Source organism: Aphelocoma coerulescens, chromosome 10, assembly GCF_041296385.1.
Source record: "Aphelocoma coerulescens isolate FSJ_1873_10779 chromosome 10, UR_Acoe_1.0, whole genome shotgun sequence".
NCBI lineage: Eukaryota > Metazoa > Chordata > Aves > Passeriformes > Corvidae > Aphelocoma > Aphelocoma coerulescens.
Genome location: NC_091024.1, coordinates 12832143 through 13094864, shown reverse-complemented (window position 1 = coordinate 13094864; position 262722 = coordinate 12832143). Strand labels below are relative to the sequence as shown.

The 262722-nt window shown below is 59.5% G+C and overlaps 29 protein-coding genes across 61 annotated transcripts in view; 17 read left to right on the top strand and 12 right to left on the bottom strand.

Moving 5' to 3' along the window:
* The window catches only part of MAP1A (microtubule associated protein 1A), a 32590-nt gene extending 29467 nt beyond the window's left edge, over positions 1-3123 (top strand). Inside the window, exon 6 of the mRNA XM_069025693.1 lies at positions 1-3123. This exon is cut by the window's left edge and continues 472 nt beyond it. The gene's annotated coding sequence lies outside the window, so the exon portion shown is untranslated.
* A 1640-nt stretch (positions 3124-4763) lies between these two features.
* Positions 4764-49691, bottom strand: PPIP5K1 (diphosphoinositol pentakisphosphate kinase 1). Of its 7 annotated transcripts, XM_069025742.1 has the most exons (32): positions 49658-49691; positions 44635-44802; positions 44191-44365; positions 43493-43688; positions 43310-43400; positions 42229-42314; positions 41841-41995; positions 40735-40836; positions 40286-40447; positions 39140-39261; positions 38594-38695; positions 37784-37870; positions 37267-37342; positions 36679-36788; positions 35647-35732; positions 35128-35256; positions 33098-33219; positions 32173-32355; positions 31166-31307; positions 30297-30520; positions 29266-29393; positions 28669-28783; positions 27172-27279; positions 25849-25965; positions 25406-25570; positions 24198-24288; positions 19075-19197; positions 15221-15287; positions 12607-12833; positions 7773-7910; positions 7245-7358; positions 4764-6639 (listed from the first exon to the last, which is right to left on the bottom strand). In XM_069025742.1, the coding sequence occupies exons 3-32, from the start codon at positions 44335-44337 to the stop codon at positions 5945-5947; spliced, it is 4410 nt and encodes a 1469-aa protein (XP_068881843.1). In that variant the 5' UTR covers positions 44338-44365; positions 44635-44802; positions 49658-49691; the 3' UTR covers positions 4764-5944. The 7 variants fall into 7 exon arrangements, with proteins under 7 accessions (XP_068881843.1, XP_068881837.1, XP_068881839.1 ...); XM_069025736.1 differs by lacking the exon at positions 12607-12833 and having other exon boundaries at positions 4765-6639; positions 15225-15287; XM_069025738.1 differs by lacking the exon at positions 12607-12833 and having other exon boundaries at positions 4765-6639; positions 15225-15287; positions 41961-41995.
* Positions 49692-50496: 805 nt separating this feature from the next.
* On the top strand, positions 50497-59851 carry CKMT1A (creatine kinase, mitochondrial 1A). Its single transcript, XM_069025615.1, has 9 exons — positions 50497-50645; positions 55790-55988; positions 56320-56415; positions 56507-56728; positions 57218-57303; positions 58225-58348; positions 58496-58630; positions 58962-59087; positions 59289-59851. Exons 1-9 carry the CDS (start codon positions 50497-50499, stop codon positions 59403-59405), a joined length of 1254 nt encoding a protein of 417 aa, XP_068881716.1. The 3' UTR covers positions 59406-59851.
* Positions 59852-64430: 4579 nt separating this feature from the next.
* Positions 64431-72310, top strand: PDIA3 (protein disulfide isomerase family A member 3). The gene is given in 14 exon segments (XM_069025746.1): positions 64431-64508; positions 64510-64700; positions 64783-64861; positions 65558-65675; positions 66072-66179; positions 67053-67182; positions 67651-67767; positions 68202-68327; positions 68751-68933; positions 69493-69601; positions 70401-70529; positions 70954-71033; positions 71551-71608; positions 71912-72310. Coding segments are annotated over 14 exon segments (1626 nt in total). The 3' UTR covers positions 72032-72310.
* Positions 72311-75921: 3611 nt separating this feature from the next.
* Positions 75922-77841, top strand: LOC138116575 (peptidyl-prolyl cis-trans isomerase FKBP8-like). 2 transcript variants are annotated; one of them, XM_069026030.1, is made up of 7 exons: positions 75922-76175; positions 76311-76656; positions 76784-77001; positions 77072-77244; positions 77322-77399; positions 77534-77637; positions 77727-77841. In XM_069026030.1, exons 1-7 carry the CDS (start codon positions 75941-75943, stop codon positions 77761-77763), a joined length of 1191 nt encoding a protein of 396 aa, XP_068882131.1. In that variant the 5' UTR covers positions 75922-75940; the 3' UTR covers positions 77764-77841. The 2 variants fall into 2 exon arrangements, with proteins under 2 accessions (XP_068882131.1, XP_068882130.1); XM_069026029.1 differs by having other exon boundaries at positions 75922-76477; positions 76568-76656.
* Positions 77842-78197: 356 nt separating this feature from the next.
* Positions 78198-78941, top strand: SERF2 (small EDRK-rich factor 2). The gene is made up of 3 exons (XM_069026031.1): positions 78198-78258; positions 78522-78630; positions 78732-78941. The coding sequence occupies exons 1-3, from the start codon at positions 78252-78254 to the stop codon at positions 78793-78795; spliced, it is 180 nt and encodes a 59-aa protein (XP_068882132.1). The 5' UTR covers positions 78198-78251; the 3' UTR covers positions 78796-78941.
* Positions 78942-82853: 3912 nt separating this feature from the next.
* Positions 82854-86677, bottom strand: SERINC4 (serine incorporator 4). The gene is made up of 12 exons (XM_069025761.1): positions 86567-86677; positions 86330-86461; positions 85727-85905; positions 85545-85624; positions 85357-85450; positions 85083-85294; positions 84709-84804; positions 84511-84637; positions 84194-84266; positions 83937-83988; positions 83675-83831; positions 82854-83374 (listed from the first exon to the last, which is right to left on the bottom strand). The coding sequence occupies exons 1-12, from the start codon at positions 86615-86617 to the stop codon at positions 83158-83160; spliced, it is 1470 nt and encodes a 489-aa protein (XP_068881862.1). The 5' UTR covers positions 86618-86677; the 3' UTR covers positions 82854-83157.
* A 1127-nt stretch (positions 86678-87804) lies between these two features.
* HYPK (huntingtin interacting protein K) lies at positions 87805-88907 on the top strand. Its single transcript, XM_069026189.1, has 4 exons — positions 87805-88028; positions 88207-88262; positions 88500-88551; positions 88749-88907. Exons 1-4 carry the CDS (start codon positions 87843-87845, stop codon positions 88842-88844), a joined length of 390 nt encoding a protein of 129 aa, XP_068882290.1. The 5' UTR covers positions 87805-87842; the 3' UTR covers positions 88845-88907.
* A 362-nt stretch (positions 88908-89269) lies between these two features.
* MFAP1 (microfibril associated protein 1) lies at positions 89270-93562 on the bottom strand. The gene is made up of 9 exons (XM_069026188.1): positions 93383-93562; positions 93048-93267; positions 92308-92440; positions 91821-92008; positions 91284-91392; positions 91053-91213; positions 90648-90807; positions 90084-90173; positions 89270-89962 (listed from the first exon to the last, which is right to left on the bottom strand). Exons 1-9 carry the CDS (start codon positions 93459-93461, stop codon positions 89780-89782), a joined length of 1323 nt encoding a protein of 440 aa, XP_068882289.1. The 5' UTR covers positions 93462-93562; the 3' UTR covers positions 89270-89779.
* Positions 93563-97825: 4263 nt separating this feature from the next.
* FURIN (furin, paired basic amino acid cleaving enzyme) lies at positions 97826-113471 on the top strand. Of its 2 annotated transcripts, none has more exons than XM_069026187.1 (16): positions 97826-98136; positions 101373-101757; positions 105333-105431; positions 106040-106135; positions 106691-106819; positions 107067-107143; positions 107487-107575; positions 107860-108032; positions 108791-109003; positions 109094-109194; positions 109324-109427; positions 109624-109741; positions 110653-110832; positions 110935-111059; positions 111461-111577; positions 111654-113471. In XM_069026187.1, the coding sequence occupies exons 2-16, from the start codon at positions 101578-101580 to the stop codon at positions 112220-112222; spliced, it is 2370 nt and encodes a 789-aa protein (XP_068882288.1). In that variant the 5' UTR covers positions 97826-98136; positions 101373-101577; the 3' UTR covers positions 112223-113471. The 2 variants fall into 2 exon arrangements, with proteins under 2 accessions (XP_068882288.1, XP_068882287.1); XM_069026186.1 differs by lacking the exon at positions 97826-98136 and adding an exon at positions 99354-99477.
* A 1632-nt stretch (positions 113472-115103) lies between these two features.
* Positions 115104-121024, top strand: FES (FES proto-oncogene, tyrosine kinase). Of its 7 annotated transcripts, none has more exons than XM_069025981.1 (19): positions 115104-115226; positions 116033-116194; positions 116290-116463; positions 116532-116628; positions 116988-117171; positions 117311-117448; positions 117559-117678; positions 117753-117875; positions 117943-118129; positions 118214-118291; positions 118505-118714; positions 118811-118933; positions 119138-119191; positions 119342-119460; positions 119662-119756; positions 119849-119972; positions 120078-120235; positions 120440-120562; positions 120706-121024. In XM_069025981.1, the coding sequence occupies exons 1-19, from the start codon at positions 115104-115106 to the stop codon at positions 120846-120848; spliced, it is 2535 nt and encodes an 844-aa protein (XP_068882082.1). In that variant the 3' UTR covers positions 120849-121024. The 7 variants fall into 7 exon arrangements, 6 of the variants coding, with proteins under 6 accessions (XP_068882082.1, XP_068882080.1, XP_068882079.1 ...); XM_069025979.1 differs by having other exon boundaries at positions 115145-115226; positions 115947-116194; XM_069025978.1 differs by having other exon boundaries at positions 115163-115230; positions 115947-116194; positions 118559-118714.
* A 629-nt stretch (positions 121025-121653) lies between these two features.
* Positions 121654-129686, top strand: MAN2A2 (mannosidase alpha class 2A member 2). 4 transcript variants are annotated; one of them, XM_069025834.1, is made up of 23 exons: positions 121654-122174; positions 122353-122607; positions 122714-122858; positions 122952-123123; positions 123720-123847; positions 123976-124149; positions 124449-124635; positions 124719-124896; positions 125038-125240; positions 125493-125675; positions 125871-125985; positions 126157-126224; positions 126391-126556; positions 126805-127041; positions 127138-127260; positions 127352-127466; positions 127557-127690; positions 127798-127939; positions 128127-128260; positions 128546-128623; positions 128888-129082; positions 129173-129283; positions 129441-129686. In XM_069025834.1, the coding sequence occupies exons 1-23, from the start codon at positions 122043-122045 to the stop codon at positions 129591-129593; spliced, it is 3528 nt and encodes a 1175-aa protein (XP_068881935.1). In that variant the 5' UTR covers positions 121654-122042; the 3' UTR covers positions 129594-129686. The 4 variants fall into 4 exon arrangements, with proteins under 4 accessions (XP_068881935.1, XP_068881933.1, XP_068881934.1 ...); XM_069025832.1 differs by lacking the exon at positions 128546-128623; XM_069025833.1 differs by lacking the exons at positions 122353-122607; positions 128546-128623.
* A 3567-nt stretch (positions 129687-133253) lies between these two features.
* Positions 133254-139745, top strand: UNC45A (unc-45 myosin chaperone A). Its single transcript, XM_069025210.1, has 20 exons — positions 133254-133340; positions 133501-133659; positions 134273-134309; positions 134419-134594; positions 134683-134775; positions 134999-135166; positions 135354-135522; positions 135761-135931; positions 136035-136206; positions 136391-136691; positions 136851-136945; positions 137045-137186; positions 137353-137493; positions 137657-137784; positions 137967-138033; positions 138223-138336; positions 138433-138548; positions 138640-138757; positions 138842-138997; positions 139191-139745. Exons 1-20 carry the CDS (start codon positions 133329-133331, stop codon positions 139449-139451), a joined length of 2796 nt encoding a protein of 931 aa, XP_068881311.1. The 5' UTR covers positions 133254-133328; the 3' UTR covers positions 139452-139745.
* A 47-nt stretch (positions 139746-139792) lies between these two features.
* On the top strand, positions 139793-145929 carry RCCD1 (RCC1 domain containing 1). Of its 2 annotated transcripts, XM_069025216.1 has the most exons (7): positions 139793-139986; positions 140339-140687; positions 142702-142823; positions 142996-143100; positions 143249-143401; positions 143551-143580; positions 143788-145929. In XM_069025216.1, the coding sequence occupies exons 1-7, from the start codon at positions 139824-139826 to the stop codon at positions 143928-143930; spliced, it is 1065 nt and encodes a 354-aa protein (XP_068881317.1). In that variant the 5' UTR covers positions 139793-139823; the 3' UTR covers positions 143931-145929. The 2 variants fall into 2 exon arrangements, with proteins under 2 accessions (XP_068881317.1, XP_068881318.1); XM_069025217.1 differs by lacking the exon at positions 143551-143580.
* Positions 145930-145990: 61 nt separating this feature from the next.
* Positions 145991-151734, bottom strand: PRC1 (protein regulator of cytokinesis 1). 5 transcript variants are annotated; one of them, XM_069025211.1, is made up of 14 exons: positions 151644-151734; positions 151084-151216; positions 150618-150740; positions 150036-150269; positions 149788-149958; positions 149429-149578; positions 149052-149199; positions 148831-148967; positions 148490-148585; positions 148229-148375; positions 147761-147871; positions 147470-147580; positions 146692-146877; positions 145991-146079 (listed from the first exon to the last, which is right to left on the bottom strand). In XM_069025211.1, exons 1-14 carry the CDS (start codon positions 151652-151654, stop codon positions 146005-146007), a joined length of 1833 nt encoding a protein of 610 aa, XP_068881312.1. In that variant the 5' UTR covers positions 151655-151734; the 3' UTR covers positions 145991-146004. The 5 variants fall into 5 exon arrangements, with proteins under 5 accessions (XP_068881312.1, XP_068881313.1, XP_068881315.1 ...); XM_069025212.1 differs by having other exon boundaries at positions 147770-147871; XM_069025214.1 differs by having other exon boundaries at positions 145992-146079; positions 146769-146877.
* A 345-nt stretch (positions 151735-152079) lies between these two features.
* On the bottom strand, positions 152080-159541 carry VPS33B (VPS33B late endosome and lysosome associated). 3 transcript variants are annotated; one of them, XM_069025661.1, is made up of 23 exons: positions 159328-159467; positions 159084-159164; positions 158939-159000; positions 158734-158783; positions 158442-158509; positions 158176-158221; positions 157773-157867; positions 157358-157462; positions 156938-157034; positions 156731-156808; positions 156364-156437; positions 155364-155450; positions 155190-155280; positions 154931-155005; positions 154556-154620; positions 154434-154488; positions 154306-154352; positions 153842-153974; positions 153501-153574; positions 152878-152979; positions 152627-152702; positions 152438-152554; positions 152080-152212 (listed from the first exon to the last, which is right to left on the bottom strand). In XM_069025661.1, exons 1-23 carry the CDS (start codon positions 159421-159423, stop codon positions 152133-152135), a joined length of 1854 nt encoding a protein of 617 aa, XP_068881762.1. In that variant the 5' UTR covers positions 159424-159467; the 3' UTR covers positions 152080-152132. The 3 variants fall into 3 exon arrangements, with proteins under 3 accessions (XP_068881762.1, XP_068881760.1, XP_068881761.1); XM_069025659.1 differs by having other exon boundaries at positions 152438-152702; positions 159328-159541; XM_069025660.1 differs by lacking the exons at positions 158176-158221; positions 158442-158509 and having other exon boundaries at positions 159328-159540.
* A 99-nt stretch (positions 159542-159640) lies between these two features.
* Positions 159641-161197, bottom strand: HDDC3 (HD domain containing 3). The gene is made up of 4 exons (XM_069025665.1): positions 160960-161197; positions 160364-160419; positions 160043-160283; positions 159641-159788 (listed from the first exon to the last, which is right to left on the bottom strand). The coding sequence occupies exons 1-4, from the start codon at positions 161195-161197 to the stop codon at positions 159658-159660; spliced, it is 666 nt and encodes a 221-aa protein (XP_068881766.1). The 3' UTR covers positions 159641-159657.
* A 51-nt stretch (positions 161198-161248) lies between these two features.
* LOC138116381 (tubulin polyglutamylase TTLL13-like) lies at positions 161249-169966 on the bottom strand. Of its 3 annotated transcripts, XM_069025658.1 has the most exons (14): positions 168756-168874; positions 168131-168261; positions 167608-167764; positions 167252-167395; positions 166627-166712; positions 166292-166517; positions 165674-165858; positions 164891-165079; positions 164284-164419; positions 163757-163969; positions 163140-163482; positions 162275-162509; positions 161618-161728; positions 161249-161548 (listed from the first exon to the last, which is right to left on the bottom strand). In XM_069025658.1, exons 1-14 carry the CDS (start codon positions 168804-168806, stop codon positions 161266-161268), a joined length of 2490 nt encoding a protein of 829 aa, XP_068881759.1. In that variant the 5' UTR covers positions 168807-168874; the 3' UTR covers positions 161249-161265. The 3 variants fall into 3 exon arrangements, with proteins under 3 accessions (XP_068881759.1, XP_068881757.1, XP_068881758.1); XM_069025656.1 differs by lacking the exons at positions 161249-161548; positions 161618-161728 and adding an exon at positions 169948-169966 and having other exon boundaries at positions 162254-162509; XM_069025657.1 differs by lacking the exons at positions 161249-161548; positions 161618-161728 and having other exon boundaries at positions 162254-162509; positions 163757-163963; positions 168756-168831.
* GDPGP1 (GDP-D-glucose phosphorylase 1) lies at positions 168835-171945 on the bottom strand. Of its 2 annotated transcripts, XM_069025662.1 has the most exons (3): positions 170773-171945; positions 169948-169988; positions 168835-168874 (listed from the first exon to the last, which is right to left on the bottom strand). In XM_069025662.1, exon 1 carries the CDS (start codon positions 171849-171851, stop codon positions 170775-170777), a length of 1077 nt encoding a protein of 358 aa, XP_068881763.1. In that variant the 5' UTR covers positions 171852-171945; the 3' UTR covers positions 168835-168874; positions 169948-169988; positions 170773-170774. The 2 variants fall into 2 exon arrangements, with proteins under 2 accessions (XP_068881763.1, XP_068881764.1); XM_069025663.1 differs by lacking the exon at positions 168835-168874 and having other exon boundaries at positions 169927-169988.
* Positions 171946-175026, top strand: CIB1 (calcium and integrin binding 1). Its single transcript, XM_069025666.1, has 7 exons — positions 171946-172050; positions 172233-172267; positions 172783-172885; positions 173305-173458; positions 173708-173826; positions 173901-173989; positions 174262-175026. Exons 1-7 carry the CDS (start codon positions 172000-172002, stop codon positions 174281-174283), a joined length of 573 nt encoding a protein of 190 aa, XP_068881767.1. The 5' UTR covers positions 171946-171999; the 3' UTR covers positions 174284-175026.
* Positions 175027-176444: 1418 nt separating this feature from the next.
* SEMA4B (semaphorin 4B) lies at positions 176445-188104 on the bottom strand. Of its 4 annotated transcripts, none has more exons than XM_069025652.1 (15): positions 188029-188104; positions 183641-183785; positions 180987-181147; positions 180677-180739; positions 180458-180556; positions 180234-180345; positions 179865-179981; positions 179607-179764; positions 179232-179413; positions 178991-179141; positions 178656-178866; positions 178460-178575; positions 178155-178318; positions 177987-178081; positions 176445-177844 (listed from the first exon to the last, which is right to left on the bottom strand). In XM_069025652.1, the coding sequence occupies exons 2-15, from the start codon at positions 183726-183728 to the stop codon at positions 177069-177071; spliced, it is 2493 nt and encodes an 830-aa protein (XP_068881753.1). In that variant the 5' UTR covers positions 183729-183785; positions 188029-188104; the 3' UTR covers positions 176445-177068. The 4 variants fall into 4 exon arrangements, with proteins under 4 accessions (XP_068881753.1, XP_068881752.1, XP_068881755.1 ...); XM_069025651.1 differs by lacking the exon at positions 188029-188104 and adding an exon at positions 185326-185449; XM_069025654.1 differs by lacking the exon at positions 188029-188104 and adding an exon at positions 185097-185231.
* A 2490-nt stretch (positions 188105-190594) lies between these two features.
* On the top strand, positions 190595-194721 carry IDH2 (isocitrate dehydrogenase (NADP(+)) 2). The gene is made up of 11 exons (XM_069025346.1): positions 190595-190721; positions 191645-191736; positions 192125-192290; positions 192696-192856; positions 192941-193084; positions 193194-193330; positions 193438-193589; positions 193664-193776; positions 193867-193964; positions 194084-194176; positions 194528-194721. The coding sequence occupies exons 1-11, from the start codon at positions 190631-190633 to the stop codon at positions 194613-194615; spliced, it is 1335 nt and encodes a 444-aa protein (XP_068881447.1). The 5' UTR covers positions 190595-190630; the 3' UTR covers positions 194616-194721.
* A 953-nt stretch (positions 194722-195674) lies between these two features.
* ZNF710 (zinc finger protein 710) lies at positions 195675-216206 on the bottom strand. Of its 3 annotated transcripts, none has more exons than XM_069025343.1 (5): positions 216154-216206; positions 198067-199474; positions 197278-197469; positions 196659-196833; positions 195675-196417 (listed from the first exon to the last, which is right to left on the bottom strand). In XM_069025343.1, exons 2-5 carry the CDS (start codon positions 199444-199446, stop codon positions 196245-196247), a joined length of 1920 nt encoding a protein of 639 aa, XP_068881444.1. In that variant the 5' UTR covers positions 199447-199474; positions 216154-216206; the 3' UTR covers positions 195675-196244. The 3 variants fall into 3 exon arrangements, with proteins under 3 accessions (XP_068881444.1, XP_068881443.1, XP_068881446.1); XM_069025342.1 differs by lacking the exon at positions 216154-216206 and adding an exon at positions 201336-201410 and having other exon boundaries at positions 197950-199474; XM_069025345.1 differs by lacking the exon at positions 216154-216206 and adding an exon at positions 201336-201410.
* A 2355-nt stretch (positions 216207-218561) lies between these two features.
* On the top strand, positions 218562-224923 carry AP3S2 (adaptor related protein complex 3 subunit sigma 2). The gene is made up of 6 exons (XM_069025941.1): positions 218562-218971; positions 219332-219423; positions 219522-219633; positions 220566-220637; positions 223865-223972; positions 224189-224923. Exons 1-6 carry the CDS (start codon positions 218903-218905, stop codon positions 224315-224317), a joined length of 582 nt encoding a protein of 193 aa, XP_068882042.1. The 5' UTR covers positions 218562-218902; the 3' UTR covers positions 224318-224923.
* A 3431-nt stretch (positions 224924-228354) lies between these two features.
* On the top strand, positions 228355-234250 carry ANPEP (alanyl aminopeptidase, membrane). The gene is made up of 20 exons (XM_069025822.1): positions 228355-229061; positions 229317-229462; positions 229539-229675; positions 229759-229885; positions 229996-230150; positions 230223-230336; positions 230453-230596; positions 230674-230739; positions 230882-230947; positions 231113-231285; positions 231367-231446; positions 231606-231739; positions 231829-231884; positions 232002-232149; positions 232259-232350; positions 232496-232606; positions 232695-232862; positions 232970-233110; positions 233240-233321; positions 233883-234250. Exons 1-20 carry the CDS (start codon positions 228469-228471, stop codon positions 234033-234035), a joined length of 2886 nt encoding a protein of 961 aa, XP_068881923.1. The 5' UTR covers positions 228355-228468; the 3' UTR covers positions 234036-234250.
* A 4763-nt stretch (positions 234251-239013) lies between these two features.
* MESP2 (mesoderm posterior bHLH transcription factor 2) lies at positions 239014-240464 on the top strand. Its single transcript, XM_069026098.1, has 4 exons — positions 239014-239581; positions 239660-239787; positions 239866-240012; positions 240402-240464. The coding sequence occupies exons 1-4, from the start codon at positions 239014-239016 to the stop codon at positions 240462-240464; spliced, it is 906 nt and encodes a 301-aa protein (XP_068882199.1).
* Positions 240465-241899: 1435 nt separating this feature from the next.
* On the top strand, positions 241900-244962 carry LOC138116488 (gonadotropin-releasing hormone II receptor-like). Its single transcript, XM_069025844.1, has 4 exons — positions 241900-241942; positions 242344-242894; positions 243251-243455; positions 243599-244962. Exons 1-4 carry the CDS (start codon positions 241900-241902, stop codon positions 244033-244035), a joined length of 1236 nt encoding a protein of 411 aa, XP_068881945.1. The 3' UTR covers positions 244036-244962.
* Positions 244963-245039: 77 nt separating this feature from the next.
* On the bottom strand, positions 245040-247720 carry TMED3 (transmembrane p24 trafficking protein 3). Its single transcript, XM_069025845.1, has 3 exons — positions 247493-247720; positions 246636-246884; positions 245040-246175 (listed from the first exon to the last, which is right to left on the bottom strand). The coding sequence occupies exons 1-3, from the start codon at positions 247655-247657 to the stop codon at positions 245939-245941; spliced, it is 651 nt and encodes a 216-aa protein (XP_068881946.1). The 5' UTR covers positions 247658-247720; the 3' UTR covers positions 245040-245938.
* A 900-nt stretch (positions 247721-248620) lies between these two features.
* Positions 248621-250729, bottom strand: ANKRD34C (ankyrin repeat domain 34C). Its single transcript, XM_069025843.1, has one exon. It carries the CDS (start codon positions 250470-250472, stop codon positions 248949-248951), a length of 1524 nt encoding a protein of 507 aa, XP_068881944.1. The 5' UTR covers positions 250473-250729; the 3' UTR covers positions 248621-248948.
* Between the last annotated feature and the right edge of the window lie 11993 nt (positions 250730-262722).

Genomic DNA, 262722 nt, shown 5'->3' with positions numbered 1-262722 from the left:
TTCTACTCTCTTCCTGGCTGCCTTGCCATTTAACCTGTAGCACCATGAACCTCACCTTCCTGGTGAGGGCTGAAGTGCTGCTGCTGCATGCAGAGAGTGCATGGGAGGCAGGGGGCAGAGGCGAAATCTAACTTGCAAAGAAGTTGCACCAGGGAGATGAGGGAAGACAAAACCCTCTGACTGTAATGTGACAGTGAAGGTCATTCTTCCATCTCCCCTCCTGAGCATACAGGAGGTGTTCTGAGCAAGGGGACCTGTGCTCCAACTAGGCACGACCACCACATGCCAGCTTGGCAGATTTCTGTCCCAAGTGGTTTGCCTGTGGCATCCTGCAGCACCTGTTTGTTGTGCTCAGGGAGCTGGGATGAAGGACATGGCAGTGGGAGGGGAGGGTTCAGCACATTCCTAACCTGCTAACTTGAGCTTCGCACACACAGCAGCCAACTGACTCCTGCACACCCTGTGGCAGGAGGAAGCACAGAGAGGCTGTGGCCTGAACAGTTACACAAAAAGAGCATCCAAACGCACAACTACAGCCCCCTCAACAGCAGAAGGGCTGAACAAACCTTGGCCACTGTTGGCCCAAAATGTACAAGAAACCTCCCTGTCCCTAAACCAAAGGCTCTGGAGGACTGTGGTGAGGCAGCTGAGGAGCACACAGGCCATGCTGGGGGAGGCTGGTGCCCAGCTAGTGTCGCTGCGGTGTGCCAGGTCTGCACGCAGCAGCCCTCTCCTTGCTGCCTGTGTGCCAAGGTCCAAGCCTTATAGTTGTGTTCAAGCTTTTTGTTGTCCCCCCAAGTGTCCAGGATGTGGGGGATAGAGCTTGTGGTGTGAGGAAAGAGAAAGCCCTTCCCAAAATACTCGGGAAAAAGTAGTCTAGCAAGTGTAGTCATTCTCAGTTCCTCCACACTGTGGCAGGGATGTGTTGACAGTGCAGGTGAGGTGCTGCTCATCCACGTGGTGCCACCTTGCAGCTTGTTCCCTGGCCTACGCATCGCTGTGGGCATCTGTCCTTGCTCTCTGGATGTCCTGGCAGAAACACAGTTGTGTGCCATGAGTGCATTGTGGCTACTGAACAGCCACCCAGAACCTCCTTGGCACACAGATCTGTTTCAGCGTGGGAGACCCATTCTCCCAGCAGGGAGTGTGGGTGTTAGGTGCACTAAGCCTGCAGCATCCATGAGCCTTTGCCACGTCCAAGAGAATTGGCAGAGGGTCTTACCACACAGACAGCTTTTTTGTAAGACAGAGTGGCAACAGGCTGTGCTCTGGGGAAGAAGGAATGAGATGGAAAGCTGTGCTGCAATGGTTGACAGCACAAAGTATTTCCATCTGCTGTGACACCCACTGTGCTTGGCCATGAGCGGAGGGCTGACTCCACCATGAGCATCCTCGGACCCTGTGTTGCACTTGCCTGGGACACTTCAGTCTCAGTGCTAGTTTTCTGGCAGGTGACATGAAGAAAATGCTGCTTAGAAACCTGCTCCTAGCACTAAAATGGAGTTTCTAGGGAAATGGTTTATTTTGCATTTTAATTTATATATTTATTTTTTTTAATGTTAAGCTGCTTTTTGTGTTAATACTTTAATTTATACATGTAACATGATACCATGTGCTTTTAGTGTCAGTTCAGAGGTTTCTCAGTAAAAATATTAACATGCTGCAATTTAAACAATATGAAAAGACCACAGAGAACTTGCGGGCAGCAAAAACGTCTCTGAAGGCTGAGTCTAAAACCCAGCAGCTGTAGGACAAGGCCTGAGGCCAGCAGCCTCCCCAAGGCACAGCCAGCCCTTTAGATATGGCCCTTGTTAGGAGCATGTGAGCTTACTCAGGGCTTTAGCAAATCCCTGCCCTGTGCTGTGTTCATTTTAACCATGGAATCACACTGTGTCTGCCAGCATAAAAAATGTCATTCTCTGTACCCCGATGGGGTCAGCATTCATGAATGTTGGTTCTGGCAATTGCAGGCACTAAAACAGCTGCCCCTACCCCTCCCCGGAATGCTGGGGGGCTTTGCCCCCAGTGCTTTGGGGAGACCCTGGCTCACCCACCATGGTGGCAGCTGCAGGATGCCAGACACCCGAGGCACAAGCGTGGCCCTCTCTGGTTCCCGGGATCCCTCTGCGTAGCTAGATGTAAAAGCTAATGCACTAACTTTAGATAGACCCACACATGAATGTTTTCTCAATTTTAAACTTGAAGCAATTCTGACTAAGCAGCAGTAATAGTGAGGCTTTGTGAGGTGCCTGCATCCTCCAGGCAGGAGTGTGGCCACTGGCGGATTCCAGGAGGAACGCTGCCCTCTGCGCTCTGCTCCTGCCCTCTGCAGCTCTGCTGCTTGGCTACCTTTATCCTACACCAGTTTGCTTCCTTGTCCTCAAGGCTCCACTTTTTTTTCAGTCTTTTGTCACAGTCTGTTCTGCCTTGAGCTTCTCTCACTCCCTATCTCCCTCTCCCCTCCACCCCCTTCCATCTTAAAAAAACTACAGGGAAAAAGACTTATGAAAAAGCTGATTATTGTAGAGTCTGACCCTGCTCAGGCCACAGGAGCCAGCAGGACCCACCCGGAGCCAGAGGTAATACAACACTATAGAGAGAAACAGTTAAACTCTGCTTTTGCTTGTTTCTGCATGTGGGCAACAATGCGTAATCTTCCTGTATGTAATAGGTAAAAAATACTATTTTAAACCTATAATTAAAAAAGTGAACGTCTTAACTGTATTGAAATGGCATCTTGTGCTCCTAGCTTCTTCTATGCTAAATGTTTTAAAAACAGAGCCCTTATTCTTTTCTTCAGCATCACATTTCTATTTGAATTTAGTTCCCTTGAGTTCTGTCCTTTTGCCCATTTCCACGTGAAACACTCTGTAACTAACTGCTGTCAAGAGAGGAGCCCAACACATTAATAATAAAGCCACATTAACTGCGAACGAGAACATCTCCAGTGGTTTCAAACTGTTCTTTCAGTGAGCCCACACTGTAGACAGGAGCACACAGACATGGCTGCCATGCCACCCTTCCATGCCTCCCAGCTTAGGCGAGCCCCAGCTTTGCCACCAACACCCCACCTTCACCAGCAGCTGCTAAACCTTCCCTCAGGAAAGGGACGTGCATATGAGGCCACAGAGCCTGCCTGGGACAGCCAACCCCCACCCCTGGCCCCAGCAGGGTGACTAGTGGGTCCCTCCTGGGGAACAGCTGGGGCTCTTGCACAGCTGGCTAAGGGCTGTAGGGGGGAAAGCAGCTCCTGATAACCCAGTGAGGAGCCTGGCATGGCCTGTCTGCCATGCAACAGCATCACTACTCACAGTCCCCAAATCATGCATTCCATTGCAGCCCTCTGCCTCTCCCTGCACTTCTTGGGAATGGCAGCTCTGCCCAGCGCTGCTGGCACTCTGAGCTGGAAGGGTCTCTGGCCCTGTGGCAGGCAGCACACCTGCTGGCTTGGGACCTGGGCCCAAGCACGGCAGGGATTCCATGCTGCCTGACCCCATTGCAGCAGCTGGGCTTTTGCACCTCTGCAGAACTCCGACATGACCTCCAACAAGGGAACTCTCTTTCAGCTACTCATCAGAAAACTGGGACAGCTGCTGCTCTGCCTGTGCTGGAACAGAGTCAGGAGAGGCTGATGCCCAGTTAGTTCTGTTCCTGCCTGCCTGTCGTCAGAAGGAAACAACAGCACAGGTGGATGCCAGGGAAAAGAAAGCAGGTTCTGTGCTACAGTCCTCAGGAGAGAGGCCATCGTTGCCACAGAGCACACCCCAGCTTGTGCAGTGCCTGATGGAGAGCTCAGGGCAGCTGCCAAGCCTGGTGCTGATGGGAGGAACCACAAACTGTTACCATAAACCAGGAACTATTTCCACACACAGCTACTTTTCAGGTAAATGAGCATTGTCTCTGGCCATACTCCAGCTAACCAAGGTCCCATGAACTGCAATGCATTTCCCAAAGGTGTGCAGAGAAAGCATCAGGCTCTGTGGGGGTCAGCACCTGAGAGCCACTCCCCCACCCCACAGGGCCCTGCTCCATGCCCCTCTTGGCAACGACACCCTGCAGCAGGTGCTGTTGGGTCCATCATGGCAACCACCCTGCCCAGGCACTGTCCCCTGACAGAAACACGCAAGCCTGGGCAGGAGATGTGGCTGGTGCTCAGCAGGGACCTGGCTACCGGAGCAGTGCTGGCAGCAGCAGGTGCCACAGGCCACTGGCCGTGCGAGGGTTCAGGGCAAGGGCCGTGAGCAGTGCCCGAGGGAAAATCTCATGCTGCTCAGTCACCTGTGGTCCTTCAGCCAGTGCTGGGGCCAGGGCTGGCTGCAACCCCAAGGCCAAGGTCTCTGTGCAGATCTGTAATGCAGGGAGAGCAGAGTGCAGGGCAGGTACAACTTGATTGGAGGGGGGCTGGGGTGCCCCCCACCCAGTGCTGCACTCTGGGCAGCTGCATGACTGCTTCATTTCCAGTGCAAGCAAATGTGACCTTTCTTACATGCCCAAACTGGCAGCTCTGGATTATTGGGCATGAGAAGGACATGACACCCAGGATCTGCTTGAAGTGACGGGAAGGTGTGGACGGAGTGAAAGGAGCTGAACACACCATCCCAGGGTCTTCATTCTACCACAAACTGCCCTCGCACCTGGGAAGCCAGGAGCTCTTCCCCAGTATGACCATTTCTCCCATGTAGGAAAAAAGAGGGTTTTTCCTGGCCTTGAGCCTGTGCACTTACTCCAGGTCTGACTCCAGCCACAGTTGCTCTTGCAGGACAACAGAGTGTGAGCAGGGCTTACTGTTCCAGGCACGTGCAAGCTCTGGCACATACACACTGCTGCCACGTCAGCATCAGAGACAGAGAGACACTGGACCCACAGCATAGATTTACTGTGAACACACATCATCACAACACAGCATAGAGATCTTTGGGCACAGCTTCACAAAAACACAGATCCTAGCTACAGACGGACACGCAGACTTGTCCATAAATACAAGAGGAGTAGGAAGCACAGCCCTGGCCGGCACTCAGGATGCGGCAGGGACACCCGTATCAATCTTGCCCTCAGGCTTGTGCTCACAAGGCATTTACATAAATATGCATTAAATACTTTTCATTTTATATATAATAAAGATTTCTCCTTATTGGTTTCTAATAGTCCTGAATTGTTAAAATAGCAGTTTCTTTTAATCCCTGTCACCAAGACTTCAGAGCTGTACCCTGCCTGACCCTTGGGGATGAGAAAAAAAAAACCGTGTGTTCTCCCTGCACACCTCTCTCAGGCTGGATCCCAGGCTCCTGCCTGGCCCAGCCCAGCAGGGAAACATCCAAGGCCATGCCAAAGGGGTGTTTCCTTGCAAGTGGCAGTCAAACCTGATGCCCTCACTACCCTTCTTTTCCACACTCATTCAGAATATTTTCTGCTTCTGCTAGTCTTCCTGCCATGGACTCTCTGGACCTGATTTTGGTGGCCAGCAGTGGGAATTGAGAGAGGAACAAGGAAGGAACAGAGAGGAGGTTGGTGGTTGTGATGGATCTGATTAATTTGGGCCCAGAATGCCTTTCTCTGAAGGCTGTGGGACAAAAAGTCACAAGGGAGCATCCGTCCCCTTTGGACTTACCACCCTAAAAGCCTTGGCTGTACCAGTCCTCTAATGCTGCTGTCCCAGTGAGCACAAAGCCCTTGAGACACCAGTGCAGCACCATGTCCCCGCTCCATGGAGGTGCCATGCCAGTACCAAGACTGCATTGTTGTTCATTTAACGAGGCAAACATTCTTGAATGGCAAAGAGCTGGCTTGTGGAGGAACAAAGCAGTCTCTTCCACATCACAGAGTCCTGTGGCCCTGGGATGTGGCTTCTTCTTTGCTACAGGCCGCCAGCTGCGTGAGGTGCCATGCAGGAAGTTGGGGCTGCTTTCAGGCTAGAAGTGCTTGCAGTGTGCTGTCCAGTGAGCCACTAATTTTGCTGATCCTTCTGACACAGAAGCTGCAGTTCCTCCATATTTTTCTCAGGAGGCAGTGGCTGCACCTGGCACATGTGACCAGAGAGAAGCTGGTCTGACAGAGCACTGTCCCCCAGCAGCTCCTTGCCTGTATGCTCTGGGTCCAACACCTCTCCCAGCAGCTCCTCTTCACAGGGCACCAGGATCTCCTCGGACAGCCCAGACTGATCCATGCCAGTCATTACCCTGATACACCCCTCACCTGGCCTTGCTCTCTCCCCAACAAACCTCAGGTCAAACCCTTCACCGCACTTTGGGCTTCCTGTGTTACTTGGCTGTAACATTTCCCCAGATGATTGTTCTTCATCCAGCTCCCCCATGCTCTCCTCTTCAGGGTTAGCATCCTCCCCTGCCAGCTCCTTCTTGCACAGCTCCAGGATACTGCCTGCCTCTGGGCCCTTATTCCAGATCAGGGTCTCTGGGGCATTTGGCTCTGCTACTGACAGCCCAGACATGCCCCCCTCCACGTCAAGCCCTCTGCCTGGAGGCTGACTCTCTTCTGGCTCAGGGGACCGGCTAGTGAGTTGCTCCTCACTTTTCGGGGGGCTGATGGAAAGTTTCTCAGTGAAGCTGAAACGAGCACAGTTGTCCACAGAAGTTGGGGAGGACGGGCCTGCACTGGAGACGGTACTGGAGGGGCCACTGCTGTCTGCAAAGAGGAGGAAAAATCTTAAAGCACATAGCTGGTATTTCCCCACCTGAACTGTCACAGTCTACAACCGAGAGGTGAGGGCTGTCTACCTGCCATGTGACCTGTCAGGGGCTTGCAGCTGCCTTGGGCATTTTTGGCAGTTCAGCTGATGAATGAAAACCCAAGCACACAGAGCACAATTCCATCCTGTAATCCAGTGCTCTGTTGGCATACAGCCAAGAGTGGATTCTGTTGTCACAGTGCAAAATGTGGAGTATGATGTTTGGCTTCAACATGAAAACCAATTTCTTTCATTCCCTTACTATTATGTAACAATCCAAGCTTCAGTTTGCTCCTCATGGTTCCTGACACATACAATCCCTGAGTGTTGAGTGAGAGTCAACACTAGAGAAAGAAATACTGATTGTCTACTAATGCTTATTCTTGCCTTATATTGCACAATGAGCAAAACTAGAGGAGAGATCTAGATTGTATCTAATCCAATAAAGGAGGAGAATTAAACAACTGTTTTCAGCCAGACTGGTTTCCTGACCTTGCTGACTTCACAAACTTCCCTCCCTCCCCACCACATTGGCCCCCGACTGAGAAGGGAGCACACTCACACCAAGGGGGCTTATCTGAACGCTGGCGCAACGGCAAGGCGGATGATGACAGGATTCGCTGGGACATAAAGGGGTCTCCTGGTATCTGGCTGCCAATCATTGAATCAAACAAAGCTTCAAGAAAAAAAATACACAGATCAGTAATCTTCCAACAGACATAAAGGAATGGCTCGTAGCCCAGCAGTCATCAGCAGGTGCTCCGGGAAGAGCTGAAGACCAGTGCCAATTCAGAGCCATGCCTGCCCATCAGCTCCTGGCAATGTGAGGCTAAGATTTCTGAAGCTGGAGCTTGTATCCACATCACCGTACTCATCAGCTACAGACAGACCTGACTGATTACTTGTCAAGTGAGTGGCCTAGGATGGCTCTGAGCAGGGTCCCATGGCTCAGGGTCCTGGGCTAGAACACTCTGGGACAAGCTTCAGGGACTGCACTTATCTCCAGTCCTGTCAGGCTGATCTGTCCCGAGAATGTAAAAGACCAGGAGTGCTCCTTGCCTTGTCAGAGACAAGCCCACCTGACCAGTACCTGCGGTGGACTGGACGTGTGATTCGCTGCAACTCCTGCACACAGCTGTCAGGAACTCGTTGACCTGCCGCAAAGAGAGGGAGTTGTGCAGGGTCTCCAGGGGATAAATGGTGGGAACCATGGAACAGCCTTCAAAACCTGGAAAGAGACCCAATCAGAAAATGAATAAAGGAAACAGCAGGATAAATCCATGCAGGAGCACTCATGGCTGAAGGAGCTGGGCACTCTGGGAATCAAACAACAGGCACACTCAGGCCTCAGGTCATCTCTTCTAGCCCAAGAAAATCACCACGAAGCAATCCCATGCAAAAACAGATCTGAAAGCAAGCACCTGGGTACACATGGAGGGGAGAGGAGGAAAAGTATCTGGCAGCTGCCGTTTTTGCTGCTGAGCCTGGGACACTTAAAATACACAGCCATGACGGAGAGCTTGGCATAGTGCCCCCACTTATGGAAGCCAAACAGAATTGAAGTGGTGCCAACAGAATTTCCATCAAAGAGGTCCCACCGCTGGTGACACCCTGCCTGGCACAGCCCCCTCTCCTCACAGCAGGGAGTACACACTGCAGCAGCCACAAGGAGCCACAGAACCTCCCTGTCACAGCAGCCCCCCTGTGCACCCCTGACAGGCTGTACCCAAAGGAAGGGCTGGGTAATGATTTGAATTATTTGTCCCCTTAACTAGACTTCACAGCCAGCAAACCCAGAATGAGCAGAAATAGGCATCTCAGCATGTAACAGACACTTGCTCAGAGCTAAGCTGCATCACAACCATTCAAAATAAATCCTTTGCTGCTCAAGCCAGCAGAGTGTCATAGCAAAGTATCTTCCTCTTCATCCCAGCTTCCTGGAAATGCCTTGTGGAACCAAGCCAACCTGAACTGTCTGAGGAGCAAGGAAGAAACAGGTGAGTCCCTGAGTATATGGAAGGAGGCTGCCTCCTGCTCTGCACCTCTCAAGTTTAAAGGCCTCTCAACTCCTCAAGGTTCAGCTTCCCATTCTGTGACCCCCCAGTCTCCTCCAAAGACCTCAAAAAGACTCCGGAAAGGAACTGGGTTTGTTTCTACAGAGAAGGAAAAATACTCTGAAATGCAAAAAGTAAGAGAGCTCTTGACGCAATCTGTGGTGGGATGTCTGCCCAGCACACTGACAGGATAAAACTGATCCCTGCAGCTTGGCAGCACCTCAGGAAAAGCCCTAGAGCACCTGTTTGTGAAGTGCAGACAGTTGTTCCATTCACCTCCAGGACAGGCTCTGCTCCAATACCCCCACCTAACCCAGTTCTGCAAGAGGCAAGGAGCATGGGCCAGCAAAGGTGTTCACAGCAGTAACAGCTGCTGGGGACAAAGAATCCTCCAGAGAGTTCACGAGGTTACCTATGCCACAAAGGGCCTACAAACATAATTCAAGACAGGAAGGATAACAAATCCTTGGCTAGGATGAAGAAATGTAAGACACAGGAAAAAAACCACATTCTTCTGTCCATTGCTGAGAAGTCCTGAGAGTGGAAGTGCTGAGTAAGGAAGAATGTACGTTCTTTATTTTCTCAGAGGCCTCCTGGGAGACAGAGCTAAAGGAAAAGGGTGAGGGCAAAGCTTAAAACAGTCATGGGAGATGGTTGTGGAGCAGCCCAGTATGAGGCTAATGTAATTTCACAACAGAATCTGGTTTGAGAGGGGCCAAAGTTGGCTCAGGTATTGGAGTCTCCAAAGAAAAAAAGAAGTTTAAATATAAGATAGGGCAAAGCAATGTTGTTACAAGATACACTGGGGGCACCAGTGGGGATCTGAGTGCTTGGGCTCCCCTCTAGTAAGATGAGGAAATCAAAGGTCCAGCATTAAAAGAAACATTAGACACTGACACACAGTCACACTGTTGTGAAATTATATACCTGTATCCCCACAGTGCCAGGTGCCTGCTCATTCAACTCTGCTCAGCACTGTGGCTCTGCACCACTCTCGAGCAAGCAGAGTAAAATGGCCAAAGTTTCCTCTTTCAAGGTGTAGGAGTACTGTGTTCAAGGTATCCCTCTCATTTGTGCATGGGACCCCACTTCCCTGCATACCTCCCTAGACCTGCTGAGCTGCTGGGGAGAGGCCAACAGTGGCTTCATTCCACCACAGCACAGCCAAGGCAGCAGCTACCACTACGGATCACAATCCCTACGTGTCTCCAGTGAAGGCTCCAACCACTGCTGCACCACACACAGTTAACAAAGAACCAACACCTTTGGGAAGGGGCAAGAAAAATAAAATGTGAGAGCAAGCCACAGGAACGGTCCCAGACTGACAGTCACCCTGTGCTGACTGTGCAGCTACTGCTGATGCTCCCTCAAACTCCTTCCTGGGGCCTGAAGGGCAGGAGTCTGTGATGCAGACAATGGCACAAGAAACTGGACAGAATTCCATCCATTTTGTACCAACATCCAACAGTAGCCCACAGAGGAAGGTCTGTGTGCCAGAGGTCTGTATGCCAGCTCTTCTGGAGTGAAGAAGCACATGTCCAGTCTCAGCACAAACAAAAGCACTCACCAGGCTCCTCTCTGAGATGCATGATCAGTCCACCCGTTTTTTTTGACAAACTCCAACATGCCACATGTATATTGTATATGAAGGGTTACAAGTCTAGACAGCACATGTGACTGTCTAGTCATGTGCCCCAAACATCAGGGACCCACAGCCCAGAATTGCTCTGGACATTGCGTGTCTCCTCCATATTCTCATCTCCCCTTGAACTCAGTTAAGCTCCCAGCATCCCCAGGTACTGTGGTACAGAGCTTGGAAAAAAGACCACTTCTGTCCAAAGTGTCTCAGCTCACTCCATTAGAAACCTTCTCACTCCTGAACTACACAGAACTGTGGATCCCCACCACTCCCCTCAGGCCACTCAGACCACTATTACAAACATCCTTCCAGATTTCTAATTTTTTTCTACCTTTTCCACATTGTCCCAAGTGGTGATGGCCAGATCAGAGCCCACTATTTTATATATAAGAGTTTGGGGCAGTTTCCCTTTGTCATTTAAATTTATTTACACTGGACACCACCTACTACTTTCCTGCTCACCATCACAGGGCTGCTCGCTCTCTGTTTCTCCACAGCTGACCTTTGGCTTTAGTACCAGTGTGATTCATTACCAACATGAACTTACTTCACACTATTCTTTTTCCCAGCTATGACCACACAGGTTCCCAGACATTCCTTCAGGGCTGCACTGTTGATCTTTCCAACTACGGATGCCAACTGCATACTTTTCACTCACTGATGCTATCTTCTAATTCATGTTTCCTTTGTGTGGATAGAAGTACAGTGGAAAGCCAAGAGAAGACAGAAGAATGCAGTTTTCACAAGGAAGAAACCTGGGCTGTCAACTACATCTGCTCTGAGAAGAGCCTCAGCAGGAATCCCAAACACATCAGTGAACTGTGGGCTTGCTGATGGACTGGGAAAACAGCATGAACTCGATGGCGGGGACTTGATTTCCAGCCAGGAGGGCTGCTGCACTGGTAAGGAGTTAGGTAAGGAGTACCTAACTCCTGTGTTTGGCTGTGTTAGGGCAGGATGCACCTCCCAGCAGCCTGCTGCTGTCCAAAGCACTGAGCTCATTTTCTCTCCCCACCTGAGCTCATGCACAAGGCCAAGACCTGCAGCAGGGAAAGCTCAGCCCTGGCTCTGGAGCAGTCTGCTGTGATCCAGCATCTCTTCCCTTGAAGCAATTCTGCTCCTCTTTAGCATTTGTTGCCAGGAGACCAAGGAATTGTCCTAATTACATGTGAAAAGCAACTACTGTCTCCAAATTGCCTGCTTGACAGAAAGGGCCCTATCAAGGAAAAACAGACCATGTAAGAAAAATTCTCATCTTCCAAGCTCTGAAAATGCTCGGTCCTGCTACTTCACTACACAGAAGGCTGTACTGTCTGTGCCCCTTCCACCTGTGGGTCAGAATGGAAAAGGGGGTCCATGCATCACACCACACAGCTCAGCAAGCCACATGCTCGAGCAGCTTCTACGGTGCAGGTAAACCTCAGCAGCCAGCCCCAGCTCGCTGCCTCGTTCAGGGAGCAGCAATCTTTCTGCCTGTGTGCAAAGCACCAAGGCCTCCATGCACCAGACCTCCTGTCTGTGACAGAGGCTGAAAAACACCAGAGAAACAGCAGCAAGCCTTGATTCACAACATCTGTATTCAATACTGAACTCGCCTACCTCTTCCCACCAGAGACAGGACACGCTGAGAGGCCCTATCAGGCAGGACAGATGCCATGCAGTGCAGCCACACAGCAGCTCAGCTCTACCCTGTCTTAACTCAGTCTCTCTAGATACAACACACCCACAAGCACTCACTTCCTCAAAATTTCCACAGCAAGTTCACTCAGCTTGTGACCAGCTGCAGCACCTCCTTAACCTCTTCTTCCCATACTTTCACTACTCACTTTGGTTCCTCCACTACTAAGGGGACACCCTGTGGCAGCTCACCAAGACCTGCACAGGGCATCCTGCCAGCAGGACACCCCATTGATAGGAGCTCAGGCCCTACCCTGAAGGGATCTTAAGGGCTTACCCTGGCTAAAGGAAAGAGGCAACAAACAATTGCCAAAGATGGAAAGAGCAGTTACAGCCACATGGGGAGCACAGGCTCCGTGTGGCCTAAGGCTCCAAAACTGCTGGTACAACAGCCCACACAGCTTGCTGCAGCAGCAGCCCAGAGACCTTGGGGATTCGGTGACGGAAACACTTTCCTTTTTTTAGAAGCAAAGCATACTTTGCACTCTCAAGCAGACAGTGGTCCCTGCTCAGCTACAAGAGCACGGGACAGAGGCAGCTGCAGCGTGCAGTACCGTAAAGACACTCCAAGTCATCCTGCCCTGAGATCAGCCAGCTCCTGAAGAGGCGCAGGTGGTAGGAGCAGTGATGCAGGTGATGGGCTAGGGTGGCATCCAAGGAGATGGTCCGGCTCGTGGCACAGTCAGAGGAAAAACGGCGTAGCAACTGGGCAACGTGCTGGTGCTCCAACACATCTGGAGGAAAGCGGCCATAGAGAGTGAGAGGAGAGGGGCAGGTACAGCTGGGGACAGAGAAACTGTGGAGATGCGGGGATGGAGCTGCCAGCACCAGGGCCGCTGGGTGAGAAGGACCCACACCACACACTAAGCCAAATCCCTCCCACAGCGAGCAGGTCAGGAATGCCCTTAAGGGTTACGTCCCCGCAGTGACACCAGGGCAGACCAGACTCCCACCCAGCCCAGGCGTCGCCCAGCTCCAGCATAGGGCAGTACCTGAGCAGCAAGGGTTCATCTTTGCAAGTGAAAGTCTGACAAGTGAATACATTTTAGGACACATTCCAAGTCCAATGCAGTTTGGGTTTGGCCAGATAAGAAGATCAGGCTCAGGGCCAGACTCGCCCTCCCACAGCAGAGACGAGAAATCCAGACTGCCAACAGAGTGTTCTAGTCCTGCATCCAAGCACAGCCAGGCACATCAGCACGTGAAGAGAGCAAATGGCCCAAACGAGCAGAGGCTGTGCAAGGGACTTGAGGGACAGCAGGGCCTGACTGAGAGCCGAGTGATGAGAGTGCAGAAGAACAGAGCGAGCACAGAAGCACTGACTTTCCCTCTCTTTGAGAACAGCCCCGTGCAATCTTCTGTGATATCCCTGCATGGCAGACAAGACACCAGCATACACAGCCTCAGGACTCATGTCACCCACCCAAGACTTGTGTGACCAGGGCATCTGGCCTGATGCTGTGCTTGACCACTACCCTGGTTCACCCATTCCATTTCACCACACAGAGGCAGCTCTCCAGAAACAAAATGCACTCAGAGCTGGGAACAGTTTTTGCATTCAATTTTTTGTAAGTGGTTCATGGGATAAACATCCCTCCTGCTCAAAGCAGTGCCAATCCTAGACCAAATATCCCTGACTTTTGAGCTCTCACCTGCTGGACCCCTGTCTTTGTTTTCTTGATTAAGAAGCACTTTGCCATTAGAAATACTAATCGGACTTTTGGGAGAAACATGATGCCCAGTTTCACCCTGTCATATTTGGAGCAGGGGCAACTGCTTTACAGCATGTCTTAGGAAAGGCTGGAACTTGGTACAACCTTTGCAGGCAAGATAGAACAACACACCCTGCTGACACACACCATGTGAGCTTAGATGGTGTCCAGACATACAGACAAACCAAGCAGCTGGCTACTCTGAGAAAAGCAAAACCAAGCAAACACAGAGAATAGGTTCCCTCTAGTTATTTGAAACAGTAAAGCCACAGTGAGCTGCCCTTTTCCATTTCATCCGTCCTAAAACTTTGATTTTCAGAACAGTCTTCTGAATTCCATTCATCTTCCAGATTACACCAAGCAGGACGTCTTCATATTCGCAAGCTGCCTTGATCACGTAAGGCAGAAATATTTGGTAGTGTTCAGTGATCTCCTTTGGTTCCAACTTGTCTCAGCAGCAGGAGCCATGCAAGAGGAGGGGTACTGTGAAACCTTTGTAAAAGTATCTGTGCAAGAGTTGGAGAGTAAACACTGGTTCAAGGCACCTGCTACAACAGAGCTAGTGGCCTATAACCTCACAGACTCACACTTTGGTTGTCAGGTTAGTAGTAACATGGAGCAGAGATAGTGAATTAGCAGAAGCTCAGTCAGGTATCTGTCACCAAGCCTTTCCAGAGCTACAGGCAGGATGAGGTGAAGCAGGTGATGCCACCCCAGGGAGCACGATGCCCATCCCCTCCCTCCCGAGCCAGCACCGTTCACCAACAGCAGACGAGTGAGAGCTCTGGAGAGACACAACTCACAAGGTAACATCTGCAGAAAAGGTGAGCCTACCTGTGCCAACGTCACCACGCTTGGAGGAACCAGAGGACCGGCCTAACAGACAGGTTTGACAATGGGAGGCCATAAGGCTACCAGTACTCCTGACATGAAACACCATGTGCACTTCCTTCTTTCCTACTGTACACTAGGCCCTCCTAGGTGACACACAGCTGTCCTAGGGCTATTCTTGTTTTCATTCTGCAAATCTGCAGTGTAGAAACTGAGGACCTAAGCTGCTGATGCTTTATGATATGGAATAGGTATCAGCCTCCCAATCCAGTGGTATTCTCCCCCTGATCCCCACCCTCCCAAAAGGGAGCATGACAGAAGGCCTTAATGCCACAGTGGAGTTAAAGGCTGCTTTAGCAGCGCACTCACACAGCCATGGCTTTTACCTTTTCACCTGGGACAAAAACACCTCAGGGGAAAGCAGAGGCACCACTGAGCAGTAACAGGGTATGAGTGAGCACATTAGTCAAAAGGAGACAATGGAGGAAGGTGAAGCATGTTTGGACACCAGATACACAAACACAAAAAAAACCACAAGAAGGCTGAGAGGAGAACATGTGCAAAGAAAACTGAACGTGAGCATAGGGTTAGAAGTGTGAAGGAACATCAAATCAAGAAAGCAAACATACCATTAGTCGGATGCTTTGCAAACGACACAGAAAATCGTTTTACGGCTGGCATAGACAAGAGCTCTGAGGAAATAAAAACAGATCATCTCAGTTAACAGCCTGCTTCAAAGGATCCCCCGACCTTCATACACTTGGTTACCCTTTCAGGTTCACCTTCCTGACCCCCACAACGGCTGCTCCCACGGGCACTGCTGTAGCACCCGACACTCTGCCTGTGGGTCTGACTGAACCATTCTGCATCTCCCCAGCCCTTGCACCGCCCTGCCAGGGTCTCCCCGACACTACACACTCAGCCACACTCTCAATCACTCTCAGTCAGCAGCTCACACCTTCCCACCACACCAGGCTCAGTCCAGTGCAGAATGCAGCCAGGCCATGCTCGCAGCCACCAGAGCACACGGCCCAGCAAGTAGCAGCACCACAGGATTGTTCTCAGGATTCACCTCTGCCCAAGGAAAACAAACACTGTTCTGCAGAGGGACTACAGAGTTCCAGCACAGGTACAGCTCAAAACAACCTCTTAATGCAAGCTCTACAGAGCTATTTATGAATTTTAAGGTAAATCACCTGAGTAGGGAAGAAGCAAAAGACCCATGAAGACATGCCTCTACAGTTCTTTGCTCAAAACATTTCAGTACAGGGCAAGGATACACCTGTCAGAGTGGCCCTCAAGCTTCTCCTGGCCATGCCCCAGGCCATACAAATGGCTCTCCCATACAAATCACACATCCGAAAGACAGTGCAAGGACAGACACTGTGCATCTCATGGGGTGCAAACAGATAGGCTTTAAAGGACATAGATTAGGCTCCATATGCACACACACACACCAAAAAAAACCCAAAAAAAAACCAAAAAAAAAAGAAAACTGGAAACTTTTTTTTCCTCCACACTGGAAATTCCTCAGCTATCATGAAAAACAATGGCCTGGATCAGACCATCTATATGTGGGATTTGATGTGAGATTCCAGCCAATCATACCTTTTGCTGCTATTTGGGATCTTTCAGGAAATAGTAGAAAACTCTTATTTCTCTTTCATATTTCATGCATCCATTCTCCCTAGCCCACAGAGTCTGTATGCCTATCCCTCTCATCAGTGCACCAATGCACACTCCACACTCCCAATGTGCTCCTACAGCTACATGCAATGGCTTGGCCAAATAATGTATCTAAACAATCTCTCATTGAAATTTCCTCCACTAGTGTACCAGCCCTAAAAATTGTTTTTCTTTCTTTAAACTCAAGAAACAGCACGACAATCTTCCCTACGCGTGCAATCCCTTAGAAGTGTCTAAGCCCTGGAGCTGCAGTCAGCTGGTGACCATCTCCATCCCACCCACACCTCCCCTTGCCCTGAGGGCACATCAACTGAAATGGCACTGACCCAGTTTACTGGATCCCTGGCTTCAGGTAAGACAACTTGAAATCACAACCATCCATGGACTTTCCCTCAGCTTGAGGTTGAGAAAACTTTCTGCTGAAGTGTTCCTTAGCCCTCCTCCAGCTCCAAGCAAAAAGACTTCAGAAATAAGGGCCCTTGAAACGTCCCTGGAACAAGGCAAGTTAACATTGCTGAAGTGCTATATGCCACACACTGCACCTTGAAGCATCACAATCATGAAAAACTATCGAAGAGTTCATGCAAAAATGTGCTGCTTTTCAGTAGCAGTTATTAGTTTAAAGAGTGTGAAAAAGGTCGTTCTCCAAGAGCCTGCTGTAGCTGCAGTGCCACTGACTGCAACCACTGTAGTGATGTTTGTTTTGAATTCCATTGCTGAGCATTTCAATAGTGCTCATTTAAGCAGAAACATGCAGATCAAGGGCTCATTTCACATTCCAAACTACCTTCCCCAGAAGCTAAATGCCCTTCTGCCTGCTTGTTTTCCCAAGCCCCTGACTCCTTCCCCCCCAGCTGCCCTTATTGCAGCACGGTGCTGACAGCACAGGGTGCCAGGGCATGCCAAGGAACATGAAAACAGAGGTGTAACATCAAGATTTATAATTCTGAGCTGTGTTGGACACATGCTAGTCAACCAAGTCTGCATTTTAGGTACCCGAGGGTACAACTGCATCTCAGCACACAGAGATCTTGTCACTGAATTTAAGCTAATGTATCAGGAGTCCATGAGCTCAAATGCCTGTAGCCAGCTGCAGGCATGTCCTGCTACACAGCCTACAGAGACAGGCAGCCCAGCACCAGGACCAAGCAGGTCTTTTCCATGCCCAGCTGGGCACAGAGCAGTCTCTGATGCTTTTCCCTGAGAATCAGTGCTGTCTTGTGCTCCCACTCCTTGCAGAGTCAGGAAAGAACAGCAGTCAGGGCCCTTGCTGGCCTTTTCAGCAGCTCCACTGTGACTCACACCCTGGTCTTGTGCCAAACATCATGAGCTTATTCTGCAACCTGTGAGTAGCCAGCACTTGCTGCCTGGGGCAGCTCAGACTGGTACAGCAGGGTTGAGAACACTCCCACCTCACCCTCCCTGTCACTGTCATTCACAGCCCACTGTGTGCTAGGGAGTGCCCTGAGGTGAGAACCAGCTCAGTTTTCTCTTACACAAGAAAAGCAGCACAGGCAGCCAGTGTACATAATGGCACTTACAGGGTTCCAACAGGGCTGAGAACTGGTACAAGGTCTTTCCATCCTGATTTGCTAGGCCATTTTCCTTACTTCAAAACTGGACAAAAATCCAAATGAACCAACCTCCTGTCTTCCCCAGATTACTGCCTTAATCCTCTTCCCACCTAAAAATCCAGCAGTGTTAGTGTTCCTTGTGATCCCAATAAGAAAGGCACTCAGATTCTGTATTGATTAAAATACCAAAAAGATAAGACATCCAAGACAGACAATCTTACATCTATCCACTCAAATGCTGGGAAACCTTAGGTGGATTTCCAACCTCATCAGAGTATGCTGTGCAGACCCTGTCTATGGAGCTCCTCAAATCAGTGCCCCAATAAATGGTACATGAATCAGTACTTAAGGAGTCTGAGTGAGTGGCTTTCCTATTGGGACCACAATGGACACTTGCATTTATGCATTACACCCTCCAGCTGTTCCAGGACGGCTCAGTCTGTCCCTGTGCCCCAACTTCTTTGCAAATAACAACCCTCTGCTGCTCCCTGCACATGGCACCAAGTGCTGCTGGCAGGTCAGGGTGCAGCTGCAGCACCTGCACCCACGGGCATAGAGCAACGTTTGTAACCATGGCCCCAATGCCTTCACCAGATTGTCTTGCTGACCCTCCTGGCAGTTTTTGCATAGAAACCAGACTTTTCAGTCCTTCTGCAGTACTTCATCCAAGCAACTCACTTATCTCAAGCCTTTCAGGCATATTGCCCTTGCTTCCTGAGAGCTACCTCAGACTCTGCTGTGTGCTCAGCCTTGCTCTAGTGCCCATTTTATCCATGCCCAAGCATATCATTCTGCCTTTGGGATGGCTCCACCTTCCATGGGGTACTGTCCCAAAAAGAGCTTCATTTAGCATCAGCAAGATCACCAAGGTAAGCAAGATGATGTGATCTGCTGTGTTTCCATACCAGGACAAACCTATTTAATATCTGGACCAATAAATGCCCCTTCACAACAGCAAGTAGTATTAAAACATCAGACTAAAATCAGACCACAGCAATACCACACATCAGCCTAAAACTCCTCTCACAATGTCAGCTCCAACACACTGTCCTAGCAAGGATCACGATTTCTTGGGATATGGCAAAATTTATCATTGTAGATGCAGTGAATACACACATTCAACTGTCACCGTTTTCAGCAGTGCCAGTCTGTGCTGCAGGTGCATCTTGAGACACCAATGTCCACAAAGTACCACCCTGCTGCCAGGGAACACACATACCGTCTTTGTACGTCAGGCTGCTGGCAAACTTTTTGCCATGGCTGCGTGCGTAGTCCTGGAGGTTGGGGGCACTGGAGGAGCCTCCCAGCACAGTGGTGCTAAACAGCCCGGTGCACTGTGACCCTGGAAAGGCAGGGAAGGTGTTAGTAACACATACCCACTGCATGCAACTACAGAAAAGCAGGGTTAGTCAAAGGATGAAGAATGAACTGGCCACTTCACAAGCAATCTCAGGAAAAAACATGATGCCTGGAAGCACAGGGAGGCCATGTTCTCCATTCTAAATTCCAGTGCCAAATGCAGAGCAGATAGCCCAAACCTGAGCACCAGGAAAGTTCCTAAAACTCCATCCATGGGTTTACTTCCATTGGCTTTCTTGCCCTGACCTGGGAGAAACACCTTCACCCCCTTCAGGCAGCAAAGCTACACACTCATGTCAGAACAGTCAGGATGCCAAACCACCCAAGTTCAGGTCACAGAGTTTCATTGCTCTGCTCTTCTGCCCTTTCTCTTTGGAAAGCTCCTTTTTGTGTAGGACACCGAGGAGAGTAAAGAACTGTCTGATCTATGGATCAGACAGTGTGGATTCATCTCCTGTCAAACAAGCAGGAAAAGTACTGTAACCAGAGGGCTTGCGTTCACAAGCTTGTACTTCACAGACATGCATTACTCGGTCATGTCTCACTGCTCCAGCATAGGAGCAATTGGTCCATGAAGGAGCCTTGCAAAGCACCAGAAGTGCACACAGCATGGAACTTTGCCTACCCACTGTCAAGGAACATGGCATGCAAAGTGGAGGGCAACCTCATTCCTGGGGCTTTGGCTTTGCTTCTCCAAGGCACAATGCTCTGAAGACTGACTTGACTTTGTGGGATATTTAGGGAACACCAGGCATTTGAAAGAGGATTCTTTCCACTGAGGAAAGCAATTGTGAGTCAAGACAAAATCTTAGTATGGGCCAGACACAGCCACTGATTGGCTGTAAATTCTCTGCTAAACTGTCTTGCTGCTGCATTCTGTACCAAGAATACAGACTGCTCGATCCAACATTACTCCCACATACAAAAGGCTTCCAGAAACAAGCAGGTTGAGCTGGCTCCACCTTGTCTGCCAAAAAGCCTGCAACACTGTGTAATAGTATTTATCTGGAACAGTGCAGCTGTTACTGCCATGAAAGAGATCCTGCCTACATTGGAAGCAGCTCTTGATTCTACAATACTGCATCATAGCATGATTTAGGTTGGAAGGAGCCTGAAGCTTCTTTCCCAACACCCCAGCAGGACCAACTCGGATCAGCTTGCTAGGGTTTGTCAAGTTGTCAATACCTCCAAGAAAGGAAATTTCACAACCTCTCTGAGCCCCTGCTCTAACGTCTGGCACATTCACGGTGGGTGAAAAATTTGTTCCTCCCAGCTAATTGGAATTTCTTATGCTGCAACTTGTGTTCGTTGGTTCTCAACCAACCAGCACAGGGCTTTGGGGACAGTCTGTCTCTGTCCCCTCTGCAACCTCCCATTTAGATGGGGAAAGAGCATTAAGGTCTCCAGTCCCCACAAGTTCTAATCTGAACAAGCATGGCTCTCAGTTTCTCCTCCAACATCATGTGCTCCAGGCTTCCCATCTATTTCCAGTGCCCCTCAGTAGGCTCACAATCCTGATACACACACCCTCCATGCCCCAGCGAGCCCAGGGCAGGACAGCAGAGCTTAGGCACTCACAAGAGGTGAACAGACAGAAAGAGCCAAACCCCTCAGCAGGACAGCTGTACTGCAGCTGATGCAGCCTAGCATGCTGTCAGCCTTCCCTGGTGTGAGGACACATTGTTGCCTCACATCCACTCGTTGCTCTTTGGGACCCCAGCTCTGTGTCTGCAAAGATCCTTAAGCCAGAGCTTCTTTGGAGAAAACACAGAGATCCTGAGCATTGAACTGTTCATGTATAAGCTCAGGCTGAGCTGAGGACATCTGTTCCTGGGGTGACCAAAAGGGTTCTTGTAGCACCGAACTGCAGCTGCTCCCCCACTGTGACACTGCTGGTGGCTTTCCACAGCACAGACTAGCACATACGTGCCCTCGGACATAAAAGAAGTCTTGCCTGCAGGGTCACTGATACACAAGCCTCAGAAAATTTCCTCCTAATGCCTTAAATTGATGCTAAGTACGGACTCAGCATGAATTGGAATCTGTCAGAATGCAAATGAAATTTTGTCATGCATCAGACAGGATGATGCTCCTACTTGCTCTTCCATGGTTTAAAAACAAACAACAAAAACCACCCAACAGATTCATTTACTGGCAGATAAAAATGGAACATCAGAGTTTTAGGACTGTATATTTTGAGCAACCTTGTGCTGTTAATCATTAAGCTAAGGATACCCCAGTGTTTCTGCTGTCCTGCTGTAGACAGAGGCATTCTGCTAGTGCCCTTAAGCCAGAAGAGAATTTACAAAGACGACTCCATGGACAACAGCAATCGTCTACAGTGAACTCCAGGAGACTCCAGGAGTACCCAAAGTAACCACACACACACACACACACACACACATAGACACATATGCTAAAGAACACAATGGCCATTTGGATTTAAATGTAGCAACACTTGCTAGAAATTACTGTATGTGCTGGATATTTTCTGTGCACTTAATTTTCATATGTTCATTCAATGTGTCAGATGTTTAAAAATAGTCATTCTTGGTTTCTGTCTGGGAATCTCAGCACAAGGCTTTGTGCCACAGGCAGTGCACCACCTCTACTGCTCTAACAGCCAGCAGTGATTTTACTCCGTTTTGAAGGGTTCTTGTAAGCAAAGAAAGGTACTGAAACTTCTCTTGGCTTTTCAAGCTAGAAGCACACACACTATGGCAAACAATCCACAGCAATGCACTTCATGCTGCCCAGAAAAATGTGTCACACTCCAAAGCACAGACAAAGCAAGCTGCAGCCACCTATTTTCAAAATTACAGTGGAAGCACTGTTCTGGAATGTATGGCAGCAGGGCAGGGCTACTGCAGGAGCTCTCTCCTGCTCCCTGCTCCTGCATGCCTACACATATGAGGTTACACCTGGACAGACCTTCCATTTTCCAAAGATAATGACAACCAGGCACTGACTGACAAGGTCAGGCAACAGGAGGTATGCTCAGCTTCAGAAAACTCAGAAACAGCAGGTAGTGCCTGAATGAACCCCATCATAACACAGCTGCTGAGGCAAGCATTAAAGCCAAAGTTCAAGCTTCCATGAGTTCTGTATTATCTCTTACAGAGAGAACACGTTTCAACTCCTAAAGGGGCAAGATTTTAGATTTCTATAAAACAATCAGGAAAGGAATCAGGAAGACTCCTTGAAGAGCTTGACTTGTACAGGTAAAGAGGCATTGTTCTTCATAGCAGGCCTCAGGTGAAAAAAAACTCACAGAAACACAGATATCCTAATCACCAACTGTTGTGCAAGCTGGTGTGGTACAACAGGTCCCTCCTGCTCAATCCTTCCACACCTGCAAGACTCCACAGAGGAGAACAATGGCTCGGCTGGTGGTCTGTGTCATGGATCAGATCTATCAGTTCCTACTCAAGGTTTTGTCACTGCAGAGCTTCACAGTCGGGACAGTAACCAGCACAGGCTTCCCAGCAAGGCACATGAAGCAAGAGTCTGAAATTAAACCTGTCAGGATCATATTTCAGATTTTGTTGTCGAGGAAAAGTAGTACTGAACAAAGGTGCAGAAAAGCAGTGGTCTTCTCTATTGCCAAAACAGACATTCCTCAAAAACTTGGAAAAGGCTGTACTCCAAGGGCTGTAATATCTGCTTTCCAGGGCACAGGCCTTCTGGTAGTCGCACATCCAAACAGTAAAACCAGTCTGCAGTACCATTTGAGGTACTCAGTAATTCTCCAAGCAGATGCACCTCCTTGACTATGTGCCATTTCAGAAATTCCCATATTCATCCATATGGACTCACAAAATACCCACAAGTTTCTTCAAGCTCACTGAATCTTGCAGTGGCACTGGGAAAGGCAGAGATAAGTAAAATAACACATTCAAAATTTACCACGGCCGAGGCTACTGTCCCTTTATGAAAATAATATACATCAGACATTCCTATTTAGATTTTTCCAGCTGGCTGGAAGCATAGCTGGCAGACTCCAAGGATACTTTCAAACCACTCAGAAGAAAATTCCCTTTCCTTTGTAAGAATTAGGTTCCAAAGAAGCCGCTCATTCAAAAATGGCAAAGAAATGATCAGGCCTTTCAGAAGTCTCTTGGCTGCAGGTTGTCCATATAGAGCAGAGTGATGAGTCAGAACTGCTGCAAGTCTGCAGCCATGCCACAATGCTAAGACGGTTTTAAAGAAAAAGAAAGCAGGCATGACTTGGGCATTATCACCTCCTCTCTGCAAGACACAGGTTGCACAGCCATCTCTTAACCTCATGACAGCAAAGACAGCTTTTCCAGTTTCAAAATAGATCTTGCTTTAGCAAAAATATTTCAGGAAGAATTTCAACTGTTCAGACATAGTTTAGGTTAGGATAATGCGGAATGGAACAATCAAGGACAGAGCATATCAAGTGCCCTGAATATTGTCCTCCACTGGCTACCATAAGAAGAATGGCTGACCAGAGACTTCAGCTCAATTAGAGAGCTATCAAACACTCCGTATGTAACACATTCTTTCCATACAACAGATCTTTATGAAGCAAAGGTAGAAACAGAACAGTCTCACATGAAGAACAGCTTTGCATATAAACTGTTGTTTTGCAGAACAGAAAGCACATTAGTTCTCACCTAAAATCATCTCTTCCTACTAAGCTCAGAAATGGTGTAACAAGTGAGAGCAACAGAGAAGCAGAAGGCCAGCCTGCAGGTAGGCAGTTTGCCCTGTTGCTCCTGTACTGGAAAGGATGAAAAGTGCATCTTCTGTTGCTAGCAGCTGAAGGAGAAGTTCGTACACAAGAGGTACCGACTAAGACAGTCTCTACAGTGGTCTCAACAGTAACACTGAGAGAAGACAAAACACATAGAGACATACGAGGAACCCAAGCCAGATCTGCATGTGGAGACACAGACAGATGCCCATGGAAATAGAGAGGTACAAGTGAGTAGGCTGGTTACAGGTCAGGTACAGTACCTAATCCACTTTGCTTCATCTCAGAAGACTGCCTGGAATAAGTGCTGAAGAGGCGATAACCTCCTGATTTAGAAGAAGATTCAGACAGCACCTGCAAAGACAGACAGTGTAATTAATCAGCATCATGCTCCAAGTCACCCACTGCTCTCAAAAGCCTTTATACATCAATTGAAGGTAAAGAAAGATACATCTCTTCCTTAAAATCACCGTTTTCAAGATGCACAAAGGTAGTCATACGCTAAGATTGTGACAGTGAATGCTCAATTTTAATGTCAATATTTTCTTGGATTGTGGAACAGTGGAAATTTGAAAAGTGTGACAGGACTCAATGTAGTGAGCATCTTGTCTCCCAAGACTCTTGCTGAGATCACTGGGACACAGATTTCCTTCTTTAGCAGCAGGAAATCATATCCCCTTTAACTTAGTATGTGCCTATCACAAGGAGCCTCTGAGTGCTGCATGCAAAGGTGACCTTGTGAGTAACACACAGCAATGGAAGACAGCTAACAAATACCTCAAACCTTAACTCTGCTGTTTTCTGGTTCAAAAAACTGATGGCAAAAATGCCTGTGAAATCCCTCTGAAAGGAGGGACAATTCCAGAGTACTTTAAAGGTAACAGTCACCTGCTGACTGTGACACTGGCCTTGTGACACAGAACAGCCTGGAAGGAAAGAGGTTAGAACAGTAAAATCAATTTTGTTACTTCACCAGATCAGTGAATGGGACAGTTCTAAACCCTGACAGTTTAAACATCCTGGATGAATCCATCAGTTAGCAGGGACCCCCAGTCAGCATGAGATCTTAGATGGGATGGAGGAATGAGAAATGTGGAGCTGCCTTTATGAAAGGCAAAGGCTGGAGCCTAACAGAAGGCAAAGATGACACCATAGCTAGGTGGTGAGGTTGCATGTAATCTCATAGCTGGCAACACCAGTACCTCCACAGAGCATGTAATCCAAATAATGCTTGTGTTTCTCAAGCATTTCATTACTTGCTCTTCCTCATCAGTTCCTCCGGCCTGTGTTCCTGTCCTTCCTCAACGAGGAACAGTTTCGGAAGTCTGCCTTCCACAACATCCTCTTTACCTTCTGCAGATCCTTCCCCAGAATCAACTCAGACTCTGGCATGTTAAAAGAAATGCCAGGAAACCAAAACCAAGCAAAAGGCCTTTGCAAGAACACGGAAGGGCACCAATAGCACGGTTACCTCCATGGATCCCGTCTTCCGGTTCCTGATCAGTGGCGACCTTCGCTGGATGCTGACCGGCTCAGAGGGCTGAGGGGACTTCTGCCGAGCACGGTCTGGCTCATCGCTGCCCTTCTCGTTCGAGAGGTCCTCTAGGCTGCCTTGGTCTGCCTTCTTGTCCTCGTTCTGCCGTAAGGAAACACTTCACTCATGTCTACAGGCATGTGGCCTTTGCCCATGCTGCCCCACACCAGCTCCAGGCTTATATCTCCTGCTCTGCCAAGCTCAGGAGGCACCCACAGTTCCAGCAGCCACCCTGATGAACCCAGATGGGACAAGGACATAACCTGCCAGCTCCCTGCGGGCACCACCAGCGAGGAAGCTTCTGCAGCAGGGCCAGACAGCGCAGGACAGTGCCCAAGTGTCCCCTGGGGCTGGCGGCTCCTGTCCCGGTGTCTGCTTACCTCTGCTGAGGCCGGCCGAAAGCCAAACCCCGTGGGTATGTTCCTGTCCTCCTCGCAGCCTTTGACACCAGGGCTGAAATGCAGCTCCACATGGAAGCGCTCCTCTGAGGAGGGGTCCTGTGAACACGTCACAGGCAATAGGTAAAGAACCAAACACCAGCCTAGGCCAAGGTCCCACCCCGCTGTGCTGGCCAGCACGCATCCCAGGCACATTCTTTGGAGGGAAAGCAGGAGCAACAAGCATGAACAGAATGGCTCCAGGTTTGTCCCATCCAAAAGGACAGCCCTGATCAGCACACAGCTGAGGCATTCTGACTGTTGTTATTTTGGGACAACAGCCACAGAAGAGTATAACAAAATCAAGTTCTATGTGTATATATATATACACACCCCTAAACCCCAGCCCCTTCTCACCCACTCTTGCTGCAAACCCAGCATATGCCAGGACAGGGGAAGACTGGGTCCCTCCTGGACCGTCAGTCGGGCTGTTCCAAGATTTAAGTAACTGTCTCTAATAGTAATTTTTCATTAAGCTTTTTTTAAGGAAACCAGAGCTTTTACAGTATCTGGCACTAATGATATACACCCATATAAAACCATCTTGACTGACTGACACATCCACACCACTCGTGAGAGTTCTAGTCAGATGTTTTTTGACAAACATCACTCCTGCCATTAGAAGCTCACACCAATTCTGTGAATACAAGGCTGTAACTCTATAAGGTGTGGGGTAAGGGGCTGCTCCCCTCACCACTACAACCTCCTGCAGCACAGACCCGAGTCACAAGGTCTGATGATCAGGACATGCAGTTTGGTGCCAAGCCTACTTACAATCATCACCCTCAGCTCCCACATTCCAGCTGTTAACCCTAACCCTTTACTTCCTGAAGATACCAGTATACACTTCTATAACTATATCAGCACACTTTCAGAATAAAAAATAGTTTATGGATGTGGAATTTTTGGATATTTTCTAGATATATTTCAAAAATACAGCCAAAAATCACTCAGCTTTATTTATTTTTTCCTACTGTTCACTTGCAATCAATACTTAAAAACAAATAATTTTGCACTAGGAAATGCTTTAAAATAGTATTAATTACATAAGTTTGGTATTACTGCTCAGGTGCTTACATGTAACAAGCATTAACTGGGTCACTGCCTCCCACATAAACCAAAAATTAGCATTTATGTTAATGATCTGTATGTCTTTGTTCACAAGCAGTGAGAGCTCAGGTTACAGACTTCCAGCTGAACTCATCCTTGAAGACTGTGCCTTGCAACAGGGCAGGAAGCATGTTATCCTACTGCTCTATCCCTCACCTTGTTGTTGTCCTCGTAGAGCATGATAACAATCTGGGTCATGTAGTTCAGCTCTGAGATAGCACTCAAATAGTCCATGGCTCTCTTCCACTGCTGGTCTTTGTTTTCCTGATATATACACATAAACAGTCGCATGGGATAAGCAACAGCAGACACTTTGCAGCATTCAGTGAAATGGGACTGAGAGAGTTCCTCTCTCCACAAGGTAACATTGTCAGGACAAAACCACTTTGCTTAACTTGCATGAAGAAATGACCTAGCAATGTGGTGGGGTGCTTGCAGTGAGGAGTAGCTGCACAGAGGGATGCTACAGCTGCCCACCCACCCATGTGCAGATCTGAGCTGCAAGCTGCTGTGCCATGCTCACTGGAGACAAGCAGGGCCCACAGCAGGTTCCCAAACACAGCCATTCTCAAACTACAGAATGGAGCACAAGGGATGAACCTGTGCTAAATAAGGAACCAAGTGAAATGCTTTTACCTGATGCTGAATGAAAAATGTGGAGACACACTGAACCCTCGGGCTCTGCACAGCAGGGCAGCCCACACTTCACTGCCTCCCAACACTGCCAGGAAATGGTCACACCTGAAGTGCCACTCATGATGCCATGGAGTGCATCACCACATTGAGGGACATGAACGGAGCCCTCCGTTACAAAGAAACCAGATGGAGCCCAATATCCCTGTGCTGGTAACACAGCATCCTTGGGCACTTAAGTCAGGGAATAAGGGAGCATCTTCTTCAGTGAGTGATTTAGAGGTAGTTTTCTGATCACTGTCTGTAGATAGGCTAAGCTGCCACAGACACCAGAAATCATGCCTGGTAAGCAAGCCCAAACTCTCAAGGCATTTTAGACCATGCTTAAAAATGGGAAGATAAATCAGAGAGCCTCTTGAGAAGAGTAAAGCAGAGCTCTTCTCAGGGCCTGCATGCAAATTCATTCAGGAAGCAGGTGAAGAGAGAGCAACTTAAGGGTGAGTTGGATTAATTAATCCCCTAAAAATGTGTCATCTGCCTCTCTGGTAGAGAGCATGTCCTGTGCATTTGCAACCTCAAGTCACTTCCTCTGTAAGAGAACTGATTTTATTGACTTAGAATTAATATAAGGACTATAAATACAGGACCAAGCTCTTTAAATAAAGGGCTGGAGGAAGCAGGAAGTAAGAAATTCACTCATCCCCGTTGCCTCATACTGCTATTCTCCTAGTCAGGTATGTGGTCTGCTCACCTGAAACTAGCAGGGCAGATCTTGGAGAAAACATGTCTCTGTGCAAGCAAGGCAGGCACTGAGGAAGAACAATCCTCCTACATGCCAGAAAGGCAGGAAGCTGCAGCATGCAAACACAGCAGGGATGGAGCTGGCCAGAGACCACTGATGCACAGCATTAATGGGAGAGCTGGCTCAAGGGGCAACCTACAAACACACTGTCCACCTTGGAAAAGACTACTGGAAAGAAGTAGGGAGGCTTACTCCGTGAGCATTGCTGGGACACTTACATCCAGTAACCCCCCATAGCGGAAGATACTGAGCAGGGAGTGCACATGGCTCTCACTGGTGAAGTACAGCCGCGTTCGAACATGGCGACCTGGTGACAGAACTCCTCTTGAGTACCTAAACCAAAATCAGCCCACAGTTACTTGTCTGCCAATGAATTGCCATCTATCACACATTAGCATCTCCGTACACTTACTGGAATGACATAACCCCACACTGGGAAATGCCAAAGGCAGCAGGACAGAACAAACAATGAGAGCACTGGGCACAGGAACAACAAATTTTGTGGAATCCTAATAGAGACACATAGTAGGTGGCTCATGACTCTACACTGGCGCTGTGCAGGGAAAGGGATGAGGCACCACCACTCTATGACAGGTACAAGCCTTTGTGGCCCTGTGCTTCTGGTCAGCAATCTCAATGTGCCTTCTCCATTTGCTTTCTAGTTCTACGAGCACCAACATGCCTTCCTCCTCGAGGGTCCTTCCGTGTGTGCTCAGTACCTCCTTTCACAACAGTACACTCTTCTGGCATGGGAACCACCCACTGCTCCATAGCTGCCCTCCCCACTGCCAGCAGCATGCAGCACAAAGCCTTACAACGGATGTAGTTTGTTGACAGACTCATCTTCATGAGTTCTCTGTAGGTCCAGCTGGATCTTTTTAATGAGAGGAAGACAAAAGCCAATAGCAATCTCCAGTTTCTCCTCCTTATTAATCCCATATTCCTGCAGGAACAAAACAACAGATACCCTGAGCCCTGGCTCTTTGCCACATCCTCACATGAAAGGCCACTTGACTTCAACAGCCCAGTCTGCAGCACCACTGGTTAAGCAAGGACAGGAAGGGAAATGTCACTCAACATTTTCGACTTTTTTTTCCCACATATTGCAGAGGGTAACAGAGGACTGAGACTCTTCCAAGAACCTCAGTTATGTCTGCATGTGACTGTCAGTATCCTTCCAACAGCTGAGAGGTGCAAGTACCACAAATGAATCTCCGATCTCATGACATGCAAACTTGTACCCTGACCTAGCACGACTATTAAAGCAACAACTGCTATTGGCAAAGATAAAAACTGCAGTGCTATGCTGAAAACAGCCAGACTGCATCTCACCAGCAACACTGAAAAAGTTTAGACCACTTCTGCTCTACAGGGGCAGCTGACCTTGATGGTAGAAGCTCATCCCATATAAATGAAACTTTGCCAGAAGCCAACTCAACACTGCAAACCGAACAAGTGCTAGTTTGACAACAATAACAAACTTGTCAGAACTTTAACACAGAAATCGCCCTTCACTTCCACAACCCTGCATGTAGAGGAGGATAGAATGTTGCTGTAGCACACACGTGCAGCTTGGAGCTGTGCTGTGATGCACTACAATGAACATGGAAAAGCTGCTGCGTCAGCTGCTCATTACGCTGACCCTGCCAGAATCCTCAACAAGGAGCCCAGCCCTGCCACATTTTAAGTCATAAATGGTTTTGGCCTTATACAAACACTAAGACAGATCTGAGAAACACCTACTGTGATATGCTGCCTTGGGAGTTAATGTGCGAGAGAATCGAGACAAAACACAAAGGCAAAGGGTCAGAAATTGGTGCCGCAGGCACTGTCATACAGGCTGTACCTGGGGTATGATCACATCTGCCAGGGCTTTGGAGAGCTTGAAGAGTTCAGTTGTGCCTTCCAGTTTCAGTGCACAGTTGTGCTGCACATCGTACTTGATGCAGTCATATATATCAGGGATCTTGCTGATGTCGTAGCGCCCATTCTTCATGCGGAAATCTCGCTCCAGCTTACACCAGCGTTGCAGCATCAGTTCCAGAGTCTCACTGTGGTACAGTTGCAGGTCTAAACAGCAGAGAACACCAAACCACATTCACATTCTAGAACCACAGAATCACAGAACCCTGGTTATTGCTGCAGAGATTTCAAGTGACAGCTATGACTGACTTCTCCCAGCACGAAAGGGTTCCAACTCTTGTGTCACCCATAGGAATCCTAGTCCGGAAAAGCCAGTGGACCTGTTGCAGGAGTTTTAACCTGCAGCAACAGGCTACTTGTGAAATGCTTGAGAAAAGTGAAACCGTTTGCCTGCTTGCTTAGGTCTGCCATAAATCCCATGGTGGGTCCCCAAGATGCCTTTGTAAAACCTCTGCACTGTTATTAGGAAAGTTGAGATGAGCAAATTGTGACTGAAAAACTTGCTGTTTACAGTCTCCAGAAAAGGCCTCAAAAAATACAGGCATACCCCTCCAGGCTATACTGCTGCTGTTTACATTTACTCTAAACCAAGATGCACGTATAATTTCCTTTACATTACAGCTCTCTTTAACAGTAGTTGAAAATAGAGCCTTCCACATCAATAGCACATACAAAATTACACTTTACAATTTCTTTGCTGCAGACAAACATAAGCCCTAGTGGTGTTTGGGAGCTCTGGAGATGTAACACTAAATTAATCTCTTCCAGACCCTTTTCAGCTCTGTTGCTCACCTGCAGATTTTGGATCTTCCAGACGTTTTCGTATCTGGGAGGTGAGATTCTCAATCAGGGTGAACACCTGGTTACAGACCTCAACTGGGTTCTGGATAAAGGTCATGGAATTGAGCAGAGAAGCACTGCCTGTAGGTGCTAGCTGAAAGAAGATCCCAGCAGAGATTAGTTAGTCTTCACAAACTGGGAACACAAAATGTCTGCCTTTTGCAGCTGTACTTCTTTCTGACTCAGGACAAAAGCTGTGCTCCCAGCTGAGCACAATAAGCTGGCCTATTCCTAGGAGTAGTCAGGCATGTCTTAAAAACTTCCTCAGGATCAAACTCAGAGGGAGCAAACAACTGCTCCTATCAGATTGGACCTCCCTCCACCTACAATATCCATTCCTGTCTCATTTTGCTTCTGTGCTTGAGCAGAAGGGCTTCATTTTAAGTAGTTCTTTGAGATGATAAATATGTTCCTTAAAGGATTTCAGTCCAGTAATCACATTTCAGAGCCTGGGAAAAGCACTATTTTGGGGACTTGCTGCAGAAGCAGCAGTAGTGCTTTCACTGGTTGCAGCCCATGCTCTCTATACTCTGCAGCTATCAGACCCAGACAGGACACACAAGGATTTGTAACCAAAAGGTCTGTTCACATCTGCACAGAGCACAGATCTAGAATCCAGTAAGGCAGACTCCCTGCCCACAGCAGCTGGGATTGATCTGAGCAGCATGCAGGAGCTCCTTTAGCATACTCACAAGAACAAAATGCACTGGGAATTCTGAAGGGGGAGGAAGGCACCATGTCTTGAAGAGGACAGCAGAGCAACACTGAGGACTGCCACTCGAAGAAGGGCAAGGGCTATCAACCTGCACACTTCCATACATATCCTGTCATTTTGGACAGAACTGATCTCAAAGTAACCAAACTACTGCTCACATACCACACACTTCAAATCAAACCACTGTAGAAATGCTATTCTCCATCCAGATACAGGGAGCAATGAAGCCCCACTGGTGCTTTACCTTTTCATAATCCTCTTCACAGAACTCAGCATCCTTCTGCATGATTTCATGCAGTCGCGCCTTCACTCTGTGCTGACAGCTGCTAAGGGAATCACTGTCACTGTCCAGCAGACCATTCATGTTGGCACTTTTCACCATCTGCACCAGGATGGGGGTCAGCTCTCCTTCCAGGGCCAGTAGACCCTAAAGCCACAACACAGAAGGCAAGATTTCAAGTCTGTGCAAGCCAAGCAACAAAAATTCTGGTAGTTTCATGGCCATAACTCAGCCAACTTAAGTGAAATCTCAACTGTCCTTGAAGGGCAGTTTTACAGCAACATCCCCTCCAGTCAGAGATGACTCTGGCATGCTTCTAGAGCTGTTCAAGCAAAGCACAGCTCTGCCTGCAGCAGCCCCAGATTTGTCCAGGCAACTGTTGAGCAGGCAACTCAGTTTGCTTGAAAATGTCGATACAGAGAAGACTCCAAAGACCAGCTAAGGCCACCAGAGGATTCCCCTTGGCTTTAGCTGCAAATGAACCTGTCTTCTCCCCAGTCCCCACTCCACCAAAGACATTTCACTCCCCTTTTAAATCCAGCAGGCAAGGAATAACCCCTCTAGCTGGGCAGCCATCCCAGAAACATTCATTCCATAGGCAATTAATTAATATTCAGCAGCACATTTGGTGTGCTCTAACATCAAGCACCTTCTCCAGTCAGAGTCCTGTCCTGGACAGGACACTAAAGGTGACAGATGTGTGCAGATACACCAGATGTTCAGTACTTCACCATACACCTGCTATTAGCACAGTACCCCAGTTCATCTAACAGAGAGGGGGAAGATCCTAGGAAAATTCCTTCCTCATCACCAGAGGTTTTCCTTTAGAACTGGCATATTTTAAGACTAATGCAGCAGAACAAACGGATGCCCAAAAGAGAAAAAGGACCTTTGCAAAAGCTGCTGCTGTCATCTGAACTCTCCCCTCATCTGAGGCGTAGATCTTGAGATCATGGCGATAAGTGCTGTGCAGCCTGAGCAAGCCACAGCCAGGGAAACCAGCATAATCACCTGGAACAGAGGACAACTCAACATTCATATGCTCACACCTGAAAAATTATCAGTTCAATATACAGGTTTAGACAAACAAACTTTATTGTAGTAACAAAGTTATGTAGAGAATTAATCACTTGCATAGGCAGCACTTATGCTGCTCCAAAATAGATAGTTCTAGCTATATGCAGGGACTAGAAATGTAACAAAAGCTTTGCCTAACTTGGGAAAGTTCATTTTGAGGAAAAAAGTGAGCATTCACCAGTCAAGTCTGACACTGCCCAAATTCTGCAGCAAACTCCACTGAACAGCCTGTAGTACTTCTGCTACTCTGAATATCCTTGTGCAGAATGAAGACACACAAAAAAATCACTTCATTCTGCTTGTTTTCTGCATGAGAGCAGCTCCTGCAGCCCTCAGAAGTGCAGGAAGGGTTGTTCAGGGCACAAATTACCAGTTTCTCATGGCTGAGTCAATCACAGGAGTCAGATCAGTAATGGAGGAAAGTAACTCATGCAGCTCTTGAGTCTGACCTCCAAAGACAGTGCAGTGGTCACTGTTTGCTGCTACACGGAATCCCAGGGCAATTCTGCACAGCACCCAGTCACACTGCATGACAAGACAGGAACAGTACTCCCAGCTCTGAGCTCACAACTTAGAGAAACACAGACAAGGACAGGCACCAGCCAGAAGTCAGATGTACGTCTTAGGAAAGCTGACAGGCACCAAATGCTACCCAGGAACACAGCACTTCCCTGCAAAACAAGATCTCTCCCTCTCCAGGAATGACCATATGGAGCAGAAGACTACAAAGCTGTTGTTCAGAATGACTCTCATCTAAGCACGGCAGTCAATTCCCTGTAGGAGGTTATCAGGCTGGTTAAGTATGACTTCTCTTTGTGAATCCATGCTGACTACTCACAGTCACCTGCCTATCCTCCATGCACCCAGGAATGCTCTCCAGGATTAGCTGCTCTGTCACTGTCTCAGGGACTGTCCTGAGGCTGACCTGGCTGCAGATCCCTGGGCCCTCCTTCTCGTCAGTTTTGAATCCAGGAGTGACACTTCCTCTCCTCCAATCCTCAGGCACCTCCCCCAATCCCCAGAGCCTTTCAAAGAGAATCTCCAGTGGCCTTGCAGGGACACCTGCGTGCTCCCTTGGCACTGTGGGTGCAGCCCATCAGGTTCACGTATGTCCAGCTTGCTTAAGTGTCCCCTGACCCGATCCTCTTCCACCAAAGGTAACTCTTTCTTATTCTAGAAGGAAATCTTCTCCAATCCAATTTAAATTTGCTTAGTTAATTTGAAATGTAATTAATTAAATTGAATTAATTAAACATATAAGTCAAAGACAAGCATATCCAATACTGGGCTCACTGGATCAATCCAGTGTATTACTCCTGACTCAAAGGCAATCTCAGCCTTTTTTTTTTTCTCCTTTCAGCTGATTTGTGTGCATATGAGATGCTTTTCAGCATCACAGAATTATGGTGGAGAAAAAAAGAGAAGTTACCTTCCTATTCTCCTGTCTTAGGACAGAATTATCTGTGTTCCAAGACACATCTCCTCTGTTCTCTACATTTGACCTAAATTCCTTGTTAAACATCCATAAATTTTGTATTTGCTGCATCAGAATGTATCTTATTAGAACCACCTGTCTTTTTTGAATCCTGGCATATTATGTGTAGAAAGCTGTTGTGCTCCAAGACACACTGAAGTTTAACAACTGCAGCAGACCTCTCTGGTCATCTTAGGGATTTTTGGGTGCAAAACCCACCTGAATTATTTATCCCTACCATGCCAACTCAAAAGAACAAAAACTAATCCCAGAGGCCGTATACAGTCACAGATGCCTGAACAACTCTCAGCTGGGCTGGGCAGCCTGGCAGCCATGGGGCAGGACTGGAGGTACCTGGACAAACTCACCTTGGCCTCCAGGATACATGCAGCGAAAGGCTCTCCCCAGCTCCTCAGCCTGGACTCTTCCTGCCGGGGTCAGCTCTCCACCCCACTTAAGCACCAGGAGAAGGGAGGGGGAGGACTCTCGGCGAGCTTCTAGGAGACAAACAGGTATTCACTACATCAGATCTCATATCTGAGCTTGCAGAGGGAGAGGAGGGGAGGAAGAAGAGATTGTCATCGGCACCTTGCAGTGTTCTCAATACAAGCCTGACCCAAAATCCTCAGGAAACAAACCAGCAAGGAGGAAATTCAGAGCCACTAGTTTTTGAAGGTATAGGCTGACATTCACAAAATTGGAAGTGCAAGCCCTGTAGGGCCAACCAGGGTGTGCTGGCATCACTCCAACCCTTCTATGATGTGAGCAAAGATAAGATATGGGTCACCAATTCTGCTTGCACGTCCAGAGGCCTATACAGGTAGGGTAGCTGCACTCACACCTGAACTCTGGGCTTAAAGATCAGGGTAGAAATCAGGTTTCTTTACCTTCATCTTCACTTGCAGCTTTTGGATGTCCATGAGGCAGATAGGTCAACTGAACCTTACGGTTAATGCCAGAAAAATGTCCATACCTGTAACAAGGGAGGGAAAAAAAACCCCTGAAACAAACCAACTCCACCCAGCCTTTGCCCAGAGGCCCCCAGGCAGTACACAGCAAAAGTAGAGCACAGGCAAAAGACTTTCTGCTACAACCCCCATAGCCAGGAAACATTATTTTTGTCATCTCCCTGTGACCCAGCATACACTCCCACAAAAAGCCAAACAGCGCCCTCAAACAAAATTCAAAGATCCATTCCCTTGCTCCTCCACCAAGAGCACTCTGTGCTGTCATTCCTCACTAGGGCTTTAAACTCCATCTACATCTTTAACAAGTGAATGAATGAGATCACAGAAAAAACACTGACAGATGCTTTGAGGATAACCATGTTTCCAATAAGCAGAAAGAGCAGAGGAGGGAATCACAGCAAAAAGTCCTCCTCTGTGCTCCAGAGACACGACCTGAACACGGCTGCTGGCTGTGTGTGCCACAGCGAGCTGCAGTCCTGAGAGGAACCCTGGTTTTGTTCCAAAGATGTCAATACCACCATATTTTTATTTTGACTATACAAAACCTGAGAGGACACAAACATCTCTTCATGTTTGCCGAGCTCCTTTTTGCTAAACTTTTGGCACCAGGACAACCTTATTTAAAACAAGTTTTGCTCCAAATACATCAAAATGCTTCATATCAACATGGTCCCTCTAGGATCCCAGTTCCTCTCCTGCAGCAAAGAACGCTCAATGTTGTCGCAAGTTGTTTAGCCAAACACCAGACACACTTGGGACAAGGATCAGCATGGTTTTGATGTCAAGGAGAAAAGGTTAGGAGCATGGTGCTTTTCATGTACAGTTACTAACAGAGGACAGAGGAGACCCCAATCTCCAGGCACCAGCTGACCAGGACACCAGCAGCACAGCTTGTTTCCGCAGCACATGCTCTGAGGCAAACCCACAGTGCCCCAAGATAGGAATACTTACATCTCCAAGACACTCTTCAGCTGTTCCAGTTTGGATTTCCTCTCCTCGATTTCACAATCACTGTGGGTTCCCAGCTCCACCACAAGCTGCCGTGCAATGTCCAGCACTTCCTATTGGAAAGCAGAGAGCAATTCTGCCTCAGACTCACCAGTGTACTCCTGCAAGGCCTCCTGGACAGCTTCACCCAGCATCAGGTCCATGCAGACACTCCTCAGAAACATGTCATTTCGTAAGACACAGCTCAGGCAGGACAAACTTTCACACTGCAGTTTGCTTCATCTCCATGCTGTGCTACAGCCCTGTTGAGAATCAAGCAGGTACCTCCAATTTCTCCACTCCCTAGCATGGACCCATCTGTCACCAGAGGCAACCACAGCTGGTGGACAAGCTGCATCAGGTCATCTCCATCCTACAGTGCGTGCATCAGCCAGCAGATGTTTCTGTTCTGCTCTCCTGCTGTCACCCAGCTGAGTGTGCACAAAGACTGTTGCCCTTTTGGAGGTTTTCACCCTCCCAAAGAATTGCCTTGCAGCAGGATCTGTATTACCTGCATATCCCACACAGTAACCCCAGAATGTACTTACTCACCTGTAGCTGCTCTGGTTTCTTCAGCTTCAACTTCCCTGTCTTGTAACCATCATATTTCTCAAATAATTCAAAGAACCTGAACAGACAACAAAGAATGCTGATCCATTTTCTGCTGTTTCAGTAATACAAGGAGGGTCATCCCTACATGAGCATTCAGACTCTGTTCTTCAGGGAGAACCAGCAGGCTGCTGGCTCCTCCCTGTGCTTCAGAGATTCTGAAAAAACAAGTGTATTTCTGTATACAACCAGGAAGCAGATACTAGCTTCCCAATTAGTGGGGCACTTCCCTTTTCAGCACCTAGCACACCTTCACTCTCCCTTCCAGAATTCACACAGAAGGTGTCAGGATCCTTGCAGGGAAAGGGGGCTCTCTCAACTGGTCAGAAAGCATTTGCTTGGATGGGCCAGGAAAAAGTACTGCCTCCTATGCACTCAGCCCTCTGCTCCTGCTCTTGGTTTAGAGAAAAGGCCCTTGTCCCTTCCCAGCAGCACAGCACCTTCTTCCCTTGGCTCTTACCGGGGATGTTTCACTTCCATCTTCATCTTCTGCTTTGGGGTGCGATCTCCATGACGGATGACTGCAATAACACAGCGAAGTTCCATCCTGGGGAAACACAAGATAAGGATGACAAATGTGTCCCTACACTCCAGAACTGCCACCAGGAAGAAGCTTCCTATTGGTCCTTCAGTTCCATTCTTCTGACAGCTGCTTTCCTCAGCAGGGGTAGAATTTCTCCCAGACTAAACCAGGCACGAGTGCCAGAGCTGCAGAGAGAGTCAAAGCTCTGCAGACACTACCAAGTTGTCTGGTTTCATACCAGTGTACAAAGTATGCTGAAGATCACAAAGAAACTTTTGCCTTTGGTCTTTTAACCTTATGTGGTAGAAAACTAGCAAGGCCAAAGGTATCAAATGTGGGGCTGCCAAGCATATGGGTAGTATGAATATTTCAGCTAAGTGTTTCCACCCATTTCACTGGTAACTCAACAAGCACTTTCTCCATGCAACAGCCAGCTACAGCATCTGTCCTGATCTGTTTCCTGTCCTGACGAAGAATTTGGATCCTCTGAAAGCCATGTGAGCAGTTTCTGTAATTTCTTAAGTTACTGGTCATCTGCATTCATCAAACCTACAACTAATCTCCAACCTGTCACGACTTCCATGGGCATAGCTAAGCCTTTCCACAAACATTTAAGGGTTGCAAGCAGGACAGCAGCTGGAGGATGCCATGCTGCTAGTGGTATCAAGCCCTTGGACAGGGTTGCTCACACTTTGTCCCTCATGTAGCCATCAGTGGCATCCTTTAGAGAAGACAGCAGGTACTCACATGGTGCCTGAAGTTGTGGGGACAATGGGGATGTCTTCTGCCTCTGTTGGGATGGACCAGGGGATATGAAACTGGGGAGCCAATTCCCGCATTATTATATTTCTGAAAGAAATCAAAATATAACACTCACAAGAAAATCCATTCCCTTGGTTCTCCACCTCCTCCGTAGCAGTCCTGCTGAAAGATGTGAAGAGAGCCACAGAACTTCCCCTCACTTTTATTGCAGAGACACCTATCACACTGTGGGCTAATTAGGGCACCCCAAAGGGGTACCAGTTTCCCTCACATCACCAATACCATAACTGGGCTTAGCATGAAATGAAAAGTCCTGGAAGATACATTTAGCTGTAGACAAAGACAGCTAATGCCAATGCAGGCAGGAGCTCCAGGGGTTGAAAATAATCCATACCTCCAAGAGCTAAGCTGAACAAATGACTCACATGAACCACCTGCAGACTTCTCTGACATACTGACCAGGATGCCACATTTCATTTTACTTTGTCGTGAGTCATCTTACCAACTTATCAAAACTCGGATTGTTCATACCCGAGGATTTTGGCACAGTCATCATAATACTTCATGGAGTTCTTCACAAAGCTGAAGCCATTCACATCACAAACAAAAGAGTGGCCGTTGGCCCGCAGAAGGTCGAACCCGCACACGGTTTGCTGCAGGAGGAAGCAGAGGATATGGGACTTGGACACACAGTAAGGAGGCATGGGGGACAGCAGCCACCCTGCCAGCAGGGCATACACAGAGCCAGCCAACGCTGCTTAGTTCAGCCCCACTGATGCTACAGCCATCCTCCACTCCATGCCCACCTCACAAGCCTTGAACAAGTGTGAACACATGGCATTAGTCAGACCTTTACAGTTTCACTGCTGTACCAAAGGCCATACCCACAAGCCCCCAGATGAAGCCATCAGGGCCAACCCCCAACTTCCTAGAGCTCTAAAGGCCTAAAACAGAGCAGCTCCTGGATATCCTGCTCTTCCTTTCAAATCCAATCATTTTAAACCAGACTGACAAGTACAGACAAGAAGTGCTGCAGGCAAAGACACCCATTACTAAATGGAAAAAGCTACAAGGTAGAAAAGAGATCAAATCAGCATCAGCCCAACTGCATGGGGTGCCAGTTGCAGTGGGGCAGGAACAAAGAGCCCAGTGCTTCTTGCACTGACACTGCTGAGCATGTCATGAAACTATACCTAGACTCATACTCACTCTACCCATCTGTCAAATAAAACATTGATTTGCACCAGAGCCATATTAAAACCAACCAACCAACCAACCAAACCAAAACCAACCAAACAAAAAGCCCAAACAAACAAAAAAACCAAACACAAGTACCAAAATGCAAATAGAAAAACAAGAAAATAAGACCAATCTTCCACATAAACAAACACAAGAAACAGCCAAAACAGGATGGAGAGCAGCAGGCTCAGGACGCAGTATTAAATGCTCAGATGTATGTGGGACACCAGGCACCACAGAGGGCATTTGCTGCAGGCCCTCCTGCCTTCCCAGTCACCTCTGCCCAGCAAACTGCCACAGCCAGCAGGACAAACAACTGGCATCAGGCATGGAGGATTGCCACGCCTGAGACATGCCAGGATGACAAGTTTTAACACCAAACCTGACATGGATCAGACATTTGTGGAGTCCTACTTGCACAGGAAAGAAAATACAGACCTTAAAGGCTACACAGACTTTACGGGCAACAAGTTTCTCCATGGCAGTCAGCATGACTGGGTAACGAATTTCTTTCCCTTCACTGTCCCGTTCCACTTTCCCATCCAAAGCAGGGGATTTGCGAGCCTCTGCATGGGCATAGTCCGGCCCCACAGTGTACACCTGGAAATACAGTGAGTTACACCTGACATAGCCACCAAGACTAACTGCAGCTTCCAGAAGGTATTTCTGCAGCAGACACAGAAAAGGAGATGACATGGTCTCACGCATTCCTCCTGCTGTGATCTACAGAGCATCCACTCCCCGCTTTGGGGCTGAAACTGCACAGTCAGCACCACAAAGCTTAAACACACATTCCAGGCCCTAAGTACGACTAAGCAGAACTGCTGAACCTTCAGCTCCTCCCCCAGGCCTGGCAAAGGAAGGCACCGTTCCAGGCTTTTCCTTACCTTTACATCAGTACCATCCGTAGGCATGAATTCCTCATAAATGTAGGAGCCTGTCTTCCTCACACTGCTCTCTGGGGAGTACACACTGCTCCGGCTGCCAATCTGAGGGCACAGAATAAACACCTCAGGGAAGAGCATGGGGATCCTTTTCTTAGATGGAAGCAGAAAAGCAGAAGTTTCATCTCATATGTAGAGAATTTAGCGGACTTAGTGGATTGGCATCTCAGGCCCCCCAGCTGTTACAGCACACATATTTATGGAGGACAAAAGAGACTGTAAAATGCAGGCAGCAGGTATGTAATTTTCCAGGCTTTGAAGAGGAGAAAAGTTATTATAGACCATTAATTTGTCTCAGATCACTTCAAGGATATGGAACAAAGAAAAGTGAACAGAGACCTACAAAGTTAGGAGCCTATCTAATATGCAAATGAAAATTAATTATGACAGGTGATAATCCAACCAATTTAAGTTCCTTCTAGGACCATGACTGATCTTATCGACATCGAGGATGACGTTGTTTTCATTTCTAGTAAGGCTTTGGATACAACCTCAAGAGGAATGCCTGTATCTTACCTAAAGGAACAATCACTTTAGGATTATTAATGGCAGATGTGTAACTGATTGGAAAAAAGATGCATCACAGCTATAACTGTTCACTGGCAAAGTGGGGGAAGTGAGTAAGGGCAGATTTCCTGTGGAATCTAGGAATAAATACTGCCTTTATCACATGTGCAGGCTACACTAAGATAGGAAGGGCAAGAATGATGTTAAAGGACAGGAACATAGGTTTTTTTAAAAATTCATCTTGATAAACCCAGGAGATTACCTGGAAAAAGCAGCATGCAATTCAGAAAGGGACACAGTGCTCCATAACTACAGGATACAGGTCACCAAGAGGATGGGGAAGGTGAAGTCAGCACTACCATTGAAACATGTCCTCCTGTGGTTCCCAGGTAGATGGGGTTGAACTAAAAGTTCTGAGAATGTCTAAACTTCCCCAAGACAAAACCTTCCCTTCCCCTTCACCTGCTGCAACACTCCTTCCTGAAGCCACATGGGTCTCAGATCTGTTGGTTCCAACACCAGCTCTGGAGACCCCTCCTCACCTTACGGAAGAGCCGCTGGCTGCCCCCACCTGCTGACGTCGGGTAGTAAATATACACATTGTGGTCTTCAGCACTGACTGGCTTCTCTACAAATGGCTTTGGGAAAACAGCTCCGTTTACCTCCACATGGTCCTCTCCTTCCACCAAGTTGCACTCTGAAGACAGAGCACAGCAGCAGCACATCAGGAAAGGTGAGGCAGTCCTAGTGCAGCCACAGCCCCTTCCAGGCCCATCAGATGGTTTTGCTCTTGGGACCTTTGCCCACAAAAAAACCCAACAGACTTATGAGTCAGGCCTCTTTGAGGCGACTGCCATTATCTGTTCTCTGCAGACTATCTTAAATAGCAGAGCCTGAGGAAATGGATTTCAGCAGAGCTTGGACACCGACCTTCTGGTCTGTCAGGATCTCGATTGAGCACAGCATAGCGGGGCAGGTCTATTCCTTCTTCTTGAAGGATCCGATACACTTCACGCCTGTAGAGGACAGAAGCAGTGTGAGAAGAGTCTAGAAGGTCCTCAGTACATGTCAAGGGAAAGACTTCACTTCCACTGATGAAGAACAGAGTCAAATGAACACAAAAAAGCATCAAGACGGACTGCATGTACTTCTCAGTATATGCTCTCTGGACAAGTCCTACAGGCTATGGGATTTGCCTCAGTCCTGCTCCGGACACAAAAGCGACACAGTAAATCTCTACCTGGCCTAAACATGGACAATCAATTATTAGCACGTGCCCAAAGCACAGCAGCACACCCAATACACATCACCTGCCCAGATCTGCCCTTTTGGAGAGTGTCCTGTCATGCCAAGCTATCCAGTGCCCACGCCAGGCAGAAGCAGCAGAGCCTTTTTTCATTTTGTATCAAGGGGCAAACCCCAATTCTTTCACTACTTACACCTCGGGATGCCTGCCAGCACCCACATAACACTACTCACCACCCCAAAGACAGGGCAAGAGGTTTAGGATCTGTTAGGAGCCCTACTCACACACAGCCAAAGCAGCCTGGGCGTAAGAGCTGAAGTGTGTGGCTGTTGGTGGCCTCTACCAACAGATGACTGAGAAACCTCACATGTCTGACCAACACATGTTCCACAGATTCTGACCCAGCCTTGCTCCCAGTTTCTGACCCAGAGCCCCAGCTCACCACTTGGCTCTCCTGCTTAGAGACTAGTCTTTTTGCTTTAGTCATGGCAGCCCTGTTCTGTGAGAGCTCTTCCACTACCTACATCCCAGCCACTCCTTACAAGACATTTATACCAGAAAACAAAACATGGTTTTACATAGTCTCAATGGTTTTACCCTCAAAGCCATTCCCCTCCATGCTTTGGAGAAACCCCCAAAAGCCACTGTTAAGGTCCCCTTCCTCCTCATCTCACTCATTTGTGACCAGAAAAATGAAGTTTGCACAGCATGCTGAGAAGAATCAGAGGAAGAGGGAAGGGTCTTTAATGGCTCACAGACACCCACCTGTCCTGGATGTAATACTGCATATCAAGGTCGTTGATCAGAAATGGCTTGCACAGCTTGGCATAAGCAACTGCCTTATCCAGGGGGAATCCTGAAATACAGGGTGAGGACAGAGGGGAAGGCTGAAAGGAAATTCCCTTGCCCACAGCTTAAGCAGGCTAAGGCCTGCTACAGATGCGTTACCTTTGGAGTGGAAGGATATCAGGCAGTCACAAGAGGGCCAGTTCTCCACCGGTTCATTCAGAATAACATCTTCCCCCATGATCACCACTGTGATGTACTCGAACTTGCACAGACGTTCCAGAATCTGTGTCATGGGCTTTGACTTGGACTTTTTGGTCATGGCACAGATTCCCACCACGATCTGCCGTTCTGGTGGCTGACAGAGGGGAAGACAGAGATCACTTTAGTAGCATTTAATATAACACTGAATAGGGGCCAAAAGCAGCCAGGAGCTGGAGATCATTTTTTCTGCATACTGTTTCTGGAGGTTACAGAAAAAAATTAATGTTTTCTTTCTGCAGAGACACCTTTGCCCTTTTCACAGGTGCCAGAGTTTTCCTCAAAAATCTCCCTGGTGAAACAGAAAGGTTTACAGGAGTGTCAGGTTAAGTTTCTAGAACAAAGAAATCCACTAGTTTTCCCAAATCAGGTCTGCAAGCAAAAACGCTGGATTTCCTGAGGCAGCGAGCACAGCAGCATGACGTAATGTGTCCTATCATAAATGCCACTGCCGTGTCCCACAGCTGTGCCACATAGCCAGGTGCTGCGTCCCCTGCAGTCCCAACTACCTGCAGCCTCAGCAGTAACCATGCAAAACCTGGCTGAGACACAGGGATTCTGCACAGGTGCTCCAGCCCAGAATGCTGGGACCTCCTTACCGACTCCTCCTCTTCATCATCTTCAAAGAAATCGGTTTCGTCTGTCTTCATGTTTGATCCCAGAAATTCTGTCTCATCATCTCTGGAACCGACAACAAACCTGGGAGTGGAGTTCTCTCCCTCACTGGAGGTCGTCGGGGACGACATTGCAGCTTCGGTGGGCAACCATCCCGCTCTGGAATTACAGTGTGCAAAAGGGGTCAGATGCAGGGCGATCCCCAGGGCCAGCTGCGTGATGGAAGCAAGTGATGGTGGGGAGGGCAGGGACTGATCTGGCATGAGGGATGGTGCTGCCCAGCAAAAAAGGAGGAAATAGGAAGACACTCTCAGGGTGGGAGGGCATCTGGAATTCTGGAACATTTTAGATAAGCAGCTCCATTTTCCAGTTAACCCCCTTGCACTGGGACAGTGTCATCACCAGCACCGAAATAGTGTAACCCTTACAGTGATGCATGTCCAGCTGCTGCCTAAATCATGGACAGGCACAGGGGACACTCTTGCAGACTCATATGCCCAACGACATCAACTGGGACTCCAGAAGTCAGGATAAAGCTCAGGTCAGTGACAGTGACTTTCCAATTGCCAATTTTCATCCTTTCAGCTCAAGAAGACCTACAGTAACAGAGAGAACAGTTTGAGGGGTGCAGGAGTTTGCAGGGAGGAGGGAAAACAAGTGAAAACTCTGTGGCAGGAAAAGAGGACACAGGGAGCATCAGCAACAGTTTGGGTTGCAGCTCAGAGTGTCTGGGTTTGCAAGCTGGCATAGAATCACAGAAGGGATCCATCAAGATTGAGTCCAGCTCCTGGCCCTGTACAGACATCCCAAGAATCCCACCATGTGCCTGAGAGGACTGTCCATAGGCTTCTTGAACTTAGATAGGCTTAGTGCCGTGACCACTTCCCTGGGGAGCCTGTTCTAGTGCTCAGCCATCCTCTGGGGAAAAATCCCTTTTCCTGATACCCAGCTTAAACCTCCCCCAACTCAGCACCAGCTGTTTCCTCAGGTTCTATCACCAGTCACAAAGAGCAGAGATTGGAGCTGCTCCTTGGCTGCCTCTCAGGAGGATGTTGAAGACTGCAATGAGGTCTCCCCTCAGTCTCCTCCAGGCTGAGTGCCCTCAGCCACTCCTCATAAGGCCCCTCCAGACTCTTTCCCATCCTCGTGGCCCTCCTTTGGAAGCTCTCTAATGCTTAATGTGTTTTTTACATTGCAGTAACCAAAACTGCCCCAGAACTCAAGGTGAGGCTGCACCAGTGCAGAGTAGAGTGGAACAATCACTTCCTTTGACCAGCTGCTGAATATATGCTGTGAGTTAAAAATGCCAGGAAATGAACATGTCCTCCACTGTCACCTACAAGAGCAGCACTGCCTGCCCCAGAAGGGACAGAGTCTGAACACACCATTCAACTGACCTGTACATGCCAAGGACACAGCTGTTCACCGTTGACCTAAGCTGCACCCACACAAGTGTCAAGCAGGTGTCTTTCACTGTGCTTTTCCTAATTATAAAGTGGCCAAAAGCATTCTTCCTGTGTGAGGGCAACGTTGAGGACATTGTGAACACCTCATGTTATTAAATACTTCCTAAAACTGGACATGAGACACTCTCTGCTGCTGCTTCTCATGTTCTCACATGATTTCCAGCATTCCCTAGATTAAGCGTTACTGAATTTCCTCATCTTTAGTGATGCCTTCCCTTACAGTCAGGACACAAGACTGCATTGCCACATACAGCTTCCACTTCCCAGTCCTCCAGCAGCAATAGGAGGCACACCCCAAAGTCATCAGCTTGCTGCCAGCACGGCATCAGGGCACTCAAGAACCCTCTCACTGGGAACAACAACAGAAGATTGCCTCAATTCATCACAGCAGGGTGGGAAATGCAAAAGACACAGAGCAATCCAGCTGCTTGTGAAATCCCCTTGGAAATAAGAGTAGAATAATGCAGACCTCCAGGCAGAAAGGCAGCACGGTCCCAGAAAGGGCAGGAAATGTAACAGGTAAGTGTTCAGAGAAAGTGCTGGAGCAGAAGTGCATCAGACAAGGACCGGCAGCCACACTACCCGGCACTGGTTGTACACAAGCCCATCAGCTGTCACGCTGGATCTACTGGGGAGCGGACACCGACCCAACAGAAACCACACAGGGGACACAGCAAGCCTGGACTTCTTACATACCACACCAAGGATGATCTCCTCCATCTTACTCCCATGCACCAAGCCCAGTGCTGCTGCTCCCACGAAATCCTCAAAGCACAGCACACAACTGGCACTGAAATGTCTTGATCAGCAACAGTCAGAGCTGTAACTTGCCATCAGTGCTCGCTGCTAGTGGGAGGAACAGCGTTGGCAGACCAGGCTATAGAGGCATTCACTGTGCACTCCACATAGCCCTGCTACCTCCAGAGGAGGACAAGAGTAGGATTCCCAACATACTCAGGAACCATTTTCATGCCTGTGTCCTCTGCCTCAGCACACCAGTGCAGAATGAGCCCTTAGCAGGTACACTATCAGCTTGATGGCTGATGATTTAATGAAGTGAAGCAAACCATGCAAAAGGAGGAGGAGGGTTATTTTCTCCAATCCCTTACTCTCCCCTCCCTCCTGTAAAAAAAAGATCAAGCAGCAGGAAAACCTTTGCCCTAAGAACTCAGAAAGCACCAACTTCTCTACATTCCTGCTCCTATCCCAGAGAAAAATTCTCTTCCTTGCTCTATAGCTCTGTCTCAAGGCCATGATAACATACTCAAATCAGGTAAAAACTCGAGAGTCTCACTGAAGCTGACAGCCGCTGATAGATCAGGCATAAATTCAGTGTTGAGTTTATGCTGCTGACTGTGTCATCCAAGGGAGACAAGAGCATTAATGCAGCTCTGGCACATGCACACAAAAGGTAAAGATGATTCTGGCTTTGATGTCAGTAAGGAAAGCCTCATGATTTCAGGTATGGGGAGAGCATTAACCAGAACCTTCTTCTAGTTTTTCTTAAAGGCAGATTCCTTACCGTAGACTTACACCAAGCAACTACAAGCTCTTAATGAAACAAAACTTTCAGCTACAGGCATAACTAAGGCATCAAAAACTCAGACTGTTGCTCTTAAATGGACACAGGCAAGTGGAGCTCTATTCTGGTATCTAAGGACAGTGACAGGAGGTTTACCCACCACACCTGAGCCAGCTCTAGTGCTGAACTGTCACAGGGCTCATATGCCAGGAGGGTGGCAATAGCCATTATGGAACCCTTACAGGCTCCTGCATGGCACACAGCCCGAACCTTTTCACACCAACCACAGCATGATGATGGTTCTGTCCCTGTTGACATGAGCTAACTGCTCATGGAAGCCACACATTTTGCTCGGTTCCCAGTTGCTGAGAGTGCTATGGGCCTCACCTCTCACTAATCACAGCAAGAAAATTCAGTGTTGAGTTTATGCTGCTGACTGTGTCATCCAAGGGAGACAGCATTAATGCAGCTCCAGCACATGCACACAAAAGGTAAAGATGATTCTGGCTTTGAGTCAGAATGTTCAGGCTTGGTAGTCCTCACAGACACAGGAGGAAGCACATGCCAGCCGCTGCAGCTAAAGACTTTCCTGCTGCACTTCCAAGAAGGGCAGCCGTGATCTGCTGCAGTCATACCAAAGGTTACCATAATCACCCAATCAGCAATCCAAACCTGCTGACACACAACCCTAAATGGAGCCATAGACCTTGCCTCCGATGTCTTTGGACTGATTCAGCTCCCTAGATTGCCCTGTATTAGTGATAAGAAATGAGACAGTAAACTGTTTTCCGGTTCCCCAGCAGGTCATTCAGGTGCTGTTCAGATAAGGGGGCTCACAAAGTAAAGAGATTCTTTTGCCCTGCTTCTGAGGTACCAGACATTTAAGAGAGAAGGTATGATTAGGTCTTGTATTAAGTTTGTGCTCAGTGGGCATTAACCAACCAAAGAGAGGGTTTACCTGTCAGAGTTTTGTTTCATTTTGGTTTTTAAACAAAAGGTGCAGATGCAGGTGCAGTCTCTGTAGTGCCAGGCTGACGGACAGGAACATGGCTCATCATATTGCCGGTGGCAGGAATTTGGGTTACCCCGGCAGCCAGAAAGTCTGCGAGGATGATCCAACTTAGAGACTCACAGCCTAGCCAAGCCAGGTCAGGTACATGTAGGATCATGACTTCTAAGAATACACGTAGCTGGCATTTTAAAACACTAATGCTGGCAATGTTTTGTAGAACTACCTGAAACTACTGACATCCCTACAACCAACCAACCAGTCCAAAAAACCCAACTCTGAAAGCTTAGGCCCTGAGCAGCAAAGCAACTTTGCATGACCAGTGATACACAGAGAGTTACTGTCACGAGGGCTTTTGCATTAAGGTTAATTCCATACTTAAAAATGGTGAAAGCTGTACTCTTATCATGGGCACTCAATTGCTTCAGAACAGGAAGAACACCTATTCTAGGGTTAATAATTAAAACTATTTTAACATGGTGTGTCAGAGAAATCCCTCTGTTCCGGTAACACAGGCGTTCAAGGTGTTCACAGCCAAGAAGCTGAAGTCAAGTTCAGTCTATTCAAGCAGCACTTTCAGTGAGGCCGGATACAACAGCTGCAAACACGGCGAGCGGAGCAGAGGGGAACACTGAGTATTGAGGGGCACTGCACAGCTCCTGCTCAGCTCCTCCTAAAGATCTGCTGCAGAATCTTGGTTTATCCCGCACACTGAGCAGTGCTGTACCGCGCATAGCGGCGAGACCCGTCCGTGTCTTACATTGTTCATAACGAAATATTTAATGCGTTTCCTGAGTCTGTAAAGCCTGAAACTCCTCAGCAGCGGAATTCCCCCGACACGGTCGCTGTCACTGAGGGTTTATTGCAGGGGGGGCCGCTGCCGCTCTACCCCGCGCACACCGTGGGGGCTTCACAAACGCCAGCCCGCCAGGCTCGGGGGAGAGAGCGGCCCCGAAGAGCGGGGCAGGGGCCGGGCCCGGGCCGGGAGAGCGGCGCGACCGCAAGCAGCCCCGCAAACGGCGAGCCGCCGCTGCTCCGAGAGCGGGCAGGCATCAGCACCACGCCGGCACGTACAGGCCGAGCGCGGCGGCCCCGAGCGGCCTGGAGGAGCCGCGCCCGCCGCTGCGCCCGCGTCGGGCGGAGCTCCCTCGCCGTGGGGGGCCGGACCCCGGGCCCGGCAGGCACAGGCGAGTGGCGGCGGCGGGCCGCGGGGGCGGCAGGGGACCGGGCCGCGCCTCCCCGTGGCTCCGCCGCTGCCGCCCACCCGGCGCTCCCCCGACAGCCGCCGACAGACAGGGCCCAGCAGCGGCGCGACCCACCGCCGTAGCCCTCCCCGCCTTTCGCTTCGCTTCCCGCCCCGGCCCCGGCCCTGTCCCCGGCCCCTAGGCCGCCCCTGCCCCCGCCGGCGGCAGCAGGGGGCGCCACGCCAGGCGCCGCCATTTCCCTCCGCTCACCTGCGGCCTCCGAGCGCACCCTGCGCTGCGGGCGCTGCCACCAGCCAATCACCGCCTGCTGACGGCCGCAGGCAGCCAATCGGCGCGGAGCAGGCGGGCCGGCCGGGACGCGAGCGGGCGCAGCGTGGCGGCCCCTGGCGGCGGCGGCGGGACCTGCTGCGCGGCCGGGCGCGCCGCGCGCACGTGGGCGCGAGCCCCGCGCCGGGTCCGTGCTGCAACGGCGAGCGCGCGGCTGCACCGGGCGGGACGCGCGGCCGTAGCGGCCGTACCGGGCTGGGCGCGCGGCTCTACCGGACGGCCGCTTCCCGTGTGCCGGAGCAGCCCAGCGGTGCGCCAGCAGCTCCCGTCCCGCGGGGGTCTGCGGTGGCGAACGCGGCGCGCTCCCTGCCCTGCCGGTGTGGCGGGCACGGAGCACTGCGGGAGGGCTGGTGACCGCCGAGAACCGGCCCCCGGCCCCGCGACCCATCACGGGCCGTATTCCGTCGAGAAGCCGCGGTCGCCGCTCCCGGCTTCAGGTGGACGAACTTTGACTCGGCCGCTCCCCCCCGCCCCGGGGCGCGGCGAGGGGCTCCGAGGCGTGGGTCCCGGTGCGGAGCCGGCCCGTCTCGGCACAGCCGCCCCTCCGGCGCTGTCCGGCGAGCGGTGCTGAAAGCGGCGGCGGCCTCGGTGGGGCGGGGCGGGGCGGGGCAGCCAAGCAGGTGGCGGTGCCGCCAGGCCCCCCCCGTGCCCCGCCGGCTCCCCGCCCCCCGCGCGCCCCGCCGCCGTTCCCGTTCCCATTCCCGTTCCCATTCCCCTCACGTCCGCTGCCCGCCCCGGCGCGCTTGCTCCGCCGCTCCGCCATGGCCAGCACCTTCGCCCGCGCTCTCTCCGCTCGCCGCTCCGCCGGCCTCCTGGCCATGGTGGGCGCCGGCTCTCTCGCCGCCGGCTTCCTACTCGCCCGGGACTCGGTCAGCGCGGGCGACCGTCAGCGTCGGCGATACCCGCCCAGGTAATGTGCGCGGGCGGCGGGGGCGCACGGGCGGGGGGCGGCGGGCGGGGAACGATCCATGCGGCACCGGCACCGGGGGAGGGCGCGGGGGCCGCCCCCGGCTCGAGCCTGGGCGGCAGGTCCCGGAGCGGCTCATGGGGGCGGCGCGATGGACGCTGCTCGTCCATGGCGGGAAGGACCGGGAGGCCCGTGAACCAAACCCCTGTCGGCCCCGGGGCCCCGGGCGACGAGGGGGACGGGGCGGCCGCAGGGGCTCAGCCGTGTTGGCCTCGGACTGCTGGTCACCGGCTTCGTGGGCCCCGCCGTCCCCGCGCACAAGGACACCGGCACAGCCGCGTCCTGGGCGCGGTCCCGCAGGGACCAGGGAGCGCGGGTCCCGGCACTCCGGGGTTCGTCGGGGTTGCCGTGGGCCCCCTTCACGGGACCCGCGCTGACAGGGACTGTGAGGGCTGCGGGGGCCACCCCGGGCACATTCCCGTGTCCGGGGGTTGGCTCTGGGTGCTGCGGTCCAGGCAGGGCGCCCTAGAGCTGCCAGCTGCCCCGGGTGGTCCCAGAGTACCAGGACAAGCCGCTGTAGCCGGGGGCATGCGAGAGCGGGAGGAGACAAATGCTTAGCAGTTGGACTGGGGTCCCGGGGGACTTCCCGGGATGACCAGGAAGGGCAGAGATGGGGTTGTTTGGGAGACGGGCCAGCCTGGGAGGTAGCAGTGCTGGGACCGCCAGTGCCAGTGGGGACATACCCCAGGCGCAGCCCAAGAGAAGCCAGGGAGACTTTGCCAATGTCCTGGTAGGAACAGGATGGAGCAAAGGGTCCATTTTGTCCTGCTGGCAGAACACCCAGGATCTCTGACTGTGGGAGCTGGTGTCAGAGCAGCCCCTGGCCCGACCTCATCTGGCTGTACCAGCCTTCCCACGCGCCTGCCTTTGGGACAGGGACTCCTCTATTGAAAAGAAAAGCTTTGCTGGCAGGTCCTGGCTCTTCCCTCTCTGGGCCAGTTTTTAAAGGGAGAACTGGGGGGACCCGTGGGTGCTGAGCAAGCAGCCCCATGGGTAGATTTTGGACAACAATGAGATGTGCAATCAGGACTTCTGAGAGGTAGGCACAGAGTTGAGCTGGGCCAAGTGGACGCATACATGGCCACAGTCTGGCTTAGGAGTGCTTTTGAGGTAATGCTGGCTCTGAAAGAGCCCTGGCCCTATTTGCACACCCGGTGCCTGATCCCTTAAGCCAGATAAGTGTCACAGCTGCAGCACAATTCTAAGGTTCAAGATCTAGACCAGAAGCTCACACGTCACTCCCCTCCAAACTGCTCTTTGCTGTCCCTGGGAGCCCAGCTGGGCTGGGAGGGCCAGGTGCCTCACATTCCCATAGTTCTGCTCACCATCGCTTGCCATGGCAAGTGGGGCTGGAGGAGACGGAGGCTGGTCCTGCCCAGTGTTTGTGCTGCCAGCCCTGAGGAGCATAGAGGGGCACGGCACCAGACAGGACTGGACGCAGTAACTGCCTGTGTCTCACGAGGCCTAGGCAGAGCAGGAATGGGGCCAGGGCCAGAAGGGGAGAGGGACATGGTGGCCACCAGCCAGTCCTTATGCTGGCAACAGCTGCTTGGCTTAGCACAACCTAGAGGCGGGCCAGGAAAATGAGGACTGAGTTTTCCTGCCCATCCCAATGCCAGCAGAGACTGTGCACAGGGGAGGAGCAGGGTGGGAAGGAGGCAGCACGTTGCTGCTCCGAACACCGGCAGCTGCTGCCATCTCTGCACCAAATGCCGACAGTCAGAGCAGTGTGTTGTGGTGCTGCATTGCAGGCTGGGAGCCCTGTGCATGTGGAGGGCTGGCAAGGAGCTGGCATTGGCGCTCTGGCAAGCTGCATTGGACTACAGAAAGCTGGGGACAGAAACTGAGTGATTTCATAGAATGACAAAGGCCGGATGGTATTGATTATTTACCTCCCAAGAGGTGGGATGTTTTCCAGCTTTCTGAACAACTGCAGAGATACAGACATCAGATCAGGAGGGGATGAAATCAAGGTGGGGCTGTGGTAAAATGAGCCTCCTGGGGGGTTCTGTTCAGATAGGAATGTTTTTGTGACAGTGCTGACACTTGAAAAGAACCTAAACAGAGCCTTAGGGGTGAGCTGCAATCCCTCACTCTGCAGCCGACTTGCTTGAAGATTCTGCCCCTCTAGTCTTTAAGTTAAAAAATTAGAGACATTGGCAGCAGCCCTGAGGGTTCTGAGCAACACTACGCAGCCTCCTGTCAGAAGCACTGAAGTATAAATGGCCATGCTGGGAGGACACAAGCATTCCCACCTCAGGGAGAAATGGGCCCCGTGTGCCTTCTGCCAGGTGGGTTCTATGACAGGCATGGCACCGCATTTGGGCCACCACATTGGGGCTCCCTGCCAAAGCATCTCCAGACAAAGCCCAAGTCCCCTCCTCCCTGCATAAGCAAGCCTCATGCTTGGCTGCCTGCAGCAACCTGCCAGCTCCCAGTTCCATGCTGCCACACAGGGTCTGCTGCTCACCCCACACACCCCCATGCCTCTCCAGAGGCATGTGCGGCTGGGACTGCCTGGGCACCGCAAGCCAGTGGTGCCAGGAAGGGCACTGGAGGCTACCAGATTAGAGGTGAAGAGCTGTGGGGAGGTGCAGGTGGCTGTCACTTCCAGAGAAGCTGCCTAGTCAATAGACGGCGGGCTAATAATCCCTCCTGGTTGCTGAGCAGGTCTGCTCTGGGGTGAGGCACCTGCTTGCACAAGGGCAGAGAGGGCAGCTGCTGCAGACAGCTGCACCCCGAGGTCATGGGCAGGACAGCAGGCTGAGGTGAGCACAGGACAGTGTAGGCGGCATCGCTGAGTTGCACTCCTGGCAGACATCCATTCTGCCAGCCTCTGCAGCCAGGCAGGAGCCCACAATACCACAGAACTGTGGAATCATGGAATCATTGAGGCTAGAAAAGACCTTTAAGATATCAGTCAGTGCTGTGGCACAAAACAAAAATTTTGTTTGTGGGAACAAAATATATGGTGCTGAAAGGGTCATAATTTTAAAACCAGCCTTGGGAACCAAAACCGAGGGGTCAAAGAAGCCCAAGTGCAGCATCATCTTGACATGACAGAAGACCCCTGGACACCCTGAGCACATGGCAGGAGTGTGGTGCCATTGCCAGAGCCCTCCAGTGCCAGCCTGGACACAGCCTCCCTCACTGGCTCTGTGGCACCACGGTGAGCACAGCGCCAGGTGCTCAGGACCTTCACCCTGGCATTACCCTGGTGGTCCTGGCAACATCCAGCTGAGTTCAGGTGCTCTAGAAATGCTGAAGAGATTTGCCCTGAATGCTGGCTGTGGTCTGGGGCTGTTCAGGGAAGGGTGCACTCCAACCAGGTGCTCAGTCAGCACTGGAGCAGGCACAGCACCTGCAGGCAGAGCCTGGAGTCTCAGGGTTTGGATGCTGAACACCTCAGGGAAGGTGTAGACAGCTGTGGCAGACAGCATGCTTCAACCCATAGCAGTCTCCTGCCTGCTGGGAATAAGCTGGCTTTCCTTAGGAACCTCTACTGCTCCAGGGCATCCTCTATCATGTAGAAAGCACAGCAAGTGGTCCTGGCATGCCCAGCAGCATGACCCATGGTGGAGCAGTGGAGCAACCTATCCAAGTGTCCCATTCTGATCAGCAAATGCTTTTTACAAGTGTGTCATCCTGGGGAGAGAGTGGCCAGCAGATGACAGGGGCAGAAGCAGTGAGGGAGGCCAGGACAGGCTGCGTCCCATGCATGCCACATCAGCCTCTTAGCTGGATCATCTCATCAGGGCACAGGTCTGTGTGTGGGTTAGGAGAAGCCCTCAGCCCTGGGACAAGTGCTTGTCTGGAGCAAATGCCTGCTTCTGCTGGTCCGGGCAGGAGCTGCTAGTGCTTCCCCACATGATGCAATGGCAGCCCTACCTCCCTTTGTTTCTGCACAGTACAGGAAGCCATGAGCAGTAGCCAAGCTGTGGGCGAAGGGCCACATTCCTTGGCCTGCAGACACAGGGGAGGAGGCAGTGGCAGCCACAGGGCTCTGCATTGCAGCACAGGATTGGTGCTGGCAGCCATACCAATGCCCAGCATGAGCACATAGCTCAAGAGCAGGAACTGAGCACAGGCAGGCGCCAGGACTTGCTGCTAGTGCTGATGTCCAACTGTTGCTCCCAACAGCCAGACCTGCGCTAGCCCAGGCACCTTTTCTCCCACATGGATCCCCCCCAAGCTATGTCACCCCCAAAGCAGGCCTTTCTCAGAAGGGGAGACAGGTGTCCCCAGGGATGCAGGACCCCCTCCAGCCACCACCCAGGTCTCCTGGGCTGACAAGAGCCAGTCCTGTCCCACTAAGGTGAGTGGAGGCACCCTTGAGAGAGATTTGGCCAAGGCAAGCGCTGGCAGGGTCCTGCCCTGCCAATCTCCTGGTAAGCACAGAACAAGTACAAAGCCTGTCTAAAGTGGGAATGAGGTCAAGGGACAGCCTCCCACTAAGCTGATTAGAGGAAAGCATCCCCCTAATACAATAAACTGCACTGGGACTGTGTGGTTCCCACTGGCTGCAGATCAGGGTCAGCCAATCTCCTGCCCCACAGCATTCAGGGGGGCAGAGGCACGGGGGTCCAGGGGTCAAGCAAGCCCGACTACATGCCCTGCCTCCCCTACCCAGTGCATCAGCAGACAGGGAGCAGCCCCCTTCTGTTTGAGCTGGCATCAGGGCAGCCCCAGGGAGGATAAGGGGAGTGGGACCCCCCTTCTGCAGCCCAGCTGCCCTGGCAGCTCAGTGTGGCAATGGGCTCACATGGCCCCACTGCTCGCCTGGCAGGTTCTCCCGCACTGGGGCCCTGCTGTGTGTTTGATAAGGAGCCACTCCCTAAGGACTGGTCCAGATTTGCTTGTGGACTCTTGTCTTGGTTCAGTGCCAGCCCTTGGCTTGGGCTGCTCCCTGCCCTTGCCCTGTAACACCTGTAACTGCCTCCCTGCTCCCAGCTGTTGTGGACAAGCAGAGAATTTGACCCCTCCCTGAGCTCCCCTGCCCATACCTGCACCAAGAGTCTCTGTGGAGCACAGGCACAAGTGCTAGGGTCCCCTGGCCCCAAAGGACTCATTGGTGTCCCCTCCCACAGCGCTGAGTACCCCGACCTGCGGAAGCACAACAACTGCATGGCCAGCAACCTGACGCCAGGCATCTACGCCAGGCTCTGTGACAAGGCAACCCCAAATGGCTGGACCTTGGACCAGTGCATTCAGACTGGCGTCGACAACCCTGGCCACCCCTTCATCAAGACTGTGGGCATCGTAGCTGGTGATGAAGAGACCTATGAGGTGAGCGGCAGCCAGAGCCTTGTCTGCAGCAGCCCGAGGAGCCCCAGTACCCATGGTACAACCAGCAGCCTGGGGCATTACTGCCCACCTCCTCTTGCCCTGAGCAGCTGGAGAGGCCCCTGGAAAGTTTCCATGTGCTCCTGCAGGACACAGGGCTCCTTTGGAGAACCTGTTCCTGGAGTCCTGCAGCCTCCTGCTCCACTTGCCCTGTGGATTGCTGTTGTGCTGCAGGACACACTGTCCCCAACACTGGCAGTGTGGCCCTGCCGGGCTTGTGGCACAGGCTTCATGAAGCACTGGGTCTGCTGTACATTCTCCCACTTGCTTTCAGGTGTTTGCCGACCTGTTTGACCCTGTGATTCAGGAGCGGCACAATGGATACAACCCCCGCACCATGAAGCACTCCACAGACCTGGATGCCACAAAGGTGCAGAAGCTGGGCAGTGGGGCCTTTGGGGTAGGGCCCTGCCAGCACCAGAGCCACCCCATAAACCCCCTGTGGCTCCTGTCTATTCCAGATAAAGTTTGGCCAGTTTGATGAGCGCTATGTGCTCTCGTCCCGGGTCCGGACTGGGCGCAGCATCCGTGGCCTGAGCCTGCCGCCAGCCTGCACCCGCGCCGAGCGACGAGAGGTGGAGAAAGTGACTGTGGAAGCATTGAGCGGGCTCACCGGGGACCTGGCGGGCCGGTACTACCGTCTCAGCGAGATGACTGAGAAGGAGCAACAGCAGCTCATTGATGTGAGTCAGTCAGCTCCTGGCCAGCCCTCCCCCCCGGGTGCATGCAGAGCAGGACCCCTTCCTGGCACTGCCTCTCTGGGAGGTTGTATCGTCCTTTTGCTGTCTTGTGCAACCAGGACCCCTGCCCTAGCAAGGCAGCCCAACAGCACAGTGCTGCTCAGCCCTCATGAGCCAGGAGCTCTCTGAAGACAGCCCCAGCAGCTCATGGCCACCCCTGACTCTTGCCCCCATGTCCCTGCCCATGCCCAGAGGAAAGCGGGCTTGTGGCACTCAGCTCGTGGCCCACCAGCCCCTGGCACAGGGTGGGCTGTGCACCAGCAACCTTCTGCCTCCCAGGCCAGGAAGGCAAGGGCTCCTGCCTGGGAGAGCTGTGGTGAATCTCCTGCATGGCAGGTGGGACCAGTGAGACAGGGAGTACTGGAACCAGTGAGGGTGCCCTGGCTCCAGCCATGCAGCCCGGGTGAGCCCATGAACTCTATCTCCCTCCAGGACCACTTCCTCTTTGACAAGCCGGTGTCCCCGCTCCTGACAGCAGCAGGAATGGCTCGGGACTGGCCTGACGCCCGAGGGATCTGGTGAGGATCTGCCCCGGCACCAGGCAGCAGGGCAGAGATGGGGGATGATGCTACTGCTCCATCCATCTCACCCTTGCCACCCACATTTCCCATGTTTGCCACACCACAGACCCTGGCACGTGGCACCAGTGCCCCTGGGCTGTGCTCACCATGGGTTCTGTGGCCTCATCTGGGAGCTCCTTGTGCACCACTGTCAGCAATCTACTGTTCCCTACACAAACCACAGCACGGTACTGGGAAGGGGGACTGTGGAGCCAGTCCCAGCTGTCAATCCTGCCTGCTCTCCCCATCCTGCAGCACCTTGCACTCTAAGGCTGCCAAAAACCTGCAATTGCCTTCTGCTCCCTGGGCAATCCCCAGCACTCCTGGCTTCTGCACACTCTATGTGACACCAAACCTACCCTGCCAGTCACATCTTACTGCTCCCCCCCAGCATCTTTGCAAAGCCATTCAACATCCCACACTCCCCCAGAGCAACAGCCGGCACACGCGTCCGCCCATGCCACCCTCACTGACACTGTGCCTTTATATGGAAAGCACCTCCAGAGCACACACGGTCCCCAGCTCCAGCTGCACCTAATCCAGCCCTCCAGCACACACCCCATGCCTCACAGCCCCCTCCCGCTGCCTGCATGGTGCAGGAGCCATGCTCCTGTCCCCAGTCCAGGCTGGGTCACCACCATGCTGGCGCCCGCCTGTGCCCAAGGCACTGGAGACAGCTCCCATTGCCAGCAGTGATGTATGTGGATGGGCACTGGCCCATCTCCAGGAGCATCTCCTGGCTGCCCACCCTGGTGCAGTCAGCACACTGGAACCAAGGGCAGCACTGGCACCATGGTGGCAGGGGCACAAGGGGCACAGTTGAGTGGGCACAGGGTCTCTGCAAGCTGCCAGCACAGCCAAACACTGCCCTGTCCCTAGGCACAACCACCAGAAGACCTTCTTGATCTGGATCAATGAGGAGGACCACACACGTGTCATCTCCATGGAGAAGGGGGGCAACATGAAGCGTGTTTTTGAGCGGTTCTGCCGAGGCCTAAAGGAGGTGAGTGTCCAACAGCTTCTGCTGTGCCAGCCCCATGAACAGGCAGAGAGGAGCAGGCAGGGCTCCTGTGGTGCTGGCCCTCTGCACACAGCCAGGGCTGGGTGCTCCATGGCCAGGGCTGAATGACTGCTTGTGCCTCTAATTCAGGTGGAGCGGCTAATCCAGGAGCGAGGCTGGGAGTTCATGTGGAATGAGCGGCTGGGTTACATCCTGACCTGCCCCTCTAACCTGGGCACAGGGCTGCGAGCAGGTGTCCACATCAAGCTGCCACTGCTCAGCAAGGTATTACCATGGCCAGTTTTGTGGGGAGCCAGGCTAGGACTGTGGGGAGCTCAGCCACGAAGGTGCAGGACAGCATGGGACCCAGCCCTGGACCACGCTCAGGTTCCCCCAGGAGGCATAAGGTCCAGCCCTGCCTGCATTCCTGGCTGGAGAGGCCTGGGTCCCAAGCGTCAGCCTGGGTCTGCTTGGGGCAGGACTCTGGGTGGGGCTGGTGACCCACTGACAGGATCCTGTGAGCAGCAGGGTGCTGCCCCAGGGAGCATCCAGCTGCAGAGCCCTGACTCCCTTGTTGCTGGTCCTGCTGAGCACTGACACTTTCTCTGGGCACCAGGACAGCCGCTTCCCTAAGATCCTAGAGAACCTCCGGCTACAGAAGCGTGGGACGGGTGGTGTGGACACTGCAGCCAAAGGTAGCATCTTTGACATCTCCAACCTCGACCGTCTGGGGAAGTCAGAGGTGGGTGCCAGACAGAGCTGGGGAGGGAGGTTCTGGAATGTGTCTGCATGACAGGCCCATGCAGACACATGGGCCTGGGGCCAGCATGTGGGTGCTGGGAGTGGCAATGCCTACCCTGCATGCAGCAGGACTGGCCAAATGCCTTACTGGTGTGGCTCCCAGGACAGTCCCTCAATCACCACATCTGTGCTCCTGGTGCAGGTGGAATTGGTGCAGCTGGTGATAGATGGTGTGAACTACCTGATCGACTGTGAGCGACGGCTGGAGAAGGGGCAGGATATCCGCATCCCCTCGCCGCTGCCACAGTTCCGGCACTGAGTGGGACTGTGGCAGCGCCAGCGCTGTGGGACCCAGGTCCCCCTGTAGCTTGTGCAATCTCTGTGCCCAGCATGTTGCTGCATCCTGTTACCCACAATGTGTCAGGTCAGACCCCATAAACATGCGCTGCTGTAGCCACGGCTCAGGCTTCTTCTTACCCCAGAACTCACCACCCCACTGACCTCCCAGCGCCCTGTCCCCCTGCAGAGGCACCACTCAGATTTCCCCCCAATCACAAGGCTTCACAACCACCACACATGGGCTCTGCACCCCCTGCCCCATCCCAATCACCCTGGCCACCTCCCCGTGCAGCTGGTACCAGGAGCAGTGCAGCAGGGCCAGGAAGTGCTGCATGGCTTCAGGTCCCACACTGAGCAGTAGACCCTGGAAGGTCTCCTCTGGCATCTGAGGGTGTTCCTGTGGGAAATGTGTCTGAGCACCCAGGCAGTGGGAGAGCAGGAGGCAGTGGGAGAGCAGGAGCCAGTGGGCCCCATGCTCTTCAGGATCCTGGATGGGTTGTAGCCAGCCTATCCAGGATGGGCAGTGCCTGCACCAAGATCTCGAAGGCAGGAGCACCCTTGCTGTCCTGGAGCAGGTCCCAGAGCACAGGCTGCAGGAGAGAGCAAGACTGCACTGCCTGTGCAATCCACACCTTCCCTCAGAGCTCCTTGCTCAGTGTCCCACAGTGAGTCTGTGGCAGCCTTGCTACAAGGATAAAGATGCAGGGACAAAGGGGAGTCTTCACCCTGAGCCAGAGGTCTGACCCCCAGCCTGGGCTGGCTGCTCCCAACCACTGGTGGCTGAGCAGAGCACATGCATCGTCCAGCTCCCACCATGGCTGCCAGTGCACAAGAACTGTGGCCTGCACCCTGGCCCAAGCCAGTGGGAGGGCTCCCTGGGTCTGTCTCCCCAACTGCTGTCCTGCACCCAGGGAGACCCTTGCTTGCTGCCCCAGCACTGCCCCACTCAATGGGGGGAGCTCAGCAGCTCCCTCTTGGCCAAGGCCGTGTGCTCCCATCCTAGGTACCAGCCCACAGCTCACCAGATGCCTGTGGATGAGTAGCAAGTCCCACAAGGAGGTGTTATCCAGGAGGCTGGAGAGGAGGATGGCCTCGCTCAGCTGCTCCCCGGCCACCTGTTCCGCCTCCTCTTGTTCAGACAGGACCAGGCTGCAGTCAAGCAGGCACAGGAGGTACCTTGGGTTGGGGGGGATCAGCCTAGAGCCCTCCCCCTGGCACCGTGAGAACTGTGGGGACAGCCCCAGCAGGTAGGCAGCCAGGGCTGGCCAGAGCTCCACAGTGTCCAGCCTGAGGGACAAAGGCAGGATGCTGCAGCAGGCAGCATCTCCCAGGCAGGGCACCCTGGGAATGAGCCCTGGCCACGGGCTGAGGGTATTCCAGCAGCAGGAGGAGGGAGGCGTTGGTGCACACCAGCTCCTGGAAGCAGCTGGGGACACAGTGTCCTGCACAGCTGCCAGAAATCAGCGTTCCCCCACACCCACAGGCTCCAGCCCTCAGAGGAGCAGGGCTCTGCTCCCAAGCTCTAAGGCACTGGGCGTCTGCGCCCGGGACTGGGGACTGCCACACAGCTGAGAGTGCCACACCCGGAGGTTGGTGGGCAGAATCTCACGGCTTCCACTGCCCCAGAGTTGGATGCCCCAGAGCACGCGGCTTCCCAGGAAGCAGCTCCAGGCGCCCTCCAGCATGTACCCAGTGGGGAGGTGCTCGGCCCCTAGCAGACCCCGAGCCGAGTGGGCAAAGAGCCGCTCCAGTACGGCTTGCTGGGGCCCGGGGTTCTCCCTCAGACCTCAGACCTTGCTGCAGACCGTGGCACTGAACTGGGCAGGGTCGCGCTGCCGGCCGACCCACGCCGAGCGCCCGTCACCCGCAGATAGGTACCAGGCTGCGTTGACGCAGGCGGCCCCCGGGGCCCCGGGCGCTGGCCGAAGCCCCGGAAGCTGCTGAAGAGGTTGCAGTAGAGGTAGACGATGAAGCCGGAGATGCCCGGCAGCCCGGGGACGCTGTGGTTGCACACAGCCTCCAGTGCAGGCGGCAGGAGCGAGGTCTGGCCCCAGGGCACAGCCGCTGCTTCCCGGGGAACGGAGCTGGAGGCAGCCGGGGAAAGGCGGCGGGGCAGGGAGCACCCCGGCCGCGAAACCCGGGCGTCCCAGCTGAGACTGTGACGGAAGCCCCTGAAAGACACCTGGCCAACAGCCGCTGATCCGGTGCGGCCCAGAGGAGCCGGTGTCTGCAGACCGGGGCCCGCTGCCCATGGCCGGGGCATCCGGCATGGGTCATTGCCTGTCCCGTCCTGACAGGGAACCCAGCAGGGCTCACGTCCGATCCCAATCCGCCCCTGGGAGCGGCCGCTTCCTCCGCGCTGCCGGAGCCGCCCCGCCGCAGCAGCTCCGCGCTCACCAGGCTGCCGGTGAACGACGTGGTCGTGCGGCGGTCCGACTCACCAGAGCAGCAGCCGTGGCAGCGTCCCTGCGGGAAGAGCGTGGCCGTCAGGCGGCACTGGACACCGGGAGCGAGCGCGGGCCCCGTCGCTAGCGGGGCGTGGGGCCCCCAGTGCCAGCGCCGCCGTCCGCAGCAGGGCCTCCCGCAGCCCCGGGACGCCGCTCCGAGGGGAGCCGCATGGTCCGGGACTCGTGTCCCGCATCCCAGCCCGCCCAGCTCGAAGCTCCCGGGGCGCCGGGTGAGACCGCCGGGAGAAGCCGAGGAATGGGACCGGCAGCCGCACCGGGCCCGCTGTTCGTTCGCCGGCCCCTAACCGGGCGAGGGGCCGGGAACGCTGTTCCGCTGCCCCCCGTGCGGCCCTCGAAGTCAAGGCGGCTCTCCTCGCCGGCGGGGCCCCCGCAGGATCCAGCTCCTTAGGCGGCCTGTGCCTGGGGGCCGGGGGTCCACCGCATCGTTGGGCCCGGGCCTATGTCACAGCCGGAACGTCGCTGCTCTGTAGCGGTCAGGCTCGGGACGCGGGGACGGGCACGAGGTGTCGGAGTGCAGCACCGGTCTGTCCCGAGTCAGTTCCTGCGGGAAGAGCCCAGCTTATCGGGAGTGCAGAGCAGCCCCCCGGGAGCGGGTGTCTGCCCTGGAAGTCGTTCCCTGGGCCCGCGCAGTAGAGGGGAACGGCTCTAGAGTAGGCAAGGGATGAGGGAGCAGAACCGGCCCTCGAGCACGCATCTATCCACGGTGTCTGCGCTCCCGGACGGCCGTTCTCACTCGCTGGGGTTGGGTCCTGCAGCACCAGCAGAAGCAGCATCCCCAGGTTGGGAAGGGAAGAAGCCATTTCTGCGTCCTGCGGGCAGCAGGAGCGAACGACAGGGAGACAGACAGAGGTCCCGCAGGTCCCGGAGCCCGGCTCCAGCCCCCGCCGCTCCCGCATTCGCTACGGCTCCCAGCCTTTCTCCGACACTGGTAGCCCCAGAGACCCCTGTCCCACAGACCGCCGAGACGTACTTGTGATACACCTGACACTTCCCCGGTATGAGACCCTGCCCGGTCCCTGCCTGCTCACGCCGCTCCTGCCGCTGGCCGCCCAGGGCGCGACGGAGCTGACTCCCGCTGGCCAGCCCCACCACCGCAAACGGTGCCGCGCTTGTGCGTTATCGATTACGGGAACCCGGCAGGGGCGGAGGCAGCCGGGCGGCAGGGCACTGCCCAGGGCTGTGGACACCGCCCGGCCCGGGGGCCCTGCCTGCCCCACGCTGGCCGGGGAGGAACGGCCCGGCCCCGGCCCGGCCCCGGCCGCGCTGGCGGGGCGGCGGGCAGCGCCCCCTGCCGGCCCCGGGGCGCGCAGAATCGGGGCGAGCGGCGAGGGGACCCCGGGCCGGCGGGGCCTGTTTGACGGGAGTCGGCGGCCGCACGGCGCTTCCCGGGAGGCGGTCGCGGTCCAGGGCTCTTTGCTGCAATGGCGACGATGAAGTCAGAGACGTCACACGGGTTCTTCCCGCAGCCCTGGGGCCGACCGCCCCAATGTGCAGCTCAATATTGGTGACAAAAATGCCAGAAACAGCCCAGCCGGCTCCCCCCGTGCCGGAGGTGAGCACCTGATGACGGCTGGCCCCAATCATCAGCTCTGGGGATACGGGGAGCAGTTGCTAAAACTCAGCGGTGAGCAGAAGGGACCTGATGACAAGGCCAGGGTAGGAGCACGTGGGCTCTTAAGGAGAAATGGATGGTGAGGTGGAAACGGGGGTACCGAAAACGTTTCCCCGCCTGATGCATTGTCCCCCAAGGTCCACCTGAGCTGCCCGGCCCCCTGCAAAGGGAGGTGGCGCTGGGAGGGTGAGAATCGGGGTTTTGCGTGGGGACAGCCCCAGGCCCTGAAGGTACCAGGGCAAGGTGGCACGAGTTGGGAGCAGGCTGTGCCTGGTCAAAGCTGGGGGCGAGCCGAGCACCCCGGCAGGGATGGCACAGCCGAGGGTCCTTCTGACCGCAGACCCCAGCAGAGGCGCAAATGCCGACGGATGGGGTTACAGGGAAAAGACCCGCTCCCGGGTTTGGCTCGGGGCCAGGGGAACACCGGACTGCCCCAGAGCCGGAGCGTGAGGGGCAGTGAGCGAAAATGCGGGCTTGCGGTGAGTCCAGCAGGCGAGCCTGCAGCGAGCCGAGCGCTGTCGTGCGGAATGTGCTGGGCACGTGTCACCGCTGGGCCGGCACGGCGCGATACAGACATGCTGGCCACGGCGGGGTTAATGCAAACCCGCCAGGTCAGCGAAGCCCCCGGAGACCGACAGCGGACTCGGCAGCGCGCGGCCCCGCGGAGCCCCCCTCGGTCCCGGCCGGGGCAAGGGCAGACGCTGTGTTCGGCGGGACACAGCGGGCCGGGGCGGTGGGAGGGGACTGCACCGTGCATCGAGGACGGGCCCCGCCCCCGCCGAGGCCCGAGCAGCGTCGAGAACCGGGGCGATGAGGCGGAGGGGCGGGCCCGGCTGCGGAGACCCCGCCCCCGCCGCCGGCAGCCCATTGGCCGGCGCCCGCGTAACGCAACGCCCAATCAGGAGCTGCCACACGGCAGATCCGGATGCGGGGGCGGGACTTCCGGCTGCGGCCCCGGCGCTTCTTCAGCCGCCGCTCCCGGACCCGCCGCTCCCGGACCTGTCGGACCCGCCGCTCCCGCCGTCATGATCGCGCCCCGGGCCCTGCTGCGGGCCCTGCCTGCCTCACTGCTGCCGTTCCTGCTGCTCGCCCTCGGCGCTCGCGCCTCCGACGTGGTGGAGCTCAGCGATGCCGATTTCGAGAGTGGCCTGGCGGAGCGCCCGGGGCTGGTGCTCGTGGAGTTCTTCGCGCCCTGGTGAGGGGCCGCTGGGGGCGGGGGGGCCGGGGGCGGGCCGAGACGGGTACTCGGCCGGTCTGACTCCCTTCCGTGCCCCTAGGTGCGGGCACTGCAAGCGGTTGGCGCCGGAATACGAGTCGGCCGCGACCCGGCTGAAGGGAATCGTGCCTCTCGTGAAGGTGAGCACAGGCTCCCGCGTTGGGGCCGGCCCGGAGGCGGCCAGCGAGCGGTCTTTAGCTCTGCAGGTCCGACGGGCGTCGTTTCTTTGATGCCTTGGAGCCCTAAAATAATCTGGAAGCCGATCCTCGCAGGGCTGCAGCCGCGCAGCTGGTGTGCAGAGGGTGTGTGAGCGCTCGCCCCAGCCGGGGAAATAGGCTTGCTCTGAGCTGTGTGATGAGGCTGAGAGTGAGCACCGTGCTTCACATACCCATTGAGGCCTGCTGACCAGACGAAGCCACAATCTTTCTGCTACAAAACTTGTAGAGTTTTCTCAAATCAGAATCTCTCTCTTCCTTTATGGGAAGTGGCATGGAGTCTTGGCACCATGCCGTCCTGGTCAGGTCAGCCCGTTTTCTTCAGGTGTTATATGAGCTTCATGATTGACATGGTGCTGAGAAATTCCTTGTCATTGATTGCAAGAAGCTATCCTTTCTAGTATTTTTTTGATGTGTAGTCTGGTCAAACTTGAAGCTATTTAGTCTTTCCAGTATTTTCTCAAATATTTTTCTGGGCCTCTCATTACACCTGTGCTACCTCTTTCCCAGTCTGGGCTGTCCAGCAGCAGGCAGTGTGTGACAGATCCCTCTAGTCCCTTGGCTGGGTTGGGTGTGTTAGGGCTGATCTCGGGCTGAGTAGCAAGATTTCTTTTCCTTTAGGTTGACTGTACAGCAAACTCCAACACCTGTAACAAGTATGGAGTCAGTGGATATCCCACATTAAAGATTTTTCGAGATGGAGAAGAGGCAGGGACCTATGATGGGCCCAGAACAGCAGGTAAGAGCTGGTTGGCAGCGTCTGGCTTGCTGAGCTGCTGCAGGAGGCAGGCCCACATGTAACAGCCTAGTGTCCAGGGATGCAGAGAAGGTTCCCACCTACCCATACATCCCCCAACCCCTTACCGTTTCCAGAACTCTGTGCTGGCAAAGCCTGGGATGTTTATTTTCCCTTAAAGCTCTCCTTTAAAGGTGAAGGTTTCCACATTAGCTCCTAGCTCCCAGGATGCTAGAAAGTTCCTCTGTGAAGCTGATGGGAGCAGTCCTTCAGTTCACATATGTGTTGTATGGGAGATGTGTATGGATTCTGCAGAAACCATTTTTGGTTTAGGAAGCTTGAAAAATGTGTTGTGGAACTTGGTATTGATCCCTTTAACTATTTTGCTAATCTTTCAAGATGGGATTGTCAGCCATCTCAAGAAACAGGCGGGACCTGCTTCGGTGGCTCTCAGTTCTGTGGCTGAGTTTGAGAAGTTCATTGGCGATAAAGATGCTTCTGTCGTGGGTGAGTAGAGGCAGTGCATCGTGAAATGAGTGGGCGCTGGGCTCTGGGAGCCTGTGTGGAAAGATCAGAGGCAGTACCACAGGCTGTAGCAAAAGAAATTCCAGATGGACGTGAACAAAAGCACTGTTGGTAATGAGAACAATAAAGCCCTAGAACATGTATCCAGAGGGATTTTAAAACATCCAACCTGAAAGATTTTCACAACTTAGTTGGACAAAGGTTTCAGCAACCTAGTCTGACTGGGGCTGGTTGTACTTCAAGTGGGAGATTGGACTTGAGGACCTCTGGGTATTCCTTCCAAACTTTTTTCTTTTTATTTTTTTCATCTGGCTTTGTTGGCTCCCCTGGTACCATAGTATATATTTTCCAAAGGTTGTTGCTTTCTTTGCTGGCTGACAACAGGTAGCTTTGGGTGTTGGAAGGTGCATTTGTTGGTCTGGTGGCATCAGAGGACTGTTGGCATCGGGTGATGTGTCTATGGTTACATGTGGCTACAGCAGATGGTGCAGCTCAGGTGTCATCTTGTAGGTATAACCACATGAGTATTAATCAGCATTCCTAAACTTACTGTTATTAAGTGCCAGTGGCTGTTGTTACACAGTCACCAGTGGATGTCTGGGTGTTCAGGGGACAATTGTCCTTGGCTGAATGCCCAAGTTGGGCTTCTCCTGAGTACCTTCCTGCTGCTGGAAAGGAGGGGGTGCAAGGAGGTTCCAAAACATGGGAGAGAAGCTGTTGAAGGTAAAGGCCTCAACATGCATTGAAGGACTGGATTCAGGACCAATCCCAGTGCATTGTAGAGAAAAATGCTGAGAGCTGCAGAGGGTCTGCAGCTGGGTTGGTTTGAGGTCACAGTCTCCCTTTCTGCTGCAGGCTTCTTTGGTGATGCATCTGGGGATGCTTACTCGGAGTTCATGAAAGCAGCCAACAGCCTCAGGGATAACTACCGCTTTGCGCACACCACCGAGGAGCAGCTGGTGCAGAAGTACAGGGAAGATGGAGAGTAAGTTACTTAATACAAAGATTCCTTGTTACTGAGGCATTTGGAACAAATCCATGGATGCCAGTTGTTAACTGGTTTCACTTTCTAAACATAGCTTAAGGTCTGGTTTCTTCCCCAGCTGACAGTGGTGTTTCTTTTGAATTGAGACAGAAAGGTGTAAATGGTTAGAGGCTCTGAAGCATTTGTGTCTGCCTCTGGGTGGAAAGTATCTCAACAGAGACATTTTGCTTCCATATTCCTTGTTATGGTGGGAGTTTTGTTTCTCATTGTGGCCTGTCTGAATCATGGAGAAGGCTCTGACAGGTACACCTAATGCACTAGTGGCACCAAGAAGCTAGACAGTGTTGTTTGAGCTATGAACGATGAGCGGGGATTGTCACTGGAGATTGGGTTCTTGCCTCATCTGGCTGCTGTCCTTGGATTCCCGGGGACATTTTGGACTAATTCACAATACCTGCTTCCCTGCAGAGGTATTGTCTTATTCCGTCCTCCACGGCTGACCAACAAGTTTGAGGAGAGCTCTATCAAGTATCCAGAAGACAAAATCACCAGTGGAAAGATTAAGAAATTCATCCAAGAGAACATGTGAGTGATTCTTCACCCACAAATGTGACAGACTAGCTCCAGTTGGCTTTGCCCCTGTCAGAGATTGTTTTCCCAGCTGGCATTGCTGCCACTCCCTGCTGCGTGCCTTGGCACTGCTTCGCTTTGGGGACACCTTCTTGAAATCCCGGCCTGGCTGTTGGCATGCACTCTCCATATTCTAACCATGATTCTGTTTAAAAACGGAATCTATGAGAACTGTGCTAACTTTGGCCTTACTTGGGTCAGCTCTAGCCACTGATGTAGCTGGAGATGGAGATTTGACTCAGAATAACCTGGTACAGGAATGAGCAAAGTGTTTCTTCTTGAGGCCTGATCAATCACTGGCATTTAACACTCCCAGGTGGGAAGCAAGTGTGCTGTGTCAAGCTTGTTCTGGGGTCATGGACTCTGCTAATAACCTCTCTCGTTGACAGCTTTGGTATCTGCCCACACATGACTGAAGACAACAAAGACTTGATCCAGGGCAAGGACTTGCTGGTGGCATACTACGACGTTGACTATGAGAAGAATGCAAAGGGATCCAACTACTGGCGCAACAGGTGGGAGTGGTGGGGGGTAAATCAGCCTCAGACTGTTCCTGCCTTGCTGCAGTTCCATAGCTTGGGTGACAGTCCTCTGAAACCCTGCATGATTGCTCTTGGATCCCTGGTCCTTAGTGACTTAGACCTTACCCACAAACTGCCTCACTGCTGTGGTGTGCAATTCTGCCCTTCGTGCCTGAGGCCCTGGGGTCACGCAGGTGGAGGATGGAAACACACAACACTTGCCTCAGTCACCACAGACACAAGCTTACTGGTCTGCTTCTCAGCACCATTTCTACAGGACTTGGCTCTGAAGAGCACTTTGTGCCACTGAATTCCTAGTCTGATGTGCACGTCATCTTGAAGGGTGTTACATCATGTGGAAGAAAATGTTCCAAGAAATAATGCTTTGTGGTTTTGTTTGTTATTTTTTCCCCTCAGAGTTATGATGATTGCAAAGAAGTTCTTGGATGCTGGCCACAAACTGTCTTATGCTGTTGCTAGTCGGAAAACCTTTGGCCATGAGCTTTCTGAGTTTGGTCTGGACAGCAGCGTGGGCGAGGCCCCTGTCGTTGCCATCAGAACTGCCAAAGGAGATAAATACGTCATGCAAGAAGAGTTCTCGTGAGTTCTTGAACTTGGTGGTAGTGGGTGTCACTTGATGGACTTTGGTCTAGAGGTCTCTGACCAGATGATTTAACAAAGCTTTCCTCCAAGCTTTGTTAGCTTGGAGGAAACAGGAAAGCTTAATGTTCCAGCTGGAAGATGTAAGTGCTGGGTCAAAATGGCTCCTGCTCATGTGTTTTCCTGCTCTCTAGAAAGCTTGCAGCCCCTCCTGTTATACAAAGGGAGAGAATTTAATTCAAGATACTGAAATGTCTGATTAGGAATTAGGGTGCAATAAAGGGCAGAAGGAATAGTTGTACCTTTCCATTTTGAAAAAAACCTGAAGGATGCTGAAAGGCCTAAAACCTTGAATGGGATGTGCATCCAGCCTCCTGTCAGAGCCCTTAAGGACATCCTTGGACTTGTTCTGGGGTCTGCTAAGCCAGCCCCAGACTGGTGCTGTCAGAGATGCAGGTGGCATCTGTTGTGTGGGTGGAAGGAGCTTAAATAAGCCTTGAAAGTTTCTCCCTCTCATGCTGTGTGTGTGATGATGGCTGTAACATCACTTTTCTTTTAGCCGTGACGGAAAGGCTCTGGAGAGATTCCTGCAAGATTACTTTGATGGAAACTTGAAAAAGTACCTGAAGTCAGAGCCTGTCCCTGAAAGCAACGATGGCCCCGTAAAGGTGAGTGGTGCTTATGGCTGCAGAGACACTGCTCAGCAGCAGCTTCCTGTGCCTATGTGAAGTGCTGGTAGTGTGGCACGGTGGCAACTCAAGAGGCCTCTGTGGTGATAGAGGAATTACTCACTCCCTTGTTCCACTGCAGCTTTCTGAGGCGAGGGAGACGTGCAGCTTGGGTTCTGGTTTTTTCTCTCAGCATAGAAGCTGCTGCTTGGCCACAACAGTTACATGCTTCATGAGTGCAGCAGCATCCAGATTTCTGGGGGTTACACAAAGGCCTGCCCTCTTGGCTTGTGCTCCCTCATGGCATGGTCTTCCTATTGGTTGTGACTGCACTATTTTACTGGTTGTGACTCCATGTTCATCTCATCATTGGGATCTGGTATAATTCCTGCCTTTCATCCTCCCAGGCAATTCTGCCCTAAGTAAGAGCATTCCCTGTCCTGGCTTTTTGATGAGTGCCTTATACAGGAGTGTGAGTCACAGGATTCACAGATGTTTTTGGGGGGATGGGGATGGTCTCAGCCCATCCTGCTAGGCTGATTGCTTGCTGGGATTAAAAAGAAATGGCTTTTATCTTCCTGCAAGGAGACCATATGCAGACCTCACTCAGAGGTAGTGCTGGTAACTTATGGCAGGTTTTTACCTGCATGGTGAAGATGAGGAGTGCTATGTTTGGTTGTTTTGCTGCTTGCTGTGCAGGTGTGGGAGAACCAGGCTTGGGTGGAGTGTGTGGAGCATGTCATATCACAGCCTCATCTCTGACTTGGAAGGAACTAACTGGTTGGATCAAACCTTACAGGTGGTGGTGGCTGAGAACTTCGATGAAATTGTTAATGCACAAGACAAAGATGTCCTGATAGAGTTCTACGCACCATGGTGCGGCCACTGCAAGAATCTGGAGCCCAAATACAAAGAACTGGGGGAGAAGGTAAGTCTGAGACTCTTGCAAATGTGAACTAGAATTTTGCAGCAGTAAGTGAATCCTGCAGGTTGTTTTTAGCCTCTGTGAAAATGGGGCATAATTGTGCCTTCCTGAGGACTACAAGTTTTGGTGTCTCTGTGGGGGGGGCAAATATCTTGCAGCAGGATCTGTGGTAGCAACCACACTGGTATATTTGGTCTGTGTTCTTGGCTAGGGCACAGGAGTATTCCCTGATTCAGTGACTGGCCTCAACTGCCCAAGTTTCTTTTTGGGTCTTTTTCCTCTGCATGATGATAGTCTCCCATCTAGTGAGGGTTGGTGAAATGGCATTCCCTGCACACTGTCCTCTGACACCACTATTCCAGATTGTGCTGACTGCTGGGTTCCTGGATTTTGGAATTGGTTACTGATGGGTTCTTTCTACCCACAGCTCAGCAAAGATCCCAATATCATCATTGCCAAAATGGATGCTACAGCCAATGATGTGCCTTCTCCCTATGAAGTCCGAGGGTAGGTCTGACTGCTGTGACACCACGTCAGTGCGTGAGTCCATCTCTGTCTGACCTCAGCCACAGCACTGAAGAGCTGAAAGAGTCTCACAGGGAAGGGTGTGGGGGTTGCCAGGCAGTAGCTAGGTGACTGCTGGGAAATGGCTCGATGTGGAGAAATCAAGAGTGAAAACAAAATACACTGATCTGCCTGGCTTCTCCAGGATTCTGATGTCCTGGCTCTGCCTGGAGGTCTGTCCTGCTGCTTTGGAATCTTCTGTGATTCTGTTCCTGGCAGTGTGAAAACAAATCCAGGCTTGCTGTTCCAAAAGCAGTTCAGCTAGCAAACTTGAACCTGTGAGTTCAGCCAGATCTGTGGGTGTGGCCCAGCTCTTGGAGGCCATACCTGGTGCCTCAGAGCCACTGAAGCTCTGCCATGTCAAACCAGGGCAGTGTGGGATGTGAGTCCCTTCAGCTGGGGCTGGTCTTACAGAAATCAGAGCATGTCAGGAGCTCATGTGTTTCTTCTCTCTCTCCAGTTTCCCCACCATCTATTTTGCTCCAGCTGGGAAGAAGCAGAGTCCAAAGAAATATGAAGTGAGTGTTTTGCTGTTCTTGATGCTTTGTAAAGAAGTGAAGAGCATTCAGGTGTTCAAATCATACTCAAGCTTCTTTGGAGTTGGGGGTGGCACCGTGTCCTGTTACCCTGGGAACACACCTGATGGTACCTGATGGTGATGAACACTCCTGCTGGGAGTGTTGTACTTTGTGCTGTAGGTCCTGGGGAGAAGTCTGCTTGAAGTCACCTGGGTCTCCTGCCTTGGCACCTGAATTCCCCTGAGGAGAGGGGAAGCCTGTGGCAGGTACAGGTCCTACCTGACTGTTGTTTGCTTTCTGCAGGGGGGCAGAGAAGTGAGTGACTTCATCAGCTACCTGAAGCGGGAGGCAACCAATACTCCTGTGCTGCAGGAGGAAGAGAAATCCAAGAAATCCAAGAAGAAGGTGAAGGAGGATTTGTAAAGTACCTACTTGCCACCTTGTCAGGAGCTCTGTGAATTGGGGAAGCACTGGTCAGACTGGGGCCAGTTCTGGGCTGTGGAGAGCCAGTGGCCATGTGGGCCGAGGGGTCCCAGCTGCTGTATCTAGTAATGTTTAATTTCCTGCCGTCTCTTAGCTGCACTGTTGTGGGGCTCCCCAGGCTGGTTTGTTTTGTGGTTTGGGAGGGGGTGGGGGTACAGTTATTTTCTAATTTTTTTTGTACATTTGGAGAAGTGAAACAATAAAATGACCCCCTTAAGAGCAAGTGTCCCTGTCTTGGGGCAACCCATCAGACCTAACAGTGGGATCCTGCTCTTTGTAGGCAGCAGCTTCCTGCTGCAAGTTGTTCCCTGCAGTGAGCCTTCCTAGCCATTGAGTTCAGCCTTTAGCCCATTCTCCTCTTTCCTCAGCTGCCAGAGCCCCTCCAGAATGTAGTAGCAACAGCTGTCCCAATGTGTTGGGCTTTGGGTGCTGCATTTGCACACGTTTTGGACTGGGGGACTCTGGTCACAAGTGCCTTTGCTGTCTGTGTGCTGCCCTAGCAAGCTCAGAGGTACTGTGACTGTTGGATCAGAGCAGTGCAGGCACATGGAGCAGGCTGGCAAGGGCCTCACTCGGCAACAGCAATAAATCAGCTTTGAAGCTGGTGCAGGAGTAGTCAGGTGTAGGGGAGGAGTGTTACTACCTACAGCCTCTATCCGAACACAGGTAGGGCCAGGCCAAGGGTGTTTGTCACAGACTGGTGCTTGGCTGTGGTGAGGGCAGATAAAACCAGTTAATTATTCCTTCTCGTGCTAAGAAACAGGCTGGTAGCTGTGAGTTAGCTGTGAGTCTCTCTTCAGCAGGGGGAGGAGTAGACCGTGTGGTATGGCCTGTGACTGACCCTCTGAGGGTGTTCTGCTGTCCTTGGGAAGGGCAGGAAAGAGATGGGCTGACCAGGTAGGGGCTGTTGCCCTGGCTCTGGGTTCCTGGACTGCATGCAAGTTGAAGTGAGGCTCAGCATACTCAAAGTATTGTTGCATGGCAGCAGTTACCATGGCAAGAGTCAGAGCTTGCTTTCTCTGTGGGTTCCTCCCCCACAACTCAAGGCCTGGGTACCTTATGTTTTGCTGCTGGAATACTCCAGGTACAGTAGCTCATACAAGGCTTATGGTGTACCTCTTTGACTACAGTAGCTGTGCAGTACAACAGTTTCTTTCTCAGCTACATTAGTATCGCAAACCACATCTACCGTCTTGTGCTCTGCTGCTGTGGCAGGTGCTCTGTCCCCTAATGCATGCAGGTATCGAGGCACCTTTGGAGGAGCATGTGATGTCCAGTGGCCTCTGCACAGACTGGCAGGAGCCCTGCACCTGGCTGTGGGCTCCAGGCACTGCTGCAAGGAAAAGGAACACAACAAGCTCCACTGACAGCTGACAGTTACCCATGGAACACCAAACTGGAGTTCTGCTTCCTTCGTGGGCAGGGCAATGCCCTCCGTCAAGCCAGGGAGAGCCAGGGAAGTGGTTCTGATCCTGGCTTTGCTCCCTGGTTTGTGACTGTTCACCTGGTGGCATCCGGGGCACTGAACACAGGTAAAACTCTTCAGCATGTTTGCCCCAGGGCATCACTGCTGGTGCTCAGAGCAGCCTGGGTGAAGTTAGCACAGACCTGGGGAAGCTTTCTGGCAGGAGAGACAGAGGATGAGGAAGGGCTGTGCTGGTGGCTACCCAGATGTCCCTCACTGAGCTTCAGTTGAGGAGGAACAGGCATTTGAGGGAGGATCTGTAGATTTGTTGCCTGGAATACTTGGCAAACAGGATGGCTACAGACCTTGCTTTCAGTGAGACCTGCATGGAGGGCTGGTCCTGTGTAAGAGCAAAGCCACCACCCAAAGTAACACATTCCCCCAAGCTGGCTCAGGCTTTAGCAAAAGATCTCCAGGTGCTTGGTTCTGCCTCTCCCCCTGCAGGGAGCAGGGAATGAGCTGGCCCCAGGTGCTTCAGGGCAGCTGGAGCAGCTGGCACTGCTTCAGACACAGGTCCAGATGAGCAAGAAAAAAACTGCAGCAGCGATTTGCCTAGGAGGTCCTGCTTCTTTCAAACTGCAAAATCAGGCTTTTGATGTGAGACAGCTTTTGGTGGAGATATTCACAGTGATTCTTCTGCTGCTAGCTGGGATAAGTCTGGAGGGGAAAAAAAAAGTATGGATCATGTCCAGGAAGAAACCTGGAGATGCCCTGCATCCAGCCTCACCTTGAGGTAGTGGTACTGCTGCACAATTGTAGCTTCAAGTGCCTGAAACACAAAACCCAGGTGGGCAGGACCAGAGCACGGCTCTATGATGCCATCATGCCCAGGTCTGCTGCTTGCCTTGCGTTCCTCTGTTCCTTGCATGAGCCTCTTCATCTTGGCTCCCAGTTGCACCACTCTCCAGTTCCTGCTGCTGCTGAGAGCATGCAGGTCCATGGTACTCAGTGCAGTACTACCTGCCCCAGCTGGGAGACCCTGGGCCTGCAAGACCCGTGTGGCAGAACAGGGCCCGTGTTCCTGCCAAGACCCAAGGCCTGAGGGGCAGTGAGCAGGCAGGGCTGTGCCCAGACCTAGCTTGCAGCTGTGGGCACTGAGGGAGGCGCTCATCTCAGCCCCTCAGGGTTGTGGGGCTGGGCCAAATTGCACTAAGCAACAGGGAGCCTTGTGGCAATGGATGCCAAGCTCTCTTACTGTAAGTAATACAGGATTTCTGCTGAGGAGAAGCTGCTCACCTGGAGCCTGGCATCGGGCAAGGAGCAGATGATCACGTGGCTAAAAGCTCTTTGGAGCCACTCTCCTCCACCACAGCTAGGTTCTCCAAAGGGCCTTTTGGGGAGCCTCTGGGGCTGGGATACAGGGCACAGGGGCTGCCCTGCTCGGCCATACAACTGTGGTAGAGATGGACTGAGGCTATGAGACTGTGGGCTTCATCCAAGTTTCCACTGTCCATTTGTTTGCCCTGGTCTCCTGGCCAAAGCCTCTCTGCTTGCCATGAGTCCTGTTTTGGGACACCTGTCTCCTCCCAGGGCACCCTAGGGACTGTTCTGGCCTCTGTTGCATGAGCTGGCAGGGCCATATCCCCCGTGCTGTGTCTCCAACTGGCTGCCGGCCGGAGCACGGACGACACTGGCCCGCAGGAACCAAGACATTCCTCCGATTTCCCCGGTCCCCCAATGCATTCACCCCCACCCTGGCTTTCCCTGCTGTCCCTTCGATTCCCCAACCTCTGGTCGCTCAGGGAACCCTGATCCCCTCGGTTCCCCCTGGCTCCCTGATGCCGTGGCCGCCCTGGGCCCTGCGGTTCCCTCATTCACTCCCCAGGTGCCTTGGAAGGCGATCACGGGCCTCGGTGCCCCCTGCAACACTGGCGGCCGCCGGTGAGTCCCGCCGGCGCCCGATTCCCCCCCGCCAGGCCCGGTCCCCCTGCCGCCGCCTGCAGCCCTGCACCGCCCGCGCCGCCGAGAGCCGCAAGTGCAGAAGGCTGAACCGGAGACCCGGCCCGCCAACTTCGGCACCGGAGACGCCCACACAGCTGCAGCCACGGCATGGCCCGGAACGCGCGATGGCGGCGGGCGGTGGGGCAGCAGCGGGCCGGCCGGGCGGCGGGAGCCCCGCGGCGGGGCTCGCCTTGAGCCAGCTATTTTTGCCGCCGGCCCGGACTAATCCCCTGAGCCGCTTCCCGGCATTAGGTAACGGCGCGGCGGCATGCGCTCCGCCGTGTCCCCGGCCCGGGCGACCCCCGGCAGTCGCGGCGCGGCGGGACCGGTGGCGACACGCTCGGTGCGGGCTGGGGGCCGTGGGCACCCGCCGACGAGCCCCGGGTGGGCCCGGACCGAGGCTAGCAGGTAGCGGCGGGCGGCGAGGAGGGCCGGGGGCGGACATGCCGGGCCCGTCGCCCGGCGGGTCCCCGGAGAGGGAGACAGGGGCCGGCGGGCGGCCGCGGGGACCCGGCCGAGACCGGCGGGTGCGGTTTCGGCTGCCTCACACCGCCATCGCGGTGCCGTCGGTGCGCGAGGAGGAGCGGCTCTTCTACCGGCGGCTGGAGGCACTGGCGGTGCTGGGGCCCGGCAGCTTCGGGCCGCTCTTCGCTTCCGACGGCTGGAGCGACTTGACGGGTGAGCGCCGGCGGGCGGCCTCAGGGAGAGCCGGGCTGGGGACCCAGGCTAGGACGGCCGGTACCGGGGAGAGTCGGGCAAGGGGTGCCGGTTTCGGGGCTCCCAGCTGGGCTCTCAGCACCTCCTCCCCCGCAGAGGACGGGCTGCTGCGGAAGCGCGTGGTGCGGGCCGGGCCGGGCGGGCCGCGGCCATTGCCGGGCCAGGAGGTGTCGGTGAAGGTGCTGGGCGCTCTGGAGGACGGCGGGCTGGTGGAGCGGGACCCGCGGCTCATCTTCGTGCCGGGTCACGGGGACGTCGTGCAGGTGAGCCCGAACCGGTGCGCGGTTCAGTGCCGTGCGGGCTCAGCGTCGCCCGGGGCTGCGACCCGCCAACGCCGCCCTGCCCGTCCACAGGCACTGGAGCTGGGCGTTCCCACCATGCAGCCCGGGGAGGTTTCCTTCTTCCTCGCCGCTTTCCCCTACGCCTACGGCCGCCCGGGCAGGTAGGGCGGGCAAGCAGAGGGACCGGGCAGGCGGGTACTGGAGCAGGCAGGGGGCGGGAGGGCAGACGGACCGGGGCGAGCAGGGCACACGGGCAGGGGTCGGGGGCAGCCGGCGCTGTACCAGCAGGGAGCCCGACGTGCCGCCCGAGGCGCCGCTGCTGTTCGAGGTTACGCTGCTAGAGGTGCGGGACGGCCCCGACCCGCAGCCGCTGCCGCCCGCTGTCCGCCTCCGCCTGGGCTCGCAGCGCCGGGAGCGGGGCAACTTCCACTTCGCGCGGGGTGACTTCGCGGCGGCGCTGCGTTCGTACCGGCTGTCACTACGCGCCCTGGACGGCCCCATCACCGGTGAGACCGGACGGGAAGGAGGGCCCGGGGCTGCGGGGCTGGGGTGCTGAGGCCGCCACTCGTCCTGCAGCTCCGCCCGGGCCCGAGGAGGAAGAGGAGCTGCGGGAGCAGCGCGTGAAGTGCCTCAACAACTGCGCGGCCGCCGAGCTGAAGCTGGGGCGGGCGGAGGAGGCGCTGGTGGCCTGCGAGGCGGCCCTGCGGATCAGCCCCGACAACGGTCGGGCGTTGCTCCGGCGCGGGCAGGTGGGACTCGCATCGCCCCACACCGCCCCGCTCCCCTCGGCCCGGCCGTCCGCTACCCTCCGCTCCTCTCTCCGCAGCTGCTGGCAGAGCAGGGCCGGGACGCCGAGGCGGCGCTCGTCCTGAGGAGAGCCCTGGAGCTGGACCCGGCCAACAAGGTGTGGGAGGCGGGGGTCCCACAGGACCTGGCGCCAGGAGCGATGGGGAGGGAGAGGATCCCGCAGGAGTCGGTACTGGGTTCGTCGGGTGTCCCACCGGAGCCCTGCCCGCCGCAGCTGCTCCTCGCCTGCAGGTGATCCACACCGAGCTCTCACGGCTGGCGAAGCGCCAGAGCCCCCCATCCAGCACCGCCCCGCAGAATCCCCACCGCGACCCGATGCCGCCACCGAGCCCCGAGTGCGTAGGCGAATCAGGCTGTGCAGGGACGGATGCCCGTCCCGCACCCTCTTGGCGCGGACGGCGCCCATATCCGTCGCCCCCCGTAGATCCCCCGCACCGCCCGCGGCGGAAGGAGCGGTCTGAGCGGCCCCGCAGCGCCCCAGAGCCTGACCGAGGAGATGGAAGAGCTCTCATACCGTCCTCCTCGCATCGCCCCACACTCCCTGAGGCGGAGAAGAACGGGGGGGAAGGGCCGAGGAAGGGGCGGGACAGCGCTCCGCCCCCCGTCCCGCACCTTCCGCATGGCTCTCCCCGCTCCGCAGCGCGGCCCGCACAGCGCGTGACGTCACGGTGGGGGTGGTCCCGCACGGCACGCACCCTGACGCGCGGGGGCGGCTGCGGCGCTTGCGCCCAATCTTCCGGCTTTTTCGCCCCCGCCGGCAGAAGAGCGGCCGTAGCCCGCGGCCAATCAGGCGGGGTCTTGCCGGAGAGACGCGCCAATGGGAGTGCAGCGGGGGGTGGATCGGCGCGGTGATTGGCTGTGGCTCCCCTTAAAGCATGGCGTGGGGCGGAGCGTGGGGGGGGTCAGTGCGGGACGTGGCGGTGGAGTGGAGGTGGGAGGGAGCGGCGCCATGACCCGTGAGTTGGGGTGGGGGGGGAAGGAAGGAAGGAAAGAAAGAAAGGGGGTTCGTGCTGGGGCTGACGAGTGTGGTGGGCCGGGGCGGGGGGGGCTGCCCTGGGACTCAGGAGGGCGGCGGGGCTGGGGTCAGGGGCCATGCCACGATCCGCCGGTGAGCCGGGACCCGCCCTGCGGGCAGTGATCGGGCCGGAGTGTGTGGGGCGGGTTGCGCCGCGGCCCGTAAGCGGGGCCGGGCTGCGCTGAGGCGGCCGCGCCGTGGCAGGCGGGAACCAGCGCGAACTGGCGCGGCAGAAGAACCTGAAGAAGCAGAGCGACTCGGGCAAGGGCAAGCGGCGGGACGACGGGCTCTCGGCTGCCGCCCGCAAGCAGAGGTGAGCGCCGGGCCGGCCCCGCCGGCTTCCCCCGCCCCGCTCCCCGCTCCCGCCCCGCGGCGGTGCCGGCCCCGCCGCCAGCCCCGCCGCGCTCCCTGCAGGGACTCGGAGATCATGCAGCAGAAGCAGAAGAAGGCCGATGAGAAGAAGGAGGGCAACAAGTAGCGGGCGGCCGCGCCGGGCCGCCGCCCCAGGGCCGGTCCCGCCGGCAGGATGCCCCGCGCCGCCCCAGGCCGGGTCCCGCCGGGACCCCCGGCATCGCCCCGCGCCCTGCGGCGCCGTCCCCTATTAAAGTAGCTGTGGAGCCCTGCTCGCTGCGTCTGCTCGTCCGTGCGCCGGGCGGGGGGTGGGAGAGCATGGGTGCTGCCGACGGAGCGATCGCGTCCGCGGAGAGAAGGACCGAGCGCGGCCGTCGCAGAGTCAAGCGGCGGCATCTTGACGGTGAGGAACAAAGGTGGGGTCGGGCCTGGGCGGTCCTTGGGGCAGCAGCCGGGGATCAGCGCGGGGGCTGAGGGCCGAACGCCCCGGGGCGGGTGGGAGAGCCGGGAGCCTCTAGGAACGAAGCTGGAGACTATGGCGCTGGAGCGGGCCGGGGCGCAGCGAGAGCTCAGGGCCGGTCGGAGGGCGGCGGTGGAGAGATGGCGGCCGGGCCTGCGCACCGGGGGAGAGCCGCGCTGCGGCACGGCCGGGGCGGGCCCAGCTGTAGCTGCCCGTGCGCCGCGCTGTGTCCGGCAGCGGCGCGGAGCCGTCGGCGTGGCGGTGCTGAGGTCCAGCCCAGTGCGGAGACCGGTGCCGATAGTCCTCTTCATCTCCCTGCAGGGCCAGAATCGTGGCGTCAGCCTGATCCGGTAGCACGGGGACAGGTCTTGGGGTCGGGTCCCGCGGCAGCCTGCGTTCCTCACCGAGCCAGTTGCAGCACCGCCTCCACCACGCTGGTGCTGTCCTTGGCGCTGGTCTCGCAGAACAGGCAGCCATGGGCCTGGGGGTGGCAGTGGGGCCCTGGTTACCCTGGAGGCCCTGAGGAGCTGCTGCTCGCTATGGCCAGTTGCTGCCCGTGGCCTGTGGGGACCCCTTCTGCCTGGCCAGGCTGCAGGTCCGTCTTGTTCCCCACCAGCATCAATGGCTGTGACTGCTTGGTGTCCTGCAGGATGGAAGGGTGGCATGGGGCTCTTTGGGGCTGGTAGCCTACAGCCACATTGGCTGCCTCCCATCATGCCTCTGCTGAGCCTGGGAGCCAAATGCAGTTCCAGGCCTGATACAAACACTAGGAAGAGGGAAAACGTTGGGGAAAGCACTCCCACGTTCCTGGGGGGTCCCCATTGCCTGGCAGTAGGCCAGCTCCTGCCTGTCTCATTCCTGTTCCCCAGGACAGGTTGGGGCACAGCACATCCTACCCTCCTGAAGCCTCAGGGCTCCTGCCACTTTTGGGTGCTGTTGTCTTGGACCCTTCCCACCTTGATGTCCTCAATCCACTGGCAGATGCTGAGGAAGCTGCTCAGGGAGCTGATTTTGTAGAGGAGCAGCACGCCATGAGCTTTGTGGAATTAGGATTGGGTGATACTCCAGTACCTGGGGGTATCACTGGTGTGTCACTGCTGCTGGTGCAGTGACTGGCTGCTGTGGGGCTGCTGCTGGAACCCTGGCAAAGCCCCAGGCTTCCCGGCCCTGTGCTCTCTGTGTGCCAGATCTGTAATGTGGCTTGCTCCCCATCCAGCAGCAGCTGCTTGATCTAGAAGTCCACCCTTGCTAGGAGGAACACTCAGGCCCTTCCCCTGTGCATCTGCCCTGGCTGTGGGGTCAGGGGTGCTGGGGACTCATGCCAAGCGTGCTGGGGATGTCCTCTCAGCATGCATTTATGCAGAGGTACAGTAGGAAGCTGGACTTCCCTGTGTCCCCATCCCCAGCCAGCACCAGCTGGTACATGGTGCAGGTCCCTCCCCTCACACCCCTGTTGTGACAAGGGAGGTGGGTGCCAACACAGGGGTGTGCTCAGCTCCTCCATCCTGGCCCTTCACACCACATGGGGCGACTGCCATGGTTACCTCTGGGGTAAAGGCAGGAGGCTTCCTCTTGCCAAAGCACTGCAGGGTCCCTCTGCCTCACACCTCTGAGGGCCAGGGGCCTGCTGGGTGACAGGAGTCATGGTGAGGGGCCCAAGCCTAGGAGCTGCAGGTGAGCAGACCTGTGCCCCTCTTTGGGCCAGGGGAAGGCCCCTCACCTCAATGTCCCGATGGGAGCTGGGGAAAGGCATGTCCATGGAGCTGTGGCTGTTCATGCTGCTGCGTGAGGACGCTGTGTCCATGCTGGAGGTGGAACTCTGCGGCTGCCCAAGGCCAGTTCTGCTGCAAGGCAGCTCCCTGTCTGCTTGGGAGGCTGCATTGGTGATGTGGGGAGCTGTTCCCCCAGGTCCTGTGTGAAAGGCAGTGCTCAGGGAGGGGGCCACATGCTGTCCCTCTGCATTCCATTGCTCACCTGTCATGGTGCCTCTGCAGAGCCAGAGGGTGCTCAGTACTGCCATACCCTGGGGGGCTCATTCGAGTCCCCATGTGCTGTGAGCCAGGATGCTGGTGGGGTGAGTGACGGCAGCTGAGCCAGCCTGCCTGCACCTCATGGGGGCCATCCACGGCAGCACAAAGCACCCTGCCCTCCCCTGCTCCCATGGTGGGTGCTGGTCCCTGCCTTCCATCCCCTCCTGCATGGATGACAGCTCCAGTACCCTGGAGCTGCAGGGCTTGCTGCCGGCAGCCCAGTGAGCTGAGCTGAGGGGCTGAGCCCTGAGCTGTGGCTGCTGTTCTCCCAGAGGCTCCTGCTCACCATCCTCGTGTGAGGGAGCAGCTGGGCTTGGCCCAGGGACCCCTGGGCAGGTGCACATTCCTGGTTATCCCAGTGGCTGCTCCCCTGCTGCTGCGTGGCCGTGCTGCACAGTCCTGATGTACCTTGCGAATGCCCCATTCTCTGCCATCTGCCGGTCTCCAGTAGGAAGCTGGCATCCTCCTAGCAGGGCCTCAAAGATCCTGCCTGAGGCTGGCACAGGGGCTGTGTGAGGCCGGGACATCTGGGGAGCCCCAAGGACACATGGTGTTGCAGCAGTTGCCAGTGAAGGGCCCGGAGGGACATGCCAGTGGTTGTGGGCAGGCTGCCCAGTGGCCTGTGCTTGCAGCAGGCATGAGCAAAGCATTGTTTCCCCAGAGGACATCCTGCACTGCCTGCAGCACAGAGGTCTGGCAGAACCTCTGGGCTGGGCTCTGTGGGGACCTGCAGCAGTGCTGCTGACTCAGGATGTTTCACAGGGCTGGGACAACCCCACCATTCCCTCCCCACAGTGCCACTTCTTGTGCTGCTGGACCCGCTCAAAATTCCCTCCCCTGCTGTTCCAGCGCTGTGGGAGATGCACTCGGCCCAGTCTTCTGGGTGGGGTGAGGCAGGTCCCCACTGGGGCACAGCCCAGGACACTGGGGAGCCCTCAGGTGATGGGGGCTGCAGGGAACCCCCACTCCAGTGTTACCTGGCTGATGCCTCCAAGACGGTGCCACAGCTGCCCTTCCCCCCGAGCCCCCCATGTGTCCCTGCATCTCCTGGGCAGGAGAGGTGTGAGGGGCAGCCCCAAGGCACTGGGCACTGCAGTCCCTCATCTCTGCTGTTCCCATCAGAACCCCCCCAGTTGCCTTGCTGCCACACTGGGACCAGTTGGACCCCAATGGCACTCACCCTGCGGTCCCGCCCTTACCTCACCTCCTGCCGCCCTGTATCCTCAGGCTGTGCCAGCCTAGTGGGTGCCCTGGTGATGTGTGTCAGTCCTTGTCCTGCACCTGCTGCCACCACCAAAGTGTGGGCCCCCTTGGGCACAGCCTGTGCTGCAGCCCCGTGGTGCTGTGGGCCCCAGGGAGCCGCCCTGCCATGTTTGCTCTGTGGGTGGGGGCCCAGGGCTGCTATGATCCTACAGCCACACTGGCACTGTGCCCTCCCTGGGGGCAGCAGCCATAGGCTGCACACCCTCCTGCGCCCCAGGGCCCTGTTCCCTGCTCTGCATCCCCTGCTTGTCCCCCCTCTTCAGCAGACCCACCCTGAAGGTGTCCTCAGCTGTAGCTGTTGTGTGGCCAGTGCTTGGGCACTGCAGGCACCCCCTCCCCTCTTCCCCATTGCAGCAGCCTGCATGGGGCAATAGCACAGGCTCAGTTCAGAATTTTATATAAAAATGTATTGAAGCAGGTATTTACAGTGAATGCACCACGGCAGTGGCAGCCAGCACAGAGCCCTGCTCCCCCAGTGCACCCCATGGAACCAGGGCAACCAGGCTGTGGGCTGAGCACCTGCCACCAGCTTGCTCTGGCTCTTTGGGTGGCCCTGGCTCAGCACAGGGCCAGTATCCCTGGCAGCATCCACCTCCCAGGGTTCCCCTCAGGCTCTCAGATGCTGCTTTCTCCTGGGATGGGGGCTCAGGGGAGGCCAGGAGGACCAAGCAGGGCCAGGGCACAGGCACAGGGCACGGCAGGGACCAGCCCCAGGCAGAGTTTGTCCTGGCAGGGACTATGTGGAGACGTTGATGCGCTGTGGAGCACGTCGGCGCCGCACGATGCGCGACCCTGTACTGCCGCACCGGTGCTGTGGGGAGCCATGGAGGCAGAAGGGGCTCAGCAGCAGCCACAGGTAGAGCAGGACACAAACCCAGCACGAGGACACCTTCACCCAGAAGGTTGACCAGCTGCCATGCGTGAAGGTGGTCTCCAGCACCGCATTCTCATAGCTGGTGGGAGAGGGCAGACACTGGATGCACCAGGGATGCCAACACAGGGGGTTCCAGTGCCAGCTGCAGCCACCAGGCCACCCTGTGTCCCAATGGCCATGTGTCCCTGGGCATGTCATTTTGCCATGGGCCCTCCAGCCCTTCTTGCTGCACTGCACAGCTGCCACTGGAGCGGTGCAGGTCTGCGGGCAGAGCCCTGAGCATCCCCAGCAGGCGCTATCTCGGTGATACCATCACCTGGCCTGGCACAGAGGTTTGGAGTGAGAGCAGGGAGGGCTGGGCAGCAGCACAGGGCCCTACCTGAACCAGTTGGTGAGTGTCATCATAACGTAGAGCGAGGCAAGGAAGAAGACAAAGTGGAAAGCTGAGTAGCTGTAGACCACCCGGTCCTGCTCATCCTGGATGATGAACTGTCCCCTGGCACTCTCCTCCACTTGCTCACATGTATGGTTGGTGTCTGGGAGAGTGTGGGGGCATGACAGCTCCTGCATCCCTCCCTTGCCAGCACTCCCAGGCTGGGACACAGGCTCTGCCCACTCTCCCACACGGACACTGCAGTCACCTTTCAGCTCCTCCTCCATATTCTCAGGGCAGCAGAAGCAACAGGAAGGTTTCTGCAGGGAGAGCAGAGTGGTGACAGCCCTGTGGCCACCGTGGCTGGGCTGAGCCCTGCCTAACACCAGGGCAGGTGGTGTGGGCAGCTCTCAGTGCTTGGCTAGACAGACCTGCCCCTCTCTGGGGCTGGGACAGGGCCTTTAGGTGGTGGGTCTGGGGTGCCCATAGCAGGATGACATGGAGCACAGCTGCATCCATACTCACTTTAAACTCAAAGCTGTAGACTTTGACCATCCAGAGGGGCCCAAAGACCTCAGCAAGGTAGGAGGCTTCATTGCTGTGCCCAGGAGAGAGGCAGAAATCATAACACAGGCACCCATCACCCTGTGCCAGGCTCCCAGCCTGCCCCATGGATTCCCCATAGCCACAGGAGGTCTGCTGTGCTGCCCCTGGCTGCCCACCAATGCCCCACTTGCTCTTGTCCTGCCACCCCTTGGGACTCCCTGGCTCTGCTGGCCATGGGGATGGGGTTCCCATGTGGTGCTGCTTGGGCTGGCTGTGCCCAGGCAGGCTACACGCACCATGCAAAGAGCACGCAGGCATACATGATAGCAGCACCCAGCACGGCGACGGTGGTGTCCTCTGTCTGCAGCTCATCCTGCTGGACCGCCGGGAAGCACACAGTGAGGTTCTGCCCCTTGTAGAGCACTGCGGGGAGGTGGAGGTGAGAAGGGCATGCATCATGGTGGGGACTGCTGGTGGTGGACAGGGACACCCACCTCGCTCTGGGGGACGGCTGGACAGTGCAGAGAAGGTGAGGTACATCACATAGCAGCTGATGATCGAGGACTGCAGCAGCCCTGACCGCGGCTGCTCTGCAAGAGTGGGGACAGAGGTGTTACTGGAGTTCCTGGAGTGCCATGAGCTGGCAGGTGGGCTCTGACTGGGCCCTGGGCAGTCCCCTCCTGCCACTCCCTTGGCCAATGCCTTGCACCAAGGTAAAGGAGGGGCCAGCAGGAACCCTGGGGAGCTGGGTTCTCCTCCAGAGCCCAAGTGCTGGCCCTGAGCGGGGGCCCACAGTCATCCGCAGCCCAGGACATAGCTGGCCATGCAGCACGGCAGCCTCTGCCATGCTGTGCTGTCTGATACTCACTGAGCCGCACGCATGGTGTGATGGAGATGAAGGACATGATGCCACAGAGGCTGCCATTGATGGCAAGCAGCGCTTTGTTGAGGTGGCAGGCGGCTGGGTGGGTGTAGAACTTGTAGAGGAAGGAGAAGGCGGCAGAGGCAAGGGTGTAGAAGGCGGCTGTGGCCAGCAGCACAGCCAGATACCAGCGCTTGTCCTGGGCAGCACCTGTCAGCCTGTGGAAGAGTGGGTGAGCGGTGGCAGTGGGCAAGTACCCACCCGGCACCCCAGCACTCACCAGTTCTTGTTCCAGGTGTGTGCAAAGGCTGTGATCAGCACCAGCTGGATGAGGATGAAGGCGAAGCCCCCACAGACACCTATGTAGTGCCAGGCTGGGGGAAGAGGGCAGAGGTGGAGATAGCACAGGGCAGATGGGGGCCAAAATGGGTGCCCAGGGTGCCAGCTCAGGCAGGATGGGGGACACACCTTGGATGAAGTTGTCCTCAGGGATGAAGAAGCTGGCAGCCCAGAGGCCCACCAGCACCAGCAGCTTCAGGAGCCAGAACCTGCAGGGCAGTTAACATCAGTAGGACAGAACCCCTGACAGCCCCACCCCAGGGCAGCCCCATCCCAGGACACCCTGTCCCAGCCCCATGGCCCATCCCTACCCATTGTGGAGCTGCGCACGGCAGTCAGAGCTGGAGCGCACGTTGAGCAGCAGGGCAGCCTGTGCCAGGTGGAAGCAGGCAGTGCCAAAACAGACCCGGTACACAGCCGAGGAGCCCACCAGCCACTCGCAGTCTGTGCCCCCCGGCAGGTGTTGGCACAGCACCAGCGAGAAGGGCACCTGCAGGCACGGTGGTTGATGGGACAGGGCTGCTGGTGTGTCCACCCAGCACCCCCCAGTGCCCACGGCATCCAGCACGTCCAAATATTCAATATTCCCACCATTCCCAATACCTTCCCCAGTACGCTGGGACCCCCAGCACGCCAGGCAAATCCTGCAGCTTTGGTACCCCTGGCACCCCGTCCCCCTTGGCACCTCCAACACCCTTGGCACTCCTAGCAGCCCTGTTACTATCCCAGCATGCCCATATCCCCAGAATCTCCTGACGCCCCTGGCAATTCTGGCATACCCAGTGCTCCCCTGCATACCCCTGGGTGCCTTGAGGTGCCTGGCACCCCAGTATCCCCAGAACTCATGGTACCCTTGAGACCCCCAGCACCCCTGGGACCCCCAGTACCCTGGGTGTCCCAGCTCCCTCTGTCACCTTTTCCGTGATAGCCTGGGCCACAGTGCGGGACAGCATGAGGCAGCACACAGCAGAGGCCAGGACATGCAGGAGCGTGTAGAGGATACGCGTGCTCGTGGACACACGGAGCCCGTGACAACCACAGCAGAGCTGGGAAGGGGCAGGGTCAGTGGGGATCCCAAGGGGCCAGCACACTCTCCCCACCCAGCCTCGCTCCCAGCCGTGCTCCCAGCCCCGCCAGACCCCAAGTCCCACCTGGAAGAGCAGCGGGTGCAGGAGGTGCCCGCGTGCCCGTGTGCCCGCCATGGCCCAGCTCGGCTCTGCTCAGCGCCTGCGGCATTGATGGGATTAGGGGATTGTCAGCTCGGCCCGCCCTGCCATCTGCTCACTGCTCCCTCCACGCAGCCACCTCTGGGGTGCTCCATGGGCACTGCCCAGTGACTCCTGGCCATGGGCAACCCTGCCCAGACCCCGGCCCCCCATTGGGCAGGGCGAGGCCATGGCAGGTGGCCTGGATATGAGCTTGCATGAGGGGCATGTGGGGTCTGCACACAATGTCTTCCTCATCCCAGAGCAGTGCCATACAGCTGTATGGAGGATATAGGTTTTACTGAAGGGCTGAAGCAGCCCCGGATACAGAAGCACCCAAGGGACACAGGTACCTCACTGGGTAGTGGGACGGCATGAAGCACATCCAGCGGGTAGCAGGATGCCCCATGGTCGGCAGGAGCTGTGGACGAGCAAGGATATACAGGGGGCACTGTGCTGGGGCTGGCGTCACCTTTCTTCAGCTGCTCTACAGCCATTCGGGCTTTGTGCTGGCAGAGGCCTGACACGGCGGATGCCGGGGTCGCGGCTGCAGCGGCGGTGACACAGATCCCCCGTGTCCCCGGTACCACACACAGCGTGGGGCACAGCCCGGCCCGAGGGACGCCGTGTCCCCATCGCGTGGGTGGGTGACATGTGACACGCGTGCGCGGAGGGAGCGGCGGGGGCGGACCGGCCTGCGCCCGGGGCAGCCGGGGCCGCGCAGCGGTACGGCCTCCGACGGCCCGGCACCGGGGCTCGGGAAGCACGGCCACAGCCCAGCTGCCTCTCGGCCCCGGCAGCGCACGGGGACCCGGCCAGGGCCCCGCTGCGGCCTGGCTCGTCCGACCCCCCGTGCGGCAGCGGTGGGAGCCATATCGGGGTCGCTGGCCCGGCACCCCCCGTTTTCCAGCAGCGGGCACTCGCGGGCAGCGGCGGGGCTGCGCCCACCCGCTCTGGCTCCGCGCCTCGGCAGCGCCGGGGTCCCGCCGCTATCGCGCTGCCCGAAAGCCCGGGAGTGCTGGCCCTGCTAGCTCCAACATGCCCTGAGCCCCGAGAGCGCCGGGGAGCGCTGAACGTGACCGCTCGGCGGGGCCAGGCCCGGGGGCGGGCCCGGGCTGCGGGGCGGACCCGGCCCGGCCCCCGCTCGCTTGTGGCGGCGCGCGCCGCTCGCTGGCTCGGCCGGCGGCGCACGTGACCGGAAGCGGGCCGCGGCGGCGGCGGGATGGCGGCGGAGGGCGATGTGGAGCTGGAGCTGGAGACGGAGCCGAACGGCTCCGGCGGCGGCAGCGATGGGGCGGGCGGCCGCGCGGCCGAGAAGCCGCGGAAGCACGATAGCGGCGCGGCGGACCTGGAGCGCGTCACGGACTACGCGGAGGAGAAGGAGATCCAGAGCTCCAACCTGGAGACGGTGCGGCGGCGGGACGGGACCGGGCCAGGGTGGGAGGCCGGGCGCTGCCTGCAGCGGGGCCGAGCCGGGCGCTGACCGCCGCGCCTGCACGCCCGTCCCGGTGCCGGTGCCCGTGCCGCCGGCGTGGCGCTGACCCGCCCGGTGCCGCGCAGCGGGGTGACGGCGCTCGTTCTGGCAGGCTATGTCGGTGATCGGAGACCGGCGGTCCCGGGAGCAGAAAGCGAAGCAGGAGAGGTAACCGTCCGCGCTCGCTCCGGGGCACTGCCTGTCTTGCAACTTGTCACCACTCGGGACACGACCCGGGCGTCTGCTCAGCGGTCTGACATCCCGGCCCTTCCCCGGCCCCCTCCCAGCACACATTCCACACTGCTGCGAGGGGTCGCTCCTGCCCGCCGCACGGCCGAGGGAGCACCGGGGCAGTGGCCAGCGGGGGATGTTGGTCACCGGAGGTTTGTCCGTCTCTTGTTGTAGGGAGAAAGAACTGGCAAAAGTGACCATCAAGAAGGAGGACCTAGAGCTGATTGTGAGTAGGGGCGGGACCCCAGGCAGGCTGTGACGTGTCCCAAATCTTGGGTGCGAAACTGCACCCATGGAGGAGGCCGGTGCACGCCTGCCCTGAGGCCGGACAGGTGTCCCCACGGGTGGGTGTCCCCCACTGCACCCTGCCCGGCCCGTGGGGCCCTGCGGCTGCTGTACGGGGCTGGGGCTGTTTTTCTGCAGATGACGGAGATGGAAATATCACGGGCCGCGGCAGAGCGCAGCCTGCGCGAGCACATGGGCAACGTGGTGGAGGCTCTTATCACCCTCACCAACTGAGCTGGGTGGCCACGGGCTGCCAGGCATGGGCCTCTTGCCATACCAATAAAGGCACTGGTGGGACTGGGCTGTCGTTGTGGTCTACGCAGGGCTGAGCACGTGCCCCTGGCCCTGGGTGCACGGTACCCACAAGCGGAACCCAGACATGTGGTATTGTGTTGGCAGTGCCAGCTGGGCACCCCTGTGACTGGAGCAGGACAGTGATTTGCCTGAGCACTGAGACATACCGCTCTCCCCTCTTTTGATCTCTGCCCCTGGGGCAGCACAGGCTGGACAGGCCCAGGCACAGGCCTGAGGCAGTGGTGATGGCTGCTCATGCATGCCCTGCCTACGCTGGTGCCTCCTGTGCTGCCCCAGCTCACCATGGCTCACAAGGAAGACACAGAACAGATGGCCACATCTGTGAGAAGAATGGGGCCAGAGTGTGTAAGAAAATCAAATCTTTAATCAAACCCTCCCACCCCACACAGGTAGAAAAGCCAAGCCCTGCAGGAACAGGGTGAGGAGATGGGGTCACCACTGACCAGCCCAAAACAGGGCCCAGACTGACACCAGGGACAGTACAAGCAAGGGGTTGTAGACCAGATGGGTGCAAAAGTCCTGTAATTCCTCCAGAAGTGGATGTGCTGGAGCCAGGGGTGCTGCTGCAATGTGCTGGGCACTGCCAAGGTTCCAGGGTGGCCATTGCTGGGACATAGTGTGGCCACCAGCCTGGCCAGCACCACAGGCCATCATTCTCCACAGTGCATGGGCAAGGAGCCCATTGGGTCTGCTCAGCACGAGGAGTGGGACACTGCATCAGGGTAGGCATGGTACAGGCAGGAGAAGGGCTTGCCACCACAGGAGTCCTGGAACATGTCCCTTCCTGCCCTGCCCAGGCTCTGGCAGTGCCCTCCTGCCAGCATCAGCCACACCAGACCCTCCTGCCCATGCCCTTAGGTCGTTTTTCGTTTCTTGGCTGAGGGTCTCTCAAAGACATCTCGCACACCCGCTGCCTTCTGCTTAAAGAACTTGGTGTTCTGCGCGCTCTCCTGGCCCCAGGCTGAGTCAAAGGAGGTGGTGTCCTGATCCACCAAGTGCGTGTACTTTGTCCGCCCCGAGCGCCCAAAGTTCTTGACCTGGGGAGCAGAAGAACTTGTGAGCAGCTGTTCAGGAGGGATGCAGGACCTGCTGCTCCCCCCTGCCCAGAACTCCCACCTCTTGGCACATGAGCTGGGCACCTTCTGCCAGCACACCCACCTGCATGACTTTGGGCAGGATGGTCTTGTTGAAGTGGTCCTCGAGGGTTGGAGCACTGAAGTCCCTCTTGTACACCTCCTCATCCTCATCCTGCAGGAGAAGGACACACATGGTCAGCCTAAAAGGCTCCAGCAAGTCTTGGCAGCAGTGGGGGAAAGCTTCCTGAAGGTCATATTGCTGCTCTGCCAGAGCTGCCACAGTACTTGCAGCCCTATTAACTCCTGCTGGAGTGGAGGATGTGAGCATTGTTCCCCTAGGCTGCTTCTCCAGTGGCCCATGCAGAGCTGACTTGGTTCTGGCTAGGTCTGTAGCCCAAACAGCAGCACAGGGACAGCTCTGCAGCTTCAGCTCCATTTCAGCTGGGAACCCCCAATCTGACATGCTCTGGTGAGGTCACTGGGTCAGCTTCAGCCCCAAGCTGCCTCTGAAGGTTGGCTCTTGTCCCAGGGGCACCCCCAGCCCCAGGGCACCGTGGGAGAGGGGAGGCTCCTCACAGAGGAAAGGTGCCCCTGTGGTCTCACACCTGCAGCCAGTGCAGCCATGCGTGGCCCTCAGCACACTCACCATGAAGAAGGCACCACGGTGGTAGTACTTCTGCAGGAATTTGTATTTGCCCTTTACTGCCTTGTTGGTGATGACTTTGCCATTGGCCCGGAGCTCAGCCCGGCGCTCCTCCTCCGTCAGGTTCCGCATACGCTCGATCTCTGCCTTCTCCTTCTCCATGCTGGGTGGGAGAGAAGCCCCTGAGACCCTGTGTCCCCACAGCACCTCCTGGGAGAGAGGCTGTCACCAGCTACCGCCTGAGAGTTTACACATTTACTGCTGGGGAGCAAAGGCACCCCAAGGGTGGGCAGGAGGGGCTCTGGGCATTCAGTCCAGCTAGGACTCTGCTGCTGAAGGGCAGCCTGAGGAAAAGGTGCTTCACCTGCTTGTGGGCTCTCAGCCTCACGTCTACCAGACAATACTCACGCTTCTCGTTCTTCGCGGTCTCGTTTGATACGCTTCAGCTCACGGACTTTCCAGGCCTCATACTCCTCCTCATCATTCTCATCATCTGTATCGAGTGCATCCAGTGCTGCCAGTGAGCGCTTGTTCTCCTCCAGCTCCTTCTTTGCTTCCTCTTCTACAATCTGCAGTGAGGTCCAAGCTAAGCTTGCTGCAGTGACTGCCTCCCCCAGCCTCCAGCCCACCCCTACATACCTTAAGCGTGTACTTGCGCCTCTCCTCTGCCATCCTCTTTGCCTCCTGCTCCAGCTCCTTCTGCTTCAGAGCTTCTGCTTCTCTCTCCTGAACTGTGATCCGGTCCTTCCTGAGAGCAGGGCCACAAGAGCCTTCAGCCCTTCCATGAGCCAGTGCAGCCACTCAGCCTCTCACTGGCTCCCACACTGCAGCTGCTTTCAGCCATTGCCCTCTCCAAGGACAGGTCAAGTCCCAGGGCTCTCCCCTTTCTGGGGGCTAGCACGTCCCTTTGTCATCATATGGCCCTTGCCCAAGGGCTCCAGTCACACTCCACAGCCTGATCACACAGCAACCCAATGCAACTGATACGGGGCTGTGGGTGCAGGGATTGCCCCTTGCTCCCTAGCTGTGCCCTGCCAGGCTGTCATCATCCCACCCCACCCCAAGGAGGTGAATGGCTTCCTCACAGTGAGAACAGACCATGGCAGCAGGGTCTGCTTGGCCCCCAGCTTCTGACTCCCGCATCCCAGGGCCAGCCCGCGCAGTTCCATCACCTACTTGCGGATAAAGACCGGTTTGAGACGTGGCTCCATTTCATCTTCGCTGTCCGTGTACTCCTCATACTCAGACTCTGACTCAGACTCTTCTCCAGACCGACCCTCATCTTCCAACTCCATCACTTCCATCTCTTCGGTTTTCCTCTCCTGTGCTCGCTGACGCATCATCCCGCGCCGACGCTCAATCTCCTAATGGGGACAAGCACAGAGCAGTCGGAGGCCAGCCCTGCCATTATTTCTCTCTCCTGTCAAACACATGTGATGTCTGGAGTGTTAGCTTTTTGAAGATACACCTGCCTCTCTGGATGTGGGGTGGCCTCCCCCAGTGTCCTGTCCCATGCCAGAGGACAGTGACCCACCAGTTAAGTCATGGCCCGCTGTGACACTTGTCCAGATACATCAGACAGCCCACATATCCATGCAAAGGACAGTTCCAGTCTGTGCCCTTCCAGCTTTCCTAGGCCCATTATCTGGCTCTGCAAACGCACCTCATCATCAATCTCTTCCTCTTCCTCTTCACTGGTGTCCTCCCGTTCCAGGCGCCAAGCTTCTCCCCCCTCCACTTCTGAATCGCTTTCTCCAACCACTTCAGGTTCCACGATTTTGCGGTGTCTTGCCAGCCTGTGAGAGACCCCAGATAACCCATGGCACGTGGAACGTAAGGAGGCTACAGGAAGGTGACTGTTCACAAATTGTTTCTAGCAAGGCCATGGTAAGCACTGGGACTGACAAACAGGGCTAGAACTGCTATGTTCTCTCCCAGGAGGGTGCAGTGGCTGGGCACTGGCAGCTCTTCCCTGTCCATGCTCCAAGTAAGAATGGAGTTCTCAGTGAGAAGACTCCTTGTTACTAGAAACAAAACCACCAGCAGCTCCACAGGAGGCAAACAGCACTCAGTGATCCCTGCCCAGAGTACATTTCATGAGACACCATCCCTCCTTCACTACCCTGAGCCTCAGCAGGCTGCACTAATTTCACTTTTGGAGCGTGTTTTTGCTACCATTCATCCAAATGCACCCGGACATGGGCTGCACCTGGCTGGCTCCTGGTTGGAAAGCAGCCCAAGGCACACTGCAGTGTGGATATGAGAAGACACAGACTCTCCTGCACTGCCTGGACAATGTTCCCAGCTCCTGCCCTGTGCAGTTTCTCCCTGCAGCGCAGCAGAGCAGAGTCCCAGCCCCAGACAGGCGAAGGGGGCCCAGCTCTTGCCTGACCCAGCACTCACCGCTCCTCCACGTCCTCGGCGATGCGGTTCTGGAGGCGCCGGAGCCGGGGGTCGTTGGCCAGTTCTTCCTCCTGTTCCTCGGGCTCGACCTCTTGTTCCTTCGCCTTCTTGATGAACTGGAACTCCTCGTCCTCCTCCTCCGAGGACTCCATGGGCGCGTAGTCAGGCCGCTTGCCCGACACGTACCGCTTCACCTTCACCTTCTCCATGGACAGCTCGCCTGCGGGCACCGTGCCGTCACCGGGGGTCTCGGCCCCGCGCCCCCGCCGCCCCGGTCCCAGCCCCGGCCCTGCGCCCCTCCGGCCACCCCGCTGAGCCCCGGCCCCCCAGCTCACCCTTCTCGTTGCGGACGGGCACGGCGCCCGCCGTGGACTGGATCGGTGGCTGCTTCATGAGGGCGCTGGGGACCGACATGGTGGCGGCGGGCGGAGGCCGGGGCGAGTCGGGGCGAGTCGAGCGGTGCCGCTGACAACGGCGGCTCGAGCGCTCACCCGGAACCGGAACCTCTGTCGCTTCCGCCGCGACCGGGACCGTGCCGGGGGCCGGAAGTGACGTTCGGCCCGGGGTCACTCCGAGGGGACCGGGACCCTGTCTCTGCCCCTGTGCCTGCGTTTCGGCCCGGCCCGGGGTGCGCCGGACGCTGGGGCTGGGTGGCAGGGAGATTCCCCGGTCGTTTCGGCATCCGCCTTCGGCCGGCAGAGGTTCCGTTCCCTCCCGCACGGTGCGGGTTTTCCGCCATCCACGGGGCGTCAGGGCGAGGCAGCGGCCGAGCGGCCATCGGACGGCGGGGGCACCGGGCAACGCCGCGACAGGGCTCTGCTGCTCGCCTGGCGCCTCGGGCCGTGTCTGAGCGGCGCTGGGACTCTGCGGGCCCGGCCGTCCCTGCTGCCGCCCACCCTCTCGGGCACGGGGCGTTCCGTGCGGGGCTGGATCTGAGCCGGCCACTGCTGGAACACCGAGGGCTCAGGATCAACTCGCTGAGCCGTGGGAAACGTCCGGCGTCTGGCAAATTCCTGTGCCGAATTTCCCCGGCAAAGCCTGGGAAAGCGCTGCTCGCTTGGTGCCCAGCAGGGCTGGCGTGTCTGTGCTGTGCCCGGGGCAGAGCGGGGGTTAGGTGGCCGTGGCTGCTGCCGAAGCCGTGCAGTTCCTCCCTGCAGCGCGGCAGAACGGGCCGTCCCACTTGCTCCCGACAGCCAGAGCCAGCCCTGGCCCCAGTCTTCTGCTCTGCTCACTGCCAGCCAGCCCCACCAAGCCCCGGTGCTGGTGCCTGGCTCCCCGCCTCCCGGGCAGCAAGGACAAATAGCTCCCGCTCAGCAACGTGTCCCCCGTAGCCCTCGGCCTGACCAGCGCCAGGAGGCGTAGCTGCTGCCGGTGAGGCAGGACCCTCCGCCGTGCTGCAGAGCGGGGCTGGGGGAGCTCCTGGGAACCCCGGTGGCACGGGTGTGGTGACATGTCTGTGGGGAAAGGCTGCGGCCACCGCTGCTTCGTAGGGGGGTTTCCGTAAGCAGCCCGGTGCTGCCTGTGTCAGCATGTCTCAGCTTCCGCGAAGTGCGAGGCTGCACAGTGTCGAAGCGAGTGGCTGGTGTGGGATGTCCCTGTGTGCGCATCCTGCCGCAGAAGAGAATCGTTTCTCTTAAGTTGGGTAAAACTGCATCACAAGCCACTATGGCCACATCTGCTGCCTTCTACCTGCTACCTTCTGCCGGCTTCTACGAAGAAAGGAAGAGGTTTTAAGGAAGAGGTTTTATCTCACATGAAATCTGCTTGCTGGCAGGGAAATTTAGGAAGTGGAGGGGCAGAGCTATGCTTTAACAGTGCACTGGCAGTACTGGAGTGGGTGCTCTTGTGCTTGTGTGGCAGAGGCCATGTAGGGTGAGGCCAGCACTGGCAGCCAGGAAAGCCCAATGCACATGTGCTTTTCCAGTTGGTGGGTCAGCACTGGAGCACGATCCCTAAGGGAGTACAGGGAAGTGTTTTAGTGTCCTTGGTCTGGGCTGGGAGATGTCCATCTGGCAGCATCTCCTGCAGCCAGTCTAGGGGAGAGCAGACCCAATTCTTGGCAGCAGTACCACCCTGGTCTGGTCCCAGAAGTGGCTGCAGAGGTTCCAAGGCCACGGAGGTTGGCTCTCTCCTGGGGGACTCTCCTTGGCCCACAGAAATGCCAGGGCTGGGCAGATCCAGTTGGGTGACCACGTTCCAGCCAGGATGCAGGCAGGGGTGGCTGCCCCAGGCGTGGTGGCAGGTGGGCCCAGCCCCTTGCAGCACCAGCTGGCTGTGCCCGGCATCCCAACTCAGTCCCTGCTCTAGTTCTGGGGAAGGGTCTCCCTGCAGCGCCCTCCATACAGACCCATTTTTGCCTGCGGCAGAAATGGGGGCTCTGTCCAGGGCTCTCCTGCTTCAGTGTGTCCCTTCATGGGACAGGGTTTGCAGGGCTCCCTTGATGCCCTGAAGCTGGTGGTTTGCCTGAGCAACTGAGGCATCCGTGCCTTTATAATCCTACAGCACCTACAGCCTCCACCAGGAATGAGCAAGAGTGGATCTGTGAGCTTGTTGGTGTGCTTCTGGCCTTTGACAACCAGAGCACTCACTCTGTGTTTATGTTGTTAATGTTGAGGGTTGTCACAGTGTGTTCCTACCTGGTGAGTCCTGTGCCACGTGGCAAGGAGTAAGCTTTAACAGGGCTTGGAGAAACAGTTGGCCAAGTAGCTAAGAGGAAGCTTGGGGATTGCACACAAAGCAGATACTGTCCCATTCAGGTGAAGCAAAACTAAAGACCTGGACAAACAGGGAAATGCCTTCAGTTCTGTGGCTGCAGGTGCTGGAGGCCATGGCAGGAAGATGCCCTTCACTGTGATGTCTCTTTGTCCCATGTTCCCTTTCCCCAGTGCAGTGGCTGCTGACATCTTGGCCCTGCAGCACTTGGCAGTTGGCAGCTAGGCTGTGGTGGGAGGGGAGGCACTTCGTGGGGCTGAGCCCCCCTTCCTGGGGTGGTGTAAGGCCATGGAAGGCTGGCAGCCACTCCATGAGTAAGCCTGGAGCACGGGCCAGTCTGCCCCTCAGTGCTGTGCCAGCCGCACCTGCTCGTCTTTGGGCTGGGTTTGTGTGTCCGTGCCTGCAGGCACCCCCTCCCCAGCCCACCGAAGCCCATGGGCACACAGCATTCATACTGCTGGGCTGCAGGTGGGCTCCCAGCCTGGTGTCCCCTGCACGTGTGTGCTTGTGTTCCTGTGTGTGTCACTTGTGTGGAACCCCCCAAGTGCCACAGGCACCTTATGGACTTGGGCTGGGCAAGGATATGCCTGCACCTGCACAGCAGGTGATGACAGGGTGCTGTCGCAGGACAGGTGATGGAAGGGCACATCCTGCAGCCCAGAGCAGGGGCAGAGCCAGACTAGGCTGTGGATCTATACCTTGGCAGCATTAGGACTGCTGCTGACAAAGCCTAAGGCAGATAGTTACAGAACCCACCTTGAGCAGCTGCTGTTTGTATCTGCAGCTGCAAGCCAAGGTCAGGGTGTTTGGGCTGGGCTCACGTCCCTGCATGTGGCTATAGTGAGATGTTGTGTCTGGGAGCCAGAGATTAATAGAGCCGCTGGCGCCAGCAGGACCCTGTGGAGCACAGATCCTGCCTGGGCCACGGCAGTCCCAGCTCCCTGGGCACCAAAGGGCCTGCTGGTAGTATCCAATGTGGAGGGGAGGAGGTGGACTGGAGAGACTGCAGGGAAAGGGACTGCAGCCTCAGCTTTGGGAGAGTGTAAGGATGTGTGCACGGAGAGGGCTGGACAGCACAGCAGAGGGACTGTGGGCTCACCTCTGCTGGCATGGGGGCAGTGCTCTGTGCTGGGTAAACCTTCAGGTATTGATTTGGTCTGTCCAGATGTTTCTGCCTGCCGTTGCTGCCTGTTACTTGTTTTTCTCTGCTGGTTTCTCTGGGTGGGCTCTCTGCCCTTCCTCTGCTGTTGCCCACTCACTGGCTGCTTTCACCTGCAATCCTGCAGGTCCCCCAGGCTGGGGTGCCTGCAGGCAGGGGTGCAGCTCCATGCTGCTCTGCCTCCCAGGGAGCTTGGGCAGATAGGCAGTTGTATCACTGTTGGGCTTGTGCAATCTCTGCAACCTGAAAGCTAAAAATGGACATGGTTTTTCCACGAAGTGGGTTTCTATTGATTGTGTGCGCAGCCAAGTCACACCACAGAGTGTGCTCGGTGAAGGGCAGTGTGGGGGGCTCTCTCCCAGCCCTGGTGAACAGTTTGGCCCCTGTGGCTGTAGTGATCCCTCCAGGGGATCCTGGTAGAGCAGACCTTGCAGGATGGGACAGTATGGCTGGCTGGCAGTAATGCTGCCAGTTTGCTGGGCACTGCCACAAGGAGCAGCTGCTCCTGCTGTCTCATGGGGTGCGCTGGTGCCTCTGAGCCATGGTCCCCAAGTCTGAGAGGAGGGCCCATGATCCTGGCAGATGTGCTGCAGTAGCTGCTTCACCCCCTTGCTGCATCGTGGCTGGGGGTAGAGAGGGGTGCCTGGCAGCCCTGTGAGGTGAGTGGGGCACAGCAGCTGCTCAGATCCATGCTGGTGCCCCCACTCTCTGCCTCTTTCTGCTGCTAGGACAGAGAGTCTCTTTCCCGTCCGTGGCGTTGTGCCACCTGCAGCCCGGTGCTTCCCGACGCAGGCGTTTTCTTTGGCCGAGCTGTGGGGTCAGCGCGGGTCCCAGGCCAGTGGTTTACGTAAGAGCGCGGTACTTCCTGCCTGCCTGCCCCGCAGCACTGCGATAAGCCCGTGGTGACAAGGGCCCTTTGTCAGCTCCGCTCCTCAGCACCGCATGTCACAGGGCCAGGTGCTGCAGCTCCTCACCTGCCTAGGCACGGCTGCCAGCGCCCAAAGGAGGCATCCAGAGATAAGGTGCATGGGTGGGGCAGGCAGCCCACCTCCCATCCTCCCTCCCACCACCCGTCTGGACTCTGTCTCCGGACCTGCCCCTGTCCGTGTATCGTCCATATAACCCCACGGGGCACAGCCGGTTCCCTGTGCCCCCAAGGGCCGGCCTGGGCTTGCCAGCTGCAGGGACGACTCCTGAGCATGCTGCAGTGACACTGGGGTGAGTGCTGCCTGTCTGGTGGGTGCCTTCTCCCCCCTGGCAGGACTGTAGCCCTGAAGGTGGGCCTGGGGCACCACATCCCCAGGGTGCCAGGGTCGGCCCAGCCTGAATACCTGTGGCCAGGGTGCTGCCCTGCAGAACTAACCCAATTTAGCACAGCAACCTGCCCTATGCTAGATTTTCTGGGCTGTTCTCAGCATCTCGGTTACCAAGGTGACTGTTTCCTGTGTGATTGCTAATGCTTCACGATCTCGATCATGGTATCCGAGGGACTTCCTTTTCTCTGTAAGGAGCACTAGGACCTGCTCCTGCCCGGGGCTGCCAGACCCGTCGCAGGTGTGGAGAATTCAGGTCAGTTTGGGTTCAGGTCAGTTTGGGTTCTGCTGCATTTGTGTTGCTAATGACACGGTCCCGTGCCCACAGTTGTTCTTTACAAATGACTGAAGCTGTGTTTCACTTCTCACCTTTTCTCCTTGGTGGAAATCTCTCTCCTGAAACGGGGCTGATAGATTTTCCTTCTGTTGCTCCTTTCCAGACAGTTTCTCTGTGAGGCTGCTGCACACCGACCTGGGGTTGCAGCCCCACGAGATGGACCTCATGGGAAGTGCCATTCCCGCAGCCTGGCTGGGGAGCTCCCGGCTCCGGGGTCTGCCAGGGCTGGAACAGGCTAATCTGGCGGGGCTCGTGTCCTGCCAGCCGCATGTCGCAGCATAACGCACCACTTGCTGCACCAGGTGGGAGACGGGGCGTCTTCTGCGTGCCCTTCACTGCAGGCACCCTTACACCCCGGTCAGTGCCGCGGGCCCATGGTGGGGGTTCACGGCTCTCACAGGGCAGATCCGGGTTTCCCGCCTGGGCTGGCACAGGTACCCCCCGGGTGGCAAGGACAGCCTCATGCTCGGCTGCAGGAGAGGCCGCGCAGAGCCCCGGGCCGTGCCCGGTACTGGCGAGAGGGAACGGCCCCGATTCTGGCGGAGCCCCGAGCAGGCGGCGCGGAGGGGTTGCCGGGGGTCCGTGCCGGACCCGGCGCCGCAGCACGGGACGGGAGGGGCGGGCGGCGGTGACGGCATCCGGCGGCGCCCGGCAGAGCGGCGGCCGGGCCGGGCCGGGCCGTGCCGAGGGAGCCGCGCGGGGCCGGTGGCTCGGCCGTCGGGGCGGGGCCGGGCGGCGCTGACAGCTGCGCGGCGTAAACAAGCGGCCCCGCCGGCCGCCCCGGCCGCCCCTGCCTGGGCCGGGCCCGGCTCCGGGGCGGGCGCTCCGGGCGCCCCGCGGCGTGACGCGGCGCCGCCGACAGACGGGCCCGGCTGCCGACGGGACGGAGCGGAGCGGGCAGGCCGCGCGGTAAGGGTGCGGGACCGGCATCGGCCTGGGATGGCTCGACCTGCTGGCGACCGCGGTTTGACAGCTGGGGCGGCCCTGCCGGACGGGACCCGGGCGGCGGCGGGGCTGGGCCGGGCCCGGGGCGACCGGCGGGGCCGCGGCCGCTGGGCAGCCCCAGGCTTAGGGCGCTGCCGGCGGAGATGTGCGGGCCCGGCGGTCCACGGGAGCGAGTGGGGGGCCGGGCGGCCGCTCTCGGGGCTGCGGCGGGGGCAGCCGGAGCCGCCGCTGCGGGAGGCCGAGAGGGAGCCAGGCCGCGTCCCGCCCCAGCCCGGCCGCCGCCGTCCGGAGCTCCGCCGCTGGAGCCGCCCCGCGGGTGCAGGCCCGGGCCCGCCGCTCAGCCCGGGACCACTGGGCTGCTGCTGTGCGGGGCTGGGTCCTTGGGCAGCGGACACCGGCCGGGCCGCGGTGCGGAGCCGGGAGCGCGGCTCCGGGCTGGGTGCGGCGGCCGGGCTGTCCCAGCACGCGGTGGTTCGCTGGCGGCGGGTCTGGCGGGGAGGCGCCGCGGGATCCGGGCTCTCCCCCGGCGGCCGGACTGTCCCCACGTGCAGCGGTCACCGCCGGAGCGGGACGGCTGCTGGCGCCGGGACTAGCGAGGTGTGGGAACTGCCCGGCCCGGGGGCCAGGTATTGGCATGGACACTGGTAGACCATGGCAGATAGTGTTCCGTTGTGCCGTGCTCTGGGCCTTAGCAGTCTGGCACCCGGGGCTCCGGTACAGCCTCCGGCGGGTGCTCACGGCTCTGGGCGCTTGGACGGGGCGGTCCGGCCCGCGGCTGGCCGAGGTGTGGTCGCTGATGGGGAAACCCCGTTGTGCCAGAGTCGCTGCACTGTCTGTGCCGGAGCCTACGGTCTCTGGCGGCTGCTAGGAGCTCTCTCCTCTGGCAGCACCGCAGGCTGCCAGCTCGCTGTGGTCGCTTCTGGACGGAGGAGGATGTGGCTCCTCTGGGCACTGTCGGCTCTCACCTTTCCAGCTGTCTCTGAAGCATTACCAGCTATTCCAGGGTCCCTCTGGAGCTCCGGGTGTGGAGCTCAACCTGGCACCATCATGTCGTGGGCTCCCTTACACTGGGTGGGTCGCTCCCTGTTCTTTCCCTACAAGCTTCTTGCGCTTGGCCTCCCACAAGGTGTGAGCTGTTCCCGGGCATCCCTGGGTTCATGCTGGAGGTGACAGTGTGCCCCTTTTCCTGGTCGTGGTTTCCACCCGGTTGCGGGGATGAGTCACACCGGTGTCACCATGTTGTGCTCCAGAGGAAGGGCAGAGCTCAGCTGCTGCTGGCGACAGGCAGCACAGCGTTTGCCACGGCTGCCAAGCGCTGCCTGGTCAATGGCTGTAGAGATGTGAGTCTGGGGCTGTGCTAGCTGGAGATCAGGAGCTCTCCTTGACTTTCTTCCAGTCTCTCATTTTGCTGGGATTCCTTGCACAGCACCTGGAGACATCTCCTTTGGTCTCCCCTTGGGACTGGAGAGACAGGCCTCACATGCCAGTTGCTCCCAGCTCTATACCCAGATAGTCCCATCCCAGTTGGAGCAGGGGTAGTGGCAGCAAGAGGAACAGTGTCCCTTACCTTGCCTCTCCCCTCCTTTGGTGCCCTCCCCTCCTGGTTGGTTCCCTATGTTTATAAGCAAACATTGGGTAACAGGCAAGGTAAACAGCATCTCCATGCAGGAGCAGACATGTGGGCACACTGCCAAGCCAGGCAGCTCCTTGGCTGTCAGTGTGTCGTTGTGGCCAGCAGGTGCTGTGTGCCAGGGCCCCCTTGCCCAATGCCTGACCCATGTCTCAGCATGGTGCAGCCTGCCCTCCCTAGGTCTGAGGAAAGGTGCCCTGGGCCTGACCACTGTCCTGTCTCTCTGCAGATCGTGCTTCTGTCCTGGACGGTCTGTTCCTGTGCTTTTGTGGGCTTGGCCCCATGTGGGCTTGGGCTGAGCTGGGACCAGCAGGGCAGAGAGGCTGGTGTGCCTCAGGGTGCTGACACTGGGAGGCTGCTGGACCTGCTGCTCCCGGGACCCTCCTGCTCCTGGGACCCTCCTGTTCCCCAGCTCGAGGAACCCCGATACTCTGATGGATCTGAGGCCCTGCTCGCTGCTGTTGCTCTGGACTTTGGTGGTTGCCCTCACTCTCCTGGCCCAGGAGGTGCTGGCCCAGCATATTTACACCAACACCTGGGCTGTGCTCGTCCCTGCAGGACCCCAGGAGGCTGACAGGCTGGCCAGGAAGCATGGATTCCTCAACCTGGGCCCGGTAAGTCTCCTGCTTCCCTCTTCTCATGGAACTAGTGTTCTCTGCCATGGTCTGGGCAGGTGCTGAGCTTAGTCCCGGAGCTGCCGTAGGGGCTGCTCTTTATGGCAGCAGGGCCACTGTGTTTGTGCCTGTTTGCTGTGGCCTTCCAGCATCTGCTGCCTTGACTCGATGGTGGCAATTAACTGTATGGACTTCTAGGGCCTCCCCTTGTCACTGGGACTTTCTGGTGACATGGCATGGCACAACATGGCGCGGCACACTGTCTGTTGTATGGGGAAGGAGGAAAAGCCCATCCTAGTGTGAAGGAACTGGACTGGGAGTGCTGTGTGATGATGGATGGGAAGGTTTGCAGTTTCCACTGATGCTCCCCACAGCAAGCTGCCCAGTGCAGCGTGGCCTCAGCTCAGCAGGACGGCAGAGGAGCCTCTGAGCTATCTCCAGAGGGGATCTGACGGCAGCTGTATCCTTACCCCTAAAGTGTCCTTGACAGAGGGTGTGTCAGCAGGTTCCCACCACACTCAGCTTTCCCTGCCATCAGCCAGGGACTAGGCAGTGTGCCTGGCTGTACTGGGAGTGAGCTGTCTCTCTGGGAAGGAAGTGCAGGGTGAAATCCCAGAGGAAATTGCACAACTGGTGGCTGTGGTGTCAGGACCTCGCTGTGAGCAGCTGCTGGGAGCGGTGGCAGTGGGAAGGTGGCTGCTGCAGAAGCCAGCAGGACCTTGTCCTGCCACCCAAAAGGAGCCCTGCATCGGAACTGGGTACTCAGGGCTCTCTGGGTCAGGGAGCCCCAAGTCCTCCGGGACTTGTGCCAGAGGAGGGAACTGTGGGGGTTGTGGCTAGGCCCCACTGAGGGTGTCTGTTGTGGTGGGCCATGGCGTGACCTTACACAGGTGCTGTCAGCGTGAAAGTGGCTCAGAACAGATCTCAGGGGAAAGAACTTGTCAGGCCAGGGCAGCTGCCATGCATAGGGGACTAAGAGAGTGGCATGTCCCACCGGACTGGATCTCTGATGAAACCCCTCTGAGTGGGGATGGGGCTGAGGTGCCATCAGCCTGCTCCTGGCAGTGCTTCCCATCCATCATGCTGTGGTGCCAGGTCAGGCCTGGCTGCCAGGGCCAAGGGGCACTGATTCTGTGGCCTCGTCTCCACAGTGCAGGGCCATGTGCTTCAGCTGAGAGCCCAGGCCTGTCATGAGTTCCATCCCTGTGATCCACAGATGCTCTGTGCCAGCTCTGCCCTTGTCTTCTCCCCACACTGTGGTTCTGTGGCCGGAGGCTGGCACCTCTTCCTGGCTCTCTGTCACCTCGCAGCAGTGAGCCTGCCCTTGCAAGCAGAGCCCCACATGCTGCAGCAGCCCAGGCTGTGGAAGGAGTTTCTGGTCTGGGCATGTTTTCTCCTGTTCTGGAACCTGTCCCAGTGTCTGTGCTGTGGGACGAGGTTTGGCTGGCCAGGGCTTTGCAGAGTGGTCATGGCGGTCCAGTGGGAAGAGCGTGGCTGGAAAGAGCCTGGCTTTCCCTCCCAGGTTTCTGGACTGCTGCTCCTGGGGGTATGTGCCACTGGGACAGGATGTGCATCCAGGCTGGGAGGGGGGGGACTGGCTGCATCTGGCAGTGCCCCAGTGAGAGAGTCCCACGGTCCTTATCTGAGGGGATCCTGGTCTCAGCCTGGGGTCTGGGCACTGTCCCCAAAGCTCTGCTGTCCTGGCATACTCCTGGCTCCCCTGCTGCCTGTGGAGTGGGAGCCAGTGGCACCTGGGGCAGGAGGTCCATGACTGGTGCCAGTGGCCTTGAGGAGGGCTTGAGGGAGGACACAGGGGACAGTGGGTGGTCGTGGATCAGAGGTGGGGGCTGGGTGTGGCAGTGAGGGGAGTGTGTGGGGGTTTACACTGCTGGGATTATGCAGAGAAGGAGGTACAGGCATTGCCTCCTGCTGCTGGGCTTGGGATCACTGGGGAAGGGCACTGCAGGTGCCATCCCTGGGCTGTGCTGGCAGGACAGTGCCATCCTGAGAGAGGGTGCTCCTGCCTCCCACACTGCTGGGCTGCAGGTCCAGCATGTTGCTCCACTCCTGGGGCAGTGGTCAGGCATACAGGCAGCCTTCTAGCTGTGGGACTGGCCAGGGTAGTTGCGAGCTGCGGCCAGGGGTTGGGCAGCAGCACTGAACTGGCACCTGGGACACGTGGTGCTGGGGGTTGCTTTGCCCTTGCTGAGGACAGGGACAGTGGGGATTAGGGTCGAAGTGTGTGGGCTGGCCAGCTCCTGGCTGCCACCACAGTGTCAGTGCAGGCCTAATCCATTTGGATGACCAGTCAGAGCTGCGATCTGTGTGCAGGAACAATCTGGGCTCTGTCTATATCCCCGGAGTGGGTGAGGGATGCTGGGGGAGGGCAACCATCCTGCAGCTTGCATTCCCCCACCAGCCCTGTGCAGAGGCTTTGTACCTTGACACTTCCTCAAGGGCTCTGAACTGACAGGCATCCTGGGCTGTCCTGGGAGAACACAGTGTGCCAAAGGAACAGGTCTGAGGTTTCTGGTGAAGTGCCTACCTGGGAGAGCCAGCTGCTGCCCTGGGCCTGAGGTTGCTGCTCAGCTGGGTGCACCTTGCTCAGCCCAGTCTGTCCAGATGGGCAGCGCATCTGCAGAGCTCTAATAAGCTGGGGAGCTTTGTTAGCCCCTAACAGACTGTTTTGGGGCAGCCTGAGATGGAGGAGGATGAGATCCTCATATTCCTACAGCCCTTGCAACCCAGCCCCACCAGTTCTGGCACAGCCTGGGCAGCTGGATCTTGCCTGTGGCTGCTGCCTGGGCTCTGTGACTCCCAGGGGGCCGGGTGGGTGCTTGGCCCCTTCTCCCCAGTTAGGGCAAGCTGCTGGGCTGGGAGGCCCAGGGCGGCCAGGGTGGGGCCATTGTGTCCGTCAGCCCCAGGATGTGCAGGAGGGGATACGGAAATGACAGCACTGGAGAGAGTTTGGGGTTTAAAAATAACCATCTGGGTGGCGGCATGGTGTCCTGGCCCCACCAGCTGTGCTGGGTTCTCATCCTGCCCCAGCTGGGCTGTGCTGGAGTCCCAGGCCGAGCTGTCCCCACATGGGAGCGGAGCTGGGGTGAGCACAGCACGGCTGGTTGGCAGTGGAAGTTGGACCCCGCTGGGCCTGCATGCCCCCTGCTCTTCCCCACTCAAACTGGCTGTGCCCCTGATAGAGGCTGGCACTGGGTGGGTGTTCCAGTGGGGCACTTGGGGAGAAGACAGCAGCCTGTCTTCTCTGTCCAGAGCTGCAGAGGCTGATGCAGACCCTGCTCTGGCTGGGACCACCTGGGGTGTGCGCCTGGAGCCCCTGGGACCTTCCTCCAGGAGGAGCTGGTTGGCATCAGGAGGGGAGTTGTCACCAGGTGCCACAGCCTCTCACAGGAGGTCCTGCCCAGTGTACTGAACATAAGCCTCACCAGCCACTCTGGAGTGGGGGGCCCAGCCTGTGCGTGGCAGCCCTGGAGCTCAGGATTGCAGATGTGGGATGTAGAGAATCAGGGCAACCAGGCTCTCATGTCTGTCCCATGAGCAGCATTTCTCTGTTGCAGATCTTTGGCGACTATTACCACTTCCGGCACCGTGGTGTGGTGAAGCGTTCCCTCTCGCCCCACCAGCCCTGGCACAGCCGCTTGGCCAGGGAGCCGCAGGTATGAGTGAGGAGGGCCTGGCTTTGGTCCTGGGCACTTCACAAGGGCTCATGAGCCAGCGCTGGGCACAAGACAGGGCTGAGCTGCCTTAACCATTCCTTGGTAGAAGCAGGTGGGAGCCCACCGCGTGTCTGGCAAGGGCAGGGGGTTGGTGGAGCCAGTGTCGTTGGCCTGTGGGTTGTTGCAGTCCCAGGGCCCAGGAGAGCTCTGTGTCCTTGTACACAGGACAAGGCGTGCAGGGCAATAAACAGATCCCAGAGCAGTGGTGTGTGGGGGCTGCTATTTTCCCCATCCTCGGGCTTCAGCCCAGGCCCTGGAAGGCATGTGGTGCGGTGTGGCAGCTCTCGGCAGCCCGTGTCTCAGTGGAGCTTGGCACTCTGACCATCCCGCTCCACTGGAGCACAGCCTTTGCAGGGCACGGCCAGGCAGGGGGCCTGGAGGGTTGGGCTGGGGGCGGTGGTAGCTCTGACAGGTCCAATACTCTGCCAGGCCAGAGCTGACTGTGAGCTTCCCAGGGAGAGCCTCTCCAGGCAGGCTGAGGACTGGGGTCATGGGGAGCTGCTGGCATAAGGGGTCAGTGGGGGACCCCATGCCTTCTCTGCCCTCAGGTGCAGTGGCTGGAGCAACAGGTGGCAAAGCGTAGGACCAAGCGAGACGTCTTCATGGAGCCCACAGACCCTAAGTTCCCACAGCAGTGGTACCTGGTGAGTGTCGGGTGAGGAAGGGCATGTGCTCATGATTGCGGGTGCGAGTTTGGGGATGCAGACGTGGCAACCTAGGAACTGCTGTTATGCAGTGGCTGCTATGCTGTCAGGAGGGAGAAGGAGAGAAGGGGGAAAGCCTGGGGTAGCCACCTGGTGATGGGAACACCCCAGGGAGGAGGCTCTGCTTGCAGAGCTGTGGCTCCTGGCTGGAGTGCTGGGAGGGCTGGGGGGAGCCCAGGGTTGGACTAAGGGGTACAGCCCTTTGCCTGGTCCAGGAATTAGTCCATGCCTCTTTCTGCTTCCTGGAGCTTGGGCACAAGCCTGATCTCTGCAAAGGGTGCCATGTCTGTGGGACTCAAGCACAGTCTGGGGCTCAGTCTCACTTTCAGAGCAGCCCTTCTCAGCTTGTTGTGTTTAACCCTGTGCCCAGGTCCCTGGGGTTCCTTGTCGCAACCCACAGAAGAGTGGGATGAGAGCTGGGTGGGTTTTGGGCACACACCCATCACAGTGCCCATGGCTGGGTGCATCTCCTAGTGCCAAGGCTTCTCTTGACAGTACAACACAAACCAGCGGGACCTGAACGTGCGTCAGGCCTGGGAACAGGGATACACGGGCAAGGGCATCGTGGTGTCCATCCTGGATGATGGCATTGAGAAGAACCACCCTGACCTGGAGGCCAACTATGTGAGTTTGGGTGATGGTGCAGGGCAGAGTGCTGTGGGAGCTGGTCTGGGCAGCTGTGTCCATGCAGGGCAACTCAGAGCTGCAAGGTACAGGGCTGATGCCCACCATGGTGGGACATGGAGGTGGGATTGGAGCCTGCTCGCCCTGCTCAGCTCAGCCTCAGGCTGTGGAGCGCAGGCATGAAGTAAGGGCAGTGGGGCTTGGTGGCTAAGGTAGACAGTCTCCAAGTGCCCAATGTGTCTTCCAGGACCCAGGGGCAAGTTTTGATGTCAATGACCAGGACCCAGACCCGCAGCCCCGCTACACGCAGATGAATGACAACAGGTGAGGCAGGAGAGAGCTTTGAAGATACAGAGCCTAAGTATGGCAGGGACTTAGTGCATGGCCTGCTGGAAGCTTGTGAGGCTGGCAGCATACTTCTGCCCCATGGGGAGCCCTTCACCTCCTTTTTTTGACATGAGCAGCATCCTTTTTCTGCCTAGAGCCAGTGTGGGCTGTTCAGTGCCCTGGCTCTGGAGCAGGAGGGCAGATGGAGGAGCCTTCATTGGCTACCTGGTTTAAGGGGACGGGAGGCAGCCCAGGTCAGGGTTGCTGGGGCTGCAGCCACTACCCACCCCTGTGCTCCTCGCACCCTATATGAGCATGGTTTGTCCTATTTCGGTTGCAGACATGGCACACGCTGTGCTGGGGAAGTGGCTGCTGTGGCAAACAACGGGATCTGTGGTGTTGGTGTGGCGTACAATGCCAGGATCGGAGGTAGGTGCTGCCCTGCCCTGTGCCGGGTCCTGTGGGCGTTGGGTGGCCACAGGAGCAGCTGAGCTGTGGAGCGCAGGCATGAAATAAGGGCAGTGGGGCTCGGTGGCTAAGGTAGACAGTCTCCAAGTGCCCAATTTGCCCACTTCCCCTCAGCACTGTTGACTGGAGCAGCTTTGTGACAGCCTGTGACACAGGTGGCAGCAGGGGTTGGAGGGTTCTCACCAGCGGCAGCATGGCCACTCTGCCCCAGCTGGTTGCCAGTGACATTTGCTCTCTGGCCCTAGGTGTGCGCATGCTGGATGGGGAGGTGACCGATGCTGTGGAGGCCCATTCCCTGGGCCTCAACCCCAACCACATCCACATCTACAGTGCCAGCTGGGGCCCTGAGGACGATGGCAAGACTGTGGATGGCCCGGCCCGGCTGGCAGAGGAGGCTTTCTTCCGTGGGGTCAGCCAGGTGAGAAGGCGGGTTTGCTGGGAGAGTGCTGGCCTGACTCCTGCCGTTTCCTCAGGTCTCCCTTCCTCTGCCTGCCCTGGTTGTTACCCTGGCTCTCCCAGGATGAGCCATGTGCCAGCCCATCTCTGGGATCAGGCTCTGTTAGTTTTTCTTGTTTTTCCTGTGCAATGGCTCTGAATCAGGACTCCTCCCATGTGGTGTTATCTCACTGCCGTGAGGGCTCCTGCGTGGGACGGTGCCTCCTTCCTCTCCCAAGGCCTCTCCTGGCTCTTGTCTGGTTTTGTGCCAGCTGCTCACCCTTGCTTCCTCCACCCGTCTTTCCCCACTGTCCCTTTGTGCTGGCATTGTCGCCTGCCTGGGGAGCTGTGTCATGATTCCCTACAGAGGGATGTGTGTGGTGCCACGCTGGCTCTGTTGTGTCCTCTGCGAGGTTAGCTGCCACATTTGAGTGCCGAGGCATGGCCAGGACCATGTTGTGGGCTCCTGCAGCTCTGCCAGGCACTGCAATCCCACGCAGACAGTCAGGCCAGGTGACTTCTGAGCAGAAAAAGACTTTGGCTCTTGGAAGCCTCACATTGTCTGGGCCTCCTGCTGCCTGGTGTGTCACTCGCTGGGGTGTCATGCTGTCCCATGTCCCAGCTGCATCTGCTCTGTCTGTCCAACTCAGGCTGGCACCATCTGCTTGTCCCCAGCTCCAGCCTGGGGCTTCCTGTGTGTGGCAGTGTTGGTGCTTGCCCTCATCTTGCTTCTGTTGCTAGGGCCGAGGCGGGCTGGGCTCCATCTTCGTCTGGGCATCTGGGAATGGGGGCCGCGAGCATGACAGCTGCAACTGTGACGGTTACACCAACAGCATCTACACGCTGTCCATCAGCAGCACCACACAGTACGGCAATGTGCCCTGGTACAGCGAGGCCTGCTCCTCCACCCTCGCCACCACGTACAGCAGTGGCAACCAGAATGAGAAGCAGATTGTGAGTGGGGGCTGCTGCTGTCTGCAGGCCAGGGGCTCAGGGGGTGGGATGTGCCTGCAGCATTTCCTGCCCTGGCGCTCCTTCTCACAGGTGACGACTGACCTCAGACAGAAGTGCACCGAGTTGCACACCGGGACGTCAGCCTCGGCACCCCTGGCCGCTGGTATCATCGCCCTCGCCCTGGAAGCCAAGTAAGAGCAGGACAGAGGGGGCTGGATGGGGGTGGCTGTGCCAGCCCCATGCAGCAGTGGCACTTGGACATGGACCTGCCTGGGACCAGCAGGAGCTAGCACTGACCTGAGCCCCATGTCTCCCTGTAGCAAGAACCTGACCTGGCGGGACATGCAGCACCTGGTGGTGCAGACCTCCAAGCCAGCTCACCTGAATGCCAATGACTGGGTCACCAATGGCGTCGGCCGCAAAGGTACTGGGGTGCTGGGGTGGGACCAGGGTCTCCCAGTCTTACTCATACCACTAGCCTTGGGGTGCTGAGGCAGAGTGCCCTGGCAGCCCTGTGGGGTGAAGGAGGCAGAAGGGCTCAGTGAGCATGCCGCGTGGCCAGGCAAACATCCCCCACCGGGTACCCCCAGGAGCAGCGCTGACCCCCTCTTTGTCCACAGTCAGCCACTCGTATGGCTACGGCCTGCTGGATGCTGGGGCCATGGTGAGCCTGGCCAAGAACTGGACCACGGTGGGACCTCAGAGGAAGTGTGTCATTGACATCCTTGCAGAGCCCAGGTATGGGCTGGTGAGCCCAGGAGAGGATCACTCGGCATCTGTTCTGCACAGGAGCTTGAGAACCTCTGGGCCCAGAGCAGGGAGTGGGGAGAATCTCGGAGACTGAACTGCTGCTGAGACCCTTGGAGCACCCTCCTGCGAGAGCCTGGGGAGAGCTGGGAAAGGCACCTCCAGCCATCCAGCACTGATGTCACTGATGAGCCTCCCTGCTGTGGGGCTGGGCCAGTGGATGTGGGCAGACTGGGGCACTGCGGTTGGGGTGCAGCCAGCACGAGTCATCCCTGGACAGAGGGGCTTTTCAGGGGGCAGACAGAAGCTCCTTTGACTCCTGCTTGGCCGCTGCTGCCACAGTGCAGCATGTGCAGTCTTGTCTGTGGCCAGGGCACTCCCTAGGGGCTCCTGGGTGGGGGGGATCATGTTCCTGTGCATGAAGGGAGCTAGGGCTGGGCCCTGCTCTGACCCCCCTGGGGAGCCAGCCCTGTGTGGGGCAGGCACATCCTGTGCTGGCAGCAGGGCCAGCATCGTGGTGGGAGTGGCCATGCACCAGCAGTAGGATGGGGATGACTCTGCCCGTCCCATCCCTGGCTGTGCCATGCAGGGTGTAGCTGGCCTGCAGTGTGTGAATAAAGGGCCTATTCAGGGCTGGCATGGAGTGGCGGCTGGGGAGGCAGCACTGGGCAGCCCAGTTCCCCCCGCCATGCCCAAGAGCTGAGGCACCCCTTCTGCTTCCTGTACCCACCTGGGAACGGCACGGAGGTGGTGCCACTCTGACCCACTGCGGGTTTGATTCCCGCTCTAGCTGCCCTGGTGCCCAGTCCCCAGGACAGCCGCAGAGCCCCACAGCAAGGAATGGGGACTGTGGCATGTCCCCCTGGCCTGGGACTGGCCTCACTCATGCCTGTCCTCGGCAGGGACATTGGGAAACGTCTCGAGGTACGGCGGAAAGTGGATGCCTGCCTAGGGAAAGCCAACTACATCAGCCGGCTAGAGCATGCGCAGGCCAGGCTGACACTGTCCTACAACCGGCGGGGGGACCTGGCCATCCACCTGGTCAGCCCCATGGGCACCCGCTCCACCCTTCTGGCTGCCAGGTAGGTGCTGGGCTGTGGGGTGCCCCAGGCTGGCCCCTGGCCTAGGCTGGCACAAGTGAGTTCGGGATGTGTTGACACCCACATCTTGCCTCTGTTGCTCAGGCCGCACGACTTCTCGGCTGATGGCTTCAATGACTGGGCCTTCATGACGACGCACTCGTGGGATGAGGACCCCTCTGGGGAGTGGGTGCTGGAGATCGAGAACACCAGTGATGCCAACAACTATGGTAGGGGTGTGCTTCCCCATCCACTGCCTCCCTCCAAGTCTGGGATACGAGCTGTGTGGTCACCCAGCTTCCCCTCCTGCTCCTGAGCTGAGGGGCCGGTAACACCTTGGGTGTTTTGGGTGATCTGGCTGGGGAGAGGCTGGACTTGGGCAGGTGGGATGGTGCTGCAGCCCCTCTGGGTCAGCAGGAGTCCAGGCAGCAGGAGACTCCATTCCAGCTCACCTGACCCCCTGCCCCTGTGCATGGCCCCACAACAGGCACTCTCCCAGGTGGTGGGCACAGCCCTGCTGTCCCCTGGCAGCCAGGATGGGGGGACCAGCGTGAGCCCCCCTCCCTGTGCCTGTCCTGAGCATGGGTGGTCTTGTGGGCACCTCTGAAGTCCTCACCCTGCACTGTTGCAGGCACGCTTACGAAGTTCACGCTTGTGCTGTATGGGACGGCCACCGACTCCCCCAGCCTCTCCAACCAGCTGGAGAGCAGCGGCTGCAAGACCCTGACCCCCAGCCAGACCTGTGTTGGTGAGTGTGGGGATGGCAGGGAGGGAATGGGGGCACAGGCACCCTCCAGCCCATGCTGACCCTGTCTGTCTCACAGTCTGCGAGGAGGGGTACTACCTGCATCAGAAGAGCTGCCTGAAGCGCTGCCCTCCTGGCTTTGCGCCTGGTGTCCAGAGCACGCACTACAACCTGGAGAACAGCGTGGAGCCCATTGCTCCCCACCTCTGCCTGCCCTGCCACCCCTCCTGTGCCACCTGTGCGGGACCTGGCCCCAACCAGTGCCTCACCTGTCCTGCACACTCCCACTTCAGCAGCCTGGACCTCTCCTGCTCTCACCAGACACAGAGCAGCCGTGCGTCCCCTGCCCTGGCAGATGGCGAGGGACCAGCTGAGGCCCCCCCTCCAGTCAACTTGCCTGTCCTCATCGCCAGCCTCAGCTGCATCCTCATCGTCATCATTTTTGTCACCATCTTCTTGGTGCTGCAAGCACGCTCAGGCTTCAGCCTGCGGGGTGTGAAGGTGTATGCCCTGGACAGCGGGATCATCTCCTACAAGGGGCTCCCCTCTGACATCTGGCAGGAGGAGGGTCCCTCCGAGTCGGACGGTGAGGATTATGAGGCCCACAGCGAGAGGACTGCCTTCATCAGAGACCAAAGTGCCCTTTGATGAGCCCTCCTGCCCCTCCCTCCTCCCTACCCAGCACCGCAGGGCTGGGGCAGGTGAGGCTGAGGGGCCCTGGACTCTGCCCCTGTCCCCTTCCTGCACTGCAGCAGCCAGGGGCTCCCACCCACTGGCACCGTCCCTCAGCCCCAGTCTGGGCAGCCAGGCATGGCCCTGCAGGCACCATCCCCAGCACAGCACCGTCCCAGTCTTGCACCATCTCTCCTGGCCCTGCGTCCATCCTGTGCCCCGTGCCGAGGTCTTTGGTGGCAGTGGGGTCCCTGACACTTCCTGGCCCTGTACAGGCAGCAGTGTCTCCCACTCTGGGTACAGGGCTGCTGCTTGGGGTCCTGTGAGTTCTCCAGGGTGGGCAGTGTGTGAGGTCCCTGGGTTGCCATGGCTCAAGGTGGGCTGGCTGGGGCAGGGGTGGCTCTGCCCACCAGGGCTGAGCCCAGCCTGTGCCACAGCATTGCCCTGCCACCCTTGGTCCTTGTGGAGCTGTGTCCCAGGCTCAGTTCGTTGTGTCCCAGCTCCCCACCACCTCCCCTGGGCCTATCTGCCCGTGCCCTTCAACAGCAATAATGGCCAGGCCTCAGCTGCTGCCGCCCACTGCCTGCCCATCCCACTGCGGCTGCCTGCAGCACGTAGGAGCCCTGGCACCGGGGAGCGTCGGGCTGGGCACTGCCTGCCCCTGTGCCCATGGCACAGCCCACAGCCTGGGCAGGGACCCCGTCCACAGTCCCTGCTTTGGGGGGCTGCCTTGGGCCCCTTGTGTTCTGCCCCTGGGCAGGGCTGTAGGTGCTGCTGGCTGGGACTGTCAGGTAGCGCCAGTGCCAGCACTGCCCCAGCTCTGCCTGCGTCCTGCCTGTGCTGGGCAGCGCCCAGCATTCCTGCAGCCCTAGCCCCCCGACGTGCCTTGCCCCCACTTGGTGACAATCCGTTCTGCTCCCCGCTGGAGCCCTTTCCCTTGCTGCCCCTTCCCCGCGGGCTGGGGGCCAGTGCCACGAGCCCCTTTGCCGTCCACCGCCGCACACCAGGGCCATGGTGCAGGCTCCCACCTGCACCAGCCATGGACGGAGCCACTGGCCGGGGGCCACAGGACTATTTTTCTATAACAACTTTTTGGTGCACAGTAATTTTTTCTTGTAATTTAATCAGCCGGGAGCTGCCTCCTGAGCCTGTTTTTAATTTAATGGATGTGGATATAACGCTAGAGAGACTGAGTTATTAAATGTTCTGAACTATGCAAACCAGCTCCGCTGCCTGTGCTCTGTATGCTGTGAGTACCCCAGCCGGGGCAGCAGCCTGGCCGCGGACACTGTGGGCCTCAGGGGCACCCAGATCTGCTCTGCAGCTGCAGGGGCTGGGCTGGTGGAGCCCTGCCTGCAGACTTTCCCCCAGAGCCAGGGACTGCCCTTCCCTGGCTGTAGGCAGCAGCTGGTGCTGGGCAGGAGCTGCGGTGTGTGAGGCCTGGGGACCTTGCACCCATCTCACAGCATGTAGGCTCAGCCCCTTCACCACAGCCTGGGGCCCAGCAGCAGTCTCTTCGGCTAGCACCACCTTGCAGCCCGAACACGATGCCCCTGGTGCAGGAATGGCCAGGCTGGGCCTGGGACCCACTCATGCTGTGGCCAAGCTGCAGACAGCCCACCCCAGCCTCACCGAGCCCCCGCGGGGTCCCGGCCCCCGCAAGGGAGTCTGTTGGGGCTGCGCTCCATCGCAGAGGCAGCTCCTCTCTGCGGCGTCCCTCAGCTGCGCTGTGTCTGGGGCCGCAGCGGCTTCCTGTGGTCAGGAGCGAGTTCCCCGTGGCATGCACGGGCTGCGGCTCTCACCCTGCTCTTCTTCTCACGAGGCGGGGCTGGGGGCGGGCAGCAATCGGGGCTTCCAGAGAAGGGAGCTGCTTGCACTTGCGGTCAGATGCAGAGCCGCCCAGCCCTGAGGCCCGGAGCAGCCTGGCGCGGGCGGGGAGGGGGCCCACGCTGCCTGAGGGGATGCTGAAGGCATCTTGGTGGTGGGAGAAGCAGTACGGTGGCAGCTCCTGCCCAGGCCGTGCCTTGGAGCTGCTCCAGGGCGTGACCACCCCACATTGCTCCGCTATAGGAAGGCGAGTCAGCAAAGCTCCCGCCTGACACGCTTTTCCCCTGACTTCCTCCAAAAGTGGAATCGGCTCGGCAGTGTCCTGCAGGTGACCTTGAAACTCCTCTGGGGCCGGGGCCTCCCTGGCAGTCACAGGAGAGGGCTCAGGCCAAAACAGCCAGGCGGTGGCTAGGCTGAGCTGAGTGGAGCTGACCTGGGCTGTGCCACTGGGCAGTGGCAGTGGTGGTGGCAGCTGCCCCGGTGTGATGCAGCTGCCAGGGCTGAGCAGTGCCACCGTGGCACCAGTGAAGCTTTTTGAAGGGGAGGTGCCCAGGGCTGCCACAGGGAGTTGTGGTCCTAGCTATGTGGATGCAGGCTGGCAGCAAGGGCCGGGGCATGGCACTGTGGGTGTCCGTGAGTGGGTGCTCTGTCCTGCAGCCTTTCACAGTCACACGGACCAGGTTTGGGAATGGTGACAGGGTGGCCACCCTTTAGTGGGACTGCACCCTCAGGGCCTGCAGTCTCTTGGAGACACAGGAGCATGGAGTGGGGGTAAGAGTTAGGCAGAATCTGGCAGGGCTGAGGGGGCTTTGCTGGGTGGGACTGGTGCTAAGTGAAGACTCCAGAGGAGCAGTGGAGCCCTAGGTATACAGGGCTGGACCTGGTGGTGTCAGAGCCTGGTGGCAGACAGCTGAGAGGGGTGGTGGGGCTGGGAGCTGCCCAGCTGCAGCAGAGCTGTGTGCCGGCGTCAGCTGCTGGCGCGGGGACTGGCAGGGAGGGGAGGAAGTGCAGGAAATCTCGCAATGGCTGTATGGTCAGCACTGGGTTTCCTGTTCCTCCCCAGGAGCCAGAGCTGCACCAGGTCCAGAGCGCGCCAGTCTCGGCCCCAGCAGGACGCCAGCAGCCGCCTCACAACGAAGACTTTGCAACAGACGTAGGTTGGAAGGACTGTGCCCTGGTGGGGTACTAGCAGGGACAGGGGACTCCTTTGTAGGGGTGGGGGGCGGTCTTGGTGAGGTCAAGGGCTGTGCCAGGGGACATCCTGCACTGCACAGGGAGGTGCCCCAGCACTCTCCTGCTTCTGCTGCACTCTTGCTTCAGGGCATGGCACCCCGGGACTGCCTCTTCGATCAGTTTGGCTCCCAGTGGCCTTACTGGAGTTGTGTGTGCTGGGATGTATCCAGGTTCAGCACCTCTTTCTGGGGCTCAGCACCCTCTTCTGCTCCTGCTGGCTTCCCACCAGTGTCGCAGCCCCTGGGACCTCCCACACTGTGGGGACAGAGGTGACAGTGCCAATGGACAGGACAGGGCTGGAGCTGCCAGAGAGGAGGGGCTGGTGCCGGGTGGGGGGCACAGCCGCCCTGCCCTTGGGGAGCAGCCATGTGCATGGCAGAGGTGACACTGCTGGGTATGACCCCACACTTCCTCCTTCCCAGCACCATCCCCACAGGCCCCAGCTCCCACAGGGCTTGGAGCACTCATCCTTCTGCTTTGAAAATGCTTTGCAAGGCTGTTTGCAGGGGGTGGGGAGGGTCATCTCTGTTGCACAGACCGAATGATGGGGCAGGAGGGTGTGAAATGCAAAGGGCCCCGGCCACTGGTGCAGGCAGTGCAGGGCAGCAGCTGTGGCTCAGGCTGTCCTGGTGCCCCGCAGACTTCCCCTGGCCGGACAGTGGTGCCATGGGCTTCGGGCCGGAGCTGTGGTGCCCACAGGGGCACAGTGCACTGCTGCGGCTGCAGGATGGGGAGCTGCGCCTCCTGGAGCTGATGAGGAAGTGGATGTCACAGCGGGCCAAGAGTGACCGGGAGTATGCAGGGATGCTGCACCACATGTTCTCCCAGCTGGAAAAGCAGGAGGGCACTTGGCAGCTCCATGGTGATCGTGGTGGTCAGATTGAGAAGGTAGGGATGCCCCAGAGTAGGACTGTGTCCTGCAGAGCCCAGTGTGGTGCTGGAGGATGCCATCTTTCTGCTATCCCTGACTCCCTTCCTTGCAGTCCTGGTGGGTGCTAGTGAGCCGGACAGAGACGCTGAGCCAGATCCTGCGGCGGCATGCGGAGGAGCTGGCAGCGGGGCCACTGGCCAGGCTGAGCCTGCTCATCCGTGACAAGCAGCAGCTGCGCAAGGCCTTCAGCGAGCAGTGGCAACAGCTCAGCCAGGAGTATAGCCGGGTATGTTAGAGCCAGCAGGGGAACAAGAGAATGTGCTGGACCCACTCCCTGACTGTGTCCCTCTCCAGACGACGCAGCAGGAGATGGAGAAGCTGAAGGCACAGTACCGCAGCCTGGCACGTGACAGCGCCCAGGCCAAGCGCAAGTACCAGGAGGCCAGCAAAGGTGCCAGCCTGGCCCCTGTCCCCTGCGTGACCTCCCAGCTTCCTTCACGCGTCAAGGATGGCTGGAGCACCCCACACTCTGTGGAAACTACAGCCCAGCCTGGAGCGGGTGGGGGTTCTGAGGGTGGGCAGCATAGAGGAGGGCCCAGCCTGGTCCCCAAAAAGCCAGGCAAAAGTCTGGGGGCCTTGGGACACCATGCTGTGGGTCAGGAGCATCTCTGTGTCACAGTGTAACTGCTCCAGGCTTGGTCACCCTGCCTGCCCTGGGACCCTCTCCCAGCCTTCACCTCTGACCCCTGCCCCAGTGCTGGGACAGGTGATGTGCTGGCAGCTGGGGTTTTCCACAGCCTCTCTCCACAGACAAGGAGCGGGACAAGGCGAAGGAGAAGTATGTGCGTAGCCTCTGGAAGCTCTATGCCCTGCACAACCAGTATGTGCTGGCTGTGCAGGCGGCTGCATTTCACCACCAGCACCACTACCAGCGGGCACTGCCCAGCCTGCATCAGTCCCTCTACAGTCTGCAGCAGGAGATGGTCCTCGTCCTGTAAGAGCCCTCCCTGCCCCCCTGCCCATCCCGTGCCCCACTGCCCATCCCATGCTCCACTGCCCATCCTGTGCCCTGCACCCCACTTCCAACCCCTGGGCACCCCCATGGCCCCCCAGAACCAGCAGTGCTCCCACAGAAAGGAGATCCTCAAGGAGTACTGCAGCATCAGCAGCCTGGTACAGGAGGATATGTTGGCCGTGCACCAGGAGATTGCCAGTGCCATCCAGGCCATCGACCCTGCCACTGAGTACAGCAGCTTCATCCAGAGCCACCAGTATGGCTCCATGCAGTCGCAGCCTCTCTGCCGGGTACGGCCCTGCTGCCATTGAGTGGCAGTGGCCGGCATGGGGCAAGTGGAGGCAGAGCTGTGCTGGGTGCCCACAGGTACGAATCTGAGGTGCCACCAACTGTGTCCTTTGATGAGAGCCTGTTGGAGGACACAGAGAACCTGGTGCCCGGGGAGCTGCAGCTGAATGAGCTGACCCTTGAGAGTGTCCAGCACTGGTGAGTGGGACCAGCCATGGGCAGGGGCAGGTGAGGGGCAGGGGCTCAGACTCATGCTGGCACATCTCTTGCAGCCTGTCGTCGGTTGAGGAGGAGTTGGTGGCCGCCACAGAGGCTGTGAGTATCAAGGAGCAGCAGACACGGGAGCTGAAGGCGGAGATCCGTGATGAGGAGCAGGGCCGGAGCCCCAGCGAGCGGTGAGTTGTAGCAGAGGGGGGCGAGGGGCCAGGGCAGCGGGTGCTGACTGCCCTGTCCCCTCCCCAGGGTGCACTTGTTGGGCAGGCGGCAGGGGCTGCATGAGGCACAGCAGCAACTCGAGGGCTGCCTCTGTGCCCAGGCCAAGCTGCAGGTGCAGCGGGACCTGCTGGCCAGGAAGCTGGCGGAGCTGGGCGTCAGGGACCCCCTGCCCGCCCTGCCTCTGCCAGAGGATCAGCAGTCCATCTCCTCCACGGTGAGTCAGTCTCGCTTCCCGTGCTCTGGAAGCTGCAGGGATGGGGTCCCGCCCAGCTGGTGCACAGCCCATGCCTCCTTCCAGGAGCAGGAGCGGAGTGGGGCCAGTGCACTAGAGACCCTCAAGAACCACATCACGGGCATCTTCAGCCCAAAGTACTCGGTGAGTTCCTGGGTGCCTCCAGCCACCCTGCTCTCCACCCAGCTGCCTTGCTGAGCCTGCCCTTTCCTTTCTGGCTACACAGCCCCGCCCTGCTTCAGCACCTCCAGATTCTGCTCCCACCTGCCCTGGGCACAGCTTCCAGACACCACTGCTGCCCCACCTCCAGCACAACTAAGGAGTGTGCATGGCTGGGCTTACCTTGTCTCCTTCCAGCTGCCACCCCCCGTGCCCCTAATCCCAGATGTGCAGAAGCCACTGTGCCAGCAGGTCTGGTACCACGGGGCCATCCCACGTTCGGAGGTACAGGAGCTGCTGACCTGCAGTGGGGATTTCCTGGTGCGGGAGAGCCAGGGCAAGCAGGAGTACGTGCTCAGCGTACTGTGGGATGGGCAGCCGCGGCACTTCATCATCCAGTCTGTCAATGTGAGTGACCACAAGCAGGGGACATGGCTGGGGTGGCCTTGCATGGGCAGGCACAGGTTCCTGCCCATCACAACCCCTCGGCCTCCCTCTCTGCAGAACATGTTTCGGCTGGAGGGTGACAGCTTCCCCACCATTCCACTGCTCATCCAGCACCTCCTGCAGAGCCAGCAGCCCATCACCCGCAAGAGTGGCATTATCCTGGCCAGGGCTGTGCCCAAGGTGATGTAGGCAGTGGGGAGGAGGAGGGGGCCCCCTGCACCGGGGCAGCTCTGCCCGGCCCTTTCTCCTGTTGACAGCTGGGCTGAGATCCACAGACACGCTTCTCCAGCTAGACAGGGGGACTTGGACCTGGGGCTCTGCCTGAGAGGGGGCCGCGGGGGTATGTGGGCCAGGGGACAGCTCACTGGTGTCTGCTTGCTGCAGGACAAATGGGTGCTCAACCACGAGGACGTGTTGCTGGGGGAACGCATTGGCCGGGTGAGATGGGGTGCTGTGGGGTCTGCGGGAGGGCAGGACTGTACCAGGGTGTCTGCGGGCAGCCAGGACTGTCCCACAGGGTTTGCAGGAGGACAGGGGTTGCCTTGGGCCACATGGTGAGCTGAGTCCGGTGCTCCTGTGTCTCGGAAGGGTAACTTTGGGGAGGTGTTCAGTGGACGCCTGCGTGCTGACAACACCCCCGTTGCTGTGAAGTCCTGCCGGGAAACCCTTCCACCTGAGCTCAAGGCCAGGTTCCTGCAGGAAGCCAGGTCTGTGTGGGTGTTGTATTTGTCCTGTCACATCTGTCCATTCTTGGAGCAGTTTGACCCTGCTGGGACTGCAGCACCCTCGTGCTGAGGGCTGTGTCCCCCGGCTGGCTGGGCAGAGTGCCCTGGGGATGGCATTGGGTGGCTTGTGCCCAGGGCAGCCGGGCCCCCCTACACTCACAGTGCCCATCCTTGTCCCCACAGGATTCTCAAGCAGTATAGACATCCGAACATTGTGCGGCTCATCGGAGTCTGCACGCAGAAGCAGCCCATTTACATTGTCATGGAGCTGGTGCAGGGTGAGTGGCCCCGTTCCCGCAGTCGCCCCGTACGCATGGATGAGCTTGTCAGGTGTGCCTGGGCGCCCACCAGCTCTGCAATCTGGGCACAGGGGGGGACTTCCTGACCTTCCTGCGCAGTGAGGGTCCCCACCTCCGGGTGAAGGAGCTGGTCAAGATGACGGAGAATGCTGCTGCCGGCATGGAGTACCTGGAGAGCAAGCACTGCATCCACAGGTGGGCCCTGACAGGACAGGGGGAGCCCTGGAACCCTCACCGCCCCACCCCATGCCAGGTGGAGCCCCAGGGATGGTTGGGCACATGGCTGACTGCTTGTCTCAGGGACCTGGCTGCTCGCAACTGCCTGGTGACAGAGAGGAACACTCTGAAGATCAGTGATTTTGGGATGTCACGGGAGGAGGAGGATGGCATCTATGCCTCCACAGGAGGGATGAAGCAAATCCCTGTCAAGTGGACGGCCCCTGAAGCACTCAATTATGGTACAGGATGGAGCTGGGCATGGCCTGGCACCTGGCAGCCTATCTGGAAGCCAGGAGTCTGGCACTATCCCATCCCATGCGCCTGGTCCTGGGGAGGGAAGCAGAGACCCAGAGCACCTCAGCCCTCAGGAGCATGGGCACAGCTGGGCAGTGGTGACATGGGTGTCCCCTGCCAACAGCATCCCTCCTGCCCCATGTCCCCAGGCCGATACAGCTCAGAGAGTGATGTCTGGAGCTTTGGGATCCTGCTGTGGGAAGCCTTCAGCCTGGGTGCTGTCCCCTATGCCAACCTCAGCAACCAGCAGACACGGGAGGCAGTGGAGAATGGTAGGGGACACGGCTGCATGTGGCTCCTGAGGGCCACCATGAGCTGTGGGTCCAGCACGGTGGAGCTGTGCCTCTAGGATGGACCAGATGGGGTTGTGGGGATGAGGGGCTGGTGATCCATGTCCCCATCCCTGCTGCCCCAGGTACGCGGCTGGACCCTCCTGAGCAGTGCCCTGAGGAAGTGTACCAGCTGATGCAGCGCTGCTGGGAGTATGACCCCCGCAAGCGGCCCAGCTTCAGCACCATCCACCAGGATCTCATTGCCATCCGCAAGAAGCACCGGTGACAGGGAGCACCAGGGACCCTGGATCCATCCCACGGCAGTGCCTGGGGGCACAGCAGAGCCCTGTCTAGGTGGCTGTGTGATGCTTGAGCCCCAGGGCAGGGGCTCCTGCATGGCTCAGGGTGGGACATGGCACCCAGAGCTCCTCCCCGCCTTCATCTTGTACAATAAACACCCAAGCTCTGCAGCTGTGCATCTAGGAGCTGCGAGGGGACCCGCACTGCACTGGGATGGGGCGTTGGGACATGGCACTGGGATGGGACACTGGGATGGGGCACTGTAATGATGCACCAGGACAGGACACTGTGACAGGGCACACGGTGTACCGGGATAGGGTACCAAGATAAAGCACCAGGATGGGGCACCAAGACAGGGCGCAGTTAGGGAACTGGCATGCGGAGTACTGAGTCTTCTGCACTGGGGCAGAGGACTGGGACGGGACCCTGGGACAGGGCACCGCGACAGGGATCAAGGACAGGGTACCGGGATGGGGCACACTGGGACAGGGTACCGGGATGGGGCACCGGCATCTCGATTCGGCTCCAGTGTTGGCGGGGTGGCTGATCCTCTTCCAGGGGATGTGGGGGTGTCCAGGCCGGGCCGACCCCCGGCCTACGGGGTGCCCAGCCCGGTCCCGGAGCGGGCTGTCCCGGCCCTCAGCGCGGGGGGTCGCGGTCCCGGGGCGGCCTGTCCCGGCACTCGGCGCGGGGGTTCGCGGTCCCGGGGCGGCCTGTCCCGGCCGCTTCGGTGCCGCCTCCTTGGGGCCTCGCCCGGGCGGGCGGAGCGGTGGGCGGGGCCTGGCCTGGGCCATCCCGGCGGGCCCAGGCGGGCGATGTGAGGATCTGGGTTGGGCTGCGGAGCCGCCCGGGGAAGGAGCGGAGTGGCTGCGGTGTCACCGTCGGTACTGGCCCGGCTTCCCCGCCCCTCCCCATCACGGCCCCGGCTCCGTCCCCGTCCCGCCACCGCGGGGCCTCAGCGCGGCGGCCCCGGGCGCTCTGCGGGGCCGCGCGGCCTGTCCGGCCCCGGCCCCGGCCCCGGCCCCATCAGCAGATATAAATATCCAGCACCGGATTAAGCTAAGTAGGACGCGGTGAGGGTTCTTGGAGGAGGAGGCAGGAGGCCGCGGTGAGGGGCTGCGCTGTCCGACCTGGCTCCCCCTCCAGTCCTGGCGCAGGTGAGTCCCTGCATCCCTTCGGGATGAAGCTGAAGAAGCAGGTGACAGTGTGTGGAGCTGCCATCTTCTGCGTGGCCGTCTTCTCCCTTTACTTGATGCTGGACCGGGTACAGCATGACCCCACACGACACCAGAGCGGGGGCAACTTCCCCAGGGTGAGTTTGGAGGGTCTGGGATGAGTAAGAGGGGTCCCAGGAGGGCAAACAGGGACATTCAGCCAGGGAAATTCATGGGGAATCAGCCCTGGCCTCTGGTCACTAAGCTGCCAGGGCCAAGGCTGACTCCCGACAGCTGTGGGTGACCTGCCCCTCGCTGTGGCCTCTGTGCTCCCAGAGCCAGATCTCGGTGCTACAGAACCGGATCGAACAGCTGGAGCAGCTGCTGGAGGAAAACCATGAGATCATCAGCCACATTAAGGACTCAGTGCTGGAGCTGACAGCCCATGCGGAGGGGCAGCCGGCATTGCCCCATCACCCCCCAAATGGCTCCTGGGTGCTGCCCCCTGAGAGTCGCCCAAGTTTCCTCTCCGTGTCCCCGCAAGACTGCCAATTTGCTCTAGGGGGCAAGGGACAGAGCCCAGACCTGCAGGTGAGGGGCTGGTGGCTCTGCTAGTGTGAGGGGTTCATACCTGGGCATCCATGGGGTCTTGGCTCTACTCTTCTGGGGGTCTCTCAGCCCTGTCTTCTACCCACAGATGCTGGCTGTCTACTCCCTGCTGCCGTTTGACAACCAGGATGGTGGTGTCTGGAAGCAGGGCTTCGATATCACCTACGAGCCCAACGAGTGGGACACAGAGCCTCTGCAGGTGTTTGTGGTGCCACACTCCCACAATGACCCAGGTGAGAAACAGGGATTGGCCCAGCCCCTGCTACCTTGGAGTGCTGGCAGGGAAGGGCTGGGCCCCCCACAGTGACCCCCACCTGTGCTGCCAGGCTGGATCAAGACTTTCGACAAGTACTACTACGACCAGACGCAGCACATCCTCAACAGCATGGTGCTGAAGATGCAGGAGGACCCGCGCCGGCGCTTCATTTGGTCCGAGATCTCCTTCTTTTCCAAGTGGTGGGACAATATCAGTGCCCAGAAGAGGGCTGCTGTGCGCAGGTAGGGCTTCCCACCTTGCCCCACTGCCCACGTAGCTTCCAGGCAGGCTGAGAGCTTAGGGTGTGTGAGGGAAGGGCTGTGGGGACTGGAAGGCTGCCTGGGCTGCAGTCCAGTGGCCATGGGCCCTGCACTGCTCAGCATGGGGTGCCCTGGAACTGCCAGCAGCCTCCCAGTGCCATAAAATGTCAGAGCCACTGCCATGTGGGGTGAGAGGTGGGGGAGACAGATCTTGATCTGGGCCACTGCCTGTGCTGATTGGGCTGGGGAGCTTGTGTGCAAGGCCCAGGGTACCCATGGAAGGGTGGGAGACCTGGAGAGCAGGATTGTGTGGGGAGACAGGGCCCCCTTGTCTGCCCCCTGCCTCAAGAGCATTGGGGATGGGAGGACACAGTGGAGGGTGTGTGGGAATGGGCTCTGGCTGGCATTGTGCTGTGGAGGGATGACTCTCTGTGTGGGGACAGCATGACAAGGGGGGAATGGCAGTGGCAGCTGTGGGGGTGGCAGGTAGGCTGTAGGTGGCTCAGGACAGGGGGACTCTGCCATGGACACGTGGCTCATGCAGGGCTCTGGTCACATCTTGGGTGTCCCCCTTACAGGCTGGTGGGCAATGGGCAGCTGGAGATGGTGACGGGTGGCTGGGTGATGCCTGATGAGGCTAATTCCCACTATTTCGCCATGATTGACCAGCTGATTGAGGGGCACCAGTGGCTGGAGAAGAACATTGGTGAGAGCTCGGCAGATGCTGGCTGGGGGACTGCCTAATGCACTGCAGGCCTGCAGGTCCTGACAGGACCCTCCTCACAGGAGGTGCTGCTGGCCCAGCATGGGGCTGACAGGTCTCTGTGCCCACAGGTGTGACACCACGGTCGGGCTGGGCCGTAGACCCCTTCGGGTACAGCTCCACCATGCCCTACCTGCTGAAGCGCTCCAACCTGACGGCCATGCTCATCCAGCGCGTGCACTATGCCATCAAGAAGCACTTTGCTGCCACCCAGAACCTGGAGTTCATGTGGAGACAGACGTGGGGTGAGGGGCTGCTGGGAGGGGACTGCAGAGGGGGCCCTCTGGGGCAGGTGGCAGCAGAGAATGGCTATTGCTGCTCTTCTGTGCAGATGAGCCGAGCACTGGGAGGCGATGTCTCTGCCCTGTGGGACAGCCCCAGGATGACTTCCCACCTGCCCCCATGACCAGCAACACACTGGGGGAGGCTGCTGTGCCCTCTGAGCTCCCAGCTCTGCTCTGTTGGACAGCTGTCCTTGGGCCCCCTGCTCAGGGACAGGCAAGGGAGAGCCATTGCTGGTGCTCACCTGTCCTTGGTCCCACAGATCCAGACACCAGCACCGACATCTTCTGCCACATGATGCCCTTCTACAGCTATGATGTGCCCCACACCTGTGGCCCGGACCCCAAGATTTGCTGCCAGTTTGACTTCAAGCGCTTACCTGGAGGCCGGATAAACTGCCCCTGGAAGGTGCCTCCCCGCGCCATCACTGATGCAAACGTGGCAGAGCGGTGAGTGCGGCAGGGGCAGGGGCATGTGACTCCCGGCCTTGTGGCCCATCAGGGGCCAGCCTCATGCCCTGGCCTCCACACAGAGCCCAGCTACTGCTGGACCAGTACCGCAAGAAGTCCAAGCTGTACCGCAGCAAGGTGCTGCTGGTGCCCCTGGGAGATGACTTCCGCTATGACAAGCCACAGGAGTGGGATGCCCAGTTCCTCAACTACCAGCGCATCTTTGACTTTCTCAACTCCCGGCCTGACCTTCATGTCCAGGTATGTGTGGAGAGCTGTGTGGGGCTGAGGGCAGCAGGAGCCACTACAGAGCACAGTTGGAGGGGTGAGCAGTCCTGGGAGGGGTGATAGGAGCCCCCACTGCAGGAGCCCTGGCTCAGGGCTGCATGTGCTGTGTTGCAGGCACAGTTTGGCACGCTCTCTGACTACTTTGATGCCCTGTACAAGAAAGTGGGCATCGTGCCGGGGATGAGGCCACCTGGGTTTCCAGTTCTGACTGGGGATTTCTTCTCCTATGCGGACCGGGAGGATCACTACTGGACAGGATACTACACCTCCCGGCCGTTCTACAAGAGCCTGGACCGGGTGCTGGAGGCCCACCTCCGGTGAGGGGCAGTGGGCTGGTCCATGGGGCATGAGAGGTGGGGGGAGCATGAGTGAGGGGTGGGCAGGCAGTATCTGGGACCTCAACAGCCCCCAGTCTACACCAGCTGCCAACACACCGGGTTGGTGCACACACTGCCAAACGCTCACCTAGCCCCAGGGCAGTGTATGCCTTTGCCACCTCCATCCCAGGCCAGCTCCCCCAGTACTGTAGCACCAGGGTAGGGACCCACAGTGACTCTGTCCCTGTGCAGGGGGGCAGAGATCCTGTATAGCCTGGCACTCGCCCACGCCCGCCGTGCCAGTGCCGATGGCAGGTACCCACTCTCTGACTACGCCCTGCTGAGCAACGCTCGCCGCAACCTGGGCCTCTTCCAGCACCATGATGCCATCACCGGTACCGCCAAGGAGGCTGTGGCCGTGGACTACGGAGTCCGGTGCGTGCGGGGGCCAGGGAGCCCTCAGAGCCTGTCTCAGAGTGGGGCTGGTGGGCTCAGGGCTGGGAGAATGGCTAGGTATGGGGATCCTGTGGGGAGGTCCTTCCTCTTACGGGGAGATGTGGAGGGTGTTGGGGCAATGCTGTGACAGATGGGGGTGATGGTCCCAGGTGGCTCACTCTGCCTCTGCCCCAGGTTGCTCCACTCGCTCACCAACCTAAAGCGTGTCATCGGCAATGCTGCGCACTACCTTGTGCTGGGGGACAAGGACACATACCGCCACGACCCGGCTGCACCATTCCTTGGCATGGTGAGCAGCACCAGCCCCTGGCTCCCTGCACTCTGGCACACTTTCCCCAATCCCCCAGGAGCAACTCTGTGCTGCAGAGGCCAGGAAAAGGGCCCCAGCTTGTGCCTGTGTCCCTGGGCACATTTGGCAGGGGGATGGGGCACACCCCAACTCTCTACAACTCCTCCCCAGGATGAGACACGCTCCAGCCAGGACTCTCTCCCAGAGAGGACAGTGATCAAACTGGACACCTCACCTCGGTAGGGCCTCCTGCCTTGCTCTGGGGACTTATGGGACTGTGGGAAGGCAGTGAGGGAGTACCTGTGAAGCTATGGGTAGGTGCAGTGGATCTGTAGGTAGTGTGGGGTGTGAGACATCTGGGATGCTGTGAGGCAGGGATGGCTTCCCTGTGTTACTCCCCCACAGGTTCCTGGTGGTGTTCAACCCGCTGGAGCAGGAGCGCCTGAGTGTGGTGCCGGTGCTGGTGGACTCCCCGCACGTGCATGTGCTCTCCGAGGAGGGGCAGCCCCTGCCCTCCCAGCTCAGTGCAACGTGGAGCTCTGCCACTGATGTGGTGCCTGATGTCTACCAGGTATGGGGTGCCCCACACCCACAGCCCATGAGTGCCAGCCTCCCATCCCGCACACTCCCGGACACACCGGCAGCCCTGCTCTGTCCCTGCCCCGCAACACAAGATCCCACAGCTGTCAGACCCCCAGGTCCCCATGCATGGCCCTCCTCAGCAGAGGCCCCGCAGTGCTGAGCAGGGTCTTTTCCCGACTGACCCCCAGCCATTCCCCAGACGCAGGGGGCTGGCTCAGGTCCCCACACTGCCTGCAGGTGTCTGTCCTGGCTCGCCTGCCCGCACTGGGGCTGCGTGTGCTGCAGCTGCACAAGTCCTTGGATGGCCACGCCACGCCGAGGTCCTCCACGCGCCTGTACCTACATGGCCGGAACCTGCCCGTGCACAAGCCCGAGGCTGTGCCCCTGCACATCTTCCCGGCTGCTGCTGATGACTTCTGCCTGGAGAACCAGCACCTGCAGGCCTGCTTCTTGGGGCGCACGGGCCTCCTGCAGGTGAGTGCGAGGCTCTGACAGGGCGTGGGGTGGAGGAGGGGAGGGGTACATCCTGCTGCTTCATGCGTTTACTGCTGTGCTGGTCCACACCCACAGAGCTTGCGCCAAGCCGGGGAGGAGCAGGGGCACAGGGTGAACAGCGAATTTCTCGTCTACGGCACCAGGACCTCCAAGGATAAAAGTGGGGCCTATCTCTTCCTGCCTGATGGCGAGGCCAAGGTACAGGGTCCACCCCTGGAAGCCAGCTGGCAGCTGTGCCTGCAAGACTGTCCTCGGGCAGCAGCCTCAGTGCAGCTATCCCTCCCCCCAGCCCTATGCTCCCAAGGACCCCCCAGTGGTGCGGGTGATGGAGGGACCCCTCTTCTCAGAGGTTGCCAGCTACTACCAGCATGTCCAGACCATGGTGCGGCTGTACAATGTCCCAGGTGAGATCTTGAGGCTGTGCCAGGTGTTGCTGGCCCAGGAAACTGGGCGATGCTGCCCATGGGGCTCAGCTCCTCGCTGCCTACCCACAGGGGTGGAGGGCCTGTCCCTGGATGTGTCCTGCCTGGTGGACATCCGTGACCACATTAACAAGGAGCTGGCCCTGCGCTTCAGCACTGACATCGAGAGTGATGACATCTTCTTCACGGACCTCAATGGTTTCCAGGTACGCAGCAGCCTGGGGAGGGACAGCAGCTGCCCACAAGGGGACAGTGCGCTGCCACTGGGCACTGTGGGAGCCACCTCTGGTCACTGATCTCTGTCCCGTGGCAGATCCAGCCCCGCAGGTACCAGCAGAAGCTGCCACTGCAGGCCAACTTCTACCCAATGCCTGCCATGGCCTACATCCAGGACATGCAGAGCCGCCTGACACTGCTCACAGCCCAGGCCCTGGGGGTCTCCAGCCTCCACAGCGGTGAGCCGAGGGGCTGTGCCCTGGGAACCTGCTGTGGAGCTGGGGCTATCCTCCCCAGGGAAAGCAGGGGAGGAGGGTGCTGCAGGCTGGGCAGGATGCCCCAGTCCTGCTATTTCTGGGGGCTCTGTCCTGTGGGGCATGGCTGGTGCCTGGTAAAGCCTGGGCTGCAGGGACTCGCTCTCCACAGGCCAGCTGGAGGTGATCCTGGACCGGCGCCTCATGCAAGATGACAACCGGGGCCTGGGCCAGGGGCTGAAGGACAACAAGCGCACCTGCAACCGGTTCCGGCTCCTCCTGGAGCGCCGCAGCACCGCCAACAAGGTGCTGGCTGTGAGGCGGCAGGATGGGAGAGCCCAGCCCTGCCTTGGGATGGAGCAGGGTGGAGGCATCTGCAGAAAGCCATGCGTGTGATGGGATGCAGTGTCCTCTCCCCTCTTGTCCCATTGCTCTGGCACTGGGCAAGGATTGGTCTGGAGTGAGGGGCCGGGGGGAGAGCGGGATGTGCAGTGGGGTCTGTCCCTGTGGAGCTGCATTGCCCTCATAATCACAGTGTTCTTGTCCCATCCCCTCGCTGCCCTCTATGCGTGTGCTGTGCCACCCATTCAGAGCTCCGGCTTCTTTTCCAAACTGGTCTCCATGTTTAAAGCCTTGAGCTTCCCTGGCACCAGGACTGGCAGCCCTGAGGTAATGGCCGGCCTGGCCCTGCTGTCTCTCCCTGTCTTGTGCACTAGCTGCTAGCCACTAGTCTAGCCAGGCTTGTAGCAGGTCTGTAGCCTGACCATCAGCTGGGTGGGGTCCTGTTTGGGTGCTGGGGAGGGGGGACCTGCCTGGGCAGGGGCAGCTTGGTGTGCCCTGTGCTGGCAGGTGCCTGGAATGGGGGTTCTGTGGGCCTTGCCCAGGCTCTGCCTGGCTTCCTGGGCTCACACTGACCCTTGTGCTCCTTGGCAGGTACAGGACGAGCGCCCCATCAGCTTCCCCTCCCTGCTGAGCCACATCACCTCTGTGCACCTCAATGCTGAGGCCTTGGTCATGCCAGTGGTGCTGGAGAAGCCAGCCCTGCCAGTCCTGCGCTCCTTTGTGCCCCTTGCCACCACCCTTCCTTGTGATTTCCACATCCTCAACCTGCGGATGCTGCAGGCAGAGGTGAGCTACGGCCCAGGGGAGGTGGGACTCTGGTGGGAGTCTTGCCCCTGCTGTCCCCAGTGTTGTGCCTCACGCTCCTGCTCCCTGCAGGATGACTCACTACCATCAGCTGAGGCAGCACTGATCCTGCACCGCAAAGGCTTTGACTGCAGCCTAGAGGCAAAGAACCTGGGCTTCAACTGCACCACCAGCCAGGGCAAGGTAGGGCCAGGCTGCCCCCACACCTCCACTGGGTCAGAGCTGGGCTGAGACCTCAGCATGGCAGGCATGGCACATATCAGGCTGTCCTGGGCACAGTGTTTCCCCAGGCATCACATCCTCACCTGGGTCTCCCCATGTCTTCCTTCTCTCTCCCCAGCTGGCTCTGGGAGGCCTGTTCCAGGGGCTGGAGCTGGGCTCCCTGCAGCCCACCTCACTGACGCTGATGTACCCGCTGGGCACAGCCTCCAACAGCACCAACATCCACCTGGACCCCATGGAAATCGCCACGTTCCGCATCCGCCTGGGGTAGTGTCGAGCAGGAGAGGAGTGGAGTGGCTGGACAGCACAGGAGCAGCACCAGTACAGCAGTAGAGCGGGGCCAGCAGTACTGTGGCGGACATGGGCAGGAGGGGCCAGACTGGCAGAGGCTGCTGTTGCCACTTTCTAATTTATTAGTTCCATGTTCTCAGATAGATTTTGGAATGAACTGCTGTGGCAGGGCTCAACCAGAGGCTGCCGGACACGGTGCCGGATGGGGGGGCAGCAGGCTGGGTTCTGCCGCTGCTGGTGGGACAGACACTGCTGCCCTGTCACATTCACAGGCCACCCTGATGGCTGGAGCAGGGGCCCATGCAGGGCTCCCCCTGACTGGCGCGGCAGCAAGGGGAGGCCAGGAGCACTGGTGGTGTTGGGCAGCTGCCTGAGGAGGTGCTGTGGACTTGGGACTGAGCTCTCCTGGAGTTCATAGGAAACACAAGGCTGTTTCCAAGGGCCCTGGTCTGTGTGTGGTTTGTGGCTCTCACTCAGGGGAGTGGGAATGGTGTGCTGTGGGGAGACAGGGCAGCACTCTGAGGCAGGGGGAGGCCAGCTTGAAGATCTGGCCAGGGGCCCCAGGCACCTGTGAGAGGCTGGTGGCATGGCCAGGCCCAGCTGTGCTCCGGGGCAGGCAGTGTCCGGTGCTGGGCAGGAGCCAGGGGGATGGGAGTCAGTTCCTTGTGCAGGCAGCAGTGCCTGGGTGAAACATGGGAGTGCCTCCCACAACTCCAGAGCTTTTAGCCCTGTTTCAGAATGAGCGTGGCAGTCTGGTCTGCTGGAGCTGCAGTGGGTGAGTTGCAGCTAATTGCACCATGTCACCAGAGCAGCCTCCTGGTTGCTGTGGGAGCCACAATGTCATGCTTTCCTGTCCCCCTGGGGCTACTTACTGCCAATGGGTGCCAGCAGGGAGGGCATTGGGAACGACTGGGTGAGGTGGGGAACTGCCTCAGCTCTGGCTTGCCTGGGTTGGACTGGATGAGCTTGGAGGTCTTTTCCAACCTAAATGATTCTGTGAGTCCATGGTTCTTGGACAACCCCCACCACATCCACATTCCATGGGCTTGGCTCCTGGAAGCTCAGCAACTTGCAGTGCTCGCCCTGTGCTCTGGCCTGGTCCACTGCCCTTGCAGGGACTCCCAGGATGGGCCCAGGTGCCCAACTGGGGCCCTGGACCTGGCAGCCGGTGCCTTGCATCCAGCTGGGAAAGGAAGCTGCAGTCCTACTCCTGGCCCCAGAACCTCATTACTGATGCTCCCGCCTCCCCCCTGGTCCCTGTGGACAGAGTGAGTGCAGGAGGCTCTAATGGCTCTGAGTGGCTCTTGGTGGAGGCTGCGATGGAGGCGGGAGCAGGAGGGGCTGTGGTTTCTGCCTCCACTGGAGCCAGAACTGCCTCTGCCCAGGGTTGGCCGGCGCGATGTTGGATGGGCTCCTGCTCCAGCTGCTCCTTACCACGGCTCTGTTCCCCAGCATCCCTGGGACAGGTACAGCCCCATTCCTGCCCCTTCTGTTCCCTGAACCTGTCCCTGATGGGGCCTTGTCCCTTGAGGGTTGCTCCTCAACAGCCCAGAATGGAGGTTGGGGGGGGCCGTGCTGGGAGGCAGTGGTCTGCAGTGAGAGGTGATGGTCCATACTGTGGATGGTGGCCCAGGTGTGGTGGTGCTGGGGTTACTCTCACTGCAGCACATCTGTGGGATGTAAGTGCTGTCCCTGTGGGGTGATGGGGAATAGGGAGGGGGTTCAGCATGGGGGATGGGGGCTGATCGGATGTCCCGGAGGCTTTCCCCTCCTCTCTGCCACTGTCACCGTCCTTGCCCTTGCCGAGGCCATGGAGGTCACGACATACACGGGGCCATGGCCGCCAGAAGGCAGTGCTGGGGGAGCTCTGCTCATCCAGTGCTGCCTCATGGGGTGTAGCCCACTCTGAGGGCTGAGCTAGGGGCCCCCTGTGCCATGTTAGCCGGTCTCCCTGGGGGTGGTGAGCTCTCAGCCCAGGCCAGCCCAGCCCTGCTGGGATTGGGAGGGCTCTGCTCTGCTGGATCACAGCAAAGACCATCTCGCTGGAGCTGGCAGCCTGTCCTACAGGCACTGCACAGTTTCTCTCATCCCCGCAGTGGGGACTCATTCCCAGCCCTCTCTAAGCCGCTGCTCCCTGCTGCAGTTTTGGTGCAGAACCTGCACCTCTGCGAGGGCTACGTGGGCCCTGATGGCCATTCCCACCCCGGCTTCTACTGCCCGCGGCTGACAGACCCCCCCAGCCACCGCTACTGTTGCCAGCCCAGTGTGGACACTCTCAAGTCCTGCTGCTCTCAACTGGCCCTGGAAGCCCTCACTGGAGTGAACCTCTCCAGCCTGGCACGCCCTGGTCTACTCCGGTGAGCAGGGCCGCAAGTGGGTCTGCTGCTGAGGATGGGGGGCCCCTGGGCACCTGGCACATCCTCAGGGGCTTCTCGTGGTTGCTGGGGCAGGGGCTGTGGTGTCCTTTGGAGCCCACAGTGGGCCCTAGCTGGCCCTCCCCAGTACCACTGCGCCATGGGAGGGTCACGGTTGCCCTCTCCTGAGGTGCCCCACCCCACAGGAACCCGCTGGCCCTGCCCTTCGTGGGGCTCTATGGGCTCCTTGTCCTCCTGCTTATGGCCATCGACCTCTGCCACTTCTACTGGACCCGACGCTGCCACCTCGGCCGCCTGCTGCCCTGTGCCTGTCGCGTGCCCTGTGCACCGCCGGGGCGGCACCTGGCCGGCACCCCGCCTTCCCACGGCGCCGCCACACTGACACGGCCCGGCCGCGGCTGCTGAGGGGCGGCCACGGGCAGGGTGGGGGGCGCACACCGCGGGGCACTTGCACCCCGGCGTGCAGCGGGACATGGTGGGGGGGGGGGGGGGTTCGCTCTCATCCCGGGGTGCAGCACGGAGAGGGTGTACGGGGGGGAAACACGCACCCGGCGGGGGTACTACCGGGGGGGGACGCTCACACTCCGGGGTGCCGCGGGGCGCGGGGGGGCGGGCGTACGGGGGGGGACACTCGCAGCCCGGGGTGAAGTACGGGGGGACACTCGCACTCCGGGGTGGAGCGGGGCGCGGGGGGAGGCTGTGCCGGGACGCGCGGGGAGGCTGTGCCGGGACGCGCGGGGAGGCTGTACCGGGACGCGCGCGGGGAGGCTGTGCCGGGACGCGCGGGGGGAGGCTGTGCCGGGACGCGCGGGGGGAGGCTGTACCGGGACGCGCGCGGGGAGGCTGTGCCGGGACGCGCGGGGGGAGGCTGTACCGGGACGCGCGGGGGGCTGTGCCGGGACGCGCGCGGGGAGGCTGTACCGGGACACGCGGGGGGAGGCTGTACCGGGACACGCGGGGGGCTGTACCGGGACGCGCGGGGAGGTTGTACCGGGACGCGCGGGGGGAGGCTGTACCGGGACGCGCGGGGGGAGGCTGTACCGGGACGCGCGGGGAGGCTGTACCGGGACGCGCGGGGGGAGGCTGTGCCGGGACGCGCGGGGGGCTGTACCGGGACACGCGGGGGGAGGCTGTACCGGGACGCGCGGGGGGAGGCTGTACCGGGACGCGCGGGGGGCTGTACCGGGACACGCGGGGGGACACACTGGAGCTGCCCGCGGCCCGCGGGGCGGCGCTGCAGGCCCGGCCCCGCCCGCCTCCGCTCGCGCCCCGTCACGTGACAGGGGCGGTGGCGTCCGGGTTCCCCAGGCGATCGGTGGTGACGTCACGGGTGCGGCGCGATGGAGGAGCCGGTGAGCGGAGACGGGCGGGACCGGGACGGGCGGGTCCCTGTCCCCGGGGGGCCCCTGTCCCGAGGGGTCCCTGTCCCCGGGGGTCCCTGTCCTGCGTCCATCCCTGGGCAGCCGCCCGTGCGGGGCCCAGGGCCGCGTCCCAGCCGGTGTCGGTCGGCAGGTGACGGCGGAGCAGCTTCGGGCGCGGGGTAACGCGCTGTTCCAGGCGGGGGATCACGGCGCCGCCCTCGCTGCCTACACGGAAGCTTTGAGCCTGAGCGACGCCGCGTCGGAGCGCGCCGTGCTGCACCGCAACCGGGCCGCGTGTTACCTGAAGCTGGTGAGCGCTGGGCGGGTGCGTCAGCGCGGCGCCGCAGGAACCTGCCCGGCTGGCTGGGGCTGCGCTGCTGCCGCCAGCCCTGGCCTGTCTGCCTTGGCCAGGTGATCTCTGCGGCGGAAGGTCTGACGGTCCCTGGGCAGAATGCTCTTGATGGCAGCTGTTGTCTCTGCTCACCTTTTCCCCCGTCCCTGCCCGCTGTCTCCTGCTGCCCCACCTTCTGGGTGGGCTGTGTGGGACAGGGCATCCCTCGTCAGTTGCCTGGGCTGTGAGTGTGCCCTGGGGCTGTTCCCACGTAGTCACAGTGTCTCTGATCTCCTGCAGGTGATCTGTGTCTGGGGCAAGGCGTGAACACAAAGAATTTTAGGGGCTTGAGTAGACCAAAAGTGCCTGAAAAGCACCGGGGGTTGTAGGGCTCCCAGGACACCCTCTGAGGGTGTCCTGGACAACTTCTGAGGGTTGTGTTCTGGGAAAGACAGGGTGTCCCACTGTACTGGCCCACTGTCTCCAGTGATGCTGTTCCCATCCTGTCCCCAGTCCCCGAAGTTAGGGGTGTAGGCTGTGTGAGGCTTGTGCTGGCAGTGCTCAGGCATTTTGCTCTCCTGTCTCTCCACAGGAGGATTACACCAAGGCAGAGGCCGATGCGACTAAAGGTACTGTCAGTGGGGGCTGGGGGGGACCAGCCTCTGCGCTGCCCATCGGGGCAGGTGGGGGCAGGCTGGGGCAGGCCATGGGCTCTGCGATAGACCCCCTTGTGTGCAGCCATCGAGGCTGACGGCCGGGATGTGAAGGCGCTGTTCCGCCGCAGCCAGGCACTGCAGCAGCTGGGCCGCCTGGACCAGGCTGTCAGTGACCTGCAGCGGTGCGTGAGCCTGGAGCCCAGGAACAAGGCCTTCCAGGAGGCCCTGCGTGCCTTGGGCAGCAGCATGCACGAGAAGGTCAGTACGGGGGCAGCGAGGGGCTGCCGGGCCCCCTGTGGCTGGGGAAGGTGGGGAGGACTGAGCCACTTTTTTTGCTCTGTTGCAGATGAAGACCATGTCCTGCACAGACTCGAAGGTAGAGCAGATGTTCCGGATCTTGCTGGATCTTGATGAAAAGGATGAAGACAAGAAGCAGAAGGTCTGAGCTCATGGAGCGGGATGCAGTGCTGTGGCTGGGAGGAGAGGAGGGGAGGATTGGTGCTGCCAGGCCAGCGGTGGCTGAGTGGTGCTGCCTGGGCAGGTGGGCTTGCTCCCCGCAGAATGCTCCCCAAGACAGGGGTGGAGGGTGGGTGCCTGCAGCTGCCAGGAGTTCCTTGTGCACAGTGTGCTGCTGTGACCCAGACAGAACTCTCCTTCCCCAGGCTGCGCAGAACCTGATCGTGCTGGCACGAGAAGAGGCAGGAGCAGAGAAAATCTTCCAGAGTGACGGTGTGCGGCTGCTGATGCAGCTGCTCGACACGGCCAAGGCTGACCTGATGCTGGCAGCCCTGCGCACACTGGTGGGGCTGTGCTCTGGCCACCGCTCTCGGGTAGGTCCCACCATACCCTATGGCTGGGCCCAGGGGAAAGCCGTGCTGGGGAAGCTGCAAAGTGTCTTTGCAGTGAGCTGTTACCTGCCAGGCCTGAACTTGTGAGAGGGAACCATCCTGATAAGGGGCTGAGAAATGCCAAGGCTTCCCCAAGGCCTCCAGAAGACAGGTCTGCTTGTACCTGCAGACCATGGCTGTCTTGGCGGAACTGGGGGCCCCCCGTCTCTCAGCGGTGCTGGGCGTGGAGCATGAGCAGGTGTCCCTGGCTGCCTGCAACCTGCTGCACGTGATGTTCGATTCCCTGAAGGAGGGGCTGCAGAAGGACTTCCGCGGGAAGGAGGACGCAGTGGTGCTGGGTGAGTGTGGGCTGCCCTGGCTGGCTGTTGAAGGGGGAGAGCCCCAGGTAGGTGCAGAGATGCCATGGGTTCTTTTGCTGCTGCCCTGTCTCTGCTCCCTGCAGCAAAGCCGGGCTCTGATCCCGGGTTAACAGGAGGCAGAAGGCCCTGCTCATGGCAGCATCTCTGCCAGCTGTACCACGGTGGGGGTGAAGCCATGCCCAGGGCTCTTACTGCTGGGCACTGTCTTTTTTGGAAGATTCCTCCAGAGACCTGAAACAGCTGATCAAGCACCTCCTGGAGCTGCTGGTGCTAGAAGGAGCCTCAGCCCACGGCCGTGATAATGCCCTCAACCTGCTCATCAAGGTGGTACCCAGGAAATCTCCAAAGGAGACCAACAACAGCCTGAGCCTCTGGGTGATCGACCAGGGTTAGTGGAATGGCTAGTAATGTCCTGCTGGGGCATCGTGCTCCTCTGCCCCAGCTCTGCACATGCCACTATGCCCCTCACTGGGGTGTCTGACCTTTCCCAGGCCTGAAGAAAATCCTGGAGGTGGGCAGCACAGTGTGTGGCAGCTTGGGCAGCCTGCCTGTGACAGAGAACAGCCGGATGAGCACCTCTGTTCTGCTCAGCAAACTGTATGAGGACCTGAAGTGTGATGCCGAGAGGGAAAACTTCCACCATCTGTGTGAGGACTATGTGAGGTGAGCCAGGGTGAACTGGGGGTGAGGGGGGTTTTGTCACCTGTAGCCTGGCAGCACCTGTCACCCTCAGTGCTAAAGCTGACTGCAGAGCCACTGGGAACCTGCTGTGGGGGAGGTTCAACAGGTGGTGCAGGAAGAGGCAGGTGGGATCAGCCTGACCCTTTCTGGTGGTCTTTTCCTGAAGGAGCTGGTTCGAGGGGCACGAGCTGCTGGGAAAGCTGCGGGCCATTCAGACAGTGTCGTGCCTGCTGCAGGGTCCCTCAGAAGCAGGGAATAGGGTGCTAGAGCTGGAGGGGATCATGGACAGTGTGCTGTCCCTCTGCGCCTCTGTCTGTGAGGCCCACCAGCTGGTAGCGGTGGAGGCGCTGATCCACGCAGTCGACAAGGCCAAGCGCGCCTCCTTCATCACGGCCAACGGTGTCAACCTGCTTAAGGAGATCTACAAGCACAGCGAGAGGGACAGCATCCGCATCCGCGCGCTCGTGGTGAGCATGGTGGGATGGGGTGTGGCGGGGCTGAGCCTTGGGGTGGGCTGTGGGTGCAGGACCACCAGTGACAGCATTGCCCCTCCCTGCTGGGGGTCCAGGAGGCAAGTCAGGGTGCCTACATCCATTCCTGCTCCCACACTCTGTTCCTGGCTGCAGGGGCTCTGCAAGCTGGGATCTGCTGGAGGCACGGACTTCAGCATGAAGCAGTTTGCCGAGGGATCCACCATGAAGCTGGCCAAGCAGTGCCGCAAGTGAGTGGGGCCAGGTGCGGGGGGGTGGGCTGGGCTCCCTGCAGCTGGGCTCCCTGCAGCTGGGCTGTCCACAGCCAGGCTCAGGGACCGCTCTCCCAGGTGGCTCTGCAACGAGGCGATCGATGCGGGCACGCGGCGCTGGGCTGTAGAGGGCCTGGCCTACCTTACCTTCGACGCAGATGTCAAGGAGGAGTTTGTGGAGGACAAGGCAGCAATGCAGGCCATGTTTCACCTGGCCAAGGTGCATACCAAGAGTTGTGGGGTGGGCACCCTGGCACCGGGGAAATGTGCTGGAGCGGGTGTGGAGCTCATGCTGTGGGGTGGGATGTGTGGAAGATGCTGGGTGGGCTCCAGTCCTGGCCGCTCCTCCCTGCTGTGAGTGTGACGGGTGCCCATTGTCGCCACAGTCAGAGGACAGGAGTGTGCTCTATGCTGTTGCCTCCACGCTGGTGAACTGCACCAATAGCTATGACCATGAGGAACCAGACCCACAGATGCTGGAGCTGGCCAAGTATGCCAAGCAGCACATCCCGGAGCAGCACCCCAAGGTGAGCAGGGCGTGGCTGTGGTTGGGAGGAGAGTGGGTGGGTGGGACAGAGCCTGGGGTCCCAGGTGTGGGCAGGATGTCCTTGAGGCCCAGAGGGGTGGGGTCAGGCACTTCACCAGCTAGCTGGTGCTCCTGAGCCAAGTGTGACCCTGCCTGTGGGACAGGACAAGCCAGCGTTTGTGAAGCGGCGGGTGCGGAAGCTGCTGATGGCTGGAGTGGTGTCGGCTCTGGCCTGCATGGTGAAGAGCGAGAACCCGGCACTCACCAACTCCTGTCGGGAGCTGATCTCCAGGTGCGGCCGTGTCGGGGCCAGGAGGGAGCTGGGTTCTCAGGGTGCTGGCACCTTGCTGGTGGACTTATGTGCCTGTGGTGAAGGCCGGTTCCTGGACAGCAGGGGGGATGTCCAGGAGTCTGGTGCAGCCTGGGCCCACTGTGACTATACAAGTGCTCCAACTAGTCCTGCTTGATCCCTAGAGTGCTCCTGGCGCTAGTGGAGGAGGCAGAAGACCGGGGTAGTGTGGTTGCACAGGGAGGAGGCAAGGTGAGGGCATGGATCCCGCTGTGCTGCTGCCCTGCACTGCTTGGGGGGGTGCTGGGGCTCGGGGGAGCTGGGGCTCTGTGGTTTAGCAGGAGCTGCACTGGTTCCCTTGTACACGAGGCTGGGGGAAGCTGTGGCTGCCCTGGGTGCTGTGGCCTTGGCTGCAGGACGAGCTGCTGTTTCTGCCCCCAGGCTCTGATCCCACTGTCCCTGGAGGGCACTGAGGTGGGGCAGACCAAGGCAGCGCAGGCGCTAGCAAAGATCACCATCACCTCCAACCCGGAGATGGCATTCCCTGGGGAGCGGGTGAGTGCTGGGGCTGGGGGTTGGGTCTGCCAAGCAGGGGCTCATGTGGGAGCATCAGTGGGCACTGACTTGGTCCCATGTGTTCTGTCTCCACAGATCTACGAGGTGGTGCGGCCCCTGGTCAGCCTCCTGCACCTGCAGCGCACGGGCCTGCAGAACTTTGAGGGGCTGATGGCCTTGACCAACCTGGCTGGCATCAGCGAGAGACTGCGGTAGGGATGGGGGAAGAGGGGGTCTGGCTGTCCCCTTGGGCCTGGTGGGCTGCCCTGGGCAGGGAGTGCTCACTGCCCTCCTGCCCCCCAGGCAGAAGATCCTGAAAGAGCGAGCTGTGCCCATGATTGAGGGGTACATGTTTGAGGAGCATGAGCTGATCCGGCTAGCTGCAACTGAGTGCATGTGCAACATGGCCATGAGCAAGGAGGTGAAGACCGGGATGGGCTGGGGTCTCTGCTGGGCTGCTGGACCACCACACCCCCACCCATTCCCTCCTCTTTCCCCTGTGCAGGTGCAGGAGCTGTTCTTGGCTGAGGACAGCGATCGGCTGAAGCTGATGGTCCTGTACAGTGGGGAGGAGGATGAAAAGCTGCGGCGGGCAGCCTCGGGGACCCTGGCCATGCTGACTGCCCTGCATCCCCCCATCTGCAAGCGGATTCCCCAGGTGGTGAGTGCTCAGGGTGGGCTGGGGGCACCTGGGACCCTGGGACAGCACCCTGTGTCCCGTGCTCCTTCCCTGCAGTGGCCTGGAGCTCTGGCCCCAGAAACCTGTCCTGACTTTGGCCTGACCCTGAAATGGGGTTGGTGGGAGGGAGCTGGGTCCCTTCTCTTGGGGTCCGTGATGATGTTGATCCCCGCAGACGGTGCACTGGCTGGAGATCCTGCAGGCCCTGCTGCTGAGCCCCAGTGCTGAGCTGCAGCACCGTGGCGCCGTGGTGGTGATGAACATGATGGCAGCTGCGCGGGAGGTGGCCGAGCAGCTCATCGCCAGCGAGATGCTGGAGATCCTCTCCGTGCTTGCCAAGGACAAGGACAAGCCGCGGGTGGCCCAGGCGGCCCAGGAGAGCCTGGCACACGCAGTGGCTTATGGCCTCATCAAGCCCAACCCTGGGCACGCCTGAGGGCGCACGGGGCTCCCACACTCGCTCCACACGCTGCCGAGGCCGGTGTGCACACGCTGTTCTCAGGGCGGCCCTGGCGGGGTCGGACTGCACGCGGAGCTGGCTCAGCACTGCCCGGGGCCGGGGCCACGCTGCCCCCGCCGGCGCCCGCCCGGTGCCCCGGGGCGAGGGGGAGGATAGGGCTTGCCGCTGCCTTTGCCACCGTCTGCCTTAGCCGGGAGGGCCGGCCCGGGGCGGGACCGGCGCGATGGGGCCGGGCCCACCCGCTGACACTAAAGCTGCTCCTGGACCACGGCCCGGCGTCTGTCCGTCTGTCCGTCCGCCCCTTCGCCGTCACCTCCGGTCCCTCCTCTCCCGGTGCCCGCCCCAACCATGGCGGCGCCCGCTCGCTCTTGGCTCGTGTTCGGGTTCAGCCCCGAAGAGGCGGCCGGGGAGCCGGGCCCGGGCCCGGGCCCGGGGCCGTGGCGGCTGGAGGCGGGCCCCGAGGGGATCTTCCGCGTGTGGCCTGCCTGGAGCTACGTGGTCGTGGAGACCGGTGAGCGCCCCCGGCCCGCCTGGAGCCTCGGTGCCAGTCCCTCCCGCGGGGCCAGTGCGGCCCTTCGCCGGCCTGTGCCCGCTTCCCCTTGCCGCTCCCCGGGATGGCGGGTCCCGTTCCCACCCTGCGCTGCCGCGCCGGTCGCCCCGGTTCGTCCTGTCCGTCCCTTCCACTGACGCCCCTTCCCCCGGGATGGGACCCCTCCCCAGCCCTCCCACCGCGCCGGTTCCCCCGGGATGCTCCCCGCTGGTCCCCCGGTGACGTTCCCGTCCCGTGCCCCCAGGCCCCCGGGCTGTCCCCGTCCCGCCCCCCGGGCTGTGCCCAGTCGGTCGCTGAGATGCCGCCGCGGCAGGCGCGGGGCTGGAGGTGCGGAGCGCGGGGCTGCGGCGGCGGCTGCCGGGCTGGGCCGAGGCGCTGCCCTCCGAGACGCACCTGGTGCTGCGGGGCCCGGCGGGGGCCCGCGCCTGGCGGCGGGAGGCGGCGGTGAGGGGAGCGCTGCAGGACGAGCCCGCCTGGAGCCGGGCGCTGCCGCCGGAGCCCGGCCAGCCGCTGCCGCTCCTGCCCGGCGGCTTCGCCACGCCGCGGCCGCCGTTCTTCACCGCACTGCCGGCTGGCCTGCGGGCCCGGCGGCTGGTTCTGGGCACGGAGCACGCCCTACTACTGGGCGCCGCCGGGGAGGTCTTTACCTGGGGCGGTGGCAGGTGAGCAGGGGCTGTGGGTGCACAGGGGTGCAGAAGAGGGATGGCAGTGGGTGGGGTTCAGGAGCTCCAGGACAAGCGCTGCGCTGGTGGGATGCAGAGAGAATGGTGGGGATGCAGAAGGGGCATGAGAGTGCAGAAGGGATATGCGGGAGCCTTTGGGGGGAGTGCGGGTGAGAGGATGTCAGAATGGGGGTCACCTCAGGGGCTGAGCCCCCCTTAGCCTGCACACACTGCCTGGGGCCAGCATATGCCTCCTGACTTTCCCATGGGGGTGGATTTGGGAATGATAGGAGATTACAGCTGAGACAAAAGTATCAGGGTACCACCTGCAGGTTGGTATGCTCACCCCCATGCTGATGGGATCTGTCCCTCATCTGAACCAGGTCCCCCCCAGCATGGGCATCCCAGCTCACGGCTTCTCCTGCCTTGGCTGTGCCCCTTTTCCCACTGAGTCTACCCTTGCTGGCCCCATGAGCAGCCCTGTCTCCTCTCTAGGTGCTGGGTCTCTGGCTACAGTGGGGCCTCTGCTCTGACTTTTGGCTCTCTCAGGGCAGTCTTTGAGGACACTTGGGTCTCTGTATGACCATCAAGCTCCCTGCTCGGTCCCTGCTTCTCTGTAACTTGTCACACAAGCACCAACTGGCAGCAAAGCTCTTGTGTTTCTAAACTGGAAATTGATTCCATCAGTCTATGACAATTCAGTGCCAGGTCCCTCTGGTAAAGCCTGTGGGAGAGGAGTGAACCCCTTGGGAAAACCTTCCAGCCCCAGCACCTTGTGTCACCTGCCAGGAGCTGAACTTGAATGCATTTAACAGCTGGTGCCACTGCTCAGTTTATTCTCACAAAGGCGTTTGTTGTTCTTTAGGGAGTTGTTTGTGCATTTGCTGCCCCAATCAAATTTTCCCAGAAGGTGCTGGAGACCCCAGCCACAGGTCCCCCTGCCCTGGATCCCTGAGTTCTGCTGGTGCATGATGAGGCCTGGCAACAAGAACTAGTTGTTCTCATCTGTGGAGTGGAAGGATTGCTGCGTTCCTCTTTGCTACTTATGGAAGACAAACCCAGCACTGATTATCAGTCACTGTCACAGAGCTGTGTGCCCTGGCACAGTGCCCTCCCTGTTCCTCATTGCTCAGAAGTGTTTCATTCCCCATTCCCTGCTCCTCAGTTGCTGGCTCTGGGCTAGCTGGTAGCAAATAGCTCGTGGCAAACACAACACTCAGTTCACATCAGCAGTTGTTGCATTGCAGACACTACATCATTTGGTCCTTCTTGTCTTCTCTTCAGAGGAAAGGTTCCTACACGTGGGGATGTGTACTTGAGGATTAACTTTTTTGTGATTTGGTTATTCAACACAGCTGAGAATCCTCTCACCCATGCCTGTGCCAGCTGTGTCCTGTACTGTGACAGCTGTGCTGTGTGATAGCCATGTGCTGGCCCAGCTCACCCCTTTGTAGCCCCTCTCTTGCTGCTGGCTGTGGTCACCATTGCCGTCTTGTGAGGGAGTGCCTGGAGCCACTTTCCTATTGCAGCATGCCCTTCCCTGCCCCTCAGCTCTCAGTGTTTCTTTGCCTCAGTCCTCTGCAGATTTCCCATATGGAATGTGAAGAGCCTTTCCAGTGGCATGCATCAGCACAGCTGTTGACATCCTGAGCTGTCACATTGAAGCTCCCCAGACCAAACAGGCACCACTCTGCTGCCAAACTGCTCCTCTCACCCCTACAGCTCCTGCCAGCTCCTCCTGCTTCTGCCCCATCTCTGACAACCAAAGCCCCTGATGCTGCCCACTGACCCCTGGCTGTAACTGTGGTGGTCTGGTGCTTGGCTCCTCCCTGTTCCTGAAGTCGATTCTTCTGCTCAGCTGTGGTTGTTCCCTGAGCTGCTCAGGCTCTGCCAGCCTTGGGCTGGGTTGGTGGCAGCAGGAAGGGCTTGGTGGGGACTGTGGGCACGGAGGAGGCACGGGAGCTGGAGGCTGTGGGCTATGGGTGTGTCTGTCTGTCCTTCTGTGTCCCTGCAGGCATGGGCAGCTGGGCCACGGGCTACTGGAGTCAGAGCTGCAGCCGCGGCTGGTGGAGGCGCTGGCTGGGGTGCCCATGCAGGCGGTGGCGGCCGGCGGGTGGCATTCAGCCAGCGTTAGCGGTAAGGGGCTGGGCTGGGCGTGGGAGGTTGAGATGCTGGTGGCAGCCTACGGCCCCGGTGGGACCTGGCTTGGGGAATATGGAGTGTCGGTGTCCCTGGAGCACGCAGTGCTGCCACCGAGTGGAGCTCAAGGGTCAGCTCTGCCTGATGCGTTCTTCCCCTCACCCCACAGAGGCAGGAGACCTGTACATGTGGGGCTGGAACGAGTCGGGGCAGCTGGCTCTGCCCTCCAAAGCGCTGGCACAGGAGCGAGCGCAAAATGAAGACACGGGCGCAGGTGAGTGCTGCTGGCCAGGCTGAGGGCAGGGTGGGCTGGGTTCCTGCACAGCCCCAGCAGCTCAGTGCAGGGCCAATGTGGTTTGAGCCTGCGAGCAGTGTTGGTGTTACCAGTCACTCCTGGGAGCTGAGAGTTGACTGTTTTGCAGGGAACACCAAGCTGATGCCCTGCCGGGAGCAGTCGGCTGCCAAGGATGCTGCATTCATTTCCATCCAGGCCTTCCCGGCACTGCTGGATCTGCCACAGGACCTGGAGGTCAGCGCGGTCAGCTGTGGGTCCCGACACACAGCGGTCATCACACGTGAGTGACCAGTGGGGCAGGTGGCAGTGCCTCTGCGGGCAAGGGTGCTGACAGGTGCCAGGGCTCACCAGGACCCAGTGGGCAGTGCCCCCGGGAGTAGGGGGACAGAGCTCACCGGGTGCTGGCTGATGGTGCTGTCCCTGTTGCAGGAGGCGGGGAGCTCTACACCTGGGGCTGGGGTAAGTGGCACCTCTTCTTTGGGACTGTACAGCCTCCCCAGGAGCAGCTTCTGATTCCTGTTCTCTCACCCTTGGCTCTTTTGTCCCTGTGCGAGTTCCATCTGTACTGGGGGCTCTTGTGTTCCCTCCCTCCCTCCCCATAAACACCAGGAGCAATTGCCCTGCGAGGCCCCAGGGCCACATTAGGTCATGGCTGTGTGTCTGCAGGTAAATACGGACAGCTGGGACACGGGAACAACATCAGCTCTGACCAGGCACGCCGTGTCGAGTACCTGGTGGCCCAGGGGTTGCGGGCAGAGAAGGTGGTGTGTGGGCCCTGGACCACCTATATATGTGTGCTGGAGCCATGAGAGCCCCAAAACCCACAACCCATGGCTGCTGCCAGACAAAGGATGAGGGCGAGCTCTGCTCTGCAGGACCAGCTCCAGGACCACTCTGTCCTCAGGGCTAGGGCAGCCAGCCCCACCACGGCACAGGATGGGGCTGAGTTTAGCCCACAGTGACCTGACTTCACACCCTGGAGTGGAGCTGCAGCTGCACCAGGGCCAGGGACACCCTGGGACGGGCTGGATGTGTTTATTAAATTAACTTTTCCATAAGGTCTGCAGTGTTGGTGTGTGCAAGACATGTTCCAGCATATCCAATGAAGCTATCCTGGCAAGGGACTGCATGGGGCTGTGGCTAGGGTTTGTGTGAGCATGGTGGTAGTTCAGGGATGTTCTGGCTGAGCAGCACTGGCACAGAGCTGAGGCCGATTCTGCTCCTCTGGGGGTTGCAGAGGAAATTGTGACAGGTGGGACACACAGCTGGACCAGGGGATGCCCAGCTGACCCCAGAGGTATCCCAGACCATGTGGCATCATGACCAGTGTGGAAAGTGGGGAAGAAGGAATGGGGGGGATGCTCAGAGCAGTAGTGGCTTCGTCCCCAGGTTACCATTACCATGGTGGGGCTCTGGTGGCCTGGGCAGGGTGAGCACCAGTTGGAAGGAGGGAATGAATTCTTGGTTTTGCTTTGTTCTGGGTGGCTTTTGCTTCCCATGCTGAACTGTTGTTGTCTCATATCACAAATTTTCCAGCTTTCACGTGGTGGTTGTGTCCATAGTCCTGCTGGGGAGTTCAGAGAGGCAGGGGGGAAGGGCAAGCAGCTGAGAGGGGCTGAGGGTGGTTTGGGGAGTGGGAATGCAGCCTTTTGGTCAGCATGGTCATGGCTTGAAGCTGCAGCTTTTTCAGCCACTCCAGATGTGGATTGGAGCTTCACCTTTTCTGGCCTGGCAGGGTGAGGATTGCAGCTCCTGCTTTTTCAGCCAATCAGGACACAGGTTGGGGCTGCAGATTTGTCAGCCAATGAGGACACAGGCTGGAGCTCCAGCTTCTTTGGCCAATCAGGACAAGGATGAGCGTTCCAGCTTATTCAGCCAATCAGGATGTGGATCAGAGCTGCATCTTTTTCAGCCAATCAGAACACAGATTGACGCTCCAGCTTATTCATCCAATCAGGATGTGGATGGGAGCTGGTGCAGACTGAAGTGTCACCTCTTTCAGCCAATCAGAACATGTATTGGAGCTCCAGTTTCTTCGGCCAGTCAGGACATGGATTGGACCTGCTGCTTTTTCAGCCAATCACGATGTGGATCGAAGCATCACCTTATTTGCCCAGTCAGGGCATGGATTGGCGTTCCAGCTTTTTCAGCCAATGGGAATGCGGATTGGAGCTGGTGCTTTTTCAGCCAATCAGGACACGGATCAGAGCTCCAGCTTACTGGCTAATCAGGATGCATCTTGAAGCAGCAGCTTTTTCAGCCTATCAGGACACGGATTGAGGGTGCTGCCTTTTCAGTAAATCAGGATGTGGTGGAAGGTCCAGCTCTTTTAGCAAATCAGGATGTGGATTGGCACTGAGGCTTTTCCAGCCAATCAGGACACAGACTGAGGGTGCAGCTTTGCCAGCCAATCAGGATGTGGATTGAAGCACCAGCTTTTTCAGCCAGGCACAATGTGGACTGGAGTTCCAATCAGGATGGATTGGATGCTTATTCATCCAATCAGGATGCTGATTGGAGCTGCTGTTTTCTTCAGCCAATCAGGATGTGGATCAGCACTCCAGCTTACTTGGCCAATCAGGATGCAGATTGGAACTGCTGGACTTGATTGGCCAAAGAAGCTGCAGCTCTGTTCCTGATTGGCTGGGACTCCCCAGAGCCACGCCCTGAGATTCAGGGTTGCCCCGGCCCTTCCATCGCCTTCCGCCCCTCCGGGGACCCCAGCAAATCCACTCAGAGGTGGGGGCTGTACAGGGACTTTATTCACATCATCTAGAAAAATTTTTTAAATAAAAGCACACTTCTAAAGCGGCAACCAAGGGGAGGATTATCCTGGAGTGGGAGATGCTGCAGGCCATGCAGAGCTGCCAGCACAGGGATTCATTACGCGGCATTGTTGGTGGTGGAGTTGAGGACATGAGAGGTGCTTTCAAAGTTGGAAGCCTTTGAAAGTTCGCGCTGTGGAAACAAGAAGTGGGAGAGGGGAATGAGGGGAGGGAGGGGGCTGCTTCCTCACAGTTCAGGGGGGACAGAGAAAGGGCAAGCCAGGCTGCCAAAAGGAGATGAAATGCAAATTAATGTGAACTCTGTAACTTGTAGCCAATGAACATTAATACCTCTGTTTACTAAAATGTATAAAAAGTTTTTGGTAGTGTCATACAATGGTAAATCTCAGGCTCAGCACAGCCTGATGGGAGGACAGAGGCTGTCCAAGGCCCCACAGGGTCTCCCCCAAGAGAGGAAAGCCCCATCCACTGGCAGCCTCTGCTCACTCCCTCGTCCGGGGCTCTGCCTTGGGTCTGTCCCTGCACAGGTGTGTCCCTGACTGCAGCCTGTCCTCTGGGCTGGTGGTCTGTCCCCAGTGGCTGCTCAGGGCCCTCTGCCTCCAGCTCTGAAGTTCTCCATGGGGAGTCACAGGCAGGGGCAGGAGCAGCCACCCTGTGAGAGGACACGGGGTGCTGTGCAGGGACACAGCGGGGGGACACAGCCCCATGGGGTGCTTGGACAGGAGGGAGCAAAGGTCTTGTGCTGTGCAGTGAGGGGAGGGTGGGGTTAGAAGAGGTGAATTACCGCAAACTCAGAATAGGTGCTGGCAACAGAACTAACGCTGTGGTTACGCTGGGCAGGGGCTGTGGGGGTGCACCCACCGCTCAGGGTGGTTCCATCCAGCTGGGACATGTTTTCCTTGTTCCGCTCCCTGAGCCTGGGTCGGGGGGGCTTCGCTGCTGCGCGGCTGGGGGTCCGAGCCCGGCCGAACTGTGGGCAGAGGTGACAGTTATGGGATGCAGGAATCGAGCGGAGGCAGGAGAGCTGCGGCAGCTTCACTACCCATTGCTGTGCGGAGCCAGAGCAGTGTCAGGCTCCAGGAGCTCTCCAGACTCCGGGGTCCAATTCTGGCCCCTGAAACAGATGGCATAGAATCACAGAATCCTGGAATGATTTGGGTAGGAAGGGACTTTAAAGCCCATCTTGTTCCACCCCCGTGCCATGGGCGGGGATGCCACTCACTAGACCAGGATGCTCAGGCCCTGTCCAGCAGCACACACAGATTTTGAAGGTCCCCCACGCTGCAGGCTCAGCACTAAAGAACAGGAGTACACTACAAATCTGGGCTGGAGGAAGATTTTCTGGCACCCTCTTCCTCCCTTGGGTCAGCGGTCAGCAACACCCCAGCAGGATGGCAGTAGCCCCACAGAGCAGACTGTGGACAAACAGGGGCTTCTGTCCCACACAAACTCAGCAGGGGAGGCAGCAAACCATGGGGTGACAGCAAGAAGAGCTGCACCATCTCAGCTCACCCATCCCTTCCAGCCCAGCCCCGGGGAGGGACTCCCCCAAGGCCCCTCACCTTCTTCCCAGAGGGTGGCAGCCGAGATGTGGGCGAGTGGGAGATGGTACCCCCAAAGGCTGAGCGAACAGTGCTGTTGGGGGTGGCACTGGCGATGGAGGTGCCATGGAGCTGAGGAGAAAGCAGAGCACACATCACACAGGACATCCTCCCATGGGGTTGCAGCACCCTGATCTCTCCCCACATGTCCCAACGGGGCCGAGGCCAGTGCAAGGCCATGCTCCAGCCCAGGGAGAGCTCAGCTCCAGGCAGGACCCCAGGCCACCACACTGCTCTGCAGGGACATTTTACCTTGCTTACTTTGGCAGGTGTGTGGGGGCTGAGCATGCGCCGCTTAATGGGTGTCCGTGGGGTGCTGCCATACAGCATCTCCGTCTCCATTTGCCGGCTCTTCTTCAGGTGCTGTGGGAGACACCTGCACTTACACACCTGAGCACCACAAAGCTGATGCATCTGTGTGACACTGGCAGTGGGCACTACCCTGCTGACAGCCTGGCACAGCCACACAGCAGGAATTTCATCAGAGATTTACAGGCATCCAGAGCCAAGTGTCACCTCTGGCACTTTTCTGGGCCAGAAAGGGGCTTGGCCCACATGGGTGTGACAGCAATGGGCACCAGCCCCACTGCCTGCCACTTCCAGGCTGGGAATGAGCACGCAGAGCCCAGGGCCCAGCAGGGACACCCCTAGGCTCGCATTCTTACGCAGGAGCCAGAGACACTCCCAGGCAGAAGCCAACATGCTCAGCTCTGTACTCACCCGCTCCTGCTTCTCCTTCTCCTTCTCTAGACGGTACAGCTTCCACTGCTCTGACACATACTCCATGAACTGCTGCCCCTTCACCAGGAAAGCTCCCTTGAACTCCTGCTCCCAGGTCTGGACCTTTCTCTCCAGCTCCTCCTGCAGCTGATCAGGACATGAGGACAGTGCAGGGGCTGCGCTGAATGCAGGTGTCCCCACACCCAAGGATCCCTTTTCCTCTGTCGGGGACCACAGGTCCTTTGCCAGAGCTGGACCTACCCTAGACAGCGTCTTCTGCAGCTTTGCTCGCTGCTTCTCCTCCTTCAGCAGGTTTCCTCCACGATTGGTGAAGCGACCGGGGTCATTTGCTTTGCTCTGGTAGAGAAAGGGGGTCATGAGAGACACAAACACACCACCCAATGCCCTCAGCCTCACGTGGTGAAGGCCCCAGAGGAGCCAGCCCTGCACCAACACCCCAATACTCAAAACACAGCACTCCATCCCTGCACTGGCCCACCATGACTTCCCAGTGCCTCCCTGCTCCTTCCCAGAGCACTCTGCCCACGGGAGCAGAGGTGTACACTAATCCATGACCTGGCATGCTCCTGCCTGGACAGTACCTCCAGCTCCAGGAACAGCTTCCAGTTCTCCTCCCACTTCTGAACAGCTTCAAACAGATCTTTGTGTGTTTCATAGTAGATCTTCATCTTGCCCACCTCAGCGTCATGCAGCTCGAGCAGCGTCTCTGTGTAATCCTCTGGAAGGGCACAACAGCCAGGTCAGGGGGGTGCTGGAACCACTGGGATCCCTCCCCAAAACTGCCTGGCCAGCCAGCACCCACCATCATAGAAGGGGCTGAAGCCTTCCCTCTGCTCCTGGCTGTAGAAGCATTTGTCCCAGTAATCAGCCAGCTCTGCCCGGATTGCATGGATCACGGATTTCATGTTCTGCAGCTTCAGCTCCTCCAGACGGTCCACTTCCAGCTGCAACTGTCCCCAGGACCAGAGCACAGGTCAGGGAGGAAGAGGGGGGAGAACAGGATTCATCTTCTGCATGAGCCACTCTCTAGAATGAGGCAGCTGCCAGCACCAGCCTCCAGGCAGGTGTTTGGCAGAATTTGGCCTGCTCGCCTCACCCCTTACTGAGCAAACAGGAGCATGAGATCCCCAGGAGCTGCTGCCCCCAGCCCTCCCACCACGAGCGCAACAGGGCTCTTACAGCTCTCCTAGTTTTGACTCTAGAGCCAGCCAGGTGCACGGCCGAGGACTCTCTCTCCTCCTCCGGGATCTGCAGCCTCTCCCAGAGCGCGACGATCCTGGCGCGCAGCTCCGTGCACACAGCCTCGTTCAGGGCCCGCTGGGCTTCCAGCTGGAGGGAGGGGGAGCAGGGAGTCAGCGCAGCCTTTGGCTCTGCTGCACCCGCAAAGCCGCACGCGTGGCACGTGAGATCTCAGCCCCTTGAAAAGGGTGTGCTAACACGCACCCTTGCTCAAAACCTAGCAGTCCCTCTGATATCATGGTGGCAGCTGCTGTCAGCACACCCAGCAGCCCCCAGCACTGCCTCAGAGCATGACATACCTGCTGCAGCAGGTTCTGGAGGGCCACGATGTTGTCCTTGGACAGGCAGAACGCCTCCTCATCCTCACACACCACATCCCGCTCAAAGCTAGTGTCCGGGGTGTGGTCCAGCTCCTCCATGAGCAGAATGATCTGACGCTTGTTGCTGACAAATTCTTCCCGCCTTTGCTCCTGGGGGTGAGGGCAGTGTCAGGAACCAGGGGCCCCTTTGCGAGCCTCTCAGTGACACCCTCACCCTCCATGCTCACCTTCAGGGTGTTGAGAGAGGCCACATGGCGCCGGTAGCGGTCCAAGTCCTCCAGGCTGGGCACACTCCCGGTGTCGATGCTGAACAGAGCTGTGCACAGGATGTCACACAGGTCTCGGTCCTGTTCCTGCAGGGCCTTCAGCTCCTGCTTCCGGTCCCGCTTCTGCTTCTGTAGCACCTCCACACGCGTGCGCAGATTCTTCTCCATCTGCAGGATGGTACTTTCCTCCTCTGTCTGCAAGAGGCCAGAAATCAGCTCTGTTCCACACTTCTCCCACACCTGACTCATGCTTTAGGCTTTTTATACAAACACTGGGGCCACCAGACCTGGGTCTGATCAAGATGTTCCCCAGGAAGGTGCAAGAACACCAGCAACACACAAAACAAGGTGCTGGAGAACACCACACAACCACCTACCAATGCCTGGCCTGTGAGAAGCCACAAATCCCTTGGCTCTACCAAGCACCCGAAAAAGCATGTTTGGATAGATATTTGCCTTGTGAGCTCTGACCTCTCGAGACACCGAGGCAGAGGTCAGGCAGCAGCACTGCTGCCAGCAGGATCCCAGGATCCCACACCTCACCTCAAAGGGGCCCAGCTGGAGCTCCCTGCACAGGGTGTCCAGCTCCTTCCGACACAGGGCGATGCTCTTCAGGAGACGTTCCTTCAGGCTTTCCTCCTCTGCCACCATCATGTCCAGGAGACTCTGCAGCACAAGTGCGGTTAGAGGCAGGGTGTGGGAATGCAGAGTGAGCAGGGGACGTGCAGGGAGAGTGGGCAGGGCAGCAGGACCACCGCTTGAGACCACGGCTGGGCCCGAGTGAGGTGTGGGCAGCGTGGGGAGCCCAGTGAGACGGGGCTGCACAGGGCGAAGGCAGAGGCGTGGTAACAGCTGGGCAGGGCTCCCAGCAGACCTGGCCAGCCCCGTCCTGGCGTCCCGAGAGAGCAGTCCTGGGTGAGCTCACTCCGAGCTGCTCGGGTCCCGGGCTCTCGCTGCAGCAGGTACGCGGCTCAAGAGAAGATCCGGGGAACCCCGCCCCGCCCCTCACCTTGATGTGCTTCTTGACGACGTCAGTGCGCTCCAGGCGCTGCTCCTCGGGAATACCGATCTCCTCCCAGATGTCCCGCAGCGCCGCCATGGCCCGATTCAGGCAGGACGCGGCCTCGGCCGCCAGCACCTCGCTGAGGGCACCGCGGGCCGTCAGCGGCCAAGGACAGTCTCGGGGCCCGAGAGCCTCCCCAGCCGCCGCCCGTCCCACCGTGACCTCCTGCCCCGGTTCCCAGCAGTCCCGGCACTTTCGGCCAGCCGTGCCCCCGGTTCCCAGCAGTCCCGGCACTTTCGGCCCGCCGTGCCCCCGGTTCCCCCGGTTCCCAGCAGTCCCGGCACTTTCGGCCCGCCGTGCCCCCGGTTCCCAGCAGTCCCGGCACTTTCGGCCCGCCGTGCCCCCGGTTCCCCCGGTTCCCAGCAGTCCCGGCACTTTCGGCCCGCCGTGCCCCCGGTTCCCCCGGTTCCCAGCAGTCCCGGCACTTTCGGCCCGCCGTGCCCCCGGTTCCCAGCAGTCCCGGCACTTTCGGCCCGCCGTGCCCCCGGTTCCCCCGGTTCCCGCACCTTTTCCTCATCGCCCCGCGCTGCGCTGCCGCCGCTCCGCCGATTCGAACTCCCCTCCCGGCCGCGCTGATTGGCTGCCGCGTCACCGCGGCCCCGCCCACAACCGCCACCAGGGCTGCGCCCCCTCGCCCGCCCGCGCCCCCGCCCCGCCCCAAGCCGCCCCCAGCCAATGGCCGGGGAGAGCCTTCGGCGCTTCCGACCAATCCGGAGCGAGGCCGCCACCGCCCTGCCGCGTCTAACGGCGCCGCCGCACTCCCGAGCTGCCAGCGGCCCCGTGACCCCGCCCCGGGCGGTGCCTGCGCGTCCCCGCGCATGCGCTCAGGGCTGCACCAGGACCCCGCGGGCCCGCAGCGTTCCTCGCCTCAACGCCGGGCCGCTTGCCCCGGGGTAGCGCTCCCGCCAGCGCCCACCCTCACACACACAGCCCTAGGCCGGGTCCTTGTCAGCAGAGATGTTTACTGGCAGGGTTCCCTCGGCCCGCTCCGGGGCTCAGGCCTTGGCTTCAATCATGGCCTCCATCATGCGGGCGCTGTTGGTGATGGCCGTGGTCAGGAAGATGAACTTGCACCCTGTAGGAAAGGCCCGTCGGTGCCCCAGCTGTGCTGTGGGGCAGCACTGACATTCCCAGCCCTGTCCCCGCCCATTTTCCAGGAGAGCTGTGTACCTCGCCACCCCCTTCCCCAGGGGCTTCAGCCAGTGCTGATTCCTGAGCACAGACCCTGCTTGGCTGCAAGCTGCAATGGCAGGCTCCCCAGGCTCCTGCCTGCTCCCTACCCTTCCCAGGCCGCTCCTACCTCTCTCCTTCCCCAGGAAGCGAAGTGCTGCAATTTCAGAGAAGGTGCAGCCCCCCAGGAAGACGGCAAGGACAACACGTTGGGACTCCCAGGCAGGGTTGTCCTCCACAGCGCTGTCTGGATAGGGAAGAATGCTGTAGGATATGCCCGCTGCCAGCCCCACTGCCCCCAGCCTGCCCCTACCACTACCTGAGACACAGAACTCGTTGCCATTGAGGAGTCGCACCACCTCCTCCAGGCCCTGCCAGCCCCGGCGCTCCAGCACCTAAGGGACAGGTGGGGTGTCAGGCTGGGTGCTGGGCACTGCTCAGGAGGCTCAGAGCAGTAGATGAACACCATCAGCCCTAGCCCTGGGCAGAGGGACCCCTGCTGGATTCCCCAAAAGGAGGCAGGGGCTCGAGGGGATGTGCCCAGTTCTCTCCAGCAGCAGATGAGCTCACCTGCTCGATGATCTTGCAGCTCAGGGGCACATAGGCCCCACCAAAAACATATGCCATGTCCCGAGGCATTTTGAGGTCATACTCGCCATCCAGCCGAGGGATCTGCAGTGACAGGTGACACCAGAGGTACAGGACCAGGCTTCCTGGGGCCTCACCCCTGCTCAGAGGTGCAGGGGTGAGGAGGGACAGATGCTTGGAGCATGGCTCTGTCCCCACCTCCTGCCCCACCACGCCAGAGCCAGCATCCCATGGCCTGGGTGGGCTGTGCAGTGAGGGCCAGGGGAAGAAAGGTCACCTCGCCAGCACCCTGGGACCTCTCATTGCCTCAGGATGGAAGACAAAGGGCTGCCTGCCCAGTGCCACTGCTGTGTCTGAAGGGGACAAGGAAAGCCCCAGCCCCGCACCACACTCACAGGGCGCCGGGTCAGGGCAGAGTGGGAAGCTGGCAATGGCCCCCAGCCCTGGGGAGAAGCCCGCAGGCTGCCTGGAGCAGCTGCAGCAGCTCTGGCCCTGAACCGTGTCCCCCTCAAGTGCCGAGCCTGCAGCCTGGGCATGGGCACAGGCTAAGCAGAGCTCTCTGCTCTGTGGGCACTGCAGCCAGCCAGCACCCCTCGAGGACGTACCAACCCCAGCTTCTTGCTTATGGCTCGGAAATTACTCTTCCTGGCCAAAGAATTAAACGCATCTGTGATCTTTCCTGGAAAACATAACAAGGAGAAGCATCTTAAAAGGTTCTGTCTGGATCCCAAACCCAGGCTGGCAGAGATGTGCAGGGCTGTGTGCTCTGGAGAATGGCTGTGGTGGCTGCTAGCCCTGGTGTCCCCACAGCAGAGCCCACTGCCCTGCCAGCAGCACCACTGCTGGAGACACGCTTGGGACTTGCAGCCCACACGTTTGCCAAGTGCTTCCAGCCAGATCTGAGGCAGCAGCTCCCAGGGACATGGGGCAGTGGGGGCTGGCTCACCTGCAGCACGGTCTGTGACCAGCTTGCTGACTTTGCTCTCCACAGCTGTCAGGGTCTCCCCAGCTGACTGCTCCGTCAGCAGCCCGATGCGCTTGAGGTTGTGGAAGGTCAGCAAGTGCTCGGGCCCGTAGCTCTGTGAATGGGCAGACAGATCAGTGTGGAGCCCCACACGTGAGCACGGGAAGCAGACAGGGTGTCCCCCCTGCGGTGAGGCACGGGTTGCTCAGAGCCCCCTGGCAAGCACAGGGCAGGGGCAGGTAGAGCCTGGGGCTCATGTGGAGCCTGTGGAGGCAGGGTCTATCCTGCAGAGACAGCCTGGGTGTGCTGGGACTGATGAAGAGTCTGTGGAGGCAGGGCCCATCCCCAGGAGCGCTGCTGCCCAGCGCCTCGTGGCCAGAACCACAGGGAGGGGAACCCCTATCTGACACAGCTCTTGCCCTGCAGTGACTCCCCAGGCCCCTCACCTGCAGGTACTGGGTTTTCAGGGAGCGGTAGTCCTTGGGGATGAGACCTGTGGGGAGCACCAGGTGAGTTCTGTGCCAGGGCTGGGGCTCAGTGCCACTGCTCTGGCCCAGCACAGCTGGGCACTCACCATTTTCTGTGATGGACAGGAGGCACATGAGGCGCAGGCTCTCGATGGGGGACACCTGTGGGGAGCAGGGGCTTAGCTGGGGCAGGACGGAGCAGCCGGAGCAGGCATCCCCATGGTCTCACCTGCCGGTCAATGTGCTCTTCGATGAAGCTGGTGCTCTCACGGACATCAAAGCCCTCCAGCAGTGCTGTGACAGGGGCACAGGCAGCATCACCCCAGGGCTCTTGCCAGCCCACTGAGCTGGGGTCTGGCCTCTGGGCTCGGCTGCCCACCCAAAGCCCCAGGGAATGGGGCCCCCACCCCAGCAGACATTCCCCCTCAGAGGGTGCGGCCTGACCCTTCTCAGGATCTTGAGACACCCCCAAAACAAGGGACTGGGAGGACGGTGGCCACACAGGGAACACCCAGGCGTGAAACTGCCTGGGCCTGGGGCAAGCGAGGCCATGGGTCAGACTGGGACAGGGGCAGGCACACACAGGGCATGGAGCAGCACTCACAGTGCTCAGCCTTGATGGTCTCTTGGAAGTCCTGCTTGGTTTTCTTTTTCATGATAGACTCACAGGCACCAATATCTACACAACCAAGAGACACAGCAGCTTTGGAGGGGAAAGGGCTCTGTGGGCACTGTTGGCACACGCCAACAGCCCCTGCCCTGCCCCTCCTAGGCACGTGCAGGGCCCCCCAGCCCCCTGCTTTCCCCGGTGCTCCAGCACTTGCAGTACACCCGAGGGCCCCTCCCTCCCCTCAGGCTCCTACGCAGGCTCAGCAGGCGATGCTCCTGCTTCAGTCCCTTCAGCTCCTGGGACACAAAGTCCTTCATCTGCTTGATGTCCATGCCCCGGCGCCGCTGTGGGAGGGAGAGCACGGGGGTGGTGGCCCAGCTGCGAGGGACAGTGCTGCAGGCATCCCTCATGCCAGGGTGACACTCACGTCGTACTGCGCCTGCAGGTTCCGTGACTTCTGGCTCAGGAAGCCAAACACGCTGGAGAAGTGCTCATTCCGAATCTGGCTGAACACCTGTGGAAACACCACAGCTACCAGGGCCCAGCCAGCTGCAGCCCTGGAGACACAGACCCCAGGGCCAATGCTCCCCAGCAACCTGCACAGCACTTTGGCCACACGCCCCAAAACACTGGCTGATGGCACAGCGGCCTGTGTTGGTGCATCCCTCTGACCCAGGCCCCAGGCCACACCATGATCTGAGAAATGCTCCTCAGGGATCAGCCTTGATGAATAGCACCTGGGCTGAGCTCCTCCCCAGCTTAGCAGAAACACTCTTTCTTCCCAGGTACTAGTACGGTGTAACGAGCTCCTGTTTTTTAATGAACAGCCTGGGAAACTTATTTTTGTAACCTGAATAAAAACCCAAGTGGAATAATATTTTCATTATCAAATTCCATAGTTAGATATCAACCTGAATTGTGGCCAGGATGGAAAATTACTATGAACCTTGTGACTCAACAGGAGGGTCTTCCATATTCCTTTCTATCCTTACCCTTTCCTATCCTTTTGATTCCTCCCTCATTCCCCACCTCCACATAGATATTTTTGGGTTGATTTGGGTTTGTATTGACTGATTTGTAATTTTTATTTGCTTTTCATCTGTGTGCTTTAACCATTTAAAACTTTGCCAACGTATTTTGTCATGCTGCAGCTTTTATATTAAACCTGTTTCTGCAGATACCTTTGTTGGTGATTCCTTAAGCGACCTTACAACACTCATTTGTGACACAGTCCTGCATGCAGGGACTCCGACAGGTTCAGAAATGGAGCTCCACCTGCAGAGCAGGTTTCTCTGGTCTCTGTGCCTAAACCCTTGCTCTGGGGGCCCAGCAGTCCCCAGCCACTCCTGCTCAAGCTTAGGGGAAGGGAATGGTCCACTCTGCCTCCTCCCACCAAGGGGACTTCCCCGAGGCTTGTGAGGACTCACTTTGTCCTGGGAATTGAGCAGCACCTTAATACTCTTGTCAGAAGAGGTAACTTCTGGCCCAAAATCCACACTGCCTGCAGGGAAAAGTGAAGAGCTGCTTTGTCCCAGACATAGCACCATTCCCGCATGCACAAGCCTCTCTGTAAGAGGTAGGAGAGACAGGGGATGCCAGCCCAGCGTCTTGGTCAAAGTGAGGACTGTCCCTGTGGATGACCTCCAGCAGCACCCCACACTGGGACTGTTCCTGTGGGAACAGCGCTGTGCCTGACAATGCCAGGCACAAACCCTGCAGGCGCTGGCCAGGTGTGTGCAGAGCCCCATTCTGCCCCGCTGTGAGTGCAGAGCCCTGTGCTGCCCTCTCGCCTACCACACTTGATGCGGAAGGTGTCGTCCACGAGCCCCTCGTAAACCACTTGGGAGCAGAGTGCTGTCACATAGTCTGTGTCTGCCAAGAGAGACGGAGCCAGGCTGCCCTCACAGTCCTCCAGCCACCCCACACAGGCTTTCCCTGCCCCTCTGGGAGACCTGCTGCCCAAACTGCTCCCCTCCAGCCGCTGCCCTTGCCTCAGCCCACCTCTGTCCATGAGGAAGACGTGTCCAATCTCAGGCTTCCTGCCCTGGCCTTCGCTCTCGCTCTCTTCCTCCAAGTCCCGCCACAGCTCATAGCTCATCTGTGAGGGGCAGAGGGTGCCAGGGCGGGGGAGCAGCCCCAGGCTCCCACCAAGGGCCCTGGCATGCAGCGGGGCTCACAACCAAGGCCAGGCACAAATGCTCCCCCCTGCAGGGCATGGGGGGCTCCACCACACCCCAGTGAGCAGCAGCTGCCCCTCTGCTGCCCACCTTGGCATATGGGACCCCCTGAAAACCTGCCCAGGAGGAGGCATAGCGCAGTGACGCCTCTGTGGTGACGTGCTGTCACATGGCTGATGGGGTCCAGGTCCCTGCAAGCCACACCCCTGATGGGGACCCAAGGGAGCCCCGGTGCCAGCCATACCTTAGCACAGCGGCCAATGCCGTAAGTTTTTCCAAAAGGGCCATAAAGAGAGTTCAGCAACTGCAGGGCTCTGGCAACAGGGTTGATCCAGCGGTGATCTCCCTCCTGCAGGATGAGGGAATGAGTGTGGGCAGCTGGCTGAGGACTGCCACGGCAGGGGATTGGGCTGGGGACGGAGCGGGCCCCGTGCTGGGAGCTCCTAGGAGGAACACAATGGGATGCCCCAAAGCTGCTCAGCCAGGAGCTGCCACTCCCCAACAGGAACTGCCCCTGGGGAGCAGATGGTGCCCGTGGTGCAAGCTGAGGGGCTGAGCAGGATGTCACACACCTCCTCTCCAAACAGCACCTTGTCCCCAGCCCCAGTGAGGCACAGGGGACAGGATGGGCTGTCACCCCCCTGCAGTGTCCCACTGACCAGAAAGTAGTCGCGGAAGAACTCGGGCAGCTCCATGCTGATGATGTCTTCATCCAGGGGCAGCAGGTAGAAGGACCACTCATCACAGGTGACATCTGTGTTTGGGACAGGGATAGGGGACAGTTACACAGCCCTGGGCAGGAAGAGCCCCAAGAATCACAGCAGCCCCAAAACAGACAGCTCCAGAGCTCCAGACAGGATGGGTGGCAGGACCCTCTCTCCTCAGGCAGAAGAGAGGGGCCAATGCTGTGACAGGCACACATCTGCCCACAAGCCAGCCTCGAGAGAACCCGTGTCCCCTGCCCACCTTCCTGTCCCTGTCCACACAGGGATCCCAGCACTGGGATTTAAATGGGATCATGCAGTGTCAGCTGCCCCGAGCCAGCAGTGCAGCTCCACTCACCACCAAAGACCCCCTCTTCCTCCAGCACCATCTCGCAAGCATAGAACTGGAAGGGAAGGGGAGACCTTCAGGGCCAGGCAAGCTCTTAGCAGGAAAAGCTCTGGAGGGGCCCAGCTCCTTCCCAGGTGTCACAACACTTGGGTTTATTTAAACATTTCTGGGTCAGAAACAAAGAATTTTCAGTGCCTATATAAAAGGTGGAGGGTGCAAAGGCTGGGCAGGCACAGAATGACAGCGGAATGGGCAGCACCATGGGTCCCACTGACCTTCTGGGGGCTGAAGATGATCTTGTATTTCCTGCTCCTTCCTGACATCTTGTCAGCGTTGACAATATCTGTGGACACCCCGCACAGACCCTGCACAGCTGCACAGCTGCCCACCCTGCCAGGCACGGCTCCCCTCGGCCCGTGGTCCCTGGGCTCACAGAGCCCGACCACCCCAGGCACAAGTGAAACGCCGGGAGCGGGACTCGCCCAGAGCCCCTCTCGGGCCTACGCACAGCGGTGCCCAGAGCACCGGACCCAGGCGAGGGGCACCTGCCTCTGGGGCCGCACTCACCGGCAATGAACCTCATCGTCCTCACTCGCGGCCGCACCAGGAAGCAGAACCTGCATCGCAGAGGGGAGAGGGGGGCTCCTCGTACCCGTCCCTGCCTGCCCCGGACCCTTCTGTCCAAAGCTGTGCTCGGGCACCAGCAGGTCCCGCACAGACGCGTTCTGAGCCGGGAGAGGCACGCAGGCAGCCTCGGCGCCGGGGCACTCACTGGTCGCTGGCGCCGGGGGCCGGCCGGGTCTCCACCTTGTACAGCTTGTCCACGTCGTGCTGCTGCGGGGACAGGGCGCGGGTTCGGCGCGGGCGGTGGCGGCGGGCAGGGGCGGCCGGGGCCGCCCGACCGGACCCCGCGGTACCTTCAGGATGGACACGTTGGCGATGCGGTCCAGGGGGCTCATCAGGTCGGCCTCGATGAACAGGTCCTTCTTCCCGGGGAGCTGCGGGCAGGAGAGCATGAGCCGGCACCCAGCGGCTGCTCCGTGCCAGGCCCCTCCCGGGCCGACCCCGACTGCCGACCCGCAACCCCAGAGCCGATACCGATCCCACCGATTCCCTATGCCCGCCCCCGTGCGGGACCCCTGTCCCGGGTGGCCCCCGGACCTGCTCCAGCAGGTAGACGAGCTGGTCTCGCGCCAGCCGCTTCAGGATCCCGAAGTCCGGCGGTTCGGGCGCGTCGCGTCGCCCGGCGAGGGCCATGGCGGGGGCCGGGCCGGCACCAGGAACGCCCGAGCGCGGAGCCGCGGCGCGGCCGGAACCCCACGGCGGCGGACGCGCACAGAACCACGGCGAGGCAGGGACGCGGAGCTGCGCGCACGTTTATTGGTCAAGGCGGCCCGCCCCGGCCCGCCCCGGCCCGCCCCGGCCCGCCCCGGCCCGCCCCGGCCCGCCCCGGCCCGCCCCGGCCCGCCCCGGCCCGCCCCGGCCCGGCGGTCACGTGGCCACGCCGCGCTGCTCGAACAGGCGCTGCAGCGCCCCCTCCAGGGCCGCACTGGTCCCGCGCAGCCCGGACACCACGCGCGCCGCCCACCGGAAGTACTCCTGCACGCGCTCCGCCGACCACCCTGCGGGGACATGTGTAACGTCACTTCCGGTCCCGCCGCACCGGGCCCGCCCCGGCCCCGCGTTCCCGGACACGGCGACACACACGCAGAGACGCGGGGACGCTCCCCCCACCATCTCCGCCACTGCTGCCCCCGGCCCAGGGCAACCTCGGCGCGGACGGGGCACAGCCAACAGGACCAGCCATGCTGCTGGCTGGGATCAGCCGGGCTCTCCCCCGTCCCCGCCGTGCCGGTGCCGTCGGCGCGGGCGGTACCTTGCGGCGTGCAGCGGTTCAGGTCCCGCAGGTTGTACAGCTTGTCCGCCAGCTTGACCAGCTTGGCCCGGCGGCTGCAAGCGGGTGCGCGCTCCACCTGCAGCCGCTTCCGCTCGGTCTTGGGCAACGTCTTGTCGTCCGTCACCTCCTCCACCACGCGCCGCACCTCTGCGCCGAACCGCTCCTCGATCTCGGAGAACGTGGTGTCCGTGTCCTCCACTGTGTCGTGCAGGAGGGCGGCCTGCAGCGGGGAGGGGACGAGGGGGACTGCAGGGGTCCGGGCCAAGCAAAGGGCACGGGCAGGGGAGGGCACGGCCTTACCTGCAGCACCACTATGTCCGTCACGCCGGCCTCATGCGCCAGGATCCTGGCGACGCCTGCAGCGAGAGCGGAAAAGTGGTGGGTGGCACCGGGGAACAGGCAGCTCCTGGGAACCGGGATAGTGGCTCCCGTGGGTGACACGGGGGCTGTGCTGCACGGTGGGCAGTGAGGTTTCCCCGGGATCAACCCTGGGCAGGAGAAACCCCACAGGCACATCCTGCGCAGTGAATCCTTTGGCTGGGCAGGCAGGAAGGTCCCAGGGGCTAGCACTGCCCCCAGGGTGGGCGCTGTCCCCAGGCCTGGCAGGTGCGATTGTGTCACAGGGGCCCCTCACCAACTCCTGTGGGCACCGTCCACAGCAGGGCAACAGTGTGGTGGGAGCCACAGCCATACACAGGGCTGGGGCGAGGGCTGCAGTGCTTCGAGGTGCTTCAGCCTATCGGGCTGAAGGACACAGTACGGGACAAGAGACACGGTTCTCTCTAGGGACCAGGGTGGGGGCTCCCGGGGATTGGCGGCGCTCCGGGGCAGGGAGGGTCGCAGGGGTGAGCGGTGCTCTGGGACAGAGGGGACGCGGTGCCGGGGGGTTTCCGCACCGATGGGATGGTTGATGTAGGGGGTGCCCTCGGGATCCTTCCGCCGCTGCGCCTTGTGTTTCCTGGCTGCAAAGTCCACTGCCTCCAGCAGCCGCGCCATCTCAGAGCCCATCCCCGCCGCCGCGGAGCCCAGGGCGGGCGCCTCGGAGCCCATCCCCGCCGCCGCGGAGCCCAGGGCCGGCGCCTCGGAGCCCATCCCCGCCGCCGCGGTGCCCAGGGCCGGCGCCTCGGAGTCCATCCCGCGGCCTCGGAGCCCGCGCCCGGCGCGACGGAAGCAGCACAATCGGAGGCGGGTCCCAACACCATTTATTGCGTGCTGGGCCCCGGCCCGCCCCAGCCCCGCGGTAGCCGGTACAACAGCGTCCCGTCGGGGGCGTGCACCTCGTGTCCGTCCCCCGCGCCCCGTCCCGGTCCCGGTCCCGGTGCCGTCGCGGCGGCGCTCAGTGCCCGCCGGTCCTGCCGCAGGCGGCGGCGTGGTGAGGGGCAGCCGCGGCTCCGCAGCACCCGCCGCACTACGTCGGTGCTGACGCCAAACCCCTGGGCCAGGCGCTCCAACGGCCACTCCTCGGGCAGCTCCTGCCGCAGGAACCTGCGGGCACGGGCACGGTCACCGGAGCGGTCACTGGGCGCGGCGCGGCCCGCCCGGTCTCTCGCTCACCGCAGCTGCTCCATCGCCTGCCAGGTCAGGGCGCGATCGGGGGCTCCGCGCCCCCCGCCCAGCTCCCGCCGCAGCCGCTCCATCCGCGCCGCCGCCCGCCGCCGCCGCGCCCTGCGGGTGACACGCGTGAGCGCCCGGGCCGGCACAGGCCCCGACCGCCGGCCGAGCGCTCCGCACCTCTCCGTCTCCTCCAGCGCCGGGTCCGGCGGCTCCGGGTCCCCGGGCCACGCCGCTGCCGCCCGCCGCGGGGCGCTGGCGAAGAGCGGGACCGCCCGCAGCCCGCGCTGGAGCAGCACCGCCATGGCCAGGAACAGGCCCAGGAACGGGCGGGGCCGGCGGGGGGGAGCGGCCCCGGCGGGGGAAGCGAGGTTCCGACGTGTCCAGAGCGCGGTGGCCTCTGGAGGGTTTCGCTGCAGGCGGCTGGAGGTCACAGACACGAGTGCGGCCAGGGCACGGACAGGGGCACAAGCACCAGCCTCCGGTCTTGGCAGACGTGAAGCTAGCTGGGGCGGGTGGCCGGAGCGATGCTGGGCCCAGGCTCTGGCCCGGGGGCTCAGCGGCCGATCCCAGAGTTGGTGGAGGCAGCCAACCTATCCAGCAGTCCTGGTTCTCATGCAAGCACACATGGGAGGAAGGCTGAGCCCTCGGCCATGCTACCTGTGCTTTTCATGCTGTGAATGTGTGAGGCGCTGGCATGGTGTGACACACTGGCACGACGAGGCTCTGCCATGGTGTGAGGCATGTGTGTGCTGCACGTGAACGGCAGTGGTGATGGGAAGCTCCTGGACCACAGCACAGCTGAAGATGCCATCACCTGTGGCCTGCCCTGGGCTGGCGGGGGAAGCCGGGGGACAGCTGCCTCCATGGGAAGATGACAGACTACCAGCAGCACCTGGAACAGTGCAGACAGATGTGAGGCTGTGCAGAGCCAGCAACTCTGCAGGTCAGCAGCCCCCCCACTGCCCTTCCTGGTGGGGCTTGGTCCTGGCCACCCCTCCTCTGCTCCTGCTCCACTCGTCCTAAGGCTGCAAAGTGGACGAAGCAGATGCCAGGGAGCCAGGCAGGGCTGGTGAGGATGGAGGGTAAGAGCATGGGCAGGGAGCAGTGTGGTGGGAGTGAGGCCTGGGAAGAGGCTGGGGGCGGTGCTGTGTCACCATGTCTCCTCTGACCCCCAGGAGCTAATGCGGGTACCCCTTTGACTTTCCTGGCTTCTCATACTCCCCCCATGCCTGCACATCAACCCTTGATCCTGGGAAACCACCCATGGTTCTTCCCTGTCCGTGCAAATGGGATGCTCCAAGCCTCAGACAGAGACTTCCAGCGGTTACCAGTGCACCAAGCAGAGCATGGTGACCCTTCTGCAGTGTCCCAGCATCCCTGAGAACTCCATCCAGCCCACCCATTCCTCCCACCCTGGGAAGGCCAGGAGCATCCACAGGAAGGTGATGCATACTTACAGCCCACCCATTCCTCCCACCCTGGGAAGGCCAGGAGCATCCACAGGAAGGTGATGCATACTTACAGCCTTCAGCCTGGGTTCCGGTGCCAGGGAGCTGCTGGTCTCTCAGCTGCAACCCCTTAGGTTGGGCGCAGGGCTGGGTGGCCACTGCCCGGCCCCGCAGCCAGCCCCTGCCCAGCGCCCGGGGGCCCTCGTGCCGCACGTGGTACGGGACACTCCGGCCTCGAACACAGAGGGTGTGCATGGCATTGGGATCTGGGCCTGGGATGTGCGGCAGCAGGGCCTCGCCTCTAGGGCTGTGCATGATCCTGTCCCCCAAGGGCTGAGCTGGGACTCCCAGGAACGAGAGAAGCATCATTAAATCACGGGTGTTGTGGTCCCCAAGGGCATCCCAGGGAAACTGCAGCTGGAAGGAGGGAAGCAAAATGGCCATGGCTTAGTTCCATAGGCCTTGGCACGAGATGGGAAGGAAAAGTCTTGTCTAGTCATGCACAGGTGCTCACTAAAGCCCCGCACTTTGTCCCCAGGTATGCTCCTACCACCACTCCAGCCTCACTCCATCCTGAAGGCACAGCAGCTGATCCGCCTGCAGCGGACCCCCATCCTGCCCCACCAGAGATGCTCAGTGCCCAATTCACTTCTCACCATCCTTCTGCCCTGGCTGTGTGGCAGCCCATTACCTGGCTCCGGAGGGTGCAGGATCCCTGGGTGTGGGGGATCCTCAGCTGTGGGGAGGATCCTCCCTCAGCTGTGGGGAGCAGCCGGGAAAGCTGATCAGTGATGCCCAGGTCTCGGATCAGCTTCTCACGCTGCAGCAGAGCATTCACTCTCCTCTTCTCTTCATGTTCCACGATGTCCTGGGGCTGCATGGAGTTGTACTGCATGCGCTGCACCTCGGCAGAAAAACACCTGAGCTATAGCAAAGCTGAAGCTGGGATAATGCACAGGTGAGACAAAGCCATGAGCTGCTCCAACCCTGGGGACAGTTATAGTCTCAGGGTGGGACAGAGATCCCAGTGAGAGCCAAAGTGGAAAGGCACAACACTGGTGCTTGCAAGTACTGCCAACACAAGCTGTCGACTTTGAACTTCAGGCAAGGAGTGAAACCTGGAATTTCAGCTCCATGGGTGCACCAATGGCCCAGCATAGCTCCCAGAGCCATGTCATTGACTTGGAGAGCCCACTGACAATGCTGACACTCAGGTACCTTTCTGTCCCATGTCTTGGTGCTTCTGAGGTGGGTTGTAGGAGCTGTGTTTTTATTCTGGATCCTCTCAGTTTTCTTCTTCCTGATGGCAGCTTCCAGCTTTTCATTTTTCAGGCGCATCTCCTCCAGCTGCTGCCTGCCACAGAACAGCAGAGTCACTCACTGACTCTTGTGGCTCAGAGCCACAATAGCAAAAGACTGTGGGGCAGTCTTCAACCTGAAGACATTTACTGCAGGCCAAAGTTCTGTATGGATAGCCCATAATAGAAATGTGCGAAGAGATGGGACAGGGATGCTTGTAAAGAGACTTTTAAAAAGAGAAATGCCCTTGGATTAGGCTGTGCCTGCCAAAAGGGAGGGGGACATTTGGGAAATGGTGTCTCCAGGGTCCAAAAGTCAATAGAATACTGCCCTTGCTTCTCTGGGGTCCATCTAAAAGGAGCTACTTCACTGTGGTGCCACAGCACATGCAGGCTCCTTCCTTTCCCCTTCCACTCTCCCCACTTTCCTACACTTGCCAAGCAGCTGAGTTGCTCCCCAGGAGGGATCAGGAGCACGTGGTCTCCATGCCACCTGTGAGAAGTGGGTTTCCACAGGAGCAGCATACCTGGCATGCTCTTCTCGTGCCTTGGATGCTGCTGTTTCCTGGAAGAGGGACCTGCCCTGCTGGAAGAATGGCTCATACTTCTCTGTCCCAGGTGCTGGGTAGATGCGTCGGAACCCCCCCAGGTGCTCATTCTCGTAGGTTTCAGCCTGTGCCAGCCAGGCAGCCTGGCTGCTCTCCTGCTCTCTGCGCCTGTGGCAGGAGAAAGGACAGGGAACTGTGGAGGGAGGCTCTGAGGCAGGCAGAGCACAGGGCTGACATGCTGAGCATGTCTCAGGATTATCCCAGGACTCCTGATAGAAACAGTAGCTGGAGAGAGCCGTGCCTTGCCTGCAAAGCAGCAGGCTCACTGAACACGAGCTTGTGAAAGGACATGCAGACAGAGGAAGGGGAAACCCTCAGCCTTGGAAAGGACCCCTGCCCTGGAGAAGGGCCCATGCCCAGGCTACTCCCAGTTCCTGAGGCAGGGCTGTGGATCCTCATGTGAGCATCCCTGCCAGCCTGGGATGCTGGCACTGTCCATCCCCAGTGAAAGAGATAATAAGCAGGTGCAGCTTGGGGATAGCTCTGTCAGGGCCCAGAGCACCAGGTGTCACAGATCTCCTGGCACCCAGAGAGGAGCCCTGGCTCCTCCTTGCAGGATGCAGATGGCTTGGTAGAGCTCAGAGGCTGCAGAATGCTGTGGGCTCTGGGAGCTTCCACCAGCCAACCCTGGTGTTGTCCTGCCCTGTCATGCCCTGTCTTTGCTCACTAGGGACCTGCAGCACTGTGGGAGAACAGCAATACCTGGACTCACGGGGAGTCTGGTTGGCCTGAAGGAGCCGTTCCTTTACCCGCCGCTTGTCTTCCTCCAGCACCTTCTTTCTGTCACAGGCGTGCACATTGATCAGGTGGAAGGTGTCACACAGAAGGGCATCCTTCACCTCATGGTCTAGCTGAGAATCTGTGTTGAAGCTGGGAGAGTGGTTCACCTGCCAAGACACAAGCAAGTAACCTAACCTGGCACCCCAGCTCCCAGCCCATGGCCCCAGCCACGCCCCACACCATCCCATGGATGCTCTTCCCCGTGTCAGAGACAGGAAGCAGGAAGCCACATGCGGCACTCTCTCCTGCAGTGTGTTGCCTACTTGTGCCACAGGTCACCTGGATCCCACCCCACAGGGTGCAGGCAGAGGGCAACTGTCCCAAATTCAGGGTGCTCACAGGACAAGGGGTCTGAAGGCTTGGGAAATTCCCTGTTGTTAGATGGTGTGCAGGAAGTGGATCCTGCTCACAGCAGGTTGTTTGGCTTCACAGCCTGGTTAATTCTGTGAGCAAGGAGGCCCTTTTGAATCAAACAAACGCTGTTCATCCCAACCCCCCTGTCCTAGTCCCCCAGCTCTGAGCTCTCCACTCCTTCCTCACCTCCAGCAGCCATGGCCTCAGCCTTCTATCCAGCAAAATGTCAAAGCCCAGAATTTCAAAGCAGGCACAGCCAGTAGTGTGGTTGGGGAAGCAGCTCTGGTAGTGGTGTTTCAGCACAGGGTGAGCTGAAATCAGCGTTTTTATAACAATGTCATCAATATCTGCCCAGAGCTTTGTTGTGTCATAGCTGTGCTCTGCCATCCAGGCATTCAGGGTGGACAGTTTCCTGTGTGGGGAACAGGAGGTGGTAAGGGCTCAGCTGTGTCACCCCAGGAAAGCTGAGGTAAACCAGTGTCCCCAGGCAGTGTTCTTGCAATGCTCAGACATGCCAGTACCTCTTGCTGCCCATCGTGTCATCCTGGACAAAGTTCTCATTGCGTTTGTTGATTGCATAGTTGGTCAGGTGCATGCAGATGTCACCCTGGCAGGGAACCACAAGAGACATTTGTTCACTCTGAACCACTGAGCAAGAACAGAAACAGCCCCACCAGATACTCCCATGTTCTTTTCTGCCTGAAGCACAGGCAAAGTAGGAATGGTGTGGAATTGAGCACGCTTATCAGGGCCAGAAGCAGAACATGCTGCCCAGAGACACCAGGGGGCTTCAATCTGCAGGTTTTCAAAACCTGATGGGGTGAGACCCCAAGAAACCAGATATGAATTTATTGTTGACCAAGTTTTGAGCATGATGTTGCAAGGTTCCATCCAAGCAAACAACTCCATGATTCTGTGGTAATTCCAGTAAACAGCCCAAATGTGGGGCCTTGGGGTAGATCTACTATCCCTCCTGAAACACCTCCTGTGAGGAGGACGGGGTATAGAGGAAGAACAGAAAAGCATCAAGCTGGGACTCCTGCAACCCCCAGTACCTGCCTTTTCAAGGCCTGGAATGCCCCCAGGACAAGTTAAGAACTGACACCTACAGATACTACATGAGTGTTTTTGAAACTTCCTTTTTACCAGGTTTCTGCTGCTGCAATCGATGTACCTCATGGTGGCAAACCGGGCCAGGCCCTCCTTGTAGAGAAAAATCCTGAGTGGGTCACAGGATGTGACCAGCACATAGATGCGCATGTCAAACTTGAATCCATCAATGAGGAAAGGCTGTGAGGAAAGAGGCAGGAGCAAGGGTGAGGTGAGGAACTGCTCCTCTGCCTGTGCTGCTCAGCAGAGGGGTGAGCATTGTCTGCATCCTCGATGTGCCGCAGCCACACCCACACCTCCAGCAGACCTGAGGAGACCCGGGGAGCATGGGGCATGCTGGCAGAGTGAGGAGGCTGGAATCCCACCCCGGTGTTCCGGGACTGTCCCAGTACCTCAGAGATGTACTGCTGACAGATCATGCGTTCCCCATGCTTGATCTCCTCCAGGTGGTGGGTTATGAAGATCCCTCTTCCCTGGCAGCTGTTGTCGGGCTTGCAGATGAATGTTCTTGTTTTCCTTGTGGATCTGTAGGCCTGGAAATCTCCGTAGCTGTGCAAGGAAGGGGTGACTATCACCAGCTGCAAAAAACACCCCTCTGAACTCTCTTCTAACAGCTGGGTACTGAAACTGTAGCGCTGCAGGCCAGCAAACGCTGAACTTCTGCAGGGGAGGAGTCAAAACCCCCATTCCCCATCAAGTCACAGATTGATCCCTGCGTGACCTGACCCAGCTCTCCGCATCCCACCTTTTCCTTGCCCTTATCTCTCTACCTGTACTGGAAGGTCTGCAGAAGAGCTCACCATGGTGCATGCCAAGGCAAGTTAAGATTTGGACTCTGGTGCCCAGAAAGAGCAGGCGAGCAGCCTCCCCCCGCCGTGTCACCCCGTCCCCGTGGCACTGTCCCATGCCACTCACTCGGCTGGCAGGCACCACGTGCGGGGGAAGATGTTGTACTCCGTGGGGAAGAGCCGGAGCATGCGGTTCAGGTTGCGAGCCAGCAGGTCCTTACGGCACAGCTCAATCATGCCTGGGAAGTGGTTGATTTTCTGAAAGTGGAGCAGAAAAACCCAGATCAGCGGAGACCCTGTGGGGATGGATTCTCCCAGCCCCGAGGAGAGCCTGTGCATGGAGAAGCAGCAGTGAGTGGGAAGCCAGGCCTGTGGCTGCCTTGAACTACTACTGAGGGGTGAGACTTGCTACAGCTGCTGTATCTGAGCTTCACTAGTGATTTATCTGCCCATTCCATCTTAGCCCTGGAGCACCATAAGAGCCATTTATTATTGACAGTCATTTATTTCACAGCACATTACAGGGCTGGAATGCTCCTGCTCCCACCATAGCTGCTGAATGCTGCTGGTGACACCAACCAGGGACATGGCACAAGCAAAGGTATCTAACCCTGTGCCCTGGAGCCGAGGCACAGACAGCACATGGCACTGCTTTGGATGCTTCTGTTTCACTCTGCCACGTGCTGTTCCATAGACAGCCTTGTGTCACCCTTGTCCCTGAGCAATTCCAGCTGGGCAGCCATTTTGTTTACCTGGAACCGCTTCATTTCCATGAGGCGCTCCAAAGAGACCGCGCCGTCCATCCAGCACACCGTCCACTCCTCGTTTTCTCCCGCTTCCTTCAGCCCGCAGTGCTGCGCTGCCCGCCGCACTGTGCCAAGGCAAGCAGTGACAGGGGCCAGGCAGGGGAGCCATGTACAGGGACTGATAAACCCCCAAAATAACCAGGGATGGAATGTGAAATGAATCTCTGGCTGAGGAGCCACATACAGGGACTGACACTTCCCCAAAATAAGAAGGGATGGAGTATGGACTAGTCTCTCCAGGCTGCAGTTCCCCTCTCAGAGGTATAAGGTATTGGCATGATCCCTTGGAAGGTGTCAGGAACACCAATTTACCAGTTTTATCTGGCCAACCCCGCAAGCCTCTGGTTGAAAGTGTTCTGGGAGCTCTTAACCCTCTAATTCCACCTGTCTTGAGGTGCCAGGGCCCCTCAACAGCAGGGTTGAACTTCCCATGAGTCTTACACCTCACAGACAGATACAAATCTTGTGAAGGTGTGAATTTAATCACTCAAATCAAAGGTCTTTCAGCAGCAGAAGACAGCTCTGCAGGAAAAGCTCTCTGCTGGGACGGTTCATGCTAGTGCCAAGTATGAATGTGGCAGGGGTTGGGAGGTGATGGGGGTCCATGCACATCCCTTAGCAAAGTAGATTAATAACACCCCTCCAGGGCCAGGAGTTTGTTCTTTCAAGATCCAGCTTGTGGAAGGAAAGAAGAATGAGAGATGAGAGTGGACCAGCTCCCTGGAGTTACCAGGGATGGACAGCACACGGAGAGGTTCCAGGTACAGATCCTGCCTGTTCACTACCAACTTTACCTTAAACAGTTGACAACCCTCAGGTCCTGTCTCCAAGCCCAGGTACTCCCTTGCACTGTACCTGATGCAACCCTTCTTGCCCATTTTAGCAGACAGCTGGCAAATGCAAGTGTGGGGGATGTTGAGGGCTCGCGCTGCTGTTGCACATTTTAAATCAGGAGAAATCTCACTCCAAAGCGTGACAAACTCCCCACTAACACGGGGGCCCTGTGCCAGTCACTGGCAGCAGTACATAAACCAGTGGGAACTGGGTGCCAGCACCGCTCCTGGCTGTGCAGGCACCTGGAGAGCCTGCGGGTGTGGGCTGGAAGCCTCCAGGGACCCCCCCAGCCCCTCTGACTTACCACTCTCGTACTTGCAGCCGCTCAGGTTGATGGAGGGGACACTGGAATAGAGATGAGATTACAGTAGCTCAGCGAGGCACCGGGCGTAGGACAGAGTGGGGACACAGCCCCGGTCCCTCACACACACGCACAGAGCACACCGGGCAGTCTGACCAAGCCAGCCCGGATTCGGTACAGCCCTAAGGAGAAGGGCAGGCTGGTCCTGGGCACGGAGCCGTGGCCGGGCGTGTCACACAGGGGATCGCTAGGGCAATTTCAGGGGAACACTATTTATTTTGGGTCAGCGGGGCCCTGGCCCGGCTCCCGGGAGCTGGGCAGCGCCGGGCACCAGCTGGGCACTGTCCCACGGGAAGCAGCGGGGCCGGGCCCGGCACGGCTGGGCTGGGGCTAGGACTGAGCGCGAGTGAGGCAGCGGGAGGCGCCTCCGGGAGCGGCTGGATGGGCTCCATCCGGACCCTGCCGGGGGGCTGTGGCCCCACACTCGCCTGCGCTTCCTCCGCGGCTCGGGTCCGGCGGGGGCAGCGGGACGGTCCGGGGGGACCGCGGCGACGGCCGCCTCCTCGCCCAGAGGAGTTCCCGGGCGTGGGCCCGGGCCCATGCTCCCCCCGCCGCCGCCGGCCGCCGCCATTACACCGCTCCCGGGTCCGCCGCGTTCCCATGGCGACCGGACCATAGAGACGTCGGCATCGCCAGGCGGAGCGACCCCCTGGGGTCACGTGACAGTCAGTTCCGCATCCTCCGCCGCGCAGCGGCCCCTGCCGCGCGGAGGCCTCACCGCCGGTCCCGGTGCCGTCAGCTTTGCAGCAGCCCCGCCGGTGCCCGTACCATCAGCTCTCCAGCAGCCGCGCCAGCTCCCCACCGAGGTGCAGCAGCTCGGGCTCGGGCAGCAGGTGCTGGCGGATGGCGCTCAGGGCCTGCACCTCGGTGATGTCCCGGTAGAGCGGCTCGGCGGGCAGCGGCAGCAGCCCCGCCAGCTCGCACAACGCCACGGCGAAGGGCTCACCCGCCTTGGGGCCGAAGAGGGGCCGGCGCGCCCACAGCAGCACCCGCAGCCCGCGGCCACCTCCGGTCCCGGGCCCCGCCGGCGGGTCGCCCCGCGTGGCCAGCACATTGCAGGCCAGCCCAACACCGGCCACGTGCTCCGCCGCCCGGCACACGGCCCGCGACACCGGCTCCAGCGCCGCAGGGCCGGGGGCGAAGAAGAGGAAGGCGGGGGCCGGTCCGGCGCGGAGGAGCCCCAGGCGCGGCCCCAGCGGCTCGGCCGGCGCCTCCTCCAGCGGCAGCGGGCGGCCCAGGTAGAGCCCGTGCAGGTGCAGGTGGTTCACCGAGGCGCCGCCGCCCAGCCCGTTGAAGCCCACGCAGAATCCGGGGTGGGCGCTGAGCAGCGCCGCTTCCAGCGCCCCGCGCAGCGCCGGGGCCGTCAGCACCTGCGGCAGCCGCCGCGCCGGTTCGGGCAGCAGCAGGACGTGTCCCCGCTCCAACGGGCTGGCGTTGATGGCCACCAGCAGCGGGTCGGGTGGCGGCCCCGGGCCTCCGGTGCGGCGCAGGCGGAACAGCAGCTCGGCGGGGCGCAGACGGGTGAAGTTGAAGGCGCCGGGGTCGAAGGGATCCCGGAGGCTGCGGACGGGCTGCGGCGGGCGGCGCTCCGCGCTGCGCTGCTCGTTCAGCTGCGCCACGAGGCGCACGGGACCGGGCAGGACGCGGGTGGGCAGCGGCCCCAGCCGGTACCGGAACAGTCCCCGCTCCATACGGTCGCTCCACCCCGCTAGCAGCACCCGGTCGAACCGGGAAGGCGCGGAGTCCGGGTCGCCCCAGCCGGCTGCCTGCAGCACGAAGTCCTCCTCGCCGTACACGAACTCCTCGGGGTTCGGCTCGCTCAGCTCCCCTCCCGCCACCGCCGTCATCTCCGCCACTGCTGGCCCCGCGGACCCGGGAATCCGCCGTGTGCGCGGGCGGGCGGGGCTGCGTTGTGCGTGTGGGCGCGTTTGCCCCGCCCCGGGGCGGGCAGTTGCTGTGGCAGCAGGTGAGTGACGTGCGTAGGGAAGCGGCGCCATGGGCGGCTCGGCTAGTCTGATACCGCGGGACCTGCTGGGCGAGTACCAGGTACCGACACCGGCACCAGGGGAGGGGGGCGGCTGCAGGGGGGGCACGGGAGGGCGGCGCGGTCCCGAGGCGGAAGGCGCCCAGAGGCCAAGGATCCCATGGCTGGGGTGCCCTGGGTCCGGCCTTGGCCCCCGTACCGGTGCTGACCCCGGTGTCGGTGCTGACCCGTGCTCTCCCCGCAGGAGCTGACGTTCCTGAGCAAGCAGGAGATCTTGCTGTAAGTACCACCGGGCGGAATACCGTAAGTGGGGCGGGTGGAGGCGCGAACCCTGGCGCCAGCCAGGTCCCGCGGGTCCTCAGCCTCTGCCGGGGGGTACGGAGAGCTCTGGCCCTGCCCCGGGGCTCCCGTTCGGCCGAGACGCCCAGCTGAGCCGGGCGGTGCCGGTGGCACTCCCTAGCAGCCGGCGGGCGAAGGTCGCGGGTGCTGCTGGCGGCGAGGGCCGGGCCGGGCCGGTGACGCCCTGGCCCGCGGCGTAGGGGCTGGAGGGCCGGCCCGAACCCGCGGTGACCCCTCTGAAGCCCCGGACCTCGGGGTGGGCAGCAGACAGACCGGCTCCTCTCCCTGGTCCCGGGAGCAGCTGTGGGACCCCCGGCCGACACGCTCCCGCCCGGCAAAGTTGGCAGGAGCTGTGGGAACGGGCCGCACGGCCCTGGGAAGCGCGGCCGGTGCCCAGACGGGCTCCTGCCTTCCCGCTCGCTCCACAGAGCCGCTCTTTTTCTTGCCTCTTAAAGTGCCTACAAGAGGTTCAGTGAACTGCTGCCAAAGGAGGAGAGGGAGAGCGCCTGCTCCGCGCGGGTTCCCAAGAGCCACATCCTGACGCTGCCTGAGCTGCGGGTATGGTGCCTGGCAGGCACGGGACACTGCTGCTCCTGGGTTAAGGGCGTGTTTTGGCAGGGCCCCATGTATCCACCACGGCCTCGCTGTGCCAACGCTCTGTCCTCAGCTGTGCCAACAAAGAGCTTCCTTATCCCCACCGAGCAACTGAGGATCCCAGGGATCCCTGCTGTGCCATGGAGGATCCCAAGGATCCCTGCTGTGGAGGATCCTGGGGATTCCTGCTCGGCTACAAAGGATCCTGCTTATCCCCGCTGCACTGGCCTGCATCCTGGGAGGCAGGTTTGACCGTGCCATGGGTGACAGAGCAGTGGCAGAGTGGGACACCTGCTCACCTGCCAGAACAGTAGCCACAGCCAGTGTGTGCCTGATGAAGCCAGCATGACCCAGCCCTGCCTGAGCCATTCCCATGTCTACAGGCAAACCCCTTCCAGCACCGGATCTGCCATGTGTTCTCAACCTCAGAGACCGGGGATGACAGCATGTCATTTGAAGACTTCCTCGATATGCTGAGTGTCTTCAGCGATTCTGCCACCTCTGACATCAAATCCCACTATGCCTTCCGCATCTTTGGTAAGGCTGGGGACAGGTGCAGTGTTCTGGGATCCCTGCACCTTGGGGAAGCAGGAGCAGGGTGATGAATCAATGTTCAGAAGGGCTGGTAGTGCCCTTGGAGCACCCACCTGGATGGTGGCTTTAGGAACTCCCTGTGGGAATGGCTGGTTTGGCACAGTGAGGTGCATGGAGCGGTGCAGTGCCGGTGCTTGTGACTCTCTGGAGTCACTGTGGCCCTGCTAAAACCTACCTTTTCCCTCCCCACAGACTTTGATGAAGATGGGATTCTAGACAGGAAGGACCTGGAGCAACTGGTGAACTGCCTGACAGGGCAGGGCGAGGAGTCCCGGCTGAGCAGCGCAGAGATGGAGCAGCTCATCCAAAATGTGAGGCCAGTTGGCCAGGGCACGGGCACTGCATGGCCCCAGGCACAGAGCTCACCGCTCGCCTTCCCCCACAGATCCTGGAGGAGTCTGACATCGACAAGGACGGCACCATCAACCTCTCTGAATTCCAGCACGTTGTGTCCCGCTCTCCGGACTTTGCCAGGTGCGGTGGTCTCCAGAGGCTGTCTGGGGGTTTATCACCCTGATTGCTGAGCTGGCACTTGGGCAGAGCTAGTGGTGGCAGGAGGGCAGGGCTGCCCTGTGCCAAGTCAGCCGTAATGGCAGAGGGAACTGCATCCCATGCTGGCTCTGTGTCCCAGGCTGGCTCTACACAGCCTCTCCTGCACGGGGATTCTGGTTCCTGCAGCGCTGGGTGCTTGTAAAGCCTTTGTGTGACCTAGCAAGCAGGTGCAGAACCTGTCATGTCTCTTGCAGCTCCTTCAAGATTGTCCTGTGAGCCTTGTGGCTGTCCAGCAGCACTCCTCCAGTTCCTCCAGCACTCCTCCAGTTCCTGCAGCTCTTTGTGGGCTCAGCCATTTCCTCTTTCAGGGAGCACAGGCCTGGCCCCTCAATGGCCTGGCTGTGCTGAAATGCCTTGAGCAGGAAGCCTCCTGCTCCCCTCTCAGGTGCTTGCTTGGCAGCAGGGGGTCCAAGAAATCTGCCTCTCCTGCAGCCCCTCTGCTCTCCTACCACTGGAATTTGAATCCCTATGCATTCCAAGGGCAGCTCTGCAAGTGAGGGAGGAAGAGCTGCTCTTGCCTGCACCAGCACCACCCCTCTCTGCCCTCAGGACCAATTCCTATGTTGTGCCTTCCAGCAGCAGGCAGGGAGCTGCCTCCCCTGCCGCCTCTTCCTGCCTCTCCTGTGTTTCTGGGAGCCTCCCTGCTGCCACATGGATCCATTTCTCTGAGCAATAACGTGAACATGGATCCTCTGAGCAATAACCAAAATGTGGATCATTCTTCATGACCAATAACCCAAACGGGGGTGCTTTCTCTGAGCAGTCACTCAAGTGTCACTGTACAGGTGCCACCCCACAGCAGAGCTGTTCCCCATGGCTGTGCTCAGAGCCTGCTCTCCTCCTCCTCCTCCCTTTCTCTCTCCACCCCTCTTCTGGCTCCAGCCCAGCAGCTGCTCTGCTGCCCTGGCCTCTTCCTCCCCCAGTCCCTTCGAGGACACAATTAAAGGGCTCCGGTTTCACCCTTGCTCTTTGCTGCCTTTGTCCGGCTGTGGGACGGGTGCCACAAGGGTGTTGGGGACATGGGCTCCTGCCAGGCCCCTCTGCTTATGTGCCAGCCACCACTCTAGGGGATAGGTTCCACGTCCTGCTCCATGACAGCCCTTTCCGTGGACCACCTCCTTCCCTCCGTCCTCCACACTGGGATCCTTCTGGGCAGCACAAAGAGCTCAACGCTGGCACCAAGGGAAATCCTGGGCAGGCGAGTGGTACCGTCATTGCAGGCAGCACCAGGGTCCTTTGTCCTTGTTCAGGCATCGTCTCTGCCCTGGCCTGCAGCCAGTGGCCCTGCCAGGACTAATGTGGGGCCTGGGGTCCCCCGAGCCCCCATGCTGGGCCAAAGCAGCTGATGGCTCTCAGGGCTCTGGCATGGCTGTTTCTCACACAGTGGCTCCTGCTCCTGGTGCTGCCAGCCCTTCCAGCTCACTGCCCCATGGTGCTGACAGTATCTGCCCGCCGAGGCCTGTGCCCCTGCAGCCCCAGGGCTGTGTCTGCTGGCAGCTCACCAGCCAACGCCTCCAGTGGCTTTTTTGATGTCCCAGAACAGGCTGTGCAGGAAGTTCAGTGCATGGGTCCAGCTGGGAGCAAGGCAGTGCTGGTCCCTCGGGGGAATCCTGCCTGGACACGCTAGCTCTGTGCGGAGCTCACTACTTCCCCCAGCCCTGACCTGGCACTGCTTCCCAGTTGTGTGAGGGCTCAAAAGCAGCACTGCACTGCAATCCCAGTCCTGGCCCTCAGCCACCATGGAGTCGGGTCCTGCTGGCAAAGCATCCAGGGTCTGCCCACAGCAAAGTGGGATGGGGACAAAGACCTGGTGCTCCCTGGGTAGGCAGTGGGTCCCACATGTAGCACAACACTGTAGTCCTGGGAAGGGGGTTCTCACAGCCTCTCTCCTGCTGGGGGCTGTCCTCCTCTGAGCCCCAGGCACCAAATTTTCTTACTCCTGGTCACCTCTGCCTTCTGTTTCTTATGATACCAGGATGGCATCACCCCAGTACTCTGTGCTCCCCCACCACAGGGACTCCCTGCTCTGCCTGCACCACACTGCCACAGCACAGGCCTCCAGGCACGGCCCCAGGATAGCCGAGGGCTGCCCGAGTGACAGCCTGCCAGCAGGTCACAGGGACTGTCGGCACAGCCCCAGGCAGTGTCCCTCCACAGGCACACAGCCACTGTCCCTGCAGCATGCCCTGGCCCAACGCTCAGCCAAGCACATGAGGAGGGAACTCCACAGATCTGATGGCCAGCACAGTCCTCTGGCTCCCTCTGAAGCCATGGGCAGATCTTCCTCCAACTGCAGTGAGAGCCAGACATGGCTCCTCTCCATGGGGCTAACTGGGATGGTTCTGGCCTAGGAAGGCACTCAGCCCTGCCCCACACACACGTGTCTGAAGGACTTTATATAAAAACAACAGACGTTTCTGCACACGCACATGGGGCCACGGGGGTGTCCCTGCCCACCCAGCGTGGGGGAAGCTGCTCCCAGCTCCCCTTCCCCGGACACAATTCACATTTTCCACATATTAAAAACGAACCAAGCACAGACACACAGCACATGCCGCGGGGCTGGCACCGCCCAGCCGCACGTGTGGCCCTGGGTCCCACAGCGGGACGTCACAGTGAGTTGGGGCACGAGGGGTCTGCGGCTGCCCCCTCCTGCCCTCTGCATAGAGGGGGTCAGGGCCCAGCAGAGCTGGGGCCGCACCAGCAGCCTGAGCCAGCAACCGTGTCTACCCCTGCAGCAGGGACGCTGGGCTGGAACCATCCTGCAGGTCCCTGGAAGGCATGTGGCACCCCTCACACCCACAGCCAGCAGTACCAAGATGATGCCCAGGGAGCCCGCGAGGGTTTAGACCCCACTGGCTGGTGGGTGCTGCTGCAGAGTGTGGGTGCCAGGCTCTGGGCATGCACACACAGACAACACGGACCCCAGCTGTGGCTCACGGTCCGGCAAGGCTCAGCAGAGCAGAGGAGGTTGTTGGTAAGGGCTTGGCTCTCATCCCCCTCACACCACTGAGTCCTGGATCTCGGAGCCCAGGCGCACCCGGGGTCTTTGGCAGGCGGGAGACACCTCCACGAAGCTGTCCCGGACATGGAGAGGTCTCTTCTCTGACTCAGAGAAGGTGCGTGGGGGTCCTGGGGGCTCATGCACAGGGGTACTGACAATGTAGTTGTCCTGCAGGGCCTGGTAGCCCTTGTGCTCAGGAGCCGTGCTAGGCAGGCTGCTGCCATTCAGGGGCAGGCTCTCCACTGGCTTGCGGGGCGGCTTCTGATGCCTGCCAGGGTCACTGGGCTCCAGCAAGGCCTTCATGCCGTCACGATGCCGGTGCAGGACAAAGAGGGCCAGCACGAGGACAGCAGCAGCAAAGAGCACACACATCACCAGGAACTCGGTCCAGTAGGTCTTGCCGTCCAGCCGTGCTGCAGCACTTCCCACCGCTGACGTGCTCCGGGATGTGCTGACTGTCTCCAGGGTGTCGCGGCCAGCAGCCACCTTCCTGCCAGAGTCTGGTGGCCCAAGGGCTGGCTCTTGCACACCCACGCAGTAGCTGGCCATCAGCTTGCGGAATCCTTCCTCCAGTGACCAGCACTCATAGGTGCCTGCACGCTCTGGGCTGCCCACCAGAATGAGGGCCCCGTCGGGCAGCACCAGGTAGGAGGCGTTGACAGGTGCCCCGTCGTGCAGCCAGCGCCGTGAGGCCAGGTTGGAGAGCAGCCGGCACGGCAGCGGCCGCACCGCATTGGGAGGCAGCTGGATCTGCTGGCACGGCGCACCTGAGGCTGCGGATAGAACCCATGGGGACGTCAGGGAGGGGACCCCAGCTGTGGGCAGGGGTAAATGGGAGTGTGGTGGAGCAGGAGTCTGGGGTGTGTGGGAGCCCCCGGGACACATGCTCACACAGCAGCACCAGTGGGAGCTCACCTGGGGGCAGGAGGATGCGAGGACGGGGCTGGGAGGCATTGGCCAGCTGGCAGAGCCGCTCCGTGTCAGCATCCTCGATGTCCTGTGCCCAGAGCCTGGGAACAGAATGAGGGCAGGGCAGTAGGGTGCTGTGGGGTGCAGGGGGATGGAAGAGGGTGCAGCACTTACTGTGGATGTGCCGGGGGATGTGGGGTGACCCTGCGGCAGGCACCCCGGCTCCAGGCGCAGAAGGGGTCCCGTGCCAGCACACATTCCCCACAGCTGCGGTACAGGCTGCAGTTGGCAAAGGGCACCTGGGCCACTGCTGTGTAGGTGGCTGCATAGACAAGGCCCTGCGGGAGGGGACATGCTGGGGTCAGCAGGGTGGGCTCCTGCACACCCCTGACTTCCCAGGTCTCTGTCCCCTAGCCCACAAACAGGACCTGCCCCAAGCAGGCTGAGCCCCCAGTGCCCCCCCTTGCCCTGGCTCCTGCCTGGTCCTGGTCCAGCAGCAGCTGGAGAATGGGCTGCCCGGCAGGGAAGAGGCGGATCTCCTCAATGATGTGCACACCGTGGTTCACCCGCACAGCCTTGTGCAGCCGCCCATCATCTGCAAACAGAGGGGCTGTGCTGAACAGGGCTGGGGTGCATGGTACACACCCTGCCCCGCCAGAGCCCGCCTGCACCCACCCGTGCCCAGGAAGAGGACATCATAGGTGCTGTGCAGGCCCTGCGCACGGTGCACACCGATCTGCTGGTAGCGCCGGTGGCTCTGCAGCAGCAGGGGCTGGCTGCGCACGGGGCTGTCCATCAGGAAGTGGTCCTTGATAAAGTTCAGCACCCGATCTGGCATCTGCAGCGACGAATTGATCTTCAGGTGCCGTGTGTGGCTGGTGATGCACTGCAGGGAAAGGAAGGGGCTCAGCAGGACCTGGGGAAGTGGGTGGTACCATGCTGTGGCAGCCACTGGGACCAGGAGAGCAACGGGAGCAGTGCTGCACTACCTACCATGTGCGGCCACCTACCATGCCTGGCCGGGGCTCTGGCACAGGGCCGGTGTCTGTGTACCACTGCTGCGTTTCGCGGTTCACCTCCTTGTAGAGCCCACCAAAGGCACGCTGCACACTGCGCATGGGGAAGGCGCAGACGGCCGAGCTGCCCAGTCCACCCTTGTTCCTGGTGGGGAGAGGCAGAGCCCATGGCAAGATCAGGCCCTGGCTCTGACGAGCCCCACCCCCCATGCTGCCCTGGGTCCCCACCACTCACCACTGCGAGGTGAAGACACCGTAGAAGAGTGTCTCCCTCCAGCGCAGCTCGCCCGGGGTGAGCACAAAGATGTCCTGCAGCACGTTGAAGGGGAACCCGTCCTCAGGGTGTGAGCAGAGGAGCTGTGCCTTCAGGAAGGTTGTCCACCGCCGCTGCAGCACACGCTCCCCGCCCTGGTCCCCCTGCACAGCACAGTAGGTCAGGGTGCGATGCCATGGCCATGGCCGCAGGGAACCCCACGGGCTGAGCGAATGGAGCAGGGGTCCAGGCACCAAGGGCTGGAGATACGCAAGATGGTACCACATCCCCCCCCGCCCCAGAAATGAGTCACACCCCAGGCACAGCCCCCACACACCCCTGCTGCCTTATGCCTACCTTGCATACACGTGCAATGCGGGAGACGATGGTGTTCTCAAAATAGTCGAACTCCTTCCCGGTCTCACTGAAGAAGAAGTAGACCTTGTCGTCGTCGCCCTCGGGGTTGCCGGCAGGGAGGCTCTCCCTCAGGTAGGCTGAGCCCACGAATGCTGGGTCTGGGGGCACAAGGACCCTCAGCACCACTGGCCCCATCCCTCACCTCCCACCCCTTGGGGGAGAGGGACCTCGACCAGCCGTGCCATCCCCGGCACTCACCTTGCAGCCAGTTGAGGGAGTTCTCGGTCTTGAGGGCAATTCGACTCTCCTGGCTGCGGGAGATGGTCGGCTCATTGCCCTGGAAGTTGCTGACGGTGCCGGCGTAGAGCTCACCGTCTGCCAAAGACATATTCCCGCTGGGACCTGCCATGTGCCACCAGCACGGGCCTGCTTCCTGCTGGGGTCTGTGATAGCCTGGCCTTGGCTCAGCTTGGCCAGGCAGATGCAGGGAGGAGGAGGCACAGGGAGGAAGGCAAAGGTCCCAGGGCACTGCAGGGAGGGTGAGGGTTCCAGGGTGGCACAGGGAGGCCAAGGGTCCTGAGGCAGTGCAAGGAGGAAGGGCAAAGGTCCCAGGGCGTCGTGCCTTACCGACCATGACAGCTGTGGAGCGGTACTCAGGGTCAAAGGGGCAGCGTCCCTTCCCGTCCTCCAATACCACCTTCCCCGACGCGTCCCGCTCCAGGCTGAAGTGCTGCACGTTCTGCAGCAGGACGAGGCTGTGAGCCAGCAGCACTTGTCCCAGTGCCAAGGACCCCACTGCAGGGCCCTGATGGCATAGGGGGACCTGCGGGGGATCCTGTTCCTGTACTCACAATGTAGGCGCAGGCCGGGCTAAAGGCGCAGGTCCCACAGGTGTACAGGTGGGTGCTGTTCAGCTGCAGCAGCAGCTTGATGTAGTTGTGACAGTCCCTCTGTGGGGGTCAGAGGACCCAACTCAGCCCTTGGCTCAGCTGTCTCACCCGCACCCACCCCACACAGGGCACTGCCCACTCCCACCACAGCCCCCGATGCCTGCTGGCAATGGGGCTCACCTGGGGGTCCTTGCCCTTGAACACACACTGCCTCTTCTTCTCCTCATCTGCACTCCACAGCAGCTGTGGAGAAGCGACAGTCACTGGGAGCCCTCCCCCATCCCTGGCTGGTCCGCGCACACACTCCTTGGGCTCGTTCATAGCAACCACATCCTCCCCACCTCAAACATCCTGCTCTGGGGCAGTTGCTCCTGAACGCGTGATGGCTCACACAGACCCGAAATGCTGACGGGGAGGGCATCCCCTGCACTCCAGCTAGTTGGGTGCCCCCTCCCTCCCCAAGGGCAGCCCAGCCCATCCCTGGGCTCACCCTACGAACTGGGGAGCTGGGCTGAAAGTTGCTGGTGTTGAGGGTGAGGAGCAGTTCCCGCGCTCCCAGGTAGAGGGTCCCACCGTCCGGGCTCAGCAGGAGGGCCGTGTAGTTGGACACACCAGCTGCCTCAAAGCGCCGCACTACTCTCTCGGCTGAGTCTGTGGGGCAAGAGTGACAGGCATCAGCCTCGTGCTGGTGCCTGACCCCCAGGACCCTGCACCATGGCTGCTCCTTGCCCCTCTGCCCAGCACCTTGGCCATGCCACCCACCCAGAGCAGCCAGGGCCAGATCCGGCTCTGCCCACACTGACAGACACGTGTGTCACCACACATTGCAGTGAACTGCACAGGGCCGCGATAGTGCCCAAGGGCACCCACGAGGCACAGCCGTGTCCTGGCCCCGAGGACGCCACAACAGCCTTGCCTAGCACTGGGGCAGCTGCCCAGCCACGTCCAGCCCTAGAGCTCAGCCCTGCAGCATGGGAGGCTCAGCCCAGCCTAGGCCCACAGGGACCCCAACCTCACCGCAGGGGAAGGTGAGTGCAGGGAGTATCTTCCTGCCCCAGCCTGAAGGGCTCAGCCTCTGCCAGAGACAGGGCTCAGCCCAGTGCTGCAGGTGCTGGATGCGGGGCTCAGCCTGGTGCTGTCCACACCGGCCCGCGGGGCTCAGCCCATGCCGGACACGGGGCAGCGGCCATGCTGAGTCAGGAAGCGCCTGTCCTGTCCCATCCCATCCCGTCCTGTCCCGCGTGGGTGGCCTGGCCCAGGAAGCCCTTCCTCTCCTACTGCGCTCTGAATCAGATGGGCCTGGCTGAGTGAATGGGACACGTAGGGCTGACTCACACTGCCAACTCCCTGACCCCTGATACTCTGGGGACTCCCCGACCTCCCCCAACCCCCTGCTTGCTGCCAGAGTCCCGCCAGGATAACCCCGGAGCTCCTGCCAGGCCGTGACTGGTGAGAGTCAGTGTGAGGGCTCAAGGAGCGGTGAGGCAATGGTGCTGTGGGGTGGGACCCCGTGGCTCTCACCTCCCATCACTCCACAAACCCCAGATGCCTCTAGATGGGGCAGCATCTCCCCCACTCCAAGGGGCTCAGGTGGCCCAAGCACCACCCCAGCTCTCCCACAGTGGTGCAGAGAGGAAGAAGCCGACAGCCCAGGGCATCCCCCTGTGAGGGGTCCTGCATGCCAGTGGCAGGGTAATGCCGCCCATGGTGGGCACGGCAGCAGAGGGGCAGTGGGGCCCCTGTGCCTTGCAGAGCTGTGCCAGCATGGGGAGCTAGCTGCTGGTGTGGCTGCCAAGGGACCTGTCAGGACAAGACCTGCTTCTTCCAGACAAACCTGCTGCAGGCACATCCAGTGCTCCCAGGGGAGCAGCTCCCAGCTCCTCCCTCCCACCAACCGCAGCCCCACAAGGCCGCGCTCCACAGGAGCCACCACCGGGCACACACTGGCCACTGGCCTGTGCTCCCTGCCAGCTCCTCCCGCATCGCTGGGGTCCAGGCTGGGATCCCCAGGCACTGCCCGTGGCTGCAGCCCCACAGCTCCCACAGCCTTACAGGTGTGCAGAGTGCGGGGCAGAACCGGTCTGTGCAGGCAGGGCCAGGCAGCGTGGCTCAACACGGCACAGCACAGCATGGCATGATGCCGAGCTGGTTGTCTCACTGGATCCCAGCCTCCTGTCCAGCTCAGCAGGTCCCACATCTGCTGGTGCCACCACGGCCGTGGCCAGCGGTCATGGGAGCATGTGGTGGGGCCACATCTATACCAGTGAGCTGCAGCATGCTGAGCCAGGGAGCGCTCCCAGCTGCCCAAACCATGGCACCCTCCCAGGCCACCCAGCACAGGATGGGATGGGCTTTGCTGGCCGGCAGCAGCTGGATCCAGCCACCTTCTGGCAGCACAGCCGTGGCTAGCTCCCCCACATGGCACAGCTGCCAGGGCTGAGGCCAAGCAGCATGCCCCACTGCTCGCTCACCCTGTGCCAGCTGCTGGGGGGATCTGCAGGGCAGGAGGGGGCTGCAACCAGGTCCCCCACTCGTTACAGCTCTGTCCTGGCCCAGCATCCTCCTAGATACCCTTCCCTGGCTCCTGCCCAGTGCAGCCCCCAGCACTTTGGGGCCATGCAGCTGACAAGTGGTTGCAGTGGGGCTCAGAGCTGTCCAGAGCCGAGCACTGCACAGTAAGGGGCTGTGGCGTGTCCCCCACCCCAGGGACATACTGAGCAGGGAGGGAGCCCACGGGGAGAGTCCCCCGGCCGGCTCAGCCCACCCCATCTTGTACCGAACACGGCTGCCACCACTGCCCTGCTTGCGGAGGCACAAGTACCCCTGAGTGCCCCAGACACACCCACCCTCGGTGTCGGTCTGGACACAGGGTGCGTGTCCCTACACCCCGCAGCATCCCCGAGGCTCTGCCCCAGCCCTTGCTCCACGTCCCGCGGACAGAGGGTTCCCCGTGTCCTGGGGAGCTGGCGGGGCTGTGCAGCCTCGGCAGTGTCACACGGCGTTTCCACGCGGCGTAGAGAGCCCGGGGGGACGCGGGACGCTCCGCCGCCCCGGGGGAGACGCCAGCCGGAGCCCTCGGCGAGGGCTGACTCCCTTCCCCGGTGCCAGGGGACCCTCACCCACCGAAGGTCGGCGGACACTCACCGTAGGGCAGGCTGACCCGCGGGACAGGCTCCGGAGCCGCCGAGAGCAGCAGCGCCGCCAGGACCGGCAGCACTGGCCGCGCCGCCATCCCGGACCGAGCCGCGGGGCTCCGCCGCGGCCGCGAAGCCGCCCGGGCGCTGCAGACCTGCGGGGAGAGAAGGGGCTCAGCGGCTTGGTACGGTACGGCCCGGCCCCGCCGCCCGCCCAGCGCCGCCCCGCCCGCCCCGGGGCTGCCCGCCCGCAGCTCGGCACCGGGCGTAGCAGCCACGGTCGGAGCCCCGCCCGGCCGGACCGAACCGAACCGGACCGAGCCTTACTGATCTGCCCCCCGAGCCGTACCCAGTCGTTCCCGGCCGTACCGATCCGCTCCAGCTGCCCCAGCCCCGCCGGTGCCCCGGGCGGGGTGGGCCGCTCGGAAGAGGAGGCGGACGGTTCCCCGCCGGTACCGCCCCCACCCCGCCCCAGTGGGACCCGGCCTCAGCCCCCGCCCAGCGGCCGTCACGGTCCGGAGGGGACGGGGCTTTGTCCCCGGCAGCCGGGGACTCCCTGCAACCTCCTCCATCCCCGCGGCAAGGGAAACCGGTGGGCCCGGGATCCCGTGGAGGGGGGGGCCTGGGGGTTCCAGGAGGGGCTGTCTGGGAGTATATCATGCTGTCGCCGGAAAGACTGTCCCGTCTGTGTCTTACTGTCCTGGGAACAGCTCGGCCCCATGGCTGCTACCAGAGCCACCCTCTAGCCCCTCAGCGGTGCCCCATGACCACTCTGCTGGGGCTGGGGGCTCTGGCCAGCACAGCCCAGCGCTCCCTGCCACTCCCTCGGGAGCGATGGGGTTCCACGGGGTGCCTGTGCCTGCCCCACCACGGGCAGACCTGGCTGGCACCGGTGTCCCCACAGGTAGCACTCGGCACGGGCGACACATCCCTGCCAGCCCCTATGCCCGTCCCAGGGGTCCTGGTGTGGCCATGTTGCCGAGCAAGTAGTGCTGGGCAAGATCCTCTGCCTGGCCTTCGGTGGGCTCTGTCCCTGGCCAGGGTGTGGGGAGGGCTCACAGCCCCCACAGCCCTCAGAACACTGCCCACCCGGCCAGCAGCTCCCACGCAACTGTTATTAATGACAACTCCTTGTATCACCATGGCAACAGGGACAGAGGGGACAGAGGGATGGGGTCCAGGGATTCCCCTGCAGTAGGCAGCTCTCCTGGGGCCAGGGTACCCAGTGCTGCCCTCCCAGTGTGGGGCAGAGTTTCCCATGTCCTTCCTGGTCAGTCCCAGCCCTGGACCCCAATGGTGGGACCCACTGAGAAGACCCTACCCAGGAGAAATGTTCCCCACACTCCCGGGACAACTGTATCCACACTCCTTAGATGTCTGTGCCCACACTCTTGGGACAGCTGTGCCCATACTCCCCCACTCTTCCTGCTTGGCACTGCTGGATGGTGCCCGCTCACAGGCCATACCTGATGTCCAGGGGCTGGGGCTCTGGGGTGCCCCTCTGCCCCAACTCGACCTTGCTCCCTTCCTGTCCCCACAGCTCCCGCTGCTCTTGATGGAGCCCGACGTTCCTTCCCAGGCTTGGGACAGTCCCACAGCTCCACCCCAGCCTTATCAGCACCCTTTGCCCGGGAAGTGGCACAGGACAGGACAGGACTCTACGTCACCCTGAATGGGGTGGGAGCAGACACTCACCCTGCAGCCATAGCTCCCTGTCCCATGCCACCTCATGGCATCTTGGGGGGCTCCAGGGACCTGGTTGTCACCTGTGCATGGCTGTGGTAGTGTTGTGTCAGCACTCCGGTGCGATGGCACGCAGTGAGGACGAGAGCCCCTGTAGGGAGGGCAGCTTCTCTGGGGTGAGCAGGGAGGGCAGGTGCAGGAGGGAAGGGACAGGCGGGGAGGAAAAGGAGGGCAGGAGCAGGCAGGGAGGAAGGCCAGGAACAGGCAGCAGAACCAGGCCGGAGCCTGCGCCTTTAAGCACTACTCCAGTGCTGCTGGCAGCCAGGGCTGTTTACGCCAAACTCCCATTTATCTCCCGTCCTGCCCACGCAGCTGCCAGCGGGGCAGCGCCGGGGGCACCCGCAGCACCCTGCCCCGCTCTGCACTCGCGCAGGCCTGTGCGTGCCCCACGCCCTGCTGCAGGCATTGGCACGCACCAGTGCGGCGGCTGTGCCACCCTCCCTGCCCGCTGCCAGCAATGGGGAAACCTCTCTGGGTGTCTGGGCAGCACCAAAACCTGTGGCCTGGGGTCAGCAGGCAGGCAGGGAAGTGGTTTCTGCACCAAATTCCCACACCAATGCCCGCCACCCTGTTCCCACTGGCAGTGGGTGCCTGGGAAGGTGGTGATGGAACGGTGCTGCTGCTGTCTGCAGAGCGGGGACAGGGCTGCGTGAGCCTCGACGCTGCTGCTACTGCTGCCCACGAGCTCCCACGTTCCTCTGCAGCCAGCCCCAGCATGGCTGGCAGCACAGGAATGGCCCCTGCTCAGAGACCTGCAACCGGCTTGCACACAGCCCACACACCCGGGCTCTCCCCACCTTCCAGGGCTCACACGCACGCCCCCGGCTCGGCTGGCTGCTGGGAGCTGCCAGACAGCAGCCGGCAGTGCCTCCTCTCAGCCATGCACACTCAGTGTGTGAGCACGCATGCACGCACACCTGCAGAGCGCGGCTGCGGGCCCCGCACAGTCACACAGATGCTCCAGCCCCAGCTGCTCAGCGCCGGCTGCTCGGAGATTGCGGGTCTCACCGGAGCAGGGATACCCAGCCGCATGGCCGCAGCCAGAGCACACGGCTCCGCTTTGCTGCGTCCTGACAGCCTCCCAGGAGGGGCCTCAAGCAGGACGAGGGGCTGGGGGAGCCTCTGGCCTTACAGGGCTCCCCACGGGGCCCCGGAGCATCCCCCATTCCATGTGCACCGGCTGTAACACCCTGCCTGAGCCAAGGGCCTCCCACGGGGCCAAGCTGGGCTGCCCCCCTACCTCTCTGGCCCACCGTGAGCTCAGACCCTACTGGCAGAACCTCCTGGCTGGGGTGCCGGTGCTGTCTGATGGTGGCACACAGCCAGCTCCCCACTGCCCCACAGCATCCCCTTCGCCCTGGCAGGACGCTGCGGGGGACCTGCACCCAGGGCACTGGGTACCCCACAACACATGCCTGTCTCATTGCTCCCATCACTCCTGCACGATGGCAGACTCAGTTCTGAGGACCACAGGGTATCCCTACAGTCCACCTGTCCCCTGGGATGCCAGCACCTGCCTGCACCCCCACACTGCCTGCCTGGGGGGCTACAGGATACACGGGGTGCTGCCCTGGGCCCCCCCTCCTTGTTTGGCAGCCCTAGTACAGGGCAGGGAAAAGCCAGCAGAAACCCCAGCCAGCGAGCTCCATTGGGGGGCAGTGAGGTGGTGGGCTCCAAGCACAGGCATGTCAACTCCCTGGAGTGCAGGAATGGGGGGTCCAGGCTCAGGGATGGGTGCCCCCTTCCCAGCCAGTCCTGACTCTGCAGAGCCCAAACCAGCACTGGTCTCCTCAGCCCCACGGCACCCTCGGTCCTGTGGCACCCTCACTACCCTTGCCCCGGTGCTCCTTGGGGTCAGAGGGGGTGCCAGCCCCCTAAGCAGCTGCAGTCCCAGCCAGAGCAGGCACTGGGGCCCAAGGGGTGACCCAAAAGCCCATGGGATCCCAACCCTCCCTGCACCCCAAGACTAGGGGCTGCCTGTGCATCAACACCTCGTCAGGTGCTGTGGCCATATGTCTGGGACACACAGCACATGTGCACCCCCCAGGTGTCCAGGGCACATCACACAAGTGGGACACGCCACACACACGCGTGTCCGAGTCCTGAGCGTGCATCAGCATGCCTCCCCGTGAGCAGCCTGTGACGCCCGTCCTCGGCACCATGTGTGCGCTTCCGCACCCTCGGCCGAGCCCTGGCGTACGCACAGCCAGCACATGTAAACACACGCAGAGAGGTCACGGGGTGTTCACGCCCTGGGCGGCAAACACAGGTCTGGGAACAGGCTGTGGGAATGGCCCCCGGTGTGCCTGCAGCCTGCACACGCACACACAACTCACACGCTTGCACGCACACGCACACAGGCACACGCAAACTCACACAAGCACACCCAGGTGCACATACACACGGCCACACACCGATGCACACACGCTGTCACACACACGCCCGTTCCCACATCCACCCGCACCCCCAGCCCCTCCGCAAAGCCCCGCGCACATGTCCCTCGGGGACCTCCGTGCACGTGCACGCGCCTCCCCTTGCACAGCTCTGTGCACGCACCCCGCGCACCCGCCCGTGCACGCCCCTTGCACACGCACGCCCCTTGCACACTCACTCCGCTCACACGCATCCCGTGCCCGGTGCCCCCCCGCTGCTCACCCGCTCGGCGACTCCGAGGCGCGGCAGGAGCCGCCGGCAGCGGGGGCGGCTCCGGGGTGTTTCCCCCCCCGCCGGCGTTGCGGGGCGGCGCGGGGGCGGCTCCGGGGGGCTCCGCCCGCAGCACAACAAAGGGCCGGCCCGCCCCTCCCAGCCCCGCCCCGGCCCGCCCCGGCCCCGCCACCGCGCCGGGGGCCCCGGGGGAACGAGGGCTGGGGGCGGCTGCTCCTGGCTGGGGAGTCATCCCCACTGCTGGGGGCGGGAACTGGAGGGGCCTGTCTCTGCCCTGCCGTGGTTTCTGCGATAGTACCGGCCCTGATGGGGTCATGCTGGTGTGCCCGGGACTGTGTGCTTCAGCCCCAGCACACTGAGGGGCTTCCAACAGCGGGAGGCTATTGGGGAGCATGGTTTGGGGGGCAGCACCCACTGGGGGTCCCTGGTAGCAGGGGTGACCATGGGGGCACCTGATGAACACGGCCCCAGGCATCCTTGTGGTGATAACCAGCTTAGGGAGTTTTGGGGTAATTCAGGGGTCTGGGTACCTCACAGTGACATGTGGCTCTGTGGGGTTCAGGGATTCCACGGCCATGGGCGTCCCCACAGTGGCACACTCGGAGCTGGTGGCTGGCAGCTGGGCGTCAGCAGTACCCAGAGCTGCTGGGGTCATGGGTATTGAAACACCGCTGTGCTGGGCAGGCAGGAGCCTCCAGAGGGGTCCCAGGCAGGGTCATGCTGGCAGCCCCAGGAGGTCGGATGGTTGCCGAAGGGGAGACACAGCCCCCCCCTCCAGCCTGCAGGCCAGCAGCTCTGGGCGGTGCTGCGGCTTCTTGCATTTGAGGGCAGCACAATGAAACACGGCCCCTGTCACCCCTTTGGTGCCCCCTCCACGGGCAGACCCAGGGCTGCCTGCGGGCAGCAGGGAACACATGGAGCCCCCCCGCCATGTCCTTGTTCATGCTCTGGCTGGGTCCCAAACCCGCGGGACTCATCACTCCCTGAGCTCCCGGCCCCAGAGCCAGCCCTGCCAGCACTCTGGTCTCCCCAGGATGGCCACGCTGGGGACGCTGGAGTGGCACAGCAGGGAGGGTGGCTGGGCTGCGGCCAGGGATGAACGGGCGGTGCCTTTGTTTGGGCCCTTCCCTGGGCCTCTGCCACATGGCCGCTCTTGTCCTCTCCTCGCGGGGGGACTGCCGCCGCGCTGGCCTGACCTCGTCCTGCCAGCGCTGCGGTCACTGGGCGGCTCCAACCGCAGGGCCAGGGCAAGGGCAGCCAAGGGGGCAGCTGGGGCCGCAGCCAGGCGGCCCCTGAGCAGTGCTGGCTTATGGCTACAGGGCTACTGGCAGGACGGGGTGCCACGGGGTGGGCAGTGGGAGCAGGGACACCCAGGACCCCGGACCACTGCTGACCCCCCCGCCACTGCGGTCCTGCGGCTCCTGCTCTGGTTAATGTTAAAGCCAGGCAGACGTCAACGACTGCCGCAGCTCCCCCAGCCCCTTCGCCGGGGACTGCCAGCTCCAGGGCTGTTTTTCCTCCTGGAGCAGGATCTGCCCGTCCCATGTGGCTAAAAAAAGCCATCGGCTTGGCTGGGACAGCAGGACAACAAATTCCCAGCCTGAGCAGCCTCTTGGCACCCCTGGCACACTCCATGCACCTTCTCGGGGTGCCCCTGCTGTGCATCACCCCCATTGTCGTCGTCGTTCTCCTCCTTCTCCTCCTCCCCACACGGGGGCCAGGCGAGGTGAAGGTCCCTGGTGAAACAGTGGCAGTTGCCCTTGTCCTGCTGGATCCAGCTGCCGAGTCACGCGCCAGCCACGAGCAGGGACGCCGGCTTCCATGTAGGGACAGGCTATGTCTGCATTCCCCAGCCTCAGTGTACCCCCCAATTTCACACGGGGTTTTGCAGTCGGGTTTGGTCCTAGTTCTACGAGGGTTTTTACAGCTGGGTTTGATCCTGAGGAAGTCTGATGCTGGTTTCACGAGGGATTTTGCAAATGGGTCTGGTCCCAGGGGGTGGGGCCATTCCCAGTTCCACGAGGGATTTTAAACGTGGGTCTGATCCCCAGGTTTCATTCCCGGTCTCATGCAGGGTTTTGCAGCTGGATCTGGTCCCAGGGGGCTTTGTTCCCTGTTCCACGAGGGGATTTACAACCGGATCAGGTCCTGGGGGAGTTTGGTCCCTGATCCCTGTGGGGTTTGGCAACCGAGTCAGGTTCCGTGGGGGTTTGGTCCCGATCCCACGCAGAGTTTTACAGCTAGATCTGGTCCTGGGGGGGCCGGTCCCGATTCCAAACTCGATTTTACAGCCGGGTTTGATCCCGGGTGGGTTTGATCCTGGTTCCACGTGGGGTTTGACCGCCTATCCACAACCCCGATGTACTCAGGGATGCAACATCCCTTTGATGGGAATGGGGACCGCAGCGGATCGCGGCCACTCTGAGCTTTGGCGCTGGGGCGGGATGCAGCAATGACCCGAGCCCCACCGCGGGACCCCGCGCGGGCCCCTCCGGAGCCCTCGCGGGGCCCCACGGGGGGGCCGGGGCTCTGTCCCGCCCCGGGGCGGAGAGAACCGCGCCCCCGTGTCCGCCCCGTCGCGTCCGCCCACGCCATGGCCGCCCGTTACCTCCGCGCTGCCCCGGCGCTCAGCCGCCTGCCCCGCTGCCCGCTCCCCGCCGCCGGCGTGGAGCAGCGCCGGCACTGTGAGTGGGGGACCTTGGGGGGCTCTGGGGGGAGACCCCCGTGTCCTCGGGGCTGCGCACGCCACGAGGGGGGTGTGCTCCAGACCCACGGGGGGGGGGCGGCTCGGATTCTTTTCGGGGGCGGTGTCTGAAATTGGATCCGGACTCACTCTTGCTGACGGTCCGCGGGGATTTGCGGACCCACGCCGCGTTTTACAGCTAGGTCTGGTCCTGGGGCGTTTGGTCCCGGTTCCACGAGGGCTTTTACAGATGAGTTTGCTCCCAGGGGAATTTGGTCCCGGTTCCACGTGGCGTTTTGCACTCCAGCTCGTACCTGCTCTGAACCTAGTGGGGGGGTTCGTTCAAGGTCCCGGCCCAACGCGAGATTTTGCTCCCCAGGAGGGTTCACTCCTGCTCCCAGTGCCATGCAGAGTTTTGCTGCCTGGCAGTGCTCCGGTCCCACTCAGGAGAGGTCACCTCTGCTCTGGGTACCACGTGGGGTTTTACAGCCTGATCCACAGACAAGTTTGGCACCCAGAAGGATTTAGTCCTGGTCCAGGATCCACACAGGGATTTGCACCCTGGTTTGTGCCTGGGTCTCGCCCCAGGGGACTGCACCTGCTCCTTGTTCTGGTCCCGTTCTTGATCTGACTGAGGCGTTGCAGCCTGGCTTGCACGCAGGTCCTGCTCTGAGAGAAATGTGTCTCTATCCTTGTCCCCCTCACATAGCAGATTTTACACTCTGACCCCCACTCCAGCAGTATTGGCCCCAGTAACTGGCCCAGACCCCAGCGGGGGGCTTGCCCCTGACCTGTACCTGTCCCTGAGCCAGAGTGGCACCACACCTGGCAGGACAGAGCCCACAGGATGCCCTGGCCCCATACAAGGGTGTGGAGCTGTGGGACCAGGGGTGCACCCCAACATGCCCCTATACTGCTCTCCAGATGCCGACAAGCGGATCAAGGTGGCAAACCCGGTGGTGGAGATGGACGGAGATGAGATGACGCGAATCATCTGGGCCTTCATTAAGGAGAAGGTGATGGGGTCCTGCCCCAGGAATGGGCGGGTGTGCCACAAGTGGAGCTGGGGGGTTGTACAGGGAACAGGTGATCCCTACGCTGCTCTCTGTCTGTCCCTCCCGCCTCTGTCCCTCTGTCTGCAGGAAGGAGGTGCTAAAATCGGCACAACTACCAGAAGGACCTTTAAGTGAGGTGGTCCTGGGCAGCGGGAGCTGTCCCACACAGGGAGGCCTATTCAAGGCAGGGGGGATCATCCTGGCCAGCAGGAACATCTTGGCCAGGGGGACCATCTTGGGCAGGCAGCCAGGCTGGGCCAGGATGGGTGCCAGGGCTGGCCATGCCATGGTGCTGGTCCCCAGGTACCCTGCACTGTCCCCCCACTCTGACACTCTCCTGGCCCCTCAGCTCATCCTGCCCAACGTGGATGTCCAGCTAAAATACTTTGACCTGGGGCTGCCACACCGGGACAAGACAGATGACCAGGTCACCATTGACTCAGCGCTGGCCACCCAGAAGTACAGCGTGGCCGTCAAGTGTGCCACCATCACGCCCGATGAAGCCAGGGTGGAAGGTGGGCAGGGGCAAGGGGCCGAGCTCCCGCTGCAGCAGGGGATGCTGGCAGCTCCATGGGGTGCTGAGCCTCCTGTCTGTGCACGGCCCCTTGGGGTCAGCAGTGCCTTCCCACTGCCAGCTCAGGTTTCCAGTGGGCTGGGGGCTGCACCATTCCCAGTGTTGTGCCCCTCTCCCCACCCTGGAGGGGCTCATGGGTGCTGTGGGGACCCCATGGGCCTGGGGACACACTGACCTCTGCCCCGTGCCAGTCATGATCTCATGCTGGCTGTCCCTCCCCTTGACCAGCCTTGCAGCAGGGTCTGGCAGCAGCCCCTGGCACAGTGGAGCTGGGTGCTGGCAGGGGCCATGTACTTCAGGGGGGCGGGGGGGTCATTCAGGAGTCCCACCTCTGCATGCCCCACAGAGTTCAAGCTGAAGAAGATGTGGAAGAGCCCCAATGGCACCATCCGAAACATCCTGGGGGGGACGGTGTTCCGGGAACCCATCATCTGCAAGAACATTCCTCGTCTGGTACCCGGCTGGACTAAGCCCATCACCATTGGCCGCCACGCCCACGGTGACCAGGTGAGCCAGTGCAGGGACCAGTAGTGTGTGGCTGGCCAGCAGCTCCCTCAGTCCCTGCCTGACGCTCTGCCTGGCCCCCCACAGTACAAAGCCACCGACTTTGTCGTGAGCAAGTCTGGGACGTTCAAGATGGTCTTCACGCCGAAGGACGGCAGCGGGTCCAAGGAGTGGGAGGTGTTCAACTTCCCCGGCGGCGGCGTGGGTATGGGCATGTACAACACGGACGAGGTACTGGTGGGGCTCAAGGGGTCCCTGCAGGGCAGTGTGCCTTGCCACCCTGGGGGAGATGCCAGGCTGAGGGACAGGGGCCCATAAGGTTCACATGCTTCCCTTGCAGTCCATCTCTGGCTTTGCGCACAGCTGCTTCCAGTACGCTGTCCAGAAGAAGTGGCCGCTCTACCTGAGCACTAAGAACACCATCCTCAAGGCCTACGACGGGCGCTTCAAGGACATCTTCCAGGAGATCTTCGATAAGTATGGACCTGGGGGGGAATCTGGGCTGTTGAGGGGGCTGTCCTGGGGGCGCTGGCAGTGAGACCCACCTGGGGTGAGCATGGCTGACCCCTGGCCTGGGCTCCCAGGCACTACAAGACGGAGTTTGACAAGCTAAAGATCTGGTACGAGCACCGGCTCATCGACGACATGGTTGCCCAGATGTTGAAATCCTCCGGCGGCTTTGTCTGGGCCTGCAAGAACTACGACGGGGATGTCCAGTCCGACATCCTGGCCCAAGGTGGGGCAGCACAGGGTGCGGTGCACTCTGCATCATCACCCCTGGGAGCTGTCCTGACCCCTATCCCACCACAGGGTTCGGCTCCTTGGGGTTGATGACCTCTGTCCTGGTGTGTCCGGATGGGAAGACCATCGAGGCTGAGGCTGCCCATGGCACTGTCACCCGCCACTACCGGGAGCACCAGAAGGTGGGTGTGCTCTTCCAGTGTGAGCTGCCTGTGCTGGGTTGCCCACAGCACGGTGCCCACACCAGACAGCTGACCACTCTCTCTGTGCAGGGACGACCCACCAGCACCAACCCCATTGCCAGCATCTTCGCCTGGACGCGTGGCCTGGAGCACCGGGGCAAGCTGGACAGTAACCCTGACCTCATCAAGTGAGCAGGGTGGGGTGGGGATCCCCAGGTGAGGGTCCTTGCCAGCAGCTGCTCTGGTTGCAGTTGTGGCAGGGCCCGTGGCGCCAGCCGTGCTGGAGCCACAGTGCTGCTGTCCCCAGGTTTGCGCAGACATTGGAGAAGGTTTGTGTGGACACAGTGGAGAGCGGGACGATGACAAAAGACCTTGCTGGCTGCATCCACGGCCTTGCCAAGTAAGGGTGGCTCTCAGGGCAGAGCACGGGGGCAGCCACCTGCACCAGGGCAACGTGGCTGCATGGGTGACCATGAGGGTGGAATAACCCTGTGGCGTGGCCACAAGAACAGCATAGTGACCACAAGGACGGGCTGGTCCTGCAGGGCAGCCACAAGGGTAGGAAAGCGACCAGGAGCTGGCTGTGCACAGTGGCCACAGGCAGCTGCTGGGCTCTGGACAGTCCCTAGGGACGCAGGGTGGCTATTCACAGCTGACAGATTGGGCAGGGGCCACATCCTGGACTGATCCTGGATGTGGTGCCTGTGGGAGGTGGGCAGGGACCCCCACCAATCCTCCTCTGTCTCCCCAGTGTGAAGCTGAATGAGCACTTTGTGAACACCACTGACTTCCTCGATGCCATCAAGAACAACCTGGACAAGGCTCTGGGCAAGAAATAGGGGACAGCCTCCCTGTCTCTGGGATGGATGAGGCTGGGAGGGGCCCAGTGCCCCCCCAGCTCCCCAACACAGCTCAGGAACAGTTGAATAATTTTTCTAAAGTTTTCTTAGGAGTGTTTTTCAAGCCTTTGTAGCAGGGGTGTGTAGGGCTGGGGGTGGGGGCGGGGGGGGGTGCGTTTGTCCTGATTCATGTACCCCATAACCGTGTGGTGCCATTAAATGTCTCCCCAGCCACAGCACATCATACAGCACAGCTTTACAATGCAGGCACGAGGGGCAGCCAGACCCCTCAGCTCAGCCTTGCCAGCCTGGGGGGGCCGTGCACTCCAGCATTTTGACATTGGCCTGAAGGTAGCATATGGGGGTCCATAGCCCTGCCATGCTGAGGGGTTGGGGCTGCCCAAGGCTGTGGCCATCTCCATCCTGCCCCAAGGCTGGATGACAGTGGGGGGAAATAGGTGAGTGCAGGGGTAGTAGGCACACTGCCTTGTGGGGGAATGAGTGGTACCACACCCAGAACCACCACAGGGCTTTTGGGGATGGGGCAGATGGTGCTCAGCCTCAGGGAACACAGCGACTGACAGCGTAGGGTGTGTGTAGGGTCAGCATGGCTGTCCCAGGCCCTGTGCCCTGGCTAGTCCCCAGGTCCTGATGCCTGCCAGGACCCTACCCAACTCTGGGCACACTTGGGGGGCAATGCTGCGGGTGCTGTGAGTCCTCTGCCCCACAGCAGGGAGAATGAAGAGCCCAGAGAGTGGTCCCAGACTCAGCACTGCCCCAGCTGCTTCCCTGCCAAATCCCTGGGCATGGAGGAGGCAAACCCCCACCTCACAGGCTGCCCCAGTGAGAGCCTTTTCCTCAAGCCCCAGAGCAGTTGGGGGGCAAGGAGGGGTTGCCAGTTCCTTAGTGGGGGGCTCTGCCCAGGACCCCGCTCTGGTCCTCAGCCCCTCACAACCCCCTTTCCCCACACAGACCACACAGCTTACACAGGTTTACAAAGCACATTGGTTGAAGGGAACTGAACTCAGTGAAAAGATAAATCCAACCACGCGGCACATCTGAAAAAAATAAATTACTTTCAAAATACCATCATTTGCTGGGGCTGGGCTGGGTTTGCCTCCCCCGGATCCACTGCTGGCTGCAGCTCCAGACCCGGAGCTGTGGGCGCTGACTGCGCCCTGAGCTTCTACGAAAATACTCTGTTCTGTGTCCCAGGGCCTGACACAGGGAGCCCCGGGGTGAGTGCGAAATGCAAACCCACCTCCTCATGTGGGCAGGGGCTTCTGCCCATCAGGGGGAACCCCTGTGCAGCCGAGGGGGGGGACCCAGGAGGTAGAATAATTAGTGATGCTCATCATCTTGCTCCACAGCAGCCCCTTCCATCCTTACTCATTCAGTGATCTGCTGGGTCATGCCTCCCCTACCTGCAGCTTCAAGTCACCAGGTGCAGGGTGCAGGCAGGGACAGGGGGGCAGCAACAGAGCCAAGGCAGGTGCAGCAAAGGCTTCTGGACATCCCTGTGTTCCCCAAGCCCAGTGGAAGCCATCCCTCCAGCTCTGGGGGGGGGCCTGGCTGGGTGCTGCAGCCCCTCTTAACCCCACCAAGCCCCCACAGCCCCACCAGCCTTGGCTACAACATGTTGTAGTAGGCCATCTCCTTCATGGCCTGCTCGGCCAGCGTGTGCTCGTCTGGGGGGTTGCCCACAGGCCCGTAGCCGTAAGAGTTCTCCTCCTCGAAGTCATCCATCTCCTGCTGGCCATCCAGCTCGGCGTGGTCAGCCCCAGCCAGCTCCATCATGGCATCTAGGAGTCAGCACAAGGACACGGAGTGATGGACCCGTGGGGACCACAGCTCCCCCCTCCCTGGGTTTGGAGCCCAAAACTCCCTGAGAGCCACAGCCCTGCTCGATGTGTGCTGCTTGTGGGGGTAGCCCTTGGGTGAGAAGGCATGAACTTGCCGCAGCCACCACGGCACAGCCCAGCTCCCAGTGCTATGGGCACTGCTGGGGGCAGTCACGATGCCCAGTCCGCGCCAGGGACCCACCTTGGCTGTCCAGGCTGATGTCCATCACCCCATGCTTGACCTTCATGTGCCGGCTGAGGTTGCCCTTCAGGTTGAACTTGCTGGAGCAGTAGGGACACTTGAAGGGCTTGCTGCCAGCATGCAGGTGCATGTGTCCCAGCAGGTTGTACATGCGGTTGAAGGACTTGCCGCAGACCTGTCGGCAGCGTGCCCACGGTCAGCCCCCAGAGCTGCCAAAGGCTCTGCAGCGCAGACCTGGCCCCCAGGGTCCCCTGTGGCTCCCACCAAGAGTAATGGGGCTGCTCCCCTCCTGGAGTCCCTTGTGGCTCCTGCCAAGAATAATGGGGCTCCCTCCCTCCTCCCGCGCTGTGTGGGGGGCTTGGGGATGCAGTGTGGATGCTGTTGGGAGTTGCAGAGCATCCAGCACTGGTCAGAGAGAGGCACTGGTTGTCATTTCAGCAGCAGCAATGCTCCCATCACAGCTTGGGGCAGATATTCCATGCCCAAGTGAGCAAGGGAGGCATCACAAAGCCACTTCCATGCCCAAGGGCCCAGCCTGGCCAGATTCCTGGGGGCATAGCACAGCAGGACCTGTGCTGCCCCATCCCCAGCTCCATCAGCCCCCCAGTCCCACTGGTACCTTGCACTTGAACGGCTTCACCGGTGAGTGCACGATCATGTGGGTCTTGAGCGTCTGCTTCTGCACAAAGGTCTTGAAGCAAATGTGGCACTGGTAGGGCCGGACACTGGTGTGGATCAGCATGTGCCGCTTCATGTTGGCCTGGAGCGTGAACTCCCGCCCGCACACCTCGCACTTGAACTCCTTCACGCCCTGCCAGGGGTGGGAGAGCTGTGGGCCGGGGAGGAGCTTGGGCAGACCCCCAGGCACTGGGGACACACAAGTGGTGCCAAGAATGGAGAAGGGACCCCATGGGCAACGGATGGGCTCCTTGTGCTGAGCACAGCACGGAGCATATCTGACAGCCCAGCCACATGCAGGGGCTGTGTTCGGGGGCTGGACAGGTTCTGTAAGCACAGCTGAGTGCCAGCTCTGCTCTGGGGCTCAGCCCAATTGCTCCCCATTAAAGAGCCCCTGGAAAAGGGCAAACACCCACATACAGCCTGCCCAGAGGGGCTGTGAGAGTTCCTGGACAGGACCCCCCAGGTTACCCTGCAGCAGGTCTAAAACTCCCTCCCTGAGGAAGGGAACCCCCAGAAGGGCAGGGGCTGGGTCCCAGGGACGCCCTCACTGCATGTCAGTGACCCCAGCTAATGCCAGCCACAGGTGCTACTGCCCACCTGCACCACCCACCTCCTCCCAAGACTGGGGGCACTGGGCCACTCCTCTCCGCCAGCACCCACATCCAGCGCTGGCACATCTCCTCTGGGCACGATGAGGGCAGCACCCCAGAGGACCCTTAGCCCCTACCTTGTGCGTGAGCGAGTGCTGCTTGAGGTGGTGGATCTGGCTGAACTCCATCCCACACTCGGTGCAGACAAAGGGCCGGACATTCTGGTGCTTCAGCATGTGGTTCTGCAGCTGGCTGCGGTAGTGGAAGGACTTGCTGCACTCCAGGCACTGGTAGAGTGTGGGGCCCTGGTGTGTGGCCAGGTGCCGCTTCAGCTGGGTGAGCGTGGAGAAGTCCAGCCCGCACTCCACGCACACGTGGCAGCGCCCACTCTCGTGCTTCACCTCATGCGCCTTCAGCTCGCTGGGGTAGGCGAAGCCACGGCCGCAGAAGCGGCAGCTGTAGGGCTTGATGTCGGTGTGCAGCAGCATGTGCCGCTTCAGGTGGCTGGTCTGAGTGAAGGCTTTGCTGCACACCCCGCACTTGTGGGGCCGTGTGCCCTGGTGGGTCAGCAGGTGGGTCTGCAGGTGGCTGGGCTGCTTGAACAGCTTGTTGCAGTGTGGGCACGAGTGGGGCTTGATGCCGTTGTGGCCCAGGATGTGGGTCACCAGGTTGTACTTGGAGGTGTAGGACTTCTCACACATGCGGCACTGCCAGCGCTTCTGGCGGTCCCCTGCCTCCACCAGGTAGGAGTCATCGATCTGCACGTTGATGTCCAGCCGGTCCAGCTGCGCCTTCCTGCTGTGCTCACTGGTGCCGCCGGCCGCCTCCAGCTCCCCCGGCTCCTGCCAGCCACAGCCCTGCTCACTCTTCACCTGCTCGGGGGATGCCGGCGCAGGGGCCTCCGCTTCACCAGGGGATGGGGCGCCCTCCTCGAAGGTGCCCACTGTTTGTGGGGCCTCCACAGCGCTGCTGGCCAGGTCACTGCCCCTGCGCCGGCGCTCGGTGCCCTCCAGCTCCCGATGCCGGCGCAGGTGCCGCAGGCGTCGGGGCTTCCTGCTGAAGGTGCCCAGGTCGATCATCTTCATGGCACCGCTCTGCACCGCTGACTCTGGGAGCTGGGGCGGATGGCCATGTTGCCCCTCGCCTTCCTCGTCCCCAGGGATGGACACACTGTATGGTGGCTCAGCCTCCACCTCTGCCTTCTCACTCTTGACCTTGGGCACCAGCCTCACAGGTGGCCTCTTCCTCCTCCGGGCATGCTTCTCCAGGGAGGATTCTGCCTCCAGGGTGTCTTCATCCTGCCCATCCCCAGGCACCTGCTCCTCACCCTCAGGCTCCCCAGGCTCCATGGTGGCATTGTCCAGTTGCTCCCCGGCCAGCCCCGGGAAGAAGCCAGTAGGGGTGACGGTGGCCCCGAGCAGCTCATTATCGGACACCAGGCCCAGGACCGCAGCCTGTGCCAGGGACAGCACCACCACCGCGTCCGTCTGCGTCCCGCACTCGCTGAACCGATTCATCTCTCGCCGCCGGCCTATGCTGTCATGGCTGAGGAGGGAGAGACACGGCCGTGAGCCCCTGGCACCCACCAACACAGACACTGTGCCGCAGAGGCTCATTCCAGCCATCACTTCTTTCCTTAGTGAACCCCAGACTGACACGGGTGATGCCAGCGTGGGTCCCCAGCACCACAAACCGCAGGAGGCGGGGACCGAGTGGCTCCAGGGGTTTCCACTGTAGGGAGGAGCAGGGAAGCTTGGATCAGTGCCCACTGTCAGCCTCTCTGAATGGGCTGTTAGTTCCTGGGGCTGGGGTTTGGCCGCTTGCGTGCCCTCAAGCTCCTAGGAGTGACTCCAGGGAACAAGTGCCTGAACAGTTTGGGAACTGGTCACAGCTGAGTGTGGCTCTGAGCTCTGGCAGGAGCAGGGGACAGACCCACCAGGACCATTGGGACACAGCGTACCCAGCAGTGGGCCTAGGCACAGGCAGAGGCTGTGCTGGTCTCAGCACTGGTAGCTGGCACACTCAGCTTGGGGTTTCCAGCGCCACCACAGCATCCTCCCCCTGCCAGCAGCCAGTGAGGACAGGCAGGGATGAGCCTGGAGAGCTGCCGCTTCCTCTTGCTGAAGGAGTGTTCTCCTAAATACAATTATTCCTGCAGCTACAACAAAGAAATTCTGCGGGGGAGGTAAAAGAGGGATAAATTCTGAGCCAGATCCTGTCACAGTCCCAGGAGAACCTGCCCAGCATGAGGAGATCGTGGGATGAATCTCCACTTTTGAGCAGGGAAACCCCACAGTGCCTGGGCATCATCCCTGCAGCCAGGTCAGCTGCAGGGACACGGAGCATGGCCGGGGACATCGGCCTCTCTGTGCTGGGGGCAGCTGCTGGCTCCTGCCGACCCCCGCACGGCCCCAGCGGCCCCCTCATGCCAGTGCCATGCGCACCCGAACACCAGCCACAGCACATGGGATGGGACGGGGAAGAGGGTGGGATGATGGGGAAGGTGAAGAACCAGGGTGAGGAAAGACAGAGAAGGGGAGCAACACCAACCGCAGGGGCCTGGCAGCTCGCAGACATCTGGGGTACGGGGACCCTCTTCGGTTCCCTCCCATCTGCTGGGCCACCACGGGGCTGGGACTGGCCACAGCACTGGTGACTCTTGGCCCAGGGTCAGACACATCCTGGCAGCTTGAGCTGCCAGGGGGATGCTGTGGGGGCAGGCAGAAGGAAGGTGCCAGCCAAGTACCCCCGTCTGCCCGGGCACCCCTTCCCCTGCCCGGGCACCCCGGAGAGCCAGCGGGCAGGGATCAGGGGCTGGAGGGACAGGAATGGAGGGGAGGGGCGTCTTCAGGCTGCAGGGAGGAGACAGAGAGGAAGAGGATGGGGGTGGGAGAAGGAGGAGAAGGAAGGGGATGAGGGGAGGACTAGTGCGGAGGCAGCGAAACAAAGCAAGGAGTGGGGGAGGGCGGTGGCGGGAAGAGGAGGAGGGTTGGGAGGAAGAAAGGGATCAGTCAGGGAGGTGGCTGCTGGCGTGCACTGAACAGCCCCGGGGCCGTACCCCGCCAGCAGGAACCCCCTTTCCCGTGGGGCTCCATGGGGCCCCTGAGCTGCCCATTGCAGGCAGAACGGACAGGGGAGAGGGGACCCAGCTGCTCTGCCCATGTCCCCAGCACGGCAGAGGGGTCGGTGACCCCCCCAGCACGGTGCTGGGTCTCTGCCCCCCCAAAACAAGCACCACGAGACAAGGCGGCTGCAAGACCAACGCACTCGCGTGTTCCCCAGTTACAAGCACCCCAAACCAGAGGCTTTTAGGGGAAAGTAAATGTGGATTCCTCCTCTGGGCACTGGGAAAGGGAATGAGCTCTCCCTCCTCAGCAGGAAAACCAAAGCCTTGTGCTGCACAAACCTCTCTGCACTTGTCTCCACTGGACACACGAGCCCTGGGACACGGTATAGAAGATTTGCTGTGCGAGGCCACTGCGCTCCGGAGCTGCAGCTGCACAAACACCACACAGGGAAGCAGGAACAGGGCAGAGGCAGCTGTTTCACTTCCCGCTCTCACTTCCCTGTTCACGCCTCGGGACTTGCCAAGGCAGCTGGAAACACCGTTTCCCAATACACTGGCAAGTGAGGCGGGGTCATGTATTTCAGCTCCCCCAGGAAACTCCCAGCACCCGGAGTGCAGAGCACTGCCAGCACCTCCGTGCTCCAAGGGAGCTGCTTCCAGCCTCGTTCAAGCAGCCGAGGCAGAGGCCCCGTGCCCATTGCCGTGATGGAGCGCAGTCCTGCCACAGCCACTCCCCCTGGGAGCAGGACAATGCCCAGGGCTGGAGCACGCAGAGCTCCCGAGCACTGTGCAGGGACTCCTGTCCCAGTGCAGATCTCAGCAGTGACACAAGCACCTCCCCCAGCTCCTCCTCAGCCTAGACCTCCGGACCTGTGGCTGCACACGCAGGCATTCACCCACCAAGCTCAGGGTTCCTCTCCAGTGCTGCTGCTGGGAACCAAACCCTCCTACAGGCCTTAATAACCTTTAGTTTTCAAGTCCAGCCCTTTGGGCCAGGCTTGGGTCCCTCCAGCTCCTTTCCCGATGCAGACTCTCGCCTGCCCATCCTTTTCCCACGTGGGGCATCACACAGTCACACTTGCCGATGTTCCCTCTGCCAGTGGCAAGTGCCGAGCTCCCAGTCCACTCATCCATCTCTCCCCTCTCCAACACCACAGGATGGATGCACCTGGGGCCAGCAGTGGTGGCTGCTGTCCCTGATCCTTTGGGGTTGTGAAATTGGGGTTTCTTTCATCATTTCTCCTCCCACTCCAAGGTTTCCTTTTGGTGCAATCTCTCCTCCCATCTTTCCCAACACAACTGGGAAGATCCAGGCTCTGCCCTGGCACATCCTGCAGACCCTGCCTTCCCTAGTCCTGGCTGCCCCTCTCAGAGCCTCCACCAGCTCCTCACTCACCACCTGGTCACTTAAAGTAGGGGTTTTTCATGGCTTTCACTTCTTTGTGCAATTTTATCTCTATTTCCCTTTCTTGTTGCATGATTAGCCCCCCGAATACTTCTCACTGGGTCCCTCTGGCAGCAGCATCTGCACAACAGGCTCTCCACTCCCAGCACATTCCTTGCTGGATCCCAGATTTTCCAGCCACCAGGCTAAGAGCTGTGTCTGTGGACACGTTTCCCTTCCCTTTGCTGTTTTACCTGCCTTGGTTTCACCCACCTGCCCAATCACTCGTGCCAACACCTCACCTGGTCCTTTAGCCAGCACCACCACTCTAGAGATAAGAGCCTGGTAAATCCTCAGTTGAGCAGCATGAAAATATTACATCTGGTCCACAGAAGCCTCACCTTTGCACCCACAGGTTTGCCTGTAACACCTGGGACGCAAAAGGGTCTGAGCTAAAGGAGTACCCACACCCTCAGAGCCATCCAAGCAGCTCTGGGAGGGACCACAGCCCCAGCTGCCCTGACAGCCTCCACTGAGGCATTAGTGACCAATGACCCTTGTTTCCCACCTGGCTCCATTCCCGGCTCCTCTCACCAGCCCAGAGGCGAGCAGCAATCACCAACTCTCACCCCACCACTCCTGCAGGGAAGGGAGACCCAGGCACCCAAAATCCAAAGGGTTTGGGGAATTGATTTACTTCTCAGCTCTCCCAAAGAGCAGTGACAACCCCCCTCCCCCCCCCAGGCATGCAGGAGCCCACCCTGCCGCCACTGCTCTGTCTCATCTCAGCTCGTCAGGGTAAGGGCAGCCACCTGAGCAGGTGCCAGAGCCCAGCTGGCACCAGTAGCAGTTTAAGTCACCTGGCCCCCTGCACAGGTTCCCAGGCTGCCTGACAGGCCTGGTGCCACGGGAAAGAGGACATTTAGGACTTGCTCCTGGCTATCCCCTTTGCAGGACCCACATTGTGGGACAACTACTGCAGGACCCTTTTGTAAAATCCTTTGTAGGACCCCTTTTGTAGGATTCCTATTCCAGGTCCCTTGTGTGGGACCCTCATTACAGGGCTCTCTGCAGGACTCCTCTGCAGACCCTCTGCTGCCAGTGCCTGGGGGGTCCTGGGAAGTTCCACAGGGACAGATGTGGTGGCACAGACCTTGGGGGAAAAGCTCCCAAGGCACAGGATCGAGCCTCAGGACAAAGTGAGACCCTGGGCGTGGGGGGGGGTCTCACTGGGGAAGGAGGCAGTAAAACTGTTCAAGACTTTTTACCAGAAAATGCCTGATAATGGATCTGATATTTGTGAGAAAACCTTTGATTTTATTTTCCTTTCTTTCTCAAAAGCAGCCTTCATTTAAATTTAATAAAGGGGAAAACAGGCTTTCATCTTGCCTGCAGATTTCACATAAAGCTGCTCAACCCCCCACAATTCTACACAGAAAAATGTTGTTTTCCTGAAAATCACAACTAAAATTATTCCTAAACCTGACCCAGTGTCTGTCCTGCACCAGCCCAAGGATTTGGGGGTCACCTTGGCTGCACTGCCTGGCCCTGGCTCTGTGTTGGTGGTGTATGCCAGGGGCTGACCCAGAGAGTGGCTCCAGACACTGTGGCAGAACCGAAACTGGCACTTCTTGCCCTGGAACTGACCCTGACACAGAGGAACTGCTGTAAAAATGAGCCAAGGCTCTGAGAAACGAGCAGGAGCCATGGGGGCCAGGTGCTGCTGCAACAGAACACAAACACCTGTTTAAATTCAGTCGGTGTCTCCACACCAGATACTGTCAAACTACATTTTTAAAGGAAAACTTTTGTTTTAAGGAAAACTTCTGCAGAAAAAAGAAACCTCCACTGTCAGTGGATCAGAGAGCGGCCGCTCCCTGCAATCTCCAACCGGTGACAGACGTGCCATCACGTGTGCCACTGAAGTGCTTCTGGGTGGAGGAAGAGTAGTCTTTGGGGGCTTTGGCTTCACAAAACAAAGGACACAACCTGGGATTTGCAGCAGGATGTTGATAATGTTTTTAGTAAGAGCAGGTGGAAAACCAGGTTGGGGAAAGTGAGGCTCTGGGACAGACAAGGGCTCATGGAGGAGCGGGTGTTATCAGAGCACATCAAACCCTCCCCAGCCTCTTCACGGGTGCTTCCTCTGAAAATATTCCATGGAACTGGGGTGTTCTCACTCTGACCACTGTGTCCATCGATCAAAGGTAAATATTTACCCCTTTGAAGATGTATGGTTATTGGCAAACTCTGACTGGGAGGGAAAAGGGAATGGCTTTCAAATAACCAGAGGTTACCAGTGCTGCAGAACAAAAGTGTGTGGAGCACAGAGCTGCCTGGTTCCTCCATTATCTGCCCAGGGATATGGGATCCACCAGTGGGAACTGGGGTGAGAGGGTCAGGCTAAGGACTGCCTGTGGCTGTTCACTGCAAAGGGACAGAGCTGCCATCCCAAATGCTGTTCCCAGCACACAGACACCTGTGCTGAGCTGTGATATCCCACTCCTGCTTCCTGTTCTGCTGGAAATCCACTTTATCCTCCTTCTGACACTGAGGCTCTATCCCTCTGCTCCTCCATCCCTCCAGCCTCCATCCTTCTTCTCCTCCATCCCTCCAGCCTCCAATCCTCCATCTCTCACTTCTCTATCCCTCTGTTACTCTATCCCTCTGTTCCTCCATCCCTTTGCTCCTCAATCCCTCTGCCCCTCAGTCCCTCCGCCCCTCCATCCTGCCAGCCTCCATCCCTCTGTTCCTCCATCCCTCGCTCCCCACCCCCAGTATCCTCTGCTCCTCCATCCCTCCAGTTGCTCCCTCATTCTTCCCGTTTCCCTGGCAACGCCCATCTCGCGCCGAGATCTGTCCCCTCTCTCCCTCTTATCTTTCTCCTCTCTCTTTCATCTCTCTCCTAATCTCCCTCTCCATTCTGAACCTCTGTCCTTTGCTTCCTTTCTCTCTCTCTCCCTTTTCATCTCTTCCAATGCCTTCTCTATCTCAGGGTTACAATTATTTGAATCTCACTTTAAAGAAATGATCTATTAATTAACCACTGGGCCCTGGCCTCGCTCCTGCCCTCCTGCATCCCACACGCCCGGCACAGGACCCCTGCCCACACCCCAAAGTGCCTCTTGGCCGAGGATGACGGGGTGACAGTGCCCTGACACCCCTTCTCCAGCACCTGACAGCCATGACCTCCAGCCCCCTCTTGTCCAGTCTGGACTTTTTCCAAAAAAAGATGGGACCAGGTGATCCCTGAAGTCCCTCCAAATCTGGGATTCCATGACTCCATGATCCTAACAGAGCCAGCATAGAAGCCAGCAGCTCCTGTGCCATAGATCACCCTCAACTTCTATGTTATATCAAAACAAGGGGAGACTAAAGTTCATGGGGAAAAGGTGTTTCCTGAAAATCAGAGTTCCTGATTGCATCCATTTGGCCATGGAGGTAATGGAAAGATGGGAGAAGACAGGCTGCTCTGGGCTCTGGGGCCAGCGGGAAGGAGCAGGGAGCCTGGCTCTGACTTGGGGTTACTTCCATGGACTCCTGTGTTTGTTGTGGCACAGCCAGGAGCCCAAAGGAGCAGGCCCATGGCCACCAGCACTGTCCCTGCTCTGGGGAGGTCTCTTTAGGGAACTTCCCATGGGCTGAGCCAGAGCAAATGCTGGAGCTAGCATTTTGCTCTAGCCAGGGGCTGGAAAACATGTGCTCTCTGAGCAGTCAAAGGTGCATCAAAACTGCACCAAAACCTCACCAAAGTTGCATCAAAACTGCACCAAAGCCCCACTGAAGCTGCACCAAAGCCACCGATGGTTCACGCCCAGAGTGGTGCCCAGGCAGGGAACATTTTGGGAAGGGGATTCTTCTTGGCCCCACCTGCCTTCCCAAGGCGCTCCTGTTGTTGTGCCACAGGGCACAACATCTCCTCCCCAGCAGACCAAATTGATCACGCTTCAGGCCTGATCTTCCAGCCCTTCTGCCCTCAGAGCCCTTCCCGGAGCATGGTGCCAGGGCACCAGGGGAGCGGTGACGGCGAGCGGAGCTGCTGGTGGCACCTGGAGCAGTGACACTGGGACCAGCCTCATCTGCTGAGCAAGGGGTTTCCTCAGAGCCACCAGAATCACCATGGCCTTAGAGATGTGTATGAGACTCTTCCTGTCATTCCTCTGTGGAAGGGACTGAACCCTGGCACCTTGTGTCCGTCAGATCTGAGTGCAGTGACCGACCACGACCAATGCACACCCTGCACACCAGGCACCCGACACTGCTCTGTCCTGGCACATCCCATGTTTTCTCATGGGGTCCTTGCGTGAGCCCCCCATTCCCCTTCGGAACAAACATGGCCCCTCTAGTCCCACCCACGTGCATGCAGGTATGTGTTGCAGCAGAGAGGTCCAGGATGTGCCTTTAGAGCTTATGGTCACATCATCCCTAAAAATGCTGCTGCTCCTGAGCCCCAGAGGCAGGAAGAGCCTTTAAATCAGGTAACTGGTGTTGGGTGAGCTGAGGGAGAGGGGCTGCTGCTGCCTATACCCTCTCTGGCAGCACAAGCACTCAGAGCCCAGCCAAGGCAGAACTGACCCCAGATCCCCCTGGTGCTCCAGGGGCTTGTCAGGGGTTTGGGACCAGCAGTGTACACAGCACTGCCAGGAGCAGGGAGGGCCCCCAGCCCTGCTGCTGTCCCAGCCTGGCTTCAAAGGCTCCACACAGAACCCTTGCTCTGCCTTGGAAAACAATTTTTGCTTTTAAATGAAATAAACAGGGAAAGAAAAGACTTTCAAGTTCCTCCTTGCTGTAACGGCTTCTCCCCAGCACAGTCCCTTTCCTCTCCGAAAATAGCCGAGCTATTCAAAAGAGATGCAAGAAGAAAAAAAGGAACTGAATAGAGGAAAAGGGAAAGAAAAAATGGAGCCCCAAGGGGGTGGAGAAAAACAGAATGAAAAGACAGCAAAAGTAAAGAAAAGGGATGAAAAATAAAGGAGGGGGAAGAGAGAGACAGACAGAGGAGCTTTGAAAGGAAAGAATGCTGCCAGCCTGAATACAGGGAGCAGGAAAAAAGGGCCCTGAAAAGAAAGAGCCGGCTGGAATGACCTCTCATTCAGGGCTGTGCCAATCACCGCCGCGATGGAAATCCTTTCTTCTTCCCTGCATTCTCTCTCTTTCCAGCGGAGGCAGAGGGAAGAGGAAGAAAGGGGAGCTAATTCTCAGCATAGCAGAAAATAAATCTGCTCTTTGCGAAGACCCTGAAAGGCGCCGAGGCACTGACAAACCCGTTCCCACCACTCACACATGCAGATGGGGACAGAAGGGAAACGGGACTGAGTAATGCTGGGCCGGACTACCTTCACCACCTCACTATTCCTCTGGAAAATGAAGGAGCAAACACACCAAGCAAACAAATCTGTAGGAACAAGTGTGAATTCAGGTCAACCCCCAACCTTGCAGGGAAAGATGAGGGATGGTTGTGGCAGAGGCAAACCCAGGGGCCTGACGCTGGGCTAGGTCCTGCAGGGAGCAGGGGGCAAAGGGTGGGTGCAGCCCCCTTCACCCTGCAAGCCCCAAACCCCCCAGCACCCACCCTTGCCTGGAAAGACCCAACATGGCTTTCACCCGGGTCTCTGACTCCCAGCACTGCCCCGGTTCATTCGGCATCTTCAGCAGTGGCGGGGGTTAACAGACCCGCATGTGTGGAGATGGACCAAGGTGCCCAAACATCCCAAATCGAACCAAAGAGCAGGGGGAGAGCAGCGCTGGGATGTGGGACAAAGGGAGGTGACACCCAGGGGGAAGAAAACACTGGAGATGGAGCCCACCAGGACAGCAGGTTCTCTGGGACAGAGGCAACAGGCACCCTGGTGTCCTGTAGAGACCCAGGCATGATGCCATCCAACCCCAAAGCAGCCTGGGGCTGAGGTTGAGAGGAATGTCCTGAGCTCATGTGGCATCACTCCCGCTTGACACAGCTCCTGCTTAGCATCCCCAGGTCTGGGGTTAATCATAAACTGCTGGGGCTTTGGGGCAGAGCCATAAATGTGGCCGGAGGCCCGAGGAGACAACACACGGGCAGGAAGAGTTCAGGAACCCTGGTGTGTGTGACCCAGCTGGCTGTAAAAGGGGAAAACCAACCCCAAATGATAAAAATAGGAGATGTGTATCCCCTCAAAGGGAATGGGCTGCCTGGTGGGATGTGAAACAGCTGCTCAGGTGCAAGGGAAGATCCCCACAGTGGGAAGGGGTGTTACTTGCAAGAGCATTGCTGCCCTTATCCTTGGGAACAATTTTGGTCCAGTTTTGATATTCCCAGGTGTGGAGCCTGTCCATTCTGCAGGACGGTGGTTCCTGGGCCCGGCTGTCCCTGTTTTCCCAGGTTCTGTCCTGTGCTGGCCTGCGAGGACAGAGGAATGGAAACACGGGGCCAGCCCAGATCCATTCATGGCACCAGCAATGTCCAACCAGAGTTAAAGGCAGTGAGGAAGGTGAACAGCCCAGAGCGCATGTGATTCCGCTGACAGGTTCAGTCTTCCCACATGCTGGACACTGGGAAGCACCCCCTGAGCCCCTGCACCCGGACAGATGTTACCCCTCACCACCAGCCCCGAGGCAAACAGGGAACTTCAGCACAGCTCAGTACGGGCACACACAGCTCCCCACTGCTCTCCTACTGCTTATCCCAGGCAGAAGGCAAGGGGATCCCAGAGCCCTGCAGGGCTGGGCGCTGTCTGCTCCCCACAGGGATGTTGTGCCCCCCACAGCTGGGCATTGCTGAGCTCTGCCATCATCCCTGCATCTGCTGTTCCCGCTGCAGGGCTGGGCAATAAGTTAATCATAGCTGAGGGGTTCTAATTTGAACATGATAATTAATACTCGACCGGATAATCTTCCACAGGTATGTCTGCTGGTCTTGCAGCCGCTCCCGGCTCTGGCGACTGGGGAGGGCTGCACTGGGGACAGAAGAGGGGCTTCAGGGCATGGGGACACTTCATGCTGTGTCTGCTATGTCAACTCCAGATTTTGAGGCTGTTCTGCCTTGGAGAAACTGCCCCTGTGTGCCACAGCCCCCAGGATATCCCTGAGCACAGCACCAGCAACTGTGGTTTGCCTCAGTGATGGGGAAGGTCTCAGCGAGTGAGGCACAGCTGAACCAGCATGGGGGATATCGACCTCCAGCTCTGTGGCTCAGGAATCACCTCTGGCACAAGGAACCTGCTGTGGAACTTGGCCCACACAGCCCAGTGAGTCCCATTTCCTACAGACCCGAGGTGAAGAGAAGGGAGACAATCGGAGCTTTCCACCGTGGGCAGGAAGAGGTATGGGCAGGAACTGGGGAGCACTGAGACCCCTTCCACCCACACCAGGCACTGGACCAGGCCACCTGGGAATGTCCCACTCCCAGTTTTCCAATAACAAGGCCCTTCGACAACCCTGTCACACGGTTACAGGAACAAACCCAGCTGCACAGCTGCCAATGCCACTTCTACTTTCAGATCCCCAAGGTGGGAAATGTTTCGGATCCTTTTCTGCACAGCTGAGCAGGTCAGGGATGAGAGTCTGAGAGGCTGGGTTGGACAGATGGAGCAGGAGGCACCGGACAAAGGTCCCTGCTGCTGGCAGTTCATGAATGCCCAGCTCAGGAGTGACCCAAGCCAGGTGTGGAAGACATGGTATCCCCATATGGCCCAAAGCCAGCTGTGCCTGCTGCCCCCCACAGCACCAGCCTGTCTGTATGGCCAATGTCTTTGAGATCCACAGCAGCAGAGGACTTGGCTGCTTTTCCTGGGGGGAAGGCAGAGGTGTCTGGTCTGGGGATACTGTGCTGGCTGCACGCTGCTGCCAGGTCACAGGGCCAGGGTAAAATGCAATTCCCGTGTATTGCACGTGTGCTTTTGTGTGTCATCATGCTGTGAAAGCTCCTGCAGTGCTCCTGACTCCAGGCAGAGGCCAGGATTTTATAAAAAAATACACATATTTATCTTTTGAAAAGGAGTTAATGGGGTCTGGCACTGCTGTCCAGAGTGTGTTGCAGTGGCTGGACAGTTGACAGGGACACAACCCGGCATACCGTGAGCTCGCTGGGAGCAATGCCCAGCATCCTGCAGCTTGTGGCTGTCCCATTCCTGAAAATGGAGTCACTGCTGGATGAACCTGGCCTGGGAGCTGCCACAGGCACTGGGGGACGGATCAACTGCCTGGCATAAAGTGCTCAGATAGGGCTTGTTGGGTGAAACAGGGAGATGCAGTGGGCAAATCTCGCTCGTGAGCAGAAGGGTGGGGATATTTGCACAATTTACTCATCCTAATTAGTATTTCCCAAGGTCTCAGTGAGGCTGGGCTGTCTCTGCCTTGGTTCTGGCAGCCCTGGCTTGCCCTGGGGCCTGCACCACTTGCCCTCTCCCGTTGTCATCCCAATCTACCCAACCCCTGTACTTCATGCCCTTCCTTCTCACAGCCAGAAAGTCCCATGAACACCCACAATATTCAGCTGTTGAAATAATTTCCTTCTATGTGTCCCTTGTTGACAATCACAAAACCAAACCAAACCACTGGAGCCCCCATAAATCAGGGCTAGGTCTCGGCAGGTGAGCTCAGCGATGGCCCACCGGGCTCTGCTGGTGCCCAAGCAGAGCAGCCAAGGCGCAGATGGGGATGGATGGGAAGGGATTCAGCAGAGAGACTCAGCGCTCTGATGGAGGAGGCTCGTCCAGCTCTGCCTATGGTTCTGCCTCTGAGAAAGCATTTTTTCTCCAGAGGGCACTCCTGGCCCCAGGTCAGAGCTCCTCTGAGGGGCATTAGCTCCCAGTGAGCTGGTGCCCCCTCAGCCATGGGCACATGTGGGCCAGGGATGGAATCATGGAATCACTAAGGCTGAAAAGCCCTCTGAGATCATGGAGTCCAACCGTTCCCCAGCACTGCCAAGGCCACCACTAAACCACGTCCCCAAGTGCCACGTCCACACAGCATTTGAACACCTCTAGGGCTGGTGACTTAGTGCACAGCAAGCACAGAGTGGCCACGGCAAGGACAAACTGATGGCTCTGGAGCAAAGCCAAAGGCAGAGCCAGGAGGGCAGGTCAATCCGTGCCTGGGAAGGGCGACTCTCAGCCGGCTCAATAAATGAACAAAGAATTGATGGGCATGCAGCAGGGAAGTGTTTGAGTTGGGAGTTTAAGACGCCTACATTTTGCATGGCAGAGGGGTCAGGACTCAGAGTAGAAAGTCCTTTGTGAGGAAGGAGAGCCTCACAATCCCTGTGGATTGACTGGGAAGGGAAGCAGCTCCCTGGAACATCCATCCTAACCACAAAAACAATTCTTCCCAACAGCAGCTGCCAGCCAGGCTGGTCCTGGGCATCCCCAATCCACCCAGCCAGTACTGGATGTCCCTGATCCTCCCAGCCAGTCCAGAATGTCCCTGATCTGCCTGGTCACATGCAGCATCTCTTGGGGAGGTTGGGATGAGAAGGCCAGGCTGCCCTGAGGTTTTCGTGATCTCAAAGGTCCTTTCAAACCAAAATGATTCTGTGGTTCCAAGGAGAAGTTTTCCCTTGAGAGCAGCCCATCACAGGTTGGACAAAGGGCTCCTCAAGGGAAACCTCCCGACTCTGTTCTCCAGCTTGCTCATGGATTCCCAGTCCTGAGCCCAGAGGAACTGGCAACCACCCAGCCTCCAGTTTAACCCCCAAGCCAGGGGCTGGTGCTGCGGGACATGGGGAGGGCCCTGGTATGGTGGGTGTGGGAACAGAGTGGAGGTGAGAGAAGGGAAAAGCTGCCAGGGAGCACACCAGGATTAAAACTTGAAAGTAAAAGAAGGGGAGAGACAGAGCTGGTTAAACCGGGATAACATGGTGAGGGACAGACAGGGTGCCAGGAGACAGCCAGAGAGGGGAGAATGGCCTGACACCACAGAGAATGAGACGATGCTGCTGCTGAGAAACAGGAAAGATAAATTTAGAGGCAGTGGTGAGCGCTCTTCCTCTGGAAGCTCTGCTTGTCCTTCCTCCCCCTCTTCTCCTTTGCCAGGTCACCCCCAGCATGGGCAGGATGCAGGCTCCAGCCTGCTGTGGCTCTGATGGCTGGGGCCAGTCCCAGCTGTGCCCAGGGAGGGACCCTGGCCCTGCCACAGGGCCGACTGGACAACGAAGGCTCCATGCAGAGCATGAGCAGCCCCTCACCATCCCATCCTGGAGCCGTTTGTGGCTCCCACCCGCAGTCCCCAGGAAATTCCTGTTCCCCAGCCACAGCTCCCAAGCCCAGCATGTCGGGGTGTGCACTGCCCAGGCATGAACACAGGTCCCCATGGACAAGAAGTGGAAGTAAAACAATGAGCATGGCTGAGTGCTGCTTCCTCCTCCCAGCCCGCTCTTCCCAAACGCACACGCTGCGGTGCTGCCTGGAATGGCCTGGCTGGGCTTGCTCTCTGCCAGACCCAGGCTGTGTCAGTGTCTGGAGAGGAGAAGGCTGCAGGAAGACCTTAGAGCTCCTTCTAATGCCTAAAGGGGCTCCAAGAAAGCTGGAGAGGGACTTTGGACAAGGACCTGGAGTGCCGGGAAGAATGGCATCAGAATGACAGAGGGCAGGGAATTGTCACAGGTTGCCCAGAGAAGCTGTGGCTGCCCCATCCCTGGGAATGTCCAAGGTCCAGTTGGATGGGGCTTGGAGCAACCTGGTGTTGAATCTCCAGGGCCACAAGATGTACCTTCTCCTACCAGACGCCCCTAGCTTGCACAGCCGTGGTGTTCCCCAGCACCCCATTATCCCTGGGTTATCCCTGGAGACAATCTGGAGAAGGTTTGCGTGAATTTGCTGCAAGTTTGTCTTTGCTTTGCACAACAGGGCACCCAGGCACTGGTCACTTTTCCTTTAACTAGAAACTGTGACAATTTGCAGGGAACATTGTCCAAACACTCTGAGGACCAGGAGATGACAGCACAGGGACACTGCAGAGCCACCCACAGGTGCTGACATACTGTTCCTGTTAATCTTCATTAGAAATACTCGACTGTCACTCAAACGACAGACGGACAGCTGTGAGGAAAGGCCAGGAAAAGTCAAAAACATGTTTCTTCTCTTTAATTTAAAGTTTGGGAAAGAAAGTTCATCATCTCTACAAGCTTTTTACAGGAGAGCCCTGTTCCTCTGTTGAAGTTGAAGCCAGGCGAGCAGAACAGCCTCCCAGATGTCTAAATCCAGACCCCCAAATACACAAATACAGACCTTCCTCCACGGCTCAGCAGGAGCACCTCCTTCCTGACTGAAGTGCCACATTTCACTGTGTTTTGAGCAGAAATTGGGATTTAGGGAAAGCCATGCTGGGCACGGGCTGTGCCAGGTCTTCCCCCACACCAACCCCACTGCCACCCGCAGCCACTTGCCAGGATGAGGGAGAAGGAGGAGGAGGGTGTGCACGGGGCTGATGAGAAAATGTGGGACAGAGGAACAAAGGGAAAACACTTGTCACTGATCATGGTCTCTGTCCCCAAGGTCAAGCCCTTTGGGAAGGGCTCAGTGGGGACCATGACTCATCCTGAGGACTCTAGCCACAAGCAGGACAAAGAATGGGACTGGGGCACTGCTGGCACGTCGCATCCCGGCCATCCTGCAGCATTCTTCCAGCCCCACCATGCCACCTCCATGGCACGTGCCCTGAACAGGTATTTGGGGCATTCCAGGAGCTGGCACCTGAGCCCAGACAAAGTGTACTCTGTGAGCCAGGGATGTGATGGGGCTTGGGAAACCAAATCTGGGAGTGGGTGGCAGAGGGAGCAGCAGCAACAAATCCAGCAGGAAGCCACCTTGACACTAGGCTATCCCTCATCCCTGCACTGGCTCTGGCCTGGAAGATCCCCAGGACATGCCCAGAGACTGGGCACGAGCAGAGGCTGAGCTGGAGCTGACTTCTCCACGAGGAATAACAACAGCAAAATAAAGGAGTGCAGGCAGCGTCTCTCTCATGGGTTGTGATGCTGGCATGTTCCTGGCAGTACAAACCCACTGCTTTGTCGATCCCTCAGTATTCCCAGCTGCAGAGCAAAGCGGGACAGTGCCTGTGCTCCTCCCTCTCCACACCGTGATTCCCAAACTAGTTGATAAATTAAAATCGCCCAATAAAACTGTCCAAAACACCTTATCAGGGATTAAACCAAGCCCAAAATGCCAACATGATGAGCCGGGACCCACGCCACCAGAGATGCTCCACTCCTGCTGCTGCAGGGACCCATGTCTGATCCTAGTCTGACCCTATGTGTCACCCCCCAAGTTTGAGTGGGAATGTGTCCTGCGGTGTAGCAGAGCTTGAGCTCCTATTTCCCATTTTGGAGGGATAGAGCGTGACCCATAAAGAGGGCACGGACGCAAAGCTGCTTGCAGGAGAGGAGCTGGGCCCAGGCGAGGGGGACGTGCCTGTTCCACGGCCGTTTCTGCTGTGAGGATTTGTCACCCAGGGTGGGAGCAGGGGATGGTCACAGCCCGGCCAGTGCTGCCCCAGCTCCTGCTCCCAGCCAGGGATTGGGTACCCCTGAGACCTCCAAAGGGAATGCTGAGGCTGGTGCCTCCCAGTGACTTCTCAGGGTCCCCATGAGAGCCATGCCTGGAGTCTGCCTCCAACCCAAGATATATTTGTTCAATCCTGTGGCCAGCCTGAACACCCACAGGATCCAGCTGCTCTGTGTGGGAACCACTTGGATCCATAGCTTGGTGGGGCCAGTTCAAACCTGGGATAGAGGAGCAACCAAGGCAAGCCTGGGAGCTTGGTGTGGGGAGTAGGAGTGTGGCATGGGATGCAAGATCATGGTGTGGGGCACAGGAGCGTGGTGTGGGAGTCTGATGGAGCTGCAGGCTTTGGACCTGGCAGGGAGGGGGGCTTCAGGTTCCAGCCCCGGAGGGAAATTGGGCTTTGGAGCTAGAGGGGGTCAGGCTCCAGTCCAGTGGAAGTCAGGCTCTGGGCTGCCCCCATCTCCCTGGTCACCCTCTTCTTCCTACACAGCTGCTCACAAGAAAAATCCTAATGCTCGACTAATTAATTAAATATAACTAATTTATCCATCACACCCTGTTATGACCAGAGCTCCGCAGGGCCTTCACGCAGCTCCCCTCGGTCCCTTGCTTGGGCACAGAACTCAGAGACCCCCCCAGCCCGCATGGAGCCCCCACGGAGCACTAGGGGGTCCCACATTGGGACATCCTGGGGTGTTCCGGGACTGAAGGTGAAGCGGGACCTGCATGTGTGTGTGGGACCAGCCCACAGAGTCACCCCCCACTCCCCACTGCATTTTACTCCCCCGGAGCACTTTGCCGCTGCGAACATGGGGGACCCCACCCGGGACCCCTATCGCTGGCCGGTCGCAAACACCAGGAAACTCCCTAAACTTCGGGCACGGCGCGCGGGGACCGCACCCACGGTGCCGCCCGACCCCCGATCCCCCGAGCATCCCTCCCACGCGCGATACCGCCGCGGGGTCCCTCCCTGCGCTGCTCCCCCCTCCCGCAACAGGTCAGGGCCCCCCGCCCCGCGCCCTCCCCGCAACTTTCCCGGCGGAGAAAGTTTGCGCGCGGCCACAGGGAAAGTTCTCGGGGGGGTTTCATGGGGAGGGACAGCCCAACGCACAGAGCTGGGACCCCCCGTCCTCCCCGCTCCTCCCGGTCCCTCCCGCCGCCATCGCTCCCGTCTCCGTCGCGCGGGGCAGGAAGGAGGCGACATCCCGGTGTCCCCTCTGTTGTGTCCCCTGTTGGAAGCGGGGTGGGTGGGTGGGCTTTAGGGGCACGGGGGGGTCCGGTGAGGACTCACCGGCGGCTCCACGGGGCGGCGGCGGCGGCTCCGGGCCCGGCGCTGGGTGCGCAGGAAGGAAGAAGGAGGGAATGAGGCAGGGCTGACGTGAAGGGATGCAAAGCAGCTCCTCCTAACTCGCCCGCCCTTCATCTTCCTCCCCCTCCTCAACTTGCCCGACCAGCGAGAACCGCCCCCCCCCGTTCATCAGCATCCTCCACCGGAGCTGGGGCTGCCCTCGGTACCAGTCTGGGGGGGTCGAAGGTGGGGGGAATGGGGGTGGGAGTGGTCGATGAGGACCCTATGCCCACACTGTCCCTGCATTATGTCCCCTCCAGCAGCACAGGGGTCATTTTCTACCTCACCCTTAATTTTGGGGGGTTGTGACCCCTTAGAATGATGCCGAGGAGGGGATGATCTTCTCAAGGGACCCATATCCAGTTGGGCATCGCTCTCTTCCGCTACAGGGTGGGAAAGGCCATATGCACCCCAAAAAGCTTGTAGGGATTGATGGCAAGGACTCCTCTCTCCCCAAAAATGGGATGAGATGAATTAGGGATGTTACAGGAATTTGAGGGGTTTGGGGGGGGGGGGATGCTGTTCACTCAACACAAAGAGGTGGAGGGAAAGGCCACAGTGTGCAGGGTAGGGTGGCAGGAGATGGCCCGTTCCCAAAGGAAGGGAGTGAGATGGGATGTGGTATAGGAAGGGGAGCAGGTGATCCAGACGTTGGAGGGTTTGGGGAGGGGGGTGCTGTTGGCTCCCCCAAGAAGGTAGAGGGAGAGGTTGAGCTACGTGGCTGTGGGAATGTGGTAGCAGGAGGCAGCTAGTCCCCAAAGGGAGGGATGGGGATGAGATGTGGCATGGGAAGGAGAGTGGGTGGCAACAGCCAAGGATCTGCGGGTTGCAGGCTTTGGCTACCGTCGTGAGGAGGAGGAGGAGGAGGAGAAGGAAGAGTAGGAGGAGGAAGAGAAGGAGGACGAGGAGAAGGAGGAGGAAGAAGAGGAGGAGGAGGAGGATGAGGGTCTCCTCCCCATGGAAGAAGGAGCATGCGGAGGCAGCCGGGATTCGACTGGTGTGTCGGGAGATTCTCATCTCCATGGAAGCAGGTGGCGCCGGCCGGACTAATCGCGGTAGAGTTTGTCTCCACACGCAGCCAGCCCTTTGTCTGGGCTCACTTCTGCTTTTCTGTTTTTTTTTTTGTGTTCGTGGTGAAAACCGAGCTCCCTGCTCTGTCCCCGCTGCCACTGCCGGTTCTCACATCCCCCACGCCCAGTATCCCGTCACGTCCCTGTTGCTGCCCGCCGGCCCAGCCTGGAGCCTTCAGGATCCCGGACCCGGCTGGTGTCACCGGTCCCCAAACTGCCACTTCCCTCCCCACATTCCCAGCCCGGCCTCGCCCCGCACGTGGCCTGGAAACGGCTCTGCCTACACAAGTATTTGTCAATACTGATGGGAAGAGACGAGGCGCAGGGAGATTCACTCCTCTGAATTCCCGTGGGTGCCCCAGCCAGGGGGCACCTGGCGCGGCACAGAGCAGGGCATGGAGGGATACAGGGGGAGGGGCACAGAGTGGGATACAGAGCGGGGCATGGAGGGATACAGGGGGAGGGGCACAGAGTGGGATACAGAGCGGGGCATGGAGCAGGACACAGGGTGGGACACGGAGCGGGGAACAAAGCAGGGCACAGAGCGGGATACAGAGCGGGGAACAGGGCAGGACACGGAGTGGGGTGCACACTGTGACACGGAGCGGGGTCCGGAGCGGGACCGGAGCGGGACCGGGCGCAGCGGGCCCGAGGTCGGGACCGGCCCCGGCAGCTCCGGCTGTCAGGGAGCAGCTGCCCGTCCGCTTCAGCCAATCAGGACGCGGATTCAGAAGGATGCGGCCATCTCAGCCAATCAGAACGCGGATTCGGGAGGCTGCTGACTCAGCCAATCAGAACGTGGCGGCTCGAGGCTGCAGCCGCCTCAGCCAATCAGGACGCGGGGTGTCCTGCCCCGGTCACTCCGTGGCGCTTCCCTTTCCCTCTCCCCGTTCCTCCCAGCCCACCGAGGCGGGCACTGACCCGTCTCTCCCTTCCCTCGATGTTCCCCGCCGTGCCCGGTGGTTCCGCCGGCACCGAGGAACCGTGTCCGTGCCCCCCGGGTAAGGGCCCGTGGCTAGCCCCCGGTGCCACGCGGGATTGCCCCGCCCTTTTCTCACACTCCCCAGGACAGGGCGCTATTGCGGGTCCTGGCCGGTGTGTACCCGCGCTGGGGGCAAGCGGGACCGGGCAGGGGCCGGTGAGCTCTGACCCCGCCGGTGCCCACGCGCACGCCCCCTTCGGGCAGGCAGAGTCGCTGGCCCTTTAAAAGAGGGCGTGGCCGAGCTCTCCGTTCCTCCCCTGCGCGGCGCGCCGCTCCCGGCGGGGCTGGTGCGCCCCCTGGCGGCGCAGGCGGGGACACAGCGGCGGGTCCCGGTGGTCCCGGTGGTCCCGGTGCAGGCAACGGCGGCCGCATCCCGGCTCTGGACCTGCCCGTCCTGCCCCGTCGGGCTGCGAGGAACGACCGACTCCGCCCCTGCGGCAGGCCGCGGCGCAGCCGCGCGGTCCCGGGGAGCCCCCGCCTAGGAGCGTCTTTGATCGTTCCCGCGCCCCGGCGGCTCCGCAGGGTCACCGCGGGCTCAGCCCACCGGAGCCGGGCTGCGCTTCCGGGGCGGCCGAGGGGCTTCCTGCGGTGGGTCTGCGGCCGCGGTGCTGCTCCTGGCCCGGCCCGAGGCGCCGCCAGGATGATCAACGCCATCCTGGTGTTCAACAACCACGGGAAGCCGCGGCTCGTCCGCTTCTACCAGCACCTGGTGCGCGACCGGGGCCGGGGGGCCGCCGGTGGGGCTGCGGCAGCGGGTGCCTGAGCCCGGTGCGGGACCGGGACCAGTGCAGGCCTGAGGGCGTCGTGGGGCTCGATGGGGCTGGGGGTGTCCCGAGAGCAGGGGCAATCTCTGCGGCTTGGGGGAGCCCTGCCTGTGCCCTGGTCTCGTCCTTCAGGATGCCCCGGGTCATCCATGGGTGGCACCGGGACTGGCCCGTCATCTGGAGCTGCTCACGGCGCCCCTGGGGCAGCAGGGGACTGCGGGGGACGTGGGTCCCATGGGGGGGACATGGGTCCCATGGGTGGGACGTGCATCCATGGGTGCCCACCCACCGTCTCCTCCTGGCAGGCAGAAGAGGTCCAGCAGCAGATCATCCGTGACACCTTCCACCTGGTGCTGAAGCGGGATGACCACATCTGCAACTTCCTGGAGTGTGGCAGGTACCGGCCGGTGAGGGGCCATGCCGGGCTGTCCCCTCACACTGTGTAGTGCCTGGGTATCCCCCCCGAGCCCTTCAGCTCTCCCTGTGTCCCCACAGCCTGTTCGGCGGCTCGGACTACAAGCTGATCTACCGTCACTACGCCACGCTGTACTTCGTGTTCTGCGTGGACTCCTCGGAGAGTGAGCTGGGCATCCTGGACCTCATCCAGGTGCGTCCCTGCAGGGCTCAGTTTCCCGGGTGCTGCCCTGCCCTGACACCATTCAGGGGCATTTCATGCCCATGGCATCCCTGTGCCAGCCCTTCTGAAAGGCCTGAGAAGCCCTCGGGGCCATGGTGGGGAGGAGGGGCTGCATGTACTCCCTGAGCTTCTACGTGGCTTCTGCACCTGGGAGCAGCAGGGAAAGTTAATCTGAGTAAATGTCTTTTAAAAATAGAAGCATAGGATCATTTAGGGTGGAAAAGACCCTTAGGAGCATCAAGTCCAACCATTAATCCTAGGATTCTGAAATCCTAGGTTGGAAGGGACCTCAGGGATTGTCTGGTCCAGCCTTTCTTCGCAAAGCATGGCCTAGACAAGGCCCAACACCCTGGCACGTGAAAAGTATCCAGTGCTGGGGAATCCCCCACTTCCCCATGGAGATTATTCAGTGGCTGTTTTCTTTGGAAAAAAATTTCCTCTTGTGCCTTATTGGAGTCTCCCCAAGAGGAACTTGTACCCATCACTCTGTGTCTTTCCATATGACTCCTTGTGTGAAGGGACTTTCCAGCTCTGTAGGCACCCTTTAAACACCAGGATATGGGAAGAAGGTCCCCCTCAGCCTCCTTTTCTATTCTGTTCCCTGGACACGCTCCAGCCCCTCCAGTTCTCTCTTGTTGGGAGGGGCCCAGAACTGCCCCCAGCACTGGAGGTGCCTCAGCAGTGCCAGCTCAGGGAACGAGCACTGCCCTGGGCCTGTGCCCACACTGACAGAAGCCAAGTGCCATTGGCCTCTTGCCCACATGGACACACCTGGGCTCATGTTCAGCCACAGTCACCAGCATCCCTAGGTCCTTTTCCAGCTTTCCAGTCACTGTCCCAGACCTGGAGTGTTTCATGGGGTTGGTGTGACCATCTTGCCTGGTGTCTGTCTACTGTCCCAGGTGTTTGTGGAGACGCTGGACAAGTGCTTTGAGAATGTCTGTGAACTGGATCTCATCTTCCACATGGACAAGGTGGGTGGTGGGCTCTGGGCTGCTCCAGAGCCTGCATTTCTTGGGCTGGGGCTGCCCAGGAGAGTGGGGGGAAGGCAGGGGTCACTTTGCGAGGGATTGACATCCTGTATGGGAAGCTTTCAGCCTGTGTTCTTTGGAAGCCACCCACATGGTGTCCTCCTGATGAGAAACCCAAGTGCTGGGCTGCTCTAAGCCCGCGGGGAGCTGTGCCCAGCCGTGGGGCTGCCCTGGTGCCGGGTGGCCATAGCCAAGTGACGGATCTGCGCTCCACACCCAGCACTGGGGGAACTGGGCAGACTCTGACCTGGTTCTAGAGCGTTCTGTCTCTGCTCCAAGCTGTGACACCTCGTGAGAGTTAACATTTTACAACAGCTGCAGGGAAAAAAAAGGGAAGGGACAATGGCTTCCCAAATGGGAAGGAACAATGGGAGTGTTTGGAATTCAAAGGGCTGAGTAAACTTTGGTTTGAGCCACAGCCTGTAATGCTTCCTCTTGAGCTGGACAGAGTTCCTGGGTGGAAACCCATCCCCTTTGATCATGTCCTGAGTCACAAGGCTGAAGATAGCTGGAAATAGATAGCCTGGAATAGACTTGGAGCAGAGAGGGGCTTGGCTGAAGGTACTGGGCTTACGTTGCTGTTGATCAAGATTTTCTTCCCTTACTAAAGACAAAAACATGTCAACAAAAAAGAGCACTGGGAAAAAAAAAAGTGTAAAATGCTCCCTTTCCATTGGTGATTCCAGCTGGGGAACTGGCAAGGAAGGGGAGTGAGCAGGTCTGGGAGAGCTCTGCATTACCAGCTGCTGAGGTTGGGCTTTGGTTTCACTGTTTGTCCCACTGTAAACTTTCCAAAATGACACAACATGATTATCTTGATAGCAGAAGTGTTTATCAAAGCGTTTATCAAAGGAGGAAGGAGGGCAGAGCAGCTCCAGGAAAAGTGTTGGCAGCTGCCCAGGTCAGCTCTGCCCACAGCTGGGGGAGGATGTGCTCGTGAGTGCTGACTCTGTGGCGTGACCAGGACCCAGCAGCTTTTCACTCATCCTAACTCTCAGCTTTACATGACCTTTACGTGCAGTTTATGCTGAGCCTCACTGCCAGCCAGCACCCCTCGGGCAGGGGACATCACACCATTGCCTGGCAGCTTTGCCAGCTGTAGTGGGGTCACCCTTCCTCTGACCTCTCCTGCCTAGAAGAACATTCTCAGGAGACAGGAATCAGGGTTTCTGATAGTGGAGACCCCAGCTCGGTCACTGCAGGCTCTCCCAGCCCTGTTTACTTCCCATCTGATGCTCCTGCTGCTTCCGAGCTTTGACTCAAGTCTTGGCCACTATCAGTTGGTCCTCTGGTCTCTTTCTATATTTGGCACATGTTTATTTCTCGGATGTGTTCCTGTGCTTCCAGGAGTTTGGTTGCAGAGGGACAGTGTTTGGGGTGCTGGGAGTGTGCTGGTGTGTCCTGCTGGGCCCTGGTTGCCCCCCTTGGATGCCCAGGCAGGGCCTTGAGTGTCTCCCCAGGTAGGGCTGTGAATGTCTCCCCAGGCAGGGGCTGGCAGGGGTTCAGGTGTAACTTTGGCTGCATTCTGTGATTTTTCTTTTTGCCATAAGTTCCACCTCAGACTACCTGCACCACAAGGGCCACAGGGCCAGAGCTGTGGCCAGTCTGGGGTCCTACTCCTGCTGTGGGCCGATGGAGGGGGACATTGCTCAGGTACCAGTGACACCAATGCTTTTAGCTGTCGGCTTTGGGAGCCCCAACCTCAGAGCTGCAGGGATCCCCTGTCACAAGGGGAGACTCAGGATGGGCTATGCCCAGCTCTGGGTCATGCTTTCCACCTTGGAGAGGAGTGTGAGCTGCACTCAGCAGCTGCAGGGTCCCAGAGGGGACTTGGATTGCTCAGGATGTGCTGTGCTTTGGTTTGGAAAACAAAACTTGCTCAGGATTTCTGCCCTCGTGGTTTGGAGCCAGCTTGGGCTGAAGCCAGATCTTGAAGGAACGTTTCCTGATGCTCCCATATCCTTTTTGGCTGTGGGAGCTGCTTGCTCCAGCTGCTTCAGTGTGCACTGGGACTGGGCTGTGGGATGGGGGTTCCAGGGCTGTGGAGGGTTCCAGGGCTGTGGGGGGTCCCAGGAGCTGCCTGTGGCTCACCCTGTGCCAAGCTGATCCCACACACCTTCTGCCGCTCCAGGTATTGTTGGAGCGGGACAGGACCTATGGGGAGCCCTGGGCTGGATCACCTCACGTTTGTCTGGGCTCACCTCACAGAGCTGGCATTCCCACTCAGAGCAGGTTCTCTCATTATCTTTATTCTCCCCAGGATTGTCCTGGCAGTGTTTGTTACAAGGTGTGGTTTACAAGTGCAGCCTGGCCCTGTGAAACCATAAAACAATCTCATAACCCAACCATGCTCCTGCATAGCCTCTTGCACAGAAGTAATTCGGGCCCATAAATCCATTATCTGTGCTGGGAACTCATCGGGAGTTGCTGACTGTGCAGGGAATGCTGGGCTGAGCCAGGTGCAGGAGCTGAGGGTAGTTGTAGCCACCAGCACAGCCTGACTGCTGCCCCAGGGCTGGTTGCAATTTCTGGGGTTGCAACTCAGCAGTGTCCCTTTCCTGGCTCTGGCTGTGTGATTCCACTGGCCCTGCCTGGCTGCTCATCCTTGGACTCAAGGTATCCCAGGAAAGGAGCAGACTCCCCTGGCACTTCTGTGCTTTTTCTGTGCCTATGTCACAGTCCCGACCTTCCTAAGAGACAGCTCAAAAGCCAGGCTCTGGCCTGTCTTTCTGAAGAGAAGGAGCTTCTAGGGAAAAATGTCCTGCCCAGTGAGGACCCTGCTGCCTGCTGGGGTCCCCTCTAGGACACATTCCTGCTGTAACCTGGCTTCTGGCCCAGGGAGGGAGCAACCATCTGTTGGAGGTGGCACAGTCAGGCTGTGCCAGTAGAATGAGTTGCATCTGGCTGCTCCAGGGGCTGCTGTATGCCTGGTGGGTGGGTGGATGTCATCTAGAGTGGGGATACAGGTGGTAAATGGAGCTTTGGGGCTCCCCATGCCCTAAAAGGCCACCCTTTCATTGTCCAGGCAGCTGAGAAGGGGACAGGGGTAGATTTATGTCCCTTAGGGAAATGCTGGCCCCTGACACGCTTCCATGCCAGTGCTGCAGCCATTGCCAGGCCAGGACTGGGACCTCAGCCTTCTGTTCTCTCTCCCCCTCCCTCCCTGGCAGGTCCACCACATCCTGCAGGAGATGGTGATCGGCGGGATGGTGCTGGAGACCAATATGAACGAGATTGTGGCGCAGGTGGAGGCCCAGGGCAAGCTGGAGAAGGCAGAGGTGAGCGGTGACGCTGCGGGAGCTGACAGAACCTTGGTCTGCGAGGGAGGGTGGTCCATGGGGTCAGGGTGGCCGTGTGGGAGGGTATCCAGGGTATTCCCAGTGTCTGCCTGTTAATGACCTCAGGCCCTAAAAGGTTTATCATCCAATTTGCACTGTCACTAGGAAGATGGGGCTGTGGGGTGGGGCCAGTGGTCACAGTGCCTGTGTCCCCAGGGAGGCCTCTCAGCTGCTCCTTCCCGTGCTGTGTCAGCCGTGAAGAACATCAACCTGCCCGAGATCCCCCGCAACATCAACATCGGGGACATCAACATCAAAGTGCCCAATCTGTCACAGTTCATGTGAGCAGCCTGTGGTGGGGGGCTGCCTGCTAAGCAGAGCTGGGGTCCCCGTCTCCTCCTGGGGCTCTGCCCATGCTGCACATGGGGGCTGGTAGTGGCTGAGGGCAGGGAGCAGTGACAGGGCTCAGAGAACGGGGTGCAGGGGGTCCCTCAGCCTGGACCTGGGCTCAGTTCTGCTCTCTGGTCCCTCAACAAGGAGGGTGCCCTTCCTTCCCCTCCTTCCCTGTGGACATGCAGCCTCTCCTCGCTGTGGGGAAGAGTTGGCTTCTGCCTCTCCTGGGATTCTTGGGATTTCCAGCGGTGAACATGTGCCTGTAGTGGCAGCTCTGTCAGGAGCTGCAGGTTGTCTCCTTCGTCCTCCCAGCCATGGCTGTCCCCTGCCCTGGTCCTGCTCTCTGTGATGGGCCCCACATGGGTGGGGGTCACTCATGGGCGCTGCTGTGTGCCCTGGGGACAGTGCGAGGGGGACATGCTGGAATGGGGATGTGGCAGCAAGAGGGACAGGAGCTGAGTGACCTGGGGAACAGGCAGGTGGTAGCTTGCAGGGTCAGGCCAGGCTGGGGAGGCTGGAGTGTGTCTCTGTGTCCCAATAAACTGCCCTTGAACCCGTGTCTGTGTCTGCTGTGGGTGCTGCTGGACGGGGAGGAGGCCGGGGACTCTGCGCAGCTCTCCTGGGGCAGCTGCAGCCCCGGGGGCTCTTGGCTGGTGGAGGCCCTGGGGGTGGGAAAGGGGGCCTTAGATGCCCCAGGGGAGGGCAGGTGGCTTAGGGCAGGGTTCCTCTGCTCTTGGAGCAGGTGCGGGGAGGGTGATGGCCCTGCTCGGGCTGTGATGGCAGCGTCCCCAGCTTTGGGCCTTTGGTGGCAGCTCACCCCTTGCCAGTTCCGGCGCTCTCCCTGCCGCAGAGCATCAGTGCAGGGCGGCCGTGAGCTCTGACGGCTCTGTGGGTGTGTGGGAGCTGTGGGGCTGGGGTCCCCTAAGGCCAGGGAGGAGCAGGGCTTGTCCTGGGGGCCACAGTGACCCTGATGGGCTCTGTCAGCCATGTGCCCCACTGCCCTGGCTCTGCCACGGCTCCATCTGGCCACCAGCCCCTGAGGCTGGCCAGGGGCCCTTCCTCTGCTCCCCAGCTGTGCTCCGGGTTCTGCCTCCACTTCCCCTGGCAGGGAAACCGTGACTCTGCCTGGAAGGAATTTTCCCCTCCCTGCAGCTTAACCCTTCCCCAGCTGGCCACTAGCCACATCAGCACTCCTGGAGGTCAGGGAATTCGGCAACCTGTTGTGTCCTTTTCTCCACTGGCCCTCTTCCTCCTTCGCCTCCTCCCCTTGTAGGTGCCAGCGAAGGGTGCAGGTTAACCATCGTGCCCGGGCCATTTCCTGGGGTTGGGACGCGGAGTCTGGCAGGACTGAGACAGTCGGAGGGGAACGCTGCGGCTCACCTCAAGGCGAGGGAGTTGGCGAGGTGCTGGCAAGGTGCTCTACACCAGGCTGGGAACTGGGGGGTCGGCCGCCATGAGCAGTGCCTGTGTCCGGCCCCACGCCACAGCACCCCACTGCCGCTGCAGGGTGTGTCGGGCCACGTGTGCTCCCTCTACACCTCCCGTAGCGGCTCTGCTAACAGCTCCGGCCCCATTGCCCCGTCCTACGTCTCGCCAGAGCCTCAGCCCTGCTGCTCTGCGGGGCGTGGGAGGCTGAGGACCGTGGCCGTGCTGGGGCCGGGGAAGCCCCTCTGCCGCTCCCTGCTGCTCTCTCTTCCCAAGCCCTGGTTCACGCTGGGATGTGCTGGGGTGAATGAACCCCTAGCCCGCCACTTTCCTTCCTGGGGAGCTTCAGTCCCGACCCCGGTGGCGGTGGGTTGTGCGGGAGCTGTGAGTGCCCGGCGCTGGCAGTGACCCCGCGTTGTGCCGAGAGGGGCTGCGCTGGGTGGGTCACCTCCCACACGGGGGATGCAGCGTGTGAAGGGCTGTAGAGGGCAGGGTCGGGCCGGGGCTCAGCGCTCCCCCTCCGAGCCGCCTGCATGGTCCGGAGATGGAGATGGGGCTGGATCCTGGGGATGGCTCCTGGCCCCAGCCCACTGCCTGCCCCAGCTGTGCTGTGCTGTGGCACCCATAGGTACCGGGTTTTGCTGGGCTCATCTCCGCCTGCCGGAGCGTGTTCCCAAATCCAGGCCCCCTGCCCAGCACTCTTTTCCTTCAGAACTGCCTTCTCGCCCTGTTCCAGTGCGGGGGAGCCCATGCCGGAGGTTCTCCTTTCCACGCTGCCCCGCGCTGTCCCGGGCCTCCGCCCCGCCGGCCGGCAGACATGAGGTTAAAGGGGGCGAGAGCTCCGGGTTCCTGCCCTGGAGCTTTGGAGGAAACTTTCCTCCTCCTGGAGCTGCGAGCGCAGAGCTGGGACGGACAGTCGGGCGCAGGCAGGAGGACAGGCAGGGCGACGCGTGGGGCGCAGGAAGTGGGAACGGGGCGGGCGGGACCCCGCTGTCCCTGGCTGCCCACGGCTGAGCGCAGGAAGGTGAGGAGGGCACTCTGCTGCCGCTCAGGCTCCGGGGGGGTTCACAGCCCAAGCGGGGGGTCCGCGGGGTGCGTTGGAGTGGACCAAGTGGGGGAAGGGGCTGTGGCGGTGCGTGGGGGGGCTGGCGGGGGGCTGTGGGGTGTGGGGGTAGCAGTGGGGTTCACGTACATGGGGGTTATGGAGCCCATATGCGATGGGAGGGCTTGGGGGCGTCTATGGGGGTGCGTGACGGTGTGGAGGGCTCCGGGGGGTTGTCAGGCTGTGGGGTGTGTGAGGCCAGAGCCTCAAGGGACCCACGTGCCCGCGGGGATGATGCCCAACATGTGTCCCTTGTGGGATGTGGGCTATGCATGTGCTGCTGGCTGGGCTCCAAAGAGGGGTCTTCTAGGGGTGGGGACAGAATCCTGTGGGTGCTGGGGGAGTCAGGGTGTGGGTGCTGTGTCTCATCCCAGTGCTGCTCCCCATTTACTCCATCCAGCCCCCTCCCCAGCCGAGGCAGTGGGGGATGCCTGTGTGCTGTGCCCGAGTGGCTGTGGGGAGAGCCAGCAGGCCCGTTGGTGTGGCACGGAGGGTGTGCAGAGTCCCTGGCACCCTGCCAGCCACCTGTGGCCCTTAGTCCTGTGGGGGGCTGTCCCTAAAGCTGTAGCCTTTGGCCAGAGCCAGGGTGGGGATGGGGCTGAGGGAGCCAGCAGTGGCCTCTGGGCCAGGGGATGGCTGTGCCAAACAGGGAATACCAGGGACACCAGCAGCATCCAGAGTGATTTGTACCAGGCACAGCGGCCCTGGCGGGTGCAGCTGGCTGCTGTCAGGGACAGGGCAGGGTTTCATCCTGATTTGCCCTTTGCCCAAGCTGTGGCTCCTGGCAGCATCTGCCCATATCTCCCTATGGAGAGATCAATCACATCTTGGGGAGATCCTGTTCCCAGTGTGTGACATGCTGTGTCACCCTCACACCCTACCCTGGGTGGGGATCTCACACATGCCCACTGGGGCTGGGCTCACTAGGACGGAGTTTGACCCCCATGTCTCCAGGTTCATGACCCCGGACTTTGAAAGGGCTGTGGGCAGGGTGAGCTCCTCCCAGGTATCCCCCCTACCTTCCCTCTCTGCTGTGCTGCATCCCACACCTCCTGCTTTCCCCGATGGGGGGGCAGCCGGTGAGCTGTGCCCCTCACAGGAAGGGGTGGCCTGGACCCTCTGACAGTGGCTCAGACCCCATCACTCGACAGTAAATGGGGTGACACTGAGTCTGCATCTGGCCTTGGCTGATGGGGACACACGCTGGGCCCTGCAGCATGGTGGGGAGGTGGCTGCTAGCTGCGGCTACCCACCCTGTCCCTCCTTTTGCAGGGCCAGGCCAGTGCGGGGAAGGACACCAGGGGTCCAGGCCCACAGCCCGCACAGGCTCCCCGATGGTGCAACCCCCCCACCACCAGCTCCGCCCCTGCAGCAGTGCCACTGGGTGTTGGTGCTCTCGCCGGGCTCGGCGGGGGGTGGGTGGAAAGCTCATCCCAGGGTCTGTCACCGCCCTGAGCCCCATGGCCATTTAATCCTTCACCCATTAACTTGGACTAATAAACCTTGTGGGAGAGAGAGGCTAAAAGTCGTGCCTGCACCAGTGCAGTCTCCGCCAGTGCTGCTCCAGCTGCCCACCATGGCAGCCGGCTTCTTCATCAGCAAGACTGTGGGCATTGTGGCCATCGTGCTGGGCCTGGGGGCTGTGGCCACCATTATTGCACTCTCGGTGGTGTACGCCCAGGAGAAGAACAAGGGAACGTCTGATGTGGGTACCAACAGCACGCCTGGCCCCAACATCACCACCACCCCCACCCCCAACAACGCCTGGAACCGGTGGAGGTTGCCGACCACGCTGAAGCCGGATACATACGAGGTGTCCCTGCAGCCCTTCCTGAAGGCCGACGCCAACAACACGTACATCTTCAAGGGCAACAGCAGTGTGGTCTTCATCTGTATGGAAGCCACCAACCTCATCCTCATCCACAGCAACAAGCTGAACTACACCATGCATGGCTCCTTCCATGCCACATTGCAGGCAGAGGGTGGTGGCAGTGTCCCTGCCATCTCCCGCACCTGGCTGGAGACTCCCACCCAGTACCTGGTGGTGCAGCTGGAGACCCCCCTGCAGCAGGGCCAGCGGTACCGGCTGTCCTGCAACTTCACCGGGGAGCTGGCTGATGACCTGGCTGGCTTCTATCGCAGCGAATACACGGACAAGTCAGGCAACAAGTAGGTGGAGGGCAGAGGACGGGGTGGAGGCCGCAGAGCTGGCCCGATGTGGTCATGGGAAGGGGAATGAGGGGCACGGGGCTGGCACAGGGCAGTGGAGGGCATGGGCAGACTTTGGGGCTCGTGTCCCACCAGGACAATGGGATGGGTGTGTTCCCCTTGCATCCTCATGATGCCCCAGTGGGGATGGGAGCAAGGGGACTGGGGGGCGCAGCTTCTGCAGGAAGCCCCGGGACTGATGGGGTTTGCTCACAGGCAGGTGGTGGCCACCACGCAGATGCAGGCGGCTGATGCACGCAAAGCTTTCCCCTGCTTCGACGAGCCGGCCATGAAAGCCAACTTCACAGTGACACTGGTCCACCCCTCCGACTATGTGGCCATTTCAAACATGCCTGCCAAGAGTGAGTGGGGCAGCAGGACCCCATTGCGGGGCTGGGGGCCTGGCAGGGCCGTGGGGTGATCCTCTGATCTCCACAGGCACCACGCAGCAGATGATTGATGGGGAGGCCTGGAATGTCACTGAGTTTGAAACCACTCCCAAGATGTCCACGTACCTTCTGGCCTTCATTGTCAGCCAGTTCACCTACGTGCCGGATGACTCGGAGAGGACACTGGTAGGATGGGGTGGGGTCCACCCTCTGCCCACCTGTGTGGCTGAACCTGGGCCACTGATGAGTCCTGCGTCCCTCCTCTCCAGATTCGCATCTGGGGCCGCCCCGAGGCCATCAACGAGGGCCAGGGCAACTACGCACTCAATGTCACTGGCTCCATCCTCAGGTTCTTTGAGGGTCATTACAACACGGCCTACCCGCTCCCAAAGTCTGGTGGGTGCTGCAGGGTGCCCGGGGCACTGGGTTGAGGTGCCCACCGCAGAGGGGGGAGGATGGTCCAGCGTGCTGTCAGCGGGGCACTGACGGGACCCCTCCATCCCCAGACCAGGTTGCCCTCCCTGATTTCAACGCGGGCGCGATGGAGAACTGGGGGCTGGTGACCTACCGGGAGAACTCACTGCTCTTTGATGCTGCATACTCCTCCATTGGCAACAAGGAGCGGGTGGTGACCGTCATCGCCCATGAGCTGGCCCACCAGGTACCTGCTGCAACCCTCGCCCACTCCCCTGATTGATGGCTGGTGGCTGAGGGGGTGCTGTGCCCTCTGCAGTGGTTTGGGAATTTGGTGACGCTGCGGTGGTGGAACGACCTGTGGCTGAATGAGGGCTTCGCCTCGTATGTGGAGTATCTGGGCGCCAACTCATCTGAGCCCTCCTGGAACATCGTGAGTGCCAGGGACGATGGGCATGGGGGCAAGCAGGGGAACAGGCACCCCAGGGGCTGCCCCAGTGCCAGGTGGCACACGCAGGGCTGAGGCAGGTGTTGGTGCTCCCTCTGCAGAAAGATCTGATGGTGCTGAATGAGCTGCATGCGGTGATGGCAATAGATGCCCTGGCCACCTCCCACCCACTCTCCTTCCGCGAGGAAGAGATCAACACCCCAGCCCAGATCAGTGAAGTCTTTGACAGCATTGCCTACAGCAAGGTGTGCTGCACGGGGGTCCTTGAGGTGGGGATGGACTGTGGGGTATTCCTGGTTTCTCTGACCTGCTGTCCCTGCAGGGAGCGTCGGTGCTGCGGATGCTCTCGGACTTCCTCAGCGAGGACATCTTCAAGCAAGGGCTGCAGGTGAGGTGCTGCTGGTACTGGGGGGCAGCAAGCTCAGTGCAGGGTGGGCATCCCATGGTAGGGGCCTTCCCAGGTGCTCTAGGGGTGTCCCACACCCCAGACTTGCCCTTGCTCACCCATCTCTCTTGGTGCTCTCCCACAGTCCTACCTCCACACCTTCGCCTACAACAACACTGTCTACACTGACCTCTGGGACCATCTGCAAGAGGTAGGAGGGGGCTGAGATGCTCCTGCGGCATCCCAAGCCCTGGCTCCGGGGGGGCTGCCTGATGTGAGGGTGTCCCACATGCTGGGTGAGGGTTGCAGCACCGGCCAAGCCCCATGCTGCCCGTGCCCCTGCCCCTGGTGACCGGCTGTGCTGCCATCCCCGCAGGCGGTGAATAAGAGCGATCTCCAACTGCCTGACAATATCAGCAACATCATGGATCGCTGGACGCTGCAGATGGGCTTCCCTGTGGTGACTGTTGATACCCGCACCGGCACCATCAACCAGACCCATTTTCTGCTGGACCCTGCATCCTCTGTGGACAGACCCTCTGCCTTCAAGTGAGTGGGGCGGGGGCTGGCTAGGAACTGAGGGGTCAGGGGATGAGGGCCAGTCCCACCACCTGTCTGTCCATGGCACAGCTACACCTGGATCATCCCCATCACCTGGATGATAGACAAGAACCATGGGAACAGCAGCTACTGGCTGACCAAAGTCACGGGTATGGTGTGTCCTGGCTGTGAGTGGGGGTCTTGCTGCCACCTCCGCTGCCGTGGCACTGGTCGGGGTTCCCAGGGAGGCAGTGGTGATGGGGGCTGAGCCTGGCCCGCCCTGGTGGGTGGGGGTGCGGCTCTGGCAGAGCTTCCTGTCCCCTTCCCAGACACCAACAACCAGTTCAAGCTCAACAGCTCCAGCTGGCTCCTGCTGAACCTCAATGTCACGGGGTACTTCCGTGTCAATTACAACCAGGAGAACTGGGATCAGCTCCTCAACCAGCTTGTCACTGACCACCAGGTACACGGGGTGGTTCAAGGCTGTGGTATGGGACCCCATTCACACCGCCCCACTCAGTCTGCCCTGAGACATTGACTTTGCTCTCTTAGGTCTTCCCTGTGATCAACCGTGCCCAGATCATTGATGATGCCTTTAACTTGGCCAGGTGAGCCCTGCCAGGTGGTCTGGGTGCCACCAGGGTGAGGGGCTGGATGGGGTGGGTGCCCTGGGGTAGGCAGTGCCAGTGGGGCTGGGGAGGTGACGCTGCCCTCACCCCTGACAGGGCCAAGTACGTCAACGTGACCTTGGCTCTGAACACGACACGGTTCCTGAGCCAGGAGACGGCATACATGCCCTGGCAGGCAGCGCTCAGCAACCTCCAGTACTTCCAGCTGATGTTTGACCGCAGCGAGGTCTTTGGGCCCATGTCGGTGAGTGATGCGACACCCCCGTGCTGGGGGTGAGGGGCCAGGATCGCTCCCACAGTGGTGTGGGGGCTGCTGCCAGTGTCACTGGGCACTGACTCCCTCTTGCCCCCAGAAATACATGAAGAAGCAGGTGACTCCTCTCTTCGACTACTACAAGAACATCACCAATGGCTGGAAAGATATCCCCAGTGGCCTGATGGTCCAGTGAGTACCATGGCCCCAGGGCTGGGCTGGATCCCTGGGGTGCCCCCAGCTGTACTGGGTAGAGGGCACAGCCCTGCCACCAGCTGGCACTGGCCGGTGGGTGCCCTGTGCAGGACCCCAGCCCTCACGGTCTCTTTCCCCCCAGGTACAATGAGATCAATGCCATCAGCACTGCCTGCTCCTACGGCGTCACCGAGTGCCAGAATTTGACCGCCAACTACTTGCTCCAGTGGCAGCAGAATGCCAGCAACAACCCGTGAGTCCTCGGAAGCCCTGGCGCTGTGTGTGTGGTTGGACTGGACATGGCGAGGGGCTCCTGGCACTGATGGCTCTTACCCCAACAGGGTCCCCCCGAACCTGCGCTCAGCCATCTACTGCAGCATGGTGGCCACGGGTGGGGAGGACGCCTGGAATTTCCTCTGGGACAGGTTCCGGGAGGCCTCTGTGGTATCTGAGGCCGACAAGCTCCGCACAGCCCTCTCCTGCAGCCCCCACCCCTGGATCCTCAGCAGGTGCGTGTGGGGTCTGGCTGGCATTGTGGTGTGTCCCCACCAGCCTATCACCCACATAATGTCTGCTGCCCCTGCCAGCCCCTCACCCCTCTGTCATGCCCCTCCAGGTACCTGGAGTACACCCTTGACCCTACAAAGATCCGGAAGCAGGATGCCACCTCCACGATCAACAGCATTGCCAGCAATGTTGTGGGGCAGTCCCTGGCCTGGGACTTCATCCGTGGCAACTGGAGGATGCTCTTCACCCAGTGAGCACCGTGGGGGACTGGGGGCACCCCTATCGCCCTGCGCCCCTTGGGGGTGGCACTATCTCTTCTCCTGTCCCCTCCCCTGTGGCTCTGCGGAACCCCTGGCTCAACACAATTCTGCTCTCCTAGGTATGGGGGCGGCTCCTTCTCCTTCTCCCGCCTGATTTTATCTGTGACCCAGCGCTTTTCCTCAGAATTCGAGCTGCAACAGGTGAGGCTGGACCCTGGCAGGGGCCAGGGGACCAGGGATCCCAGCCTTGGCAGAGCTGCCCTTTGCCAGAAGCCCTTGAGAGGGGGTTTCCTGCTGCTTGTGTGCCCAGGGGTCCAAGAGGCTTCTATTCCTGTCACAGGCTGCTGGGGTGGTGGCAGGGACTCCCAAGGGCTGTCAGAGTGCTCCCAGGGGCTGTTGGGGTGCTGCATGGGCTGCTGGAGGCTGTTGGGGTGTTGCTGGAGGCTGCTGAGAGGGTGCTGGGGGCCTTCCAAAGGCTGTCAGGGTGCTTCTGGGGCAGTCAGGAGGATGTTGGGTGGTGTTGGGGGCTGCTGGAGTGGTGCTGGCGGCTCACAGAGGCTACTGGGGTGCTCCTGGGGGCTGTTGGGGTTCTGCCAGGGAGCAGCTGAGAGCTGCTGGGTTGGTGCTGGAGTGCTCACAGGGGTTGTCAGGGGCTGTTGGGGCGTTCCTGGGTGGTGTCGAGTGGTGCTGGGAGCTGCTGAGGTCTGCCAGGGGCTGCCAGGCCCACCCCCTGCCTGCTCCAGCGCCATCTCTGCCCGGCAGCTGGAGCAGTTCAAGAAAGACAACGAGGACATCGGGTTTGGGTCGGGGACGCGGGCGCTGGAGCAGGCGCTGGAGCGGACGCGCACTAACATCAACTGGGTGAAGGAGAACAAGGCGACGGTGCTGGAGTGGTTCAGTGCCGAGAGCAGCTAACCTGCGCTCGCCCGGCCACCAGGATGGACCCTCGTCCACTCCCGACTCTGCTCACTCCATCCCCACGGCCCCCAGGCCCTTGTGCCCCCCAGTCCCACACTGCCAGTGAGGGGCCTGACGCCCGGATGGATAATGGGCACTGGGAACATGGGGGGGTGTGGGAGGGGGGAGGTCAGGCTGGTGTAAATAAATACTGTGGGGGTGTAAATAAAAACTTTCCGTTTCCAGGGGTGCCCTGGGTGTGGGGGCTGTGCTGAGGGGACTTCGACAGACTGGGTAGGAAGTGCCAGGGGCCCTGCAGCCTGCAGGCCTGGGGCAGGGCGCGGGGCTGTGAGCCCCCCGGGCTGTTAGGAGCCTGGTGCTAAGTGGCTCTGGGGGCTTCGCTGACGCCAGCCCCTCTGTCTGACAGCTGCGTGTGAGCTCTCCTGCTGGGCCCTGCTCAGGGGGCTCCCTGCCCGCTCCCTGCGGACTGGCACCAGGACCCTGCTCCGGGCAGGTACTGCAGGGTCGGGGCAGGGGCCACGGGGGGTGGCTGTGACAGGTAGGAGGGACTGTCCCCCATGGGCTACCCTGGACCCTGAAGGGACAGAGCTGTCTTTGGGCATAGGGAGGGGATGGGACCCCCAGGCAGGTGGGAGCTGGGGGTCAGTGGGGGTGGGGATGGCCTAGGTAGTGAGTCCCTCTGTCGCCCCAGCCCTGGGACACATCTGGGCTGTGGGTTGGGCTGGCAGTGGGCACTGAGCCCCTGGTCCAGGGCAGCACCTGGCTATGTGTGTGGGATGCCAGGCTGAAGGGTGCTCCTAACCCTGCCCATGCTGGGGTGCAGCCAGCAGGTCCCACAGTAAGGAGCAGGGGAGCAGCGCTGCACAGCAGCTTTAATGAGGATCCTGGTGTCTGTCCCGTCTCGTGCAGCTCTGTGACATGGCCATGCCACCAACCCATGGCCATGCCACCAACCCATGGCCATGCCACTGTCCCACTGCCTCACTGCCATGCCACCGTGCCTGTGTGCTCTCTGTGTCCAGGGGTGCAGTCAGCTCCAGCGCCCACAGTGCTCTGCGCTGGGGTGCAGCTGGGGAGGAGAGAGGCTGTGGCACGAGCTGGGAAGGTGAGCATGGCTGGGGCCCAGGGACTGCTGAGCTGTGTGGGAAGAGCTGTGTGAGGTGAGTGGCTGTGACACACCGCACCTCACGCCCCCTGCCACTCACCCCACGAGGACTATCCTCCGCCCCAGCTCAGGGACTGCAGGAGCAGGAGCTGGGCTGGGGAGGTCTTTGGGTACCCGGTGATGTGTGGGCAGCTGGGAGTCAGGTGCAGGGGTCCTGTGGTGCCCCGTGTCCATCACACCTGCCCTGGGAGGCTCCAAGAAGCAGGAGGAAGCCATCCTATTACCCGTGGCTGTGTCACGTCTGTGGGGAGGCTCCAGGATGGTGTAGCTGGGAATCCTCTGAAGCTCTGGGGGAATCCCTGCAGCAGGGGTGTAGGGGGGTGACCCCCAGGTCCCTAGCCCCATCTCCGCACCCCTAAACACCTCCAGGGGAGTGCCCACAGCAGGGCTGCAGAGAGGTGACCCCCAGGCACCCGTCCCCATGCCGGGAGCCCCGTGCAGCTCCGGGGGGGTCCCCGCCATGGCAGGTGACCCCCAACCCGCAGTGCCGGGGGCCGAAGCATCACGGGGCTCCGTGTCCTGGCAGCACCCCAGGCCCCGGGGGCAGAGGGGACAGTGTCGGGGGGCCGGCGCCCCCCGGCCGAGCCCCAGCAGGGCCGAGAGGTGGGCGATGTAGCGGGTGGCGAGGCGCAGGGTCTCGATCTTGGTGAGGGTCTGCCCGGCGGGCGCCAGCGCGGGCGGCAGGTAGTGCCGCAGCCGCAGCAGGGCCTGCGCCAGCCGCCGCATCCGCAGCTTCTCCCGCTCGCTGGCGCTCTGCCGCGGGACCCCCGCTCCCCCGCCGCCCCGCACCCCCTTCCTGCCCCGAGGGGGACGCAGCGACGCACCGGGGGACTCTGCCGAAGGAGCGGGGATGTGATGTTGTGTCTGGCCGTGGTTGGGGGCTGTTCTGCTGGCCGCTTCTGGGGGTAACCCCGGCTTTATTTGGGCCGGGGGTGCGGGGCGATGCCTCTGCGCCCACCTGGAGGTGTCGACTCCCCCCCCCCCCCCCCCGACTCCCCCCGCTCCGGGCGGGCGGCAGGAGCCTGGGAATGCCGGGCCCATTTGCAGAGGTGTCAGATCTGACTCCTTTGGTCCTTAATTGGCCCTGCCGGCGCTGGGAAGTGTGTGGGGACCCATTCACACGGCCGTGAGAGATGCTAACGTGCCACCAGCCCCGCATCGCGCCGCATCACCGTACCGCATCCCCCTGCACCGCACCTCCCCGCACAGCGTCTCTGCAGCCGGCACCCGGGACTTGACCTTCCAATGCCAGGATCCCGAGCTGCCAGCCCTGGTACCCAGCAGGGTCCCCACAGCTCCCTGCCCTCTGCCCAGCTCCCAGTCCCGTGTCCGTGGGGCTCTGGCTCAGACTGATGGCCCTAAGGGGCAGGGGGTGCGGGGCGTGCAGGGTACCTGGGTGGGGGGCTGGGGTGATCCCTTCCCAGAGACATCCCTGCACTGGCCGTGCTGCTTCTGTCTCCCCAGTCCGATGGGATGCAGCCCCGGACGGCTCCAGATGAGCTGAGGCACCTGGGGACCCACCAGGCTGTGCCCCTGCTTGGGCTGGGCACTGTGCCACTGGGGGTTGGGGTCTGCAGGGCACTGGGGTGCACTGTGGTGGGTGCCAAGCTCTTGAGGGTGCCGGGAGCAGGGGACCCTCCGTGCAGATGGGCTGAGGGAAAGTGGGAGGTGAGGGGGGCTGCTTGCCAGATGCTTGGCAGCACTGACCCCTGCACCAGACACAGCCCTGGGCAGTGTCCCTGTGAGCTGTGCCCACTCCAGAGAGAGGGACAAGCGTGACCACCAGAAACCCCACAGACGTCTGACCCGGGAGGTGCTAGAGCAGGGATGGCAGGTCCCAAGTGGGCAGGGCCAGGGACTTCTCAGCAGAAGGGCTGTGGGCTCCTGAGGGCACAGCCTGAGCTGGGCACTGACTGAGCTCCATCGTGGTGCCCTGGCTGTGCTGCCTCATGGGCCTGCACCCTGCTCCATTGATACGGGCAGAAGGGATGGGGGGACCCCCCTGTCCCTTGGGGTGAGGGGCTGCAGGGTGTCCTGCTGTCACCAAAACTTGGGAATAAAACCCTCTAACACTGTAATTTCAGTATTAGAAACTAGCATTACTTTATTTCAGTGCCAGGTGTGCAGGGGATACCTCCTACTCCACACGCCGCAGCTGGCTAACAGACTAGTTTAAATCTTTGTAACTTGTTTATTACATTTCCCAAAACTCATACATGTAGGCTAAACATTCCTGCAAATTCTTTTGCATATTTATATCACTTTTTGGAGCTCATTTACATAAGAGTAGGGGTCTTTTGAGGGTCTCTGGTGCTCATTTGGGGAGCACCCCATTTCTCAAATTATCTAGTTTTGGTCATAGGCCTCCAAAACTGTTTCTTCTCTTTGAATACATCCTAGCTCTGAGGTCTGGCCAAGACTTATCTTCTCATCTGTGTTGCTCAGGCCTGCAGCCTTTAAGGCTAAGATAACCACTTGCACACATTAATATAGGACTAAGCACTTTTGGCTGAAGTTAAAGGAATTCACAAGACTTAAACACTATTCGTTACAATTAAAGATTTTCCCAACACAGTGGGGGCTCTGATCCAATGGCCAGTGCTGCCCCAGCCCAGCCGCACTTGTCCAAACAGGGAGGTGGGAAGCGGCTGTGGTGGGTGCAGAACTCATTACCCGGGAGCTCATCAGCTAATGGGACCCAGGAGGGGGCCGGGCAGCAGGGAAGGGGCCATGCCTGGCCTGGGCCATGGGGTGCAGATCTCCCGCCAGATGCCCCTGTGCCCCCACGCTGGGGCCGGATGTTGGAATGGGGTTGGCACTGGTGGCCTAGGATTGGTTGGGTCAGTGCTGGGCACTGCTCAGATGTGCACACACGGTTTGGGGGTCCTGTGCCCCCAGCTGTATCCCCTCAGCTGTGCCCTCCTGCTTTTGGGGATCCTGTGCCACTCATGTTCCCCCGGGCTTTGCACACCCTGTTTGGGGGCCCTGCTGTACCACCGGGCTGCACACACCCAGTTTGGGGGTCCTGTGCCCCTAGATGTACCCCCAGGCCAGGCTGTGCACACCAGGTCTGGGGGCCCGTGCCGTGCCATGCCCGTGTCCCCTTGCTCCCTGATGGATTTTCCGTCCCTCGGCGGGGCCGTTTCCCGGGAAACCTTCACACCCGCCGGGCCCAACACCTGCGGGGCCTGGGAACGCGGCGGGGGGGCTTCTCCCAGCCCCGACCCTGGCCCTCGACACCCGCCACCCGTGGGGGTTCCCCTGCCACTGCCAGCACCGGGCAGCACCAGGGGATCTGAGCTCATGGGCGTGGTGGGGAACCGGCACCCCCAAACCGGGTGTGGGGGGTTGTGTCCCACAAAGGTCAGCCCCCGGCTGGGGTCATGCTGCAGGGGGAGACACAGGGACACGCCACCGCAGACGTGCTGCAAATCCCACTGAAGCCCCATCAGAGCCCCACAACACCCCCACTGCACCCCCACTGCAGACCTTGCTGCAGCCCTACTGCAGCTCCCCCCCAGCAGACCTGCTGAGACCCCGCTTCAGCTCCTGTGTGGGTCCCAGCCCCGTCCCAAGCCCAGCGCGGGGGCGAGGGGCAGCACCGAGCAGCTTCACACCTCTGGGGTGAAATTCGTCACCCCGTGTTCACAGCCGCGGCCCCCGGCCCCCCCCCCCCCCCCCCCCCCCGACCCCCCGCCTTTGAAGTGCTGCTCCTGCAGCCACGAAGGTGCCTCTTCACACCTCGGGCCCGGCATAAAGCCGGGGCGGTCGGGAGCCACCGACACACAGGTCCCAGCCTCCGGCCCTGCCATGGCCCACGGCCACACGCTGCCCGCCACCGCCCCACTGCAGGACTGGGGTGACCGCGGACCTCCGGACCCTCTAGGCTACAGCAGCAGCTCTCCCGCAGCATCACCTGACTCCTGTGGCCTCGCGTCCCCCGCCGCTGCTCGGGGACCCTGCCGAGGGCACGCCGCGCCCCGCGCCAGGGGCAGGAAGGGGGTGCGGGGCGGCGGGGGAGCGGGGGTCCCGCGGCAGAGCGCCAGCGAGCGGGAGAAGCTGCGGATGCGGCGGCTGGCGCAGGCCCTGCTGCGGCTGCGGCACTACCTGCCGCCCGCGCTGGCGCCCGCCGGGCAGACCCTCACCAAGATCGAGACCCTGCGCCTCGCCACCCGCTACATCGCCCACCTCTCGGCCCTGCTGGGGCTCGGCCGGGGGGCGCCGGCCCCCCGACACTGTCCCCTCTGCCCCCGGGGCCTGGGGTGCTGCCAGGACACGGAGCCCCGTGATGCTTCGGCCCCCGGCACTGCGGGTTGGGGGTCACCTGCCATGGCGGGGACCCCCCCGGAGCTGCACGGGGCTCCCGGCATGGGGACGGGTGCCTGGGGGTCACCTCTCTGCAGCCCTGCTGTGGGCACTCCCCTGGAGGTGTTTAGGGGTGCGGAGATGGGGCTAGGGACCTGGGGGTCACCCCCCTACACCCCTGCTGCAGGGATCCCCCCAGAGGTACTTGGGGGTCCGAACATCAGGATGGAGACCTGGGGGTCTTCCCCCTACATCCCTGCAACTGGGACCCCTCCAGAGGTGCTTGGGGTTTGCAACATCGAGACGGAGACCTGGGAGCCACTCCCCTACATCCCTGCAGTGGGGACCTCCTCAGAGATGAACAAGGCTGTCACCTCCTCTGCGTCCCCCTGGCTGACCCCTCCCCACTGTGCAGGGGCTGGGACCCCCCCGGATCTCCCTGGTGATGTCCTGGACATGGGGCTGGTGCTGTCAGAGTTCGTGGGCACAGGGACAGTCACCCAGGTACGTGCTGGTGGGGATTGGGCTGACTCTCAGCATGGGACTGGCATGGGGCAGGGATCGACCCCCCTTGGGGCAGCCTCAGTGTCCTCTTGGTGTGGGGCAGTGCAGGAACTGGTTTTGGGGTAACAAGAACCTTGTCGGGGCTAGGGAATGGAGAGGTGAGCCCTGCTCCATGCAGGGGGTGAGGTGGGTACCCTAGCCTGCCCCATCCTTCCTGGTGCTTCCCTCCCATGGGAAGGAGGGATCCCACTAGTGGGGACAGAATGGAGTCCGTTGTCCTGCTTGTCCCTGCCCAGGAGCCCTTCCAGGGGGTAGGCTGTCACTCCCATGTCCCCACCCCCATTTGGACCTCTGTCTGGCTGCTCACCCTCTCCCTGTTGGCTCCCCAGGATCTCTCTGCGGACCTGCTCTCACTTCTGGAAGCTCTGTTCCCACCACAGCCCCGGCACTGACCCAGATGAGTCCCCGGGCCTGGAGCACCCACTGCCCCACGATGCCTGTCTGGAGCCCTGCAGCCTGGGGACACGTGCAGCCCTTGGGATGGCTGCAGGAACAAGCTGCCCCGTCTGTCAGAGCCTGGAGCCGTGCTGGACGCGCCGGGTGGCGGCGGCTGGATGTGAATAAACCCTTGTGCCCTCTCTGTGTGTCCGTGTGGCTGTTGCCAGGACCTGGGCACGGGATGGGGTTTGGCATGCCTAGGGGCCTGGTGTATGGGGTCCTGTGTGCCCAGGGTCTCCTTGCTGGGCTGCAGGGCTGGGGGCTGTGGGGCAGTCAGGCACCATCTGGGAGAGCAACTTGGGGATGTATCAAGAGAGACAGTCCCCTTGCCCTGGGGCCTGATCTCCAGCCAGGAAGGGGTGAGGATCCCCAGCACCCTCCAGATCCAGCCTTCCCACTTGGCAGTTCTGGGCCTGTGGGAGCTCCCCAGTGCAGAGTGAAATGGCTAGATTTGGGGTCCAGCTCAGTGTGGGGACGGGGCTGAGCCCACAGGCTGGAGACCCTGCCAGGAGCAGAGTGTGAGTGCCTGTGATGGGGACCCTATGTCCCCAGCCCCCTTGGTGGCTCCCTGAAGTCTGGGGTCCCCATTAGCAGGAGGGTGTTGGGTCCTGGCAGCCATGTGCTAATGTGTCAGGGGAGTATCTCTCCAGCTCTGGGGTCTGGGGTGAAGGGTGGGGGGTTAATGAACCCCATGGAGTGTGAAAGGACTCTCTAATGAGGTTAATTCCCTCTGCGGGGGCAGAGGAGGGGGGTGACAGAAGGGGACACAAGCCTTTGAGGTGTAAAGCAGCCCGCTGCCCTGCCCTCTCCTAGGCTGCAGCCCCTGCTCTCCAGCCAGGGCTGAAGGGACTCGGGCATGTGCTCCAGCCATGGGGACACTGCCACGGGGATGACAACAGTCTGGGGGAGCAGCTGGCAGTTGCAGGGCTGGGAGGAGGGACCTGTGGATCTCTGGGACCCCCAAATGCTGCACCTCAATGCGAGGAGCCCCAGTGTGCCCTGATACCTGGCCCTGGCAGCAGCAGTGCCAGACCTAGGGGGCACTGGCAGCACCCCCTGGGCTGGGGGGCTCCCTCCCACAGATACGGGGCATGTCCCATGGTCCGTTCCTGTGTGTGAGCACCACGCACACTTACGTGTGCGTCCATGTGCTGTGGGTGGCAGGGGAAGGACCGTGCTGTTCCAAGCTGCTGGCTACGTCAAGGACCATTCAGAGCTGCCAAGGGCGCCCACGCCACAGCATCTGCAGCAGCAGCTGCAGGTGCTGCCTCTCTGCAGTACCTGCCCCGGTACCTGCCTCGCTCCCTGCTACACTCCCCCTCGTGCCCCAGAGCAGATGCAGGAGCCCTCAGCATAGAGCCCTGGCACTGTGTGAGCATCGGCCCTACCATGGCCCGGCTGGGGAAAGCTGGGCAGGACACCCTGGATGCAGGTGAGGTGGGGGGAATGGGGTGTCTGGTCCTCCAGGTGTCATTGCTGGGCTGGGGATGTCGCCATCGCAGGCAAGATCATGAGGGATACTCTGGGCAGGGAGAGGGGCACAGCAGTAATGGCCGGAGGTGGGTGGTGTCAATGTCTTCCTCTGTCCTGCTTGGCACTGGGGACCCCCATAGCTCTGCAGGCATGGAGGGGCTCTGGGGGGTCTGGGGTAGCAGCAGGATGCAGCGAGCAGGCAAAGATGGAATGCAGGGAAGTGAGCTCAGAAATGTGATGCTGGCACTGTGGCCCTGGGCAGGGGGCTCTAGGGGAAAGGACCCACAATGCTGAGTGTGGCCTGCCACACCCAGAGCTCCCACCTGAGGGTTGCCACTGCCCCTTTGCCTGTTGTGGCAGGTAGGGGCCATCCAGACCCAGGCCCTGCAGTGGGAAACACCAGTGGGGAGCCCCTCAGCGTCACCCCCCCCGAGTGGGGCTGCGCCTGGAGCCCCCCCAATGAGAACGGCGAGGAGCCCCTGCAGCTGCCCACCTTCTCCCCCGCCGCCCAGGTGCGCGTGGCCGTCACCTTCGCCCTCTTTGCCCTCTCAGCTGGCTGCAACTTGGCAGTGCTGCGGGCAGTGGGGGGCCGGGGCAGCGGCCGGCGCCCCCACATCCGCCTGCTGCTGCGGCACCTGGCTGCAGCGGACCTGCTGGTCACCGTGGTGGTGATGCCGCTGGACGCCGTCTGGAACATCACGCTGCAGTGGTGGGCGGGCGACCTGGCCTGCCGCCTGCTCATGTACCTGCGGCTGCTGGCCATGTACGCCTCTGCCTTCGTCACCGTGGTCATCAGCCTGGACCGGCAGGCCGCCATCCTGCACCCGCTAGCCATCGCCCGCGCCCGCGCCCGCAACCGCGCCATGCTGCACGTGGCCTGGATCCTCAGCGCGGGGCTGGCAGTGCCACAGGTACCGACCCCGGGAGCCCCTCTGGCCCCTGCACGTGACAGACCCCCACCTAGCCCGGTGTCTGGTGACACTGTCTGGGCTCACTGCCAGGGCTGGTGCTACTGTGTGACCTGCAGGGTGGGGATGGAGAGGGGCTGGAGAGCGCTGTGGGATGGGTATGGAGTGGTGGTGATAGTGGCTGTGGCAGTGATCCCCCTTCACTCAGTTCTGCCCACAGGCCCCTGTCAGTGTGGAGCAGACCCACAGGCTGGGTCTGTCCCTATGGGTCTGGGGGGTCCCTGCTTTCGCCTCCAATGCCCTCCCTGCCTTAGGAGGCACAAATCCCCATCACCCCATCCCACCTCTCTTGTCTCCAGCTGTTCCTGTTCCACACCATCACCCTGAGCCCCCCGCACAACTTCACCCAGTGCACCACACGCGGCAGCTTCCCCCGGCCCTGGCATGAGACCCTCTACAACATGGTGGGCTTTGCCTGCCTCTTCCTGCTACCATTGCTCATCATGGTCTGCTGCTACACCCGCATCCTGCTGGAGATCTCCCGCCGGATGGGCTCCAGCCTCTGTGAGTGCCAGGCACCATGGGACACAGCCCCATGCCCAGGGGAAAGCCTGTCTGGAGCTCCTGTAGGGACCCCCCAGCTTTCCCCCAGGGCATGGGGTCCCTGTCCCAGCCCCACTTTCCCCTCATGGGCTGTGCCCCTCCAGTCTCCTCACAGGACGTATCACTGCGGTGCTCCAGGAACAACATCCCACGAGCCCGGCTGCGGATGCTCCGGATGAGCCTGGTCATCGTCTCCTCCTTCATCCTTTGCTGGACCCCCTACTACCTGCTGGGGCTCTGGCACTGGTTCTGTCCCCGTGCCATGGAGAAGAGGGTGTCACCAGCCCTCACCCACATTCTCTTCATCTTCGGCCTCTTCAATGCGTGCCTGGACCCCATCACCTACGGGCTCTTCACCATCCCCCTCCGGGGGGGCTGGGGTTGCCCATGCAGGCATGGCCCCCTGGCCCAGCCCCCCTCCCCAGCCACTGGCTCCTTTCGCTGCTCAGCCTCCTCCCTGCCACCCAAGCGGGGAGCCCAGGGGGTGCAGAGGTCCCGAGGGGCTGCCAGGGACGCCTCCTGTCACAGCAGCTCCCTGTGAGACCAGCACGACCGCTGGGGTGCTCAGGGCAGAGGGCTCTGGCAGCAGGATGACTGGATCAGCACAGGTCCAGCAGGGATGGAGTCACTGCTGATCCTTCCCCGCACCCTGAAGTGACTCTGCGGGCTTGGGGCTGGTGGCAGTGCCCCCATCCCCTCCCCCTTCTCTGTGTCCTGAACAGCAATAAAGTGTCCTATGGCCATCTCTTGTCCCTCCTGTGTCCCCCAGCTGGGAGCTGAGCTGGTGTCCCTAGAGCCAGCACCCTGACCCTTTGGGGTCTCAGCTGCCCCTGTCCCCACTGTGGGTGGCTCAAGAGTCCCCAGGAAGGAGCAGATTCAAGGTCATCCACAGCCTGGCCAAGGCTGGGTGCTTCCCTCCCTGTTCATCCCCACAGGGCTCTGTGTCCCAGTGGGCACAGGGCTAGCCCTTGCCAGCCAACGCCAGGCTGGTGGCAGTCCCTGGGTGCTGCTGATGTTGGCTCTGCTCCAAACAGGAGCTCCTGGCTCCTGCCCAAGGCTGTTGGAAGGCACACAGGGCCAGTTCTCCTGCCTGCGGCAGCTGCCCCAAGGCCAGTGCTGACGGTGGAGCTGGCACGGCTGCTGGGGTCTGGAGACATGGGATAGGGCTGCGGGTGCCGGGGCCCCTCATTCCCCCCAGCACCAGGAGCATTGCCAGAGTGAGGGACAGCCCAGGAGAAGAGCCCTGGCATCCCCCCAGCCTCAGGGAAGGAACTACAGAGCTGGGCTCTGCCTGGGGTCCCCACTCTGCTGCCGATGGACGCTGGGCTCCCTTGGCTCCTCATCCCCACTGCCCAGTGGGAAGCCCATCGCAATCCACTGACAGTGTGGCCTCATGCTGGGGCACAGACAGGGGTACTGCTCCTGCTGGGGGGTCTCTCTGGCTCCAGCATCTGGTTCTGTGCCAGGAGCCAGCTCAGCTGGTGCAGACAGAGGGCCAAGGCAGGAGGGCAGGCAGAAGCTGCGCCCAATAACTGCAGTGCCAGCCATGCTTGCAGGGATTTATTTGAAAGTGGCAAAGTCTGGTGGAGTTGATTCAGCTCTGAAAAATGATCTCACGTCTGCTTGAGGGCTGGAGGGCCAGCACACTGGTCACTCCAGGGTCTTGTGAGTGTCTCCATTTTGTGGGGCTCCAGGGAATGAGGGGCTGCAGTCCCGGGTATGTGTGGGTCCTCCATGCTTCCAGGGAAGGGATGGGGCTTCCTTGGCACATGTCCGCAGGGTGGGGGGAATGTGGGGGGGGCTGAGTCTCAGGCATGGACTCATGTAAGTATGAAAATACTACCTGGAATGGGCACACCACTTGCCAGCCTGAAAAATGCTGCGAGGAGAGGAGCTGGTAGAGCCAGAGCACCACCCAGCAAGAAAACCTTCCCTTGTTGGATGCTGCTGCTGCTGTGGCCCCGCTGCTGGGAGCACCCTGCCTGCCACAGGACACCTGGGGTGCAGACAGAGACCCCCAGCCCACGGGCAGCTCTCCTCAGGCTGACGGCACTGGGTGGGTGCCAGGTGGGCCAGCGCTGCCCCATCCCCTCGGCGGCTGCACAGGGCTTCAAGGGGCAGCGTGTGGTCATCACAGTCACGTCGGGCTCGGAGGGTGCCCCAGTGTTGATGCTGGTGCTGGTCCCACCCGCTTCCTGGTGGAGCCAGAGAACGGGGACTGGGTGGCCAGGCAAGGGGACAGGACGGTAGGCTGGGCGATGGCAAGTGGGAGGTGATGCTGGGGGACACCTGTACTTGGGTGACTGTGTCCACCCAGCTCAGCAGTGTCATGTCACCCCTGTTCCCACCCCCCGCCTGCCCATGGCACAGATCAGAGGCAAAGCGCGACCCCAGGGCCACAGCCGTCCCATTCCCTGCTCCACTTGGGCACAGACACACCAGCTCTAGGTGCCAGCTCCGCCGCTGCTGGGTCTCTTCTCAGTGAAGAAGCTCTTGAGCAGCATCACCTGCCCGATGCTGACCACGAAGAGGATGAGGGTTTCCCCCACTGACCAGTATGAGACACGGCCATTGAGCTCCTCAGCTCTGCTCCGGTCCTGCGCCTCCCGCAGCCGGTAGTGGGTCTGGGAGTCAATCACCGCGTTCAGCATCTCATGGATGGTGACACAGGCGGATTCCATCTGGGGGACAAGGACAAAAGTGCCCTGTTGCTTCTGACCTGGCACAGCTGAGGGAGCCCAGGACTGTCCCAGGGCACCCAAGAGCAGGACAGCAGTGTCTGTGTTGTAGGTTCCCTGCCAGAACCCATCCAGGGTGGTTTCCCATGGGGACAGAACTAGAGGCCCGCCAGGGCATGTGGATGCCCAGCCCAGAGGCTCACACTGAGGGATGGAATGGCTGATGCAATTTCCTCATGTGCAACGGACATTGGCTGCTGCAGATGGGGGAGCCCAGACCCAGCACAGCCCCCCCATCCCAGGCAGAGGATGTGGTGTGTGGTGGGGCTGTTGGCTGGCGGTTGGCACTTCTGCATCCAGCCAAGGAGGAGGGGGAAATGCCCCCAGCTGCCATCCTGCAAGGGAGGGCTGCGGCAGGACCCTTCCTCCCTTCTTCCCTCCCTGCTTTCCTTTTGGGACCCACCTGTGTCAGGGCGGTGACGCGGTTGTTCATGTCAGGCAGGATGGGCGGCTCATCGCCCACCTGGAAGTCGAAGTAGACAATTTTGTGGGAGAAGGTGGAGAACTCGTTGCTGAAGCAGAAGGTGTAGACACCCTTGACCTCGGTGTGGTGCGAGAAGCTGTCGTACTGCTTCTTGGTCTCCTGGTAGATGGTCTTGCTGTTGGGGTCCTCCACGTAGCAGTCCACATCATAGTGTCCTCCGCTGATCACCTGTGTATGGAGATGTGTCTCATATGGTGGCACATGCCAAGCAACGTGGCAAGGGGCCCCTGACCCTGCCCAGCCCCACAGCTATGTGAGAGGCCAGCGGGCACCATGCCCATGGGATGGGGCCCAGGCCAGGGGAGCGCTCAGGAAGCTGTGCACCATGATGCCAGCAACTCAGGTGGAGTGCCCACAGCTCAAGTGGGATGCCTGGAGACAGGGACAACCCTCATGACTCAGGTTAGGGGCTCCTATGGCTGTTGTGGGCACATCCCAGACCTGGCTCTCAGGTGGACACTGCCAGGCAAGGGGCTGGGGTTGGAAACAACTCCTAGTGCAGCGTGGAGGGAATTGGGGTGCGCATGGGAGGAGGGAATTGCAGCCCTGCCTGGGGCTCTGCACGGCAGAGGGATGGGAGCGTGGGCAGGGCCATGGGCAGAGGCAATAGGCACACACATGGGCAGGGGCACAGGGATGGGACACAAATGGGGTGCTGGCAGGGCCTAGGCAGGGGTGCGGGTGGAGGGGGCGCTGGCAGGGGTATGGACAGGAGGTGCAGGCAGGGAGCATGCAGGGCTACCGGAAGGCACAGGCAGGTACAGGCAGGGTGGTACCTGATAGTCGAGGGTGAACTTGATGCCGCTCTCCAGCTCCTGATGGAAGCAGCGCTGGGCGCTGTCGGGCAGCTCCAGCGTCAGCTCCGTCCCGCCGGCCCCCAGCGCGGCCAGCAGCGCGGCCAGGCACAGCGTCCGCACCGCGACACGCACCGCGCCCGGCATCGCCACCCGCACCGAGCCGGCGGTGCCACCGGCACCGGCACCCGCCCCCGCACCGCCCCCCTGACGTGGCGCTTCCGCTGCGGGCGGGGCGGGGCGGGGCGGGGCGTGGGCGGCACCTCCGGCCCCGGGGCGGGCACCCGCGGGGAGAGTTCCGGGCACCCCCGGCACCCTGGGAACCCCCGGCATCTCCGCGCCGAGCACTCCGGGAACCCCGGGGACCCCCCTGGGCCGGGCGGCTGGTGTCGGGTCCACGCGAGATCAGCCTCCGTCCAAAGATGAGCGCTTTATTAATGCAGTGCAAAATTAGTGCAAAAGTCTCCGCAGGGCCACGGCGTCACCCCAACACCTGCCCCTGCACCCTTACATACACGCAGCCTTGTAAATAAACGCATTCATGGAGTCACGGAATCTGTCGGCAGCCACGGCACACGGCCGGTCCACGGCCCACGGCCGGTCCATGGCACACGGTGCGCGGGGTGAGGCGTGGCGTTGGGAGGGCTCCCTGCGCGGGTAGGTAGAGCGGGGTCTTGGCTGTGGCGCGGGGCCTGCGACTTTCCCGGTGGGATAAACCCCTGGGGTCAGCCCGTGTCACCCTCCGTGACTTGGCATCCCGGGTTCCCCGCTGCTGGCAAAGGCTTCCCATCCAGCCAGGCTGGGACCGTCCTGCTCGGGGATTCAGCGCTTCTTGAATTCAGAGCTCCTCGGCGTGGTGGGGAATGAACCCCCTGAAGTTCGGACGCTTCAGAGACAAGAGAAGCCCATCCCGGCCCACAATCGACGAGGCTGCAGCGGCGCCGGGTGAGCTGAGCCGCCGGAGATCCGGAGCGTTTGGAAATCTCGGAGGTGAAGGATTGTCTCCCTCTCCCGTTCCGGGAGAGCACCGACACGGTCCGTGGCTGGAGGAGTGTTCCCGCTCCTCTAGCCCCCGCAGTACTGAGCCCCTTCCCTTCCTGGAAGGCACTTCATGAACGCCTCAGCCCCAGAGATCACCACCGGGGGTCCGGGAGGGGGATTCGGTGAGAGAACGAGCAGGGTGGAAGAAAAGCGGATTGCAACTAGTGAGGAGTAAGTGAACTGCAGGTGGGCTCCTTGGCACGGAGCTTTGCGATCTAGGACGGTGTGGGATCGATCTCCCAGGTGGTCGCTCCCGATTCAGCCCCTGGGCTCAGAGCTGAACCCCCTGGCCACCAGTGTGTCCCCGGAGACAGTGCCCACTCTGTGTGGGAACCGTCCCGTTTCTGCAGGGACAGCACGGCTCTGGCCACCTCCCTGTGAACGAATGGTGACATGGCTACTGTGCCACGACCTCCTCGAAATCGGAGAGGTGCCGCATCTGCTCTGCCTGCATGGAATGTCTGCGGAGAAGCTTCCTGTGGGCTCTCAGATCACCCCGCCTGGGTGAGCTGGGCGTGAGCGGCACCAGGGGCTTCAGCCCAGCAGCCAGCGGGGAGAGGGCTTTGCTGGAGCCAATGTCAGGAATCGGGGGGTTGGGGTTCACGTTCAGGGGGGGCAGATATCCTGGCCTTGTGTGGGAGATGTGGTCCAGCAGCAGGGTCCCGGATCCTCGCCTCTCCAGCAAGCTGGGTGGCCGGCGCCGGCCAGTGCTGGGCGATGTGCTGGCGCTGCCGGAGGGGGACTCACAGGAACCATCCAGCAAGGCCAGGTGGGACCCACTCAGCTTCCTCCTCTCTGATGGCCCCTTCCCCAGCTCGGTGACCTGGGAATCTCCGTTGTGTTCAGTGCCTGTCCTCCACCAGTGTGGAGTGTCCATCCCTGCAGGTGAGCTGGTGGCCGAGCTGGTGCTCTCTGGCTCCTCTGGGACTGTGATGCTCCGGGGCAGGCATGGGTGGGTGCTTGGGCTCTTCTCGTGGGTGGCTTTCCATGCCAGTGGCCCCAGTGCCTGCTCATCCACTGGGGGGAAGAGAGAGGGGTCCCTTCCCTTGCTGCTGCTGCTCCGGGTGAGGGAGGGCTTTTTGGAGAGCGAGAGGTCACTGATGCCCGTGATGACCTCGTTGTCAGCGCAGACCCGCGTGTCATCGCGGTGCGCAGAGGCCGCCAGCACCGAGGGTGCCACCAGACCCCATGGCTCTGACCGCAGTCGCTTCAGTCGGGGCAGGTGGGCTCTCCGGGCAGCTCTCTGGCCCGGGGAGGGTGGCTCAGTGTCCCCAGTGTTTGAAGGGTGTGGGGTGAGAATGCTGCTCTCCTTCTCAGCAGGGGAAGGTGCTGAGATGGGATTTTTCAGGTGAGCACTGGAGGGGGCTGCACCCTCCTCCAGGGGAGGCCTCTCCTTGAACTCCAGCGCAGGGGCAACGTTCAGGTACTGCTTGGCGGTCTTGGTGCCAGAGGCTGATGTGTCCATGGTGATGATGATCACCTCCTTCCCTTTGGCTCTGCAGGCATTCAGGAGGTGCTGCAGCACAGCCTTGTCTTCGGCATTGATGGCGTGGACCAGTGCTGAGGCTCCCGAGTGGTCTTCCAGGCTGGGGTCTGCCCCACTCTCCAGCAGCAGGGACACCACATCTCCCCCAGCCCCACGGATACAGGCATGCATGAGGGCGGTTTTCCCAGACTTGTCCTGGATGTTGGGGTCAGCTCTGTTGTCCAGCAAGTACTTCACCATCTTGGCCTTGTGGATGCTCTGCTGGTCGACGTGTGTGGTGATGCAGGCCACCATCAGGGCAGTCTCCCCCTTCTCATTGCTCTCGTTGATGTAAGCTCCCCCTTCCAGCAGCAGCCGGGTCAACCGGAGCCGGCCGAGCCACACGGCCTTCAGGAGCGAGTTGCCCCCCAGCTCCAGCTCCGTCACTTCATCCATGGCTGCTGCTCCTGCTGGGTGATGGCAGTGGCAGCTGGTGGCTGTGGGGGGAACGATGGAGAAGAGGTGAGCCCCACTCCTTTGTCCCTGCCTTCCTGGGATGCCATGCTTTGGGCACTGCCCCACTTCCCACTGTCCCTCTGGCCATGTCCACCCACCTTGCACAGACAACTGCCTGGATGCCTTGGTTTCCCCAGGAGATCAGAGAGGTTCTGATGGTCTCCACCGGCCTGCTGTGTCTGGGGGGCCACAACACAAAGCCCACTAGAGACTGTGTGAACTTCCCCAATGGCTTCTTGGGCTGGAGCCGGGATCCCTGCTTCCTCACTGCTGGAGGGAAGGAGAAACAGCCACAGTCATGCTGTCTATTGTGTTTCCACTGCCCCCTGCTTCTACTGCCCCACTGACCCCCACTCCCTGCTCCCACTGCCACCCGCTCCTGCTGCCCCCGACTCCCTGTCTCACTCCTCAGAGTGTTCCTGGAGCCCTGAGCAGCCAGTGCCCCCAGAGCGCCCCTGGAGTGGGCACAAGCCTCCCGGCCCTTCCCCACCCCTCCGTGCCCTCCATGGGGATCCTGCGGCCCCTGGACCTGCGGTCAGTGCTCACATTGCTTCCAGCCCCTCCCAAAGCCGCTGACGGTACCACTCCCTGCCCGTGAGCTCCCCACGGCCCCTTCCCGTGGGGACCCCTCGGACCCGCGGGGAGACCCGGGCGTCGGTTCTCCCCCACTCCCGCCGGGACTGGTGTCCCCCGCGCCCCTCCAAGCCGCGGCCATCCCGTTTCCGCTCCCGCCGCCGCCCCCGGCTGCGGTGATGATGATGGGGGGCGGCCGCTGCCCCCGGCCCGCTACCTGCTGTCCGGTGCCCGTGTCGGTGTCCGGTGCCGCTGTCCGGTGTTGGTGCCGCTGCCCCGTGCGCTGTGCCGGGGCCGATGCCGGTGTCGGTTCCTGGTGCCGGTGCTTGGTGCCGGTGCCCGGCTGTCGGTGCCAGTGCCCGGTGCCGCTGCCCGGCGCTGCGCGAGGAGGAGGGCGCGGGGGGGCGGCGCGTCCGCCCGCGGGTGGGTGCGGGGAGCGCGGGGCGGGGATGTCCGTGTGCTGGGGGGCTGGAGGGGTCTGTGTCCCTGCCGCCGGGCGCGGGGGAGCGTGTCCGTGTGCGGGGCACCGTGAGCGTGGGGGGGGGTGAGGGGAGAGTGTCTGCGCCCACCCGTGCGGGGGTATCTGTGTGGGGGGATGGGGTGTGAGTGTCCCTGCTCTTGGGGCTCTCCAGACCCCAAACTAGTCTGAGCCCACAGCTGTCCCCACTGGGAACAGGGGGAATTACGGCCCCCCTAAGCCCCCTCTGATGTCAATGACTCCGTGGTTTCAGCGCACATCTGGGAGAACCTGAGGGCACACCTGGGACACAGGAGTGCTCTGTGCGGCGCAGGAGAAGCTGAGGTCCCTGTGTCTGCTCCCCGGGCAGAGCTGCCCTCAGTGCCAGGGCGATGTACCTGGACAAGCAGCAGTGTGCTGCCTCTCTGGCCCTCCTTTGTCCCCAGATCTTGCATCTGGGCAAGAACCTGCTTCCCAGCAGCTTCCTCCACTTTCCTCTGTTTCTCTTTTGGAGCAGTCCCAGCAGAAAGAGGGAATTTAGAGGAAGAGGGAAATGGTCACAGATGGCCCTGACCACCACCCTAACCCCCATGGTTCTGTACTTCTGCAGACCATCGCGGCTGTGAGGATGTTTGTCATCACACCCTCTGTATCGCATTAACATTTGGGGAAATTTCTCTTGTGGTTAATAAAATATAATCTAATATTGCAGTGCTCTTCATTCAGAGATGATGATGACAATGAGAATCAGAGCCAGCAGAAAAATTAAGTCAGTCTTATTCCATTAGGGAGCATTTGGCAAACCTTATGGCAGGTTCCTCCTGACTTGGTAACACAGACACTCTGCAGTACCTGCGTAAACTGGCCATAACCCCCCAAAAATGTGTTTATCTGTCCATTTTCTAATGCATGAGCACACCAGTTGTCTAAAATAAACAGCTTTACTCCTGAAAGCAAAATAATATAAACACCTTAACAAAATAAACATCTTAAAAATAAACTCCTGAAATCCGCAAATTTAGAACAGACAAGCTGTGGTGGCAGGAGGACCCCAGGCTGCCCAGGAATGGGGGTGCTGCTCCAGCACCAGAAGAAGCCACTGCATCCCCCCAGTTGAGGGGGGTCTGCTCTGCTCCCAGGGCACCCCAAGATGGGTAAGGGATGGCGACAAGGAGGGAGAGGTGTTTGTGGGGAAAGAGGGAAGGTCCTGGGTCCCTGGTGATTGAAATTAGGAGAATGCTGGAAGTAATGGTTGGGGAGCTGACACCCCCACCTGCAAATGCCCCTTCCTCCTCTGCCCCCTTGCTGCTCCTGTGAATTGTCACCCCTGTGCTGGAGCCCAGGCTGGCTGGTCCTGGCTGGAAAGCAGGAACGACTTGTCCTTGAAGATGTTAAAACCTGAGAGTTCCCTTTCTTGCTCCACCAGGCTGGACTCACCAGCTTCCGGGTGTTCATGGGGTGGGAGATGCCCCAGCTGGGAGGGACGAGCGTGGTGATGCCAGCTCGGTTATGCCAGTCCTGGGAGCCGGGATCTCTGTGGAGGGGAGCAGGAATGGCCCCTGCCTGCTGCTGGAGGTCCTCAAATCTGCCCCAGCCGTGCCCTGGCTTTGCAGAGCCAATGTGTCCACTTATCTTCATCCTCCTTGTCTTCCTCACCAGTATCTGTGCCATCCCTGAGGATGCCATGGCAACGAGGCCGCAGGGATGACTGTTGGAGAAGCTGCAGCTCTGTGCAGGGCTCTGAGCCAGGGGTTTGATCTCAGCAGTGCCCGTGCAGCCTTGGGGGCAGCAGGATGGGGGCCAGACACGATCAGTTTGGGACAAGACCAGGATAAGGGGGCTTTGGGGCGGCTGGGTGCCACCACAGGGTGTTCTGCCCACATGGAACAGCCCTGGCAGGGTGTGGAGGGCTGGGCAGTCACTGGAAGTGCTGCTGGTGATACCAGTCCCCTGTCTCATGGGTGGTACTGGTACCCAGAATCCTCACCCAGTCAGGGGGCTTCTTTCTCCAGGCAGGACAGAGAGAGGCAGAGGTGACAGAATTGTGTGACTGAAGAGAACATCAGAGATGCTGAATGCTTTGTGGGGCCATCCCAGGACTATCCTGCCTGGATGAGCAGCCAGGGAGCTGTCATCCCTTTATTAGAGCCTGCTGAGGTTATGGTTAGTCTGGCCCAGCCTGGAGAAGGGGGAGCTGTTTCCTGGACTGTAACGGGGCTGTCTGGTCTCTGTGGGGTGCAGCTGTGGCTCCCAGGGCATTTGAGGGGGCTGCAGTGATGCTTTGTGGGGCTGAGACTGTGGGAGCAGGGACAGGATGGTGAGGAGCTGTTGGCTCCATGTTCTCCTCAGCCCTGGAGGAGCTGCAGCTCCTGGCTGAGAAGAGCTGGGTCTGTCTCCTGGGGAAGGGTCTTGTCCCAAAGTATCATGTCCTGGCACCTTCGGACTCCCAGCTCAGGCACAGGTAGGGTGCCAGTGCAGGCTCGCCAAGGGCTGAACCAGTCCCGTCTCCCCGGACGCACCCGGTGCTGGCAGGTTCTATTCTGGGTGCTTTGCCGAGGGCTGTGTGAGTTATTCCTGCCAGCTCATCTCTGCACGGCCACTGTTTCACCGTTTATAGCCACACTCCTGGGGGCTGAGTGCAGGCATGGGGGAGCTCAGCATTCTGGGGGGAACCACTGGCTCTGCTGCTGATGCTGCTGCTACCTAGGGCACAGCCCAGGTCCCTCGACCTGTGGGACACAGTGGGGCTGAGCCTGAGCACAGGGGGTCCCAGCCCACCAGAGTTTGGCCCCAGCCATGCCCCTCCTGGTGTTTCACGGAGGAGAGGGTCCAACCATGCCCTCAGCACCTTGTTTTCCCCTCAGATGTAAGCAGAGCTGGAGCCTGGGTCAGGTTTGTACCTGCTTTAATTGGGACCCTGATTTCCCCTGCTGGAAAAATGGGTGTGCCAGAGATCAGTCAGCTAAAGTCCATTATATTAGTGGCAGCCCTGCTTCCTACTCTGGCCATGCAGTGCTTCATACTGCTGGTCCATGGCTTTGGCTGGACAGTTGAGCTGGCCACGGGGAGGCATTGCCCAGCACAGCAGCACCTTGGCCAGGCTGGGGAAGCAGCAGCTCACCACAGCCTGGGGCACCAGGAGGGATGGATGGAGAGGCGTCTGTGTGACCCCACATCTTGTGGCATTGCCAAGGGCATGGGGAGCTGGCATAGATCTCTGGGACCAGAAGGGGTGTCCAAGGGGACCTGAAGTGGGTGATGCAGTGGGTGATGATGCAGTGGGTGATGCAGTGGGTGATGCAGTGAGTGATGATGCAGCAGGTGATAACAGTGGGTGATACAATGGGTGATGAAGTGTGTGATGCAGTGGATGATACAATGGGTGATGCAGTGCTTCTGGAAGAGACTGCATCACCCAAAAGCAGCTGCATCATCACAGGGAGCGGCTCTGATGTCTCTATGGCAACCGTGGGGTAAAAATAGTGCAGCAGCTTTAGGGAGCTGTCAGGGCCTGGCAGGGATTGCTGCTGGGATGGGTGCGTGGGGAGCAGGGGCTCAGCAGGGAGCAGGGGCTCAGCAGGGAGCAGGGCTTGCCATGCTGCCAAGAGCTGCTGCCCTACCAGGACTGCTCTGGGGCCTTTGACAGCTGAGGGAAGGAGGAAACAGGGTGTGGGGCTCTGGGTGTAGGGCTCAGGACGTGGGGCTCAGGAGGTAAGCACAGCAGCACAGAGCCCCTGACTGCTTCTGCACTGACTACCTGCCTGTCTTCTCTCCCTGTCCTGGCTCCTGACTGAGGGGACGGTGACAGCTCTTTGCACACCAAGGTCTGTAGGTGCACAAATGCAAAGGATTCCCTGTGTCCTGATCACGCCTGCACTCTCACTGCTGTCGTGGTGAACTTGGATCCAAGGCTGGATCTGTGTCAGACTGGCAGCTCTGTAGCTGTGCTGGCCACCATGGACCTCACAGGTGACTGGGCCTGCTGTCCTCTCCCTGAACTGGGGACTTCCATGCCTGTCTGAGGTATGAACAAAGTTTCAACCTTTCCTGTAAGTGGGAGGGTTCGGAGATGGGTGGGATAGGGATCTCTCCAGACTCTGCTCCACAGTGTGGGGAGTTGGTTTGACTCAGACTCTAACAAATTGCTGAAAGGTCTGAAAGTAAGACCGTGGTGGTCTGTGGCACTGAGCAGCCAGAGCGGCTCCCCTTTGAGTCACTGGTGGCATTTGCTCAGTTGCTGGGCCATGGAGAGTGGCAGCTTCTGTCCCTTGGACCCTGAGCACTGGGCTCTGGGGAGCTGGGCTGTGGGATCGGGCAGGACGCAGGTGATGGGCTCTGGGGATGCTGTGGGGCTCTGAATCATCCTCCCTCACTGGGAGCAGGGCTGGGAGCCGTCCTGGTGGGTAAAGGGGCAGGGGGTAGTGTTACTCTCCCTGTCCTTGCCCTTGGCTTCCTGTGCCTCTGTGTCCATCACCAGAGCCCCAGGTACCCCCGTTGCCCTCTCCTTCCCTCTCCCAAACCTGCAGTTGCTGTTGCCTTGACAACGCATCTCTCTCCCTGCACTCCTCCATGCTTTTCCCTTTTTAGTCTGCAATTCTTGCACCTCCACGGTGGGTTTTTCACCTGGATGTGCTCCAGAGGGGCAGCAGAGAACCCCTTACATTGAAAGGCTGGAAGTGCCTTGACACCAGGGTAGCAATCACCAGATCCTGGCAGGAGGGAATGAATATCTGTGGGTGGCGGTGGAAGATGAGGCCAGTTGTGCTGTAATGGGTGAATCACTGAGTCCCAGAATGGTTTGGGTTGAGAGCGACCTTAAAGCTCATCTCATTCCAACCCCCTGCTGTGGGCAGGGACACCTTCCACTATCCCAGGTTGCTCCAAGCCCTATCCAACCTGGCCTTAGACACTTCCAGGGATGGGGCAGCCACAGTTTCCTGGGGAGGCATAGAAGGGATGGAGTGACAATGCAATTTGGTGATTATTTACCAATTAAAATGAGAGTGTGTGGTGATGTGGCAGGGAGAAAAAATTGCTTGGACTCTCTGGGCACTGTATTTATTGCTTGTGACAATGGGAAATAAATTCCTTGTGGTTTTGGGGGTCTTTCTGTGGGTTTTCTGGTTTTCCAGGGCACAGGTGCTGAGGTCTGATGCGTGCCTTGCCATGGGATGGGGATGCAGACCGCAGCTCTCACTCAGAACTCTCCTATATTTTCTTAATATTATTAAACTAAGTTTTATAAATATGCATGGAAAGAAAATCAATGCAAAAATATTCAATTCTCTCATTTTGCTTTTTTAATTTTAGAAACTCGTTTTCTCTCGAGAAGCCATTACAATGCTCTTTGGGTTGTGTTTAACTCCTAATTCTGATAAATCCCCACCGGGAAAAGCAACAGGGAAATGTCAGTGCCTGGTCCCTGGGAATGGCAGAGCTGTGGGGCTCCAGACTGAACTGGAGATAAAGCCCAGGATCTGGGCAGCTGGATCTTGATTCAACCAAAGCTGAGGGATGAAATGTCTTCAGCCTGGAGAAGAGAAAGCTCTGGGAAGACCTTAGAGCTCCTTCCAGTGCCTAAAGGGGCTCCAGGAGAGCTGAAGAGGGACTGGGGACAAGAGTCTGGAGTGCCAGAACAAAGGCAGAATGGCTTCCCACTGCCAGAGGGCAGGGTTAGACGGGATATTGGGAAGGGATTTTTCTCAGTGAGGGTGGGGAGGCCCTGGCACAGGTTTCCCAGAGAATCTGTGGCTGCCCCATCCCTGGCAGTGTTCCAGGCCAGGTTGGATGGGGATTAGAACAACCTGGGATAGTGGAAGGCATCCCCGCCCATGGCAGGGGGTTGGAATGAGATGAGCTTTAGGGTCCCTCTCAACCCAAACCACGCTGCACCCTCTGCCACCACTGTGACACAGCCCGTGCTGCACCCGCTGCTGTCCCGTGGCTGCTGGCAGGTGAGGAGAGGCGCTGAGTGGAGGCAGGAGAAGATCCAAGTTTGCACTCCTCGGAGTGTGTGTCGGAAGAGAACTGATCCGTATTTAATGACAGAGCAGTGCAATAACCTGCAATTAGCTGTGCTCAGTGCCTGTGGGGGCGGCGCTCCCCTGCAGCACCGGGGTGAGCGATGCTGCGCTGCGCCCGGGGCCAGTGTCACTCCTCTTCCCTGGGGGTGGCAGACCTCCCACCCCAGCACAGCCCCTCGTGGGGCCCTGGCCTGCCCTGTGGCTTGATGGGGGCTTGGCTGCTGCCCCCTTTGTGTCTCATGTCTGTGGGGTCCCCCCTGAGCACTTGACTCCTGTGCCCCAGCTGCAGCAGCGGTGCCAGTGCCTGTGTAGCCATTGCCTGTTTCCCTCCTTCGAGGGGCGTTCCAAGGGAGGTAGTTGGCCCGTTGGTGATCAAAGGCACATGTTGTGTCCAGTGGGTTGGCAAGGGACCCCACAATGAACCCCTGGGTGCCTCTGCCTCCCCCAGAGCTCCCAGCTGTGTGCGCTCCGTGTGGGATGGAGCATGGAGCATGGAGCATGGAGCAAACGCAGGTAGCCACAGGCACAAGAAATGACCCCTCAGCAGTGCTGGGGCAGCTTCACGCTTTTCCCAGATGTATCTCCCCCCGTTCCCACAATGCCTGTAGACGTGCTGCCAATCCGGATAGAGAGGGCAAGTATCCCAGTTCCCCATCCTGTCTCCCTCCGGGGAGAAAGCAAGTTGTGCTGGTGGGCTTTGCTGGGAAAGGATTGTGGGGTGGATGAGGGTAGTGGTGCTGGCTTGGCTGGGTTGGGAAGAAATTCTTGGGCACTTTGGTGCCTGCCCTTGCAGCCAGTTACCTCTGTTATCAGGGCACAGGCGGTCAGTGAGGGTGTAGCACATGCTGCCCACAGCAGGCTCGGTGCAGGCAGGACCCACATTGCCCATGGCAGGCTCGGTGACCTCAGCCTGGCAGCACCAGGGCTGTGGCTGCAAGGGAGGGGGTTTTGCTTTCCCACTGGGAATGCTGTGGGTGGGAGGGGTGGGCTGTACTAGCCCTGGGGTCACCTACTGCAGAGTGAAGTGGGCTGAGGCAGGGCTGGAAGGGACAGGGACACGAGGGATGGTGGAATGTGCAGGGGCCGCAGCACACGCGTGTCCCTGCAGCCGTCCCTCGCCCTGTACCGGGCTCCGGGTGCTTGGCCCCAGCTGCCCCAAGGGCTGCGTCAACTTTAATATCTCTGCTGAGTGAAATTTCCTGGTGCGGCTTTCATGTCCGCTAGGACACTTATGAAATATCCGGCTTCTGTTTTTTTCTGAAGAAGTGGAATTTCCTATTCATGACTTTAATATCAGGACTACGTGCTCAGGGCGAGAAGCGGCTGCGCAGCAGCAGCACCGGTGCTGGCTCAGCCATCGCCCCCCCTCTGCCCCGACTCCCCCCGGCCGCGCTGCCCTGGCCCGGCTCCCCGCGGCCGGGGCTGGGCTGGGGCCGGCGCGGGGAATTCGGCTGCCTCAGGAGTTTTCCGGTGGCGCTAAGCCGTCTTTTCATGGCTGATCACCCCACCTGCCACGGGGCAAAGCCAAATACACACTGACAACCCGCCGGCGGCTGTTTGCAGAGGGATCACATGAGGTCCCGGCCCCCCGCTGAACCCCTCATGCAGAAGCGGCTGTCAGAACGCAGGCACTCACATCTGGGGCTCCTGGAGGCTCCAGGAGCTCACCCCATCCATTTCAGGGCTCCCGGTAGCTTCAAGCACTCACCCTGGCTAGTTTGAGTCTCCTGGAAGCTCCTGGTGCTCCCCAGACAAGACCCCCAGTGCCAAGGGATGCCATGACCGATCCAGTTTTGTCCCTAGACCAGCTCACAGCGGGATGTTGGGGATAACCTTCCTCTTCCCTCACTTCATTTTGTGGTTCCTCTGCCACCTCCACACCTCCCTGGGCAACAGAAGCAGCCAGAGGGGCTGTATGAGCTGCATGTAGAGCAGTGCTCTGCCCCTCCAGCTCCCGGGGGATGGGTGGGCTGGGGGGATGTCCTGGGACCCCCAACTGCTCTGAACCCACTGGTGCCAGCCCACTGGGTTATCTGCCCAGAGCTGTGGTGTGGGGGGTCACATCCTGCCCCCCTTGGCCTGGGTCCAGAGTCACTGGGGGGGAGAAAAAGCCATTGATGAAGGGAGACAGAGCCTGTCCCAAATATTGACACTTCCCTCTCTGCTCCAAGAGGATGCTCGGGAAATGGCGCAGCAGAGCCCTGGATCCCTGGCCATGGTGGAGGCTGCTGAGGGGCCACCTGCAGTTGGGGGGAGCACCCAGGGAACAGTCCAGCTCTCCCCAAAGGGCTGCAGTGGGAGAAAGGAGCCGTGTCTGGTGTGCCTCAGTGTGGCCACCAGATAGGCCCTGGGGGCCAAGACTCCCGCATTGGGGCTGCGCCTCCAAGTCAGTGTCCGGGGAGAAGCCAGGGGTCAGGATGGGGCCCAAGCTTGGGAGCAGGAGGGTCTGGGTTTAGGGGCACCTCCCCTCTCCAGGCCAGCCTGTGCACGCTGTGCCTGACATGGATCTGCTCCTCCACTTTGATCCCTGCCCTGACGCCTGTGCCTGGAAGTTAAGGGGACCTGGGGCACCCACCCCTGTGAGGCTCTGGGATCCCCCTCCAGCCTTTGTCAAGCAGCAGGGTGTGCAGGGAGCTGCAGGAGAGTTGTGTGGGGGTGGCACTATTTTTGGGGAGCCCCATGGGGCTGCAGTAGTCAAAGGCTGTGGGGGTCATATGGGGCCAGGGCAGCCCTGGGCTGTGGGCCATGCAGCCGATGGGTTTCGGCCAGGCTGCATCCCCTGTGGAGAGAAACCTCCTCCTTGTGCTGGCTCTTTCCTCTCCACCCAGCCACGCATTCATGAGCAAGCACCCCAGAATGCCAGCATGCTGACACACACACTGCAAAACACTTTAGTGGAGGCAGGAAAGATCTGACTTATGGGAATAGATGGAAAACTGGGAGAAAGAGGATGGACCTATGAAGGGATTCCTGGGTGCTTTAGAGCATCGGTTTGCCATGCAGGGGCAGCCTCTGTGGGACCCCTGGCAACCCCAGGCTCGGTGGGACACGGGCTGTGCCGCAGCAGCACCCCAAGCCGGATGGGAGCACAGGGCTCTGCCGAACAGACACCCCCTTACCTCATCCTGGGGTTTGCTGCCTTTGTCTCTCTGGGGTGTTCATCATTTGCTTCATCTGCTGTGGCTGGAGACGGCTGGCAGGAACTCACCTAGAAAATCAGGGAAATGTTGGGAATAAATAGCATTTAACAGGAACAATTCCAGGCACAGGAAAGCACAGGAGTTTTACACTCATTTCTTACTTTTATAATTAATCTTTACATTGATCCCAAAGAATTCCAAGCTAGCTTCACTGAAACACAAACAAACAGTAACACATTAAAAAGCATGTCAAGACCTTTTCCAAAAAGATGCGTTTTCCTGCTGGAGACCTGCTGCAGATGCTGAAAGGGAAAATCCCGGAGTGACGGGACCTGCCAGGCTTTAGTGAAAAAAGATACTTCTGTATCCCCTGCATTTGCTTTGCCGTCGGTTTATCCTGCGCCAGCATCTGGAGCCGCACAGGCACGGATGCCTGCTGCAGCTGGAGCCGCAGCCGGAGCCGGGATAGCCCGGGGGCCACTAGGGGCCAGCGTGTCAGGACGGTCGCTCGTGTCACTCGCATACCCTTATCAGTTCTCCGTCCAACAGTTACAGTGAAGAAGCTGGGCTGGAAAAGTGATAAGGGCACGAGAATGGCCTCAGGAGACGTTCCCCCCGGAACTGTGGGATATAAACCCCAGGAAGACAGCCGGTGAGGTAATGAGGGGATAGAGGTTGGGGTATCATCGAGTGTCTCTTCTCCCGGTCGGCGTTGTCTGCGGGGAGCGGGACGGCGGCGGGAGGCGTCGTGGGGACCTCGGGGTGCCGCAGCCCAGCCTGCCCGCGCTGCCCGCAGCGAGTGCCCCGCGCCCCTGGGCTCCCTCTGCTCCAGCCCCCCGGACACTCCCCATTCACAACTTTCATAACTCAGTCCCCTCCCTGCGGGGAGGGACCGTCCCCCTGGGCCGCGCGCCCGCGGGGCTGAGCCGGCACCCGGCCGGCGGGGCGCGGGTGGGACCTGCCCGCCGCCGGATTAAGCTGAATAAATCGCGGGGGTGCAGCCGGGAGGATTCGTCTGACGCTGCAGAAAGGCACCCACAGCTGCCAGCTGAAAGGTCCCCAGCTTGCCACTGCCGCGGTGCTGTGGGACCGAGGCTGGGGGTGCCCCGATCCCGAAAGACAGGAAAACCCCATCCTGGCAGGGGAAGGGTCTGGTACCACTGTTCCTACTCCAGCTGCTCAGAGAGGTGTTGGGGCCCCTGTGCCAGTGGTGACACCCCATCCTGTGCCCCAAGGCAGTTCCCCCTGTGTCACCATGTTCCCACCCTGTCCTTCAGATCTCTCCTGAGTGGTTCTTGTCATCCCATGCTCGAGGAGAGCAGCTGAGCCTGATCTGTCCAGGTCAGTCATGGGCATTCCTTGCCACGCAGTGGAGCCAAGGATGTCTGGGGGGCCATGATCAGCCCAGGTCACCAGCACCTTCACTCTGGAATGCCCCAACCCTCCTGTTTTCAGCTCCAGTGCAGCCGAGGCTGGAGCCGAGAAATCCAGACCTCCACTCCCACCTTGGGCATGTGTGAGCTTGCCGTGGCATTGGGCCGCTCCGTGCAGGCGTTAGCGAGCGGCGGGAACGGTCCCGCGTCAGGGTCAGGCGTGTGAGGGGACTTGGGCTGGGCCAGAGATTCTCCTGGTGTGAGTCAGCGGCACACGAACCCCCCCGAGTGCTCCGGGGTGGTGCCAGGCGGGTTCTCCTGGCTCAACTGCCCTATGGCCAGGGACCTCCTGTCCTTCGGTCATGGATGTACACGGGGTTTGACAGCAGCGATGAGAAAGGTGGGGGTGATAAAGCAACCGTCGATACCAGCACCTTGTGTTCATTCAGGTGCTCTACATCCTCCCTGTCCTTCTCCCAGCTTCTCCTTCCTCCTCACTCGCTGCTTCCCAGGGCTTTGCTGCCCTTTCCCAAGCACGCAATGAGCACAGGATGACATTTCAGGTGGAAATAATGTATTTTTTTCCAAATGAAAACATCTCTATAGCTCCTGTTGAAGGAGAGT

Excerpts from the sequence above, each read along its gene's own strand:
- RCCD1 (XM_069025216.1), top strand. The coding sequence starts at position 139,824 with ATGGCGGCGCCCGCTCGCTCTTGGCTCGTGTTCGGGTTCAGCCCCGAA. Across the intron at positions 139,987-140,338 it reads CTACGTGGTCGTGGAGACCG|GCGCGGGGCTGGAGGTGCGG; the intron begins GTGAGCGCCCCC and ends CCGCCGCGGCAG. Across the intron at positions 143,581-143,787 it reads GCTCTACACCTGGGGCTGGG|GTAAATACGGACAGCTGGGA; the intron begins GTAAGTGGCACC and ends GTGTGTCTGCAG.
- AP3S2 (XM_069025941.1), top strand. The coding sequence starts at position 218,903 with ATGATCAACGCCATCCTGGTGTTCAACAACCACGGGAAGCCGCGGCTC. Across the intron at positions 219,424-219,521 it reads AACTTCCTGGAGTGTGGCAG|CCTGTTCGGCGGCTCGGACT; the intron begins GTACCGGCCGGT and ends GTGTCCCCACAG. Across the intron at positions 223,973-224,188 it reads GCAAGCTGGAGAAGGCAGAG|GGAGGCCTCTCAGCTGCTCC; the intron begins GTGAGCGGTGAC and ends CTGTGTCCCCAG.
- GDPGP1 (XM_069025662.1), bottom strand. The coding sequence starts at position 171,851 with ATGACGGCGGTGGCGGGAGGGGAGCTGAGCGAGCCGAACCCCGAGGAG.
- LOC138116488 (XM_069025844.1), top strand. The coding sequence starts at position 241,900 with ATGGCCCGGCTGGGGAAAGCTGGGCAGGACACCCTGGATGCAG. Across the intron at positions 242,895-243,250 it reads CGGGGCTGGCAGTGCCACAG|CTGTTCCTGTTCCACACCAT; the intron begins GTACCGACCCCG and ends TCTTGTCTCCAG. Across the intron at positions 243,456-243,598 it reads CCGGATGGGCTCCAGCCTCT|TCTCCTCACAGGACGTATCA; the intron begins GTGAGTGCCAGG and ends GTGCCCCTCCAG.
- HDDC3 (XM_069025665.1), bottom strand. The coding sequence starts at position 161,197 with ATGGACTCCGAGGCGCCGGCCCTGGGCACCGCGGCGGCGGGGATGGGC. Across the intron at positions 160,420-160,959 it reads CTACATCAACCATCCCATCG|GCGTCGCCAGGATCCTGGCG; the intron begins GTGCGGAAACCC and ends CTCTCGCTGCAG. Across the intron at positions 159,789-160,042 it reads GAACCGCTGCACGCCGCAAG|GGTGGTCGGCGGAGCGCGTG; the intron begins GTACCGCCCGCG and ends ATGTCCCCGCAG.
- LOC138116381 (XM_069025658.1), bottom strand. The coding sequence starts at position 168,806 with ATGGACGGCGCGGTCTCTTTGGAGCGCCTCATGGAAATGAAGCGGTTC. Across the intron at positions 165,859-166,291 it reads TGAGGCCATGGCTGCTGGAG|GTGAACCACTCTCCCAGCTT; the intron begins GTGAGGAAGGAG and ends GTGTCTTGGCAG. Across the intron at positions 162,510-163,139 it reads CGGAACCCAGGCTGAAGGCT|GTGCTGCTGGTAGTCTGTCA; the intron begins GTAAGTATGCAT and ends GCACTGTTCCAG.
- MFAP1 (XM_069026188.1), bottom strand. The coding sequence starts at position 93,461 with ATGTCGGTCCCCAGCGCCCTCATGAAGCAGCCACCGATCCAGTCCACG. Across the intron at positions 93,268-93,382 it reads GCCCGTCCGCAACGAGAAGG|GCGAGCTGTCCATGGAGAAG; the intron begins GTGAGCTGGGGG and ends CGGTGCCCGCAG. Across the intron at positions 92,441-93,047 it reads GCCGAGGACGTGGAGGAGCG|GCTGGCAAGACACCGCAAAA; the intron begins GTGAGTGCTGGG and ends GGTCTCTCACAG.
- HYPK (XM_069026189.1), top strand. The coding sequence starts at position 87,843 with ATGGCGGCGGAGGGCGATGTGGAGCTGGAGCTGGAGACGGAGCCGAAC. Across the intron at positions 88,263-88,499 it reads CAGAAAGCGAAGCAGGAGAG|GGAGAAAGAACTGGCAAAAG; the intron begins GTAACCGTCCGC and ends CTCTTGTTGTAG. Across the intron at positions 88,552-88,748 it reads AGGAGGACCTAGAGCTGATT|ATGACGGAGATGGAAATATC; the intron begins GTGAGTAGGGGC and ends GTTTTTCTGCAG.
- UNC45A (XM_069025210.1), top strand. Across the intron at positions 138,337-138,432 it reads TGGCATTCCCTGGGGAGCGG|ATCTACGAGGTGGTGCGGCC; the intron begins GTGAGTGCTGGG and ends CTGTCTCCACAG. Across the intron at positions 138,758-138,841 it reads ACATGGCCATGAGCAAGGAG|GTGCAGGAGCTGTTCTTGGC; the intron begins GTGAAGACCGGG and ends TCCCCTGTGCAG.
- CKMT1A (XM_069025615.1), top strand. The coding sequence starts at position 50,497 with ATGGCCAGCACCTTCGCCCGCGCTCTCTCCGCTCGCCGCTCCGCCGGC. Across the intron at positions 55,989-56,319 it reads GTGATGAAGAGACCTATGAG|GTGTTTGCCGACCTGTTTGA; the intron begins GTGAGCGGCAGC and ends ACTTGCTTTCAG. Across the intron at positions 57,304-58,224 it reads CCTGACGCCCGAGGGATCTG|GCACAACCACCAGAAGACCT; the intron begins GTGAGGATCTGC and ends CCCTGTCCCTAG.
- CIB1 (XM_069025666.1), top strand. The coding sequence starts at position 172,000 with ATGGGCGGCTCGGCTAGTCTGATACCGCGGGACCTGCTGGGCGAGTAC. Across the intron at positions 173,827-173,900 it reads TGGAGCAGCTCATCCAAAAT|ATCCTGGAGGAGTCTGACAT; the intron begins GTGAGGCCAGTT and ends CTTCCCCCACAG. Across the intron at positions 173,990-174,261 it reads CGCTCTCCGGACTTTGCCAG|CTCCTTCAAGATTGTCCTGT; the intron begins GTGCGGTGGTCT and ends TGTCTCTTGCAG.
- VPS33B (XM_069025659.1), bottom strand. The coding sequence starts at position 159,423 with ATGGCCCTCGCCGGGCGACGCGACGCGCCCGAACCGCCGGACTTCGGG. Across the intron at positions 157,035-157,357 it reads GCATTGGCCGCTGTGCTAAG|ATGAGCTATGAGCTGTGGCG; the intron begins GTATGGCTGGCA and ends TGCCCCTCACAG. Across the intron at positions 154,353-154,433 it reads CCTGTCCATCACAGAAAATG|GTCTCATCCCCAAGGACTAC; the intron begins GTGAGTGCCCAG and ends TGCTCCCCACAG.
- PPIP5K1 (XM_069025742.1), bottom strand. The coding sequence starts at position 44,337 with ATGTCGTCCCCGACGACCTCCAGTGAGGGAGAGAACTCCACTCCCAGG. Across the intron at positions 25,571-25,848 it reads TTCGGCCGGCCTCAGCAGAG|AACGAGGACAAGAAGGCAGA; the intron begins GTAAGCAGACAC and ends TCCTTACGGCAG. Across the intron at positions 7,359-7,772 it reads ACACGTCCAGTCCACCGCAG|CTTTGTTTGATTCAATGATT; the intron begins GTACTGGTCAGG and ends TTTTTCTTGAAG.
- LOC138116575 (XM_069026029.1), top strand. The coding sequence starts at position 75,941 with ATGCCGGGCCCGTCGCCCGGCGGGTCCCCGGAGAGGGAGACAGGGGCC. Across the intron at positions 76,478-76,567 it reads GTCACGGGGACGTCGTGCAG|GCACTGGAGCTGGGCGTTCC; the intron begins GTGAGCCCGAAC and ends GCCCGTCCACAG. Across the intron at positions 77,002-77,071 it reads CCTGGACGGCCCCATCACCG|CTCCGCCCGGGCCCGAGGAG; the intron begins GTGAGACCGGAC and ends CTCGTCCTGCAG.
- PRC1 (XM_069025211.1), bottom strand. Across the intron at positions 148,968-149,051 it reads CTTCAGCCCCTTCTATGATG|AGGATTACACAGAGACGCTG; the intron begins GTGGGTGCTGGC and ends GTGCCCTTCCAG. Across the intron at positions 146,080-146,691 it reads GCACCTATTCTGAGTTTGCG|CGCGAACTTTCAAAGGCTTC; the intron begins GTAATTCACCTC and ends TTGTTTCCACAG.
- SEMA4B (XM_069025651.1), bottom strand. The coding sequence starts at position 185,361 with ATGAGGTGGCATGGGACAGGGAGCTATGGCTGCAGG. Across the intron at positions 179,982-180,233 it reads CTCCACAGCTGTCATGGTCG|ACGGTGAGCTCTACGCCGGC; the intron begins GTAAGGCACGAC and ends TGTCTTTGGCAG. Across the intron at positions 178,576-178,655 it reads TGTCCTCTTCCTGGGCACGG|ATGATGGGCGGCTGCACAAG; the intron begins GTGGGTGCAGGC and ends CTCTGTTTGCAG.
- ANPEP (XM_069025822.1), top strand. The coding sequence starts at position 228,469 with ATGGCAGCCGGCTTCTTCATCAGCAAGACTGTGGGCATTGTGGCCATC. Across the intron at positions 231,740-231,828 it reads AGCTTGTCACTGACCACCAG|GTCTTCCCTGTGATCAACCG; the intron begins GTACACGGGGTG and ends TTGCTCTCTTAG. Across the intron at positions 232,607-232,694 it reads CAGAATGCCAGCAACAACCC|GGTCCCCCCGAACCTGCGCT; the intron begins GTGAGTCCTCGG and ends TTACCCCAACAG.
- SERINC4 (XM_069025761.1), bottom strand. The coding sequence starts at position 86,617 with ATGGCGGGCACACGGGCACGCGGGCACCTCCTGCACCCGCTGCTCTTC. Across the intron at positions 84,638-84,708 it reads CAGCCGTCCCCCAGAGCGAG|TGCTCTACAAGGGGCAGAAC; the intron begins GTGGGTGTCCCT and ends ACCTCCCCGCAG. Across the intron at positions 83,375-83,674 it reads ACACTCACCAACTGGTTCAG|CTATGAGAATGCGGTGCTGG; the intron begins GTAGGGCCCTGT and ends CTCTCCCACCAG.
- MAN2A2 (XM_069025831.1), top strand. The coding sequence starts at position 122,043 with ATGAAGCTGAAGAAGCAGGTGACAGTGTGTGGAGCTGCCATCTTCTGC. Across the intron at positions 123,848-123,975 it reads GTGGCTGGAGAAGAACATTG|GTGTGACACCACGGTCGGGC; the intron begins GTGAGAGCTCGG and ends CTGTGCCCACAG. Across the intron at positions 125,676-125,870 it reads GCCGTGGACTACGGAGTCCG|GTTGCTCCACTCGCTCACCA; the intron begins GTGCGTGCGGGG and ends CCTCTGCCCCAG.
- SERF2 (XM_069026031.1), top strand. Across the intron at positions 78,631-78,731 it reads GCTGCCGCCCGCAAGCAGAG|GGACTCGGAGATCATGCAGC; the intron begins GTGAGCGCCGGG and ends CGCTCCCTGCAG.
- ZNF710 (XM_069025342.1), bottom strand. The coding sequence starts at position 199,446 with ATGAATCGGTTCAGCGAGTGCGGGACGCAGACGGACGCGGTGGTGGTG. Across the intron at positions 197,470-197,949 it reads GCCCCCAGTCTTGGGAGGAG|GGCGTGAAGGAGTTCAAGTG; the intron begins GTGGGTGGTGCA and ends CACCCCTGGCAG. Across the intron at positions 196,418-196,658 it reads CATCAGCCTGGACAGCCAAG|ATGCCATGATGGAGCTGGCT; the intron begins GTGGGTCCCTGG and ends GCTGACTCCTAG.
- MESP2 (XM_069026098.1), top strand. The coding sequence starts at position 239,014 with ATGGCCCACGGCCACACGCTGCCCGCCACCGCCCCACTGCAGGACTGG. Across the intron at positions 239,582-239,659 it reads GGCTCCCGGCATGGGGACGG|GGACCTGGGGGTCACCCCCC; the intron begins GTGCCTGGGGGT and ends AGATGGGGCTAG. Across the intron at positions 240,013-240,401 it reads GCACAGGGACAGTCACCCAG|GATCTCTCTGCGGACCTGCT; the intron begins GTACGTGCTGGT and ends TTGGCTCCCCAG.
- FES (XM_069025977.1), top strand. The coding sequence starts at position 115,871 with ATGCAAAGGGCCCCGGCCACTGGTGCAGGCAGTGCAGGGCAGCAGCTG. Across the intron at positions 116,195-116,289 it reads GTGGTGGTCAGATTGAGAAG|TCCTGGTGGGTGCTAGTGAG; the intron begins GTAGGGATGCCC and ends CCTTCCTTGCAG. Across the intron at positions 119,757-119,848 it reads TGTCATGGAGCTGGTGCAGG|GGGGGGACTTCCTGACCTTC; the intron begins GTGAGTGGCCCC and ends ATCTGGGCACAG.
- ANKRD34C (XM_069025843.1), bottom strand. The coding sequence starts at position 250,472 with ATGGATGAAGTGACGGAGCTGGAGCTGGGGGGCAACTCGCTCCTGAAG.
- FURIN (XM_069026187.1), top strand. The coding sequence starts at position 101,578 with ATGGATCTGAGGCCCTGCTCGCTGCTGTTGCTCTGGACTTTGGTGGTT. Across the intron at positions 107,144-107,486 it reads ACGCAGATGAATGACAACAG|ACATGGCACACGCTGTGCTG; the intron begins GTGAGGCAGGAG and ends TTTCGGTTGCAG. Across the intron at positions 110,833-110,934 it reads TCCACCCTTCTGGCTGCCAG|GCCGCACGACTTCTCGGCTG; the intron begins GTAGGTGCTGGG and ends TCTGTTGCTCAG.
- IDH2 (XM_069025346.1), top strand. The coding sequence starts at position 190,631 with ATGGCCGCCCGTTACCTCCGCGCTGCCCCGGCGCTCAGCCGCCTGCCC. Across the intron at positions 190,722-191,644 it reads CGTGGAGCAGCGCCGGCACT|ATGCCGACAAGCGGATCAAG; the intron begins GTGAGTGGGGGA and ends ACTGCTCTCCAG. Across the intron at positions 193,965-194,083 it reads AGTAACCCTGACCTCATCAA|GTTTGCGCAGACATTGGAGA; the intron begins GTGAGCAGGGTG and ends TGCTGTCCCCAG.
- TMED3 (XM_069025845.1), bottom strand. The coding sequence starts at position 247,657 with ATGCCGGGCGCGGTGCGTGTCGCGGTGCGGACGCTGTGCCTGGCCGCG. Across the intron at positions 246,885-247,492 it reads AGTTCACCCTCGACTATCAG|GTGATCAGCGGAGGACACTA; the intron begins GTACCACCCTGC and ends CTCCATACACAG. Across the intron at positions 246,176-246,635 it reads GCGTCACCGCCCTGACACAG|ATGGAATCCGCCTGTGTCAC; the intron begins GTGGGTCCCAAA and ends CTTGTCCCCCAG.